Here is a 235,226-nt window from a genome sequence, read left to right on the forward strand (position 1 = left end):
TGGCTTAGAACCACAGTCCTCAGATCTCAGCCTCTTGAGGGTTGTAGGTGTGAGTTACCAGCACCTGGCCAACCTTAACTTTCTGACCTTTGGTCTCCAGGACGAAGTTGTGGCTCCTGTCTGGGTTCTGAGGCCTTCAGACTTGCTTTCAACACACTATACGCATTTCCTGGTGCTTCAGTCTTGATCCGTAGGCCTGTCATGTGGTCTTATGTGAGTGCCTCCTTTCACTTAGAAGGATGCTTTCTGGGATCGTCCATGTGATACCGTTTGTCAGTGCTCTGTTATTAATATTCCATGGTATGAATGTATTGTGTACTGTTCAACAGCAGGTGGATTGGATTGCTACTACCTTGTGGCTGCTGTGGCCAAGAGCGCATTCTTGTATAAGCCTTGAGGCAGGCTTTGCTCAGATCTCTTGGGTCCATACCTAAAACTGGCTTTGCTGGGTCTAAAGGTAACTCATTTGGACTCTTGGGGCGCTGCCAGACTGTTTCCCCAACTGGCCACCACACCATTCCACATTCTTACTAGATAACGTACTGGGATTCCAGTTCCCAGTTCTGCCCAACTCGTACTGTGCTTTTACTGGGCGGGGAGCGGGGTCACGCTGTGGTTTTGATTTGCATTTCTTTTTTTTTTTTAAATTTAATTTATTTATTAATTGAACACAAATTTTTTGGCAAGGTGTTGTGCAAAAAGGGTACAGTTACATAGAAGGGCAGTGTGTACATTTCTTGTGATATCTTACGCCCTGTTTTTTGATTTGCATTTCTGATGGCTAATGATAGGAAGTGTCGCTTTGTGTGTATGTCTGCCTGTAACGGGGCCTGAACTCACAACCCTTTGCTCTCACATGTTTTTCCGCTCTAGACTGGTGCTCTTCATTTAACTGCAGACACGGTACATGGGCATGTCACTGGCATGCGGAGCCCACAGTTGGTGTACACCGTGGGCTTGCACAACACACTGAGGAGTATACTACCCTCTGTGTTTGCGAGCTCCGTCCACTCATTACTCCCTCCAGGAACCCCGGGCCATCTGGGACATGGCTCTTGCTGTGTGGCTTTGCCTTTTCTAGAACATCATCTTGTTGGAATCCTCGTGCATGTGGCCACTCCACAATTCTGTCTTTCCTGCAGCGGTGTGAATTGAAGGGACATTCATGCCTTTCCATGGCTTCATAGCCCACTGGGTTTTTTTTGTTTGTTTGTTTTTCTTTCTTGCCAGTCCTGGGGCTTGGACTCAAGGCCTGAGCACTGTCTCTGGTTTCTTTTTGCTCAAGGCTAGCACTCTGCCACTTGAGCCACAGTGGTTGGCCTTTTCTGTATATGTGGTGCTGAGGAATCGAACCCAGGGCTTCATGTTTGCAAGCAAGCACTGGACCACTAGGCCACATTCCCAGCCCAGCCCAGCCCACCGGTTTTTAACTGCATGTTCTGCTGTCTGGATAGTGTGGTTTATTCGTCATTCACCTACCAAGGTCAGCTTGGTTGCTTTGTGGCAGTTCTAAGGAAAGCTGCTGCAGAGTCTGTGTGCTGGTGTTTGTGTGCATGTTCAGGGAGCAGGACTACGGAGTGGGTGCGCCTTATAATACACTGCGAATCAGTGTATCTTCCTCACGCCGGTTCCTCTGTACGTTTGACCTTCCTCTCCCTAAACGCCGATTCCTCTGTACGTTTGACCTTGCCACCAGCAGTGCTGAGCGCTTCTGTTGCTCCTGGCCTTGCCAGCATTCGGTGCTGTCCACGTCATGTGTGTGATTTTGGTCATTCTAATAGATGTGTAGAGAGGCTTATTTTGACGTGTGTGTGTGTGTGTGTGTGAGTGAGTGAATGAATACTAAGGCTTAAACTCAGGGCCTTGGTGCTCTTTCTGAACTTTTCTTGCTCAAGACTGGTGCTCTACTACTTCAGCCCCAGCTCCACTTCTGGCTTTTTCTGTTGTTGGTTTTTGCTGGTTAATTGGAGGTTAGAGGCTCAAGGACTTTCCTTCCTAGGCCGTCTTCAAACTGAGAGCCCCAGATTTCAGCCTCTGGAATAGCTAGGGTTACAGGCCTGAGCCACCGCACCCCTCTGACTTTGATTGATGCCGACTGTAGGAGCTGAAGTCAAATAAAAACGGAACTCTGTATAGTTTGTGCCATTTATTGGAAATTGTTGTCATTCTTTTGTAGACCAGTTATGACAGATATTGGCCCAATTGATCCCTAGAAACCCCATCGCAGCCCGGTTTTCTTAGCAGTAGTCGGGAGCTCCCTAGAAAAGAAGCTTAGCCAGGCGCTGACGATTCACACCTGTAATCCTGGCTAGTAAACCCAGGCAGGAAAGTCTGTGAGGCTCGTATCCCCAATTAACCACCAAAAACCAGGAGTGGAGCTGTGGCTCAAGTGGTAAAGCGCTATGAACAAAAGAAGCTCTGAGCTCAAGCTGTAGGACCAGCGCGCATGTACACACACACACACACACGCGCACACACACACACACACACACACAATCAATGAAGCCTGAAGCTCTTTTACAGAGATGTTGGGGGACAGGGCCTGTGGAGAGAGGGATCGGTGGGGGCGGGAGGGGGGGCAGTTCTTGGAGGATGGAATGGAACCTTCCTCAGGTACAACCGCTAGGACAAATATTTCTCCAAGAAGCTACAAGCTCAGCTCAACTCGGCCCTTCCAAAAAGTGGCTCTGATTTTTTTTTTTCAGATTTTGATGTTTAGATTTTGTTTTTCTTTGAGGCAGGGTCTCTAGACAGCCCCGACTCCAGTTAGATCCTCCTGCCCCCGCCTCCTGAGGGCGGGGACGGCAGATGAGAGCCACCGCGCCCAGCTTTGGCGTTGAGATTTGCAGTCTAGAATTGTAAAGGTGATACCGTTAGAAAAAGGTTTGTAGGCTGGAGGCATGGCTCAAGCAGTAGAGTGCCCGCTCGCAAAGCCGGTACCTCAAAAGGGGAACATACAAGTATATAAAGCAAAAGTTAAACTATTTCTCTCCCTAACCCCATTCCTTCTATTTATATTCTTCAGACTTTTTTTTGAGTCCTGGGGCTTGAACTCGGGGCCTGGGCTCTGTCCCTGAAGTTCTTTTCTTCCTTGCTAGTGCTCTACCTCTTGAGCCATAGTGCCACTTCTATTTTTTTTTTTTTTCTGAATAGTTGCTGGAGTTAAGAGTCTCATGGAGTTTCCTGCCTAGGCTGGCTTCGAACCACAATCCTCAGATCTCAGCCTCCTAAGTAGCTAGGAATACAGGTGTGAGCCACTGGTGCCCAGCTTTTTGTTGTTGTTGTTGAATAAACATTAAATACATACGAATGCATACATTACATGTTTATATAAATGTTCCTATTGTGAGACCTTGTTTGTTTTTCAGTGTTTTCACGATTGCTGATTTTGGTTTTAATGATATGGGGCCTCTTAATCTTGCCTGGCTTTTTTGCCCAAAGCTGGTGCTCTACCACTTGAGCCATTCTACTTTGCTGGTTAGTTGAAAAGTCTCAAAGATTGGTTTGCCCGGGCTGGCTTTGAACCAAGATCCTCAGATCTCAGCCTCCCGAATAGGAAGGATTACAGGTGTGCATCACCAATGCCTGCTTTAGCCGGTGGGTTTTGAGATGGGGTTCTGTGTCAGGCTTGCTGGTACCGCCAGGCCGACAGGTGTGCCCACCATGTCCAGCCCTCTTGAGAAGGAGTCTTGAAAAGATTTTGGCCCAGGCTGGCCCGGAACTGCAGTCTTCCCAGTCTCAGGCCCCAAGTGGCTATGATTACAGGCATGAACCACCAGCGTCCAGCTGTCCTTGCCGTTTTGTATAAAGTTGCAATGAATATTGTGCAATATCTGTAATACTTTTAAAATTGTCTTTGGCACTTGGGTGCTTGAGTCTATCCGGGGTATTTATTTCATAACATTATAGGGCTGGGAATATGGCCTAGTGGCAAGAATACTTGCCTCATATACATGAAGCCCTGGGTTCGATTCCTCAGCACCACATAGATAGAAAAAGCCAGAAGAGGCGCTGTGACTCAAGTGGTAGAACGCTAACTTTGAGCAAAAAGAAGCCAGGGGCAGTGCTCAGGCCCTGAGTTCAAGCCCCAGGACTGGCAAAAGGAAAAGATACGCTAGTGCTTGCCTCTCGTATTTCATAACATTATAATTTTGGCTTATGGGGTGGTACTTAATTGTCCTCCGAGGAGGTGGCATTTACAGTTGTTTGAATTGTATCTCTCAGATGTTTGACTGAACTGTGCTGTAGCAAACTTGTTGTTTGTTTGCTGGCCCTGGAGTGTGAACCCAGGGCCTGGGTTGCTGTCCTTGAGGTTTTTGCTCAAGGCTGGTGCTCTGCCACTCGAGCCTCAGCTCCACTTCGGGCTTTTTTGGTGGTTAATTGGAGATAGACGTCTCACAGACTTTCCTTCCCTGGGCTGGCTTTGAACCTTGATCCTCAGACCTCAGACTCCTGAGTCACTGAGATTACAGGTGTGAGCCCCCACCCCCTGGCCAAACTTTTTTTTTTTTTTTTAAGGAGTCAGGTTATGGTGGTGATAATCCAGTAAGAAAAACAAAATAGTGTCTTAATCTCCATTCATTTTTGTGTGTGCAGTATCGGGGATCAAACCCAGAGCCTTGTGCTTGTAAGCAAGTGTTCTCCCACCGAGCTGGACGCTGTCAGCCTTCATTTACAGTTCTTTAATTCTTCTGTAAATTGGATTTTTTCTCCCCCCTATTCTCTCTCTCTCCCTTCTTTCCTCTTCTCCCTTCTTCCTTTCCTCCTGCCTTCCTCCCTCCCTGCCTCCTCCCACTTCTGTCTCCCTATCCTCAGCCTCCTTAATTAAGCCTGTCTTGAAGTCAGATCGGGAGAAGCTTGTAAGGGCTTTAGCTCTGCTCACAGCTCTCAGGCCAGAGCTAGGGACTGGGAAGTGCTTCATCCTCACCCACTGCTCAGGCCCTGCTGGTGCTGCCCTCCTGTGGAGAAGTGTGGAATTACCAGCAACTCTTGACTGGCTTTGCCTTATGGACTGTGTACCGTTGCCCCCTTTCATCCTGAGCGATTGCTCAGGCCCTGCTGGTGCTGCCCTCCTGTGGAGATGTATGGAATTGCCAGCAGCTCGTTTTTGCTGTCACTCCACCTCCCGCCATTTTGACCCATTGTTGTTTTTTTTTTTGCTTAACATTTGTTATTTTTATTAACTGGGAAAAAAAGAGTAAGAAAACTATATGTTCAACAAGAATATACCAGCGAGTTTGCAGTTCACTTGCAATGAAATATGCAGCCATTGTAATTTATGTTTACAAAGCCCTTCTAAGTCTGAAACATTAATACAAGGATATTAAATAGCATAAACATGTATGTAGTATACTTTCAGTTATGTAAAAAAAACCTCCTGCAAAAATGTTTGAAGGAAAAGTGTCAAAATACAGACAAGTATCTGGATTATCCTCCTCATCCTCATCCTTCTTTATCTTCTTCTTAGTGTTTATGCTGGGAGTTGAACTCAGGGCCTGGGCACTATCCCTAAGCTTTTTTGCTCAAGGCTAGCTCTACTTCTGGCTATTTAAATTGGAGATAAGAGTCTCCTGGACTTGCCTGCCTGGGCTGCCTTTGAACCACTATCCTTAGATCTCAGTCTTCTGAGTAGTTAGTATTACAGGCATGAGCTACCAGCAATGGGCTTAATTTATTCTTAAAAAAAAGTCTCTGAGTTTTTAAGATTTTGAAGGGGATTTTATTATTATTTGCTTGTATTGGGGTTGGAACTGAGAGTCTTTTACTTGCTCAGCTTGTTTGCTAGTCCTCTACTACTTGAGCCATGTCTCCATTTCTGCTTTTTGTGGTTCTCTCTCTCTCTCTTTTTGGATTTTGACCCATTGTTCAGGCTTTGCTTGCACTGTCTTCCTGTGAGGTACGGTATGAAATTACCAGTAGCTACCTGTGGCTGGTTTTGCCTTATGGATTCAGTGTACACTGCCCCCTACCACCCCCAACCCTTTCTCATCCTGACCTCATTGCTCAGGCCTTGCTCACAGTGCCCTCCTGTGGACACGTTTGGTATTACAAGTCGCCAGTTCTCTCTGATGGTGTTCAGTATTTCTCACTTCTCCTGGCCTTGGTTGCACCGCCCTCCTGTGGACAAGTAAGGAGTTACAAGTAGGTAGATCTGGCTGACTGTACAGTGCCCCCACTTCATTCTGAGCCATTGGCTCAAGCTTTGTTTGCACTGCCCTCCTGTGGACTAGTATGGAATTACAAGTAGCTAGTTCTGGCTGTGTATAGTGTGTCCCACTTCATCCCGACCCATTGCTCAGACCTTGCTTGCACTGCCCTCCTGTGGACAATTAAGGAGTTACAAGTAGCTGGTTCTGACTTTGTGTTCAGTGCCCTATTTCTTCATCCTGATCCATTGTGTTCAGTCCTTGCCTTGTGCTGCTTTCCTATAGAGATGTATGGGATTAACAGCTAGTTCTTGCTGACACCCCACCTTCCCCATTTGGACCATTGTTCAGACTTTTCTTGCACTGTCCTGTGGAGAAGTATGGAGTTATCGGTAGCTACCCCAGCTTTTCATTGTGACTCATTGCTTAGACCTTGCTCGCACTGCCCTCCTGTGGACAAGTAAGGCATTACAAGTAGCTGGTTCTAACTGACTTTGTGTGCAGTGCCCTCCCCCACTTTTCCTGATTGGCTCAGGCCTTGCTTGTGCTGCCCTCCTGTGGAGATATATGGAATTACCAGTAGGTACCAGTGGCTGGATTTGCCTTAGGGACTCTGTGTACAGCACTTCTCTCCATCTGCTGGGGAGAAGTACTTTTACTTTCTCTGTGGTATTAGTTACTTGAGGTCCTTCAAGAGTCTCAAAACATTCCATAGAAAATTCTAAAATGAGGCCAGGCCACTGGTGGCTCACACCTGTAATCCTAGCTCTCAGGAACCTGAACTCAGGATTGCGGTTCGAAGCCAGCCCAGGCAGGAAGGTCCGTGAGACTCGTTATCTCCAATTAACCATCAGAAAACTGGAAGTGGCGCTGTGGCTCAAAGTGGTAGAGCACTAGCCTTGAGCAAAAGAGCTCAGGGACAGCGCCCAGGCCTTGAGTTCAAGCCCCATGACTAAATGAAAAAAAAATTCCAAAATGAAAGTCTTCAGTAATTTTTAATGCTGAATAGGATTTATAATTGTTTTTTTTTATTACTGTTACACATCTTTTACTGTGTCTAGTTTATAAATTAAACTTTGGGGCTGGGGATGTAGCTCGGTTTGCAGATTGCTTGCCTGGTACATATGAAGCCCTAGGTTAAGCCCCAGCTTTGGCATAGTTTGTATGCATGGGAAGATGCAGTCTGGCGAGCCCTCCATATCTGGGTTCTCTACCCACAAATTCAGCTAGCTAGGGATTGAAACATTTTTAAAATTAGGTCTTTACTGTCATTGACAATCCAGACTGAAATCGTCTATCTTAATCTCAATCCCCTTGCCTGATTTACCACCCCTCTCCCCATTCTGGGCTGGAAGTAATCTCCTGGTTTCCTCACGCGCTTTTGTTGTGACTGCTGTGGTTGAGTGACCCTTGTGTGTTGCTTTCTGTTGCGCATATGCTCCATCTTTTTTTTTTTTTTTTGCCAGTCCTGGGCCTTGGACTCAGGGTCTGAGCACTGTCCCTGGCTTCTTTTTGCTCAAGGCTAGCACTCTGCCACTTGAGTCACAGCGCCACTTCTGGCCATTTTCTGTATATGTGGTGCTGGGGAATCGAACCCAGGGCTTCAAGTATACGAGGCAAGCGCTCTCGCCACTAGGCCATATCCCCAGCCCTGTTCCATCTTTTTTTTTTTTTTTACCATGTTTTAGTCCCCTTTGTACCTCTATTGCTGCTTAATAAATATTTAGGACATGTGTAGGTTTTTTGAGGGTTATTATTCTCTACACAATACGGTATAACACCCATTTATGTTGGGTCTATAGTGTATTAGGTGACTAGAGGTGAAAGTGTACAGGACTATGGGGCAGGCTGTATATGAACACTGATGTGCTGTTTTATAGAAGAGACTCAAGCATCCACAGGGTTCCCCGCCCCCCCCCCCAACTGGGACTTGTAGTCAGGGCCCCCAGCCCTTTTTGTTGTTGTTGTTTTTTATTAATTTACTTTATTGTTATTACAGAGGTGATATACAGAAGGATTACAATGACATGAGTCAGGTAATGAGTACATTTCCTTTTGAACAGTGTCTTTTCCCTCAGTCCTCTGTGCTTTAGTTATTTTGCAGATGGAATCTCCTGATTTTACCCTGGCCAGCCTTGGGCTGTGTTCCTCCTGTCTGTACCTCCCAAGTAGCTAGGATTAAAACAGGAGTCACCGTACCCAGCCCGTCACCCATAGATGTTGCTCTGTGAGAGGGTAGGAGCCCGGGCTCCATCCCGGGGATACTGAGGGTTGTTGGGACACAAGTGTGGTCCTCGGTTTAGGCATCTGCCAGGGGTCTTGGAAAGTCTCCCTTGGGGGACAAAGCGCACTGTGGTTAAGCCAGCCAGAAAGGTCCGTGAGAACTTTATCTCCAGTAGCCATCCAAAAGCCACAAGTGGAGCTGGGGCTCAAACACCAGCCTTGAGCGGAAAAGCTAAGGGACAGCGCACAAGTCCTGAGTTCAAGCCGCAGTACTGGCGTGTGTGTGTGTGTACACATATGCACACACACACAAATAGAAAACAATCAAAGCCATCTTCCTGAAATGCCAAGTTGAGTTGTCAGCTTGCAGCTTCCTGGAGAAAGGTGTGTCCCCACCCGGGCCCCCCACGCCGGGGCCGGGAGATGGCCAGAGCTTGTTGGAAAGGGCCGAGTCCCCTGGAGGCTGTGGGTCTGGAGCCGCGGCCTAGGAGGCCTGCCCACTCCCAGACCCGGGGATCCACCCGAGCCGTGGCCGTGAGCAGACAGACCACCCCCAGGAGGCTGGAAATCCTGCGGCCGGGCCCGGGGCGCGGGAAGGGGGCCGGGCACGGTGGGGGGCGTCCTGGGAGGACGGAGCCCAGGGTGATCGCTGGCTGCAGCGGGGGGGGGGGGGGGGCTATCCTGTGCAGGGAGCACAGCGGAGGGGTTTGGCTGAGGGAGGGGTGCAGGAGGAGGAGGGGGAGTCGGCGGTGGGGTGAGCGGGAGGGGACGGGGCCACAGCCCGGCTCTCCACGGAGGAAGCTGAGGTGTCAGTGGGCAGAGTGACTTGTTTAAAGCCCCAGAGCCGCGACGTGCTCAGCCTGTGTGCGCGTGTGCGCACCGGTCCTGGGCCTTGAACTCGGGGCCTGGGTGCTGCCTTCGCGCTTCGGTGCTCAAGGTGAGCGCTCTGTCACTTGCAGATCTTATTTTTATTGTTTAGTACAGAGGGTCGCGGTTACAGAATGCAGAGTCCATTCCTCGCTGGGCCCTGGAGGCCCACGCCTGTCATCCCAGCTTCATTCTGAGATCTGAGGATCACAGTTCAAAACCAGCCCAAGGGAGAAAGTCTGTGAGGCTCTTGTCACCAAAAAGCCAGAAGTGGCGCTGTGGCTCGTGTGGTAGAGTGGCAGCCTGGAGCCAAAAAGCCCAGGGACAGCGCCCAGGCCCCAAAGAGACCCCCGAGTAAAGACTTGGGGGCGCATGCCAGGGACACCGTGTAGATGAGAACATCACATGCCCGCAATGAAAGGAACTTTGATCGTCTGCGACTTTGCGCCGATAGACCCTGACGTTTGTGGAGATGGCAGGTGAACTCACGCGCCGTGTCGCGGCATGGGTCGTGGGTGTTCTTGAGGCGGAGGTGAGCTCGGTGGGCACAGCACCCAGCCTGTCCAGTCGTTACTTCATTGTTTATTTCTGTTACAAGATCTTGAGGCTGGAGACGAGGCAGGTGTGACGGGGGCCGCTCCTCTGGTGCGAGCAAGGCCCTGGGTTTGACATCCAGTGCCTCCAGGCCAAACAGAAAACAACTCAGAGGGAAGGCCTCATTCAGGAAGCCTGGGCTGGCTGTGAACTCAGGATCCTCCTGCCTCAAGCTCCTGAGTGCGGGGACTGCAGAGGTGTGCTACCACACCCGGTTCTAGTTGTTGTGGTTGCCAGTCCTGGGGCTTGAACTCAGGGCCTGGGCACTGCCCCTGGCTTCTTCTTGCTCAAGGCTAGCACTCTGCCACTTGAGCCACTGCGCCACTTCCTGTTTTTCTATATATGTGGTGCTGAGGAATCGAACCCAGGGCTTTGCACATGCCAGGCAAGCCCTCTACCACCGAGCCACCTTCCATCCCCACATCTGGTTCTTTGTAGTTTTTTTATTTTTTATATGTCGCTATTAGACGTGGTTATTTCTAGCCAGGGCCTTGCAGTGGCCCTCACATGTCGGGGATCATGGGACCCCACTGGGGCCAGTTGTGTCTGTCTGGGCCTGCAGTTCTGACTCCCGTCTTCTGTGTTCGAGCCTGCTGGGCCTGAGGGCAGTGGTCACGTGTCACCGTCACTGGTGGGGCCTGGGGGGGGGGCCGTGGGAGGGAGGGGAGGCTTCTACACCAGTGGCTTTGAGGTGGGGCCCAGGGGACCAAGCGAGTGGCCAGAAGCCTGAGTTTCCTGGAGGAGCAGGAGGGACAGGACCCTGCCCTGGGGACAGGGGGGCATCAGGCCTGTACCTCCCATTCTAAGCCTGACCTGCCTGCTGCGGCCTCCTGCAAGCAAGTGGTTTGACCAGTTCCCGGCAGAAATGGCAGAAACGTGGGACCCCGGGAAGCCGGAGGGAGCGGCTGGCCGGCCCCTGGTGCTACGCTGCCTCTCTGCCCTCCACCCGCCGGCCTGGCCCTGGGCTGGGGCTCCCCAGTGCCATCTGCCCCCCCCCCCCAGAGCCATGGGCTTCCTGTGTGCTGTGCAGGGAAGAGGGACAAGCCAGGGGACCCCTCCCCTCCCGGCGGCCGTGCTCAGCCCAGAGCAGCTGCTCTGCTTGCTGGCGAGGCCGCCCAGGGCTGTCCCCAGAAACCTGGATTTTGTGCCTCAGCCCTCATGAGCAGGGCTCCGTCCTTGGGTGCGGGAGACAGTACAGGAGGCGTGCTCAGAGCTGGGGGGCAGCTCCCGTATGAGGGAGGAGGTGCAGGGGGGCGCCCAGCCATTGTGTTCCCAGACTCAGGACGATCACGTGCTCAGGATGCTTTTTGTTTTCGAGACAGGAGAGTGCTGTTGCTCCCCAGCCTGGACTTGGCCTTCCGGGCTGACCTGATCTTTCCCTCCCGCCTCCTGAGTCGCGGAGACTACATGCCTGCGTCACGACAGCTGGCCACAGGCTCAGCTTTGGAGATAAATGTCTTGGGGACAGTTGAGGAGAGATGTTCAAATCGCCATGTAATCAGAAGCTGAGGCTGAAGCGAGTCCTCTGGGTCTCCGCCTAGAGGCAGCACGGAAGCATAAACACAAGACTCTACAAGACTGATACATTTTTTTTTGGCAGGTCCTGGGGCTTGAACTCAGGGCCTGGGCTCTGTCCCTGAGTCTCTCTGTACTCAAGGCTAGAGCTCTACCATTTGAGCCACAGCTCCACTCTGGCATTTGCTGGTTTCATTGGAGATAAGAATCTTACACAGATGGGACTGGTTTTTTTTTTTTTGTTGTTGTTGTTGTTTTGCTCAGGCTGGGTTTGAACTTTAGTCCTAAGATCTCCGTTTCCTGAATAGCTAGGGTCACAGGTGTGAACCACTGGTGCCTGGCTTGGCAGGTAAAGTTTCAGGTGGAGTACAAAGGCTCGAATGCAGGCTAGAACTGAGGAACCTCTAGCAAGTAAAAGATACTCAGCAAAGCCTTATCAAACGATCAGGTGAGGTGATTCTGCATTTAGACACCGAAACCTGAAGTCTCAGCACTGGGTACAGTGCACCTTCATTTCTAGTCCATGTTGAATGTGACGCGGGCTGCCCAGCTCTTCTCCAGGAGGGGGGTGTACCATGCACAACACATGCTATCCAAGGGGGAGGTCCCTGGTCTCCACTGGCTAAGCTTGGAACCTTGCAGCCCCCAAGACCCAAAGACAAGTGGGGTCTCTGACTTCTGCGAAGAGCTGCAAATGGCTCGCTGGCGTTCACCCCCATTGGGGTTAGGACTTCCTCCTCAGAACCCCGGAAGCCAGCCAGGGAGGACAAGACCCAACTTGCACTTTACACAGATTCCTCTGGGTGGAGCTAGGGGGTCCTGATGCTGGGAGGATGGGCGGGCAAGGAGCAGGGAGAAGCCCTGAGTGGGGAGGTCAGGGGAGGTCAGGTGAGCTCTGGGCCCTCCAGCTCCTAAAGAAAGAGAAGAAACATTCATTCATGTAGTTAGAAACAACCAGTTTTTATTTTTGGGGGTGTCAGTACTGGGGCTCTACTTAGGGCTTAGGCACTGAATCGTAGTTTTTATAATGCTGGTACTCTATCATTTGAACCACAGCTCTACTTCCAGATTTGGGGTGGTTCATTGATAAGAGTCAGACTTAACTGCTCAGGCTAGTTCCAAACTGGGATCCTCAGATCTCAGCCTCTTGAGTAGCTAGGGTTACAGGCCCAGCTTAGAATAAATCTTTACTACTTTGTTCCTGTTAGGTCTTTTAGTCACTGCGATGAAACTAAAAAAGTCTTACCATCAAGTTTCCTTTTGTCACCAAGGTTGTTACCTGCAAAGTAAAGAGCTTAAGTGGGCCTGGGGGGTGAACCAGAGCACACTTGCTCAATCTGGGTGCTTGCAGTGCACATATAGCCGAAATTTCAGATTTATTTTTTTTCTAGAAAAATCAGAGCCCAGATGAGAAAAATAATTCTCAGCCCCTCACTTCTGGCCTGGCTTCAGTGTGAAAGTTACTTGTGTCGTGTGGCCATTCACTTATCTCCAGGCTTGGAGGTTATAATCCTGATTGGCTTTCCTGAGCTCTTTTGCTCAAGGTGCTGTAGCACACGGGCCAGTTCCACTTACTGGCTTTTGGGTGGTTAACTGGAGATTGTCAGGTTTTTAAAGTAGGTAGCCGGTAAAGGAGAAGGAAAAGTTTATTCCCCAACTGCCTGGCCAGAGAGTAGGGGCGGCCTTGCCTTCTCTGGGGCAGGGAGGGGTGGCCGGGTGAATGAGGATGTGACCTCCGGGAAGGGGGACGGTCACCCAGGTAACTGGGTGGAGACTTAACCAGGTGGGGGCGTCGGCCTGGAGCCCTCCCAGGCCCACCTTACCTGCTGGCTTCCAACCTCGGCCCTCAGATCTCGCCCTCCTGGGTAGCTAGGGTTCCAGGCCTGGGCCACCAGTCAGTTCCTGGCTTGCTTTTTTTTTTTTCGCCAGTACTGGGCCTTGGACTCAGGGCCTGAGCACTGTCCCTGGCTTCTTCCCGCTCAAGGCTAGCACTCTGCCACCTGAGCCACAGCGCCCCTTCTGGCCGTTTTCTGTATATGTGGTGCTGGGGAATCGAACCTAGGGCCTCGTGTATCCGAGGCAGGCACTCTTGCCGCTAGGCTATATCCCCAGCCCTTTTTCTTCTTTTTTTAATATTAGAAATAGGCCATTAGTCTCACCTCTCCAAATCCCAGCGTGCTTTCCTTGGTGGTCCTGGGCATATTTTTCTGAAAAACCAAATGCTAGCAACAAATGCATGGATTTGAAGGGAAACAGAAAAACCCCAAATTCAACCAGTAGTTGAGCTGGGGCGCCGGGCGGGCCGGGCGGCGCGCGCTGCCGCCGCGCGACCCACCGGAACCGGCCGCGAAGCCCGGACTGGCGCGCGTTCTGAAAGGATGACCGAGCCCGCCCGACTCCGGGACGCGCGCGCGGCGCCTCGGCCAATGGGAAGCCAGCGTGAGGCTGAGTGACGGGCGGGCGCCAGCCAATGCGCACACGGCTTGTTGCGAGGCGGCTCGGGCTCCGGCGTTATAAAGAGCGCCACGAGTCGGCATTGTCAGGCAGCGGCGGCGCGCGGGCCGGGGCGGAGTGCGGCTGGGGCGGCGGCGGCGGCGGCCGAGGAGGAAGCGCGGTCGGGACGGCTGGTCGGCGGGCGGAGGGGGCAGCCGGGTAGCGCAGGCCTGAGCGCAGCCGAGCCCGCGGCACCTTCCCCGGCGGGTGGGGACATCGCGGCGAGGTGAGCGGCCGGGGCCTGCGGGCCGCGGGCGGGGAGGGCGGGCCGGCGGGCGGGCGGGCGCCGGCCGGGCCTGACGCGCACTCCGCGGGGCTCGTTGCAGGAGCCGCCGCGGCCTGGCCTGCCATGTCGGACGCAGGAGAGGAGCAGCCCATGGAGACGACGGCCGCCACCGAGAACGGGCACGAGGCCGCCCCTGAAGGCGAGTCCCCGTCCGGGGCCGGCACCGAGGCGGCGGCCGCGGGGCCCGGAGGCGGGGCCGCGGCGCCCCCGAGTGGGAACCAGAACGGGGCGGAGGGCGACCAGATCAACGCCAGCAAGAACGAAGAGGACGCGGGGTAGGTGCGGCCGCGGGCGGCCGGGGCGCCGCCTTTGTTCCGGGGCCGCCTTTTGTTGGCGCCACGCGGCGGGGGGAGGGGCGGCGGCCCGGGGGATCCGCTCCCGACCGCCGGGCCGCGGCGGCACCCGCCGGAGTTTGTTGGTGGACTTTGGCGCCGCCCCGGAGCCGCTAGCGCGCTTCCCCGGGCGGCGAGGCCCGGAAGAGGGAAGCGCAGGAACCCGGGCCTGGTCGGGCGAGGGCCGCGGGGGCGGAGTTGGCGCGCGCAGGGCTTCGGGCCTTCCTCCTCCTGCCAGGGGGTGGGGCCATGCGCGAACCCCGTGCGTCCCGGCCCCCGGGCAGCCTCGAGTCGTTGGGAGGTGGCGCTTAAGACGCGAGCGTGTAGGACACATGGGTTCCCAGTTGTGAGCAGCCGGGGCGCAGACTGACCAGGGTGCCGTGTGCGTTCCCTCGGCCTGCGGTGTCTCTTTGTTAGAAGCTGGTTTTAGCTTGAGTGCGCAGGGCTGCAGAGGCCCAACACACGGCCAAGGTTGGCACTCCGCAGACCCCAGAGGTGGGTGCAGACTTTGTCCACAGGGCCAGTCTCAGCTCTTTTAAGACCTTTTGTCGTGTCTCACACCCTACCATTGCAGAAAAATGTTCGTTGGTGGTCTGAGCTGGGATACCAGCAAAAAAGATTTAAAGGACTATTTTACTAAATTTGGAGAAGTCGTTGACTGTACAATAAAAATGGATCCGAACACTGGACGGTCAAGAGGGTTTGGGTTTATTCTCTTCAAAGATGCTGCCAGTGTGGAGAAGGTAAGCTCGGTACTGTATACCACCGGTTTGTGCTCTGCAGTGGTTTAGGACAAGCAGAAAGGCTACATTGTTTTCGAGGGGGCAATAAAAAGCGGGTGTATGTGCTGGAGTGGTACAGGATTTTTTTATGTCACTTTTCCTGAGTATGGTGCTATATATATACTTTACCTATGGGGAGAGTATTATTGTATGAGAATAAGCCCCAATCCATAGGGGGTAAAAGCAAATACTCAAGTTTGGCGAAGTTTAAGAGGAAGATTCCTTTTTTTTTTTTTTCCCAGTCCTGGGGCTTGAACTCAGGGCCCGAGCCATAGCACCACTTCTGGCCTTTTCTATATATGTGGTGCTGAGGGATTGAACCCAGGGCTTCATGTATACAAGGCAAGCGCTCTTGCCACTAGAATATGTTCCTAGCTCCTCCTTTACTTTTATTTATTTATTTGTTTTCCAGTCCTGGGCCTTGGACTCAGGGCCTGAGCACTGTTCCTGGCTTCTTTTTGCTCAAGGCTAGCACTCTGCCGCTTGAGCCACAGCATGGCCTTTTCTATATATGTGGTGCTGAGGAATTGAGCCTAGGGCTTCATGTGTACAAGGCAAGCACTCTTGCCACTAGGCCATATTCCCAGCCCCCCTCCTTTACTCTTTTTTTTTTTTTTTTTGGCCAGTCCTGGGCCTTGGACTCAGGGCCCGAGCACTGTCCCTGGCTTCTTCCCGCTCAAGGCTAGCGCTCTGCCACTTGAGCCACAGCGCAGCTTCTGGCCGTTTTCTGTATATGTGGTGCTGGGGAATCGAACCTAGGGCCTCGTGTATCCCAGGCAGGCACTCTTGCCACTAGGCTATATCCCCAGCCCCCTCCTTTACTCTTAATCACTGCTGTTTACTGGAAGATGAGCTCCAAGCTGGTTGTACATGTGTAGAAGGGTGCACAGCTTGGGCCAAAGGCTTATTTAGGAATGAGGACTGATTTGTAAGTGTTAGGTAAATCTCAGCTGTGCAGGTTTGGAGAAAATTGGGTTGAAAAGTCCAAGCTGGCACATAGTAGAAGCTGAAGTACATTTTGTGTATTTGAGTGCTAGAGTCCTGAGACTCAGGTCCTCCAAGGTGATGTTGCTGTGTTTGAAACAGGTCCTAGACCAGAAGGAGCACAGGTTGGATGGCCGAGTCATTGACCCTAAGAAAGCTATGGCTATGAAGAAGGACCCTGTGAAGAAAATCTTCGTAGGGGGTCTGAATCCTGAAGCAACAGAGGAAAAAATCAGGGAGTACTTTGGCGAGTTTGGGAAGGTGAGTCTAGAGGAGTGGCTTGCTATCTGTCTTGAGGCACTTGTTTCCTGGTCCAGGCAATGCCTCCCTCAGTTTGGATGGAACTCTGCCTGACCGCTTATTTTCTTTGTACTCTGTATTTTTTGGCTATGGGAGGTTTGGACTTAAACTTTGTTGTTAACAGATTGAGGCTGTTGAACTCCCAATGGATCCCAAATTGAACAAAAGACGAGGTTTTGTTTTTATCACTTTCAAAGAGGAAGATCCTGTGAAAAAGGTTCTGGAGAAAAAGTTCCATACTATCAGTGGAAGCAAGGTAAGGTGTCCCAGGTCTTTGTGCTAGGCCTACTGCTGGTGAGCTGGCCTTTGCAGGTATGGGGTAGGTTGGGCTACTTCTGAGGGCTTGATGGATTAGTCATACCTTTGCTATCTCATCTGTCTGCTGCCCTGGTTGGGGCAGGACAAAAGAGCAGACATGGTCAGTAGCCTTTTTGGTTTCTGACTTCAAGTGAGGGAATGAGTCCAGGATGTTATTTGGCCCCTAGTTGAATCTGTTTACACAGTTCATCTCTTCCTGGTGAAGTTTTCCTGCTCCAAAGGTTTCTACCTATTTTCTCCACGTGTCTGTCCCTTTGGGCAACTCTTTCCTGGGCAGAAGTCCTCTCACTCTGGTTCTGGCCAGCTTAAATCCAGGGTTTTCTTTTGACCTCAAATGTTAAGTTATATGCAGTGAAGTGAACCTATACAGTGAGTTCTAAAGAGTAGTATGTAGCTTTCTGCCTTGCAGTTAGGAGTTGAAGATGTGGCATGGTAGGACAGGTAGAGTGGGCTGGAGTTGTGCACTGCAGTAAGAACTGCTGCTGGGTCTTGGAAATAAGTGTATGCAATTGGCTGCATTCCATATTTAATGCTGTAGGATAGGAAAAGTCACGTGGTAGGGGAGCAGGTTTGTGTGTGGAGGAGACTGTGTGTACCAGAACTGCCTGTAACTAATTTTAAGTTGTAGGCATACAGTCTATCCACAATAAAGTGGCCCTACCCTTGAGCCGCAGGCTTTATCTGTAAGGTGGTGGTGGTCATAGTCTCAAGAGAGTATTTGAGTGGGATGAGTATCTTCTGTAAAAAAAGAAAAATAAAAGTAAGTCTTTAGGTAATCTGGGGGGTCTTCTGACCTCTTGCCCTGTCCCCATCCTCTGCTACCTTCCAAACTGGGATTTTTTAGTTGTGGTTCCAGGAGATTCTAGTGTAGATGTGGCCTGCCTGTATAGTCCCCACTGTCCTAAACCCATCTCGCAGGTCTTGACTTCCTATCCTCTTGGCTTTTAGTGTGAAATCAAGGTGGCCCAGCCCAAAGAGGTCTATCAGCAGCAGCAGTATGGCTCTGGGGGCCGTGGGAACCGAAACAGAGGGAACCGAGGCAGTGGTGGAGGTAAGTGGAATGTGGATGAAGACAGGTCCTGTGTGCCTGCCTCTGGTGTTGTGTAGCAAGGTGGGCAGACAGCGTGTGAAGTGGGAAGTTTTCCGGGTGGGGGCTATGTGCTTGTGCTATTATGGCTCCTTGGATGAAGAGCTTGTTCTTTTCACTCCTGTGGCTTGGGGCCCTAGGGCAGAGGGGGCATCTGCATTGCACTGGGGTACAGGGGGCATGGTGGGTGCTTGGCTCTGTGGCTGTCCTCGAGTCTTGGTACATCCATGGGCAGAAAGGTAGAGCTGTGCCAGGCGCTTGCCTCCTTCCATCCCAGGCCCCTCTGACTCCAAAGCCTGAACTGCATCTTTTCAAGGCCAAGCTGCCAGGAAGGGTGGGGTGATTTGAGTAAGCCACTTCTACTCCAAGTAAAGCTAGCACTCTGGCCTCCAGATTGGGTCTCAGGTAGGTATAGGGCTGGGCCCAGGGCCCTCTACTCCAGAAAAGTAGCCCCTTGGCTTGTGCCTGAGTTGCCATAGTAACCTCGCCACCCAAAGGGCAGGATTTCCTCCATCCTAGCTCCTGCGTGTGCTAAATGGTCCATGGGCCCCTGTGCCCTGCTCCCCCCCACAGGTCAGAGTCAGAGTTGGAATCAGGGCTACGGCAACTACTGGAACCAGGGCTACGGCTACCAGCAAGGCTACGCTGGTAGCTACGGGCCCAGCTATGGCGGCTACGACTACTCGCCCTATGGCTATTACGGCTACGGCCCCGGCTACGACTACAGTAAGTAGGAGAGGGACGCCCCATTAACTACCTAGGGGAGGCAGGTCAGACAGTGCAGGGGCCGCTGGCAGCAGGGGCTTTGGAATCAGACAGGCCTGGCTAAGCCAGGCACTGGAGTTCCTGGATGGAGCTCTGGCTCCGGGACCAGTGAGCCTTACTGTACAGGGTTGTTGAGACTCCTGTGAGGAAGTGTGTCAAGCACCTGGCACAGGGTAAATGCTCCGTAAGTAGTCGCTGCTACGTTGTTCTTATCCCCAGGTCAGGGTAGTGCTAATTACGGGAAGAGCCAGCGACGCGGTGGCCATCAGAATAACTACAAGCCATACTGAGGCAGCAGCAGGAGCGGCCAACTGACGCCCGCACACGCTTTGTTTGGATACGGAGTGAACACAATTATGTACCAAATTTACCTTGGCAAACTTTCTATGGCCTGTCCCATGTGCATCTTATTTAAAACTCCCCCCTTGGAAATCACTCTCCTGTTTACTATTTCCAGAGCTCTAGTTGTTTTAGGCAGCGTGTGGTGTCTCAGGCCAGAGCGGCATTGGGCTTTTATTACCAGGTTACCCAGAACCAGATTGGAGGGTCTGCTTCCTTTGGCTCATCTGCAGCCTAGACCTGTGGACCCTGGTTGTAAAGAGTAAACTGCATTTTAGGAAACCAGTGTCACCTTTTAATTTTATATTATTTGTGTCACACATTTCCTGTAATGGAAGTGTTAATTTTACTGTACTTTTTGGTACCTTTTGGGAATCTAATGTATTGTAAGGTATTTTACACGTGTCCTGATTTTGCCACGACCTGGATATTGAAGCTATCCAAGCTTTTGAAATAAAATTTAAAAACCCTTACTAAGCCTGGGTGAGTGTGGGAAAGGTATTGTGCACCCTTACTACACCAGTGACTATGTTGTGAGCTTATAGATGGTGAGAAACCATAGAAGCAAGGGCACTCACCTGGAGAATGCTTGATTTGGGAACCAGCTTAGGGCCGGAGCCTCAGGGTCTCGCAGCTTCTCACTGTCTGTTCCATATCTAAAAGATGATAAAAAGCATTTTACCCTGGGTCACCTTTCTCAGCTGCATTCACTGTCCCAACTAGACTGGCAGTGTGCACATCATTGACCATAGAGATGATCTGGCAATTTCCTTAAAGCCCAAGCTGTGTCCAGGGACACCCCCCCCCCCCCACAAAAAAAAAAAGTTCCTGCAATAGGTCAGCCCCAGGCTCTGAGCTTCTACTTTTCTTCTTGGGGAGCCTTGTCTCCCAAAGTCCAGGTTAGCTTTGGCCTTGCATTTTTTTCTACCATCCAGGGGATATACTGGCTCAGGCACAGGCTCCTGGGGCAGGGCTGGGGAGTATAGCTTTCTGACCCCAGGTTGGCTTCTACGTACACAGCCTGTTGCTATTCAGGCTCCAACCTCACCTGTCAGAATGGCATCCATCTTGGTTACCACATGTCGTGCATTGTCCAGGCTAAAGCACATGGGGGGCTTAAACTTCAGGACATTCCTCCCAGGACCATCAATGCTCAGCAAGATGTAGTTTTCCTTGAGCCTGTAAGGACAGGGCACCACGATCAGCCTGGCAGTGTTGAACCCAGGGCTCTGGCTCCCCTGCTAAAGTACTTCTCACCCTTGGGTCTGTCAATTATGGCCTACTTGAGCCCATGGGCCTTGCCTCCTACCCCTGGAGCTGCTAGCCAACACCAAGGTTAGCAATGGCCTGCAATGTCACTAGATTGTAACAAGTACTGTCAGCATTTTTTAAGTGGAAAACATCCAGAGTCAGGTAGCTTAGGCTGGCCAGGAGCCCAAGGGCCCCACTTGAGGCTCCCAGTGGTACAATTAGGCATCCCTGGTGGAGGATGGGATGGGGCCCGTCCTGGCTCTGGTCCTGTTATTTGAGGTGCTATCCACCAGAATGAATTATGGTTTGAACTTGGCACATTAAGCCACACTTCCAGGCCAAAGGTTTGGACTTTAGAATCAAACAACCCTGGGCCAAATGTAGCTCCTGCCTCCCAGATGGGTGATAGCGGGTTGAATGCTAGCGTGCTCCAGTGTGTGGGGTGAAATTAGCCTGGGATCTGGCTGTGTATACTACTACCTGACCATTCAGGATCCCAAGGCTCACTGGGAGAAGTGTGTGCTGACAGGGCTAGCAGCCACTGAGGCAAGGGGAAGGCTCAAATCTGCATGGGAGGAGTGTGCATTAGTACTAGACCATGCGTGCATGCTTCACAATTTGTAAGACATCAGAGGGTTTTTCTGTGTGTATGAGAGAGCCGGGAATGGAGAATAGAACCTTCATCTTACTGCCTCAAGTGTACCTCTGGGAAAGCTGTTTCTGGCTTTTGGTCTATGAAATTACATAAGGACTGTACCTGAGCTGGGTTGTCTCGGGTTCTTGGCAGAGGCTGTTGCCCTGGGTTTGGGATCGCCAGTCATTGGGTACACGAATCAGCTGCCTCAACCTCAGGCCCAAGGTGCTGGAGGTGCGTGGCCCCACCCCCATTCCCTGCCCCAGGCGGGGAACCCCATAGTGTTCTGAGAAAAGTACCTGGATACCAGGTACTTGGCCTCTTCAGCGGCTGGCGTCCTTGTGGCTTCATCTCTGACCAGTTCTACACCCACAAAGAGCCCAATGCCCCTGGAGAACAGACATCTCAGGTAGTACTGGAGGGACAACAACCCTTGTGTCTTCATGCTGCCCCGTGCCCGCACCCACTCCAACCCCCCCCCCCCCCATTAACCTTGGTTTCTTTCTGTTCCCTGGAAATAGGGTGAGTGGAATCTGTTTCTTAGACTCTTATTTCAGGAGAGAAGGGGTCTCCAGGTGTGGGTAGAGAGGGGTGATGGTCAACTGGCTAGGGTGAGTCTCAGTTGCCTCTACTTTGTGTATGTAAGGACCTGAGCTTTTTCTATCAAGGCTAGCACTCTATCACTTGAGCCGCAGCTCCACTTCCAGCCTTTTGGTCTCATGGACTTTGCTGCCTGGGCTGTAGATCTGTCTCCTGAGTAGCAAGGATGATAGGACCGAGCCTGCAGAGCCTCTCAGTTCCTCTTATCTAAAGAGTAGACAGGTGGAGGGCTGCCTCTGGTAGCCCTAGTAAACCCCAGGCAGACAAACACAAAGGAAACAAACACAAAGTACTTGGGTCCTGGCAGGTGTTGGTTAGTTGCTACCCCCAGAACCTTACCTGATGTCCCCGATGATGGGATGTTTGGCTTTTTGCTGCCTTAGGAGCTCCATCAGGAAGCTGCCTACACAGGTGGCATGTGCCTGGAGCTGCTGCTGCTCCAAGACATCTAGGACTGCCAGGCCCACAGCACAGGATACAGGGTTGCCACCAAACTGAGCCAGGAAATAAGGCATGTCAGATTCTCAGCATACTGATCACCGCACATTTACAAGGGCTGCAACAGGCACACAAACGTCCCAGAGTTCACCTGGCTGTCCATCTTCCCCAGGTGCTATGTGATTACCCAGGCTTTGTAGCAGGGAAGCAAGAAGACTAAAGAAGAGGTGGTGTGCCTGGGCCCAGATCCACAGCACGGGATGGGTCCCCTCACTTCTAACAGGGGGCTCACAAATAGGCTTGCAATTTAAATACATTAGTTTTAAAATATAAAGTCTAGCCAGAAGTGGTGCTGTGGCCCAAGTGATAGAGTGCTAGCCTTGAGCACAGAGGTGCTCAGGGACAGAGTCCCAAGTTCTAAGTCCCAGGATTGGCAAACGAAATACAAAATTTACTGTTATGGCAAATGTATAGACCCTTCACAGTGACGCTTCCAGATATTTTCACCCTCCTCACTGGCCCTCGGTAGCCACTGCCTGCTTTCTCACTGCAACTTTGCCTTTCCTGTAAAGGCCGTAGAAATCCAATCATAGGATAGGTGCCCTTTCATGCCTGGTTTCTTCTGCTCAACAGGTTATCCATACTGTTATTATTAGTTTGTTCACTGTGTTGCATAATAATCCATTGTGTGAACATTCATTTTTTTTGTTTATTCATTTGTTAATGGACCCTTGAGTTATTTTGTTTTTTGGTAACTGTGAATAAACCTGTGAATATATATGTATATATAGCCATTTGTAAACCCTATATCCTCATATTCCTCAGGTATCCCTTAGGAGAAGGTAGAACTCTAGTAGGTTATGTGATAAATGTATGACTTTGTAAAACACTTCTAAAGCGGTGACTCTGTGTTATATTACCACTAGTATATGACATTCTTGGCTGATTTTTACACCCACAGCATTTGGTACCGTCTGTAAGCACACACTGCCAGTCCTATTTAACATTTGTGTCCCCTTCCTGCCCAGTGTTGGGGACTAAACTCAGCCTATTCCCAGGGTAGGCATTAAGTCACACTTCTAGCCCTAGCCTTGAAACTTTTGTCTGCCTCATCCTCCCAAGTTGCTAAGATTACAGGTGCAAACCAGCATGCCCAGCTAAATACAGGTTAAGTAACAAAAAAAAAAAATGCTCCAAAACTTGGGATTTTTGAGAGAAGGTTTTGCTATATCAGGCTGTCTTCAAATTCAGAATCCTTCCTCTGCTGGGATCACAGTTGGGTGGCACTGTTGCTTAGCAACTTAAAACTTGAGTGATGTTGGCATTCATGAAGTTCCAGATTTCAAGGCTGGGGGAGCATAGCTCAAATGATAGAGCACCTGCCAAGTGTGAAGCTCAAACCAACCATCAGTATTGCAAAAGAAAGTTTTAGATTCCTGATTTGTGGCTTATGGGTGCTCACCTGCAGGTTCAAGATGGAGAGTCGGGCTGGAAGTGTAGCTTACTGGTAGAATACTTGCCCACACATGCATAGAGCCCAGCACTAATAAAAGGTGTGCTCAGCCTACCTACTAAAACATTGCTACATCAACTGTAGGTGTTTACCCCGCCCCCATGATCACCCCAGAGGGCAACAGAAGCAGATGAAGAGCAAGCACTGGGGAACCCTGAGGTTTAAGGTAGAGTGGTGACTGGCCAGAGATGTGTAGTAACCCAGTATTGCCTGATAAGTTACTGCATAGAGAAGTGAGCCTTGTGACCTTAACTCGTTACTTGCTTCAGTGGGACCTATCCAGCCTTCCTTTGTGGCAAAGACAGTGGCCCATAAGTAGGCTCAAGGGCGAGGCGCTTCCAAGAGCAGCATCTGGAAAGAAGGCAGGTGAATAGGTGGTTTTTTTTTTTTAACTGGGAGCAGAAAGAAGGTGGCAGCAATCCCACATGTTGGCAATGAGCCAGAAACACAGAAAGTTCACTAGTTGAAATAGATAGGAAAAGACGGAATAGACACAGCTGAGTAATTGAGAGCAGGGCTAGAAGTCTCAGAAGGTAAACATACAAAATGTGCAATAAAATCTCGGCTATATGGAAGGCAAGGAAATGCCAGCCGGGCACCTGTGGCTCATACTTGTCATCCTAGCTACTCAAGAGGCTGAGATCTGAGGATCACAGTTCAAAGCCAGCCTGGGCAGGAAAGTACCCATGAGACGTCTTATCTCCAATTAACCACCAGAGGTTAACCACCAGGAGGTGGCTCTGTGGCTCAAATGGTAGAGTGCTCTTAAGTTACAAGAAAAATTCTGGTTACATTTTACTTCTGAAAATAGGTGCAAAATACATAAGTAAAATATAAGAAAACAATACTGCATAAAATGACAATGCCTCACATTCAAGTTAGATTTGTCTTGCGTATGCACAGACTGGTTTGGTCCTCAGCACTATGGGAGAGGGTAGGCAAAACCCCATAAACTCCTTGTTAATAATAGTAAAATTGCTTAGTAACTAAGGAAATTTGAATTTTTTCTGCCAGTCCTGGGTCTTGAACTCGGGGAATGGGCACTGTCTCTGAGCTTCTTTTGTCCAAGGCTAGCACTCTTGCACTGTGCCACAGTGCCACTTCCGGCTTTTTCTGTTTATGTGGTATTGAAGAATTGAACCCAGGGCTTATGCAAGCACTCTACAGTACTAAGCCACATTCCCTGCACAGAAATTTGGATTTTCTTGCTATGATACCAAAAGCAGGGCACCAGTGGCTCCCACCCATAATCAGAGATCTAGAGGATCACAGTTTTAACCCAGACAAGGCAGAAAAGTCCCTTAGACTTCATTTAAAAAAATAACCAGCAAGGTGGCTCATGCCTATAATCCTGGCTATTCAGAAGGCTGAGATCTGAGGATCCTCAACCCATCTCCAATTAGCCACCAAAATAGAAGAAGTAGAGCTATGGCTAAAGTGGTAGAGTGCTAGCCTTGAGTGAAAAAGCTTAGTGCCTGGGCTCTGGGGTCAAGCCCCAGTACTGGCACCTAAAACATACCACAAAACAGCAAAAAACCAAGCTGGAGGCATGGCTCAAACTAGACCATCAGGCCAACAAGGAAACCAACCAAGTGCAGGGTCTTGAGTTTAAACCTTAGTATTGGAAATATGAATATCAAATAGGACTTTTTTTTGTGGTGGTAGATTGAACACAGAGCCACATGCTCTGCCACTGAACTACACCCCTAGCCACAAACATCGACCTTAGAATGGACAAGCACGCATTCCTATAAACTGAACAAGTATGCCCAATGTCTAACTTGTGTTCAGCTAGTGTAGGAATTTGCTCAGTGTCAGGAGACAGCTACTGTTATTTGGAGGTAAGGTTTTTGAGTGTGGTGGTTTACACCTGCAATCTCAGCGCTTGGGAGGCTGAGGATTGAGGATCACAAGTTGAGTCCACCTTGGGCTACATAGAGCTTGTATCAAACACCAGAACAACACGAATTTTTTGCTGTTGTTGGTTGTGAGGCTGAGCTCTTGTTCAAGACTAGTGCTCTACCTCTTTGGGTTACAGCTCAAGTGGTAGAGCACCAACCTTGAACACAAATAGGCTCAGGGACAACGCCCAGGCCCTGAGTTCAAGCTCAACTTTTGAGCCCCAGGCTGGCTTTGAACAATGATCCTCAGATCTCAGCTAGGATTATAGGTGTGAGCCACCAACGCCCATCTTTGAGGGAGACTTTTTAATCCAATGCAAGAGCATATTAGGAAGCTAACAGCAAATAATAGACACAGGTAGACACATTGACCAAAACTACAGTGAGAAGTGCCCTGAAGCTGACCATTTGTATGAACTTGGGTTGCATAACAGAGCTGTGTCATATCAAGAAAAACATGAGGAAATGCTTCCTGATTCACAAAACAACCTACACCAAAATAAACGTAGATTAAGGAGAGTCCAAAGTTTTGAAGGACTTAGTGTTAAAAAATGTGGATGTGTACACATACATAACACTGAAACCGACCTAGACACAACTCCCACAAAAGAAAAGCACTAACAAGTTTAAAATGGGGGTGGGGGGTTGGGGTGGGCTGGGCCTTGGTGGCTCATGCTCTGATCCTAGCTACTCCAGAAGTTGAGATCTGGAGAAAAGTCTGAGAGACTCCATCTCTGATTAATTAGCAAAAAGCAGAGCTGGAGGTTTGGCCCAAATGGTAGCTTGCTAGCCATTCAAGTGTGAGGTCCTGAGTTCAAACTGCAGTGCTGCCCCAACAAGATGCAAGCGAGCATTTCACAGAAGGCCAAATATATAGCCAACTAACATGAAGAGATGCTTTCTATAATTTGAAGCCAGAGAAGAGCAAGACCACGGGAGCTACTACCCTGACTGGCAAAAAATGGAAAGTTCTATACTGCCAGTGAGGGGATAAGTTGTAAACTTGGGAAATAGATCTTAAATTGAGGGTACGCACCCACCCTGTGACCTAGCAATTCCCTACAAGTCCCTAACCTTTTTCACTCTGAAGAAAAACTGCCTACACAGACTATCCCCAGAGTACATATAAAGTAATGGGGAGGAAATGAATCCATCGGAGCACATTATATTGTGCATGGAACTAGCACAGTGAGACCCTGTACCTGCCGTAAGGCCTGGTGTACCACAGCAGCTTCTTGCTGGAGGGAGAGGGGCTCTGCATTTTCTTAAGTATTTTTGTAAGGCAATCCCTTAGCAGCAGCTTTTTTTTTTTTTTTGGCCAGTCCTGGGGCTTGGACTCAGGGCCTGAGCACTGTCCCTGGCTTCTTTTTGCTCAAGGCTAGCACTCTGCCACTTGAGCCACAGCGCCACATCTGGCCATTTTCTGTATATGTGGTGCTGGGGAATTGAACCCAGGGCCAGGGCCTCATGTATATGAAGCAGGCACTCTTGCCACTAGGCCATATCCCCAGCCCCCTTAGCAGCAGCTTTTGACTGACAGTTGTATTTAAGGATGTTTTGTAACAGTAAAATGGAAACTGATCAGGTCGTGGCTCCTTTGCTGGGCCCCGAGCCTGCCCATGGCCCTCACTGACTTGGGATCAGCCCATCATAGGTGCCTAGCAGAGCCATGGCCCTCCCTCCCTTGCCCTGGAGCCTGCACTTACTGTGTTGAAGTATTCCACGCCAGTGGCTTCAAATGCACTCGCCACAGCTTGGGTGGTGGCCACACATGCAACAGGGTGGCCATTGCCAATGGACTTGCCCATGGTGACAATGTCAGGGACAAAGTCTTCCCCCTGCAGCTGAAAGGCCCAGAAGTGCTTGCCCACTCGGCCAAAGCCAACCTGGATCTCATCTGCCACGAAGACCCCTCCTGCTCTGTGGACGTGCCTGTGGGGGAGAACAGGGAACTGTGGGTAGAGGGGTTACACCAGGGGTTGGGAGATTCTGGGGCTCTGGAACCTGGCCCTGCCAGCTGTCACACGGAGGGCAGGGGAGGTTGGACAGACAAATGGCTGGCCTTGGGGACATCATTTATTTTAAAGGCTTTGTTTTGGCTGGGAATGTGGCTTGGTGGTAGAGTGCTTACCTAGTGTGCATGAAGCCCTGGGGTTTGATTCCTCAGTACCACATACACAGAAAAAGCCAGAAAGGGCACTGTGGCTCAAGCGGTAGAGTGCTAGCCTTGAGCAAAAGAAGCTTAGGGACAGTGCCCAGGCCCTGAGCTCAAGCCCCAGCACTGGCAAAAAACACAAAAGGCTTTGTTTCAAAAAGTTCTGTCGTTGAAATTTGGAACAGTTTGGGAACCCAGTTTTACAGCCTGTCCTCCCTGGGGCAGACCCCGACCACCAACTCACTCTGCCACTCGGGGGAAGTAGCCAGCAGGAGGAATGATCTGCCCGCCAACACTGGGAAGAGACTCAGCAAAGAAGGCTGCGATCTGGGGACAAACCAGAGTCAGGAGAGCCACCAGGAGCTCACGGCCTCCGCCTGTGCCACCCAGGGCTACCTCTAAGCAGAGGCTCCTTCACGCTCCTCAGCAGGCTTGAGGGGTTGTGACCTTATCCCCTGGATGCCCACATCCCCTGGCACTTGGCACGCCCCTCCCCTCCAGGCCTGTTCCTCGTCCCTCTCTGGTGACCACACGTCTGTCATCGCTCTTGCTGGGGACAGAACGTCCAGATCCTCAGTCCATCCCATCCCTCATTTACTCAGGCAGCCATGCAGCCTGGTTTCCAGCTGTGACATGTCTCAACCAACAGCCTCTCCACCTGGCTGCAGACCTGCCTGTCTCTGCCATGGCCTTCAGCAGATGCCATTCAACCCAGCACCCCTCCTGTCCCTCTCAGGGCCTCTGGGGGGACACATCAACCCCGAGTCTCTGGCCCTGTCTTGCTGGGTGGAGCAGTGACTGCCTGGCTGAATTCTGCCTTGGATCTGCTCCCGAGTCCATGTCAGGGCTGCAGGCCACAGGATTCTGGGAAATGTTGCCTTGCCCCTGCCCACCAGGGGGCCGCTCTTCAGTGGTCCCACAGACTCTGCTGCTGAACATCCGAACCCCCAGGCCAGGCCTCCCTGATCTGGTTCTTCCAACCTGGCCTGCCAGCCCCATGTGCCTCTCTGCCATATCTGGCCTGCCACTCTTGCAGAGGGGTCTCCAAAGAGCCCACACCCCAGGTACAACAGCCCTCTCTACTGTCAGTGGTGGGTGCTGTTCTCTGTCCACATTCCACCTTGGCCAAGCTGATCCCTGCATCCTCAGGACCCCCTGCCTTGGCCCACCCCACTCACTCCGCCCTGCGCACCGTCTGGAGGGCCAGGTCTGCTCGCCCTCCCACCCGGAGCCCCTGCATTCAGGTCCTGCCTGCCTCCTTAGCCGCTCAGCCTGGCCCTGCCCAGGGGCCCTTCCCCTCCTGTGCCCACCCTGTCTGCACTAACTTCACTTGCTAATGGGGTGGGCCGGCACCTCCTCCAAGATCCCTGCCTCACCACTCGGAGCCCCGGGCAGCTGTTGCCTGGCTGTACTTCCATCCATGCTCTCCTCAGTGTGCTCCAAGTGCTGGGCACCTAAGCAGCTCCCACACTAGATGCCACAAGGACGAGGCCTCTTCCCGTGGCAGGGCAGTGCCGTTCATGGCAGGCCCAGGTGTGGATGTGGTTACCTTCCGGCCCTTCTCCTGAGCACGGGCGATCACATGCTTCACATCCTCGGCATAGGCCTCCGCTGGGTTGGGGTGGTCCTCTCGGTAGAGGCCTCGGTATGTGTCCGGGAGAGGTGCCTGAGAGAGTGACACCACCAAGTCATCCCTGCTTGGGGGCCAGCACCGACCTGTTGCCTGTGCAGGCAGTACATACCACGTGGACCCACTCCTTCTGGCCATCCAGGTCTCGGAACTTGTAGGGGCTGATGTCGATCAGGGAGCTCAGGTGACCGTGATAAGCACTGTGGCAAGGAAGGCAAGGCTCAGGGCCACTGGGCATGTACTCCTGGGCCTCGTCCTGAGCAGTGTCCACCCACCTCTCAGGACAACATGGGCCCTGGGTCAGCCCTTGGGCTGTGTAAGGCCTTGGGCCTACAGTAGATAAGACTTCCTGCAAGATGGCTCACTGAACTTGTGTTGGTGGCTCATGCATGTAATCTTAGCTACTCAGGAGGCTGAGATCTGAGGATCACTGTTCAGAGCCAGCCTGGGCAGGAAAGTCTGAGATTCTTATCTCTGATTAACCACCAGAAAATGGGAAGCAGTGCTGTGGCTCAAGGTGGTAGAGCCCTAGCCTTGAGTGCAGAAAGCTCAGGGACAGTGCCCAGGCCGAGTTCAAGCCTCCTGACCCAGTGTGGGGGCAGGGGGAAGACACCACCAAGAAGGCCCACTGGCCTCAGCTAACGATCCTGCACAGTTGACTTCGTCCTGTCAGCAGGGGGCAGGAGGCCTCCTTCAGGGCTATAATGAATCTCCAAGGCACTAATGCTCAAAGCCTGGGCCGGGCGGGGCCTTGATACACTGGACACCAGGGAGCAGCAGCTGCAATCTAAATATCTGACATTACATAGTGCTCCCTGTCCACAACAGTCTGAAGCCAGGTCCTGTGTGTCATGCTGCTCCCAGGGGCTCAAGGTGGTTCCCCTTCCTGGCCTAAGGCACCGCAGGCCAGAGCCTCTGGGATTCCCAGCAAGTCTGTGGGCCCAGGCTCTGGGCAGTGCGGAGCTGGGAGCTGTACTTACTGGTCTACCACCACCACGTCCTGGTGTCCTGTGTACTGGCGGGCCAGCCGCAAGGCCAGGTCATTGGCTTCTGACCTACAACAGAAAAGGTGGTCATGAAACTGCACCCAGGGGCTTTGCCAGAGAAACCCTGCAGGATGGAGGAGCCTCTGCACCAGCGAGAAGCTTCTCAGGACAGCCTCTGCTTGTTCATTTGGAAAATGTCACATCCCTCGCCCCCAACTTACACTCTGATGAGCCATGAAAGACCAAACAGTGTTCATATTTCTAAGTGTGAACGCAGGGTTTGGCCAAAACCCCAGGATTTTTTGTATTTTAAGGCAGGGTCTCACTGTGTAGTAGAGATGGATGGCCTGGAAATTGAGGTTCTTCCAATCTCAGCACAAGGTGACTACGTACAGACAGGCCAAGCTGGAGCTGTTTGTCACATGTCAAATGGGCAGTCAGGACCTTGAGTCTGGAGCACCTTGGCCCGTGATAAAAATTATCCACTTTACAGCACATGGATCATAGAGAAATCCCAAAGGAATGGATGAGCTCCCAAAGGGAGAGACTCAGAGAAAAATGGCCTAGCACCAGCCTGACAGACCAGAGGAGTGGCTAGAGCCTAAAGTGAGACATCAGGAGGGTAGGTGACCTGGAATCAAGAGGACAAAAGCATACCTGAGAGAACAGCAAGCCTGCCACATGTGCTGACTGGTGAAGGGGCAGCAAGGCCACTGGATTTGGCCACCTTTATAGAAAGCCACCAGAGGCTGGATGGCAGTGGCTCAGGTCCATAATCGGGCTACTCTGGAGGCTGAGACCTGGAGGATCACAGTCTGAAGCTAGCCCAGGCAGAAAAGTCTGAGAGACTTCATCTTTGGGAATCACCACACAGAACAGCTGGGGCACAGGCCCAGTGCTACAAAGCCAGGCTGGAGGCATAGCTCAAGCAATAGAGTGCCAGCCATGCAAGCAAGCCAAGTCAACTCAAGGCCCGTGAGTTCAAACCCCAGTACAGGGGAGGGGAATGTTAGTGGGAAGGGAAGCCACTGGAATCTATACAGATCAAGCCTGGTGGAGCCAACAGGGAGGACCGATAGGGTCCTGAGGAAGCACGGACCCCATGGCCCAGCCGCCTGCTCTTCCCAGGTGCTTCCAGTTAAGGCCTCATCATCTCCTAGCCAGCTCCTTTCCTTACCAGTAGAAGATAGGAAATTCGACTTCTGATCAAGTTATTCAGGAACGGCTAGATGCATGTGATAAATGGCGATGTTGACCACGATCCTTACCATAATCCAAACACCACTACCATTTTCTGGAACATTCTCTGACACAACATGATCATCTGCCTGATTCTGCTACCCACTCCCCCTGCCCACGTGAGCTACCACTACCTCCCACATTGCCCCAGTATCCACTTTCTTTTCCTTATCTTCCATATCTGATACCATCTACCTGGATTAAAACTCCCTCCACTAGCTTCTCAGTGCTCTTAGGAGAAAAACTGTTTTCTCTCTTGACTGATAAGGCTCTGGCTCCCTCCGCACTGTCAGCTCACATTCTTCCCTCCTCTGGTTCCTCCAGTGTGTGGGAGCACCTTGCCCTTTGTAGCACTGGGCCTGCACACAGGCTTCTTCGTGATGACCAGGGCTGATCAGAATACCTCCAATGGGGCAGAAGCATCCTCCTCTACACCTCCCCTACTTCCTAGTAGCTAAGCCCCAGCTCAACATCCTCCTTCCCTAACCCCCATCTCCCAGGACAGATCAGATGTTCTGCTGCGTTAGGCCTCTTTTTATCCCATAATCTCCAGAAAATTACCCCTCTTGGTAATTCTATTATTTCTTTGCAGAATCACTTGATGTTTCTGTTTCTTAATGAGCAACCTGAGAGCAGGGACTTTAGGCTGTATCTAGAAGGCAGAACTAAAGGAACATAATACCTCATGAAGCCCCTACAATGTTCCTGCAAGAGAGGCAATGGCATTCTTCACCAACAGAAGGAAACTAGAGCCGACTGAAAAAGCAAGAGCATACGCATCTGGGTAGCTGCAAACCTCTGCCCCCAAGCCTATACTTGTTTGGTTTTCCTGTGCCGTGCCCATGTGGGTGACCTTCTTCTCCAGGCCCTGCCTTCTTGTCAGGGGCTGGCAGCAATCCACTTACCCAGAATTCAGGAAATAAAACACACAGAGTTTCTCCGGCAGGGTCTCCGACAGCCTCTGTGCAAAATCCACGATGTTGTCATGCAGGTAGCGGCTGTTGGTGTTGAGCACCTGGTTCTGGTCGTGTGCAGCTTGAACCACAACAGGGTGGCAGTGCCCGACTGCAAAAGGGCCATATGGCCAACTCCACTTAGCCAGTCCCAGCAGACCCCCCTCAGTCCCAAAAGGCAAACCCCACTAGGGGGAGATGCTATTCAGAAGGGAGAAGTGGAAAGAGAAGAGTTGAAGACAGAGGGGAGAACCATGGCTCTAGAAAGAAAAGACCTAGAAAGCTCCTGAGATTCCAGAGGAACAAAAAGATTCTCTGGGATTGGGGTAATGATAAAAAACTTTATTATGGTAATTAATTGGGGATAAGACTTTCTGGCCTAGGCTGGCTTTGAACCACAATCCTCAAAATCTCAGCCTCTTAGGGTAGCTTGGAATACAAGCATGAGAAACCAGTGACCAACCAGCAAGCCCTGGCTTTTATCCTTCACTTTCATCACTTCTCTGGCAGAAATCCTATCTGAAACAATCCAGGTCATTAAGGAAGCTTCTCGAGCCCTTCTGCTTGATGCTGGCAGGGCTAGGGGTAACCATCAGTGGGTTCAGTCAGTAGAGGTTGGAGGTGATCCCAATTAAGAAGTCGAGAATAATGGTAACTGACAACATGTGCAGAACTTGCCACATGCCAGACACACTTAAACCAACTTACACTAACACGCTTCTGTGCATCTGAAGGTGGGTGGTTAGGAGCACCCTGTTTATGAGCAAATGAGCAAAACAGGTGTAGAGCTGCAGCTCACAATCAGCGGCGGGCAGGGATGTAAACCCAGGGCGGCTGACCCTACAGCCCTGGCTTTTACGTTCCACTTTAATCACTTCCACCGTGCCCGGATGAATCAGCACCTCCCTCCCTTTCAGCTGTGGCAGTTGCAGAGGACTAAATTTCCATTTCGGCTTCCTTCACTGATGTGAAATGGTCACTAGGGCTGACGGGTGTGCCACAACAAGTGCAATGGGCCAGGGCACGGTGGGCACTGCTGGCCTCCCCAAAGGGATCGGCTCCACACGCCTAGAGCTGCCCCTGGCCGGGTTGGTTTAGCACAGTTCTAAGGCTCGGAGACTTTAGGCCTCTGCACATGACTAATGACTCTGTTCAATACAATACTTCTCACCACCTTAGGGGGGGCCAGATTCACAGATTAGCGCCCCCCCCCCGGCCTGAGGCGTACCCGGCCAGCCAGAGGAACGATACTGACCGTGAGCCACGTTGTTGATGCAATCGATGTATTCCGCCCCTTGTTCGTCATATAGGTACTGCCCTTGGCCTCGGACTATCTTCACAGGATCCTCAGGGAAAAAGAGTGTGCAGGAGGAGCTGTGGAGACAAGCGAGGAGTTGTCCGCCATACGTGAAGGCCCCCTCTCCCCGCTCCCCTCCACGCCCAAGCGTGGCACCCCCACCCCACCCACCGTGGGCCTCCCTCGCTAGGAAGGGCAAAAGTGTGAGGGCAAGACGCCGCTTCCCTGGCTGCCAGCCTCCCCACACCACAGGACAAGCCCTCAACAAGCCTTGCCAGCAGCGAGTGGCCCAGCTGCGCCCTCGGGGGAGCCAGCCCTCCGCCGGCCCGGGCCCGTCCCCCCCCCCCCCCCCGCCGGCCCGGCCCGGCCCGTCCAGTCCCGCCCCGGGCCGGGCTCCGCTCAGGGGCGGCCCTCCGCCGGGGTCTGAACTTTCCACCCGTCCCCGCGCCCCCCCTCCAGCCGGGCCCAGGTCACGCAGGAGGGCCGCCGCTGGGCGCGGTCGTTCTAGGGGGCCGGGGGCAAAGGTCATTTCCCCGAGGAGAGGGGGTGCAGAGGCCGCGTGGGGAGGAGGGGAGGCCGCAGCGGGAACGAGTGCCCCGCGCCCGGCCTGGGCCCAGGCGCGGCTGGGAAGTCTCGGGCTCCCCGGAGCGTGTCCGTGCGCGCCTGCGTGAGCGCGTGAGTGTGTGTGTGCGCGCGCGCGCGCGCGTGCACCTCCCGCGCCCCCACGCGCCACCCCGCCGCGGTCGGTACCTGAGGAGCCGCCGTCTCAGTGACAGCGTGTCGGCCTTGGCGCGCCGATCCGCGGCCATGGCGCCGCCCGCTGTCAGTCAGTCAGTCAGTCAGAGAGGAGGAAGATCCCAGACACCGCCGCGCGGGCGGCCCGAGAAGCCCCGCGGACCGCAGCGAGGCCCCGCCCACTCCCGGGCCGGCGCCGCCCCGGCCACGCCCACGCCGCCCCGGCCACGCCCATGCCGCGCCGGCCACGCCCACGCCGCTCCGGCCACGCCCCACGCCGCGGCTTGGGCCCGCCCTGGAGGTGCCCTAGCCCTGGGCGGATCCCCGGGGGAGCCGTGCTGGCGCCCCCCGTCTGCGACCTGACTGTCCCCCCCCCCCGCCCCGTCCCCACCCCATCCTGGTCTTAGGAAACACCTGGGGCATCTTTCCTCCAAGGTCCGCGGGTCCCTCACCTGCGCCTAAAAGTTACCTAAGAAGCTTGGCATCCCCGCCTCGCTGATAGCTGCCCTTGCTCTGGGTCACCATGGTCTCGGTCACCTGCCAGGAGCTTTACCATCTCCTAAAATGAAACCCCAGGGGTTTTCAGCAGCGTCAGGTCCACCCCCGGAGGGCTCCTTGCAGATGCCCCCCACCTGGTTAAGTCTCCACCCGGTTACCTGGGAATAAACTTCTCTCCTGCCTGAACACCGCGTGGTGTTCTCCTTGATCGGCTACCTACTTTCATAAACCTGACAAGCAGCTTTTCGCTGGCTAATTGGAGCTGAGAGTTATGGGGTCTGTTCCTGTCCTAGGTGGAACCCTGGGGAACCGGTAAACACCTAAAGATAAGAGCCTCCACTGCCCCTCTGGGCAGGCAGCTACAGCGTGACTCCCCCCCCCTCCCCCCCCCCCCCCCCCCCCCCGCAAGGCCTCACCTTGGGCATTTCTGAGATTACCAGCCGCAGAGCCACACCTCTGACTTGCTTAAGTAATAGGGCGAATTCTTCCTCCATTTTTGGTGGGGGTGGTATTGGGGCTTGAACTCAGGGTGTAGGCACTATCCCTTAAGTTTTTTGGCTGAAAGCTGGACCACAGCTCCACTTTTGGCTGGTGAATTGGAGGTCAGAGTCACATGGACTTTAGCTTCCCCAGTAGTTAAGAGTTACAAGTGTGAGCCACCAGGGCCCTGGCTTTTCAGCAGTTATCAAAGAATATTCTTTGCGTTTTATACTTTTGATGTTTTTATTGTGGTAAAATACGTGTTACAAAATTTACCATTTAAACATTTTTGAGCGTACAGTTCTGTAGCATTAAGTACATTCTCACATGGCCATCATTCTCCCGCTCCTTGGTTTCCCAAACTCAGTAAAGTTTTATGTTTGGAATGCTCAATGGGACTTGAACGTGACTCTTGTAAAATCCCTAGTATATTAACCAAGAGAGGTTAATTGCTTGTGGCCTGCACTCCTTTCTTGAGGGCCAACCCCCAGCTTCATGTAGTATTGTAGAGTGGTATTTTGGTCAGTGTTTTCACTATATTGACCTGTCTACCTTGGTGGTGAGAAACGGACCACAGAGATGGTCTGGGTCACCTCAGAGCACTCAAATGTTGCGGGTTGTTCCTGTTGCGGGTAAGGAGTGGGAAGGTTGTAGCCAGGCCCAGCTCTCAACTCTCCAGCTCCTGGGATGTCCAGGCTTAGGAGGAGATACAGATAGAAGTCAGACTAGGTGGGGACACAACCTCAGCCCAGATTATCTAGAGCTTTACTTTGTTGCTGCTCAGAAAAAAATAACAACAGAGAAAAATCTCCCTTTGGTTTCTGGTTCTGAGATAAGTAAACCTCTGTTATCGCTCATCTGGCCTTCAAGGTGACACTAGTGGCCAACAAGGTACAAAATGGATGGAAGCAGCTGAGCAAGACTTGAACCTGGGGCCAGTGTTTCTTAGGTATTCTCAGTAAGACGATTTATCATTGCATTAACAGACAAAAGATGCTTTTGATGGGTCCTGTGAATTAGAAGACTCAAATACCTTGTGTAGAAGGTAAACTATCCCTCAAGCAGGCAGTGCCTTCCTATCTTAAGGAGCCCCAAACTTAGAACACTCTGCTTCCATTCTGTTCTACTAATAAAAGGAATAACAGGAGCTGGGAATGTGGCTTAGCGGTAGAGTGCTTGCTTCCATGCATGAAGCCCTGGGTTCGGTTCCTCAGCACCACATACACAGAAAAATCTGGAAGTGGTGCTGTGGCTCAAGTGGTAGAGTGCTAGCGTTGAGCAAAAGATGCCAGGGGCAGTGCTCTGGGCCCTGAGTTCAAGCCCCAGGACTGGAAAAAAAGTGAGGAGGACAACAGTTCTCCCTGAACAACTCCAAGGACAAAGATTGAGCTACTGACCTGGGACTGTTTTAATTCTGTGTGTCTTTCTCACCCCCTGTCCCCAAACTTCCCTATTTAACCTGAGGCCAATGTCTGTACCCCTGAAGATGACTGAAGATGTACTCCAGTGCTGTCTTCCCATGGCTGCCGTGAAATAAATCTTTCTCTGCTGTTTCTTTATTTGGCACATGAGGGTGAGTGGCTGTAAGCTTATAGAATGCCCCTGGCCCAGACATAAGATCTGCCCTTGGGGGCTGGGAATATGGCCTAGTGGCAGGAGCGCTTGCCTCATATACATGAAGCCCAGGGTTCATCCCCAGCACCACATGTATAGAAAATGGCCAGAAGTGGCGCTGTGGCTCAAGTGGCAGAGTGCTAGCCTTGAGCAAAGAGAAGCCAGGGACAGTGCTCAGGCCCTCAGTCCAAGCCCCAGGACTGGCAAAATCTGCCTTTGGCAATGTGACTCTGTCCTTGGCTGGAATGCAAGCTTATAGAATGTCCCCCCCCCCCCCCCCCCACCTCCAGACAAGATCTGCCCTTGGTAGTGTGACTCTGCCCTTGGCTGGTGATACGTGAGGGGCAGGCGGAGCACCTCCCACCTTAGTTGCTTGAAGGTATAGAGACCCCCTGAGAGAGAGCTCTGGCACCAGTTTCTTTACTCCTCTGTGAGGACTTGGCCTTGCTGGCCCTGCTGGCCGTAAACTCTTTTGCTCTACCTGGCTTCATCTATGGTCTGTGGCTTTTCTGGGATAATTTTCCTTTCAGTGGTCAGATTGAATTTGGGACTCTTGGGCTTGGGGCCTAAAAATCTAGTTTCTTTTTCTTTCTTTCTTTTTTTTTTTTTTTTGGCCAGTCCTGGGGCTTGGACTCAGGGCCTGAGCACTGTCCCTGGCTGCTTCCCGCTCAAGGCTAGCACTCTGCCACCTGAACCACAGCGCCACTTCTGGCCATTTTCCATATATGTGGTGCTGGGGAATCGAACCGAGAGCTTCATGTGTAGGAGGCAAGCACTCTTGCCACTAGGCCATATTCCCCGCCCTAAAAATCTAGTTTCAACTGGACATCCTTGAATTTAAGTTATGTGCTATCCCCAATCCTGCTCCCTGAATGCCAGAGGTATCTCCAATCAGGTGACAATCCAAAGCACGCTTGCTTATCTTGTGGTATGGTAGGGGTGGGTAAGAAGCTTTCCAGGCTGAGCTGGCTCCCCTGGGGCCTGTGTCAGCAGTCCTGATGGTTAGCTTAGCGGCCATGGGCCACAGCAGGACTGCCATTCTCTCTGGGTTGTTTGACAGAGCTCCTCCTCCTCTTGGGATGGAGGTCAGAGGCTCAACTGTGAGTCAGGGTACCCTCTGCCCTCACCCCAAACTCAATTGATCACGACTCGGCAGGCTGTACATTTCGATATTTGAGACCACAAGAGGGCATCAGTGAGCCAAGAATGGCCACATCCTGTCACCAGGGCACGGGATGGGACCTTCTCCCATGCCTGAAGCCAGAAACATGTGGCTTCTACCTCCACAAAGCTCTCGCTGCGGGCCACTAATTTGTCCTGGGGCTACTTAGCAGATGTCATGCTCTGCCAAATGATTTTGAAAAGACAGCACATCCAACAGCCTTGGCTCAGTCCTAGCTAGGCCTGCCACCCCTTCCTGGCTGCGCATCCTTGGGCAGTTGAGCATCCTCTTTGAGCTTCTGTTTTCCCATATGTTAGCTGGTCGCAGTGATACTACATTAGCCCCATCCTTCCCAGGACTGGTGAGGGGACCAGTGGACCTGGGACTGGGGCTTGAGTGCTGGTCTTTGTGCCACTGCTTGGCTTTTTTTCTGTTCATGGCAGGTGTTCTAATTTGAGCTCCTCCTCCTCCTCCTCCTCCTCCTCCTCCTCCTCCTCCTCCTCCTCCTCTTCTTCCTCCTCTTCTTCTTCTTGCTGGCTAATTGGAGATGAGAGTCTCACAGATTGTTCTGTCTGGGCTGGCTTTAAACCATAGTTCTTAGATGTCAGCTAGAATTATAGCATGGACCATAGCACCCAGCTCACAGTCTGGGTTTTAAGCATTGTATCCCACTGTGTACAGGAGGGGCAGCTGGTATCTACTAAGATGACCACCACAAGATCCGATCTACTATTCTGCATGTTCTCCTTCAAATAGGATAGTTTTTTAAATTGTCAAACTGATGTACAGACAGGTTACAGTTCCATACGTTAGGCATTGGTCAAATAGGATGTTGACACTCCTCACATTAGCCCTTGGGCTGGGTAGGCTTCCAACTCGGGCAGCGAGTGTCACCACATGACTCTGGAGGTTTGGCCATGAAAGGTGACACGGCTTCCACTGGCTTTGCCTGGCTCATTCACATTGGATCCAGCCACCGTGCTGGGAGGAAGTATGAGCCCCATGAAGGCCACAGCGGGGCACCCCAGCCACCTCGGCCCGCTCTGACAGGCAGCAGTCACCATCAGATGAGAGAGAGTTTACGCAAGAATCACCCAACAGAGCCCCAGAACCGGAAGGGAGAAATGGAAATGCTCAAGATTTCACAGCAAAAACTGTTGGGTGGTCTGAGATGCAGTAGCCACACCGGAAAGCACAGGAGAGAGCCACACAGGGACTGCCTGACGGGAAGTCACCGGCCCGAGGACACTGCTGGCATGTGGTAGGACCAGGCCTCGAACCTGTATCCTTCTAACTCCCCTTTGATCTCTGTCCCGACAACCTCTGGTTTCTGGCATGGCCCTGCCCTAGACAGTTCCCCTGTTTCCTCTCTGCACCCCACAACAGCCAGGATGAAACTTGAGTCACGGGTGCCCTGGGCACTTCAAGGACAGGCACACCTGGACACACATTTGTGGTTTATTACACAGCCTACGTAGAGAGTGGAGACAAGGAGTTGGGATGCAGTTGGCTACTGAGGATGTTTGTAAGATGGGAACCTGTGTGTCAGGGTACAGTGTGTGTGTGTCTGCGTGTGCGTGTGCCCGCACACGTGTGTGCATATGCACACCTGTGGCAGGCCTCCTGCTTCAGCAGGGACCAGCCTGATCTGTTCAACTCATCCAGAGCCCCCTTTTACCAGTGTTCTGGGCCAGTGAGACCTCAAGCTCTGAACCACAGATGCGTCTTCTCAGGGCTGGCCAGGTCTCTTCCTGTCCCTGCCCTGGGCGGTGTGACAGAGACAGGAAGTAGCAGCCGGTGCAGTCTAGGACCGTCCATGTACGCACTCAGGGATTGCTGGGTCCCCTGCTGTCACGGCCATCACAGAGCTCAGACCCAGAGCTCAGACCCTTCTCAAGGCCACAGGACGCAGGCCTGCTGGCTTCCAGGACTTAGGGAGGGAGAAAGGTAGGCCTTCTCCGGGTGCTTTCCACTTGCCTCTTCTTCAAGTGCTGGGTGAGAGTCTTGTGCTGCCCCGGTGAACCCATGGTTCCGGGCGCACTTGGCGATGGCTGAGTCTGGGGGCTGGAGAGGCCAGTGCAGCTGCTGCCACTGTCCAAAGTGAGGCTCGCTGGCTAGAAAGCGCCCAGGAGCGTGAGACTTCAGGGGACAGCACCGGTAGGGCCAGCTGTGCGTCTGCTAATCAGGTGACTGGAGCGTCCAACCCGGCGTCTTTCCAGCCTCGCCCTCTTCACCTTCGTCTCCTGGGAGAGCCAAGCCTGGTGTAGCCCCTCAAGTACACAGTCCCCCAGACTGCCCATCGGCTTTCCTGCCAGCTTTACAGGCTGATCCTCTGGGGCTGGGTGACACCATTCAATGTCACAGGCCACAGGTGGCATGTCCCACGAAAGAAGATCAATATATTACTGTTTCATTTTTACAAAAATTAAAAGAAAAAGTCCACACGGATCTGTACAGGTTGTGAGCTGTGTCTTAAGATCACTGGAAAAGGAGGAAATACTTAAGGTGACAAGAGGCCCAGAGCAGTCCCTGTTGGCCCTGCCTCTGTCCAGGCCACCCTGTTCCTGCCTCCCCTCTCCTGCCCATTTCCTCGAGGTAGCAGCTGGGGCTGAGTCTGTCAGAAAGCCATCAAGGAGCCCCGGTGGCTTTTCATGGACTGGGTCAGATGCCAACCGAGACCCATGAGTCCCTCCCTCCTCCCCCCGCCTCCTCCAGGCTTGTCCTGAGACTCTTCCCTGCAAGGTACCTTATGCCAGCATCCAGGTACAGGCAGCCCGTCGGGGCCCTGGAAAAGAGGAAAGTGTCAGTGACAAGCACAGAGACTGGTGCCCTCTCCAACCCACACCCCCTCCCTAACCCTGTAGGGAGGCGCCGCCAGGCAGCTGCCACATGAGGCCACTGGACTGGACTCCGCCCAGGCAGGGCTGGGTGTCTCCTCTGTCCACGGGGGGCGGAGGGGGGCACGATGGCCCCTCGGGCTCTGGTCCTGGGGACAGCTGTGCTGAGGCAGAGCGAGGACGCTGTCATGTAATAGGCATGACCACGAGAATACGCAGGGCTTGGGTATGGATGCCTCTGAGAGGGTTACGGGCATAGATCCGGAGGTAGCATGACTCCAGCTGAGATGGGTGGGGGGGGGCTCAGGTCATCAGGGGACACACTGGGCATGGGAGGATGGCTTGTCTGGGAGGTAGCAAAGCCCATTGAGCCATCAGACATGGGCAGGGGGTGGGTGGGTTTCCTCAGGCAGCCTGGAGGGAGAAGGAGGTGGAGAGAAAACACTCTGCTCCAAAGCACAGACACACACGATCACCTCCACGTGCACGCCAGGGACACAGGCTGCAGACCAAAGGGAGAGGGACAAGGGGCAGGATGGACCGGCAGGCAGAAGCAAGGCAGGATGGGGCAGGGCTGGAAGAATCACACAGCCTCGCCGGCCCAGTGCAGCGCGCACAGCACACAGCAGGCCGGACTGCATACCGCAGGGCAGGGCCCACCGCCCCTGGCTGCACCCCAAGAGCCTGGGGCCCCTCTCTTGCTTCCACACCGAGGATGCTCCTGTTTCAAAGACAAAAGCTCACTGACTTGCAGAAAAGCCTTGATCCCAAACCGGGAGCTGTAGGGCCAGGGCCTCCTGACCACCGTATGTGCCTTTTGTGAGCGAGAGTTTGGCTATGTAGCCCAGTCTGGCCTTGAACTCCTGCTGCCTTAGCCTCTTGAGTGGTGCTCCACCCAGCCTACCTCTTCCTTTTTGCATGTACCTATCTCTCTGCCTTTCATGGCTTTTTCCTCATTGACTTTTGGGGTTATCACCTCTCTTGTATGGATGAGAAACGGGCACCGAGGGGTATATTTACAGCCTCACTGGAGGCCAGAGGACTGTCAAGACCTTTGCCTCTGGGTCACCTGCATATTCTCCAGTCCCCTGCTGCGGTGGCAGGGTATAAATATGAACAGATTAACAGAGAGACCCAGTTTTTTTTTGTTTGTTTGTTGTGGGGCTTGAACTCGGGGCCTGTGCACCATCCTTGAGCTTTGGTGCTCAAGGCTAGTGCTCTACCACTTTCAGTTTTTTCTGGGAGTTAAGTGGAAATAAAAGTCTCATGGACTTTGGTGTCCAGGCTGGCTTTGAATTGCATCCCTCAGACCTCAGCCCCCGGTGTAGCAAGGATTACAGGTGTAAGCCACCAGTACCCAGCGTGTTTGATTTTTTTTCCTCCTCTGTGTTTTCTGCACTCCACTGGAGAAGCCTGACTTGTAAGTCCTCCTGCCCTTTAGAAGGCAGCGATGGAACCCTGCGTGTTCCAGGCACTGGTCTGGTGGACTATCATGGCCTATGACTCGAGGCAGGAGAGAGAGAGTGCAAGGAGAGGGGAAAGCAATGGGCTTTTATGAAGGAAGGTGGGCTTCCCTAGACCCGGAAACATCACTTCTAGGAAGGAGGGAAGGGGAGGAAGAGATGGCGGCCAGGCAAGGGGGTCCCAGCCCCCCTTTCTGGTGGAAGACACTGGGCCTCAAGCCTAGAGAGCCAAACCCTCATGACATCCAGGTTGCCATGGCCAGGGGACTGGGGCTCCCCAGGCTCTGTCTACAAACCAACTTGTCTGCTATGACTGCTGGGCTTCCCTCCCAGCCCCCAGCCTCCTTCCTGACAACGCTGTGTAAAGCCAGCTCCACTCCTGGGCTGGCCCTTCTCTACTCTGCCCAAGATGGCCCCTTGAGCTGCTCTGAGGCTGCACACAGACCCTGCCTCTGTCTGGGCCTCCACCTCCACACTGCTGTGTCCTCCAGCCATGCTGCCGTGGGATCAGGGCCGGAGCGAGCACCGCTGGGATGATGGGGATGAAGGCCCTGGGGGCTTGGGGCTCTGCCCTGCACAGACACCTACCACAGGACATGGCTGGTCCAGGCCTGGTGGGCCTGGCTCTCCCTTCTGACCCTTCATTCCTTTCCGGCCGGGGACGCCCCGTTCCCCCTGCAAAACAAGAAGAGATAGTGGTGGTAGCTGCCCATCTCCAGTTCCAGCAGCTGCTAGAGCCCCAGCCCCAGCTTCAGACCTAGCCCTCCCCTGCCCTCTCTCTCTGCCCTTTGCTGGCTTCTCCTTGCCCCCCCTCCCCCGGCCCTCACCTTCTCTCCACGCTCACTCCGGTCACCTTTCTCTCCTCGGGGTCCCGGGAAACCCTGGCAAAAGGATGAAAGGTTAAGCTTGAGAGTGAGAGCCAGGCATGGTGGCTCATGCCTGTAATCCCAGTGACTTGGGAGGCAGAGGTCAGGAGGATTGCAGTTTAAAGCCAGCCAGGGCAGAAACTTAGCGAGACCTTATCTCAATCAATCACAACTGCAATGCCAGCTCTGTGAGAGGCTGTAGGGAGAAGGATCATGATCTGAGGCTAGCTGGAGGCCAGGGGTAGGGTGGGTGGGAGAGAAGCAACAGAGCTACGCAACACTCATTTGTCGGTGCAGGCACCTAACCAATATGCCTAAGTATACTGGGATGCTGGGGACAGAGACAGGCTGGACGCTGGGGTCAGAGACATGGATGTGATGCGTTGCCTTCCCTGGTGTCTACTGGGGAAGATCGTGGAGTGCGGATGATGGCCCACGTTGCTCAGTGGCAAGGCATAGTGAGGGTGGGGCTGTTCTATTAAGGTAGGGGGGTCAAAAGAAGCTCCTGAGCAAGGCTGATATTTGCACGGGGTCCTGTGGGGGAGAGGCCCAGGGGGCTTGCCAGGCAGAGAAGCTAAGTGAGGCTTTGAGATGCTACCCTGAGCTCTGGGCCTTCTACACGGTAGCTATGGCTACTCGTATGTAGATAGCATGGAGCTGCTGCTTCTGCTGCTCTTGCTGCGATTCCTTCTCCTCCTCCTCCTCCTCCTCCTCCACCCTCTTCCTTCCTTCTCTTCTTCTTCCTCCTCCTCCTCCTCTTCCTTCTTCCTCCTCCTCCTCCTCCTCCTCTTCTTCCTCCTTCTGCTCTTCCTTCTCCTGCATCTCCTCTTCTTTCTTCTTCTTTGTACCAGTCCTGGGGCTTGAACTCAGGGTCTGAGTGCTCTCCTTAAGCTTTTTTTTTTTTTTTTTTTTGGCTCAAGGCTGGCACTCTTCCACTTGAACCACACCCCCACTTCTGGCTTTTTGGTGGTTCATTGGAGATAAGAGTCTCAGACTTTCCTGCTTGGGCTGGCTTTGAACTGTGATCCTCAGTTCTCAGCCTCCTGAATAGCTAGGATGACAGAAATGAGCCCCGGGCAGCTGGCACCTGGAAATTCTTTAGCCTGTCCTGGGTCATACCCTGAATGGGGTTCGGTGCTGTGGCTCTCCAGGTGGTATCACTGGGAACCCAGCCCTCCCGGGTGGGCACTCCCAACCAGTACACTCTTTTGATCTCACACTTGCTTTCCAAGGTGATGTTCGTGCCTTAAAGTCCAGGGCAGACAAGATAATTCTTGCAGCCCTACATCTGGTCACATTTCCCTCACAAGAGCCACCGGATTGTTCTGGAACCACCCTTCCTCCCCACAACCCACTGACTGCACCCCAAGACCTGCCCCGGATGGAGCCTGGTTGATGGATATGGCACTCCTATGGCCCAGTGATTGCCAGGTGTTGAGCAAAGAGAGCCAAAGAGACTGTCTCCTAGCAGGAGAGCATTCTTCCTTTGTGGATTTGGGTTCTGCAAGAAGCATGTTGGGAGCTGCTGGCCCTCGTTTCCTCCAGTTACTGCCACCCAGGGAAGCAGAGGCAGGAGGTGCAGCTGGGCGTGTGGGCAGAACTGTGGCCTGGATGCATGTGAGGAACCTTCAGACTTTTTGGTTCTGAGTCATTTCAAACTACGTTTTGTTTATGCTCTGCGACCAAAGGATGCCTGATAGAATCAGTTAGCATAGAAGCAGTTGCATGCTTCCTTTGCTCTCCTTCCCACAATCCCACCCTAGCCGGAGGCTGCAACAGGCCCCTCACTGCTCTCCCCAGCTCCCTACTGCGAGATGTCATCCGTTCATCCACCTGACATCCATCCATTCACTTGTCCGTTCCCTCATCCACCCACCATGCACCATCCATCATCCACCCACCCATCACCCATCACGCATCCCTCGTCCATCACTCAGTTATCTTCCATTCATTGGTCATTCACCTACCATCCATCATCTATCCACCATCACCCATCCTATTGTCCATTCACTCCTCCATCTACCATGCACCATCCATCATTCATCCATTAGTTTATCCCTTCACTTGCCTATCCATCATCCCATCCATTCACTTATCCATCCACCTAGCCATTCACCCATTCAGCCTCCATCACCCACCCCAGGACAGCCCCTCTCGTCTGTGTCCTGGAGTTGGTGCTGATGACACAGAGAACCAGTCAGCCTCAGCCCCGGGGGGTGGGGGTGGGGGCCACAGATTGGGTTCTCTATGGGTAATGAGGGCAGAGGACACACAAAGGAGGCACCCAGTTAGTTACTCACAGTGAACAATGAGAAACTTACATCGAGTCCTGGCTCCCCAGGTCTGCCCTGAGGAGAGATAGAGAAAGGGGGGGAGTGTGAGGGGCTGGGAAGGGGTTCTGGGAGCACAGCTTCTGGGGAGACCAGTTCTGTGGCATGGCCACAGACATGGTGGGGGCAGGGAGACCCACTGAACATTCCAGCAGAGACGGAAGGTGTCACACCGTCCCAGATCCCTGGCCTTGTGAGGTGCAGAGATTGAGCCCCAATGGCTGAGTGACATCATGGGCTCTTCTTGTCCACAGCTGGGGTGAGTGGGGTGGGGTGGGGGTGGAGAAATTGGCCAAAAAAGGTGTTACCTTTTCTCCTTTGGTTCCTGGCAGCCCAATAAGGCCCGGAGGGCCAACAGGTCCCTGGGTAAAAAAGGAGTAGGTTAAGAGGCATGACAGATAAGGAGTCGGACATCTTAGCCACAAACAAGGCTCATGACACTCACAGGAAGGCCATGAGGTCCTCTCTCGCCCGGGGCACCTTTCTCTCCTTTTGCTCCGTCCAAGCCCTAGAAGCCAAAGGGGAAAGCAATCAAGGGGCGACCAGGACAGGAGAGGGGAGCCCGGACCTATGTGGAAGCCAGGGTGTTCATGGAGGGGACCTGGTGGGGGGGGGGGGGGGACACAGGGACAGACTCCAGCTTCTTCCCTGACAAGAATGGAGGCGATGTTGGGTGTGGACGTGTTCCCCCCCCACCCTTTTTAAATTTATGTACATGAAAACATTGTTAAGAATAAAATAGGACTGGGGATATGGCCTAGTGGCAAGAGTGCCTGCCTCATATACATGAGGCCCTGGGTTTGGTTCCCCAGCACCACATATACAGAAAATGGCCAGAAGTGGCGCTGTGGCTCAAGTGGCAGAGTGCTAGCCTTGAGCAAAAGGAGGCCAGGGACAGTGCTCAGGCCCTGAGTCCAAGGCCCAGGACTGGCCAAAAAAAAAAAAAAAAAGAATAAAATAAATACCAAGAAGCTGGAACTTGAGGTGTGTGGGGGAGGGGTTTGAGGTCAAGGGGATGGCATAGAAAACCGCAGAGGGGAAGGGCGGGAGAATGCAGTCATGATATTCAGTATATATGTAAAAATGGAGCTTGGAAAGTTAGGAGATGAGTGGGGTCAGGCAGGATGCAGGAGAAAGACGGAAGAGGTGACATCCATCAGGAAGCATTACACTCATAAACAGACATGTAGGATTGTAACCCCTTTAAAGGCAACAGAATTATAATTAAAAATTTGTTAAGAGGGGAGGTTCGTGGAACATGTTCCTTTTGACTACACAGGGGCCATTGTGGGGGGCTCTGGTCACACACAGACCAGGAAAGAACGCAGAGGGGCAGTCTCTGGCTGGGCCTTGGACTGGGTCCCCGACAGCAGCTAAGTGAGATCTGGGGAGGCCTTGGCTCCCACGCTCGGCCCCACTCTGGCTCCCACACCCCAATCTGGCCTCTGAGCTGGGGAGAGACTTCAGGGTGACCCCTTGGGGTCACTGAGACATGACCAGATGGGATGAGGCCAGCTAGACTCCCCTTCTATGTCTGTTTCTCTGGGCAGGCACACGGGCAGACCACACTGGGGGTTTTAACAGCAGACAACATGGCATTGTGAAACTGACACCAAACCCAAGACTTCACTTGGTGTTTAGGCCTCAGGCAATTGAGAGACAGATGTACATGGGCAAGAGGCGGTTGCGGGGGTGGGGGGGAAGGGGATGCAGGGAAAGGCGGAGGAGTGGATGAGAATGCAGATGAGGCTGGAGATGGGCCAGGGGAGACACAGATTGGGCCCCCCAGGAAGAGGGGGAAAGGGAACGAACAGAGCCTCAAGCCTGGGGGGGGGGGGAAGGGTGGCACCCCACTCTGAGGACATCAGTTCTGGTCCAAGAGGGTCCAAGTTCAGGACGACCATTCAGTGATCAACCCTGGAAGGCTCAGGACTGGGTCCAAGCCAAGCATAGCCATACTTCACCTATGAGCAACATTTTTTCCCTTGTGCTGGTCCTGGGGTGTGAACTCAAGGCCTGGGCACTGTCCCTTAGCTTTTGTGTTCAAGGCTGGTGTTCTAACCACTTGAGGTACAACTCCACTTCTGGCTTTTTGCTGGTTAATTGGAGATGAGTCTCACAGACTTTCCCGCCTGGGTTGGCTCTGAACCACAATCCTCAGGATCACAGATGTGAGCCATGGGTGCCTGGTTTAGCAAGGCTTTCTGAGCTGCCCACTGGGATTCTGAGCAAGAAGGGGAGGTCTCCACTCACTCACCTTGGGACCTTGGATCCCCTGAAGGCCCTGGAGAAGGAGAAGGCTGGTCAGAAAGCATATGGAGGCTATCCAGTGGGTACAAACTTCAGGGCCATCCTGAAATGTCTACTTACTGGTCTCTGTGGCCCTGTCCCCCCAAGAGGAATCCTGTCCTCTCCTCTGCCATGGCTGCAAGGCTTAGGTCTACCACCCTCTCGGTATCCCGGTTAGTTTAAGCAAAAATTGTCCTTACCATGGGACCTGGAGGGCCGGGGGGTCCGGGGGGTCCTGGCTCCACTATGATCTGGGCCTAGGAAGGGTGAGAAATGGGTTTGTTACCCCTTGCCCTGCCATCCCTCGCTGGAGCTCACCGGAGAGACCCAACAGCTGGCCTTTGGGTCCTTGGATGGGCCTTGGGTGGGGGACACAGCCAGAAGATCCATTGCTCCCCTCCCCCACTGTGCTGGGTTTGTGTCTTAAGGCTCAGGGTCCCCACCAAGCCTAGGGATGAGAATTGGGGTGATCCCTGAACCTCGGTACCCGCTTACCATTCTTTCTTGCAGGCTCTCCGAGGCTGACTCTCCCTTCTCTCCCCTGGGGCCATCAGCACCCTGCAGGGTAGGGGTACTCTGTGAGTCCTTCCTACTCATCCGAAAATCATCCCCATGGCGCCCCGCTACCTCTCCTCCTCCCTTCCTCCCCAGCTCTACCCGAGCATCCTCTTGTGGGGGTAGGAAATGATCATGCCCATGCTGGTAGCAGGGAAATCAAGGCTGTCGGGGGCATTGGTGAGAACCTAGATGGCCCAAACCTGGCTGAGTGCAGGGGCTGCACCCTGCCCTGCCTTACCCCTGCTCCCCCGTAATCACCTGTGGATACCCCCAGCATTGGGCACGTGGGTGGGGCCCAGCTCAGCCACTCACCGGGAGGCCTGACAAGCCCATCTCGCCAGCTTCCCCTTTGGCTCCAGCCGGACCAGGCTCTCCTGGGTCTCCTTTTGGTCCTTTGGGACCCTGAAAGCCACCAGAACAAGGAGTCAGTGGGGTGGCTCGGCAGGCATTCTTCCTTCCCTCACCCCAGTTGTACTTACTCAAGGCTAGACTGGAGCCCCGCCCCCCCACGCCCCATTTTCTACTTACTGGTCTCCATCTCCATTCCAGTCCAGATAGCTGGGAACCTTGGCTAAATTTATGGGGGAGCGGGGAGGGGACCCCTACCTCTGCCTCCTTGCATGCTTGGGGTGCAGGTAGCATAGGATAGGATGGAGGATTGGGGGGGGGGTGGTGCCGTGGGACTGGAGTGGGCATTCTAGGGCACTCAAGGGGGACAAGTCTGTGCTTCCATCTCAGGAGCCCAAGTCACCATCATGCAACCTTTAATGCCATGTCCAAGATATGCCACAGACTAAGGAACCAGCCATAAAGATGCCCACAGGCGGGGTGCCAGTGGCTCACGCCTGTCATCCTAGGGCTCTCTGCCAGGAGGCAGAGATCTGAGGATTACATTTAGAAGACAGCTGGGGCAGAAAAGTCCTTGAGACTCTTTATCTCTAATCAACCACCAAAAAGCTGGAAGTGGAGCTGTGGCTCAAGCAGCAGGATATTAGACTTGAGTGAAAAAGCTTAGGGATAGCATCCAGGCCCTGAGTTCCAGCCACCTTTAGATATCAAGACACCCTTAGATATCAAGCTGCATGTGTCTATCAGTGTATGTTCTGACACACCGGTCCATCTACAGAAAGACTAACAATGACTGGCAGGCTCTGAGTGAATTGTGGGTTCTCTAGTCCCCAAGGGTGGAGACAGAGCTGTGCAGACTTTAGAAGAAGGCCAGCACCTTGCTGAAGTTCTCACGGGAGTTCAGTTCCAGACTCCATACTTAAAGCCCCCATATCCTGTGGCCTCCCTCTCACACCCTTCCAGAAGGATGTCTCAAACTCAGTACCTGTGCAGACACACACACACACACACACACACACACACACACACACACACACAGAGTGGATTACATAGCACCAGCATCAGCAAGGAAATGAAAGGCACAGAGACCTTCTCTCCATCGAGTCCTGGGGCGCCAGGCAATCCGAGCTCACCCTGGGAGGGGACAGAAATTAAAAGGTGTTAGGGACACACAGTGAGACCAAAGGAGGACATTCTTAGGAGAGGAACACAAAGATGCAAGGCCTATGTGCCGCTGATCATATAAAATAGTATTTATGGAAATGAACTCCAGGAAATGGAAACAAGGTTTTCTTTTTTCTTTCTTGCTGTTTTTCTTTTCTTTTTGTCTTGTTTGTTGTTTATCTGTCTTTGGGAAGGGTAAGGTGGGCAAAAAAAAAAAAACACGGATGGAGAAAGAATGAACAAATGCAACAGTGGTACTAACTAGACACTATGTTGAATTATAAAACTCACGGGTGGGAACTTCCAGGAAAACTGGGAGAGAGCGAGGGAAGAGGTGACATTGTCCCAAAAGAAATGGACTCATTACCTGACTTAGGTAACTGTAACCCTCTGTAAATCAACATCATAATAACAATTTAAAAAAAAAAAGAAAAAAGAATCTTGGGTAAAGTCTTTTTCCTGAGACACCTAGGAAGCAGGTAGACGAGCAGGTAGATCCAGCTGCAGGAACAGTTGTGGACATTTATGACCTGCCTGATGACCTGCTGGACCGCTTTCTCCATTTCAGTGTTTCAGTGTGTGCTGAGGCTTCCCTGGAATGGGGGTGGTGGTGCTGGTAGTGAGCTAGCACCCAGGGAAAACGCAATCACATTGGTTAGGACTCTTTTCTTCTGAGCCCCAGAGCAGACACAGGAGGGGAGTGGGGATATGGGGAGGTCACCTTGGAGACGGGGCTTGGGGACCATGCAGCTACATGGGCACTAACCTTGGCTCCAGGCACCCCTGGTGGTCCTGGGGCTCCCTGCGGCCCAGGAGGACCCTGTGTGTGTGAAAATCAAGCCAGTCAGTGGTTAGTCAGGGCTTTCCCCCACTGCCCAGACCAATCCTTGGGACCAAGGCTTTGTCCAACCAGATGGCAGCCAGACCGAGAGACCTTCTACCCACTTCCCACCCAGCTCGGTGGATCCCTGGAGAGGGAGCGGCCAGGAGGTGGCATTGGGCATTTGATAAGATAGCACAGTATTCGTGCCACGGAGGGCCCACAGACCCTCGGTCCCTCAGAGCCAGTCTCCCCGCAATAAGGATTTCTTCACAATACTCTCCCGATCAAAATTCTGAAATGGCTTCCTACTGTGCCTCGAAGCAAGCTGAAATCTCCTGCTGGTGTTTAAGGACAGCCGATAATCACCTTGAGAAAGTGGCCCAGCCCTGCCCTGGCTGTCTATCCCGTGAGTGCTGCCGGCCTTCTGGCCCTGTTCCCTGCTGCTATCTGCCGTTCCCAGGAGTTCCTCAGGCACACAGGCAGGGTCTCCTGTGTCTCCAGTGACCCCATTTCTTTTTTTTTTTTTTTGCCAGTCCTGGGGCATGGACTCAGGGCCTGAGCACTGTCCCTGGCTTCTTTTTGCTCAAGGCTAGCACTCTGCCTCTTGAGCCACAGCGCCACTTCTGGCCATTTTCTGTATATGTGGTGCTGGGGAATTGAACCCAGGGCCTCATGTATATGAGGCAGGCACTCTTGCCACTAGGCCATATCCCCAGCCCCAGTGACCCCATTTCTAACCTCTGTCCCAATCCAGGCTTTTCCACAGGTTACCTGCCCACCCCAGCTCATTGCCACCCCCAACTCAACCCCCAGGCTCATGCTCCCGGCTCAGGCCACACCCCATGCAGCTTCCCTGGCCTCATCCCTTCCCCTCCTCTTCCCAGCCTGCTCCCACCGGTATCGACACCGAGATGTCCCTCGTCTCCTCTGCCCTGCTCGCTTGCCTGGGTCCAGGCTCAACACTGCCTTCCTGCCTCCAGCACCCCACACACCCATGTTCTCACTCCTTCCATGGCCCTCTGGCTAGCCTTCCTCAACACATTGGTTCCCTGGACCTCATTGTACTCAAGAGCCGACACAGGCCAGGCACTGCTGGCTCACGCCTGTCATCCGAGCTCCTCAGGAGACCGAGATCTGAGGATCAGCCTTCAAAGCCAACCCAGTCAGACAAATCTGAGAAACTCTCATTTCCGACCAACCAGCCAAAAAGCCAAAAGTGTGGCACTGTGGGGGTAGAGTGCTAGCCTTAAGTATAAACACCAAGGGACAGTGCTCAGGCCCTGAATTCAAAAGTTCTAGTGCCAGCACATGCACGTTCTGTCTTTCTGTCTCTGTCTTTCTCTCTCACATACACACACACAGACCCTGACTATGGTTCCTACTGCCCATGAAATTGAGTCATCATCCCAGCCTGGCATTCAATCCAACTCCTGATCGCACTCATGGAGTCCCAGCCAGCCCGGGGCACACCATGCATTTGTGGCTCTCAGGCCACGCCACGCTACACCATACCACACCACGCCACACCATGCCACGCCACAGCACACTACATCATACCACACCACACCACACCATGCAGGCCTGGGTTGGGCCACAGTTACCATCAACATGTACTTCTCCGAGGCCTGCAAGAGATAATTGAACTGAAGCCCAGTAGGGTCACGTGCCAATGTCCAGTGTGGCCTTTGATGGTGACTAATCCACCCCTCACCCCATCTCTGTCGCCTGGTACCCATGAGCAGCGGGCACCCGACCTCACCCTGCACTGGTCTTCACCCCAGGTGGGTACTGAGGTACTGAGCAGGGATCAGAGGCCACACCTGTCCCAGGGTTCTGCAACAGCCCATGCCCCTCCTGTCCTCCATTTCTTGGCTGTTATTAGAACACCTCCTCTGGCCATTGATCACCAGGAAGGCCTCAGGAGACATTGTTAGGCATAGCCATGGGGAAATACATTGTCTCCTGTCCCAGAAAAAGAGGAGTTTCCCTTTTTGCTTTGGTCTCTGGGGAGCTTGGGGGTCACGTGAGCTATATCCGCAGCAGCTCTTTTAACTCATGTGGGGTTCAATACCAGGTACCTTATGGCGTAGAGGCCTTTGTGCCAAGCTGCTCCTGGTTCTTTGTGTAAAGATGTACATCATTAGTGCCTAAAGAGAACCATTGTTCCCTCAGGGATGGACATCCAGGGTGCATCTGAGCCCACCAGAATCCTACCTTCAGGGCATCCAAGATCCTGCCATCGTAGTCAATCACCACTGTGTCTCCTTGCTCGCCTTTGAGGCCCTGGGGACCCTGAGATAGAAAGTGAATACTTTAGGGAAGAGCTGCAGTGGTGGGTGTAGCGCCTCTTCCCCTTCTCTAGGAAACAGTGGGGTCAGAGGCTCTTTGGTTCCCACTCAGTGTCAACTCCTTGCACAAGGCAGAGAGCACCGATCTCATCCTCCAGCCACCTGCAAGGTCACTGGGGAGACGGGGTTGCATGGGGTGACAGAACCAAGCACGGGACCAGGAAGTCAATCTAGAGGTGAGCCGGCATGGCTGCTAACAAAAGGTCTGTGGGTGGATTTGCTCCTGGTGAGACGGCCCGGGTTTAAGCCCTTGTGACAGCAATCCCTACTCAATTAAAATACTGAAGGTGCCCAGATCCTGCAGTTCCATGGCTCCTCTGGGTACCTGGATCCCACTGCAGTGGGGAGACTGCTTACCCGGGGGCCCGCGGCTCCTTCAGTACCTGGGTGGCCGGGCTCTCCCTGTGGAGATACATGATTGCTGGCGGTGTGCAGTTCCTCCATACCCCTGTCCCACGCCACTTCACCTCCAGTCCCTTCTCCCCAAAGCGCCCTAACAGCGTATGGTCCGGAACCACCTCCAGGGAGGGGACCCGCCACACTCTCTTCTGCAGATGGGGACACTGGGGCCCAGGCTACACAGTGGGTTAGTACAGAGCCAGGCCTGACTGAGGCCTTATCACCCACTCCAATCCACTGTCATGGCCCCCCGGATCAGCCTCTCTGATCAAGTTCGACGAGACCACTGATCAGACTCCCCTGGTTAAATCACATTTCCCCTTTGCCTCTCTCAATTGGGTGATGGGGCCTTCAGGGGCTGGAGAAGAGCGCTAATGTCACCTTTGGTCCTGGGGCACCGTCCATGCCGCTCTCTCCTTGGGGTCCCACACTCCCAGGCTCGCCCTGAAACAGAAAGGCTCCCAGTGATGGGGGTGAGCAGGCCTCCTGCTGAATGCACTGTGTGTGTGTGTGTGTGTGTGTGTGTGTGTGTGTACTCAGGACCAGGCTCTGCCTTCTAGTCTGAGTCTTTTTTTTTTGGCCAGTCCTGGGCCTTGGACTCAGGGCCTGAGCACTGTCCCTGGCTTCTTCCCGCTCAAGGCTAGCACTCTGCCACTTGAGCCACAGCGCCGCTTCTGGCCGTTTTCTGTATATGTGGTGCTGGGGAATCGAACCTAGGGCCTCGTGTATCCGAGGCAGGCACTCTTGCCACTAGGCTATATCCCCAGCCCTCTAGTCTGAGTCTTGGCACATAGTTGGGGGCAGCTCCGGGGCAAGAGTTGTTAGGGTTACGGAAGGTATACAGATGGCACCTAGTTCCTGGCTCAGGGACAGAGCAGAGAGCGGGTTAACCCAGGTAGGAAGCAAGAGGACTTGGGGTGTGAAGGGAGACAGAAGCTTGGAGAAGATGTCAGGCCATCCAGTGTTGGGGCCCAGGGCCTTTCTGCTTCCTGCCCTGGCTATCAGCTCCCATGTCCCCAGGATGTAAAAGGGCAGAGATAGGGACATTGCCAGGCCACTGTGGAGGGAGGGAGGGGCGTAGGGAGCAGAGGGGAAGGGCATGTACCTACCTTGGGCCCTGGGAGTCCAGGGGGTCCTGGCTGGCTGGGTGTCCCATCATCACCCTGAGGAGAGAACAGCTAGAGCTTTAGCCACCACACCTGGACACGTAGTCACACCCTCTGGTAGCCAAATGACCCCTCCCTTCCCAACACAACAAACCAATCCTGGCACCAGCATAGGGCAGAAGCACCCCCTTCCTCCTTAGCCCCATGTGTTTGGATTTATGTCTGCACCCTGGTCCTGAGCAAGCCTCACTAGGTATGTGCATAAATGATGGATGGACAGGTGAATGGGAGGATATCCATCTATCTGTCTGTCTCTCCATCCATCTATCCATCCATCCATCCATCCATCCATCCATCCATCCATTTATTCACCACATGGTTGGAAAGATGGAGGGTTCCCTGGATGGGGCAGTCTGCTGGGAACTGGATGGGGAGGAGGAGGCTCTGTGTGGGAAAAGGTGGGGAAGATCGTTCTGGTTTGGTGGTTGGACCCCAAGTTCATATCAGAGGCACTGAGAGCTACACAGACCTCAGCTGCCACCCCAGTCTCTGATTCAGTGGGCCTAGAATTTCCATTTCCAATGAGGTCCTGGTGATACTGGTACGGCTGGTCCCAGGACCACATTTTAGAATAGGTTGCCAGCTTCGATGTGGAGCTGAATTTGATGTGTTTGAGGAAAAGGAAAGAATGAGTGTACAGGGGAATAAATGAATGAAGCTTGGCTTCCCTGAGACACAGAACAGGTCAGCTACCCACGGAGGGGATTTCCTGGGGACAGAGGCTCCTTTCTTATGGGGATGCCCCATCCTCACCTTCTCCCCAGCCCCTGCCCATCTCTCCAGCTACTTCTTGACATTCTGAACAAGAAGCTCCTCTGTGGGTTTCCCCCATCTTCTCTCCAGGAATGCTGGGCCAAAGATGCAGTAACCTGCCCATGGCCATGACTGAGTCTCTTAACCCTACTGTGCTGGCTTCAGTAGGGACAGGGAGGGGTAGGAATGAAAGAGGGTGGTGGGGAGGAAGACTGCCACTTGAGATGGGGGATAGGGGGGCTGGGGATATGGCCTAGTGGCAAGAGAGCCTGCCTCGTATACATGAGGACCTGGGTTCGATTCCCCAGCACCACATATACAGAAAACGGCCAGAAGTGGCGCTGTGGCTCAAGTGGCAGAGTGCTAGCCTTGAGCAAAAGGAAGCCAGGGACAGTGCTCAGGCCCTGAGTCCAAGGCCCAGGACTGGCCAAAAAAAAAAAAAAATAGAGATGGGGGATAGGAATGAGGGGCACTCACCTTGGGTCCTGGGGGTCCCTGAGGGCCCTGGAACAAGAAAAGGTGTTAAAATCGTCTTACTTTGTGTGTATGTAACAAGAGAAGGTGTTACAAATCATTTTACTCTCTCTGTGTGTGTGTGTGTGTGTGTGTGTGTGTGTGTGTGTGTGTGTGTGTGTGTGTTGGTACTGGGGTTTGAACTCAGGGTCTCAGCTTTTTGTACGCAAGGCTGTCACTCTACCGTTTGAGCCACAGCTCCACCTCCGGCCTTTTGGTGGTCAACTGGAGCTAAGAGCCTCCTGGACTTCCCCATCCTGGCTGGCTTTGAACTGAGATTCTCACATCTCAGCCTCCTGAGTACCCTGGGTTACAGGTGCAAGCTACCAGCACCTGGCCATTTGCATGCACACACACATGCATGCATGTATGTATGTACATATGCATCCCAGTGTATGTTAGGAAGGGGTTTAACTTTCGGGCATGGAAGCTACAGCTCTGCCATCCTCAGCCTCAAAAATGGCCTGCTACTCACCATCTGGCCATCTTGTCCAGGCTGTCCCTTGGGACCCTGAAGCAACAGGAGAACAGCAATGAGGGACTCAAGGATATCACATTAACTGAGCCCATATCTCACACCAGGAACTAGGATGGGCTTCTAAGGTCATCATTGTAATTCATCTTCCCTCAACCCTGCCAAGTGGGAGTCAGTAGCTCCACCTCACAAATGAGAAGGCTGAGGCTTATGGAGTCATATGCCCAACACAAGGAAGGGACAGGCCAACTGCAAAGCTGTCCTGATAGGGACCCTGGGGCACTCGGGTGGAGGTTTTGCCTTGGAGGGGAAGGGCAGGCTGGGATACTTGGGGTCGGGTTAGGGGTGGTAGAGTGAGGTATAAGAGGCCTTCAGGGTTTGGGTTAAGACTACAAGAGGAAAGCTGAGCCTAACAGTCACCAGGGAGGAGAAGTGGACAGGCAGGGGAAGAAGGGTTGGTGAAGATTGGTTCTTAGGGGCAGAGTGAGGGTGATGACTAGGGCTGACTGCAGCTAAGGTCAGGGGCTAAGGGGCTATTTGGGAAATCAACCTTGGTTTGGAGTCAGGGTCAGAGTCTATAGGGAGTCAGGGTTAGGATCTGGGTAATAGTATGAATTGGGGGCATGAATCAGGACTTGGGAATAAGTTTGGGGGCAAGGTCTTGTTGGGGTTAGGAACCCGGTCACTGTTAGATTTAGGCTTAGTTGGGGTAAGGGACTGGCTCAGATCTGGAGTCACAGAGAGGATTTAAATTGGGATTGGGCTTCAAGTTAAGGTTGGGTCTAGGTTCTGTGCCTGGAATGGGGTGAAGGTTGCTGTTGGGTTTGTACTAGGGTAGTGTGGGATTTGAGGTTGGCTCTGGGGCCAGGGTTTGGATGTCCCGACTCCATGGCTTTTCTTACCGCTGGACCTTGAGTCCCCCTAGGGCCATCTTTCCCTGTGTCACCAGGAGGGCCACGAGCCCCAGGTGGTCCAGGGGGTCCTGGAGGCCCTGCAGCTCCATCTTGCCCTTGGTCTCCCTAAAAGATAAGGAGTTTAGCATGGCATTAAGGATGAGGGGAAGGAAGCCCAGCCCCAGAGAAAAGCTCCTTAGACAGGCAGCCCCTGTGTCTTCTACTCCTCCACCCTGAGGCAGGCTGAAAGGGATCTTCAATATTGAGCTCCTCAGTGGCCCTACAAAGGGCCAGGTTGCTATATATTGACTTAAGAGGCCCAACAGGACCTTTTATACTCCAAGAGAATGAGCCAACTGTCCAGCACCTGAAGCCCATAGATACGGTGTTTAGGGGAGCTGGAGGTAGGTGAAAATGCATGTGCCTACCCATCCTCCTTTCCCAAAGGGGACTGAGTCAGTCTCTCTCTCTCTCTCTCTCTCTCTCTCTCTCTCTCTCTCTCTCTCTCTCTCTCTTTCTCTCTCTCTCTCTCTCTCTCTCTCTCACTGCTGGTCCTGGGGCTTGAACTCAGATCCTGGGTGCTGTCCCTTAGTCTTTTCACTCAGAACTGTTTTTTCTATCACTTGAGCCACAGCTCCATTGTCAGCTTTTTGGTGGTCAATTGGAGATAAAAGTCTCACTGATTTCTGCTGGGGCCGCCTTCAAACTGCAATCTCAGCCCTCCTGAGGAGCTAGGGTTACTGGCATGAACCACTGGTACCCGGCTTACAAAACATTTTCGAATGGCAAAATTATACAAACCCACCCATTATCCAAATTCACCCATGTAATAACACTGCATAGAACAAACCACACACTTTAACACATACAAATGCGCGTGTCTAAATTTGGGTCAATCTGAATAGGGCTGGTGGGTTGTATGTCAATTTCCTGGCCATGAGATTATACAACAGTGAAGCAAGATGACACCCTTGAGAGGAACTGTATGTTGGGTGTCTATTTATTGCACATGCATGTGAGTCTATAATAATATCAAAATAAAAATAACAAACCAACAAATGCAAGGAAGGGGCATCTTGTCTCATGCAACACCAAGTCCCTAACTCTTGGATCCAATGTTAGTACTGGGTCAGACTTCAGGCAACCAGAACCTTCACCTTACACCCACTCTGCATGGGGGAATCCAACAATATAACATACCACGGTGTGTGTGTGTGTGTGTGTGTGTGTGTGTGTGTGTGTGTGTGTGTGTGTATACATGTGCCAGTACTGGGGACTGAACTCAGGGCCTCCCACTCTTGCTTGGCTTCTTTTTGCTTATGGCTTCTGCATTATCACTTGAGCCATACCTCAACTTCTGGCTTTTTGCTGGTAATCGGAAATAACAGTCTCACGGACTTTTGATTCTCAGATTTCAGCCTTTTGAGTAGCTAGGATTACAGGTGTGAGCCACTAGCATCCAGCTAACTGGCACCTTCTTACTGCCCAACTCTAGCACAGAGGCCCAGCAAAGGTCACACCAAGCCATAGTGCCAGTGGTCCTGAGATAATTGTTCCCCTCCTCCCCTCCTGCCCCGACTACAGGCTTGACTTTAGGGCCTGGGCACTGTTCCTGTGCTTTTTTTTTTTGTTTGTTTGTCTGTTCAAAGTTAGCACTCTACCACTTGAGCCACAGCACCACTTCTGGTTTTCTGGCAGTTAATGGGAGAAAAGAGTCTTACAGACCTTCCTGCCTTGGCTGGCTCCGGACCATGATCCTCAGATCTCGGCCTCCAGAGTAGCTAGGATGACAGGCCTGAGCCACCGGCACCTGGCTGAGGTAATTGCTTTTAACCTTTGTGATGAGCTGGCAAGGGGAATTTGTTGTCCCATTTTATAGATGCAGTGTGTGGAGGCCATGGAGAGTACTCACTCCCTCTGGATTAGAGCTTGGAAAGGCTGAGCCTACTTTCACTGCCAAGGTCTCTTTTGGATGCCTCTTCATCCATGAGTTACCATGACAGAAAAAGAGTTAAGCTTTCTAGCAAACCACACTTAAAACGTATTTCCCTTGTTTTCACAATAAAAAAAAAAACATTTAACAGAAGCTTTGGATATCTACTACCATTCCAGCTTTTCTGATTTGTCTGGCCCCATTGAGGTCCTTATCAAAACAGGACTCCAGGGGCTGGGGATATGGCCTAGTGGCAAGAGTGCTTGCCTCATATACATGAGGCCCTGGGTTCGATTCCTCAGCATCACATATACAGAACACGGCCAGAAGTGGTGCTGTGGCTCAAGTGGCGGAGTGCTAGCCTTGAGCAAAAAAAGAAGCCAGGGACAGTGCTCAGACCCTGAGTCCAAGCCCCAGGACTGGCAAAAAAAAAAAACCAAAACCAAAAACAGGACTCCAGACAGAAGGAAAAAAACTGGCAGTGTGGTTAGGTCACCTGACCATGTGGCACTTAATCTGGAAGTGTTCCCTTCTACTTCCTGTGGCCTCTTTTACAGTGCAGAGGCCTCACCCAGTTTGGGAGTCACTGTGGCCTGGCTTTCACTTATGGAAGCAGAAAGTGTAAAGTTCAGATGCTTGAACAGGTCCTGTGTGTGTGTATATGTTTCTTCCTGGCTTAGCCCAACCCCTCCATCCTCAGGGACTGGATGTCTGAGGTTGGACCCTGGAAACAGGTGAGTCAGGATGGGGGAGCACAGCAAATCAGCAGGCCCAGACCCCTCACTCAGCCAGTGTACCTTGAGGAGGCGGAGATGGTAGGCCCTGAGGTCTCTACTTATGAAACCCGCATTGAGCCGTGGGAAAACCATCTGGTCAGGTCAGCAAACAGGGAGAATGTTCAGAAAAGTGGTGAGAAGAGGGTTTTAAAATAAAACAGTTCCTGGAGCCAAAGCCAATTAACCCAGCTCAGAGAAAGGCAGCCGAATGTTGAGCGTGCAGATCCCTTGCTCCAATGTCTGCTCTGTTGGCTCCTTCTTTGCTGCTGTCCATCAAAAGCTGAGGCCTCTTTCCCCACCCTTTGACTCTGTCACACCCTGGGCCTTACTGCTTTGAAGAATAGCTTCCATACACCCACCCAGGAAGCAAAAATTTTCTCAGCAGCCACAAAACAACATGAGCATTTTCTTTTATTCTTTGACTTTAGAGAAATAACTAGCTTTCATTGGCCCTGGTTCTGCCCTTCCATCACAGGGACAGCACAGGACAGCTGTCCCTCAGAACTGCCTGGATCACCTCTTTCCTGATCCAGGCTCATGATCACAAACATCCCTTGATGTTGTCCCTTTGTCCTCATTTCCAAGAAACTAGACTCAAAGCCATGAAGCTGCAGAGCTGGCTCCCAGCCCAGCTTGACGCCAAACTCCCAGGTCTCTTCTTGGCGCTCACCCCCATCCCTCCCCCCAGATTGTGCCTATTGGTTCCCAGTGGCTCACTCATCCTCCATCCCACTCCTGTTTCTAGCACATGTAGATGGTTAACGGGGGGCGGGGGGGGGGGCGCTGACCCTTGGGTTGCAATGTCCTCCCCTAAACCTTCTTAGAAACAACTTGGTGTACAACTCCATCTGGCCTTTTCCTGGGCAGCTAACACCTACCCCTCAATCTCTGCAGCAAGTGGTCTTTATCCTGGAACTTGCTGGGAACAGCAAGGGAACTTGCTTAGGGCAAGGCAAGTCACGGCTGAGACCCACTTGGCCCATCTTGGGTTCAGCCTCAGTTGAGGAGACCGCAGCTCAGTACAAAGTATTTCTAAGCTTCTGGCCCAGGGGTCAGTGAGGTTGGGGTGGGCTAGCAGAGACACCCCATTCACTGTCCTCACGCTGGTGCTGGGTGTGGGCTGAGGACTACAGTGAATCCATACAGCACCTGCTTGAGGGAGAAGCTGCCGCCTTCACTCACCACAGAAGAAAATTTGAAGGTAACTTGCCCGCTAAATGCCAGAGCTGAGCTTTGGGGTCAGATCGGCTGACCGCCTGGCCTTCCCTTTTCCTGGCGCCATCTGCCTTCAGGAAGGTCAGTCTTAGGGACTAGGTCATCCCCACTGGCTGGTTATCCATGGTGAGCAGTGTGGGACCAGGGTATCTGTCAGGTACTTGCTATCTATGTGGGAGATGCAGCATCACTGTAAAGATTCAGCTTAGGCCAGACCAGGGTGCCCGGGGCTTTCACACAGTGGCCTCAGGCAGAAACGAGGGGCTGCCTCAATCTTCTTTCTGTATCGAGCTCTGGAGAAATCTAGCTATGCTGTATGATAATAACGACACACAAACCACGTGGGGAGGGTGAGGGAGGTGGTGCTCCATTCTTACCCGGGGGCCAAAGTCTCCTGGTGCACCCTGAGAACCAAACACAGAGAAACAGATCACTATGGCTTGCTTTCTTTTTTTGTCTTCCCATTTCCTATTGATCATGTACTCGGTGATTCACATCTAGGGTCTGACTTTATGGTAACAAAACCAGGTAAACCGATGTCAATCTCCATTTCCAATGAGGAAATGGAGAAGCCTCGGAATCTGTCCAAGGTCACACAGCTGGAGATCAGGCATCCTCTGGTCCACAGCTGACTTCTAGCCATTTGAAGCCCCAGCCAGGGTGGCACAGGGCAACTGCTCTCACTTTGTGGTCTCAGAACTCCCCAGACTTTGGACCAGCGAGGGACAACATTGATTAAGTATACAGTAAGCCAGAAAGTTTCAGGGTAGTGTGTTATATATAATAGATACCAAGACACCAGTTCTCTCTCGTTTCAAAGCTCCTGCTTGAAGTATTTCTGTGGCTCAGTGGCATCTGCCAGAACCAGCGAGAAGACAATCAACCACCTACTAACTGGTATCTTCCTCATTGCCAAAGAACATGCAGCTCTCTCCTGCAATCCTCTCCAAAGCTTTGCGAGGTTAGTTTCAATTCACAGATGGAGAAACAAAGGCCCACAGAGGAGGCAGCTGGCCCAAAACCACGCAGTTGGTGGTGGGCCTTTCAGCTTGGATGGTGGCCTGAAACTCTGACCTGCTCTTTACCTAAGAGGTCACCTCCCAGCAAGGTCTCCTACTCAAAGCTCTTGCTTTGCCATCTCCAAATTTCAGGTCAGGGGTCGACGTGGCCTGACCATTCCCGGCCCTTCTCTAGAGGTCTGCTCTGGACACACATCTCTTTAGCTTCCTTCCAAGGCACATGCTGATCAAAGGCACGTGGCCTTTGGCACAAGGGGCAGAAAACTAGCTCTCTGCCTCTGTCTTTCTGAGGGTGTAATCTCCCCACAGAGAGAGCCATTGACACTGTTCAGTTTTCCCAATCTCTTCTGGCACCCTGTTTCACTGCTAGGAACCAACCATAGGGGCAGACTGTATTCTTTTGTTAAGCTCTGCTGTCAGAATTCAGACTCAACCCTCCTAAGCAAACTCTGTTCCCAAATGTTAGCCTCATGACCACCTTAGGAGAGAGGCATTATGTGCCCCATTTTATAGACAGGGGACTGGAGGCTCTAGGAGGGGTCGTGGCTTGCTCAATGTCACACTCTGGAAGTGCTGGAACAGGTCTCTGGAGTTCTTCAACAGCCCACGGCAACTGGACAAGGCTCCGGCAACACTTACCTTTTCCCCTTTGGGGCCTGGAAGTCCCTGGAGAAGAAGATGGAGAAAGAAGGTGTGAGGGAGGAGGGCTAGGCTGGTACCCCTTCTGGCTGCCCCATGGCTTTGGGGCAGACAGGCCTGTGAAACTGAGCAGAGCTGTGGGCAGCTGAATGGAAAAACGACACACAAGTCAGTCCTTAGTGAGAACTGCCTTCACCTTGTGGGAGCTCCAGACCTCAGTCCCCAGCATGAGGGAAATGAGGTCACCAGCAAGGGTCCATGGGTATCTTTTTTTATTTTTATTTTGGCTAGTCCTGGGCCTTGGACTCAGGGCCTGAGCACTGTCCCTGGCTTCCTTTTGCTCAAGGCTAGCACTCTGCCACTTGAGCCACAGCGCCACTTCTGGCCGTTTTCTGTATATGTGGTGCTGGGGAATCGAACCCAGGGCCTCATGTATACGAGGCAAGCACTCCTGCCACTAGGCCATATCCCCAGCCCCATCCATGGGTATCTTCTCAGCAGGAAAAGGGGCACGCACACTAGCTACTCCTCTCTTGGGGCACAGATCCTTACTGCTTAGCATCTGCATGGGCCCAGATGCTGGTGATGCCATTATACTGGGGGTGTTTGTCTGAAATCTATAAGGTGGGTTGCAGACAAGAGATTTTTTTCTCTCCAGAAGCATATTATCCCTTGAAATCAGCAGCCTGGCATCCACTCATCCTTTGACTGGTTGGTTAGCCATCCATCCATCCATCCATCCATCCATCCATTTTACCCATCCATGTATCCTACCCATCCATTTATGCAGCCATCCTCCCATCCACCTTCCTTCCTTCCTTCCTTCCCTCCCTCCCTCCCTCCCTCCCTCCCTCCCTCCCTCCCTCCCTGTCTTCATTCCATGTTTGTGTAACTGTGGGGGTGGCCCCTTGCAAACCATGGTGGCTGCAAGGGAAGCATCTCTTTCACTTCTGTCAAGTTTCTAAGGGTTTTATGGAAGGTCAGTTCACAGCATTGTTCATAGAGTTCAGAGTCTCGAGCCTGGGGAAGCCCACTTTGGGACTGATACCCTTGACCAAGGACTGAGGCTACTTACCAGCCTCTATACCTTCCTAAATACAACTGGTTTGCTCATTCATTCATTTAACCTAGGTGGTCAGTTCTTTCCTTTTCTCCTTTAATAATTTGGCTTATGAATAAAATCATTCACGGTCTGCTTAATCACATCTATTTGTTCACCCACTAACACACTCATTCTTCCCTAAATTCATCTGTCTGTATAATTATTAATTACCTCACTAGACAATCCATTCATGCATCTATGTGTCTGTCTGTCAACCCACTGGTTCATCTCTCTGCTCATCAATCCATATCCAGTTGTTCATTTAACTGTGCCGTGTTTCCCTGTGCATCTTGCTCATCTGGCTGGGGATGCACATGGACCATAAGCTCTTGGACCAGGTGTTGAGACTTTGAAGCCTGATGCTCACTCTAGAAACCTTGAGCACATATCAGAGACACTTCGTGCCTGAGGCCAGCTGGGGTGGCCTGCAGACCCCAAATCCCCAAGAGAAGAGTGGACACACCCATCTGACAGATGATGTTTGCAGTCAGCAGGCAATGGACATACATGTCTCCAAGTGGCTTCTCTCTCCCCTGGCCCAAGGCCCCAGGGTTCCCTTCCCTTGGGTGCACCATGGTACTCCCACTCCATCCCGGGATCCCCTGTTCTTACTTACGGGCTTGCCATCCAGACCCAGAGGTCCCTGAAAAATGAGAGAGCAAAGGTCACACATAGGAATGGCATTTTCTCTACATCCTAAGTTCCCCAGTTCCCTATTTAGTGACGAGAAATCAAAGCTTTTCCTGAGCCCAGGAGGATAGGGACAACATTTGCATGTTGTCTGCTACTCACAATTCCCTCCTCTGACCACAGAACCCCAATTGTTCTCTAAAGACACCCCTCTCCCGCCATTGCTTGTGTAGGGCTGCTGGCCAAGGTGGCAGTTGCAGGTAGGAGGCTGAGACCCATCCTGGGCCAGAGTGTCATGGCTGGGACATCCCATGGTGGTTTTAGGGGGGTTGGGGGAGAAGCCTACTCCCCCAGTGGGGTTGAGCCTGGAGCCCCTGGGGCCATTGGACAGCTTGAGAAAGAGTCACAGAGAGGAAGGCAGATCTGAGATGGAAAGACAAGGCTGAGGGCTGGCCGCTGCAAGTACCCTGCCCACTTGTTTGTGCACAACTTTGATTCCCTAAGCCAGCTTGAGCTGGTGGAGTCCTGGGGGGTGTCTCTGAGCATCTGGCATGGCTGTGGATTGTGCATGAGAAAGAAAAGGGCCAGAAGAAGCCAAATAACACCAGGGCAGGTGCTGCATGCCCGGGGATCTCAGGGGCCTCCAGGGCCTCTGTGGTGTCTGTAAAGGGCCAGCCAGCCCAGTACAGTAACCTCTACTGGAGACCCTTCCCCAGCCCACCAGCTCCCGCCCTGTGGAGGGCTGAAGGGGATTCTATCCCATGGGGACACTGTAGATCAGAGCTGTTCGGTCTCTGCCAGATCCTCTTCCCCCTTCCCACCACTGTCCCCTCATCTCTGTAGACCCTGCAGCACAGCCTGGAGTACACGCTGCCTACCTGCTCAGCTTCCTCTTTCCTCCTTTTATACATCTCCAGAGCAGTCACTCCCCCTTCCAGGAAGCCCTCCAAACTTCTCTACTTCCCAGATGGGCCATCGATCCCCATTTCCTAGCATATGTAGTCTGTCGCATATGACATGACATGACGCGACAGTTAACACATGGGCTACCCAGGTGTCCAGTCGAGTCAGGGAGAGGGTCAGCTCATCTCCAGTGCTCAGATAAGGCCTGTGATGGAGCAGGTGCTGGGGATGCATGCCGAGTCAACTGGTTTTAGTAGTGTTTTTTTTTTTAATTTTAATTTTTGTGTGTACATTGGCACTGGGGCTTGAACTCAGGGCCTGGAAGCTGTCCCTTACCTTTTTTTTTTCTTTTTTCTTTTGGTCAAGGGTAGCACTCTACTACTTGAGCCATAGCTCTACTTCTGGATTTTTGGTGGTTAACTGGAAGTAAGGGTCTCAGGGATTTTCCTGCTCGGGCTGGCTTTGAACTGCGATTCTCAGATCTTAGCCTCCTGAGTAGCTAGGATTATAGGTATGAGCCACTAGTGCCCAGCTAGTCCAGCTTTTTTTTTCCTGTTTATTTGGAGATACAATCTCGAGGACTTGTATGCCTAGGCTGGCTGTGATCCTCAGAGCTCAGCCTCCGAACAGCTAGGATGGTGGGTCTGAGCCACCGGTGCCTTCTCAGATTTGGATCGAACAGGTTGGAGTGTGGGAAGAGGGAAGGACAATGCGGGAGGAGAAAAAAAGCCCAGCAAACGCCAGGAATGAGGTCCTTGCAGGGGGCCCAGGGGCCTTGCTGAGAAGAAGCTTGGGCCTTAGTATGTTTTCATTCATTTTTTTTCCTGGGACCAGGTGTGGTGGCACAGGCCTATAATCCCAGCATGGAGCAGCTTGAGGCAGGGAGATCAAGAATTTGTGGCCAGTCTAGGCTACATAACACAATCTTATCTGAAAATACTCAAAACAAAAACCACTCCCAAATAAACGGCAACTAGACAAAAGAGGTGAGAGGTGATCTCTCTCAGGTTCACACGGATCTGTCCCTGATATTTCTCTGGTTCTACTGGGTAAGCTGTGGGTAAACTCTGGCCTGGCATGGAGGTTCTTTGATTCTCATCTGGTCCACTTGTGTCCCTGAGTGTTCTGGCACGTTCCACCTTTAAGTCTCTGCTTGATATGTCTCCCCTCAGCCCCCTTTGCCACCTCAGACGCCCCCCCCCCCCACCTACCCTGAGCTGGGCAGCCTCCATTCTGGCCCCAGGGTAGCTGATCTCCCCTTCTCTGCTGCCTGAGAGCTAGTGACCCTGCCTGCTGGGTCAAAAGCAAGCTGCTGCTTTTCCTGGCTTGACCCCCCTCTCCCCCCAACCCCCCGGTTGCCCTGTGCTGAGGCGGCCAATGCTCCAGACCATGTGCATGGCCAGAGCTTGTGGCGGCAGGAAACCAGGGTAATTCTGAAAATTGGGGTCTAAGTGCTTCCGGCTGCCAGCCTTATGGCTGGTTGGGGTTTTGTATCCCAGAATGGTGGACTAGGGGCACTTAGGGTCTTAAGAGAGCAGAGTGGGGCCATTCCAAGGTCTTAGGGGTCCAGGTCAGAACCGTGCCGCCATCACCTAGGTCACCAGATGCTGCCCTGACTTTTCCGGCTCCTGGCTGTCATGACCCTGACTTCCTGTCCTCGGCAGGATTGTGGTTGGAAGCCATCCTCTGTCCCCTCTCCCAGGCAGCCTCGGGGCTGCGACCTGATGATACCTCACCCCAGGCCCAGCCTTTTTGGCCACCATGGGCCACACAGGGCCCTTAGAACTCCTGCATAACTTCAAGAAGAAAAGAGGTCACGGGCTTCTCACTAGCAGCTCATCTAGGAAGGGCAGGGAGCTGGATGTTGCCCAGCCTGGGTTCAAATCCCTTCTCCGAGCCAGAGCACTGAGCCGATTGGTGTTCCATGCCTGCTAGGCCCGCCCCTGGCTGTTCAAAGCTTTGGAAACCACCGGTGGTTTTCATCGCCTCTGCCCTCCATGAACCCCCCACAGCTGCTTACAAGCCTGAGCTCTGCTTTAAGTCACTCTTTCCCCGAGATCAGCTGGGCTCCAGGATGTCTCTAGATGTTCAAGAAGCAAACAAAACACAGGCTGCACATGGGCAAAACCCAATAAAGTCCTCAGTGCTGGCCCAGCCCCTGGCCTCTCTCAGGGACAGGCATGTCGGACAGCTTCAGGGGCCTCTTCTGAAAAGTAAAGGCTGTGATGTCCTTCCTTCCTTCCTTCCTTCCTTCCTTCCTTCCTTCCCTCCCTCCCTCCCTCCCTCTCTCCTTCCTGTCTTTCTTCCTTCCTTCCTCCTTCTCTTCCTTCCTTCTTTTTTCTCCCTCTCCTCCCCTTTTCCCTTTCTCTCCTTCCTTCTTTGTGTGCTAGTACTGGGGCTAGAACTCAAGGCCTGGACACTATCCTTGAGCTTTTGTGCTCAAGGCTAGTGCCCTATACTTGAGCCACATTCAAGTGTCTGGCTTTGTGCTGGTTAATTGGCGTAAGAATCTCAGGCTTTTCTGCCTGGTCTGGTTTTGAACCATGGTCCTTAGGTCTCAGTTTCCTGAGTGGCTAGGATGATAGGTGTAAGGTACCAGTGCTTGGCTCATTCTTTCAAATGACAAGATCAAGTCAAGTCCTAGGTCAGTGTCCCTTCTTTCCTCCTCTCCCAGCCCAAAGCTAGATATGTGGCCCTGTAAGCAACCAACACAGAACTGGGGTCTACACAGCCTTGACACAGGCAGCAAGGATGACCTGCAGGAGTCCTCTGGGTGGCCATCAGCAGGACACTGTGCTATTTCAACCTAATCAGGCTTTCACAGAGCCATCTTTTGAGAAATGTGATCAAGAGCGGCAAAAGGGGCTCTTTTAGAGCCCCTCTTTAGATTAACATTAAAATTTACATTACATTTATTAAGATTAGGGGTAAATTTTAAGTTGAACTAAAATTCTTGGTTTTCGGTGAAGTAAGTTTAGGGTATGGAGTCAAGTGATTCCATTCCTGGGGCTTCAAGGGATTCATTAAGTCAGGCGCCAGTGGCTCACGCCTGTAATCCTAACTACTCAGGAGGCTGAGACCTGATGACTGTGGTTGAAAGCCTGCTTCGGCATGAAAGTCCATGAGAGTCTTACTTCCAATTAATTGCCCCCAAAGCCACAAGTAGAGTTGTGGCTCAAGTGGTAGAGTATAGCCTTGAGTAAAAGAGCTCAGGGACAGCACCCAGGCCCTGAATTCAAGGTGCTTCCTGCTAGCTCCATCTAGGCAGGAATGAAGCCAAGGGTGGGAGTGGGGACAGGCAAGGAATGGGCCCTTCTGATTGTGGCTCAACCCTTTCTGAGCTCAGCCAGAGCATCTCTGGAACTGAACAGCGTCAATGGGCTCTGTTTAGATGCAGACAAGGGTAACTGTTCCCACAGGCCAGAGCTGGGTGACTGTGTGGCTTTCTGGTTGTAATTAATGCTGACAGCTCCTCATCCCGTCAGGGGGTAGAGTGGGGGAGGAGGGGAGCGTGGAGTCCTCAAAATGCACTGGGATGAGAGGACTTACCAGGATTATCAGTCCAGGGCCTAGTAATTATGCCCCAGATGTTGACAATTCATCAAATTACAAGGTTGTTGGGGTCTGAGGTCCCAGCCTGGGAAGCCAACATTCCTGTGTGAAGGTTCCATGGTCCTCCTCCCAGCCTCCACCGGGGCAGGCCATGGGTGAGGGGTGGGGAATGGCCCCCTCTGGGCAGGTCAGCACAGTATGGTTCTGATTTCTCAGGCCAGGCTGTTCATACACACATGGATGGCAGGAAGACAGTCTGGGGCTTAGCATTTTCCCAAACTTGAATTCCCCGCCCCAGGGCAAGGGAAGAAAGGCCCTCTGTGCCTAGGTCTAGCTAAGGCTCGTGCTCTTCCCAGAGATCCTTGGATGTGGGTGCTTTGCAGGGTGGACCCTGCATGTCTGCCATGCATGAATTTACAGCACCCCAACTCATGGTGAGCCGCAGAGGCTTGATAGGCTGGGGTGCTAATCTGGTATGAGCGTCAGGGACTTGCTCTCTCCTTTACTCTTGGGCCTTGCCTGCCATTGCCTCCTTCTAGGCTCCTGGTCTGGTCTGCAGAATGAAGGGCTGGCCTTGATGTTGCCTTTCCTAGAACTAGATTTTTTTTTTTTGACTCTGGTTCTAAGGCTTGAACTCAGGGCCTGGATGGTGTCCCTCACTTTTTTCACTCACAGCTAGTACTCTAGTGCTTGAATTATAGCTTCACTTCAGGTTTTTGGTGGTTAGTTGGAGGTAAGAGTCTCATGGACTTTCCTGCCTGGGCTGGTTTCGATCCTCAGATCTCAGCCTCCGGAATAGTTAGGATTATAGGTGTGCGCCATCAGAGCCCATCTTGAGTGAAGAATTTTCTTTTTTTTTTGGCCAGTCCTGGGGCTTGGACTCAGGGCCTGAGCACTGTCCCTGGCTTCTTTTTTGCTCAAGGCTAGCACTCTGCCACTTGAGCCACAGCGCCGCTTCTGGCTGTTTTCTGTATATATGGTGCCAGGGAATTGAACCCAGGGCCTCATGTATACGAGGCAAGCACTCTTGCCACTAGGCCATATCCCCAGCCCCGAGTGAAAAATTTTCTTTAAAGGTAGGACAATCTCACTGTCCCAGCACCTCGCTCCTACCTGGCCATACCTGAAGTGTTGAGTGTCTTCTCAGCTGATCATTTACCCCAGGGGCCATGAAATGGCTGTCCCAGTGAGGTGACACACCAGCTCTGTAGACAGGGCATGCATTTGTAACCGTGGACATGGAAGATTTCTTAGGTTCCTTTAGCTATTCAATTCTCAGAGTCTAAGAAACCAGCTGGCCTCTATTTTTGGGGAAAGGGTATGCTTAGTGAAAGGCAGAATGTTCTGGAAACAATTTCACCTCTGTCCACATTACACATGAGGTGGTGTTTATGGCACTAAAGCCTTTGAACCTGTCCCAAATACCAGCTTAGATTACACCTTCAGCCATTACTGATATTTGGTGGGAAGAAACATGACTATTCTGTCAGGTATCAGGAAAAATTGCCCCTGCTTGGGATGGAGGGGGAAAAGGGCCTTGCCTTCCACTGGGTGTGGGAGTATGGGGGGATGGGAACCAGAAGCCTGTCTGTGTCCACTCACGATGCTTCTGGCCAGGTGTCACCTAGCAGCATGGAGCAGTCCAAGAGGGTGGCTCAAAGTCACAATGTTCATGACAGAACAAGGGACAGGGTGAAGACAGCTGGCAGAGATGGAGGCTAGAGGCTCTCTACTTCATTCGTGTGTGCGCACGCGCGTACGTGTGCACGTGAGCACCAGTACCAGGCTTAAACTCAGTGCTTGGGTGCTGTCCCTTAGAGGTTTTTCTTCTTCTCAAGGCTAATGTCTCACCATTTGAGCCACACACCTCTACTTCTGGATTTTGGTAGTTAATTGGAAACGAGAGCCTCATTGACTTCTCACCTGGGCTGGACTCAAACTGATCCTTGGATCTCAGCCTCCAGAATAACTAGGATTACAGGTGTGAGCTGCCGGCACCTGGCTAATTCATGAGTTTTGAGTCTCTCTCTGGCTCTGAGGGGGTAAGGACCCTGGTTGTATTTCTTGGCACTAAGCCCCAAATGCCAAGGTGCCTCCAGCCCGGTGAGAACAAGAAATACATGTTGAATGAACTGTCTAAGGAATGAATGAAACATCGTTTCCCACAGGCACAGGTGAAGGGTCTAGGAACACTAGAGGGCACTCTTGAACTGCTGTTGGTGGCTCTGTTGGGAAGGTCAGTGAGGACAGGATGCTGGGCCTTGATGCTGCCCCATGCCTGGCTCCTTTAGCCTCAAGGCCGCCCATTTCCCCCTGCCGGGCTCAGAGTTTTTATGCTCTGTCCTGGGGCTCTCATGGCTCTTCTTACCTGGCTCTCCCAATGGCTTAAGAGACCAAGGTTAGAGAGGGTTGGAATATAGCAGGACCACCCTCAGTGGGCTGTCCCATGTGGGGCCAGTCCCTGATTTAGGGTGAAGCTGCAGGGGAGTAGGAGCAGTTTTATACAGACTTGATTGTTTTCTATGAGATCTTTTTCCTTGGCAACTCGAGCTTGGCTCAGTGACCCATGCAGGTTCAAGCTCTCTCTTTTCATACTGCAGGCAGAGGGGAGTAGAAAAGGATGCCAGCTAGCAACCGGCCTGAAAGGTACCTCTACAAAGATATCATCCCAGGCAAAGTAACAAAGCATAGACCTCTGTCTGTGTGTCTTGCAACCCCCCCCGACCCCCCCCCCCCCGCCCTTGGCCCATGCAGTCCTGGCTAAATGGTCTCTCAGAGCCTGGACAGAAAGCCTCTGGTTAGGTGTTCATGCCTGTAATCCTAGCTACTCAGGAGACTGAGATTTGAGGATTATGCCTCAAAACCAGCCAAGGCAGACAAATCTTTGAGGTTCTGATCTCCAGCTAACTAGCAAAAAGCTAGAATCGGAGGTGTGGCTCAAGTGGTAGCATGCCAACCTTGAATGAAAAAGCAAAGCGAAGGGCTGGGGATATGGTCTAGTGGCAACAGTGCTTGCCTCGTATACATGAGGCCCTGGGTTCAATTCCCCAGCACTGCATATGCAGAACACAGCCAGAAGTGGCGCTGTGGCTCAAGTGGCAGAGTGCTAGCCTTGAGCAAAAAGAAGCCAGGGACAGTGCTCAGGCCCTGAGTCCAAGCCCCAGGACTGGCCAAAAAAAAACAAAAAACAAAAAAACAAAAGGAAAAAGCAAAGCGAGAGTGCTAGGCTCTTGAGTTCAAGGTGCAGTACCTGCACCAAAAGGAGGAGAAAAAACTTCTGGGTCCCTGGCAGGAAGCTACGAACACCAGAGATAAGGGCAATGCCTCTGGAACCTGAGGGTAGAGCTACTTCCAGTCCCTTGGCTTGTATACATAAGGCACAGGATGAAGTAGTAGACCAAAACAATGGGACACACTCAAGGAGTACCTGCTCCTGTTGTGGTTTGGGGAGAGGGGGTTCTGAGGGAAAAGACCGGCATGGTGGCCCTTCTGTGCAGGCCCAATTTAGTCTCTCTGGGCCTCCAATCTGGGGGTCATTATAAGGGGCTCAGGAAGTCTGCTTTCATCCCTGTCCTTGCTCTGCCAAGAATCTGGGGGTGGGGGTGGGGGGTGGGAAGCAGCCTTGTAGGGGTCAGATGAGACTGAGCTGGGGGCTGTTGAAATCGAAAAAAAAAAAAAAAAAACCCCAGATGAATTTGGGGGTATTAGGATGAATCATTTAACTAATTACATTTTTACAATCAAAGCTGTTTTTGAACTAGAGAGTGCAAGAAAGCATATGAATGTGTGGTTCTTTTTTTTTGTTTGTTTAATTTCAAACAGTCCAACCCAGTTATTCATTTCAAAATTGGTCCCAGGCTCGGGCCCTGTCTCACAGATCACATCCAGTCCTGAGCTTACGTTGTCCCCCGTGGGCCTCAGCTGTCGATGCACTATGATTGATGCTGGGGGACAATGTGCAGCCCCTGCTCCCGGGGGTCCCATGAGCTTAGCCAGATGGGTCCTGTCCACGGCACTCAGGCCTGGGAGATGCCGGTATTTGGAGCTCTGATTCTGCTCAGAGCTGGCCTGAAAGTCTCAACTCACATTTCTTTTTCTTTTTTTTGCCAGTCCTGGGGTTTTGGGACTCAGGACCTGAGCACTGACCCTGGCTTCTTTTTGCTAGCACTCTACCACTTGGGCCACAGCGCCACTTCTGGCTTTTTCTATATATGTGGTGCTGGGGAATCGAACCCAGGGCTTCATGTATAGGAGGCAAGCACTCTACCACTAGGCCATACTCCCAGCCCTCAACTCTCATTTCTTACTTTTTTTTCCTTCTGGTTCCAGGGCTTAAATTCAGGAGCTTGTACTCTTGCTTGGCTGGTACACTACTACTTGAGCCATGCCTCTATCCCTGCTTTTTGCTCGCCTCCCCGCCCGCCCCCCCGCCCCAGCCCCAGTCTAGCTATAGGTAAATAAATGGTGATGCTGTAGATTTTAGCCTTTTGAGTAGCTAAGATTGTAGGCATGAGCTACTGGAGCTTGACTAGAATTCTTTATTCAAGTTAGACTTTTTTTTTTAAAGCAGGAACAGGTTATCAATGAGACAATAGCTCCAGGGCTGGATACACAGTGGAATGAACAGGAAATGTCTGCTTCTATGGAAGATGACAATGCTTCTGGCTACATGAAGGCAGCTCTGGAAACGTCTCCCTCTCTTAGTCTTGCTGTGCCCACTCCTGACGGGTGGGCTGGCTGGTGTCATGGGATGGGATCCTGTAGCTTAGATGCTAATTTAGGCTTTGGTATGTATGTGGACTCTATGCCAGCTAAGTTCTCATCACCCTCATAGCTTGGGTTCCTCATCTGTCACTCAAAGCTAAGGCCCAGCCCCCAATCTTTGCTTTTGCTTCTGGGGCACCTTGAAATCCTTGTGGGGATGACAGCTGGCAGTTCTTCCCTCTCTTTCCTCAAATGAGGCTTTCCGAGGGGAGACTTCGGACCCTTGGCTGCTGTGTCTGGGGCAAGTGGTTTCTACAGATAACAGAGCCAAGTTCCATTGTGTCCCCAACTTCTCCCCCCACCCTCATCCTGGCCCAGTAGCCTCTCCCTGTGTCCTGTGTGGTTCTACTCCTCCATCGAGCTCTGGCTGCCACTATCCCTTCGTCGTCTGCTACTTCTTTGTCACTTGCCCACTCGCTTTCGCCACCCTGGCTGTGAATGCATCCTAGAGGCACACATCTTGCTTCAACTACATGAGCTGTATCCTTCCTTGCCATTTCTCCTGCTGGGACACTTTCTCCCCTACAGCCCGCACTTACATCTCAGCTCTCATACCACCTCCAGCCTCAGGATGATTTATTCCAGATCATACCTGTGCGTCTGCCCAGCCAGCATGCTCTCCACACGGTCCCTCACTCTACTGTCTTTAAGAAATGATTATGCTAATTTCCACAGGTGTCAAACAAAGCAGAGAGCTCAACCTTAAGGGTCTAGAACCTCCACATATTGAAGACTAGAAAGCAAGGCTTCTGATGTAATGAAGAGAAGAAGATCAGAAAGTCTAGTTTTCTGTGCAAAACTCCAGTGGCAGCTGGGTGCTGGTGGCTCACACCTGTAATCTGAGAAGGCTGAGATCTAAGGGTGGCGGTTCAACGCTAGCCCAGGGAAGAACGGCCCCTGAGAGACTCTTACCTCCAATTAGTCACAGAAAAACTGGAAGTGGTGCTGTAGATTGGTGGTAGAGTACTAGCCTTGAGCAAAAGAGCTCAGAGACACTGCCCAGGTCCAGAGTTCAAGTCCCATGACGGATAAAATAAACAAAACCCCCAAAACCTCAAGGTGGAGGTAAGGCTAAGCCCTCCAGACACACAGAAGGTGAGTCTTTTTACTTAATTAGAGAGGACAAGAGGGGCTGGGGATATGGCCTAGTGGCAAGAGTGCTTGCCTCGTATACATGAGGCCCTGGGTTCAATTCCCCAGCACCACATACACAGAAAATGGCCAGAAGCGGCGCTGTGGCTCAAGTGGCAGAGTGCTAGCCTTGAGCAAAAGGAAGCCAGGGACAGTGCTCAGGCCCTGAGTCCAGGCCCCAAGACTGGCAAAAAAAAAAAAAAAGGAGAGGACAAGAAGGTTGTGATAAATCAGAGAACTTCTGGAAGTCACATTCCGTCCCTTGTCATTCCGTCCTTCTCATCTGTGGGAAATCGTATTGTCCTCTCCCACACAGCTCTCTGGGGGACTGAGACAGGGCCTAATCCAGGATGTGACACCATCTAGATTTGTTGAACAGAGCCAAGTCTCTGATTTAAGAGATGGCACATGGGCACAGATGGCTTATGCCTATAATCCTGGCTACTCAGGAGGCATAGATACCTGAGGATCATGGTTCATGGGCAGGAAAGTCTGTGACACTGTTATCTACATTAACCACCTAAAAGCCAGAAGTGGAGTTGTGTCTCGATGGGTAATAGCCACCTTTCAGTGAAAACACTAAGGGACCGTGCTCAGGTTCTAAGTTCAGTCTCTCGTATCAGTGGGCATGCACTCGTGCACACACCCTCCCCCTCAAGAGATGACAACATGATTTTAATTATTCTTGTCCTCAAAATGCAAGAATGCCATTCCAGGGCTCTACAGAAGGCCTCCCTTTTGACTCACAATGTTCTGAGCTCACAATTCCTGACTCCAAGATTATTTGCTGTCCTTGGATCAAAATTGCCTAATAAAGATGGATGATTTCAAATGCTATACCTGCAATTCCAGCCTCCACCACCAAGTGGCAGGACAACAAAACCTTATTAAATAAACCTGCGACTACGGTAATGAAAATACACCCTAAATTAAAACAAGACACCGAAACATATATATATATATATATAAAAACTTATCATATTTAAAGAAATTAGAAATATAATAATACCCACAATAGGCCAGAGTTTGGAGAAACATGCGCCGTTGGTGGGAATGTAAATTAGTACAGCCTCCGGGAGGGAAATTGGCAGTACACATCAAAAGCCTAAAACATATGCTATCCCTTTGGTGCAGCAACTCCACTTCTAGACGTTTATTCTATGGAGATAATCATGGAAATAAGCCTGCATTGATTTTCAGGATGGGTATGGATGAAAAATTGTCAGTCCAAATAATATAACTTGGAGTTATATGCAGATGATTGTATGTCTATGTAAGTCAGTACATACATGGAGTCGCGACGTGGGCCTGTCTTGTGATAAATCGTGTGAAAGTGCGGAGCTGCTAAACCACCATGGGAGCGGTGATGGGGAACTCTACCTGTGGGCAGCAGGAGTAGGGCTGTTATTTTTCTCTATTTTCACAATGTTTTACAGTTGACATGTATTTATTGTAACCAGAAGAGGGCTGCTAAGATGCTTGTGGTTGACGGGTGAGTCCAGAAAACACAGCATTCAGGGTTCCCCTGGCTCTTCTCTCTACTCTGTTCTTTTTCTTCCTTCCCTTTTGGGAAGTGGCCAAAATCCTCCTGAGGTTGTTGCTGAAATCAACTATGCCACAAACCAAACCACAAACTCCCAAACTAAAACCTGACAACAAAAGGTTTTCCTAAAATTGACCATTCTCAAAGTCGTTTTTCTTTCCCCAAAACTATAAATATATACTGAGTAGATTACAATTTCTTTCTTCTTTTTTTTTTTTTTGCCAGTCTTGGGGCTTGAACTCAGAGCCTGAGCACTGTCCTTGGCTTCTTTTTGCTTAAGGTTAGTGCTCTACCACTTGAGCCACAGTACCATTTCTGGCTTTTTCTATATGTGTGGTGCTGAGGAATCAAACCCAGGGCTTCATGTATGCAAGGCAAGCACTCTACCACTAGGCCACATTCCCAGCCCTACAATTTCTTATTCTTTCCTGATTTCCAGGTGTTTTTTTTTTTTTGTTTTGTTTTGTTTTGTTTTTGTGCCTGCCCTGAGGCTTAAACTCAGGGCCTGGGCACTGTCTCTGAATATTTGTGCTCAAAGCTAGTGCTTTACCACTCGAGCCAGAACTCTACTTCTGTCCTTTTGCTGGTTGATTGGACATAAAGAGTTTTGCAGACTTTCTTGCCCAGGCTGGCTTTGAATCGTGATTCTCAGATCTCTGCCTTCTGAGTAGCTAGAATTACAAGTGTACCAGCGCCAAGAAAGTTCTCTCTCTCTCTCTCTGCCAGTCCTGGGGCTTGAACTCAGGGCCTAAACACTGTCCCTGGCTTCCTTTTTGCTCAAGGCTAGCACCCTACCACTTGAGCCACAGCGCTACTTCCAGGGTTTTTTCTTTTGTTGTTGTTTGTTTATGTGGCACTGAGGAATTGAACCCAGGGCTTCATGCATGCTAGGCAAACACTCTACCAGTAAGCCATATTCACAGCCGCAAGTTCTCTTTTTTAAAAACATTATTTTGGGATGAGCTCAAGTGGCTGGGTTGGCTCTGAACTTCGATCCTCAGATCTCAGCCTTCTGAATTGCTAGGATTACAGAACCAGGCATTTCTGGTCTGAGACACAGGCTGCTTGTGGCTGGTGGGGCTGCTTTGACCACCGGGAACCCTACCCTCTTCTCTGGGTTTAATGCAGGGTTGCCCTGGGAAGGAGATACATGGACAGTGGTGCGTCCTTCCACTTGGAAGGCTGGGTTTGTGTGACCCACCTTATGTTTCAGCTCTCTCCCCCTGTCTCTTTTAGTCCCAGTTCCAATGCTGTGCTGGAGGCCTTCACTACCTCATCAGTACACTGGGGCTCAGAGAGGGTGAGCCAGCCAGCTACGAGGTTGCAGGATCGACCTACCCCTCGTGTGATGGTCCTGCCATGCTCTCTTCCACGGGCCTCACCACTGCTCCGGACCTCTAGAGGGTACTGTGGTGGTCCTTAACGTCAACTCTGCAGGCCTCAGTGATGGCAGGGCCCCCTCCTTTCTTGCCTCCAATATGACTGACACTCAATGGCCTGAGCAAGGACACAGAAGCTGACTTCTGGAGACATAGTAAAAGACCTTCAAGGGGCAAGAAACACGGAGAGGGTCACAGTGGAACCAGCCAGGTTCCAGGTACTGGATGGTGAGATGACACAGCGGGTGGGGTGGGAAAGAGATCAATAGGCCAATAGCCAGGGGCTAATTCACTAGGCTGGAAGGAGAGAGACACTTTCTAGAAGCTTCTTTGCTTTGCCTACACAGCAGCCTTGGGCATCTAGAGGATGAATGGAGCTCATGCTATTTCTTTTCAAAGAGAGATGAGCTACATCTGATGAGAGAAGGAGGAGGTAGAGGAGGAAAAGGAAGGCACGGATGGGTAGTTCAGTTCAGGAGGCTCAGAGGCAAAGAATATCAGTTTAAGAGGGAGAGGACAAAATAGAGCAAAAGTAAAATTTAAAAAAAAATGACAAATTACCGGGTAGCCATCTCGTCCTGATTGCCCCTGTGGTAATTAATATGTTATTAATAATCAAGCCTTCAATAGAAAACCATCTGGCAACACTTAGAACTCAGTTGCGGCTTGCACCCCTGCACCCCTGCACCGCCCCCCCCTCCCCCTCCCCCCGCATGGTGTGTGATAGACCCGGGGCTGTGGGCCTTTGTCAGGGCTGCCAGGTCACACACTGTGGGTCACCAGAAGGCCTCTGGGAGCATATGGCAGGAAGTAAAAATGTTGCTTAAAAATGGAGGTGCTGGAGAAGGCACTGGGTCCCCCCTGGCTCCCCTGGGTTGGGGAGACCTGGGAGCCAGAGGGGTGAGGATATCCACTGTTCCCAGCGGCTTGTCTATCTCCCAGCCTGGGTCAGGCCTGCTCGGAGCAGTGATGGCCCCCACCGGCATCCTACACGTGAGGTTGACCTCCCCCTTCATGTTCTTGTTATTGCAACCAGGGAGGTTCTAAACTGATTTAATCGATTTATTATTATTATTTTGTGCTAGCACTGGAGCTTGAACTCAGGGCCTGGGCCCTATCCCTGAGCTTTTTCACTCAAGGCTAGCCCTCTACCACTTGAGCCATACCTCCACTTCTAGCTTTTTGGTGGTTAATTGGAGATAAGAGTCTCACAGCCTTTCCTATCTGGGCTAGATTTGAACTACAATCTTCAGATCCCAACCTCCTCAATAACTAAAATTACAGATATGAGCCACAGGTGCCTGGCTCTATTTAATATTTAAACAACTAAATTAGGACAAAAAAAAGAGAAAGAAATCATTGCTCAGCTCTCTGAGCTATCCTTGCTGGGCAGGATGGCCAGGAACGACTCTGTCAAGAAATACTGCTATGGTGATACATGTCCCTGTTTCAACTGGCTTGCTTTTTTTTGGCTCAAAGTCATGCTACATGCGTGGAGAAGCCCAGAATCTAAAGAGTGTTGATCGGGAAATGAATCATGGTGAATGGAATGGATGGAAGTCAGAAAACAAAAAAGCCAGCTCATCTGCAAAGAATGCCTTTGGAAGGTGCCTTTTGGCGCAAGTTGAGTTGTCAATGTATTTCTTGAATGGATTCACTGGGATTTATCGGGCTCTGAAAAACTGCCAAGAAGAATCAAAGGCAGGACAGACACATCCTGTGCCCTGGAGAACAGATTCCCCAGGCCCTGGGATCTCCTGCATTCGAAGCTGCCCATGGCTAGACAGGGACTCCTCTTCCCCTCCCGCCTTTTTTTTGGTCAGTTGTGGGGCTTGAACTCAGGGCCTGGCCACTGTTCCTGAGCTTTTTCCAATCAAGGATAGCACTCTACCACTTTGAGCCACAGCACCACTTCTGGTTTCCTGGTGATTAATTGAGGGTAAGAGTCTCATGGACGTTTGTGGACTGGTTTTGAACCATGATCCTCAGATCTCAGGCTCCTTAATAGCCAGGATTACAGGTGTGAGCCACCAGTACCCAGCTTCTAACTCTCTTCTGAATGCAGGTGGCATCTGAACAACTCTGCCAGCCAAGTAGGTTCAAGAGGCCCCAGCTAGAAGTAAAATATCTTGACAGAGAAGGGAATTGAACTTCTGGACCAAGAGCTCAAGTCTAACTCACTCTGGGAACCCCCTGCCTGACTCTTTTCTGCCAAAGCCTGTAAGAGGGAAAAAAAGAATTAAAAAATATCAATGGCTACAGAGAATTTCCAAAATATGGGCTGATGCTGACATGTCTAGGGAGTCTCAGTTGAGCCAAAGATTTGAAGAGAAATGCAGTCAGGCTTGCGCCAGCTCTCTTGAAAGGAAATCCGTCCAGAATGTTCCAGAGAGCAAGTCAAGCCGGGGGAAATTCTATGCTCGCATTCATTCACCAATTAAAAAAAGAATACAGTCAGGGGTGTTTTATTTTTTGGTGCCAGTACTGGGGCTTGAACTCAGGGGCTTAGGTTCTTACTTAGCTTATTTTTGCTCAAGGCTGGTGCTCTACCACTTGAGCCACACTCTCACTTCTGGCTTTTTTGCTGGTTACTAAAAGAGCCTCAAACACTTTTCTGCCCTGGCTGGCTTCAAATTGTGCTTCTCAGATGTCAGCCTCCTGAGTAGCTCAGATTACAAGTGTGAGGCACTAGCACCCAGCATGAGTTATTATTTTTTTTTATTTAAAAGGCCCACCCATCAAAACTTATTTTCATGGGGAGTATTACGGAAGAAAAAAGGCAAGTAAAAGTCTTATCTTTCAGGAACAAGATACCAAGTTCAGGATACTTACAGGAGGACCTGCAAAACACAAGCAGAGAAGCCACCATCAGCATGGAAGACAGAGAGAATTGCCGGTCTATCTTCAGCACAGCCCCTGGCCACCCCCTCACAGGAGATCACAGCTGTTTTCAGAAAATGGCCCCACCCACAAGTGTGAGCTCCAAAGCCTGGTGGCAGAGCAGAAGGGGGCACCTTAGCTCCTGGAGGGGCCTGGGTGGCCATGTGGGGGCAGATGACTGTCCCCGAGTGTATTGCTCCATGCTCTTATTCCCCCAGTGCAGATAGTCGGTCCTCACTCTTGCTGGTTCCTGGTGGCCTGAGCAAAGAAATCAGACCTTGTACTTGCTTGAACAATAAGTTGTGGCACTCCCTACGGCATGGGTCAGATCAGTTCTACTAGGAAGAGACATAGGGGAACTCTCTTGGTTTTGAAACTCCATCCTCAGATCTCAGTTTCCCCGAGAGCTGGGATTATAGTTGTGAGCTACTGTGACCAACTATCACCTTTACAATGTATTCGGTATTCTAAGTCATCGAAAGATGAGTGAACATATCCAGGAGGCACTGCGCAGGTCTCATGTAAACAGGACACCATTTTATGTTAGAGTCTCGAGCATCTGTGGGTTTGGTGTTCACAAGGAGAACAGGGCCCCGTGGATGCTGCAGGATGGCATTCTCCATGAAGGCGTGCATGTGCCAAACCACATAACTCATCTGGAGCTCCTTTCCACAGGAAAGGAGTCTTTGTGGGTAACCAGCCATGAGCCCGGAGGGGAGCATTGAGGGGTGAGAAGTGGGGACTCAGTAGTGAGTCTGAGAGGGAAGAGAGAGGTGCTTAGAGAAACCATAGCTGGGGGGAAGCCCGGAAAGCCCTAGGCACAGAACAAGGGGCCCAGGCTGAGTCCTGAGGGGGAGAGAATGAATGGCCAAGGGAGGGGACGGAGGAGGAGGAGGAGGAGGAGGAGGAGGAGGAGGAGGAGGAGGAGGAGGAGGAGGAGGAGGAGGAGGAGGAGGAGGAGGGGCTACTGGCGGCTTCTGCATGGTGGAGGGGCCCCGAGGGGGAGTCAGAGTGGACTGGAGACGGCCTGCAGGTGTCCTGTGCAAATGCTGACAGTGGTGACTGTGGGCGATGATGGGAAGAGACCCCTCGTCAGAGAGGGAAGATGGCTTCTGACTGAGTGGTGGGTGGACGGTTGACAGGAAGGAGAGAGATGTCTGACTTGAAAAGCTAATGTGCTGATATCCAAGGATGGTGATGTGGGGGGGCTGCCTTTCCCCTGAGTGTACACTAGGGGTCAGATGGGGTGTGGGCAGTGTGGACACCCTGTGGACGCTGTTTTACAAGGAAAGCAAAAGCCAGACACGCTATCGCCTGTCATCTGGTTGAGGCCTCAAGAGTTGAGACAGGCATAATGGCTCACGCCTGTAATCCTAGCTACTCACGAGGCTGAGATCTGAGGATGGCAGTTTGAAGTGAGCCTGGGAAGAAACATCTGTGAGACTCTTATCTCTACCAGCAAAAATCCAGAAGTGAACTATGGTTCAAGTGGTAAAGCATTAGCGTTGAGCAAAAAGCCAAGCCAGAGCTCAAGGCCCTGAGTTCAAGTCCAAGAGCTGGTACACATGCCAAACAGTAGGATGTGAGGCCTATGAGCCGTAAGCCGTGACGGAGGAGGCGGGTGGGCCGGTGCGTGGTGAGTGGCAGGTTTGTTTTCTTTTGGGGGGGGTGGATATGTGGTGGATTGGCTCAGTCAGGGTGGAGCGTGGCTGAATGAGATCGAAGGGTGACAGGAGTATTAGGTGAGGCAATGCGTTTTCCAGCTGGAGGGGGTGAGGGGTGAGGTGGTGGGGGTCTGAGGATTTGGACCTGTAGGGCCACTCCCATTTCATCGAATGGGGCCCAGAACTGCTGAGCCCCCCCATGTCCTCAGACGGTTCCACTTATCTCCCCAGTCATCTGGCTCATACTTAATGGCTCCCACATTCCAGCCTTGGGACACGTGTTTGAAAGATGTGGGCATAAGGGCTAGGTGCAAAACACACTCATGGGGAGAACGCCATGTGGCTTACTGGGGACCCTGAGCAGCCTCATTTTCTAAGCAGGAACCCGGGGATGGCCTGAATTGTACCCCCTCCCACTTCCAAACTGGGAGCTGTGCCCACTGGTGCTTCAGGGAAAGGAGATGGAGGTGGAGCTGCGCGCTCATCGCTCGCCAGTGTGCAGGGCAGGTGGGCACATCTGAGAGGCCGCGCCCATGCCCAGCCCCAGGGTTGCCCAAAGGAAGTCAGATGGGAAGAGTGGGTCCCACAGCTTGGCCTCGTGGCCAGCTCACAGCCCCACATCTGGGCCTCTCTGGCCTCAGTCCTGGACCTGCTTGTCACCCCCGTGCCTTCCCCCCTCACCCAACCCCCCCCATGGATGGGACAGGCCCTCTGCCCCTCCCACTCAGCCTGGGCTCCACCCTCCAACTCATCCCCAGCACTGGAACCCTCTGTTATATTTCTCAGGGCAGACTGGACCAGAGGCTTTGAATCCAAGCTTGCAGGTTGAGCATGACTGTACCCCACTGTTTTCTGGGCTCCACTGCTGGGGATGGGGGAGTCATTGACAACTCTCTCAAGGTCCCTTGCAGTCCCCTGTTGCTTTCTCTTTGACTCTCAGCATGTTACTAAGAATTATCTTTGTATTTATCCTATATGAAGCTTCTTGGATATCATTATTATTATTATTTGTGTGTGTACCATCCTGGGGCTTGAACTCAGGGCCTGGGTACTATCCCTGAGCTTTATCATTCAAGGCTAGCAATTTACCACCTGAGCCACAGGCTCCACTTCGGGATCATGGATCGAAGGCTGAGCGCAGCATGATTATGGCAGTACCACACAGGTCATCTCCATACTCTGAGCAACCCATTCCTAAACAGTGAGTATGCATTCTTCATATTATTCCAAGCACCAAAATGAATTTAAAAAAGAATTTGAATGAAATGGGTTTCATTTTTTTTTTAAAATCAAAAACCAAAAAATAGGCTGGGAATGTGGCTTAACAGTAGAGTACTTGCCTAGCATGCATGAACCCCTGGGTTCGGTTCCTCAGCACCAGATAAGCAGAAAAAGCCAGAAGTGGAGCTGTGGCTCACGTGGTTGATCACTAGTCTTGAGCAAAAAGAAGCCAGAGACGGTGCTCAGGCCCCAAGTCCAAGCCAGACTTAGCTTGTTGATTGAAGTGGGGTCTTGATAACTTTTTGCCTGGGACTCTTATAGTAAACCACCTGCCTCATCCTCTCAAGTTTTGGAATTAAAAGCATGCACCACCATGCTTGCCTCCTGGCTTTTTAATTTTATATTTTGTGTTTGTCCTGGGGCTTGAACTCAGGGCCTAAGCACTTGTCCCTGAGCTTTTTTGTTCAAAGCTAGTGCTCTACCACTTTAGCCATACCTCCATTTCTGGTTTTTTGGTGGTTAACTGGAGATAAGAATTTCACAGACATACCTTCCCAGGCTGGCTTTGAACTGTGATCCTCAGATCACAACCTCTTGAGTAGCTAGGATTACAGGTGTGAGCCACTAGCACCTGGCTTCCTGTCCTTTTTTTTTTGGGGTCAGTCGTGAGGCTTGAACTCTGGGCCTTGGCTGTCCCTGAGCTCTTCAGCTCAAGGCTAGCGCTCTACCACTTGAGTCAAGCACCACTTCTGGTTTTCTGGTGGTTCATTGGGAATCAAGAGTCTCATGGACTTTCTGCCCTGGCTGGCTTTGAACCATGATCCTCAGATCTCAGCCTCCTGAGTAGCTAGGGTTACAGGCATGAGCCACTGGCGCCCGGTTCTGTCTTTTTTTCTTTTTTTTTTTTTTTAATATGTCTATTTAGACCTATTGCTCCTTTTGTAGTGAGTTTTCCAGTGGCCGATTTATATCATACTTTGTCTTTAAAACAGTGAGTATGCATTCCTCATCTCATTCCAAAAAAGATGTCAGCAAGCATACAGTAAAAGGCAATAAAATCTTTTACGAGGGTAGAGAATGAGAATTGACTGATGACCCGGCTATTTGGAGGGGTGTGGGGCAGGGTGGTCACACATGAATCCAGACTAAAGGGAGCTCTAGCAGCTCAGCCAACAGCCTTCAGCTTCTGGAAGTCCAGACGGCAGGAGGAAAGTGCAGCGTGCCGACGGCCAGACTGCCGCAAAGCCTGGGTAGTTGCTCAGAGGGCTGCGGAGCGAGGAACACACCTTGCACTGCACAAGGAGCCAGCAGCCGGCCTCCAGGGAGGAGAATCTGAGGCCTCAGGAGAACCAAGAACTCGCCCCATTTTTCTTGGGCGCAGTTGGCCCCTGGGGGCCTCTTGGTACCGGGTCCCTCTGGCCACACACTGGCTCTCCTGAGAGGGTGCCTCTGGGCTGGACATTCAGGAGCTGACTCACTACCCCACGCTACATGCTGGGTGATGGAAACTGGAGGGAAGAAAGAGGGAGGGAAAGAGAGAGGGAGGGAGGGAGGGAAGAAATTAGGAAGGGAAGGAGGAAGGAAAGAAGGGAGGGAAGAAGGAAGAGAGGAAGGAGGGGGAAGAAAGGAGGGAAGGGAGGAAGGAAGGGAGGAAGGAGGAAAAGGAAGGAAGAAAGGAAGGAAAGAAAGAAAGGAGGGAGGAAGGAATGGAGGGAGAGAGGGAGGGAGGGAGGGAAGGAGGAAGAGAGCCAGGCTCTGCCTTGGGGAGGCTGTTGAGAGGGAGGGGCATGGAGGTTTCCGAGGTGATCAGAACTGCAGATGTCAAGAAGCCAAGGACAGGGCTGGGAATATGGCCTAGTGGCAAGAGTGTTTGCCTCCAACAAATGAAACTCTTGGTTCGATTCCCCAGCACCACATATATGGAAAACGGCCAGAAGGGGCGCTGTGGCTCAAGTGGCAGAGTGCTAGCCTTGAGCGGGAAGAAGCCAGGGATGGTGCTCAGGCCCTGAGTCCAAGGCCCAGGACTGGCCAAAAAAAAAAAGAAAAAGAAGCCAAGGACAGGAAGACTGGGCACTGGCAAATTGGAGACCTGACTGGGACCCGGGGCCCCCATGTCCGGCACCTCCAGGCCCACGGCCGGCTTCCTAGTCTAGCTTAGGAACTCAGTAAACCTGGGACTCACCAGGATCGCCTCTTCTTCCAGGCTTGCCACGCCGTCCAGGGACACCTACACGGGAAAACAAGGTGGACTAGTTGAGAAGAGGACTAGAGACTTGGGCACAGCCTACCCACGGGTACCCGCCTGCCCGAGACTGCCCCCTGCTGGCAGAGGGGAGAGAAGGACCCCAGATTTTGCAGGTCTCCTTCCTGCATTCTTCACCCCTTTCTCCCTTATTTGTGTTACTGAGCCCTATGTTTGCATATTCATCCCCAAACCTCCCCCCCCTCATAAAAAATTTACTCCTAGGATACATTATTTTTTGCTGGGATTTGAATTCAGGGCCTGGCTAAGCAATGACTCTACTTCTTGATTTTTTTTTTTTTTTTTTTTTTTTGGCCAGTCCTGGGGCTTGGACTCAGGGCCTGAGCACTGTCCCTGGCTTCTTCTTGCTCAAGGCTAGCACTCTGCCACTTGAGCCACAGCGCCACTTCTGGCCATTTTCTGTATATGTGGTGCTGGGGAATCGAACCCAGGGCCTCATGTATACGAGGCAAGCACTCTTGCCACTAGGCCATATCCCCAGCCCCGTGACTCTACTTCTTGATCCTTGCCTCCAGCCCTTTGGGCTTTAGTTTGGTTTTTGACATAAGGTCTCTCTTTTGCTTGGGCTGGGCTTGCACTGTGATCTTCCTATTTCCACCTCCCGAGTAGCTGGGATTACAGGCATGTGCCATTATGCTTGGCTTACTACAGGGACATTCTTGACTCAAGAGTTTGGAGCAGAGAAAGTTACAGACTTAGGAGCAAATTGAGGTTGAGAGTGGGAGTTTTACAGCAAAGTCGGATACAAACACTATGGTGTCTTAAATGCTTATGACTGGGCAACAACTACCATGCCATCCATCTACCATCCTCCACTGCTAACTGGAACCATCAGCTGTGTCTCCCTGCCCTGGGCTCTGCCTCCCTGCTCATCACTCTTTGCCTAACTGCCTCTTGTTCTCTCTGCTCTCCTAGCTGTACATCATTACCAGCTTGAATTTTGTGACATTTTCTACCTATCAACCTTTCCCACCACAGCATGCTAGGTTCTGATCTGGGCCTAGAGGTGCAGATGAACAGCTAGTGATTGCCTTTCCTGCCAAAGTCAGCCTCAAAGCCCCTCAGGATCCCCAAAACAATCACAGAGGGAAGGTAGGAAATTGACTATGAATGAGGGTGGGCAGGGTGGGCCATGGGAAAGCTGGTGGGTCTTTCCCTTCCTTCTCCTCCCTGTTCTTTCCTTCCTTCCTCCCTGTTCTTTCCTTCCTTCTTTCCTTCCTTCCTTCCTTCCTTCCTTCCTTCCTTCCTTCCTTCCTTCCTTCCTTCCTTCCTTCCTCCTCCTTCCCTCCCTCCCTTCCTTCCTTCCCTCCCTTCCTCCCTCGCTTCTTTACTTCATTCCTTCTCTCTCTCTGTTGCTCTCTTTTTCTTTTGTACTGGTACTGGGGCTAGAACTCAGGGCCTGGGTGCTGTCCCTTAGCTTTTTGCTCAAGGCTCAATCACTTGAGCCACAGCTCCACTTCTGTCTTTTTGCTGGTTAATTGAAGATAAGAGTCTCATGGACTTTCCTTTTCCAGGCTGGCTTTGAACACAATCCTCAGATCTCAGCCTCATGAGTAGCAAGGATTAGAGGCATGAGCCAATGGTGCCCAGATTTCTTTCTGTTTTTAAGTGAGAGGCCAGGCCCACTGGACTCTCAGTCTCTAGGTAGCCCTGAATCTGAGGGGCTTCTTGATGCAAACATCAAGATGTGCCCTGGGAAAGGAGGAGGTGGGTATGGAAACAGGAGCCCCACCAACATCATGCTAACCTCCATTCCCACCTCACCCCCAGTCCCCTGTAATAGCTAGTCTGCTTTCTATGAATTTGTTCTTTCTGACTGACTTATTTCCCTGACTGACTTATTTCCCTGAATATAGTGTCTTCAAGGTTCATCTCTGTTGTAGCAGGCATCAGAGGTTCATTCCTTTTCCATGACTGAACAATATTCTGATGCATGGATGTGCCACCTTATGGCTACCATTTGTCTGGTGGCACAGACCACACGGTGCAGCTTAGAGGTGGTTGGGGATGGGCTGACAGCTGGGTGAGCTGTGCCACCAGTGGGACACATGACCAGGACCTCCAGAGGACACTGCAAAAGCCTTTGCCATGCCACCTGCTCTGTCTGCAAGATCCTAGAAGCTGGCCTTTTCCAGTGGGAGGTGACTGGACAGGGATTGCAGGATGGATACACAGGGTGGAGGATGTGAGATGGGGGACCTAGGGCAGCTGGGAGTGGGGTATGAAACCAGGGGTGTGGCTTATCTAGAGTTCTGGAGGCCAGCGCCCTTCCAGGGCCCGTCTGGGGCTTGTTCACTGGTGGATGGTCAGAGAACCCCCATGGTCCTGAGCTTTTGTCCTGACTTGTCCTGCTCTGATACTCAGCCTACATTGCTCCTGCTCCAGGGAAATGCTGGGGCCAGCTCCCAAGCTCCCATTGACTCAGAGCCCAGGGAGACACAAGCAGATCCCCTTCCCTTCCCTCCCTAGGTTCTGTGCCACTCCGGCTGGGCTAAACCAAGGGGGCTCTGCCAGGTGAGCCCACTTACTGGTGTCTGGTTCTGCATATGGTGTAGGCTCAGGCTTCTGCAATAGGGAGGGTCTCTGATGCTTCAGGGTTTCACCCCAGGACTATCTGAAGACCCTCAGAGGGGGTGCTGGGACTCTACTGGTAGCCAGGAGTGTGGCTGTGTGATGGCCCTGTCCTGTGCTATGCACTGCACTGGGGCTTTTCTGTTGTTTAGACCTCTAATCTGTTCAGTGTCCAGTCAGAGAGGTCACAGGAACCTTGTCACAGGGGAGAGCCCAGTCCCAAGGAACACAGCTGGCAGGTGGCAGGGCTGGGATTCAAACCCTTCTCTTCTCCCTCCCTCCCTGCCTTCTTCCTTTTTCAAATACGGTTTTCTTCCTTACAAACTACTCGGAGCTCATGACTTCACCGTGCCACATTGCCTTTTGTGTGCTTAGGGAGGCTGGAGTCTGGGCGGTGCATTTACAAATCCCAGGGACACCAGCTCCTGGTTCTTGGTGGTGCTGGGGTCTGAACACAGGAACGCATGTTTCCTAAGCAGAAACTCTACAACTCCAACCGCTGTATTTATTTTTAAGAATCTCACTATCGCGCCCAGGCTGGCTTGGTATTTGTTATGGAGCCCATGCTGGCCTTGACTCACAATCCTCCTGCTTTAGCCTCCTGAGTGCTGTGATGACAGGCGTGGCAACCATCCTTGGCACACTCTCATTTCTTGCCAAGAAAACTCCTCATCCTTCAAGACCCAGAGAAGGCATGGAGTTATGCCCTAGCCTTTCCAGCTGCTTTCTCGGGAGCTATGGATATTTATTTACTCTAAGTACTTAGGGTGCTGGGGTGGAGTTGGCATCCCAGAGTCCTACAAGGCAGGGACCATGATGGATATGCCTTGGGTCTCTATATGCATGGCCCCGGTGGATGGTCACGGAGGGGTATGCAAAGAGGTTCTGGGTCCCAGTGTGTCCATCTGCAGCTTGTGACCAGGCTTGACTTTGCTGGGCCCTGGCAGAGGACTGACCTCTGCTTCTTGCTCTTGTTTGGCACCTGTGTCTGGCCCCCTTTGCCCACTGGTGGGGGATTACTAATTTATGGTGCAGGGCAAGCTGCCAGGGTCTTTCTAGTATTAGAAACCACTTGAGTGGACCTTGCTCCAGTAAACGGCTCTTAATCAGTCTCTGGGGAGAGCCCTGGGACCCAGATAATTAGCTGCATGTGTGCGGAGATGGGCCTGCTTTCTTTTCCCCAAGGATTTATGAGCCGGGGGACTTTCTCATTGACCCCAGTTTCAGGGCCAGGCCTCTTTCTGTAACTCTGGCCGCCGAATGCTCCATCGACAGTAAAGTGCATAAGCTTGCAGGAAGCCATAGTCGCCACCATATGTTTCTCATCTCACGCGCATTTTTGCACTGGCTCTGGGGAAGGCATGGATTTCTAAAAGTCCCCAAACACAGCTCTGAGGGAAGCACTTATAATTCAACCTTCATGAAAGCTGCCACTGCTCTATCCAAATGTACTTGGAAGCAGATTCAAAGTTTATTTAGAAAGAGCTTAAAAAATATATAGACTGAGAGACAGAGCTGTGGATTCTTTCTCCCAGTCCTGGCTCATTGGGGCCTTGCGAGTAATTCTAGCTTGCGGACACGACACACTAAGAAGAAACCACGGATGTGTGAACATCAGGCTATCTGTCCACTGCAGCACCACTGCAATTCATCACCTCCCTTCCATCATTTGCTTTGTTTTCTGCAGTGTTGGGGCTGAACCCAGAACCTCCCCTGTACCACTATGTCCCTGGCCCTCATCTCCTTCCCATTTGTTTATCTGATAAGCTGTGTCCTCCACCTCCCTCTGGCCTTGACTTCTCTATGCCATTCCTCCTCCCTCACTTTGTCATTACTGGTGCATCCACTTATCCTGCCACAGAAAACCACTCAATATTGACTCTGGGATGAACGAATGACTATTCATTCAGGCAATCATATATCCATCTTCTCACTGGTTCATTCATCCACCCACCCACTCATCCAAACAAGTAATAGATTTTTGTTTATTCATTCTTTGATTGTCTGTCCATTTAACACCCATCATCCATCCAACCACCAACCATTCATCCATCCACTGAATTATTAACCTATGCTCATTCAACCTTTTGACCATCCATTCATCCATCCACCCATCCAGCATTCATGCAACCACCTACCACGCATCCATCCACTGAACTATTAATCTATGTTCATTCAACCTTTGACCATATATCCATCCACTAGTCCATTCATCAATCAAATTAGCAAACTTGGTTTATTCAAGATTTGGATCACCTGCCTATCTGCCCATTTATCCATCCACCAACCTATGAATCCATGAAGAAGTGCTTTATTAGGAACTGGGGAGACTCCAATGAGGGTATCAGTTCTTGTCCTTGTGACCCACTCCTGTCGCTCTACTTTTTTATGCTAAAGATGGGACTCAGGGCCTGATGCATGCTAGACAAGTACTCTCCCACTGAGACATACCTCTACCTCTTCTCTTCCAGAAGCCCCTGAGGCCTGTACTAGCATCTACATTCTGCAGAGGAAGGAACCAGGATCAGGAAGTAGAGGGCTGGAAGACAGGAGGTAGGACTGGCACTCACTCTGTATAGCTGCTGGTCAGTCTGTGCAGCCCTATTAACCTCTGTCTAGAGGTTTGTTCAGGACAGCACCAGTCTCTGGCCTCTGAGCCCCATCTGAAGGTTTCCTGGGTGCTTAGGCACTATTGTTTGGAGGTTAGGGTTCTCCCTGTACCTCATATAGTCTGGAACTGTGTCCCTGGCACAAAGCTGCACTTTGGGGAGAAGCCGAGTGCTCAAATAATAGAACATGCTGAAGCTAAAATGCTTACTATCTAATCCTTGATCTGGACAGTCACTTTCTCCAGGCTAGGCAGAGCCTGGGCACTCACTCTCTGGAGAGAGGAAAATCAAGTTTCTAGTGTGCAAGATCCCAGGGACAGAGGTGGGCTGAGCACAATGAAGTAAAAGTTTACACAGATCTCTCCTCCTTTCCCATGGCTCCTAGGGCATAGGCAGCCAGGCCTTTCCTCCCAGGCAGAGGATAAACACGTTCTTCTCAGGGCTTCTGATGAAGCCAAGAGAAAAGACCCAGTCAGACTGCGCTCTCATGAGCCCACACTGAGAAGTCCCATCCAGGAACACAGGGCCGCCACTCTCTTTTTGGGCTTGAAAATGAGCTAAAGGTGTTGGATATTTGAAAAAGCCTCAAGGTGGGAGGAGGGAGGGAGGGAGAGAAAGGGGAGGGGAGTAACTCAGAAGAGACAGGATTTTTGTTGTTGTTGTTCGTCTTGGGGCTTGAACTCAGGGCCTAGGTGTTGTCCTTACTCAAGGGTAGTGCTCTACCACTTTGAGCCACACTTGCACTTCTGACTTTTTCTGTGATTAACTGGAGATAAGAGTCTCATGGGGACTTTTCTGGCTGGCTGGCTTTGAACCATGGCCCTCAAATCTCAGTTATGAGTACATGGCTAGAGACAGGGCTATTTTTTTGTTTTTTTAAAGAAGAGATCTTGCAAATAAAAAAAGTAAGAAATAATGCTGGATATTATGTGCGGGGAAGTAGCTCAGTGGCAAAGTGCTTGCCTAGCAAGTGCAACATCCTGGAGTTCGATCCCCAGTACAAAAAAAAAAAAAAAAAAGACAAGACAGTGGCTGGGAATATGGCCTAGTGGCAAGAGTGCTTGCCTCGTGTATATGAAGCCCTGGGTTGGATTCCCCAGTACCACATATATAGAAAACGGCCAGAAGTGGCGCTGTGGCTCAAGTGGCAGAGTGCTAGACTTGAGCAAAGAGAAGCCAGGGACAGTGCTCAAGCCCTGAGTCCAAGGCCCAGGACTGGCAAAAAGAAAAAGACAAGACAAAAAAAAATACAGTTAAAAAAAAGAAATAATGCTGGATATTATATCCATGCAACAAGATCAGGTTGCTATTAAAAATGAATGTCTACTCAGAGAGACAAATGCACATGTTTTCTCTTGTGTACAGAAGCTAGATCTAAAATACACCAGGACATGATAAACTCCAGGCATTTACACACAGTGAGACTAAAGGGGACACTCTTAGGAGAGGAACACAAAGGTGCAATGCCCATGGGCATCTGATCATACAGAATAATATTTATCAAAATGAACTCTAGGAAATGGAAACAAGAGTTTTTTTCTTGGTTACTGTTTTTGCTTTCATTTTTGTCTTGTTTGTTCATTTATTTGTCTTTGGGAGAGTAAGGGGAGGCACAGAAATGGAGGGACAAAGGGTAAACAAATTAATCAGTGGTACTCATTAAACACTCTGTTGAAAATGAACTATACAACCTGTGTGTGAAGATGGGAGAGAAAAACTGGGAGAGAGTGAAGGAAGGGGTGACATTGTCCAAAAAGAAACGCACTCATTACCTGACTTAGGTAACTATAACCCCTCTGTACACTACCTTTCTAGCAACAATGAAGAACAAATAAATGAAAAAGGAATGTCTAGGGACATTGGCTCAGAATCTCTTGAAAATTAAACACATAATGGCAAGTACCAGAGCAGTAGAGATGTGAGAGTTTGGAGGAGAGTCTCATAAAGCAGAATAAAACACAGTCACATTTCCTTTAGGGCATACCTCTAGAGGCCTAACTTTCCATCACTTCCCATTAGGGCTGAGGACCAAGCCTTTAACTCATAGGCCTTTGGGGGACACTTAAGATCCAAACCATAACACCATTTGAAGGTTTGGAAGGGCCAGGTAGATCCGAAAGGTGGGCTAGACCAGGCTGAAGATGGCCTGAGGACAATGGAACTGAGGGCATGAAGGAACACACATAGCCCCGTGGTTCTAGCCTTGGCGCGTCTGGGATCAAACTTTAGTCTGTCCAGTCAACCAGTAGTCAGTTGTGGTAGCTCAAAGCCTATTTATCAGGCAGAAAGTTTTTCTGAGAAGTGGCTGCATGTCTGGCCCACCTCCCACCTCAACCCATCTGAAAATTTACTGCCAAATCATCTATTTCCAACTTTCACGAAATGAGTTTATTCTCAGGTGAAAACTACTGTATCTAATTCCTTCTGCAGAGGACCAAGCCAAGATGGAAAACTGCTGGAGCTGACTTTCTAACCCACCAGAGTCAGCTTCTGTTTCTAAGACAACTGGAGGAAGTCCTGATCCCCACCGAGTCTCCCAGATAAAGCAGGCCAGCCTCCAAGCCAGTGGAGCCAGTCTCAGCACAGACTCTGTAACCCAGGACCCAGGTTTCCCTGCCAGCAAGATGGGAGCCAGTCCACAGCCTCCTCCAAGACAGAGCCACTAATCTCTGACTAGGACAGGAGGCAACAGATGTGCCAAAAGGTTCCACCATGGATGTCTTGACCTGGAGTTACACCTCCTTTGTGACCTTCTCAGGGCTATTCCAGTCCACCCACTTTTGGACACAGGATGACAAGAGTATAGTGTACGCACGCATGTATGGAAATAGTACAAGAACCCTCTCGTTGCATAATTAATATATGTTAATAAAATGTAAATAAAAGGACAAAGCTATTGATACCTTGCTAGTAACCACAGGGACCTTGGTCTGGGTGACAAAGGAACCATTAGAAGAATGTTCTAGGAAGCCAAGTTCCAGGATGGAGGGTGGTTAGATGAAAGAGATGTTGCTCACATGCTTACATGCTGTGCATCTCTATGGCAACAGGCAGTCACTCATTCATGAAGGCCATTCCCACACATGCCCAGTGGTTCTTTGGCTTTGACCACCCTCAGTCCTCTCAGCAACTCGAGACTGGCTCATCCCCTCCCCTCTGCACTCAGGGGAATATCCAGTGCTCTCCTCTTGGCCTGTCTGAGCCTGTCTGCCCTCCTCACTGGCTACACCTCCTTTAAGTCCTCCTATGGTGATAGACCACATGGACCTTCTTTCTGTTCTAATGTCATCCTTCGACTCCCTGATTTTCGCTTTCTCTCTGGTCACCCCTCTGGTCACTCAGGTCTCAGCTCAAATGTCACCTGCCAGGTGTGCTAACAGACCTACCTGTTTCTGTGTTGCCTGTTTGTTGGACTCCTTCAACCTGTGAGAGTGGAAACATCCTAACAGGATGGATCTGGTCTACCTTAGTTCCCAGTGCCTTGCATATCGTAGATCAACTGCTACTGACTAAATAACTGCTGAATAAATTAAATGAGAGCAGGAGGCCTGATGGAAGAGCAATGATCCACTGGAAGTACAAGCTAGTAGAGGCCTGTCAGACCAGGTCACTGCTCAAGGCAGCTTGAAGGTGGCTCTGAATCAAAGGAACCTTCTGGAAGGTAGAAATGTTACCTCTGGGTTTATGCTGCAAAGAAAGTCTGCAAACCAGATAGGAAAGCACAGTAACTGGAAATAACAGGTGTTGAAGCCTGACTGACCTGGGCTGACTCAGCCATGCCCTTGCCGTATGGCCCCAGAAGAGTCAAATCATGTCCCTGGGGCTCAGTTTCCCCATCTGTAAACTGGGTACTATAAAAATGAAAGTAGAAATGGCCACTCTGTCTGCCAGAGCCTGAGCTGAGGCTTACTGTCTGGCTCTAGGTCCTTACTGGATGAGGATTCCTGACCGCGAGCCCTGTAAATGGCTCCCCTCAAAAACAAGAATCAGCAGTCCTCAGGGCAGTGAGGAACCCCAATGAGCAGGACCTCAGGGGGCAGGACTCTGAGAATAAGAAAAGTCACAGTCAGAGGACGGAATGGGCACCAGTGTCCCAGGGCACCAGAGTTAGCATGTGGCTTCTTGATTTCAGGCAGGGCATCTGTATAGTCGTTTTTTTTTTTTTTTTTTAATCTTTTAATCTCAGGTGCCATCAGCTGCTGGGAAATTGCTGAACCCAACCTCCAAGCTGGCAGAGGCTTCTTCTGAATTCCACTGGGAGAACAAAGCATTCCACAATTGTGACACAGCTGCCCTGACTGGCAGCCTGGGCAGACCGTTGGTAGAGCCATGCTGGGAGGAAAGCGTGCAAAAGGCAAGCAAAGTCACTTGGCAGGAGAGGCAGCAGCTGCTAGGCAATGGCTGACCAGAGACCACTCTGGGAGCTGGGGCTAGCATCTTCTCTCTGGGAACTTGGGAGCCTCTGGGTGTTGTAGAGTTCATTCCTGAGCTTCCTAGAGCACAAGGTGGGGGGCTTGGTGAGCTGTCCTCTGATGACCTAGACTGAAGGGTGGTGGCGCCCTACCCCAGGGCTTGTAGTGGTCAATGGTCACTGGCAGCCACACCCAACTTTGGTTCATGTCTCCACATTTTCAAACCTTATGATGCGAAAAGAACTGAGATTTCTCTGTTTCCTTTTCTTCTTCTTCTTCTTTGTGCCAGTAGTGAGACTTGAACTCAGGACCTAGCTGCTGTCCCTTAGCGTTTTCTGTTCAAGGTTGGTGCTCTACCACTTAAGCCACACCTCTACTTCTTCTTGCTTTTCTGCTGGTTAATTGGAGATGAAAAGAATGTCATGGACTTTCCTGCTCAGGCTGGAGATCATGATCCTCAGATCTCAGGCTCCTGAGTAGCTAGGATTATAGGTGTGAGCCACTGATATCTGGCAATTTCCTCACTTTCTTGCTACTAGGATATCTCCCCGATGAGACCTTCACACCTGAGTGAGATTTTGGTGTAGAGCTGTGTTGGGTGGGGCTCGAAGCATCCACTCTCACTGGGAGAGCCAGCGTGATTCTAAGCCAGCTGCCTCAAGGGAGCTTCCTGGCCTGGCAGGGGTGTTTGTTGGCATAGCTGGTTAAGGGTGTGGTGTGGGGAGCTGGTTTCGGAAGCACCATCCTCTGGGCTCCGGAACCTTTAATAACCCTCTCCCACTTTGGCTTAGATTGCTGGAGTGGATCCTATTATCTGCAGTTATGAATCCTGACAAACTGCTTGAGTTCCTGGCAGGACTTCAGACTCTAATGCCTGCAGGGATAAGCAGGTCACCCAGATAAAAGGAACAGGCTCATTTGGCCAAAAATTACAAGGCGGCCCTGTTGGCCTATCTTTGATGTGTGTGTGTGTGTGTGTGTGTGTGTGTGTGTGTGTGTGTGTGTTGTACTAGGATTTTAAACTCAGGGCCTTGAGCTGGCCAGACAGGTGCTCTACCACTTGAGCTATGCTCCAGTCCTTTTGCTCTCACTAGTTTTTTATTTTTGTTTGTTTGCCAGTCCTGGGTTTGAACTCAGGGCCTAGGCAGTATCCCTGAACCTCTTTGTGCTCAACGCTAGCGCTCTACCACTTGAGCCATAGCACTCCTTCCAGCTTTTTCTGAGTAGTTTATTGGAGATAAGGGGGTCTCAGATTTTTCTGCCTGGGGTGGCATCAGGCCATGATCCTCAGATCTCAGCCTCCAGAGTAGCTAGGATTACAGGCATGAGCCACTGGCACCCAGCCTCACTCTTTTTTTTGTCTTAGGATCTTGCTTGTTGCCCAAGATGACCTAGACCTTGATCCTCCTATCTATGCTTCCTGTTGTAGTTGGAACAACAGGATAATAATACCAATGGAGGCAAAGGTTAAACCCATTGTGGTATGCATCCATATAATAAACAATGAACTACAAATACATGCTAACATATGGATGAATCTCCAAAACAGAATGTTAAAGTAAAACAAACCAGAAACAAAAGACTGGGTTTGTATGATTCCACCTACACAGGATGTGCTGAGTAGAAATGGAACACTGACTGGTGGCTGCCCAGGCAAAGGGGGAAATGGGAGGGACACCTAATTAATGGGTACGGGTGTTAACTTAAGGTGTGGCAAATGTTTTGAAATTAGATGGGCTGATAGTTGCACAAAGCCATGAATGCCAACTATCATAGAACTGTCCAGCTAAACTGTTAATTTTATGTGACATGCTTTTCAATTTAATAATTTAAGAAAGAGTCCAGTTAATAGTTCATCTGGTTTGGGGCAGAGCAGTGTTTCATCTTTGACTTAATGGTGTTTTAAAAAATAAACTAGAATTAAAGTGGAGGAAATCTCTAACACAACCGAGTGAGGGGTGGGGAGTAGCGGCTTTGGTCCAGCTGCTCTTCCAAGCCTTCAGCTTAAGCTTGGATGGTTTGTACTTGGAGAGAATAAAAATAGTTCTTATGTAAAGCAGGCATCAGGAATCACGCACACACATTCGCGCACGCACGTGCACGCACGCGCACGCACGCACGTGCACGCACACACACACACACACACACACACACACACACGGCTCTCCCTTCTGTTCCTGGTTTGAAGTTTGACTTCCCACGGGGTGGGGTGGGGAGAGATCTTGGAGGCCACCAGAGAACGGAATGGGTGGCCTGGAGGGAGCTGCAGCTGCAGGTGCCCATGTGATGCAGGGAGGGGCCACGGCATTTCTCAGACCGTGTGAAGGTGTGACACGTGTCTGCCAGTGCCTGTGTGCACTAGGTGGGTGGACAGCAGCATTTAAGTCCCAGTGATACAAGTCACGAAGGAGTTAGGGATCCATTGGAGCACAGCTGTCCTGGGCACCCAAGACTGGAGTCCAGAGACATTGTTTTTTTTTTTTTTTTTTTGTTTTTTTCACAGATCCCCAATCCTCTGGGCACGGGGCACATTCAGTGATCGCTGCTGATTTGGGGGTTGGAAACAGATTTACGAAGAACTCAAAATGACTATACCTGAGTGGCGGCGGCTCATGGCCACAAGCCTAGCTACTCAGGAGATCGAGATCTGAGGATCACAGTTTGAAGGCAGCCTGGGGAGAAAAGTCTGTGAGACTCTCCAATGAACTACTGAAAAGTCAGAAATGAGATTATGGAGCAAGCGGTAGGGTACCAGCCTTGAGTAGAAAAAGCTAAGGGATAAAGCTAAGGGATAGCCCCAGGCCCTGAGTTCAGTACTGGCTCCAAAATAATTACTAATAACTTAACTAATAATCACATTATGTCTTATGATATTATAATAAGTGTTTAAAAATAAACAGAATGGTAATACCTGGCATTTTTTGAGCATGTGTGAGGCTCAGTCCCATGGCCCCCATCCCCATCACAACCTGGCCCTGCTGCCTTCTGATCCTGGGTCCTGTGTTCTCATGTCCATGTGAAGTGTGTGGCCTGTGTCCTGCACTGGGGCAGGCCAGGGAGGCCCTGACACCACTGAATGACAGACACAGACACAGACGCAGATGCACAGGGACAGCACGGCTGCTGCTGTTCACCGTGTGCCAAGTACCATCCCAGCCCTTCATGATTTGGCCAGTGGGCCAAGCTCCCTGCCCAATATTCTGCCTTGAAAGGGGAAGGAGGGAGGATCTCATGGCCCCTTCCAGGACTGGCCTCTCCCATGGGACCCTGGGAACCCTTACCTGTCAAAGCCTGACCTGGGGAGGGACTTCTGAGGGGCCCAGGTACTACTTCAAATGCAGCCCCTCTACAACTCTTCCCATCATAGATCCTATCTAATGGTTCACATGGATGATAGGAGGGAGAGGGCCAGCTTCTCCCTCACTACCACTGTACCCCAGGACAGGCCTACCCCCAACCCCATAACATCCAAACAGGAACAGATGAATTTTCCAACTTCCCAGAAGGTGGCATTGTTTGGGAGAGCCTTACCTAATTCTCAGCACAGCAAGGACTCCAGTGACTGACAGAGAAAAACATTTCCTCTGCCCCTCATCTGGTTTGCATTAGGAGATTTCCATGCTGCCCCCCCCCTACCCAAGTTAAAAGCTGTCAAGGCCTTGGGGCCAGAGAAACAAGGAGACAGGGACAGCTGGGTGGGGGCTGGGGGTACCTGATTGAAAGCTCTGACCACAGTGGGGCGGAAGCCCCTGGCCCTGTAGGCCCAGTGGGTGGGGGCCTGAGTGATAAACTGTGATGATAAGGGTGTCACCACTGTGACTGGATTCCTTTCTTCCAGTATTAAAGTCACAATGGATTTGGCAGCAGACAAAGGCAGCCAGTTTGTCTCTCCAGGCCCGGCCTCTACACGTCCACCCTCCTTCCTCTCCTTCTTTCTCTAAGACACTGGTCATTGGATATGACCAGCCTTGTTTGTCTCCTGTCTCCATGTTTAGCACAAAAATGCCAAGACCAAGGATCAGCTCCTTATGGTTGTTGGCCATGAGAGTAGTCAGAGTGATGGATGCTCAGGTTTTACTCCTCCCTTTCCCTGCCTCCACCTGGATCCCAGGTTCTTCTTCACACCCAGGTGTGGAGTGCTATGGCTTTAGCTCCTAAAGAGTGTGGTCTAGGGGAGGTAGCCCCTCTGCTCTGCCCCCTGATGGGGGGGACTTCCAGCAGGAGTTGGAGAATGTCTGAGACTACATTTAATCACCTAAATGGCACGACAGTAGCTATCGTGTGGTTACAGCACGAGGCCAGAGTTCTCCCCTTCAAGCAGGGAGGACTTCCTCACTCACACTTAGACCAAGCTTAGCTGGGGTGGCCCCTGGGTTCCCAGGAGATTCTGCCATCCTCAGAGGAACAGTAGCTCCAGGACACTTCGTTAGAAAGATGCCCAGCTGACAACTCAGCACAGAATTGACCTCTGGACACACAGAGACTCAGCAATGGCCTCAAAGTATGTGTGTGAATTAGCAGATGGCCATGTGGCCAACACTGGAAAAAAAAAAAAGCAAGGACGACTCTGGCTCTAGAAGAAGAAATAGGGGAGGAAACTGGGTGTGGTGGCACACACCTGCAATCTCAGCTACTTGGGAGGCAGAGGCAGGAGGATGGAGAATTAGAGGTCAGCAAGCAAAGTTAGGGAGATCCTATCTCAACAAACAAAATACAAACCAAATGGCTAGAGGCCTGGCTCAAGTGGTAGAGTGCTTGCCTAGCAAGTATGTGTGTGGTGGTGGGGGGGGTGTCATGGGTTCAATACTTAGTAGTGGAAAGGAGGGAAGAAAGAATGGAAGGAAGGAAGAAGTTGGGGAGGAGAAACAAAGCAAAATAGGCCTAAGTGAGTGGAGGAGGGCCAATAGTGATCAGCTAGTAAGTAGACGGTGCCCTCTGGTCATAGGCAGGAGCCCTGCCTGCAGTGTAAATTCTGGATTAATAGAAGGGTCACCATGGGGGCAGGGGTGAAGGTCAGTGTGGCCCTGTGGTGAAGCTCTGACCCTCTGCTGTTCACCAAGGAGGGACCAGAGCTCGCTCTGTCCACCATGGGAGAGAATAGGAGGAGGTGGTTGGCCTTGAGCCGGGAAGGAGGCTACCCCACACCTCGTCACACTCCATCTGGGACCTCCAGAACTCTAAGGATCTGCCTAGCTAGAGAAGGGGATCTACTCAGGAGAGAATGAGCAAGGAGAGAATGAGAGGAAAACCTTGATGATCTTAGGAAGTTGGAAGGATGGCTCCTAAATCCTTAAGAAGGGCTGTAAGTCACTATAACAAGGGACACAATTTCTAGGCAAAATGACCGGCACACAGGCCTTCTCTGACTCCTGCCCTGTTGAACATACTGAGGATAACTAGAAAGTCAGGCCTGGCCAGGAGACAAGGGTCTTGATCTCTTGTGGCCAGACTGAAGACAGCTACTACGAAAAGCTTTAAAAGAGGGAATTGTAGTTTTCCTAAGGCCCCTGTCAGCCCAGTGGCCTAGCCTTTCACAAGCAATTAATTAACATAAGATAAAGCATCATTAATTGCTGGCCAGGGCTGCTGAGATCCACTCCATGCAGGACACTTGTGCACAAATAGATGGGGTGTATCCGTCCGTCTGTCCTCCACACCTGGAATACTTTGAGAAGACAATAAAGAAGATGTTTTCTGGTGGGAAAAGGAGAGCAGGGGAAGCTGTGGGCCAGCCTCTGCCGTCTGGCACAGAAGGGAAATGGAGGTCATGTCTTTGAAAGCTATCTGGTGACAGGCTCCTTGATCTACACTGTGCACGGGTGCTTTGATCTAGCGATTCGACTTTTGGGCGCTGGTCCGCGATGCACACTCACGTGTGATGGAAGCGTGACGGGTGATGGGGTTCACGGAGCAACACACTTAGCACAAAAATCCTGGAAGTCTGCAAATGCCAAGTAATGGGAGTTTGGTGAAGTAAATTATGACATGTGTGTCCTCCTGTAAACCAATCCAGGCAGAGCCTCTAAAAGGAATGGAGCAAAATGGAGTCATAAAAGCACTAGATAAGGAACTATAAACTTCTTTTATGATCTCTAATTTGAGAAGTCCCTTTTCTACATGACACAAACCTCAGAAGCTATAGTGTAAAAGACTGAGAAATGGGAACAAAAATAAAGCCCACCAAAACAACAACAAAACCCCCTAAAGTAGTAAAGAGTATGGAATGGGATGGGAACTTTTAAATGATAGGAAAAATTTCTTGAAGCAGTTCTACAGTTAGGGTATAAACAAACAACAGAAAGGACAAATCAGGGTCATGTCCAGTGGCTCTTGCCTGTGATCCCATCTCCTTAGGAAAATGGAAGCATTGTAATTCCAGGTCAATCTGGGCAAGAAGTTAGTGAGCCTCTCATCTCAACCAACACGAGAGGATTGCAACTTGTCTGGATTCTGTGTCACCTCTTAATGAAATAGGAAACCATATTCACATACTGTGTGAAGGGATTCTGGTCAGTGACACGGCAGGGCCCCCCTTGGTCCTGTAGGATGATGGTAAACCCCAATAATCACTATCATACTTGCTGGTACTTTACTGTACCTTGTCTATATGTGGATACACAAATCCTTCCCTCAGAGTTACAGAGTCACAATGTCAAGCCTGGTAACGCAGTGTGCCCTGCAGGCCTGTAGCTGTGATGGATTGTGCCATGTTGGCAGGGTGCATGGTAGGCTGTGCATGTGCCCTCTGTGACATCTGTATAGCCTCCTTGTTAAGTGATACATGACTGGTTGTACTTGCAGTGCAATAGTAACACACTGCTTTCTTAGTGAGCTGAGAGGAGGAGAGCAGGGAGGAGGGAAGGGACTGGGATAGTAATTAGTATCATTTCTAAATGCTTTGACCCTGCAAGTCCATTCTCAGTTCTCAGATGTCACTCACATGTCATTGAATATGGCCAGAGAAGCAAGGAACTGGTGGCTCATGCCTGTAATCCTAGCTACTCAGGGGGCTGAGGTCTGAGGATTGTGGTTCAAAGCCAGCCCAGGCAGGAAAACCTGTGAGACTCAATTAACCAGCAAAAAGCTACAAGTGGAGCTGTAGCTCAAATGGGGCTCAGACATGGGTGGGAAAGCTCAGGGATGGCACCCAGGTTCTGAGTTCAAGACCCAGGACTGGCACAAGAAAAAAAAAAGTACAAGGGAGCTCTAATAAGACACAAAGATATCCCAGTCTGTAATGTAGGATCAAGATGCAAAACTGTTTCTGCCATGATGTTCTGCCTCACTGTAGCCCAGCTGACTATGGACTGAACCCTTAGAAACAATGAACCAAAATAACTCTTTTCTCCCCTTAAATTGTCCCTTAGAAAATTTGTCACAGCCACAGAAAACTGATTAACACAGTATCTTAGTGCTCTCTCCACCAAACTGGCCCCAGTCCGCAGAAATGACTATGTACAGCAGAGATACTAGCATCTGCTAAACAAATATTACCATTCTCCCTTCATCTTCCAGCTTCTGTACTCAGCAATGGCAGCTAACAATTTTTAGCTTATTACATGCTAGCCATTTGGCATCATTGCCCTACTCAATCTGCAGTTAGTTTACCTACAAACACCCACAACAGATTGTGAATACCTGCAGTCATTCATTCATCCATCTATCCATCTACTCACCATCTATCCACTTATAATCCACCATCTATCCATCATCTGTCCGTTGATCCGTTCATCATCCAACTATCTACCCATCTATCATCTACCCATTGATGTGTTTGTCATCTCTCCATTCACCATTTAGCCATTTATAATCTACTCATTCATCCATCCATTTACCTATCATCTATCCACTGATCTGCTCATCATCCATCCATCCATTCACTATCCTTGTACTTATAATCCACCCACCCATCCATCCATCATCTAGCCATTGATCTATTTATCATCCAAACATCCATCCACCCATCTACCCATCAATCTACCCGCTGATCTATTCACACACCTATCCTTCATCCATCCACCTATCCATCATTCATTCATCTAGCCATCTATGTATTCCTTCCTCCCTCCCTCCCTCCCTCCACTCACTTATCCACCCATCTACCCACAAATCTACCCACTGACCAATTTATCCACCTATCCATAATCCATCCATCCATCCACCTATCCATCATTCATTCATATATCCATTTATGCATTCCTCTATCCATCCATCCACCTGCCTGCCTACTCATCCATCCATTGTCAATTCATCCATCATCTGCCCATCCATCTAATTAACCTCCCCTTACCCAGCCAGCACAAGTAGGAAGATCGCAATTCAGACCAGTCTGGAGACAAAGCAAGAACTCTACCTTGAAAATAGCTAATGGGAAAGGGACTGGGAGGTGTGACTCCACTTGGAGAGTGTCCATGCAGGGAGCCTGAGGCCCTGAGTTCAATTCCCAGAACTACTCCCCACCAAAGTCAGATAGATCAATTTGCTTTTGGTTCTAATTCCTTCAAAGATCACCTCTTCTCCCTCTTGGGAGACAGAACTGACACAGATCATGAGTTCAGTGTACTGTGTGCACGTGTGACTTGGACCTTTGTGCTAAAGCACAGGGCTTGCCTTGAGGGTTGCTGCCATTTGGATCTGCCTACTTAGCTTTTCCACCTAAGGATTTTCCTGCCCATTCATTGAGATAACTCAAGATACCTGTGTAAAAATGTTTTGGCAGCCCCGTGTGGTAGTATAGACCTATAATTCCAGAACTCAGGAAGCAGATGTAGGAGGACCAGGAATTGGAATCTAGCCTGGGTTACTTAGTGAATGCAAAGCCACCTTTCATCACAGCAATACTCTATATCACCAAAACTAATGGCCAGGGAGGTAGCTCAATGTTAGTGCACTTAGTAGGCAGAAACAAAGTTCAGCGACTGGAGTTAGTACCCCCTAAAGCTTCAAGCCCATGCATCCTCTCTTGTTCCCTAGACAACCCACACAGCAGGCCCTATGCTTTAGCATCAAGGTCCAGGTCACATGTGCAGGTCATGGTTCAAAGCCAGACCAGGCTTTGAAAGTCTGTGAGACCAGGAAAGTCTGTGAGACTCTATTTTTTATTTTTTATTTTTGCTAGTCCTGGGCTTGGACTCAGGGCCTGAGCACTGTCCCTGGCTTCTTTTTGCTCAAGGCTAGCACTCTGCCACTTGAGCCACAGCACCACTTCTGGCTGTTTTCTGTATATGTGGTGCTTGGGAATTGAACCCAGCGCCTCATGTATACGAGGCAAGCACTCTTGCCACTAGGCCATATTCCCAGCCCTTTTTTTTTTGGCCAGTCCTGGGGCTTGGACTCAGGGCCTGGGCACTGTCCCTGGCTTCTTTTTGCTCAAGGCTAGCACTCTGCCACTTGAGCCACAGTGCCACTTCTGGCTGTTTTCTGTATATGTGGTGCTTGGGAATTGAACCCAGCGCCTCATGTATACGAGGCAAGCACTCTTGCCACTAGGCCATATCCCCAGCCCCATGTGAGACTCTTATCTCCAATCAACTACTTAGAAAAGGCCAGAAGTGACACTGTGGCTCAAGTGGTAGAGCACTAACCTTGAGCCAAAGAAGCACAGGGATAGCACCCAGGCCCTAAATTCAATCCCTAGGATAGGCAAAAAAAAAAAATGTTGGGTTTTCAAAAGAAGCCCTTTGAGTCCGCTGAGAAAGCATTGAGTTTTGCAGCTAGCAGGACAACAAATCATGAACTAAGCTGAAGTCTGAATATCTTTCCCCAGTGCTGTTTCATTGTTCCCCTTGACGTGCAGTCGTTAATTGCATCAAGCTCGGGTCTCCTCCCCGGTGGCCCTCAGCTTCCCAGCAGGAAGTGACCTTGAGCCCCCTGCCCAGTGACCTGCAATGATGCCTTCCTTCAGAGGGCGACCTTCCCTCCTCACAGGCTTCCGGGCCTGTCCAGCTGGCTCCAGGAGAACGCTTTCTCTACATTCAGAAAAGAACAACCACTTATAGGCTGGTGCAGCCTTGCCCCCAGGGCCCCGCCGAGTTGGTGAGCCTCTTCCTTAGAACTAAGCGAGGTTAGGCAGGGTCAGGCCCTCTGAGAAACGTGGGGTCTCGCTGGGAGCCACACACACTGGGACCTCAAGCCTTTGAGGTCTTGACTATTCTCTGGGGGAACTCTACAGTGAGTTCCTTGAAGGGAAATATATTTGGAATTTGGTCTGAATGATCCCAGGAGAACTCCAGGCCTCCAGAAGCTGAGCTATGTTAATGACAAATACCCCCTCAACCTCAAAGGGTTTCCCTAAATAGAAAGGGACTTATCTGTCAGCTGAAATTAATATCATGTATCGCATTACAAATATATATACGTGTGTATATGGGTACATAAAACATGAAATACCCATGTGTAATTTAATATATGTGTGTACATATAAGCTGCCCCACGTAAAGTATTTACATATGGGATAAACATATGTACATACATTCATGGATGTTTCTTTTTCTTCTTGTCAGTACTGGGGCTTGAACTTAGGGCCTTGCATTTACTCAGCTGGTGCTTTACCATCTGAGCTATGCTTTTACTCCAGTTTTTTTTTTTCTTCTGATTAATAGGAGGTAAGAGTCTTACAGACTTTTCTGCCCAGCCTCACTTTGAACCATGATTCTCTAAATCTCACTCTCTTCAGTAGCAGGGATTGCAAGTGTGAGCTACTGGTGCCTGGCTCTGTTTCTTTATAAAAGCTTCATTAGAAAAATAAACAAAGGAAGAATAATGATTTGGGATTTCATTATCTTTACATGACTACAGTTACAGATTCAGGCATTTTTGTATGAAAATAGCATGACAAAACCCATTTAAAATTGTTTTTAAAAGAGGGGGGTGGAATAAGAAGGAATAATAGTGAGGGTGAATTTGATCAATGACATATGCATGTGTAGAAATATCACAGTGAACCTCTTTGTACAATTAATTCATACTAAGAAAAAAAAAGAGAAGCCAGTGCAGGTGGTTCATGCCTATAATTCTAACTACTCAGGAGGCTGAGATCTAAGGATCAGTTCCAAGGCAGTCCAAGCAGACATCCATGAGACTGGAAGTAGAGCTGTGGCTCAAGTGGTAGAGCCTTGAGTGAAAAAGCTAAGGGACAGAACCCAGGCCCTGAGTTTAAGCCTGAGGGGGGGGGAGAGAGAGACAGACAGACAGAGAGAGAGAGACAGAGAGAGACAGAGACATAGAGACACAGAGAGATGGAGAAAAACAGACCGAGAGGTCATACCTTTTGTGTGTGATGTCACATGTCTGTAGAGTACAAGTCTTCTGTCTTGGGATGGGAGAAGGAAGGAGTCTTAGAGAGACAGAGCGGGGGATGAAGGGTGATGGGAGGTAGGGGAAGTGGGAAGAGGGGGTTAGCGAGGAGAGGCTTTGTACCACTTAGGCAAATAGCTGAGAAACCCCATTGTTGTGTGCAGAGGCGGGCTGAAGGTAACCCAGAGATTCTGTGTCTTAGGTGAAAGGAGGTCAGAGGAGACATCGGAGACCCAGATGGAGTCTTGGTTCCAGAATCAGTGCTTGGCCAAGGGAGAATCGGGAGAGGAGAAAGGGTGGGGCTGCAGAGGGAGGGGTCCTAGAGCAGGTATGGTTGGGAGGGTAAGTAGGTCTGACCATATAGAAACAGAAAAGCTGTCCCTGAGGCCAGAGGCTTTAGTAAGACATGTACCCACCACATGCCTCAGGCCTGTGGGGACCGCCCCAATTCCATAATTCTTTTCTGTGGTCCCTACTAACTGCACAATGTCCTAGGATGCCAGCTGTCACACATGCAAATGATGTCTCTCACAGACGGTCTCTCCTGCCAGAAATGGCCTCAAATTCTTTGCCAGACCAAGAATGAGTGTTTCTGGTTGGGAAAAAAGTAGTCACTAAATTTCACGGAAGGTAGAACAAGAATAGAAACTATTAAGTTCTTTATCAGATGACAAACTTTATCCCCCTGGGAGATGGAGTCAATTTAACACAGTGGCAGCTTTAAAGGGTGACACATACTTCCTGGGAGAAGCTGCCAAGGGAAGCCATGATGCCCAGGAAAGCCAGGCTAGGCCTGGGGAGGCAGGAGGGCAGAGGAGAGATGGGAAGGGGGTCCTGCAGGCAAGCTAACTCTGCTCCTCATAGGACAGTCACTGCTAAGCAGACTGTGAGATCAGGGGTTCAAATCCCTCACAGGGAAAGCAAGGCATGGCACACGGCACACTGAGCCTCAGTCTCCCCACCTCGAAAATGAGCATTAAATTGGTATCAGTGGCTCACAACTGTAACCCTAGCTACTCAGGAGGCTGAGACCTGAGGATCAAGATGAAAAAGTCAGCCTAGGCAGGAACGTCTTATTTCCAAGATTCTTATTTCCAATTAACCAGCAAAAAAAAAAAAAAATCTGGAAGTAGAGCTGCGGTTTAAGTGGTAGAGTATACGGGCCTTGAGTGTGAAAGCTAAGGGACAGCACCTAGGCCCTGAGTTCAAGGACCTGCACAGCCTTGGGCAGTGATCCTGTTACCTATGTTTTCCACATAGCTGGGATTATAGATGTGTATCACTATACCCAGCTTGTTCTCCCCCAACACACACTTTGGCAGTACTGGGGTTTGAACTTAGGGCCTTGTGCTTACCTAGAGCAGGTGATCTATCCCTTGAGTCTACTCTCAGGACCTTTGCTTTTGTTATTTTTCAAATAGTCTTGCTTTATGCTGGACTAGATGCCTAGACCACGATCCTCTTATTTATGCTTCCTGAGTAGCTGAGATGACAGAACCACGCTACCACATTCACCTTTTCTATTGATTGAGATGAAGAGCTCTTCAACTTTTTGCCCAGGATGGTCTCCATTGGGCCATCCTCCTGACCTCTGCCTCCCCAGTAGCTGGGATCTTATCTGCATCAATTAAACAAAATTGTTTTCTGACTGAAATAAAATAGCACTTAAAAATGCAATGTATACTGCCACCATGAGAGGAAAGCCAGGTCCCATGTCATGGGATGTTGACTTTCAGAACCACACGCGATGAAATCATACACCAGACACAGTGATGCCGCAATAACACCCTGACCTGGAAGCCCTCCATCTACTGTCTGTTAGCTTGGTAGAAATGGAGATGAACCAGTCATAAAGGGGGCATGGAAGGCATTCTAGGTCGAACCTAGATGATTTTTCCCCCTGGTAGTCATGAGGCATGAACTCAGGGCCTGGGCACTGTCCCTGAGCTTCTGTGCTCAAGGCTAGCGCTCTACCACTTATAGTCACAGCTCCACATCCATTTGTCTGGTAGCTCATTGGAGATAAGAGTCTCACAGACTTTCCTGCCCAGGCTGGCTTCAAACCACAATCCTCAGATCTCAGCCTCCTAAGTAGCTGAGATTACAGGTGTGAACCACCCAGCACCTGGCAATTTCTTGAACCAATGGAGAGATGGAAGATACTGCTGGCTCAGTGTCTTCTGATACTGAACTAAAGCTCCTCTGCTCTCACTGTGGGGATCTGTCCTGGTGTAAATGGGGGTACATGTGTCCCTGAGGAAGCGTAAGCCTATGCTCAAGCCCCACTCAAGTCTGTCTCCTCTATCTTCCTCCTGCAGGCCTTTTCTCCCCACCTCTTCATGTCCTTGTCCCCTTCACACATCTGCCTGCAGAACTCATATCTTCCTATGGCTCCTTCCACTGGTTATTTCTGCCTGCTCCATTTGGGGACCCTTGTCCCCTTAAGAACCATGGTCACCTCAGGACAAGTGACAGGCGTGGTCATACTGTGCACTGTGACTATCATCCCAGGGAGGAATTAAGGGATTAAGGCTAGGCTGGCCTGCCACTCCCCACCAGGCATCTTCCCACTCCATCTGCAGACTACAAGCTGAAATAACATGGGGAGCCCCAGGCACTGCCCAGGAAATGCTGGGTGGGATATAAAGGACCTTTGATATTTGCACAAAGGGCACAGGGTCTCCTTTTCTGCAAATACAGGGGCCATTATTATGAGCCACAGAGGGAATTCCTAGTTCCAGTCTCCTGGCTGGCATCATGGCAGGGTGGCGGGGACATTAGGTGGGGAATATATATCGGGGTGCTTCTTTCTCCAACTGGCGGGGCCAGTGTCCTGCCCCAGCCTGGACCCCAGTCCCATTTCTGCCCAGAGCCCCATGGAACAGAGGGAGCCCAAGTCTGGAGCCACAAGGATGTGAGTTGGAATCACAGTGTGACCATGTACAGCTTGAGGACTGAGAAGGGGAAAGCTAGGAGTCTCTGTGATGTTTGCTGGCTCCTGGCCTGGAGGGACCCCATGGCAGCAGTGGGGATCACCCCACTAACTGCCAGGCCAGCTATGTTTCCGAGTGTGACCCATACACCATAACCTAGCCACCATAACTCAGCGTTCACCTTGAGGCTGACTCTGAATCTAGACTAAGCCATCCCTAATCTCATCTGAAGGTGTCTACCTGTCACCTTGTTTGCCTAGCCACACAGATTTTCCCTTGGAGAATTCCCCTCTCCCCATCCGTGTGTGTGTGTGTGTGTGTGTGTGTGTGTGTGTGTGTGTGTGTGTGTTTAAGATCAAAATCCCTCCTGATGATCCCAGCTGATGACAGGTGACTCTGCCTGGCCATCAGCATTCTCTGGTGCTCTCTGGTACAGCAACAGGCCCAGAGGTGACCATGTCACCCTCCACCCCCAGGGGTTTCTGTTGGAATCATAAGTTAAAAGAGGCTCCCACTCACGGACTTGCAAGAAAAGGTTGAGGCTCAAGCTTTGAGGCCTTCGCTTCTGAAGATAAGCATGGCATGATTCAAGGCAGGTTCCCTGCAGAGTGATGAGCCCCGAAGCCACTAGATGAACACCCATGTCATCCACTCAAGGCCAGTCCACTCTACACCTCATGTGAGCTTTTCTGTCCTGGGGGTTTGTATTTGTAATGTTTGCAGGTACATGTGCACATGCAGGTGGGTATGTGTGTCTGCATGCATACGTGTCTGCATGCGTTTGTGTGTATATGTGTTAGATGAAAAGTGTCTCAATTGATTTGAAAGAGCATTTTGGAGGAGCCATGTGACATAATCACCTTACACACCTTACACAGCCAGTTCCCTGTAGTTTATCCATGTTTATTGCATTTCAATTGTTTTCTGATATAGCTATTATCTCTCCTATTCTTGCTGCCTACAAATTTGATCCCTGCATACAGGATAGGCCTAGGAAGAGAATCTATGACCCATGTCCATCCATCCATCCACCTACTAGCCACTCATCTTCATGCATGTATGGATGCATCCATCCATCCATCTACCCATGCATGCATCCACCTACCCATCCATCCGTCTGTCCATGAATCCATGAATCCATGTATACATCCATTTACCCATCCAGCCAGCCAGCCATCCATCCACCCACCCATTCATCATCCATCCAGTTTACTCATTTCTATTAAGGGTTCTTCCCACACCTTGGACACATATCTTCTGCATTTAGAGACTCAAGTTCACTCACAAAATGCTCCAGTCCTATGTGGTGAGGGACTCAGAACTTCCCACACACTTTACTCTCCATCAGCTCCCTGCACTGAAGCAGAAAGTGCTGACACCAGGCGGGAGCCATCTTCTGTCCTCCCTGCAGCCTGCCCACCTCATGACTCGCCTCCCCAACCATGTGTCTGTCTCTTTGTTCTTGTGATAAAGAGACTTAGAAGAGCCAAGTGAACTCTTCTTCGAGTTCCACACCTGGCCACCACAAAGGCCTACCCATCCCCCAGCACCTTGGGCAAAGCTCCCTTCTCCTGTCTTCCAACATCCTAACATCTGTTTCTCTGATAGCTAGGATATGAATCTTTCCATGCCCAGAATGGCAGTTCTAGGTCCCTAGGAAGGGAATTGGAGGGTGGAGAAGAGCCACAGGTGGCATCTGTCCCGGCTGTTCCCTGCAGGTATAGGCCTGTTTCCCTGGGTAGAGCCAGGGGTCACATCTTCCTAACCCCACTTCTCCCACCTCCAGTGTCCAGAGACACCCAGTGGGAGTTCTAGAAGGGGGAGGGTCCTGGGGACTGCTCGGGTCCAGCGGCGACACTTTTTCATTAGCAAAATTATCCTGTATATGTTTTTGGTACACTGTGTATTGTATACATGTCTACCTGATCTAGGGAAGGGAAAGAAAAACTGGGTATAAGATATCACAGGAAATGTACACACTGCCCTATTATGTAACTGTACCCCTTTTGTACAACACCTTGTCAAAAAATTTAATTAATAAATAAATTTTAAAAAAGATAAACACTATGTACTGTGTTTATCTGTAATGCTGCTGTTAGTAACTTCACCTCAGAAGACCTGCACACTTGTAGGATTACATACACTGTGAGAAAATCTAAAGACACAGCACTTAATTTGGGATCTGTGCTGTTCTTTCAATCCAAAAAAAAAAAAAAGAATTATCCAACAGCTTTTCCTATGGCTATTCCAAAGAAGGAGTCATGAGGTTTTGGGGGTACCATCTCAGACATCTGGATCTCTAACGAGCACCCCATCTCTACGACTCTGCTGTTGGGTCTGACAGGGAACCTCTTCACTATGGGGAGGCTATATTTATGGGGTACAGAGCCTTCTGAGGGCCCAGGCTGCTTTGACCACAGCCAGGGATTCCTATAATCTCTTGCTGGCCATCAGCTTGAACCCCAGCTCAAAAGCTGCTTTATCTTCACAGTGCTCATAAATACAGTCTGGACTGATGACGAAGTCCCATCAGGCCAATAAAGAGACACACAGAGAAGTCAATGAAGAAATAAATTGTTAGGGAGAATAATCTTTTTACCGTTGCTCTTTGTGGGATGGAATGTTGCTTTGGATGTGTGCTTCTTTTTTTCTAAATAAGCAAAATTGTTTTCTTGGGATTCCATCCAAGAACATTAGATAAATAACCACAATCCAGCCCCCGCTGTTCACAGGAAACCTTGCTCAAGCAGACAGTGTGGGAGAAACACTGGGCTTTGATGCATAGGGTAGGGGGGAGCTTGTGGGGGCACCAAGAGCTTTTTGAACATCCCAGGATCTGTCATTTCTGAATAAGGTGTTGGATAGGTCAAGGCTGAGCCTTAACTTTCAACTGGCCCCTCCTAGGCTTGCAGACGCTAGATCTAGATGGAAATCCCCCCATTCCCCTGACCCTGTGTTTTCTTAGCGCTTAAGAAATCTGAGTGACCCCTCCCCAGATATGATACTCCCTTTCCCTCCCCTCTCAGCATGTTCTCTGTTCTCTCTTCTTCTTTTCCTCCCTCCTCCTTTCCTTCTGGTCTTCCTTCCTTTCCTCCCTCCTTCTCTCCCTCCCTCCTTCCCTCCCTCCCTCCCTCCCTCCCTCTCTCCTTCCCTACCTTCCTCCCTCCCTTCCTCTTTTCACATCCTACTCATGGTTGATGCTCTACCACTTGAGTCATGCCTCAGTCTAGTTTTACTTCGCAGCCTCTGAGTAGCTAGGACGATAAGTGTGAGCCATGGGTGCCTGGCTCTGTTGGTCCTACAGACTGTTGTACAAAGAACAGGTTCTCTTGGGCTAGGGATATGGCCTAGTGGCAAGAGTGCTCGCCTCGTATACAGGAGGTCCTAGGTTCAATTCCCCAGCACCACATATACAGAAAATGGCCAGAAGTGGCGCTGTGACTCAAGTGGCAGAGTGCTAGCCTTGAGCAAAAAGAAACCAGGGACAGTGCTCAGGCCCTGAGTCCAAAGCCCAGGACTGGCCAAAAAAAAAAAAAAAAAGAACAGGTTCTCTTCCTAGAAAGCCACATGTCATTCTCCAAGCCCAGATTCAACGACACCTGCCCTGCAGCCAGAATACCTCTCCAACCCAAAGTGGGCCTCTGTGGAGCCTGAATGATCTACTCTCAGCCTTCAGTACAACCTGACCATGGTCTCCGGCCACATTGGGCCTCTTTCTAGGGCAGTGCCCAGGTGCTTAGAGATGGGTATGCAGCTCTAGTCCAAGAAGAAGCACGAAGTTCAAGGGCACTAAAAGGCAGAGTGTGTGTGTGTGTGTATGTATGTGTGCGCGCGCGCATGGGTGTGCTAGTATTGGGGCTTGAATTCAGGGCCTAAGCTCTGTCCTTGAGTTTTTTCATTCAAGACTGGTGTTCTGCCATTTAAGCCATTCCTCTACTTCCACCTTTTTGCTGGTCAATTGGAGCTAAGAGTCTTACAGACTTTCCTGCCAGGGCTGACTTCAAACTGTGACCCTCAGATCTCAGCCTCCTGAGTAGCTAGGATTACAGGTGTGAGCCACCAGTATCTGGTAATCCCAAAAGCTTTGCAGCAGAGAGAGTGTGCAGCTCTGCTGGATGAAGGGGCTGTTGCAGCTCAGCTTGGCTGTCTGGTTGCAGAGGGGGTGCCCTTCCAGTGAGGTGCCTCTTCTCCATCCTCTCCTTCACCCTCAGGGCACTGAGCTGCCGCTCCTTTGGCTTTGTCTATGGGTGCTCCAGTCTTCTTACTCCTTCCTCTCCTCATCTGTCAGGGGTTATAGCCAGCATCTTCCACAGGCATCTTCATCATTTTTTTTTTATAGCTGCCTCTGCACAGGTGCTTCCCCCCTCAGCCCTCAATCTGATGCTTCTAGACTTTTCCCACCCTGCCCCTGGGAGAGTGATTTCAGACTACCCCTTCAAAACAAAACAACAACAACAAAACAAACCCCATTGCTACAACTAGAACAAGTCCTTGTGTCTTCTATGTGACTCTTCCCCTCTCCCCTCAGTCCCTGAGCCTGACTCCCAGCTTCCTCTAGAACCAAAAATAGCCTCCTGCTCCAGACTCAGTTGATGCAGCCATCCTGGGCTACTCAAGAGGTGCCTGTCCCTCCCTTCCCCATGCTTGTCAAATCATAGCCATCACTGGGTCTCAGGGGTGTCACCTCTTCCAGGATAACTTCCCTGATTCCCTCCTTCTCTGGGGAGTGATGTCTTATCCTCCACTGTCACCACCAGTGCCCCCCACCCTGTGTCAGTGGCCGGTTTGCCATCCTGCTCAGCCATACCAGCTGGCTCATGCCTTCCCCACGTCAGCATTCCAGGCATCTCATATACAGGCCTGGAAGGAGGTAGGCACTTGGTGAGTGTTTGTTGACAGTGGATTTCGCATTCTTGTCTAAATAAGAGTTTGGGGCTGATTGTTAAGCAGACTGCTTGCTATCAAGACAAAATCTGGGCGATGGTCAGCTTAAAAATTTCCTCATGGCCAAGCCATTATCTGGGGTTCTCGTTGGAATCTATATCGGCTTGAGCAGGATCAGCTGGAAAATGACCCATGCTGTTTGTGCCAAGTCATCTGATGGCATCCAGATGTGGACTGCTGGGCTGAACTGTGTGTGCCGTAATTAAGCTGACAAAAGCTCCAAGGCAGATGATGGGGGTGACTGACTGGCCTTGAGCAGGTCACCCCTCCTGTGAGCTCTGTTTCTCCTCTGGAGAGCATAGTTAGTTTATGAGCAAGTTCCCACAGAGGTAGAATGGGCCTCTGGTTTGGTGTGTGTGTGTGTGTGTGTGTGTTTGGTGATGCAGAAATCAAGTATGTCATCTGGATGCTAGAGGCTACTCAGAAGGCTGAGATCTGGAGAACTTCAGTTTGAAGCCATCACAGGCAGAAAACTCCGCAGGATTCCAACTCCAAAATAACCAACATAAAGCAGGGCTGGAAGAGTGGCTCAAAGGGTGGAGGGCCAGCTGAGCAAGCAGGCTGAGCAAGTACGAGACACTGAGTTCAAATCCTGGTACTGCCAACACACACACACACACACACACACACACACACACACTCACACTTTCATACACACCAGTACCTTGGAAAACTATAGCTAGTCCTAGAACTAGGACCAGACCAAAGGGATGTCAAGTGTTCCTAGAGGAGGCTCTCATTGTCCCTGCTCCTGGAAGGAACATCTCTTATGTATGGCCTTTGTGAAAGGGTGCCCTAAGCTTTGGGCTTGCCAATGGTACATGGAACACGCTGGTCTGAGTGTGCAGAGCCTGCCTGCTGGCCTGCAGACCCTGCATTGCCCTTTTACTCTTGTGTTGAACAAAATCAAAGGAGTAAGAAAATGCACTATAGACAGATGGTCCCCTACTTAGGACACTTTGATTTACAATCTTTTGACTTTACGATGGTATAAAAATGTACCCACACAGCCATTCTGCTTTGTATTTTTATTATTATTATTTTTTGACTTTCAGCACATTTTTCAATATATGGCATGAGCTATTCCATACTCGATTTTGCCCAGCTGTAGGGAAGAGAAGTGTTTTGGGCATGTATAAAGAAGGCTGGGCTAAGTTAGGATGATCAGTAGGTGAGCTGCATTTTCATCTTAAGGTGTCTTCAACTTATAATGAATGTGGCACGATATAACCCCATCGTAAGTTGGGGCATATATGAGCATGCTGTGGGATCCCAGGCAGCCTCACCAAAGAAGGAAACCCTGAAAGTTATAATACCATGGGATGAGCCAGCCGTGGGGGGGGGGGTGGGGGGGGGACATTCTGCTGAGTGAGATCAACCACATGACCTCACTAACAGGAATTTGAATCCCAAAAGTCAGACTCATAGAAAGAAAGCAGAAAGCTGTGGTTACCAGGGCTTGAGAGGAGAGGAGAATGGGGTGGGGGGGGGATATTGGTCAAGGGGCATACAATTTCAGTTCCACACGAGGAATAAGTTCAAGAAATCTATTAAACAGTCAGATAACTACAGTTAATAGCATGTATAGCTGAAAAATGCTCCAATTTTAAGTGTTCTCACCACAACATCATGAAATATCTGTGAGCTAGTAAATATGTTAATGAGCTCAGTTTAGCCACTCCTCAATGCATATGTAAACCTAAATTTACATCATGTGGTACACCACAAATGGTATGCAATCTATATCCGTTCAATTATAAATAAGAACTATCAATCAATCACAAAGGAAGCATCCTCCAAATAGCTTGAGCCAGTGGCTCCAGGTAGCATCTCCAAACCAAGACAGATGCTTGTATTTGCTGCTGACCAGCTTTGGGAATGAAATGATGTGCTCATGTTTAGATAATGGAGGCGTGGCACTCTAAAACCTTTCTATACAGTGAGGACAGGGACAGAAAACCAGCTGGGGCCTTTTGTGCCAACTGCATGGGAGGGGATCAGATGGTTCTCTCATGATGTGGTTCCCTTGGCTGTCCTAATCCGCCTTGGGCTCAACCCTGGGTTCTTGGAGTCCATAACCCAGCCTCCTCTGGGCTGAGGACCCCTTTGGCTTCCAGTTGCCCCACCTCACACAATGTGCCTGAATCCAGAATGTTCAATCCTGGATTGTGCATGGAAGGAACTGTTCCACAGAGGGAGAGCCCCAGTTCCACTGCTCCTTCTGGATGGGGGGGGGGCAGGGGGCTTCCTACTATGTGCCTTCCCCTTTTATAACATCAAGTCCTTTACCTCCTGGGCACTGAACTTATCTGCTACTGTCCCTACACAGGGACACCAGTGCACCCCACTTAGTCCCTGAGAATCTGAGGATATGTTTCCAAGTATTTATTTCATAGTTACTAGAGTTCAGGCTGCACTGTAAGGCTCTGAAATCTAACACATGGGAGAAAAAGGATTTCAGAAAGAAAAAAACAAGAGGAAGTGCTGGGGCTTGAACTCAAGGCATGGACACTGTCCCTTACTTTTTTTTTTTTTTTGTGAGTCCTGGGGCTTGAACTCAGGGCCTGAGCACTGACCCTGGCTTTCTTTTGCTCAAGGATAGCACTCTACCACTTGAGCCACAGCACCACTGCCAACTTTTTCTGTTTATTTGGTGCTGAGGAATCAAACCCAGGGCTTCATGTATGCTAGTTAAGCACTCTACTGCTAAGCCCTTACCTTTTTGGCTCAAGACTGATGTTCTACCATTTGCACCACAGCTCTACTTCTGGCTTTTTGTTGGTTAATTGGAGATGAGAATCTCATGGACTTTCCTGCCTGGACTGGCTTTGAACCTTGATGGTCAGATCTCAGTGTCCTGAGTAGCTAGGATTATAGGTATGAGCCAATGGTGCCTGGCTCCAGTGTCATTTTCAGATGGGAAGCTGTGCAGTATGAATGAGCTGTGGGCCATGCTGGGCACAGACATGTTTTGTCTGACCTGTAGTACATTTTACAAACGTGTGAACTGAATGCCAAGAGTTAAAACTCAGGCGATTTTATACATAACTCCAGATTCCTTGGTTTCTCTTTTAAAAAATGAGGTAACTGGGCTGGGAATATGGCCTAGTGGCAAGAGTGCTTGCCTTGTATACATGAAGCCCTGGGTTCGATTCCCCAGCACCACATATATAGAAAATGGCCAGAAGTGGCACTGTGGTTCAAGTGGTAGAGTGCTAGCCTTGAGCAAGAAGAAGCCAGGGACAGTGCTCAGGCCCTGAGTCCAAGCCCCAGGACTGGCCAAAAATAAATAAATAAAATAAAAAATGAGGTAAATGGGCAGTAGAGTAGCTGCTGAGGATGGAAACTGGTTCAGGTGGTGAAAGGGTTCTGATGGGAGATGCTGAAGGAGAATGGGGGCTGGGGTGTGTGTGCTGGGGGCACAGCAGACCTCAAGCCGGCATCACCTATATACTAAGCAGGAAAGCCATTTCCACTAGGTTTTCTGTTTTGCATTAGAGCTTTGGTGGTGGTGGGGGGGCGTTAAGCTGTGGATTCTCAGGCTGGTGTGAGCTCTGGCCTTTTTAAACAGAAGTACAGCCAAGAGGAAATGAAGAAGGAAGGACAAAGTGGGGTTTGGGGATGGAAGGCCCAGGCTGCATCCATGGGAGGAAAATAAGGGTGTGTGAAGCGAGGAACTACAATTCCTGTCAAGGGAGTGAGGGAAGACAGGGGAGCCTGGCTTTAGGTTATCTTAAGAGAAATTAAGACAGTGGATTCCACACCTGTGGAACCTTATGGTGAATCAAAACCATTTGGGAAGCCAGGCACTGGTGGCTCATGCCTATAATCCTAGGTACTCAGGAAGCTGAGATCTGAGGATCACACTTCGAAGCCAGCCCAGGTAAGAAAGTCTGTGAGAATCTTATCTCCAATTAGCTGCCAGAAAACTGGAAGTCGAGCTGTAGTTCAAATTGGTAGAGTGCTAGCCTTGAACAAAAAATCTCAAGGACAATGCTCAGGCCCTGAATTCTAGCCCCATGACCAAGAAAAAAAAAAAAAACCAACTAGGACTTGAACATGTGACACTTTCGCTCATTGGCTGTTGTTTTACCAACTGAGCTATGCCTCCAACCCCATGTAAGGCCACTTTTAATTTGCAGTTACCCACAAGTTAGGTCATTAATTCCTGGCTAATAGAAAAGGAACCTGTCTGGGGCCACACAGCTAGTGGGTGACAGAACGAAGTGCTTATTTGTACACAGAGAACCTTCTCAAATCTGCGCCCTGGGGCCCATGTGGAAATGCTGTCCTGTTTACTTCAGTAAGACAAACACTGTGGAAGCAAGTACTCAGGAAGTGAAGTGATCTGTTTCCAGGACTGAGTGTGCAAGGGAGCAGTCACAGGCTGTCTCCTGGGGTGTCATCAAAGCCGACACTTGGCCAACACTACTGTCCCCAAGAGATCAGAGGAAGAAGGTGTCACTCAAGCGTTGCTTAAAGGGCCATGCGGCACACCAGAAGCCACAGCGACTTGACTATCTAGAATCACCCCTAGGATGGGGCCACTTGGAGGACCTGTCCAGGCACATGTGACCCCAGTCTATTTCATGGGATCTGACCGGAAGCTGGCTGCCTGGGGACTGAAAAGTAATACAGGCTGTGTTCCCAGAGAAGCGTCTGAGTCAGTGACTAGCAGTCCAGGATGACCACGGATCAGCTGAGCAAGACCACCATTAGCGCAATTCCAACACACAGCACCCCACAACGGGCAGATGTTTCACATCTGTCAGACACAAACCAGCCTCCGCTCTGCCCTGCAGAATGCCTTTCCTTTCTGAGCTCTACAAAGAGTGGGGGAGGTCTCCTCCTTGCTTTTGGAGAGGGGAGGCCCTCTCAACACTACATGTTGTTGAAGAAGTAAAACTTTGGTCCCTCCATCCGGGGGGCGGGGGGCTGTTACCCCTTGGCTGCCAGAGAATGAGCCAGTTCTGACATGAGTTTAACCAAACTTGTGGAATGAAGATCATAGAATGCCCCAAACAGTATCCCAAAGACCCTTGCTTTTTTTCTTTTTCTTTTTTTTTTTTTAACATCCTGAAATCTATCATCTGGTCTGAAAACTCTTCCATCTAACATCACTGGGTGCATTTCCTCACCCCGACTCCAGCTCCACAGTGGTCTTTTCAGCCCCTGGGGGCCAGGCCAGTGGCTTGATCCCATCCTTTGAATAAAGGATAAAGTGAAATAATCTGTGTAAATCCACTTCACGTTCAATAAACTCAACAGCTATTACTTTAAAAATAAAGCAAGGAGAAAAACTCATATATAAGTACTTACAGTGGCACACTCAAAATATTCCCTAAGTAGAAACAACCCAAATGTCCATTCGCTGATGAATGGACAAAGACGGTGTGATCTAGCTAACAGTGAAATATTATTCCACCACAAAAAGGAATAAAGTGAGCCAGTGCTACTGGCTCACACCTGTAATCCTAGCTACTGATGAGGCTGAGATCTGACGATCATGGTTCAAAGCCACCCCAGGTAGGAAAGTTTATGAGACTCTTTTCTACAATTAACCACCAGAAAACTGCAAGTGGCACTGTGGCTCAAAGTAGCAGAGTGCTAGCCTTGAGAAAAAGAGGTGAGGGACAGCACCCAGGCCCTGAGTTCAAGTCCCACAATTGACAATAAAAGGAATAAAGTACTAGAAAGCTACAATATGGGTGAACCTTGAGAATGTTACGTGATGTGAAAGAAGCCAGTCACAAAAGGCCTCATACTGTATGATTCAACTTTTATGAATAGTTCAGAATAGGTAAATTCAGAGACAGATAAATTAGTGGGGGAATCAGAGGAAAGTGACTTCTTAATGGAGAGGAGGTTTCCATTTGGGGTGATGAGAAGATTCTGGAACTAGATTCCAGATTTCACAATGCTATTTATGCGCCAGATGTCACTGAATTATATAATTCTTCAAAATGGTAAATTGTACGTTATGCATATTTTGCCCTAATTACCAAAACAAAACAAAAATTGCAGTGGTACCGTTTTGCTCAAGAATTACATTTTATAAAGGGATTTTCCTTGGGCTTCCTGGGGTAAGATTTGGGGAGGAGACAACCTTAAATGGTCTATTAGAGCCTCTAGGAAAACCGAGGGGATGGGTCCCGGTATCTGTATTGCTTGGCTCCCATTACTGACAAAACACTAGAGATAATCCACCTGAGGGAGGAAAGGCTTGCTTTGACTCCTGGTTTCAGGGGTTTCAGTCTGTGGTTAGTCATTGCTTTGGACCTGTGAGAGAAATATACTGGGAGGCTATAAGTGGTACGCTATGTACGCTCTGGAAATCAGCAAGTGAAGGGGGGGAAGGGTCAGTCTCCCAGAATCCCCTTCAAGGGTATGCCCCCCAGTGATCGAACACTTTCCTGTTAAGCCCCACCTCTTAAAACTTCCACTACTTCCAAACATGAAGATGAAGCCACTGAACATATATGCCTTTGAGGGACACTCCAGACCCAAACTATAGCACTCTATTGAGGCCCCTCCCTTTGCCCTCTCAAAGCAAACTTAAGGGAAATATTACTTTTTTTTTTTTAAAGGCAGACACAGCTGGGTGTTGTGGCTCATGCCTCTAATCCTAGCTACTCAGAAGGCTGAGATCTGAGCATCATGGTTGAGAGCCAATCTGGGCAGGAAAGCCAACAGGACTTTTATCTCCAATTAATCACCAGAACACTGGAAGTGGCACTGTGGCTCAAGTGGTAGAGTACTAGCCTTGAACTGAAGAGCTCAGGAACAGGGCCCAGGCCCAGAGTTCAAGCCCCATGACTGACCAAAAAAAAATGCAGACACAAAAAGGACATCATAAATAGATGGTAATGGAGATGATTAAGATACAAAATTGACTGGCAGGGTAAGTAAGACTGGAGAGACCACATTTTGACACAGGAGTTAGGACCTTATTAAATGACGTCTGTGCGGACTTCAGCTGTACTCCTAACCATAGACCGTCTCACACAGTTCTTTGTACCTCTCTGAAGAGATCCCCTCATCTCTTGAAGAGAAGTGATTTGTAAGATGGGGCTAACTAGAGGGAGGACCCAGAAGCTGATCCCGGGGAAGGCACTTTGAGAAAGAAGTTGCTCTGAATAATGACTTCAGTGTCTTCCAGAAACAACAAACTCTGAGCTGGTGTGTGCATGCATGCAGAGTTAACCAACTACAGCCTTGCACACCCAGACTTGGTGATGGAAACCTGGCTGTGCGATCCCAGCTTCCACCTGGACTGGTGCTTTCTCATAAACCTGTTTTCACGAGGTGTTGGCTCCTCAGTCTTGACATGAAGTGAAGCCTGAGGAAATCCCGGGGATGTCCTCCCAGCTTGTAAACAAGGCCCCAGCTTTTCAAAGACAGGCTTCTCCTTGCTCCTTGGAGCTCCTGGCATTCTGGAGACCACATGGATGGCTTTGAAAGAAATCCTTCCAAAGGTGTTGAGTGACCCCAGGCCAGAGAAGTAAGTTTCGACAGCAGCAGTCCATGCGCTAGGCACCAAGCTGAGCTAGGATGCTTTTGCCTCCTTCCTAAGCTGATCCTGTGCTCAACTCTAGGGCCAGGATTTAAAGGCTGAGAGGAGCAGGGCTGCGATTCAGACCCAGATACATCCAACTTCAGAGCTAGGAGTCCACTGAGTTGGGCAGAGTAAGTGCTCACAGGGGTGAACAGTGAGGCACACTCAACAGTGATCTGACAGCTCTCCAGACACAAGCACCTGAGAACAGCTTAGGGTATGCAGTCCCCAAGAGAAACATCTGCACCCTGACCTAGAGTATAAAAAGGATTTCCCAGCAGAGAACTTTGTAAATGTATTAGCTCGCCATCACTATAATGAAATATCTGAGGCTTTGGACTTTACAAAGTGAAGTGGGTTTTTTTCCCCTCATAGTTTTGGAAGCTGACAGTTTAAACAGTTTGACACTGGTTCTGGTGAGGGTCTTGCTAGCTGCATGAACACATGGTAAATGAAATGAGTAACTAGAATGAGTGTGAGAGGGAGAAACCACATAGTGAGACAGAAAGCCAGAGAGAGATGGGTCACTATAGAACTGCATTAGTCCTTTCTAAGGACAGACCACAATGATCTAGATACTTAGGCTAGGCACCCATTGCTTCAAGGTTTTACTGCTTAACAAGGGCACAATGGGCACCAAGCTTCAATATAAATTCCAAATCACAGCAGGAAGACCAAGAGGCATCTGTTTCTTTGATCCATCTAACCTTCTCTGGCCCACCCCCATTGGGCTGCCCACCCCACCCTAGGTTGGGGGCTCCACCCTTAGAGCTGAAGCCATAGAAGACCTATGGAGAGCTTAGGGAGAGAAATAAACCTCTACTTTATCAAATATCATCTGTCCACACATGTCCATATTTCCCTGTCAATACACTGGAGGCAAATGTCCCCAAATGCAACGGTTTGTGCTAGGACCTGATTCAGTGTTCTTACTTCTCCTAGGACAGGAGCCCAACCTGGTCGTAGATTAATCTGGGCTTTGAGAGCCATGCCCACTTCCTCCTTGAAGATGGAAGGGTACAAAGCCAGATGACTGCCCTCACCCTCCTGCCTTGCCCATGTTCAAGTTAGAAGCTACTTTCCTGTCTTCCCCTTGAAACTTCCCAGGGCCAGCTGCTACCTGTGTACTCGAGCATCTTAGTTAAATGCCGGCTTACACCTGGGTGAACAGCTCAGATACTTCCTGTAGCCCAGAACAAGGCTCGTCTACACCCACCTTCAAAGGCATCTGCCAATAAAACCAGGACCTCTGAGATCAGAGAGCTCTGGATCACTGCCAGGATTTAAGCCATGTAGGCAGCCCATTTCTTTGGCTTGGATTATGTACAATATTTTCCCAATTTCCCCTACTTCATAATAAGCTTGACATTTTTGGGGAAATGAAAATCCACGTAAAATCCACATGTCCTGATGGCCTGGTCTCCAAGCCGAAGGAAGCAGGACACATGGAATAGGCAGGCTCAGGGATGCATTCACAGGGCAGCTAGAGAAAGGAACGCTTGCGTCCCAGGGCACTGCACAACACTGGTACAGCTAGGGCTTCGCATGTGTGAGGATGGATTTTCCAGGATTATTATTAACAAGGCAGTATGATCTTCCAGAAAGATGCAAGTGTTAGGCCTGCTTGTAGTCCTCTCCACCTAACACAAATATTTCCATTTGGGGGCATGAATTTCCAGCCCCTTGGAGAGGAAGCCATGTGGTCATGTGTGAAGGAGTGCTTACTTTATTTTTTATTTTGTGCTGGTAATGGGGCTTGAATTCAGGGTCTAGGTACTGTTCTTTCCCCCTTTTTTTCCCCCCTCAAGGTTGGCATTCTACCACAACTTCCAGCTCTTGGGTGGTTAACTGTAGATGAGTCTCATGGACTTTCCTGCCCTGGCTGGTTTTGAGCCATGATCCTCAGATCTCAATTTTCTGAGTAGCTAGGATGACAAGTGTGAGCCACCTACACATGGCTCAGAGGGATATTTTTTTTAAATGAGGTCTTTCCCCCCAAAACCCCATGCACGTGTCTCTCTCTCTCTCTCTCTCTCTCTCTCTCTCTCTCTCTCTCTCTCTCTCTCTCTCTCTCTCTCTCTCTCTCTCTCTCTCTCTCTCACACACACACACACAGAAGCTTCCCTCCCCAGACTTGGGGTACCTATGTGAGGAAGCTGTGGGTTGGAAGGACAGACAGGCAGGGTGTCCCTTGGGTAGGTGGAAACAAAGGTGGGAAGAGAGAAGGATAGGAGGAGTATCTGGTGGGAAGAGCCCCAGGCTGTTGGCAGGACAGTCTTCTTTCACCACCTGACAAGTTACCTTGGCCACCCCCTCTCATCAGCCATTTAGGTCACTCTCATGAATTTACCATTAAAATATGTGCAATAAATGTCTACCTTTGGGTGGCCACAGGCCAGATCTGGCCTTCATCTCTTGCTATGAGGCCTCCCTGGCACTCGGCCTCTCCTCTGGTTTTTGTTACTATGGCAGCTTCTCCTCACCCTCTCCAGAATCGACATCCTCTCCAGGTCCCCTCTTTTCTCTTGCCTTTCATCCACTGCGGTGCTGACAGCTCACAGACATTCTGCCCAAGAACCTCCCTCTGCTCCCTAGACAGCCTCCAGGGGGGAAAAAAACCACACACTTTACCAGACAACTGGGCCCCCTTCCTGATTCCCCGGGTCTGGGCCCTCACTTCTCTGCCTCAGCTCCATCCATAGCCATTGGGCACAGTGGGGCATACCTGCTATCCCAGATACTCAGGAGACTGAGGCAGTAAAGTCCTCTGAGCTCAGAGGTAGAGATCAGTCTGGCAACAGTAGGGAGCCCCTTCTCTTCTCTCTTTCTCTTTCTCTCTCTCTTTGGAGCTTGAACTCGGGGTCTAGGTGCTGTCCTTCAGCTTTTTTACTCAAAGCTAGTGCTCTATCAGTTGGGCCACAGCTCTATTTTGGGCTTTTTGCTGATTTGTCGGAGATAAAAGTCATGAATATTCTTGCCCGGGTTGGCTTGGAGTCGAGATCCTCAGATCACAGTCTCCTGAACAGCTAGGATTATAGATGTCAGCCCACCGGCACCTGGCTCTGCCCAGTTCTTGACTCTGATATTGCAGAAGGTCCCAGCTGAGGGTCTCTGCTGCTTCCTACCTAAAACACCCTCTGTAGGTAATGTTACAGAGATGCTTCAGTGAGCCATGCCAGCCTCTTGTTGACAAGCAGGAAGAGCTAAAGCCAGCTGCACGAGTTCTGTGTCCCCAGCAGAGTAGGGACGCCACAGCTCTTAAGCAGCTATTACAGATTTTACGTAGAACTACAAGGGGGCGATGCCCACCACAAAGAAAGCTAATTATCCTAATGTGATCGGTACACATTGCATGCATGTATTCAATTAGTATACGATACCCCATAAATATGTACAATTAATATTATGTGTCAATGAAAAAATTTTAAAAATGCACAGGAGTATACAGCTCAGTGGTAGAGCATGTGCTTAGCACGTGAGAGACCCTGAAATTGAATTCCAACATCCTAAAAAAACAAAATAAAGATAAAAAAATAAACAATATGGGATTTATTAGGTCACGAGTATTTTACCACAATTTCAAAAAAAAATTAGTGTTCCTCAAACCTTAAATATGCAAGAAGTGTTTTTAGAATTAGTACTCGTAATTCCACAGGAGCCTTAGAGTTCTGCTTAAGAATTTAGCCCTTCCCCCACCCCAGCCCAGCTCTATGCTTCAGGGAGAGGAAGGTGGGACGTTTAGGGCTGTCCCCTGAGGGTTCAGGGACACTGACATGCCCTTAATGATGTGTCAGAGCAAGAAGTCCTTGACCTCTGGCTTTCCAAATCCACAGAAGAGCCCAGGGGGTTCACTGCCGCCGCTGAGGTGCAGCTTCAGTGGGGTCTGCACAGGATAGACTGCTGCGGCTTTCATGCGGCTCCATGCTCTGTGGCCAACGCCTCTCTCCTCTGGTCACTTTCCTGGGCCCCTCCTGGACATCCAAGTGGCTGTTCAGATGGATACTCTGGCCTGGCCCAGTGATGGTCACGGGTGGTCTTCCTACCTCTAGCCTGGCACCACCCTCACGGTTGACATCTGATCTACCGACTCCTTTCTCTGAAACCTTCCGTGGCTCCATTTTGCCTAGTTGCCCATCTTCCAGAACACAGAGGCTGCTGGTATGTAAAGAGAGTGTAGCAGGGGGATTGCTGAGTCATATGGCTATCCATATCCATCCGTCTCTCTGTCTGTCTATCCATTCATCCATCCATCCATCCCAGTACTGGGGGTTGAGTTTGGGGCACTGTGCTTGCTAAGAAGACTTTTACCCACTTTGCTCTTTCTGCTCTATTTTTCAGGTATGGTTTTACATTTTTGCTTGGATCATGATCATAGCCTTGGACCTTGATCCTCCTATTACATGTAGGCAAGCACCAATACACCCAGCTTATGGATTGAAATGAGAATTTGATAACTTTTTGTTTAGGCTGGCCTTGGAACCATGGTATTCCTGCTCTCTGTTTCCTGTATAGCTGGAACTACAGATAGGAGCCATAATAGCTGTCCTAATTTTTATTTTTTTGAAAAATATCCATACTGTCTTCCATAATGACTTTACCAATAAAAGCATATATCCAAGAGAGACACGCACTCCTGTGTCCCCTGTAGCACTATTCACAACAGCCTAGAAATGCAATCAACGCAAGTGTCTATCAATGGATGGGAGAGTAAAGAAAATATGATTTGTATCCAGTTGGGATACTGCAATCCTAGCTACTCAGGAGGCTGAGATTAGAGAACTGTGGTTAGAAGCCAGCCTGGGCAGAAAAGCATGACAGATTAAAAACAAACAAACAAGTGAGAACATGAAGTTCGGAGTTCAAGCCCCAATACTGATGCACAACCCACTACCCACCCCCATCAAAGGAAGGACTTGACAGACACTATGTTAAGTGAAATCACCAGGCATCAGTTGATCACATAGACATGGAGTAGAATGGTGGCCTTGAGGAGGAATGGGGGAAAGAGGTGTTGTAGGGAGCGGCCAGCAGTACAAAGTTATAGTTATATGTATATTTAATAACAACAAGAAACAAAGCTAGGTGCTGATGGCGCATGCCTGTAATTCTAGCTACTCAGGAGGCTGAGATCTGAGTATCTTGGTTCAATGCCAACCTGGGCAGGAAAGTCTGTGAGACTCTTATCTCCAATTAAACACCCCCCCCCCCCCAAAAAAAAATCCAGAAGTGGAGGTATGGCTCATGTGGTAGAGCACTGGCCTTGAGCAAAAAAAACCCAACAACTCAGTGACAGTGCCCAGTCCCTGAGTTCAAGCCCCAGGACTTTCTTACACGCACAAACAAAATAAAAAACAAAAAGAGACCACTAGGCAGTTAAAAGGGAAGCCACAGAATGGAAGAAAAAATTATCACATGTGCAATAAGAGACTTGTATGTTAAATATATAAAGTCAACATTAAAAGAAAAAAATGATTTACAGGCAGAAGATTTGTATAGACATTTCTACAGATAAGACAAACATATCATCAACAAGCAGATAACCAACATTACCCAGGAAACATGAAGTGAAACCCCCAAATGGTACCACTTTAGGACAGCAAGGATCCGAAAGATAAACAACAGCAAGTGTTGGTGAGGTCCCGGAGAGAAGGAGACAGGCAGCCTGGACTCTCCTCAAATGGTTAAACAGTGCCTGCCCTGCAATCCAGCAACACACCCCCAGGTATTTACTCAAGAAAAGTGAAACATACATACAGAAAAACTCATAACCAGATGCTCACAGCAGCATAACTGTAATAACAAAAACAGAAAATGGAAACAGTCCAGATGTCCTTCAATGGAGGGACAGATAAATAAAATGTGACACACTCATCCAATGGAATATTTGTCAATAAAAAGAATGAGGCATGGACTCATATTACAGCACGGGTGAAACATGAAAACATTATGCTAAATGAAAGATGCCCAGCACAAAAGAACATATGTATAAGATTACATTTATATGAAATTTCCAGAATAGAGAAATTGATAGAAACAGAAAGCAGATCCTTGGTTTCTGGGGGCTGGGAGAAGGAGGTGGGGGGGTTATGAGGAAATGGAGGGGGTGACTACTAATGAGTGTAGGATTTTGGGGGGGTGACTAAGGGAAACTGATGTGAAAAGCTCCACAGCTCTGTGACTCCCCTAAAATTCACTGAAATGCAGACCTTACTGCAGGAACTGTTTAGGAAGTGAATTACATCAGAACAAAGTGGAAGTAAGGCAAAGCCAATTGGAATGGCTGGTCAGCCTGGCTGCCCCACCACCACTGGGTTCTCTGAGTATATAATCTAGCTTTCTCCCAGCACAGTTGCTGAGTCTCCATCTTTCTCCCATGACATTAAAGAAGTTGCATCTAGTGATCTCATTTTCCAATAATTCATCCTGGGCAAAACAGGATTGTTCCCAAACCATTATCAGAAACACCGAATGATTATCAAGACATGAGCAATCCTTCCTTCCTTCCTTCCTTCCTTCCTTCCTTCCTTCCTTCCTTCCTTCCTTCCTTCCTTCCTTCCTTCCTTCCTTCCTTCCTTGATCCCTCCCTCCCTCCCTTCTTTCCTGTCTCTCAGCCCAGATCAGGATAGGTCAGGTGCACAAAAAGTCTACAGTGCCACGCTGTTACCTGAGGGTTGATGGTTCAGTAGAAAGACTATGTAAAAGAGAAAGCTCTCAGGGAGAGCAAGAAGCAAAGTAGTGTCTGTGCAAAAGAAGGAAGAAGGAGAAGGAGGAGAAGAAGGAGGATGAAGAGGAAGACAAGGAAGAGGAAGAGGAAGAAGAAGAGGAGGAGGAGGAGGATGAAGAGGAAGACAAGGAAGAGGAAGAGGAAGAAGAGGAGGAGGAGGAGGAGGAGGAGGAGGAGGAGGAGGAGGAGGAGGAGGAGAAGGAGGAGGAGGAGGAGGAGGAGGAGGAGGAGGAGGAGGAGGAGGAGGAGGAGGAGGAGGAGGAGGAGGAGGAGGAGGAGGAGGAGGGAAGAAGTAGCAGTAGCCAGGCACTGATGGCTCATGCCAACTACTCAGGAGGCTGAGATCTGAGGATTGAAGTTCAAAGCCATCCCAGGCAGGAAAGTCCACGAGATTCTTATTTCCAGTTAAATGCCAGAAAACAGGAAGTGGTTCTGTGGCTCAAAATGGTAGAGTGCAACCCTTGAGGGAAAAAGCTCAGAGACAGTGCACAGGCTCTGAGTTCAAGCCCCATGACCAAGGAGAACAACAACAAAAAAGGAAAAAACAAAGATGCATGTGAAGAAAATATCAGAAACAACCCAACATCAGATAAAATACCTCAAGGACTCTGAACATCTTGCTGCTATTGTAGTTCCTCCACGGCAGCAGGTATTTTCCCACATTTCACCCTCTGGCCTCTCACTGGATGTCCAAACACACCTACTATGCTAGCTACCTGCAGACGGGCTCAGCAAGGCCAAGGCCCACAGTGAGCACTTGTCAGAAAAGCAGCCAATCTTAGGTCTGCAAATCCCAACTGTAGAGCAAAGATTTGTTACCTAAAGCAATTTGGCTCAGGTTGGGACTGTGTAGCTCAGTGGTAGAGTATTTGCTGAGTACATGTGAGACCCTGGATTTGATCCTTGGTGCCACAAAAAAGCAAAAGCAAAACAAAAGGCACTTGGCTTGAAGAGGCCCCTGGCTTGAGCTATATGTCCTCTGGGAAAAGAAAGGATGTTCTGAGGCTTACGGCAGCGTGGATGGACCTTGAGGACATCAGACAACGGGACAAATGCTGCAGGAATTTGCTTAAATGAGGCTTCTGAATCTGTCAAAGCCAGACACAGAAAAGAGCCTGGTGGTTGCTGAGGCTTGAACAAGGGGGGAGTTGGTGTTAATGAGTAGAGTCTCAGTTAGGAAACAAGAAAGTTCTGGAGATGGTTCTTGGTGATGGTCACTGGTTGCTTAAATTCAAATGCATTTAATGTCACTGAAGTGCACAGTTAAAAATGATGTAGATGGCATGCTTATCTTTTGTGTATTCTACCACAATTAAAAGATGCCCTCATCAGCAGCTCATAGCTACTCAGGAGGCTGAGATCTGAGGATTATGGCTTGAAGCCAGCCTGGTCAGGAAAATCCATTGAGACTCTTAACTCCAATTAACTACCAAATGAGCCAGAAGTAGAGCTCTGGCTCAAGTGGTAGAGTGCTATCCTTGAGCACAAAAGCTCAGGGACAGCACGCAGGTCCTGAGTTCAAGCCCCAGGACTGGCGTGCATGTGCATGTACACACACACACACACACACACACACACACAGAGGCCTTTATGGCCAATTGCCTTGTGCTTATAATCCTAGCTACTCAGAAGGCAGAAATCGGGGAGATCATGGTTAGAATTCAACTTGAGCAAAAAGTTTTTGAGATCCCCATCCCAACCAACAGCTGAATGTGGTATTGTGTGCCAGTCATCCAACTTCTGTAAGAGGCTAAGATAAGAAGGATCGTGACTCCAAGTCAGCCCAGGCAGAAAAGTCTGTGATACTCCCCTATCTCAACAGAAAAAGCCGAGCATGGTGGCATGTGATATCATCCCACCTATGCAGGAAGCATAAAAAGGGGCTTTCAATGCAAGCCAGCTAGAGTAGAAGGTGAGATTCTATATCAACAATAATCAGAGCAAAGAGGGCTAGAGGTGTGATTCAAGTGGTAGAGTACCTGCCTAGTAGTTGTGGAGTTTTTCCTTCCTTCTCTCCTTCCCTTCCTCCTTTCCTTCCTTTATTCTTCTTTCTGTTTCTTCCTCTTTGCTTTCCCACCATGAAGTGAGAGGATTTGTTCCTCCACATCCTCCTGCCCTGATGTGTCACCTTTTCCACAGAGGCCCAAAACATGGGGCTACCCCTAACCATAGACTGGAACCACGAGCCAGAACCAACCTTTTCTCTTTGTAAGTTATCTCAAGTGTTTCATTATGGTAGTGCAAAGCCGACTAAGACACAAGCCCGCTACAAGTGAAATGGCAGATCTTGTAAAAACGATGGAGAATTTCATGAAGTGGATGAAAGTGAACTTCCTGGATTGGAAGCCTGAAAATGAACGAAGGGAGCCAGGACTGGGAAGAGAGTTACCCAGATAAAAGCCAGACAGGAGAAATGCCAAGGATCAAGGGCATGACAGCTACTTTGAACTGGAAACTAGGATGCTTGCTGTAAAAACAAAAGCAATCGGGAAAGCCTGATGAAGCCCCAGGATAGTTTTATAAAACTGGCTTAAAACAACAATAACATTCTGTGACATTCAAATGTGGCCAACCATCCTGTGTCACCAAAAATCACCACAAAAGAAAGGAAAAAAAATGGATCTCTTTTTATTTCAAAATTCTCCAGCACTGTAATTAAAACATAGCTTATTAAATATAAACAATAACTTACTTTAAAAATAAGTACTTAAAAAAAACTTCTATTTCTCAAGATTGAGTTCCAATGAAACTTTTGTTCACAATTTACCATGAAATTAAAAGAACTCTTCAGGCTGTCTTGCTAGTACGCACAAGGGAACCGCCCAGCACGTCTTTCTGCAAGTCTCTGTCTGTAGACTCTGAGCTCCTGAGGGCAGGTACTAATGTGTGCTTCTGTAGGTCCTGGGCACCCAGACAGACTGGTATACGTTAGACTCTCCACCAGGCTGTTAAACAGAGCTGCACTCTGAGTCATAGACAGTTGTCACCAAGAAGCAGAGAAGGTCCTGAGCTGGGTGACTTCAGTACTTCTGTTGGGCTGAAAGGGTCCTTATTCTATGTTATGTCCACAGATGCCAGCACCTTGTCAAGTCGCCTCTCATAGAAACATACTGAAAAGAAACGGCAGACATGGGATGTCATGTTTCTACGTGGCGCTGAGCATCACTAGAATGTGGTCTCTGTTGCCCTGCCCCTGGCATGCTGGTCCTGAGCAGCTGCAGCTATGTGATTATCACAGGGCACAGAGGACTAGGGGGTCCAAGAGACAGCCACAATCCCAGAAAGGAAGAGAGCTAAAAAAAAAAAAAAAAGAAAAGAAAAGACAGAGGAGATCTGGATTGACACTGACTAGCCACTTGAACCAGCTGTGCCTGAAGCTAACGCATCTCTCAAACTTTCAAGTTTCCTCTTGTTGAAGCCAGTCTCTCTCATGTCTGTGCCATCTCATTTCCTTCTTCATTGGGCAGCAAGTGAGTCAGGCTGAGTATCTTGCCCCCCTCAGAGAAGAGACCCTGCCCCTTGTACTGAGGGAGGCGGAGGAGACTCATGAAACAACCCTGCTCCAAGTGGGGGCAGGGTCAGAAAACCAAACAGGAAAACCAAAACCAAAAGGAAAACTAAAGATGGGTTTTCAAGGCAGAGCATCAAAGAGAGTGGGATTCAGAGAGGCCCGGGTGATGGGGCATCCATACGAATACACTGAGCTTCAAAAAACAAAACAAAACAAAACACTTGATGAGCTCTGAAAACCTTGTGAGCCACCAGATTTCAGAACTGGTCTCCAAGGGAAAACTTACTGACATGGATTTTTATCTCAATTATAATGAGGGCCACGCGGTTCTTGTTTCCTCTAGCTCATCTGACTTGGGCTCCGCCCTTAGGGTTCTTGGGGACTCAGTTTCTGGCGCTCTGCCTAGGACGCAGGTGGAGTTAATAAATATTTGTTTGGCTAAACGAATGAATCGACAAGTACAGTCATAGTCCGCCTGGAGCTCCTCTCTCCTCTAGAAACACTTCCCTCCAAATTTGCGTGAAATTAAATGCTGGTGTGTAGTTCTCTGCACTTGGACAGCTGTAACATTGAAAGATATCATAGTTCTCTGTCCTCCCCTCCTCTCCCCCAAATTTCCTTTCCCTACCTTATGCCCCTCATCTTTCATCTCTGGCCACAATTTCCCGGCTCCCTGGGTTGATCTTTGTTTAAAATTGTGGTGAAATACAAAAGTATACATGGAATTTATCATTTTACCTATTTTAGGTTCAATGTTGTTAAGACATCTCACAATGGTGTACAGCTATCACCATGATCTTTTTCCAGAACATTTTCATCATTTCAAACAGAATTCCACACCCATTAAGCAATAACTCTTCCATATTACCCCCCCCCCTTGTACCTCTATTCTATCTTCTGTTGCCATGAACCTCTCTCTTCTGGACACCCCTGTAAGGAGAGACATTCAGTATCTGTCCTTCCCTGCCAGGCTTGTTTCATTTGGCATTGTGTCTCGAAGGGTCCTTCATATTGTAGCATGTGCCAGAATTCCCTCCCTTTCCCACGTAGATAACACCTTTCATTCATCCACTCAGCAGTGGATGGACATTTGGATTTTTTTTGTTGCCCTTTTTGCTTATTGCAAGCTTCTGTGAACACTGGTGTACAAATATGTCTGCCTCCGTCTGCTTCTAACAGTGGCTCCTCTCATTCACTCTATTACAATGAAGTGGTGGCATGAAGGATGCCATATGACGGTCTCAGAGCTGGACTTCTTAATATGGTGCATGTGGGCTCAGCTATCCTGACACTGGGCCTTGGCAGTGTGGGTTTCATTGTGGCAACGGGCACTGCATAGCACAAACTTACCACTTTGTTTAACCAGTCTCCCATTGGAGACACATCATGGGTTATTTTAGACTCTTGACAATGATGAACAATTATGCCAGAAACATTAGGTTTTCGTGTAACTAGAAGTTCTAGTTCTCTTGAGTGAAATACATAGGAGTAGGAACGAGAGTCAGAGCTGAGTAGATTTTAACTTACGAAATCCTCTCAAAGCTTTTCCACACAGTGTGGGAGTTCCAGTTGCTCCACAACATTGCCCAAACTCGATGTTGTCAGTTGCCTCTGTTCTTTTTGTTTCGTTTATTGCACTTGTACTGGGACTTGAACTCAGGGCCTGGGCACTGTCCCTTAACTTTTTCCATTCAAGGCTAGCGCTCTATCACTTGAGTTACAGCTCAACTTTCTGTTGTCTAGTGGTTAATTGGAGATAAGAGTCTCACAGACTTTCCTTCCTGGGGTGGCTTTAAACAGCAATCCTCAGATCTCAGCCTCTTCAATAGCTAGGACTGCAGGCCTGAACCATCAGCACTGGGTATTATCCCTGTTCTTTTTATACCTATGGAGTACCCATGAATTGCCTGATCTAAATAACAAAACAGTGAGTGAAAACCATTACCCGCCAAGTATCATTTCCAGGATACAGTTGTGAGCACGTCTCTTTCTGTAGGTATTTCATTTCCCACCCCAGAGTGAGATAATATAGCTCCCCCCTCCCCTTGCCCATCATCTCATTTAATCTCCCAAGACCATGCAGTTAGGCTTGACTGGGCTAGACATGAGGCCAGGGGAGGGGGGAGGAGACACCCCATGCCTTGTCCTCTCTACCCCACCACAGTGTGCATGAGTATAGTCATCCCTCTGTATTGGCAAATCCTGCACCCACAGATCCAACAAACCTCTGGCTGAAAGGTATTTGAAAAAGGACAAAAGGAAACACTGCATCTGCAGCAAATGTGTACAGATTTTCAGTTCTCATTCCCTAAGTAATACAGTGTGCTCATCCCATGTACTGCATTTACAAGCTGTAAGGGGCGCACACCACTCAGAGATGATTTCAGGTATTCAGCAATGCAAATATGATGGCTTTCTAGAGGAACCTTTGTACTCACGGTCAGCACTCTGCCACTTGAGCCACACCTCGAGTTCTGGTTTTTGTTTTGCTAGTTAACTAGAGATAATTTCTCAGATTAGTCTGGATTTGTCTGCCTGGGCTGGCTTTGAACTGTGATCTTTAGATCTCAGCCTCCTGAGTAGCTAGGATTACAGGTGTGAGCCACCAGCAGTGCCTGGCTGGAGTGTGTGTTGATATAATGTGTGAGGTAGGCACCCGGGCTCAGTATGGCATGGTCGAGTAGAGAGGGCCTTCTCCAAGCAGTCCATCCGGTAAGCCCCGATGGAAGGCCACCTGCTTCCCCAGTGTGTTTGTCTCCATTTTGGAACTCTGCATTTGTAGTCCCATCACTTTCCTCTGCCTCCAAACAGCTTTGGCTGCTTTACTTTTTATCCTGAAGTGAATTCTAAATTCACAGACAACTTGGAGATGGGAAGAGTGAATTCCCATACCCTCTCCATGCAGCTAAAGCCTGATGCCAGGCCAGCGCGCACAGGGGAGGTTTCATCGTGTCATGTGCACCACCACCTCTCCTCAGGCTGGCCCTGTCCAGCTGCCCACCTCCACCCCTGTTTTCCCTGTCTGGAAAGTGCTGGGGGGACCGGAGTCATGTGGTATGTGATGGTGTTTGGGGACTCTTCCCTGAGCACAACACCCTTGAGATCCACGTGAGCCACCGCACGGATCAATAACTCGTTCATTTCTACTTCAGATGCTTCACCATTGATGTTTTCTTGGACAGTTTGAGGCTGTTACAGATAAAGCGTCTCCATGCCTTTGTATGGCTATGTGGTTTTATTTCTCTGAGATAAATGCCCAGGAGTACAGTTACTGAGCCATAGGAAGAAGTGTTTATTTCATTTAGTGGGTTGTTGTTGTTGTTTTAGAAAGTACTAAGCTATTTTCCAGGACATCTACACCAGAGAAAATGAAGTGTAAAATTTTTTAACTACTTTTACATAACTTCACACCCCAGCGTGAATCATACGACTGTCTAAAATATCGGTGTTCATGGAGAACACAATTCAACGGTGCTGTAATCTTTGCTTCAATCATCAGGCAGCTTTTTTTTTTTTTAGTTCAAGAAAAGGATTTCCTGCCCAGGCAGGAAAATCTGTGAGACTCTAATCACCAACTAAGCACCAAAAAGACAGAAGTGGAGCTATGGCTCAAGCAGTAGAGCGCAAAGAAAGTTAAGGGACAACTTTGGACAGAAGTCTGGAGATTACTCAAAAAACTAATCATAAATCTTCCCTATGACCCAGCCATACCACTCCCAGGCATCTACCCAGAACATCACAAGTAAGGATACCATAAAAACACTCACACACCCATGTTCACTGCCATATTATTCACAAGAGCCAAGTTATGGAAACAGCCCAGATGCCCTGCAATGGATGAGGGGATCCAAAAAAATGTGATACCTAGGCACAATGGAATTTTTCACAGCCATTAGAAACAATATTGTAGCATTTGCAAGGAAATGGATAGACCTAGAACAAATCAAGTTAAGTGAGGTAAGCCAAGCTCAGAGAGACAAATTGTATATGTTTTCTTTTATATGTGGAAGCTAGATCTAAAATACACAGGCACATAATAAATAATACAAGACTTTAGACACTCGCACACAGTGAAGCCATAAGAGGATACTCTCAGGGGAGGAACACAAAGGCACAATTCCCAAGTGCTTCTGATCATATATCAAAATGAACTCCTAGAAAGGGGTAAGAGGTTTTTTTTTCCTTTGTAAAGCAAGCAAGCAAGCAAGAAAGTTAAGGGACAGTATCCAGCCCTTGGGTTCAAGCCCCAGGACCGGCACACACACACACACACACACACACACACACACACACACACACAAATCTGAACATGGTCAAAATTCTCACAAATAGCATCGCATGACTACCTTCAAACTGGCACAGATACTTGCACCACTCATGTGCGAGATTGATTTCTGTTTTAGGAACTTCTAGGATGTGGTATGAACATAAGCAAGCCATCAGAGTAAAAGACATGGCTACACAATTTACTACAGAAAAATGAGAATAAAAGTATGTGAAAAATCCAGCTCACATGTTTGTGGCATTGCAAAGAGGGCATTATTCCCTTGAGTGACCTACAGATGCAATGCAATCCCCATCACAGTTAAAAACCACTTTAAAAAGGAAAAAGATGGAAAAACCAGTCCTCAAATTATTATTATATTATTATTTAACTACATTATTTTTTAACATTAATTTTATTTACTTTTTGATTATGTCATACTGAGGAATTGAACCCAGGGCCTCATGCATGCTAGGCAAGCAGTCTGCCACTAAGCCACATTCCCAGCCCCCTCTTATTATTATTAATTTGGTGGTACTAAGGTTTGAACTCAGGAACCCAGCTTTCTTGCTTGGCTGGGGATCTAGTACTTGAGCAATGTTTCTAGCTTGCCTTTTTGTTGGCTATTTTGGAGACGGAGTCTCATGGACTTTACTGTTTAGGCTGACTTTAAACCACAATCCCCTGGATTCCAGCCTCTTGAGTATCTATGATTACAGGCAAGAGCCACTAGTCCTAGCCCAATCCTCAAACTCTTATGGAAAGTAAGAGACTTTGAATGGATGAGGCGTGCTACGGACTTTTCATTTTGGAATAGTTAACTCAGACATTGAAATCCAAGCAGGACACTGCGCTGCCAAAAGCACCGATGGGGAATTTGAAGTTTAACAGCACGGTGTACTGTGAAGATGTGTGGAAACAGGAATTGTGCCCAGTACTGTCAGGGGAGAAATCAGCACTGGGGCAATTTGGGAAGTGATCAAAATTTACAAGAACACGGGCTCTGATCAAGCGGGTCAATTGGGAGGACTTCGCCCTTATAAAGACACTTGTGAGTGGGTGCCTCATTGCAGGATTACACACACTGTAAAGGCAGAAGCATCTTAAACGCACACAAGTTAAATGCAGGTGACACAATTATGGTGTATCTACGACAGTGGAATACTGTACTAAAAAGAATATGAAAGATTTACATGACGTGATAGGATCTTGAAGGTATATTTTTTCTGTGAAAAAGCAAGGTATGAATAGTGTAGCCTGTATAAGTTTGCACTGGTGTGCATAAACATTTTTTTCATGGATAGGCAAGCAATAGTCTGTTATTGTGGTTACTAGAGGCGAAAGGAGGGAAGGATAATTAGTTTTCTGTGTTGCTTAATTAATTTAATTTTCCTAAATCATTGAATTAAAAAAATCAATGTACTTCTCTGATTTTCAAAATCAGGAACAAAATAGAGTTGGCCCCTGTTCCCAAGAATTTTACATAAAGGTTCATTTAGATTAAAAACATTTGGATCCATCTTTTTTTCTTTTTGGCAGTACTGGGGTTGAACTCAAAGCCTCACACTTGCTAGGCAGGCACTCTACCCATACCACAGGCCCGCATATGTGTGTGCACACATGCAAACAACAGGTGCGTATACATACACACAACATAAATACACATAACTCGCATACTTGACGTACCATGAACACACATACATCTGGACACACATCTACACAAAATACATATATGTGCACCATGCATACCCACACCTTGCACACCACACATGCATGTGTATGTACATATGCCATTCACACACGTGAAGACACCAACCACAAATACACACACATACACACAAGCATGCAAGTACTGTGCATCTGTGCCACATATGGACACATAAAAGTGCCTCTAGACCACGCACATGCGTGCCACATACACGCCACACGTGGGCACATCTAACTTGCAAGCTGTTCCTGTGGACCCTGGCTTTGAACAGGTGCCAGGGACCTCTCTGCCTTCCCCGCAGTGTGGACTCTGCCAGTGTTTTCACAAGTAAGAATCTGACCTCTTTCCAGTGGCTGGGTGAAACTTCCAGTCTGTGCTGAAGAAAGCCAGCAGACTAAGGATCTGGCTTCTCCTCCCTTCCCCAGGCTCCCCAGTGAGGATCGGCACACAGTACAAACCCACACAGAGCCACCGCCTCTGCCCTGGAGGGAGGGAAACCCAACCCTGGCGATAAAGGGACTTTGACCGAGAGCTCAGGAGCACGGACATCTGATTAGATGGTGGGCGGCCCAGCTATAGGTGGTTACAGGCCTGGCCTCTGGCTGCCCCCTTCCTCCAGGCCCAGGAGTCTGGGTTCATTAGCAGAACACATGCGGCCCGTCGTTGCTGTGAGGATAAAGATCACAAAGTACCTAAAGAAATGAGGACATTCCGAACCTAGGCGGCAGTGGCAACCTCTGACTGCAGCCCAGAGGGAAAAAAAATGCATTTTCTCCTTCAAGTTCAATTAGCAAACATTTATTCAGGGCCTATTATTTATTCAGCTTCATGTTTCCTTCCAGGGTTTCTCTGTCAAGGACTCTCCTAATCCCTGGTTCAGCTCCCAAGGTTCAGTCTCAGGGAATTAGTCCCCTATGGACGACCTAGTGACTGGAAGGGCTTGGCACTGGGTTCAAATCCTAGTTCTAACCACTTTAATAGCTGTGGGCCTCTGGAAATTTTACTTAACCTCTCTGTGTCTTCCTTCCGTAGTTTGTAGAATGTGGATAATGACAGAATGTACTCTCAGGTGAGAAGAATGGAATGCAATAAAACACATGAAGCATGCAACTTTCATGCAGTTAGTAAAGGTTGGATTTTTCTTTTTGTGTGTGTGTGTGTGCCTTGAACTCAGGGCTTGGGCACTATCTCTTAGCTTTTTTTTTTTTTTTTGCTCAAGGCTGGTACTCTACCACTTGAATCACTCCTCCACTTCTGGCTTTTTGCTGGTTAAACTGAGATACAAAGTCTCACAGGCATTCCTGCTGAGGCTGGCTTCAAACCCGGATTCTCAACTCTCAGCCCCCTGAGTAGCTGGGATTACAGGCATGAACTACCAGAGCCTGGATGCTTTGAATGTTTGTGAGGCCCCAAATCTCCAAGCAACGGAGGACAAGGAGCTCTGAAGCCCACAGCTGCTGCCTGGTGGTCAGCTCATGGCCACCCTGGTGGGGCTGATCTCAGGGAGTCTTGGTTATTTTTATTTATTTTGTTTGTGGAACCTGAAACAGAGCTCCATTCCCTGAGAACCCCCCAGGGAGGCAAAATCACAAACAGACCACCTCCTGCCTATAAGGAGCCACAGAGTGCCACCCCAGATGTCCCTCCCAGGAGAGGAGGGGAGGTCTCTGTTTATTTGCTGGGGGCTTCCAGCAGTGTCTGCTCCCGACTGGCTTCCGTTTTCTCTCATGGGATAGATGAATCTGAGAAGAAAAGGCTCTGTCAGATATCTCCAGCTGGTTTTGCAGCTCATGATCTATGAACAGCCACCAGTTTTCTAAGAGAAGTATTTTTTTCTGCTGGGCACTGGTGGCTCATGCCTGTAACACTAACTACTGCCGAGGCTGAGATCTGAGGATCACTGTTCAAAGCCAGCCCAGGTAGGAAAGTCCATGAGACTCTGATCTCCCATTAACCACTAAAAACCTAGAAGTAGAGCTGGGGCTCAAGGAGTAGAGTACAAGGCTCAGGCCCCCCCCAAAAAAGCCAAACACAAAAAAACCAAGGTGAGGAGGCCCTGAGTTCAAGCCCCTGGCACCCAAATAAAGAAAAAAAATCTTCCATAAGAGATCCAGAAAACAATTAATACGGCTGCGCAACACTGAAGTGGGAGCTGGAAGGAGTGGGATTCCCATTTACATTCCGTGCTCCCTAGCTGTGTGACTGGCTCTAATCACTCAGATTCTCTGAGCTTCATTTTCCTCACCCAGAAAGTGGGAGTAATGACTGCCAGGCATCACAAATATCATGTCAGTGACAGAGTGCAAATGCCACAGTGATCCCAGGAGACGATAACACTGCCTCACCGAAGTTGTGGTGGCACTGTGTAAACAAGCCTTGCAGCGGTGTATAAGCAGCACATACAGTTACACAACACCAGAGAAGGACCATTATGGAGAGGGCCTGCATTTCGTGTGTGTGCGAGTACTGAGGCTTGAACTCGGGGCCTCACGCTCTCTCTTGGCTTTTTCACTCAAGGCTATAGCTCTACCACTTGAGCCATGACTTAAACTTCTGGCTTTTTGCTGATTAACTGGAGGTAAAAGAGTCTCACAGACTTTCCTGCCTGACATTGGCTTTGATCTGTGACCCTCAGATCCCAGGTCTCCCGGGTAGCTCTGATTATAGGTGTGAGCCACAACACCCGGCTAGACTGTACTTTTTGTTACTAGTCTTCTTTTACTTATGTGGAAAAGAAAGAAAAAGAAAAGAAAAGTAGACAGTCCACCTTGCCTCGTACCCACAGCAATCTGGTGAACGGATCTAAGTCTCAACACAAGGCCGCGAGAAAGCCGACCTGTGCCATCGAGACTTGTGGTGGCAGGGCCACAAAGTCCCCTAATGCTGCAGCGTTTGGAGCTACTCTTAGAATGCCTGTGGGGTGAAGGCACCGGACTGAATTTGATAATGGATCAAAGTCTCCGCACAGGATAAACACACCACCCTGCCCCAGGCTGGCCTCCTCTCAAGACAAGCATTTGTCCCGGTCCCCACCCTGCCGTGCCTCCCGCTCTGTAGGATCAAGAGATCCTCTCACTCTGGGTCCAGCCTGACACTGCACGGTGGGCCCCGGGGCCGTCCCCAGCTTGGCAGCTTCTAGGTGGGTAGTCTTTCATTCACCCCTTCCCTCTGGGCTTCCGTTCCTCCTTTTGTAAAAGTACTTTCCCTTCACCTCCCTGTCAGCAGGCTCCCCAGACATCTCTTGTCCTGACCTGAAAGATGAGCATCATTGTGAGGAGTGGTGCCACCAGGCGTGGGGCACCAGGTGGCAGGCCCAGCTCAGATCCCCAGGCTGCAACAGCTCAGCTTCCCCAAGGGTCATGATGCTACGATTCAAGGGCGTTCCCTTGGTGCGTGCACTGGAAACAACCCCCGCCCTAACGGTGTTGGAAGATGTGTGTAACAGAGGAAGTGGTCAAGTCCTGAAGGCTGTGTCCTCCCGTGTGAGTGGATTAATGTCCTGATCTTAGGAGTGGGTTCATTGTAGCAAGAGTGGGTTGTTAGAAAATGGAGTTCCACCCTTCTTGCTATCTTACATCCTACCTTTTCTCCCTTCTGCCTTCTGCTATGGATGCTATAGCTCAAAGGCCATTTACCTCTTCATCTAGCAGGTCATCCAGAGATCTAGAGATGAGGCAGGAATTATCTCCAGCAGTAGAGGAGGCAGGTGAGTGTATATTCATTCAGACATGCAGCATTCATCTATCTTTCTCTTCTTCCTCTTCCTCCCTTCCTCCTTCCTCCTTCTCTCCCTTCCTCCCACCCTCCTTCTCTTTCTTTTGTGCTGGCACTTAGCTTCTTTGCTCAAGGCTAGTGCTCTACCATTTGAGCCACAGCTCAAACGTTTAGCTTTTTGGTGGTTAATTGGAAATAAGAGTCTCATAGACTGTCTTGCCCAGGCTGGCTTTGAACTATGATCCTCAGATTTCAGCCTCCTAGGATTGCAGGTGTAAGCCACCAGAGTCTGGCTATGTCATTCCTTCTGATTGCTGTCAGTGCCAAGGTGGCTGGCACCTATCTCCAGGATGGAGATGCTGCAGTGGGCATGGAATGCCATAGGAATGAAAATCTGGCCCTCCCAGAATTCTGGAGCTCTTCACCCCGGGATGCAGTTATGGGGTGACCAGGCTGTAGGGGAAACCCTTTGATCAAGGTCCCAGGCATGTCCTTTGCTGTGCCGCTGTCCTCATTGTGGCAGTAAACAAGCACACACGTTGGAGAGGATATTTGATGCTTGCTCTTATCCAGAGCTAAACAAAGGCCAGGACAAGTAATTCCAGCCCTTGGAACTGAAGTGTATGGGTGGTTATATGCCTTCCTGTAAGGGGTCTGCAGGTCAGCACCAAGGCTCTGGACTTCCTTAATCTAAAAATCCCTCAGTTATAGATGGATCATCCTAGATAAGGCTCTGGCTCTGATCCAGTCATCTGAGCCACCAGACAGAGGTGCTTCCCCTCCTGGCTTCAGATTCCATACTTACAAAATACAGATTCCACATCTATAAAATCTTCCCTACCCCACCAGCTCTCCAGGGCCATTGTGAGTTTCCAGTGAGCTCGTGTATGTAGAACTAGCACCTGTGAGAGTGCAGTGAGCAACCAAGGGGACCTCCTCCTCATTCTAAGAACACTTAAAAGGGTTCCTGGCCCTGGCATCCAAGAGCAGGGCAGGGAGTTTTGGTAGGGGTATCTATCTTGAGTCCACCTCTTATTTCTGTGCCTTGGGTGGAGCATCTAATTTTTCTCCTCTATCAAGCGCAAATAATGGCTACCTAGCAGGATTTTGTTTTGAAAAACGTCGGAAGAGGAAACTATGAAGCAATCTAGAAAATAAACAGCTCAGGTCAGGGCATGGCAGCTTTTTGGGTCTCATCAATTTCCTCATCCAGCAAGAGAGGATATTAATGTTGGCACCGCTGGCCGGTGTTGAGCGAGATGGAAAGTCAAGTGAGATACGGGTGGCGGTGGAAACAGCTAGCGCACGTCTGGCATGCAGTGGGTGCTCAATTAATGTTGAGTTTGGGTCTGCGGGCAGCCAGGAGAGGCTGCGATGAAATGGGGCTTGAACAGCAAGGGGCCATCTGCCGTTTCAAAGGAGGCTGCATCGCACCAGTGGCATCTGTCTTCAATTACCTTCCAGTCTGTTATCTGCTTTTATTTGCAAAGCTGCTTTGATAATCAGCCAACTGGGAAAGCATGCCACTGTCATGTCCCCGAGGCACTGGGGCAAGTGGCGTCTTTTGCTGTAGACTATCCACAGGTAATGAGGGAAGGGCAGGGAGCCAGCTGTTCTCACTGTTCTGAGCCCACCCCCAGGACGGTCCCATCAGATGGGTCCTGAGTTCAGCTTGGAGGGAAGAGAGGTGCCCTCTTTGTTCACAGGGTAGGGGTGCTACTAACAGGTCTCACATTCCTGTCCTCTCTGTCCTGGAAGCCACGGTAGCACTCGGGGCTTTAGTATGGTCGGGACTGGCAGCAGAGACTGCAGGAATCCAGCTGTGCTTGCCTAGTGTGGGCAAGGCCCTGGATTTGATCTCCAGTACCAAAAGACAAAACTAATAAAAACCCAAAGCCTTTAGGAACTCAGAGCTTGCTAGGCAGGTACTCTACTATTTGAGCCATACCTCCAGTCTTTTCTATTATTATTGCTGTTGTTGTTATTTTGATAGGGTCTCAGGCTTTTTGTTCATGCCAGCCTTGGATCACAGTCCGCCTACCTATACCTCTTTTTGCCTGGGCTGGCAATGAACTGCAATCTTCTCAATTACTGCCTGCCTAGTAGCTATACAAGCATGAACCACCACACCCTGCTGTAAACAGTTGTTAGTATATGCAAAAATCGATAAGAACATTATCCATCATTCTTATTTACACTGCTGCTGCAGCTGCAGTGGGACCCTGCTTCCATCTGCTTATGCGCTGGAGCTATGGAAGGAGGATTAGGAAGCCCTTTGGGTTCCTGGTCCGGGCCTTTACCTCCCGCCCAGATTTTGCAACAACGACTCTGATGTCTCCTCCAGCCACAGGACCAGGAACACAGGGCAAGCAAGGCCTTTTCCATCCTGGAATTTCAAAAGGTCAAGAAGGAATGTTCTAGAGGCCCTGTGGACAGCCTGGCTGGGCTCTGGACCAGGAGCCACAGCAGGGCAACCACCACACGGCCCACGGGATGACTACCCATGGTCACCAGTCTCTGCCTGGTGCCCAGGCCTTTCCAGTCCTTTCTCCTGACCTCATTATGCAAGCACCTGGACTTGGAGCTGGGGCTGGACTGGAGGTGGGGTGTTTCTTGCTCCCCAGAACACTGTCACTCTCTGGGTACCGATTTACTTCTGTACCTCATGTTGTTTCTGAGTAGCTGGGAGGCCTTGGCTGGGATTTTAACCCCTCATCTGCCCAGATGGAGGCTGCAGAGGCAGAGGCTGTGGCCGCAGACACTCCCATGGGGGAAAGGATGAACATGATGGGCCCTGCTGTCAGCCAGCTCCCCTCCTGAGATGTGTGGGCCCCTGTGGAGCTGCTTCTTGAGACCCGCCCCCTGCATTAGGCCTGCACAGGCCCAGCCCCTGGATATTGGGAGTATACTCCTTTCTTGGGCACCCAGCACTGCTCTCTAGACCACATTCATGGGGGTAGACTCATGCCGGGCGTGCCAGGCACCATGGGCATGGCACCAGGGCTTTGCTTCTCCTAACAGCCTTCTCCTAATAGACAGGGAGACAGGGATCAGGAGGTGCAAAGGCTCACCTGAGGTAACACAGGATACTCCTGAGGCCTGCATTCCTGTATCACACCAGTCTTTCCCTTATCCCCTAAGTGTTGGGTCTTTTCTCTTTTCTTCTTTCCTCTACAGAAAGTTGTTCTGCTTCCTTGACCTGAGCTGCATGGGAATCCAGATTAGGAGGCACCTAGATTAGGTGCCTAGAATCCAGATTAGGGCACCTAGGCTGGAGGATCCCTAAGGTTTCATTCTAATTCCTCACCTCTGTGGTCCCTTGCCTGGACATGGAAAAGGCACCCCACCCTCTCCTCCCAGCCTGCTTTCCACATGCAAGCCAAGGGTCTTTCTGGTTGTGGCCTTGACTGTGGTCCTCCCTCCCTGATACACCTTTTATGGCTCCCCATGGCCTACTTGGTCCTCTCAGCTTCCCCTCAGAGGGGACTCTTTCTCTGACCTATGGCCTGACTTTAACCCCCATAATCATCTTCACCATTTCCTCCCCCAGGGGGCACCCCAGAAAGACTCTTATACATGCTAACATGCCAATTTGTGTGTGTGTTTGTGTTTGTGTGTGTGTGTGTGTGCACGTGCATGTGCGTGCACGCCCATACTGGGGATTCACTCAGGGTCTGGGCACTTTCTCTTAGCTCTTTTGTTCAAGGCTAGTACTCTACCACTTAAGCTACAGCTCTACCTCCTGCTTCTTTGGTGTTACTCCAAGATAAAAGTTTCATGGACTCTCCTGCCTGGTCTGGCTTTGAACCCTGATCCTCAGATCCCAACTTCCTGAGTAGCTAGGATATGGATAGGATCCACTGGTGCATGGTTCACTATGCTAGATTTAAAGAGCATTAAACATTTGTGTCTGGAGCTGTCACTTAGAGGCCGTAAGCCCAAATGTAGGCACTTAATCCAGAATGTACTATATCTTGAGTATACGTTCATTTCCTGTTTCCTAGAGTTGGCTTCTTAATAGTCCTCCTGCTGGGAGCAAGCAAGCACGTGCCACAAGGAATTTCTTGCAGGAAAGCAATTATCAAAGACGCATAGGTGACCTCAACCAGGGCCCCAGATTCCTGGGCTTCTGCCCAGTGGAATTCTGTGACTCAGTGCCAAGAATGGCAGAAATGGGGTGTCATTTCCCCAGGAGGTGGATAGCATGGGTTGTATAACTTTATCCTGGGGCTCTCGGTCCTCCGGGAAAGACAATGGGAACAGGGGCAAAGGGAAGCATGACTGTGTGTGTTCTTCAAAGGTGAACTTGATCTATCCTCATAGCTGTTCATGAGGGGTAGGAAAGATCTGTGACAAGCACACAGTGTGGCAGGTGTGCGCCTGCAAGGAATGCTGGGCTTGTTCCTGACCTACAGCAAGGAGATGGAGAAAGGAAATAATGTTCCAGCTTCCCTTCAGTGGAGAGCTGGGAAACAGGGGCTTCTGAAGAAATGAGAGGCACCAGGCACTGGTGGCTCATGCCTGTTATCCTAGCTTCTCAGGAGGTTGACATCTGAGAATTGTGGTTTGAAACCAGCCCAGGCAGCAAAGTCAATGACACTGTTATCTCCAGTTAACCCAGCAAAAAGCCAGAAGTGAAGGTGTGGCTCAAGTGTTAGAGTGCCAAGCTTGACTTAAGAAAGCTAAATGAGGGGCTGGGAATATGGCCTAGTGGCAAGAGTGCTTGCCTCTTATACATGAAGCCCTGGGTTTGATTCCCCAGCACCACCTATACAGAAAATGGCCAGAAGTGGCGCTGTGGCTCAAGTGGCAGAGTGCTAGCCTTGAGCAAAAAGAAGCCAGGGACAGTGCTCAGGCCCTGAGTCCAAGGCCCAGGACTGGCCAAAAAAAAAAAAAAAAAAAAAAAGCTAAATGAGAGTGCAAGATCCTGAGTTCAAAACAAAACAAAACAAATGTCCCGCTGGAGGAGGGGGAAGACTTTTGCAATATGCTTTTTAAGATTTGGGAATCAATGGCATTTCTTTGAGTGCTTGGGAGTCTTCAGGAATCAGTCTTTTTGTTTACTCCTTTAAAACAACATCTCACTACAAACCTTCTCTGCAGGGGCTGGTTTTGAATCAGGATCCTCAGATCTCTGGAGTCGGTAGGATTAGAGGTGTGAGCCACAGGTGCCCTGCTACAGTTTCCATTGAGTCTTCATTACATAGACTCCCACAGTTTAGCTACTAGCCACAGGTAACTGGACACTATTTTAGCCTTCCTCCCCTCCTCTGAGGGAGAGGGTGAGGCTGTAAGTGCCACCCTAATTCAGCTTTAATCTTTCTGGCAGAACAGCCTCATCTTGAAGCTAGTTGAGGGCAGGAGGTACCTAATTAGCATACAAGACTTACTCTTATCATTGAAAATTCCAAGGACTTTTAGAAGCTGGGTGCTAAGAACAGAGGAGAAAAACCAAATATTTATTTATTTTTAGTATACTTCACTAACCGTCTGGGTATGGGCTAAATGGTGCCCTCTTCCCCCACCCCGTTCCTGTACTGAAATCCTGAAACCTCTCTAAGCCCCTACCCAGGCCTTGATATGGCAAATAGATTTGGGAGGCAGGATCTTTGAGGTGCTTAAGTTGCAGAAGTCACTAGAGTGAGCCTTGATCTGATGTCTAGTGTCTTCCAAAGGAGAGATTAGGGACTTCCAGACACAGGCAGAGGGACTGCCAGGAAGCCCAGGGCACGGGCCTCAGCAGATATCGAGACTGCGGCCCACACCTTAACCCCCCCCACGACTACTTTCTCTCAGAAAGGCAGTGATTCACTTCGGAACCATTTGTCCCAGGTCCACAGAGGTGGTGGGGTAGAGAGCTCTTGCAGAGCACTCCAGCACTGACCTGGGCGGGTGGCTGCTGGCCAACTCTGAATTTCCCAGGAGTCTGCAGTGATGGGAGGGAGGAAGGGGCCTAGCCCAACCAGGAGAGCTGCCTGTACTCTATCCTGCTGCGGATATAGCGGGTAAGCAATAATCTTTCCATCTACTGCTGGCTCCTAGAGGTTTGTCTCTCTCTGGGGAAATTACTTTGGGGTCACAGTGAAATCTCGGTGACAGCTAATAATGAAACTAATCTGATTCTGGAACCAGACCCTTCAGCCCTGAACCCCTAAGGAGCTGTTGTGCTTTTTTTCCTCCTCTCTTTTCATCCCCAGAGGAGGTTGAAAGGAATGAACTGGGCATGGTTCACTTGGAGCTCACTGATCAGTCCTGGCTCTGCTATGTGCCCCAGAGTGAATTACTGTGACAATCTGAGACTCAGTTTCCCTGTCTGTGAAACTGGATTTAACAGGGTCCATCCTAGGTCTTCTCCGGCAGTCCCAGAATTTCTGGCCAGGAAGCGTAGGGAAGGAGGCCATCGGGTTTCAGGACAGCAGGACTGGGAAGCTGCTGTGAGCTGCCATTGTGAGCTACAAGCTGTGTTTTGGAGGTGGTCATGGCTCCTGGCCTCAGCTCTACCCTGATCTTGCCACTCAAGGAAGAGTCTCATCATGCTGACAGTGCCAACCCTGCATGGAATCAGCTGGCATCACTACCGTGGTTTTGTTCTGTGGTACTGTAACAGATGTGATTTCCTGCCCTGGAGAAGAGCATGGGTTAGGCAACCACAGCATGCTGGGTTTTGCAGGAGGCTGCAGAAAGCCTGCCTGGTTCTGTCTGGGCCTCTAGATGAATGTCATTGAGCCAGCGACGTGGTAACCATGTACAAAATGCACCTAGGATTGCCAGGCTGAGCCAGCAAAGAGGCAAAATAGTGTTCAGTTGAGGCACAAACCAGGCACCCCAGAAGAAGAGGTGGAAGAGACAGGTAGAGCCGGGAAGCACGCCTGGGATGAGATGCTGAGTCCCAGTCTCAGATGCTCAGGGTTCAGTGGGACTGGAAGCATAGTGAGGGAGGCAGGAGAAGATCAGGATGAGAATTCACCAGGGCCGACATACAACAAAGCTCCCAGGAGATGGCTCCTGAGCTCCTTAATGCTGGCTAAGCTTTCCGTACTGAGCAAAGAGGTGGGGACCCAAACATGAACTCCACTCATCCCCCATCCCCTGCTGAGCTCTTTGAAGGAACTTTTTGAATTGACTTTTCTCATGTATTTAGTGTTTGAAGAAACCTACCAGGCCCCTACCTAGCAGGCTTCAGTTTACATGATCCTGATAAAAACCTCTACAGTATAAACCCCATTTTAGAAGAGACAGAGGACCAGAGAGGTTATGCCTCTGGGTGAAGGTTGCACAGTAACAGAGGGTGGAGCCAGGTCAGCCTGACCTACAGTCTAAAGAACAGAGCCTTGCTTCCTTGTGACTTCCTAGCTTCCTGGATCACAAGCTGTTCAATGGTAGAATGTGGATTTGAACCCAAGGGCACTATTTTTACTACCCTGCCCTCTACCTCCACAATCAGTTATACAATTCCTGTAGGAGGTAGAGTGGTGCCTCTTGGCTTTCGTGGGAGATGATCTCTAGGAACCCCATGGATACCAAAATTCAAGATGTTCATATCCTTATACAAAAATAACATGGTATTTACACAGGGCCTCTGCAAGTTACACCCTGTGGCATCATCTCTAGGTGGCTTTCAACACTGAGCACGGAGCACATGCTCTATAAGCAGTTGTCTGCACCGGTTGTTTAGGGAAGGGTGGCAAGGAAAATGTCTGCACACGCAGCACAGAGGCAGCTCTTGTTTCTCAAATATTTTCAGCCTGCAATTGGTTGAGCTCACAGCTTCTCAATGTGCAGATTCAGAGGGAAGATTGCCATCCACCTGGGATGAGATTGCAGGTGAGGAAATGAGCCTGAAGCCCAGAGCTCAGGGAGCAGGAGGGCACCCAGCGCACACTTGGTAGCTACCAGATTGCATGTCCAGGCCCCAGCTGTCACTGCTCAGCAGGGCGTGAGCCCCAGCCTCTGAACATGCGACCCTCGACCGGCTGAGCTGCAAGCTGCCTGCTGTCCCACGTGGACCTCTACACCCATCCTCCAGGGGGCTTCTTCCGATCTCTGTTTTGCTCATACCACCTCCTTCCCAGGCTTCCTCAGCAAGGATCCAGCCATCTAGAAGCTGAGCCACTTCTGGCACTTTGGATATCGCATCTGGGGGTCCCAGCCAGCCTGGGAAATGAAGAGATGGTGGGAAGGTAGCATCAGCTTCAGCTGGGCTGAGCTGCTGGTTTCAGGGGGTGAGGAGGGAGGCTTAATAAAAAGAGCAGAGAAAGAAAAAAAGACAGAAAAGAAAAAAGAAAATTCTCAGCAAGGGGTTCTCATTCCCTGTAAGAGGGCCAGGGGTCCAAGGCAAGCAGAGAGAAGGCTCCTCTGTGGCGCCTGACTCTACCATGAGAACTTCTGTTCCCATCCAAAGCAAAGAATCAAGGGATTAAATGTGAGAAGCATAGACAGCACCAACAGAATTTAAGATGCTTGGGCAGTATTGGTAAAACAGTCTAGCTTTACTTGAAAAAATAAGCTTAGAGCACAGTTCTGGCCTCCTCCTCAACTGCTGTAGAAGTTTAAAAAAAATGATACTTGAGTTTCTGGCAGAAATGCAGAAATGCTTAACACCTGGATGTGGAAAAAAGAAGGTCACAGCCATCATGATGTTTACTTAATTTGCTATCTGAAAATACTTGAGCATGAAAAGAACCATAGCCAGGCACTGGTAACTTACGTCTTGTAATCCTAGCTATTCAGGAGGCTGAGATCTGAGGATCAGGATTTGATGTCAGGCCAGGCAGCAAAGTCTGTGAGACTTTAACACTCTACCACTTGAGCCACAGCGCCACCTCCTCTCTGAGACTTGTATCTCCAATTAACCAACAAAAAGCTGAAGTGGTGCTGTGGCTCAATTGGTACAGTGCCAGCCTTGAGTGAAAAATCTAAGGGACAGAGCCCAAACTCTGAGTTCAAGCCCCAGTACCACACACACACACACACACACACACACACACACACACACACACACACACACACACACACCCCACAAGAAGGAAAGAAAGAAGGATGGAAAGAAAAGAAAGGAGGAAAGAAAAGGAATCATGCAAGAGCTTTCTAGTATGACTGGGGTCCTGGTGTTCCCCATGGCATGAAGGTCATCATGATATCTAATCTGTGTCTAGGTGTAGATCTACAGGCTATTGTAACCAAAGAGGAGGCAACATATGAGCATAGGCTGGGCCCTTAGCTGGTCCACTAATACCCTGAAATTCCTTCTGTATCTGTATTTGTAAATATTTTATGTAAACCAGATGGATTTATAGCACATCTGCACTGGAATCTGGTTTTATTTTTTAACAACATGTACTATAAAATGCTTTGGGGGAAAATGATCTGTGCATTTGAAAGGGAAAAAATATAGCAAGGAGAAAGGTTTCTGAGTCTACTTCTGAGATGGCAATACTGTCTTTCGAAAGTGCTGGTATTAAAAAGATCTGCTCAGAACTGACTCTCAGAAATAAGTTGCCTTTGGAACAGTGGACCCCATAATCCGACTGCCTCCTCTAATCACCTGGGAGATCTGGAAACTTCTGGTGGTAATATTTTCTCCCTTTGTAATTATTCTAAAAGTTACATGGGGGGGGTGGGTTGTAAAGCTGCCCAGGTATTTCCAGGGTGCAACCCAGAATGGGGATATACAGCGGTGATTCTCTGCCCAGGTATGCACTGCAGTAACATGAGAGGTGTAAGCCTCCCCATGCCCAGGCTGTGCCCGGAACTGTGATGTCACATGATGGGAGTGCTGAGCCACCTGACCTAGGATGAGCCACAGACTTCAGCAGCAGCACCTTGGGCATTGTTAAGTCTTTTTTTTTTTTTTTTGGCCAGTCCTAAGCCGTGAACTCAGGACCTGAGCACTGTCCCTGGCTTCTTTTTTGCTCAAGGCTAGCACTCTGCCACTTGAGCCACAGCGCCAGTTCTGGCCGTTTTCTGTATATGTGGTGCTGAGGAATCGAACCCAGGGCCTCATGTATATGAGGCAAGCACTCTTGCCACTATGCCATATTCCCAGCCCTGATAAGTCTTTTTTTTTTTTTTTAATCAGTTGTAAGGCTTGAACTCTGGGCCTGGGCACTGTCCTTGAGCTCTTCAGCTCAAGGCTAGCACTCTACCACTTTGAGCACAGCACCGCTTCCAGTTTTCTGGTGGTTAATTGGAGACAAGTCTCACTGACTTTCCTGTCCATTGTTTTTTGTTTGTTTGTTTGTGGGGTTTTTTTTTTTTTTTTTTTTTGCCAGTCCTGGGCTCAGGGCCTGAGCACTGTCCCTGGCTTCTTTTTGCTCAAGCTAGCACTCTACCACTTGAGCCATAGCACCCCTTCTGGCTTTTTCTATATATGTGATGCTGAGGAATTGAACCCAGGGCCTCATGTATATGAGGCAAGCACTCCACCACTAGGACATATTCCCAGCCCCCTTCTGGCCATTTTCTGTATATGTGGTGCTGGGGAATTGAACCCAGAGGCTTCATGTATACGAGGCAAGCACTCTTGCCACTAGGCCATATTCCCAGCCCCTCTGCCCATTGTTAAGGCTAATGCTCTACCAATTGAATTATAGCTCTTATTCTAGCTTTTACTTTTATGTTTTTTATTTTTGTCAGTTGTGGGGCTCAAACGCAGGGCCCAGGCACTGTCCCTGAGCTTCTTTCAAGGTTAACACTATACCACTTTGAGCCAAAACACCACTTCTGGTTTTCTGGTGGTTAATTGTAGATAAGAGTCTCATGGAGGGGCTGGGGATTTAGCTCAGTGGAAGAGCGCCTGCCTGGCAAGCACAAGGCCCCGAGTTCGGTCCTCAGCTCTGGAAAAAAAAAACTATATATAAAAAAAAAGAGTCTCATGGACTTTCCTGTCTGGACTGGCTTCAAACCATGATTCTCAGATCTCAGTCTCCTGAGTAGCTAGGAGGATAGGTGTGAGCCTTCCATGTCAGGTATGACCACGGCTTTATTCCAAGCCTCACAGCTCTCTCTCCCTTCTGCCTTTGCTTCCCCCACTCTCTCCTAGTTTCACTGGCCCCCTGCATTCCTGCAGCCAGAGGCACTTCTGCAAAGTGAATCCCATGCCATCTCCCTTTTGCTCAAATCCTTTGGCAGATGTGCAGACATTGGGCCTCCAAATGCACTGAAGGGAATGTAAACCGTGTGGCCACTTCGGAAGATACCTTGGCAATTTCTTCCAGAGTTCAACATGTTTTTATCCCACAGTACAACAATCCCACTTCTTGGATCTCCCCAGGAGAAATGCAAACATATGTCCACACAAAGACTCAGATGCAAATGCTCACACAAGTGTTATTCATAACAGCCCTGAACTGGAAGTGGTCCAAATGTCTATCAACTTAAGACAGGATAAACTGTTCATCAATGGAGTTGCCCCTCAGAACCACAGCACAAATGATCCTCAGAAAGTTGACACTGGCTGAAAACAGCTAGACACTGAAGACAAAGGATCCTGTGGGTCCATGTGTATGAGATTTCTAAACAAACAAATTTCTTCTCTTCTCTCCTCTCTTCTCCTCTCCTCTCTTCTCCTCTCCTCTCTTCTCCTCTCCTCTCTTCCCTTCCCCCCTCCTCCTCCTCCTCCTCCTCCTCTTCCTCCTCTTCCTCCCCACCCCATGTCCCTGAACTTTTTCACTTAAGACTAGTGCTCTCTACTACTTGAGCCACAGCACCACATCTTGCTTTTTGGGGTGGTTAATTGGAGATAAGAGTCTCACAGACTTTTCCTGCTCAGGCTGGCTTGATACTTTAGCCTCCTGAGTAGCTAGGATTATGAGTGTGAGCCACTGGTCCCCAGCTAGAGAGACAGATCTTAGAGGCAGGAGGTTCATCAGGGATTGCCCGGGGTTCCAGGGTGGATTGAGGAGGAATTGGGAAATGAGCCCAGGGGAATGTTTTGGTGAAGATGCGGATATTCTAAAACCACCTTGTGGTGCATGGCTATAAATGTTTATCAAAAATCAGAGAACTATACACTCCCAGTGGGTGAATTTTATGGTATTATAAACTCTACTTCAAGTAAAGCTTTTTCCAAAACTTCCCAAATGTCCATGGCAAACAGGAATAGAAGCAAACTTTCTTGCTTCACGTGTGACAAATTGGTGACTTTCCACGGCCATTGGCCTGATGCCCACCCACCCTCACTCCCCACGAATGCCCACCTTTCCCTGAGCTCACACCTGGCTCTTCCATCTGTAATTCACCTGGTTATTACCCTTGGCTAACTCCTTGTCCTTCATCCTTCAAGTAAACACTGCCACCCGTGGAAGTCTTCTTGCTGAGTTGCCTAAACATCCACCTCTTCATAAGAGCAGATTTCACAACTCAGGCCACAAGGTTGTGAAATCAACTCGGGGCTGTGCAGTCGCCTGGGTTCCAGTAAAGGAGAAAATAGGATCTCCTGTGCTTTGTAAGCCCCTTGTGTCAGGCCCCATTGCTGGACTCTTCTCTGTGGAAATCTACATGGTCCTTGACACTTACAATGGTTAGACTGAAGAATTTATTTGGTGGGGAGCAGGTTTTACAATGGTGTGAAAGTAAGGCACATTCCTTAGGATGTGAATTTTGAATTTAAATCTGATTTTTTTTTTTCCTGTGTTGGTCATGGGGTTTGAACTCAGGGCCTGGGTGCTATCTTTTGAGCTTCTGTGCTCAAGGCTAATGCTCTGCCACTTGAGGCACAGCTCCACAGCTGCCTTTTTGATGGTTAATTGTAGATGAGAGTCTCATGAACTTTCCTGCTTGGGCTGGCTTTGAACCGTGATCCTCAGATTTCAGCCTCTTGAGTAGCTATGCTATTAGACATGAACCACCAGCACCTGGCTGAATCTGGTCTTTTGTTTTCAAAGCAGATGATATGTGGTTGGACTCTCTCTCTCTCTCTCTCTCTGGATATAAAGAACAGCTAGACACAAAACGTTAAAAATCTTGTGAGTTCATGTGTATAAAATTTCTTCAAGGGACAAATCTCCTGGTGTGTGTATGATTTCCAGCAGGCCGGGCACTCTGTGAGTTTTCCACTGTCATGGTTTGAACTTAACATGGGTTTCTGAGGAAGGACGTAAATCCCCTGTGAAGGTGGAGGAGAATCTGTACTGGGTTACCCTGCTGCTTATTTCTTACTATGACTCTGATTTAAAACAAAAACAAAACAACACAGAAAGCCATTAGATAAGGTGCTCCTTGATGGCAGGTTTGGTCTCATGTGGCCACGATGGGTCTCAGCACCTACAGAGCCACCGTGAAGGGGTCTGCTCAGTGAAAGTGTGCCTTTGTGTGCGGATCACGCTTCGCCTGCAACTCATTCTGAGCATTTTTGTGTCTTATATGTTCCCCATTTCCCTTCCACAACACGCACAACAACCATTTGGCTGGCAGACCACACCACTAGCACCCTCCTGTAGTCCAACTGGCAGCAGACCCCAATAAGAAGTTCAAATGACTGCTTTAATTCTTCGTTGTGCAACAAAACATGCAAAAAAAAGTTTTTTTGGTGCCAGTACTGGGGCATTCTCCCCTGGCTTTTTCCACTCAGGGCTGGCACTCGATTATCCAAGTCACAGCTCCACTTTTGGCTTTTTTTTTTGGTGATTAATTGGAGGTCACGGTTTTCCCGATTTGTCTGCCCGGGTTGGTTTTGAACTAGGATTATAGGCATGTGCCTGGTGGGACTATCCCACTGTGAAGGTCACAGTGGGATACAGAAGAGCCCCTCTCATCTCTGATATTTACAGAAACAGAGATTCCAAAAAAAAAAAGCTCTTGAAATAAACACTCAAGGATCCCCTCACTGCTAGTACAGGGCTGAGAGGCAGATCCAGCACTCAGCCTCCCCGCCCCCCACCCCCACCCGCACGGACCCCGCTTGCTGTCTCCCAGACTGTGGGAAGCCACTGGATGGTGTGGCTCTTTCTTCACTGCTTGTAAAATAGAGATGAGGCAGAACAAGACCAGGATTCTCCCCCTTTGGGTTCTGCCTATGAGATTCTGAGGGTGACAGAGGCGGGGGGGGGGAGGGGAAGCTGATAAAGGGCACATATGCCCAGATTGAGGGAGGCTCACAACGACCTGATGCCAGCAGCAAAGCAAAACTATTGAATGTCTAGTGGGGTACCCCAGAGCTCCACAAACACAAGGGCTGGGGCTACATAAAACGATTGTGTCTAGAGAACTTGCGCACACACAAACACCAGCTTGTGCCTCTGTTTCCTGCCTCCATCCTCAGTTTTTTGCCCAGGGTCTGGATTTTCAACCCGATGTCCTCAGCCACTGCTCTGGCCCAGCCCTCTGGGACATCTTATGGGGATCACAACACAGGTCAAGTCCTGCAGCCTGGTCAGGCTTCGATGCCTCTGTGCTCTCTCAAGTGATGAGAAGAATCCGAACTCTATCCTCCCCTTTGTCTTCTGAAAACTGGGCTGGGAGGATGGTCAGGTGCAGGAGACAGACAAGGCTAGCACAAAATGACACGGCAAGGTCCTATTTGCTGGTACTTCCAGGCAGGAAATTGCCTTTAATAGTTTTCTGCAAGTTGGGTTTTGTTTTGCTGAAAGCCAAGAATGGAACTTTTTTTTTTTTTTTTTGGACAGTCCTGGGGCTTGGACTCAGGGCCTGAGCACTGTCCCTGGCTTCTTTTTGCTCAAGGCTAGCACTCTGCCACTTGAGTCACAGTGCCACTTCTGGCCATTTTCTATATATGTGGTGCTGGGGAATTGAACCCAGGGCCTCATGTATATGGGGCAAGCACTCTTGCCACTAGGCCATATCCCCAGCCCAGGAATGGAACTTTTATTTTTCCTTTTCTTTTTGGTACTGGTGTTTGAATTTGGGGTTTTGTACTGGCCAGGCAGGGGCTCTTCCACTGGAGTCATGCCTCCAGCCCTTTCTGATTTGGTTATTATTTTTTTTTTTCCAGATAGGGTCTCAGATTTCTGCTGGGATGAACCATGATCTTCCTATCTCTGTCTCCCGGGCAGCCAGGATGACAGGCATGTGTCACTGTGCACAGAAGGGAACATTTCTTAAACATCACCCCTCCTTCCCACACGACTTCAAGTGTCTTCATTTAAATGATCGAGAGATTCTTTTGAGCAGTGTCTTAGGTGAAAAGCAATTTCCTAAAAGGAATATAACACAACAGGCCTGAGGATATCTCTCTTTCATACATAGTATGCTGCTGGTATTGGTGAAATATCAGCCTGCTTCTTGATGACTCAAGGAATCACAGGGCCCCAGAGGAACCTTCCAGATTGTCTTGGTTTCAAAGCAGAAGCTGCTGTTTAAATGGAAGACATTTTGTAGAGAGGCCAAGAGTGACACACAATTCAGGCTGTTGGCTACATAGTGATGACTGCCTGCCTTGCTTTGCCCTCATCAGCTTCCCCCCCCACACCCCCACCCTGCCCCGCCTCTGTCACCTCACAGGCAGAACCCAGTTAGAGAACCCTGGTCTATTCTGCCTCATCTAAATTTTACAAGCAAAGAAGAAAGAGCCACATCATCCAGTGGCCTCCCACAGTCCAACCCTCCCCTTGTCTCTAGGCCGATGTTTCTAGCACCCCTGGACGCCTCTGTTTCTTTTTAGTTGTCAGGCATTGCAGAGCCCTGGAAGATTCGAAGCAGCTTGTGCCTCTGTGTGGTCTGTGCACAGTCCCGTTTGTTCTGTGGCATCCACTTGGGCCTGTGTGGCCTGAAGTCCTCCGTTGGAGGCGGCTCAGGCACATGTCCTCACTCCGACCCACCTACAGCGTTGCTCCGAACCCCCTTAGCGCCACCATGTGCAAGCACTTACCACGTGCCGTGGTAGTTCAGAACTGCAAATGAACCCCACATTCAAAGGGAGTTAAAACTTGAGTGCCTTGGGGTGCTTGCCCAAACCAGATCCAAATTTACCCCTACGTTGGAAGTCGATCGGAGAACAGCAGCACAGAGGACCAATGCCCGGTGGCCAACTGCAAGCTTGCTTCCTCTTGGTTCCGATTTTGCTTACTAGGCTTTTCAAACTTTAAATAAAAAAATAATAATTCTCAGGCAGCAGCTGGTGGCTCATGCCTGTAATCCTAGCTATCCAGGTGGCTGAGATCTGAGAATCCAAGTCAGCCATGGCAGAGAAGTCTGTGAGACTTATCTCCAATTAGCCACTTTTAAAAAAGCCAGAAGTGGAGAGTTGGCTCAAGGGGTTGAGAGTCAGCTCTTGAGTGAAAAAGCTAAGGGACAGGGTCTGAGTGCTGAGTTTAAGCCCCACTACCGGTGCACACGCATGTGCATGCGCACACACACACACACACACAATTACATGGGATACAGACCATGATATTACCAGTGTTTACCCGGGCTGAGGACAGGATTATAGTTGATTGTTAATTTTGTTTTGGCTTCTCTAAATTTTATACCAGCATGTGTTAACTTTTTCCACTAAAGAGGAAAAGAAATGTTTTTCCATGTATCACTCTCATCTTTTAAAAACAAGAGAAAATTTAGGGAACCCCACCCCCAAACCTCGAGATGTATTGCTGTCGTAGGTACCATGAGACTGGCATTTTAAAACATTCCAGCAGCATTGCAACTGCCATAAAACACATGGACAGAAAATTTTCAGGATCAGATGCTATAAAACTTCTTTTCCTTTGTGAATTTCTACCAAAGAAAAAGATCAAAATACCCAAAGGTTACACACATTAACTTAGTGCAGTGCTGCCAATCATATTTGAGGAAACGTGTACTGTTCAGAAGTTACCCAGCCTAAGGCATGTTTGATATAGCGGCATGAGTTGGGCTTCGTCTGAGGAGCTGTCAGCCTCCCAGGAGCCTGATCCTGCCTGCCTTGTGCCTGGTACTATTTCCCCCCACATCTGACACTGGGAGATAGTCATGGAAAGGGGGACCTCAAGCCTGCCTGGATCACCAGTTCCCTAATAGTACTGGCTGCTCATCTTCTGGCCCAGACACCAAGATAATGTTTCTGGTAACAGAGCCTCTCAAGATCCAACTGCTACAGCTTTGTCTTTCCAGCTCATGAATAAAGCTGTTTTATGTGCTTGGATGCAAAAAAAGCACTTTTTTTTCCCTTCCCTGAAATGAAGGCAGTAAAAATAATGCTCATTAAAGTCAACTCAGACAGGATAATTAAAGGCAGAACCTTCCTGGCTTAAACACAGCTTTCAAACTCAAAAGATGCAGTACCGGCCCCCAGTCACCCCACCTTTTTACTTACTGTTTTTCCTAATTAGAGAAGTGGTCCAAGAGACAGGGCAGCTTTTATTGTCTGCTCTTCCTTAGCTGCCTCTTCTGAGGCCCCAGATGTCAGCGTACTAGCCTATGATCATGAAGAACCTCCCTTATTGATGGGTCAGAATGGGCACCTATTGTATACCTTGGCACAAATGATCAAGCCCTAGCTCCTGTCTTTAGCATCTGTCGCATCCCAGCAAACTCATAGAAGGCTATAAGCCCTACACCTCCCAGATGTCTTTGCAGTTAGGCCAAGTTACGTGACTGACTTCTGGCCAATGGGCAAACGTGGAAGTTGGGTGTACAGTTTCTCAGGTGTGCTTTTAGAAACAAAGTTCTTGCCCTGCCCAGGTTTCCTTCCTTGCATCCAGCAGGCTGAGTGAGACACCACCAAACGAGCTGGAACAACCACTCAGGACCATACAGGATCTCACAATGTGGAGGATGGTAGGACTGCAGAACATTAGAAATTAGGTACCCCAAACCCAGGACTGCAGAGCATTAGAATTTTCTAGCTGCTGTGCTAGAGTATGTGCTCTACCCCAAGAGGAAAACCAATTGCTATTTTGTTTGCCATCTGGGTTTCAGTCACAACATCCCATCCAGCATCCTAGCACACCAGGGCTGACTTAAACAAACTGATATTAGTAATCACTGTTTGTTGATATCCAGCATGTGCTGTGTGAGGTTGAGTTTATATACATCCCCCCCCCTCCCCTTTAAAACTGGTCCTGGGGCTTGAACTCAAGGAAGGGCTGGGCACTGTCCCTGAGCTTCTTTGCTTAAGGCTAGCATCCTACCTCTTGAGCCACAGTGCCATTTCTAGCTTTTTCTGAGTGGTTTATTGGAGATAAGAGGCTCATGGTCTTTTCTGCCTGGCCTGGCTTTGAACTTCAATCCTCAGATCTCAGCCTCCCGAGTAGCTGGGATTACAGGCGTGAGCCACCAGTGGCTGGCACATCGTCCGCTTTGAATCTTCACAATGACCCTGGTTAGGCAACGAATAACCATCCTACTTTGCAGAAGAGAAAAGTGAAGTCTAAGGAGGTTGGCAACACTACAAGAACTCAAATGCGCAGTTTAAGGTTCTACTCATTACCCTGTGTTGCATACTTAATCCAAGTTAAGTGATTTTTTTTATTTCTAAATTTTTGAGACCTGACCTACAGGTCTAGGCTGTTGCTCCATTCACTTTCTGTTCCTAGTTATTAGTTGTTGTTTTTTTTTCCCTGAGGACATGGTATTTCACAGTCAAAGTTAATTCTGAACACAAATAGCACAAGAAATTATGATTTTATTTTAAATCTGTAGGTTTTAAAATATTTAAACTAAGTCAGGCCAGAGTGTAATTTTAACTTTTGTTAAATTGACTCTGCTTTTAAAGCAAGTCTTTCTACTTACGTGGGGAAGGGGGGGTGTTGAAATATTGACCAACTATTGACATTTTAAGAATTGTGTGCGTTTTGTTTGTTTGTTTGTCTTTTTTTTTTTTTTTTTTTTTTTTGGCCAGTCCTGGGCCTTGGACTCAGTGCCTGAGTACTGTCCCTGGCTTCTTCCCACTCAAGGCTAGCACTCTGCCACTTGAGCCACAGCGCCGCTTCTGGCCATTTTCTGTATATGTGTGCTGGGGAATCGAACCTAGGGCCTCGTGTATCCGAGGCAGGCACTCTTGCCACTAGGCTATATCCCCAGCCCTGTTTGTCTTTTTTGATTGTGGAACTTGAACTCAGGGCCGGGGCACTGTCCCTGAGTCACTCAAGGCTAGCACTCTACCTCTTTGAGCCACAGCACCATTTCTGGTTTTCTGGTGGTTAATTGGAGATGAGAATTTCATGGACTTTACTGCAGGTGTGAGCCACTAGTGCCCAGCAAGAACTGGTATTTTTAAGGCATTCCCTACTCCCAGTCCAAGAGGAAGAAACAAAACATCACTTGATCTACATTTTTTCCTCCTATCCTTTCCTTCCTCCCTCCTTCCTTCCTTTTCCCCCTCCCACCTCTACTTTATGAGAACTATACTAGAGGCTATTTGTGTTATATGCTGTTAAAGAGCTTGGCTACATTTTGTCCATGCACTGAGACTTTGAGGGAGGCTGAGTTTAAAGGCAACGAACTAATTAATCTTTCAGGGGAAGTGTCAAAGCCAAGTCCATTGCCATGGTTATTGTTGGCTGCTTTCAGCTAGGTTTACAATGAGAATCAGGAACAAAAATGTAGAGCAGAAAGTTATGGAAAAATGGAATAGGTTGGAAAATTCCTTGTAAGGTTGTTGTTGTAGAGCTCAGGGCCTTTAAAAGAAAGCCAAGAACTCTGTAGCTGGACACCAGCAAAGATGCTGCAAGGGAATCTTCAGAAATTGGTCAGATTCCACCCATAGCATGCTCAAAGATGTAAAGATTTTTAACTCATTTGAAAGTCTTGGCTTTGAGAAGAGAGCACTGGACAACTTGCTCACACAAGCCACCTAGGAAAGAGTTTACCCATGCCCAAGACATCCAGGCACTCAGAGACTGTGGCAACTATGTTCCGAGGGGGGCCTAAACTACTGCTTGAGCCAGCAGCAAACTTTGGCATCGTCCACAGCTGATGCTTTTTCAGGCATCCAGAATGCAAGTATTATGGGGCCATGAAGGCATTCACCCAGATTTCAAAGGAAGACCAGGGAGGCCGGGCAATGTCTGACAAGGTCAGGATTCCCGTAGGCAGTTCCTGAGAGGGCAGTATGTGAAAACATGAGGGTCAAGCAGTTAGAAATGCCAGGAATGTGGACTGTCTACCAGTGTAGCTGTAAGCAGTCAGTTGAGCCAAACCAAGAGGTTACAATTGGCAAAACCATGGAGGTGGAACAGCCAAAGCCCGTCAGAGCTGGCATTGTACCCTGTGTCCTAGATGCCTAGCTTGCTTTCGGGACTTAATGTAGTCCCTGCTAGGTGTCAAGCTGCTCTGGTCCCATCCTTCCTTTCTATACCCCCATTCCTCCTTTTTAGAATTGGAGTGTTTGTACTGTACCATTATCACCTTGGAAGTGTAAAACTTACTTGAAAATTTTTACAGGGGCTCACAGCTAAGCATTTGCCTTGAGTCTCGGGAGAAGTACTGGGGCTTTTGAACAATGTTGGGACTGGTTAGTCTATAGGGGCTTTTAGAAATGGACTAAAATCATTTGACATTATGAGGTGGTCATGAGTATCCAGGCATGAATATTATGGTTTGGATATGAACAGGGTAATATGTAGGAGGCTGGTGGTTCTATTTTGGAGTTGTTGGAAACTTTAGAAGAGGGCCCCTAGCTGCAGGTAGTAGGTCACTGGAAGTGTGGCTTTGAAACTATTGTCTTTGACCTTGGACACTTTCTCTGTTTCTCTCTGCTTCCTGGCCTCTATGGTGTGAGTTGCTCTACTCCACCATACCATGATGGATGGAAAACTGAAATTATGAACCAAACGCACCTTTCCTCCCTTAAATTGTTTTGCTGAAATACTATTACAGAGTCAAAAGAAAATGTCTAACACATCCTACATACTTGGACATTTTCCAACCACATAAATTGATCATCTGTCAGTTTTTTTGGCCACTAAAACAATTTTCATATGATTGACCAGTTATTCTTATCTCAAGAACACTCTCATTTTCTAGACAATCTCTAGGCAAACTGTGTATTGTCATAAACACCGTGGTGAGACTAGCAATGAGGGGTTTGTAATTTTATCTAGTTCTATTTATTACAACATGGATATTAAAGAACTCAAATTTCTATGGACCAGTGGCTTTCCTTTCTAAGAGAAAGTTTCAGCTTTCACAGAATCCCAGAGCACAGAGGTAACAGGATTCCTAAGAATGGTCCATGATATACATATGTTGTGGGTCCAGTGTATCCAAGTGAAGCACCATGATGAGGATAAGGGCAGCGCTGCTGTTGAGGTAGGATGATACTTGTCCCCATTTTATGGGTGATAACACAGGGTTGTACAATGAAATGACTTGCTTAAAGTCATCTAACCTAACCTTCTCACTGGTATTCCACCCTGTGTCCCCCAATCTCCTCCTTGCTGGGCTGGGCTAGACCAGACATACCAAATGAAAAGAAATTCAAATCCCTTATGTTTCAGTCTAGGAGAAAAAGGGAGAAGATGCTGTTGCCACAAAGTGATCTAATCCCTTGAGTGAAATAATTCTGATATCACACTCTCCAACAGGTGTTTGCCTTTGAACCCTCTCTTGGCCTTTCTCACAGTGCACACAGGGGCTGCACAAGTACATCCTTGTGACCCATCAGTAACAGCCCTGAAAAGTGATCACAGATCCAGTGGGAAGGATTCTTCTTTCTTTTTTTTTTTTTGGCCAGTCCTGGGCCTTGGACTCAGGGCCTGAGCACTGTCCCTGGCTTCTTCCCGCTCAAGGCTAGCACTCTGCCACTTGAGCCACAGCGCCGCTTCTGGCCGTTTTCTGTATATGTGGTGCTGGGGAATCGAACCTAGGGCCTCGTGTATCCGAGGCAGGCACTCTTGCCACTAGGCTATATCCCCAGCCCGGATTCTTCTTTCTTAACCATGTGGCCACCTGCCCCCTCCTCTCATGCCACCAGCTCAGCGAATCTAGGCAGTGTTTAAGAACTGCTGATATGAAATTTAAAAGATCATTTCCAGGCTGCAAAGCAGATTGTAAAAAAGCCACTTCGTTAAAAAAAGGGAACAACTAGAAGCTCTCCTTGTGGTTATTAAATGTACTAATCAGATCCGCGGGCTGCTTGCAGCCAGAAAACCTGCATCCCAGAGCAGGAGATGTCCAGTGCCCGGATGGTGACTGTGGGCAGCGACACACCCAGCTTTGCCTCCGAGTAGGGTAGCCAGGAAGCAAGAGCAGCCTACAGTCCTTTAATGTTGGTGGGCCTCGGTTTTCTGGCCTGAGATATGGGATCAAAAATCTTTTTGTTCCTGGCAGGAGTGGCTCATGCTTCTAATTCTAGCTACTCAGGAGGCTCAGATCTGAGGATTGAAATCTGAAGCCAACCCAAGCAGAAAAGCCCATTTATGAATCTCTTATCTCCAATGAATTATCAATAAGCTGAAAGTAGAGGTGTGGCTCAAGTGGTAGAGCACCAGGCCTGAGCAAAGAAAAGCCAAGCAAAGAGTGCAAGGTTCTGAGTTCAAGCTCTAGTGCCAGAACAACAAACAACAACAACAACAACTCCTCCCTCCTCCAATCTTTTGGCAAAATTGAATGGTTTGGATGAGTAGGCCTGTTAAAGACCTAGGATAGGTGCTGGCTCCCTGTAGGGGTCAGCACCTGAAATTCTCTCTTTCCTAACTTACAGAGTAATCACAGGCCACTGGAAACACACATTCTCATTCCTATGAAAGAAAGAAGATCTACCGGAGGGCACGAAACTTCACACTGTTCTACAGGACTGTTTGTCAACCTTTTACCAAAGGTATTAGTTTCCTGTGGCAGCAGTAGCAAAAGTCACCTACAAACTAGGTGGCTCAAAACATTGATAAACATTATTGAACAAGAGTTCATTCTCTTATGGATCTGGAGATCAGAAGTCTGAAATCAAAGTGCCTATAGGGCCCTCTTCCCGCAGAGACTCTGGCTGGAATCTTTCTTTGCCTCTCCCAAGCTTGTGATGGCCATTGTCACATGGCATACTTCCTGTGTGTACATATGTGGTCCCATTGTCTTGCTCCTTGTTGATAAGATGTCTAGGACAAAGGCTCACTCCTCTTTCCAGTATGACCTCATCTTAATCTACATATCTGTTTCCAAATAAAATAACACTCTGAGGTCCTCAGGATCAAGACCCAGTTCAACCTGCAACACTGAGCCATCACTACCGACAATGACAATATCAGGGTGCCAGAAGGAACAAGGGTCCACACATGACCTTTTCTGAGACCTGGCTGGGAGAAAAGCCACTGGCAGAGAGAAATGGTGGCAGCGGCCAGGCCACAGGGAAACAGAATCAACAGCTCCAAGATTCTGTGTCTGTGATTCGAGATCATGCCAGCATTTGTCTAGGTGTTATTATTTTATTTATGTAGAGGACTGGGGCTCCCCCATTGTTGAAGGACTTGCCTTGGATGTCCTGGGATTCCTGCTCTCTTGGATCCCCAAAGCTTCTCAAACTTGGTGCCTGTGGCCTGGCCCTATAATAGATCATGGGGATGGTTTAACTTGACAGAATAATGCTCCTGTGTATTTAAGAGAATAAACAGACAAGAATAGCTAAGACATTTGTGAAAAGGAGAAAAAACAAGAAGTCACTTGAGTGGTGATGAATTACGTAATTCTATAAACTGAATCATGCTGGCACAAGGACAGATGGGGGGGAAAAGGCTCAAGCGCCTTTCTCATGGGTACTATGAGGCAGATTGGTCCACAAAGGATGCTGGGAGAAGGATCCTCATAGCACAGCCTCTCCTTGCCTCATAATAAATGACAGGATTAAAGCAAAGGATTAGGGGGGTGGGGGCAGAGTGTTAACCTAGCATGTGCAAGCCCATTGCCAGAGAGACTTAAATGTAAAAACAAATGAGGCCTTAAAAAGTTAAAAGAGAGCTGGAGACATGACTCACATGGGAGAGTGCCAGCCAGGAGGAAGCAAGCCAGGAAAGGTCTGAGTTCAAACCCCAGTCCTGACAAAACAAGTTGCTACTGTCAGTAACTCAAGCCTATAATCCTAGCTACTCAGGATGCTGAGATCTGAGGATAGTGGTTCAAAGCCAGCCTGAGCAGAAGGTTCTTGTCTCTTACCACCAAAAATGCTGGAAGTGGCAATAACGGCTTTGTAAGAGGAGGAAAACATCTGACCAATACAGTTGCTCTATCTCGCCACACCATGCTCTTCACCAGGTTAGAATGTAATGAGACCATCCCTACACACTGGGAAGATGCTAGCTACTAGTATCATGGTCTTGGTCTTCTCAGCCTCCAGAATTATAGACTGAAAACCTCTATTCTTTATAAATCATCCAGTATCAGGAAATTTGTTATAGCAACAGAAAACAGACTAAGACTATCAGGCTATAGTTTTAAAACAAAACAAAACCTATCAGAGAGAGACAACTAGGGTCCTGACAAAAGAACTCCAAGCTACCATGAAACTCCCGCTGGCTAGAGATTAGATGGCTCAAATATCACTAAGAACAATGGCAATGGGTTAAAATATACTGGATATATTTCAGTATGTGAGGCCACAATGGTACTGCAAACAGGACTCAATGGTTCCCTTTGGAGCATTGCTTAAGAATAAGTCCATTCCTTTGGAAACTGGTAAGTAAGGCAGGAAATGATAAAAACCCATCCTGTGGTTCCTAAGGGAACTCTGCTACAGGGTAACTGAACAGTTGTGGAAGGCACATGTTCTCTTTCTAGAAGAATCCTAATTGTGATAAAGGTGAGTAACAGGATCACAACCTCATTAGTTTATAAATCCCTCATAAAAGGATGCAGTGGGCAATCACCCTCAGTGGCTGTTGGCATCATGAAAAGAAAGTCTTCCTGGGGCACCCCAAGGAGGAACCCTCACCACTAAGCAACATTCTTACTTCCCCAAACCACACCTAATTGTCACCAAACATCTAGATCTACCTATCCACAAATACAAACACAGAGTTAACCAGATTAAATGACACCACAGGAATGCAACCATCAAAATCCAAATGGTAAGGGAGGGTGGGAGAAAAATGAGGGAGGGAGGAGGTAGCAAGTTTGACAAGAAATGTACTTACTACCTTACGTATGTAATTGTAACCCATCTGTATATCACCTTGACAATAACAATGAAAATCTTTTAAAAAAATCTAAATGGTGGGAAGCTGGAGGACAAATGACCATGTTTCTTCAATAATTAAATTACATGCCGGGCTAAGGGGCTTGGCTTTGTGGTAGAGCACTCGACCAGTATGCATGAGGCCCTGGGTTCAATCTCCAGCATCCTAAAATATAATAATCAAGCAAGAAGGTTTTGTAGGCTAGCAGAACTATTAGAGACCCACCAACCAGTCACAACATACAAACTTTATGTGGAACCTGAGTCCAGCCATTAAAAAGTTAGAAACGGGTCAGGCCTCAGTGACTAACACTTGTAATCCTAGCTACTCAGGAGGCTGAGATCTGAGGGTCAGGATTTGAAGCCAGCCTGGAAAAGACAAATCAAAGACTCTTATCTCCAATTAACCAGCAAAAAGTTGGAAATGGAGATGTGGCTCAAGTGGTAGGGTGCCAGCTTTGAGTGAAAAGGCCAAGTAAGAACACAAGGCTCTGAGTTGAAGACCCAGTACTGGCACACACAGACAGACACACAGTCACAAAGACAAACACATACAAAATTGGGGGGGGGGGGCGAAACAACAAACTACCCAGCTTAGATACTGGAAAGTTAGTGGATATCAAGTTTTTGTTAACTTTTTGATACTTTACATGCAATCAATGATACTTTGGTGATCAAAAAAAAAACTATGCCTTTGACTTTTAAATATTTACATTGAAATATTTGTCAGAAACAATATGATGTCTGCAATTTGCTTCCAAATAATCCAGATGGTGAATGTTGAGAAACAAGATGTTCCATGATTAAACAAGACTGTTTATGGCTTGGAACTTGTTGAAGCCAGGTGATTGGTATACGACCTACCTACTATTCACTCTCCTTTTCTATTAGCTTTAAATATTTTCCATAATAAAAAGATCAATCATTTCAATAACTCGGCCTAGGTGCTGTCCCTGAGCTTTTTTTTCCCCCAATGCCGATGTTTTACTACTTGAGCCCCATCTCCATTTCTGGCTTTTTAGTGGTTAACTGGAGAGAAGAGTCTCACAGACTTTCCTCCCTGGGCTGGTTTTGAACCATAATCTTCACATCTCAGATTCCTGAGTAGCTGCTAGGATAGGCGTGAACCACCAGTGCCTGGCTCAAGTGATTATTTGATGACATGAATAAAGGCTCATGAAACAGTATGGATGGAAGTATGGATGAAACTACAAACTAGTAAGTAAGTATTGTCTCTGTCTTCTTCTACAACACTTAATAAACATCTGGGAGGCCCAAGCAAGAATATTCAACACAATGTCAGTCACAACTGTTCCTCTTTGGGGTGAGAAAATGTGTGGCTTTCAGCTCCCTTTCTATTTTCTGCGTTCTCCTGAGATCACTGATCCAGAAATACATTTTTTAAACAAAAAAAAAAGCATTTAATTTGGAATTCAGCAGGGCTAGCTCAGCTGTTACATTCACAGTATGTTTATTTCTGCTTTGGTCTACTCTCTTCCAACACTCTGCAGCCCGGCCATGAACCCAGAGCTTTTTGGCTGTGCAGAGAAGCCCCAGATTTGAGAATATAAACAGCATAAAGTAGACCTAACACAGAAGCACCTTTTCTAAGGCCACGACAAATGAACCCAGCCTCCAATTCTTTATCCTGAAGGGGGAAAAAAATAAAGCAGGAAAAAAATCCTTTGCAAAGAGGAGCATGGCAAAGGTCATGCAGGTAGGAAGAGCTGAATCCAGCCTACCTTATGGGGACCGAGGAGTGCTGCGGAAGGGGGAAGCATGGCTGTCAGCAGTGGGGAACAGGCTCTGCACCAGCACCCAGGATCCATAAGGAACACTGCATTAAGTGCAAAGAATAATGCGAATAGCCTGTTGGTCCACACTGAGAAATGTAAATTGGTCTATCAGAAGAATCATGGAAAGAATAAACTAGAACATTTCCATGGGAGTGTGTCCAGCATCTTTCCAAACAGGCAAAACAGCTTGAAGACGCACACTGTTGGGCTCAAGAGTTGTCTTAGCCTAGTATATGCCAGGCCCTAGGGTTTAATCCCAGCATGCAAAATCAATCAGTCAATCAATCAGTCAATCTCATTGATGAGAACCTTTAGCTTCCACAATACTTAACCATCTAGGCTGACAATTATCTACCCCTACCTGAGTTTTTGTTTCCAAGGAAAATGGACATGAAATTCACGTATCTGGCGTCCTTTGGGGAGCATTATATTTTTTATTTGGTTTTTAACTTTTAAGTAGTTGTCCAAAGAGCTTTCAGTTCAACAAATCAAATTATGAGTAGAATGCATCTTGATCACTCTCTTTTAGCATTATTCCTGCTTTCCCTCCCCCCCGCCCCCAAAAATGTATGGACTTAAATTTTATAAAGACTTTATCAAACATATGTTGGTAAAGAAAAATTACTTTTGTTCATCCAAGGTTTATAGTTCAATATGTATGGGGGGGGGGAGGAGGAAGAATAGACAGACATCCAAGATTTCCCCAGACCCTTTTCCTATCAGTTCACACAGCATTTGTGTTTTTCAAGTTAAAGTCAATAAATAAGAGAAATTCCCATGGGAACATTGGTTGGCCTCACCTTTAAGAGAGTCACACTGTAAGGCCAGCTGGGAAGAAAAACAAGCCACTTCATGGTGCTGGCAGCATGACCAGGGAACTTCCATGAGATTGTGCAGAGATAGGAGCTGGCTGCAGCCCAGGACCTGGATTTCTTGTCTGTCTCGCCCCTTGCAAGCAAGTCCCCTCCCCTGACCTGAGTCCAAAGACTTCCCCAGCCAGGCTAGGCTGCAACATCTGAGCCTAGACTCCCCTTATTGGTCACCTCTCTGTCCACCACAGGACACAGCCGTGGAAAATGATGTAGGCTGTGTGCCACCCCTCCCTTAAAATACCAGGCTCAAGCCTGTAATCCTAGCTACTCAGGAGGCTGAGATCTGAGGATCATGGTTAAAAGCCAAACTGGACAAACATCTTACAAGTTCTTATCTCCAGTTAACCAGAAACAAGTTGGCGGTGGAGCTGCTGGATAAAGGCAATCCTGGGCAAAAAAAAGTCAAGCAAGAGTGCAAGGCCCTGAGTTCAAGCCCCCCATACCGGCATGTGCTTATGTGTGTACACACACACAAATAATAGGGGTATGGATTCAATAATGTACCTGGTAAATTCTAAACACATTCAAGAACCAACAGAAGACACATGACAGAGGACAATATGGACCTGTTTTGGCACTCATGGGAGCTGTTCCCCAAGTTTCCAGCAGCTCCTGGGCCTGGGGTAGGAGTTTATGAAATCCTCCGGAAAGGAGGGGGAGAGACAGGATAAAGTGCATGTATTCTGCTTGCTGTGTGCCAAGGATGGTAGATATTCCCACATCATTTAACTCGTTTTATTACCACCATTTTATGGATGCCATTCCATCCTCAAGCAGTCAAGTCAGAGCTTTGCTTTTTGGGGTCTCCCCAGCCCCCTCACCCTGCTCTTCCAGCAATCAGACCCAATCCTCAACACAACTTTTAAACAAAAGCAGCTGAGGTATCGACTGGGGTCAGTAATAAAAATTCAACATTCCTCTGTCATTGATCTAACTTATAGGGCATTTTTCATATTGATTTCTTTTATCTCTGCATAAGAGGCTCAGATAAAAACCTGTATGCATTTAACTTATTTCAGTCATTGAAAGGCATAAAGGACACGAGAGAAAGATCTGTATTAAATCAGGCAAATATCAGGAAACATTTTTAACAAAATATTATGGTAAGAGCTTCAGGTTTCTATAACCCACTCCCTTGGAGCTCAGAATTAATTCCTAAATTACTATTGTTTTACTATTCCATTTTTTTCCCCATCAGTACCAGCTAATGAAAATACAAAGCCAGGCCAAGCCAGGCCAAATACAGAGTTGGAAATTTTTTTTAAATTTAATTTGGACTCTGCACTACTGAAACAACAAAAAACAAAATAAAGAAAGAACAAATATATATCAAACCCTTCCAGGATTTAACAAATTCAACTACAAACTACAAACCAGATCCTTTTGACAACTAGATTCCTATATAAAAAGAACATTTGTTTTCCCCCCAAAATAAAATTCTTAGATTCTTTTTTTCCAGGAGCAAATGTCTCCATGGTTTTCCCTTCAGAACTAGAAAGAGGAAAATGGAGATGGGTGTGAAAATTAAGGAGCCTTTATGAGGAGCAGACAGCTCTAGAACAGAGTGAGGGAAGCAGGAAGGAAGCATTTGCTATTTATTTGCAAAAAAAAAAATTAGCAAAGCAGAGCCAGCTGATGGCTGGCACCATGTACCCTGCCCAAACCTTGTGAGGCCTGGATGTTCAAAGGGCCAAATAAGTAGATGGTTAGGAGCAATTTCATGCCTTGCTACACAGCTAAATAAAGGGAAATCTTTATACAGTGTAATTGAACTCTCTGATGGATTTTTTATTCTCCCCCTGGACTCTAGTTATTTTGGGAGTCATACAACCTTTGAGTTAGGAGAGTTTGTAACAACAGGCTCAAGTACAATCAAGATTTTTTTCTCTAGTCCCCACAGAATTCACAAACACCTCTGCATTTTTAGGGCAGGAAAGACAATGATAATACAGGTAATAAGGCTGAACACTTGAGGGATATCCATTGACATATGGCCCTATGTGCCGAGTACTGTTAGTGGCTCCATTTTACAGTTGAAGATACTGAGGTAGAAGTTAATGAACTCACGGAAGGTCACACAGGTTAAAGGCAAGCAAGTGTGTGCAAAGCCTTGGGGATGGTTTCCAAATGTGGGCTGCCCCCCACCAGCTATCCCCAGCCCCATTCCTAGTATAAACAGAGGGGGTCTGGATGGGAACAGACGTCTCGTTTATAAACAAGCAAGAGCTCAAACATCTGGTCTTTCCTTTGCAATTGTGGACATTGTGCAGGTACAGGCCCTTTGGCCTGCATGGTGCACAGAGGGTAAATTCCAGAGGCTTCACCCTCCCTGGGCTCCAGTCTGGGGCAGCTGAGTCTGCAGGTGAAGGGCAGGCCTGTGCTACAGGCTCCACCAACTGGAATCTATAGGCCCTGATCAGTAAGTTTCCTTCACCTACCTGCCCCCACTTCAAAATCTCAGTAATATACACATTGTATAAAATGTGTCGCCTCCACTGATTTAATTTCCAGGGCTTGGCTCAAGGGTATTAAGTACATTCACATTATCAATTATGACTTGCCACTACTGACTCCTAGCTACTCAGGAAGTTGAGATCTGAGGACTGTGGTGCAAAGCCAGCACAGGTAGAAAAGTATGGGAGGCTCTTATCTTCCAACAGAACAGAGAGAGAGAGAGAGAGAGAGAGAGAGAGAGAGAGAGAAATAAAAGGCAAGCAAAAGAGCAAGGTTCTGAACCAGCATAAAACCCAAATGCAAAACATATTATTGATTGTACCCTCATCTTCTCCATCCCCTCCAGAACTTTATTCATCTTTCACAACCAAACTTCTGTCCCTGTTAAACACTAATCCCGTATTCCTTCTACCCTCAGCCTCCAGCCTCCACCTCTTGTCTTGGGGAATTTGCCTCCTCGGAGCAAAGTGGAACTGCTGAGCATTTGTCCTTTGGTGTCTGGACTGTCACCTAAGTCTCATGTCCTCAAGGGTCATCTGTGTGTGGCATGTGTCAGTTTCCTTCCTCACAAGAGACTCCATTATGTGTCCTTGTAGGATACATGGCAGTATAGACTTCTGGAGGATTCATTTGTCTTCTCATCTGGTAATTCCCAAGTATGATCACAGCTTTTTTTTTTTTTTTTGCCAGTATAGGGGTCTTGAACTCTGGGCCAAGGTGCTGTCCTTTAGAGATTTTTTAAAATTGTTTGTTGTTTTTGCTCAAGGCTAATGCTATACCAGTTGAGCCACAACTCCAATTCCGCTTGCCTTCCTTCCTTCCTTCCTTCCTTCCTTCCTTCCTTCCTTCCTTCCTTCCTTCCTTCCTTCCTCCCTTTCTTTCTTTTAAATTGGAGATGAGAATCTCACAGACTTTCCTGCCCTCACTGGCTTTGAACTTGGATCCTCAGATCTCAGCTTCCTGAGTAGCTAGGATTATAGGCCTGAGGCACCAAAACCTGGCTTTGTATCAGTTCCCTGCAGCAGGGTTTTGTTGGTCAAAAGCAGAGCTCAGAGTGGGTTACAGGTGCTATCCAAGGTTACCCAGGAATACCTGTACTTAAAGAGGAAGCCTTCAAATGCGAGCTTTCCAAAATGCCACCGTTGTGCTAATGGTAAATTAGAATACAGAATCATTAGCACGAGTGAACAGGGACTTCAAGCAGAGCCCTATAAAGGGTTCATCAGACTTAAAAGCATTTCTAAGACCCCGCCAGGTAAGGAACAAGGGTCTTAGAAGTACTGCACCCTCCCCATGACCTTATATAGTGTATAACCTGCATTTATCAGGACTCTGATGGATGCTGACTTCCAAGCAAGCTCCTGTTGTGAGCCTGGGAATTAGAGGATTTGGGCTCTGGGAATCCCAGGTGGTCATTAACTCTAGGAGCACAAAGCTCAGACATTTTTTTTCAAAACTTGACTCAAATGCCTAACCCCTAAGCTGCTGGGTTTCTCCAGGGGCACAAAAGGGGTTAAATGGTGCATCTGTTTTTTCTCTCAGAAGGTCAGGAACCCAGGCACGGGTTTAAAAGCATTCTTCACAGGGTGGTAGATAACCTCTCTGACATGGCCCTCTACCAGCCCACCATGCAGCATCTCCTGGCCCTCCTGAGAGTACAGGCATTTGGCATCAGAGCACAGCTGCACCTTTTTCCGGACACAAAACAGAAAGAGGCTCTCTCTGGTCTTGGTATGCTTTCTAGTTCTCTTTAGAATATGCTTCTAGCACATTCTAGAGTGTTCCAAGACTTTTGGCTTACATAGAGGCTCCCTGCCTCTATCTGTCAGTGTGATAACTCTAAGTACAATAAGTAGATTATCTAGTACGTTCGGAGGTGCTGAGTATTGTGAGGGGCTTGGGTGTCAGAAGCAGAGAGATTTATAACAGGAAATGTTAATCAATTGACTGACAGGGAGACTCGGAATGACCAGCTCATCTCCAGTCCAGCCTTCTGTTCAACTAAAGACCTCCAAGTCTAAATCTCTCTGTATACACTTCAGAGAACAAAAGTAGTAAAGCCTTCTAGAAAGCTCTTGATGAGGCAGGGACCTCCACAAAGATAACTCCATTTCAAAGCCATGTTGCTCCGAAGTATCCCCATTCCTTCATCCTCCCCTCTGTTTCTCCTCTTTCCTGAACACCATCTCGTTAAACAACTCCTCCACCCATTTTGAGAGAAACTCAGAGGCATCTAAACCCCGTCACCCACCATCGTCGACAGTGAACAATGACCTCCCAAATGCCCCTCTTGGCCTGTTTCTCTATCTTTAAAGTAAGTTGGCTTTCTACACTCTAACACGAGGAACTTCTCCAGATCTGACCTATAACACAGAGTCCCTACTTTGGGGATTTCTTCTACAGAATAGTAAAGCTATTACATAAATACACTATACGTAAACGATGATATTTATACACACATACCATGTGTTTTATATGTATGTATGTACACACATGTACATATAATATACTGTGAGGATGGGAGGGGACACAACCGTGGATGACATGCCAAGACAGCAGACACGATATTGCTGTTGTAAGCTGAAGTTGTAGAAACTCATAAAAAGCTGAGCGAAGACACGTGGCCTAAATTCCCCCTGAGGCGGACAGCGCTGTATTTCACACCGTGTCATCTTGGCAGAGAGCCATTGAGGCTTTCCTGCATGTGTATAACTGGGAGACTCTGCTGGGTGGACCTGAAGAGGACTCTGAGAAAGCAGGGGCTCTTGAGATCTGGGGACAATGACTGTGCCATGTGGACGGGCTTGGGCCCTGCCATCCTCTGTTCTGTTGGGGAGACCCTCCCATGTTCTCCACCAGAAACCTCTAAGTGACAGACTCCCTCAAGCATCCTGGAGACTGGGGACCCGGCTGGCCCTGTCCTGTTCTTGGCCTAAGGAAGTCTATTCTGTAGACCCACCATGAGGCAGTTTCCAGAGGGTCCCAGGGCTGTATCTTTGGGCTATTAATTGTGTTGTTTCATTTGAGGCAGGAGGGGAAGTTACAGAGAGGACCACAGTGAGGAGGTCACCTTGGAACTGGGGTGTGAAGGATGCTAGGAATTCTCCAGATCTTGCCAAACTCACCTGCATGTTGCCCAATCCACTTCCACCATACCCTCTTGGTGATCCCAACTGGAGTCACACACTTATACCCCTATTATTGACTTAATATTGTTCTTTAAATTGACCTGTGGCTTTTGACTTATTTTTAAAAGTAAACATGACACCCTCTGGAAAAAATAGAAACCCAGTTCCACTTTCTCAAAATAGAAAAAAAGTTCTAAAAATAAATGCAAGGAAAGGGAAGTTTTAAAATCATAACCAGATACTGCAGGATACTGGAGGAGGCCTGGGATCTGAGGCTAGCTCTCTGTGTGTTAGAAGAAGGAAAATCAGGGGTGTTAGGTCTTGAGGACAGCCACAAAGCTGCAGGGGAGGAAGAACTAGAGGGGGTCTAGTCCACGTAGAGCACTGTGTGTCATAGGGAAACCTGTTCTAGGGTGCATGCCATGAGAAAAGTTCCTGCCACTGGGGAGGGATTTCCAGGGGTAATGAGGTGTGGAGGAGGCAGAAGAGGAGAAACAGGGTAGAGACAAAAGGGTAGAGACTATAGAAATTTGAAACGCAATTACAGCCCACATTGCATGAGGGCATCGCGGGGCCAGAGCACTGCCCTGCCACTTGTAATCACCAGATTATCTCCTCCAACATGGGTAGAGGCCATGCCTGGCTCACACTGCCCCTGGGCCCTCGTGTCTCTGAGACTGGACTCAGGATTGTGAGCTTGGGACCTGCTTGCAGTGGGCCACTTGCAAAGCCTCCTCTCCTTCCAGAGTCCTCACAGCTCCCTTGTACCCTTCAGAGAGTAGGGCAGGTTCTGCAGTCTTGGAGCCTTTGGTTCCTAAAGGGAATGGGGTACCCAAAGTTTAATTTATAAACTCCTTAACCTTTTAAAAAATAATATTTTATTTTATTGTAAAGGTGATGTACAGAGGGGTTACAATTATTACATGAGATAATGAGTACATTTCTTATTGAACAGTGTTTCCCTCTCCCTCATTCTCTCTTTTTAAAACAAAAAATGACCATGAAAGGGAATAGATGTGGTAAATCAGCCTAAATTATAAGAGCTGCACATATATGTGTTTGAGTTGCCTCTATCACCCTTTGGCTTTTGTTTGGGGGAGGGTACTGGGAATCAAACTCAAGATCTTACACATGAGACACAAGTGCTGTATCACTTGAGCCCCACCCCAGCCCTTTGGTTTATGTTTCATTTGTGAGATGAAGTCTTGCTAACTTTGTCTGGGTTAGTCTTGAAATCCAAGCACATCCAAGCGCCTTATGTAAACTGGCAGAATATTAAATCTAACCTGGACAGAGGCTCTTGTATGCTTTAAATAATCTCCAGATGACTTACAATACCTGATATGACACACAAGCTTTTTGAGTAGCTGTTCAGACGGTGATAATGGGGGGAAGCTCTATCCATGCATATCCAATACAGGTCCATTTCCCCCACTGTTTTCAGTCTGTAGTTGGTTGAATCTACAGATTTGGCTCTCATAGATATAGAGGACCAACTGCATTGTTTTTGTTTTTAATTTTTAAATTAAAAATTGTGTGTGTGTGTGTGTGTGTGTGTGTGTGTGTGTGTGTGTGGTGTGTGTGCCAGTCTTGGGGCTTGAACTTAGGGCCTGGGCACTGTCCCTAAGTTGTTTTTTTTTTCCCTTCAAGACTATCTCTCTACTACTTGAACCACAGTTCCACTTCTGGTTTTTGGTGGTTAATTGGACATAAGAGTATCATGGACTTTCCTACCAGGGCTGGTTTCAAACTATGATAATCAGATCTCAGCATAAGCCACTAATGCCTAGATTATTATCCTATTTCTTAGGCATTCCTTCCCTCAGACCCTCTTATTCCAGTCATCAGAGTATGGTTCATTCACTTTTAAATGTTTCCACCCCATTTATCTAACAGTGCAAGTGATTGCTCCAGTCAACTAAATCAGTCTCTTTAAAACTCAACTACTTCATCCTCTCCACATCCAGACATCTGTCTGGCAGATACAGAGCAGCTGTTCGGCCCAACCCATAAATTAATGGAAAGCCCTGGTTGATCACCATCTGGTCCAGCCCTTTCTTGAGGCCTCTTTTCGGGTCGGTGACTTGCTTTGAGCTGCCCATCCAGGGTTGGCGCCCTCCTCCCCTGCGGCAGCTACCATGAGCCCTTGGTTCCATCTGGCTCTATCTTCCCTGTCCTGTGTCCTTCCTTAGCTCCAAGATATTATCTGTGGGATATCAAGGGTCTGGCTGGGCCCTGCAAACCTAGCCCTCCAGTTAGAACTGCCTTTGACACTCCAAGACTGTTTAGAATTGGCCCCAAACTGCCCCCAAGGGCCAGGCAGAACCTCAGCCCATGAAGATAAGATGATGATCATCTTCCCATCCCAAACCAAAGCCCATCTTTGATCCAGGAACTATGGCAAGCTGGCAGCACTGAGCAAAGAACCATGGTGGAAAGAGAGGAAAAGTCTAAATCCAAATGGGTTATGGGCCAGAAGGTGGGTCAGAACACTGAGGTAGAAGACAGGAAGGTGGGCTGGGAACCAGTGGCTCATGTCTAATCCTACTACTCAGGAGGCTGAGATCTGAGGATCACAGTTCAAAGCCTACCCAGGCAGAAAAGTCTCCAAAACTATCTTTGTGTGAGAAAACTAAAGGACAGCACCCAGGCCCTGAGCTCAAGCCCTATACTCTCTCTCTCTCTCTCTCTCTCTCTCTCTCTCTCTCTCTCTCTCTCTCTCTCTCTCTCTCTCTCTCTCTCACACACACACACACACACACACACACACACACACACACACACAATTGTAGGTCCAAGACACTGGGAGAATTATTGCCAGGCTCATATTACAAAAGCATCCTGCTCAGCTAGAACCGCATAAACTTCCCAGAATTCCAAAATAATGACTTCCTGAAAGTATCCAGACGCTCAAAGAAGCCAGTGGCTTCTTCGCAGGACTCTGGACAGGGATTTTCCTGTCCCAAGGAGCCAGCCTCACCTCCTGTCCTTGTAGAGAGAGAAAGCTGCATGGAGAAGCCATGTAGATGGATACAGCAGGCCCCCAGTGACCTTCAGGAAGGTCAACTGAGTGAGACTCAACCATAAGCCACCATCCTATGGGCAGAGGGACACACAGCCTAAACAAGGGTGTGTGGTGGGTATGAAGAACCAAACTGCAAAGGCCTGGGCATGCTTGGGCCTCTTCCTATACCTTTGTACTTCACTGAGATTCAGAAGGATTCTGAATTTTTGATACCCTTGATTATGGCTTTAAAATGTGCCTACAGATCCAGGTGTTGGAAATTTGCTTCTCCAAGGCAACAATGTGAAGAGGTGAGATGGGCACATGCGTGTGTGTGTGTGTGTGTGTGTGTGTGTGTGTGTGTGTAATGGTAATGGGACTTAAACTTAGGGCCTCAGCATTGTGCCCTAGGTTTGTTCACTCGAGGCTGATACTCTACCACTTGAGCCACATCTCCACTTTGAACTTTTTTTGCTGGTTAATTGGAGATAAGCGTCTCCTAGAATTTTTTGCCTGGGCTAGCTTTGAACTGTGATTCTCAGATCTCAGCCTCCTGAGTAGCTGGGATTACAGGCGTGAGCCACTGGCACCCAGGAATTTTTTAGTGTATTATTTCTACTTACTGGAAAAATTGCTTTGTAGGCAACCAAAGGTCTTGGAAAACCACTCCTAAAGCCACCATGAAGATCACAAAGCTCTGGGCAGCAAAGACAGGGACTAGGGCTTGGAGGGGAAGAATCCATCAGTGCTAGGACAGTGGCAGAGGTTGGGAGGGCACAAACCTTGCCAGCCCCCCACACTTCTAGCTTTATTCTCTTGATGCAGGGCTCCCAAGGAGACAGCCCAGCAATCCATCTCACTAAAAACAAGTGGCTTGTTTAAATGGAAAGCAGACAGCCTAAGTAGAATTGTCCCCCCTAACTCTTTCATGCTTCCTTATTAGGCACCAGCAGGTCATCCAGACAGTTGTGCCACAAAGGAGAAGTGGTTAATTACTGTGCGTGTGGCCTAATCAGGCAGCAAAAGCCTTGTAGGGACTTTTGGAGGGCCTCGTACAAGGACAAACCAGCCTGAATCCTCTTCAAGAGAACAGACAAGATATATGTTTATAACATGAGTGCAACCCTTCTCTCTTTCTTTCCAACAAAACACAGGAGAACTTCTCCCCCTTATTTGTGCCAGTATTGGGGCTTGGACCCAGGACCTGGGCACTGTCCCTTAGCGTTTTTGCTCAAGGCTAGCACTGTACTATATGAGCCATAGATCCATTTCCTGCCTTTTGATGGTTAATTGTAAGTAAGAGTCTCAAGCACTTTTCTGCCCAGGCTGGCTTTGAACCAGCATCCTCAGATCTCAGCCTCTTAAGTAACTAGGATTACAAGTGTAAGATACTGATACCTAGCTAAAAACCGTTTTGGAAGCATACCACACGGTCATCTGTTTCACAGGCTTGAAATATTTTGGAAGTTGATGCTGGATGGGTGAAATTTAGAGGCTTTGTGACAAATCAGGTCAGGTAGCTATGATTGTGCCCATGGGCAAGATGAGAAAATTAAGGTCCCAAGAACTGAACATGAGAAGGCAGAGGCCAGTAATCTCTGGTGCAGACTCCCGGGCCCTTTGTTTCAGTTAAGGGAGGTCTCAGAGATGGACACAATGGGACACACAGATGGAGGGGATTTGGGAAGGGCATGAGATGCTACCCATGGGGTGGTGCAGGGAGCAAGCAGGGAAGAGGCTGAGCTGAGGGCCTGGCTAGGCCTGACCATCTAAGTAGGGCCAGATGGTGGTACAGGCACCCTCGTTGGTTGGCCACACTGGATCCCAGTGGGCATTAGAGATGAAAGGCCTTTTTTATGCTCTGATGGCGAGCTTCATGTGTGAGATGGAAAGATACCAGGGTTTGACCAGAAGAAATAATTGGCGGCCAAGATGCCAGGAGGCCCAGAGGATTCTGAGAGGGTCTGGAACCCAATGGAAACAACTACAATTGCCCTGGGCAAACAGAACAACCGCTCCCCATGGCTACAAGTCTGACTGAACATTAAGACTTGGCCACCAGACTCTAAGCAACAACAGGGCATTTCTTATATAATCTATATGTCACTACATTGTCTATACACAGTAGATTTTCCCAGCTATGGTTCCTTTCACTTGGAAGCTGCTCTTTTCCTCTGGAATCTTCCATACCAGTATCGAGAACATATGGGTGTGTTCCCCTAAAATGTTTCCCATGTGGACTGAAAATATCTCCAGTGACAATCAATCCACTCCCTTCCTGTGTCTGGGGAGAGAGTGTCTGGAGAAATCAAATTAGTGATTCCAATTAATATCTGGGACCAGGCATAATAGCTCATGCCTGTAATCCTAGCTATGATCAGGAAGATTACAGTTTAAGGTCAGTCCAGGCAAAAAGTTCACAAGACCCTTTCCCTTCGTCATTTTTCTCTCTTGCTTTTTGGCCATGAAGTTGGAAGTTTTGCTCTGCCAGGTGCTACGACCATGATGAGCTTCCTCAGTGCAGACCCCAGAGCAATGGGACCAATTCATTGTGGACATGTAGACCCAAATAAGCCTTTTCTCCTTGTAAGTTTATTACCTTAGGCATATTGTGATAGTGACAGAAAGTGGATTAACAGCAAGGGCTAAGCTACAGGACCTCAGAGCTCGTTTTTTATGGGGCCATAATCCAACTTGGCTGATGTTCTTATACAGAGAGGAAATCAAGACATGGACACTTCAAGAAGGAAGACCACAGGAGACAAAGGGAGAAGATGGACCTCTATAAGCCAAGAAACAGTTCAAAATGCAATCAAGCCAGATGCTGCTGGCTCATGCCTGTAATCCCAGCTACTCAAGAGGCTGAGATTTGAGGATTGCAGTTCAAGACCAGACTCTTATCTCCAATTAATCACCAAAAAGCCAAAAGTGGATTTGTATGGCTCAAGGTAGAGCACCTGCCTGGACTAAACAAAAAAGGCTCTAGGTCATCACCCAGGACCTCAGTTCAAGATTCATTCCTGGCATACACAAACACATATAAAAATGTAATCAGTGCTCTAGACATCTTGAATTCGGACTTGCAGCCCTTGTCAATGGACTCAAGAACTACGGTACAGATAAATGCTACAGCATAGTGAAGCTTATCAACATTATGTCAAGTGAAGGAAGCTAGACCAGAAGGCCACAATGTTGCATGACTGCATGGATATGAAATAGCACACTGAGACCCCATTTCACAACCCTCATACCAGTATCAAGGCACCCTCATGAATGAACTTGAAATCCCAGCCCATGGGTCCATGGGTCTCAAAGAGGAGTGAACTGTCCCTGCTGGCATATTCAGACCAGAGTGTGCCAAAAGTGGCATCTGGCACCATGGAGGGCTACAGACAAGGAAGTCCAGGCCTCTGCACAGAATAGTGGCCTGACTCCTAGAGAAGCATCATGCCCTAGCTAGAGGTCTGAGCACTCCTGGGACTTGGTGCGGTCTTTTGGAAAAGCCAACACACATAACCATACCACATCCCAGTCACTGCCAGCCTGAATCCCATTTCTCCCCCTAAACCCTAGGACACACTTTTCTTAGGTTAGAGCCTGCTGACAGGAACATATCTACCTCTACTCTAGTAAGCCCCTCATTCCTGTATGTGGGAACTGGCCAGCGGGTCTGTTTCTTATTCCAGTCTTAGAGAAACTACCACGGAGAAAGGGTTAAAGGTGTCTGGGAGTATGGATCAGTTTGAATCTTGCAAGAAATCCTCCAGGGTATCTCAATTATATGAAGAAGGACTGAAAATCTGAAAACACTCCCCAATAAAAGCAACTTTGCATTGCCTAGAAGGACACATTAGGTTTTGATTCAGTAGATGGCATGGAACACTGACCAAGCCAGGAGGGGCAAAAAGGTAAAGTGGGTCTCATAGGGCTCATGCACTGGTGGTTTGGCTCCCAGGTTGGTGATGTTAAGAGGTAGAAGGCCCTTTAAGAGGTAAGTTTAATAGAAGGTAATTAGGTAATTAAGTGCTGCCCTTGAAGGGATTCGTGTAGTTCTCTTGGGACCTTCATTATTCTTGAGAGTGATATAAAGAAGGACTGGCCTGGATGGTTAGGATTTTCAGTCTCCAGAGTGAGGAGGTGAATGAACCTCTTTTCCTGATAAGTTCCTCAGTTTCAGGTATGTTGTCATAGTAATGGAAAAGACATTAATACAGGAAATAGGCGAGGGGAGTGTCTCAGGCCATGAAAGTGACATGGGGGAGGATGATGGGTCACCATTCCAGGGCAAGGACTGAGTGAGACCCACGTGGCCAAGTCCCCTCTGCTTCAAAGGGGCTGGGTGAGAGGCACAGGCCCAGCAGTATTCTAAACTAAATTCCAACCTTAGTTACTCCTGACACCTACAAGCAGTCCCATCCTTTCTCTGGGTCATCCTGGCCCCTCTCTGCTCTAGAGACCGGGAAGAATAAGACACCTGCATAGACACAGGCACCCGCGTCTCTGGGAACAGTAAACCAGAACCACCTGGGTGGCACAGGTGCAAGGTGAGGACACCAGCCTTTAACACCAAGCATAGGATGCCACAGTTGGGGTGAGGCTGCTCTCAAAGCTGGGGTCGCCAGAGACCTTCCTTTTCATGGCCTTGCCATCGCTGACCTGAGATTTGCTCCAAACCACAACAGTCAGGGCAGCTGTCACCTATCAACCGGTCCTGTAGACAGACTATACAGGATCCCAGGCTCCATTATTAGGTGGCTTAGTCTGTTGTCTGTTAGTATGAGAAAATGCTTGATACTGGGTTATTTGTAAGGGATAGAAGTTCTTTTGGATCATAGTTTTGGAAAGTGGGGATTCTGGGATGCCAGAACTGCTGGGCATCTGGTGAGGCCTTTTGGCTGCAGCCTAACATAGCAGAGGGCATCAGATGGCACTAGAAAAGCAAGTGCTGGTCAAGCCTCTCTTCCTTTTCTTTTTCTCCCTCCTTCTGTTTCCTTCCTTCCTTCCTTCCTTCTCTCTTTCCTTCCTTCCTTCCTTGAGCTTGAACTCAGGGCCTAACTGTTTTTGCTTAAGGCTGGTGCTCTATGACTTGAGCCACAGCTCTACTTCTGATGTTTTTGCTAGTTACTTGAAGATAAGAGTCTCTCAGACTTTTCTGCCTGGGTTAGCTTTGAACCTCAATCCTCAGATATCAGCCTCCTAAATAGCTAGGGTTACAGGTGTGTGCTATGGGTGTCCAGCTTCCAAGGTTTGATCTTAAACGAGGAAGCCCAGAAACAACTCCCTCTGCCTGGTCCACTGCAAAGGCAAGAAGAGGTAAGTGTAGAATCCCATTTCAGAATGGCTGGGTCATAGCTGCCCACGAGGGAGGAGGGCAGAAGCCAAACACCCTTTCCTTTCCTGGGAGTCTGAAGTCACTCCATGCCTCAGGCCTGAGGTATGAGGCTTCAGAAATCCCAGCCAGATGAATTTACATAAAGTGTTCAGATTATTCCTTTTGATATTTTAAGAAAACATGAACAGGAAGTATAAATGTCAAATCCTTATAAGACTTTAACTTAACATACTTATCACGTGCCTCTTTCCATTAAAGATATGTAAAGGTAGATGTGCTATTAATATATACATATAAAGCAGAACTCATGACTAAGCCAATTGAAGGATTAAAAGAGTTGATAAGATTTAACATCTGTTTTGAACAATGCTTCCTGGCAACCTGGGCAAAAAGGGAAATAAAGATGGATTACGAAGCTCTTGCCATAGGCAATGGAAGCTGGCTAATCCTCATAGCAAGACAAAGCTTTTCCTGGCGCTAAAGTTCCAAAGAAATTCCTCATACAGAATCTTCTAGCGAGAACGTAGTAACTGATGGTTTTCTGAAGCCTTGGGGCCCAACTTCAGAGAATATGGTTTGCTTAGGGAGGATTGCTGTTCCACTAAGACACATTTTCCCAAGCTCCTAGCATTACATTTGGTTTCTTGGTTGAGGAGTTTAGAAATCTTATCTCAGAACTCTGCTTCCGGCATTATGGCTGTCTGGACAGGAAACACTCTTAGGAGAATACTGCAGTTAAAAGAATCAAATGCATTACCAAGAGTCCCTCCTGCCATGGCTCACACCTATTAATGCTAGCTACTCAGGAGATCTGAGGATCATAGTTCAAAGACACACACACACACACACACACACACACACACACACACACACACACACACACACACCTACAGTAAAATGACTGGCAGGCAGACATTCAAAACATAGATTGAGACTCCCTTCAGAAGGGAGCCCTGATGTAGGAAGGGGTGTTTAATCACAAAAAAGTGATGAAGGACCAGTGTCCTACTAAGCTGCCCACAGGGCTCAAATACCACAGGAGTGGGCAGACCTTCAGAGAATGGGCACAGGCTATGATGTGATGCCCAGTCTCATGGACACTGAGAAGGCACAGCTTGTCCCATAAGCCATTGGTGGCTGGGGCTTGCAGACCCCAGCTAAGACTTCAGACCCTACCCCGGACACACCCAGGACCTGCAGAACACATGGGAGCCTGGTCTGCTGAGGGACTGAGGAGGCATAGATTGAACAAATAAACAAGAGCGAACAAAACCCAGTAAAGGCCTGCTGCTTGACCAGGCCTGAATTGCCATAGCCCTCCCCAGGACTCAAGCGTGTCCTGGAAGTCAGCACTGGGCCTGGGGCTATTTTCCAGTCCTAGGCGAGGATGCTTTCCGGCCTGCTCGAGTGACTGACAGGTCTTTGTGGCCGCAGACTTCCTGGGTGTCCCCCACCATTGTGGTCTTCACACATGAGTAGCAGCTGGTGCCTGCCCTTGGGGACCTAGATCAGGAAACAGAGGACCCCCGGGGCCCATCCTCCAGACAGACTAGGGAACCCAGAAGACTTGGACTGTGCCTCTTCACCCTGTTCACCCCATCTCCCAGGCCAGGGAAGGGAGAGGGAGAAGGGACTCAGTGAGCCATGAGGAGGGTCTGACCCCAGGCAAGAGACCCAAGTGGGGCTGTGGTTACTCCTAATAACATTAATGCGATTCTTTATGCACTAAGGCAAGAGGCTACATACGGCTGTTTCCAATTCTCATTAACAATGACAAGATTTTACCAAATTTCTGAGGCTTTAGGTTTGTACCTTTTTTCTTACATTGTAAAGCTTGGTACCTAAAGATGTGACTGTAATTCTTAGAATCTAATACGTGTGTCGCTCTCTATATAAATAGCTCCAGAACATAAAGCTCATGTTTAATAGCAATGAGGAGACTACTGAATACAGTATAGCTTTTCTTTGTGGTTTTAGGTTTTCTTTTGGTCTCTTTGTCCCACTTAGAAAACACAAATGACTGGGTTTCAAAGTCACCCAAAACAATGCTCCGTGAAGTTCAGCCATCAATGTTGTATGCAGGATTGTTTTGTTTCCATTTGTTTTCAAAGTGAAGAGATAGACTGTGCTCTTCAGGGTTTCATTTTGTGTTTTAGTTATGTACAATGTTTTACAAGGGCTCAAATCCAATTTATTTTTTAAAAAAGGTACAAGTACTTGGTTTGTAAGTCTGTGGTTTAGTCTTTTCATTGTTTCTTTGTCAAAATAAAAGCAAATGTGTACAGGCATACTTTGTTGTAGGCCTGTAATCCCCTGCATTCAATCAAGAGGCTAAGACAGGAAGATCATGGGTTCTAGGACAGCCTGGGCTTTCAGGTGAAATTCTTTTTCAAAATAAAATACCAAGCAAAAAAAATAGTAAATCCACGTGTATACACACACACACACACACACACACAGAGAGACAGGTAGTGGGCCTCACCTACAAAGATGCAGGAAGAAGCAAAGCTAACCAAGCATGCTGCTTTGGCTGTTTTCTCCCCCTGGGAAATTCAAAGCCAGCTGCTTATTATGCCAGGGTTTGTCATAATTGGGGCAAGTGAGACCAGGTATCATCCATGCTGTCTGGCACTAAGAACCCTCACCATAAATAATGGCTTTCGTGCAACAGTTTCAACCTCACAGACTGGCATTTTCTAAATAAGTCCTGAGCTGTAGCTTGAACTGTTTACAATCCTGCTGCAGCTGCTGCTGAGCTGTGTGACACTGCACAAGTCCTCTTCTGCCTTGGGGACACAGTTTCCCCATCTTTAAAAGGACTGGTTGGGTCCCTTATCCCCGCTCCAGCATGGATGGTTTACATTAGCCCTTAGGATGGTTTATATTAGTTTTTAGAAGTGCAGGAGCTCACGCACCACCCTTGACCTATTGAAGGAGAGTCTGTAATTAACAGACCCTGATTTTTGGCACACCGAAGTATGACTTATAAACCACTTCCAGCTCTGGGCCTACATATCTGCCTTCCCTCCTTCAGAATCCCTGCTGAAGTGCTCTGACCTTTCAGCTCCGGCTCCACTTTACTAACCAACCTCTAAGGCACAGCACAACACCATTCTCACTCCATGTCACATATGAAGCAGACTCTGACCACCCAACTCCAGGTGATCCTCTGGATTTCTTTCTTTTTTTTTTTTTGCCAGTCCTGGGCCTTGGACTCAGGGCCTGAGCACCATCCCTGGCTTCTTCCCGCTCAAGGCTAGCACTCTGCCACCTGAGCCACAGCGCCCCTTCTGGCCGTTTTCCATGTACGTGGTGCTGGAGAATTGAACCAAGAGCTTCATGTGTAGGAGGCAAGCGCTCTTGCCACTAGGCCATATTCCCAGCCCTCCTCTGGATTTCTTTAACATCTGTTTCCGGATGTGTTCATATATTCATCAACCTGTTTTTGTTTTTTGTTTGTTCATTCATTTGTTACTATAATGAAATGGCTGAAACAAGATTGCTTTATAAGGAAAGAAGGTTTCCTGAGCTCACAGGTTTAGAGGTTCAAAGTTCACTTAGCACGTCTCAGACTCAGCAAGGGCCATCATGGAACACAGCAGCTGACAACTGCAGGGGTACATTTGGGGAACACGTGATTATATCTCAAACCTGGAGCACAGAGCATGGTGTGGGCCAAATGCAGGCTTTTATACTAGTCTCTGGAGAGCTATCTCCCAAGGGCTCGATCCATGGCCATGACTCAAGGACCATCCACTTGCTCCCCCTCCCAGAGGTTCCACAACCCCTTCCAGTACCCCCACCTAGCTAGGCAAACCTTCAATCACAGCAGCTGTGGGGATGAGGGGAGAGGGGCATCGTTAAATAATTAAACCACATCTAATAATTAGACCACATCTAGACCCCTAACAATGAGTGAGATAATTTAATCACAGGCTGTCTTATAGCAGCTTGTGTGTTTTCTCTTGGGCCACTATTTAAACCACAGAAAGACACATGCCACTGCAGGATGGGATGCCACTGATCAACTAGGTACATTCTAAGAAATACTCTGGAAATTTTGTTATTGTACATGCATGGCAGAGCATATGTCCACAAACAAACACAGCCACAATGTCACAAGGTGGTATAACCTCACGGGGTCATGGTTGTTGAACAGAATCAGGTGGCCTCTGTCTGTACTCTCAGCTACTTGGGTGGCCAGCCTGTGGAAAACAGTTCATAAGATATCATCTCAACCAATAAAAGGTGGGTATGGTGGCATGTGCCTATCATCCCAGCTATGCAGGAAGTATAAATAGGAGGATCATTTCCCAAGAAAAACTGGGTAAAAATGCAAGACTCTATTTGAAAAATAGCTAAAGCAAAAAGGGCTAGTTGAGTGGCTCAAGTAGTACAGCACCTGCCTAGCAAGTGTGAGGCTCTGAGTTCAAACCTCAGTGTCAGAGATAGAGACACATAGAGAAAGACAGAGAGGAGGTGGAGGGAAGGGAGAGAAGGAGGAAGGGAAGGAAGGAGGAGAGTGAAGGAGGAAGGGAGACAGGAAGGGAGGAAAGGAAAGAAGAGAAGGAAGGGAGAAAGGGAGGGAAGGAGGAGGGGGAATGAAGGAGGAAGAAGAAAGGGAGGCGGGGAAGGAGAAAGGAGAGAAGAAGACAGACTGAAAGAAAGAAAAGGAAGGAAGGAAGGAAGGCAGGCAGACAAGCAGAGACAGAAAGAGATGGAAAGAAAGAAAGAGAGCAAGAGCGAGAGCGAAGAGAGAGAGAAAAAGAAAGAAAGAAAGAAAGAAGAAAGAAAGAAAGAAAGGAAGGAAGGAAGGAAGGAAGAAAGAAAGAAAGAAAGAGAGAGAGAGAAAGAAAAGAAGGAAAGAAAGAGAGAGAGAAAGAATAATTAGTTTCCAGAAAGCCCACATCTGGATTTTCTCTTAATTTAACAAAAGTAAACCTTTCATATAAAGAGTTGTGTATGAACCAGCAAAAATCTGGACACAAGCCACACACCAAACACTAACCAGCACACAGCCATCTGCCAGACCACGGGTCCATTTATGTAGTTAGGAAGCTAAGTTCACATACAGAAAAATATTGCCTCCCCATTAGGTAAGATAGGACATAAAGTAAAATGTATGACCTGATGATATAGAACACTGGAAAACTAGAACTAAAAAGACCCAAGGATTGGAAATTACATTATAAAGTGGTAGGACTAGATTTATTTTCTATTCTCTCTCTCAATAAAATCTCTCATTTAGCCAACTTTTATTCAATTGAAAAGACTATTTTTCAGTGACACCGAAAGAAGATCCAGAGATTGCCTTGGAAGAATTCGCTCTGGGACACATCAAAGCCATCTTCTCCATAGTTCTGGCCCTAATTCCATTCTGGGGGATCTGACAGTTAGACGACACTGGAATTAATAACCCAGGCCCCAGCATCAGGGGAAAAAGGAAGCCTCAAGGCTGCAAAAGAAATTGTCAATATGAAAAAAACAGACTTAAGCCAGGCACTGGTAGCATGCCTGTAGCTACTCAAGATGTTGAGATTGCAGTTCAGAGCCAGCTTGGCCAGGAAAGTCCAAGAGACACACTTATCTTTCAGACTTTTCTTCCCAGGCTGGCTTCTATCTGTGATCCTCAGATCTTAACCTCTTGAGTGACAAGGATTACAGGTATGAGCCACTGGCACCTGGCAGACATATGACAACAAGGGGCATAAACTACTCTCTCCCTAAGGAAAGGAATAGTGAAGCTACATAGGACAGACTACACCCTAAATGAGGACCATAACCTATGATTTCGAGCCAGGCTATACCCTGGAGTGGGGGAATCACCCAAGGTGGACTAGACTGCACCCCTCAAGCGATGATGGTGATAACCACTTCTTTGGAACCCAGGAGAATCAGAGATGAGCTATAAAGACCAACCAGGCCTTGCTTTGCCAGCACTATTTAACTATGCACCCCTTCCCTGCTTTCTAGTCCTTCTTCTATTCAATCCTCAGGCTCACATAACTTCCCTAAAGATAGCTGAGATGCTTTCAGCCCATGGCTCATGAGTCAGTGAATGTCCCTTCTCCGCCCTCCACTACTGGGCTGTGGGAACCGGTGACAACCTGACATGGGAACCCCTAGACTCGGGCCTCTGGCTTAGGGTTCAGGTTACAGGATGATAGGATTTGATTTGGAATCCTATTGTGGTGACAGAGCCTGGATGGGATGGAGGAGGCAACAGGTGGCATGAACCAGACCTCGTGGCCCACGCTGCTCTGCAAGGCACCTTTAGCTCACGAGCCATGTCCTCAGCCACAAAGGTGATAAGAGCCAGGGCTCACGGCCCAGGAGGGGGCTGACATGGCAGCTCATGGTCTTCAACACAAGGAAGCCATTTGGGGGGTTTCAGGGTGTGGGGGCAGCAACACTACAGGCTTGGGTGGCATTTTCTCAGCTCTGAACCCCAATTCTTTACAAGGCACAGATAACAGCTACAAAAATGCTGTGAGGCTGGGTGCCAGTGGCTCACGCCTGTGATCCTAGCTACTCAGGGAGCCTAAGATCTGAGGATCTCAGTTCAAAGCCAGCCTGGGCAGGCAAGTCTGTGAAACTCATCTCCAATTAACCACCAAAAAGCCAGAAGTGAAGGTGTGGCTCAAATGGTACAGCATTTACCTTGGGTTAAAAAAAAAAAAAGCTCAGGGATAGTGCCCAGGTCCTGAGTTCAAGCCCTAATATGGGCACACACAAAAACAAGCAAGCAAAAAAAACAAAACAAACAAACAAACAAAACAATGAAGAAGAAACACTAGCAGGGAGATTCAGATACTAACTCAGCATTTTTCCGAGCTTGACTTAGAAAGGCAAAACCAGACTGAGCAAAAGACCAAAATCCCCTTTGTATATTTGGGGGGGAGGTCTTAACTTTTATTTAGGGCTCTCCCCACCCCCAATCCAATGAAAAAACAAAAAAAAAATATCTCTCCTTCCAGCAGAGCTTTTGCATGCGGAGAACAGTCCCAGGCAGTCTTATTTGGGACGTTCACCCACCCAGGGCCACGCACTGTGTGAACTCCAGGCAGCTGAGCTGCAGATGTCCAGGAGGGCCCTGGGCCAGGTTCAAAGCCCTCCCCCATCCCTCGGAGGCCATCTGCTACAGGGCACTCCTCCTCTGCTAGCCTCATACTGCCTTGGGCCTTTCTGTTTTGCCTCAGCCTCCTTCCTCCATCTTCTGCTCTCCTTCTGCAGTCTGCCCGCTCTGGTAAGGGGACAGCATTAAATGTCCGTGGACAACCAGGAATGATTGAGCCTTTCCTAGGAGGGGGCAGGGCCTGCCAGGTGCAGAACTGGAGAAGTTTTGCTGGGGTGGAGGCCACTGCCCAACCAGAAGGGCCGTCTCCCTCATCTTTCCCCTTGCTCTCTCTCTAAAACCAAATGAATCTTTTTTCCCCCTGATAAGTTGGTCTCGGGTGTTCTGTTACAGTGATGGAATGCTAGCTAACATGCACCTCTTTCTAGCTATAACCTTTTCAAGTGTTGGTTCCCCGCCTCCCTAGGCCACACTCTGTGGGCTCACCAAATAGAATTCGTCTCCTTGCCTTTCCAGGCCTGCCTTCTCTCACATCGTGCTCTGTCTTACTGGGGAAGACGTCTACCCATCTGCTTCCCAACTGAGGTATCATGTCCCTTTAGAAGCTTTTTGGTCTCAAGCTTTGTTTCTCCCTGGCCCTCCCGAAAAACTCCATGAAGGAAAACTTGGTATCACTGTATCTCACACTTGTCCCAATGCTAAATAATCAGCAATTAATTTTTTAATGGAGGCAGGAGCTGAAGCATGTCTTCCTGTAAGCCAGGCTGACCCCTCGGTGGCCATGTGCGTGGGAGATGTCTATTACTATGGGACCAGGACCCAGCTGGGACAGATTCCAGAGGCTGAAGAGCTACAGCTCCCTCCCCTATCCTCCCACCCACCTGCCCACAACCAGGAAACAGCTACAAGTGTCCAGCTAGGCATGATGAGACATCCAGTTATATATTCCTGGGGAAACATTAGGATGGTAGTCTATCAGGAATCAGCTCAGACACCCCCGTGGATGGTTGGAACCTCCCAGAAATCCCCACCTACTAAAAGTGCACTCCACCCCCAACAGTGTTACTCTGGAGAGCAAACTTTTAAGGCTTGGGTGTAGCATGACATGATGCTAATGGCTCATGTCTGTAATCCTAGACTCTTATCTCCAATTAAATACCAGGCCCTGAGTCCAAGCCCCAGGGAGGAGGAGGGGAGAGAGAGAGAGAGAGAGAGAGAGAGAGAGAGAGAGAGAGAGAGAGAGAGAGAGAGAGAGAGAGAGAGAGATTCATAGAACCTCTGGAGAAGGGGATATGCGTAGTCATCATTAAAAGGTTTCTGCTTGGGGCAAGGAGGAACTATTGGAAATAACAATGATGATCATACAACTATTATGAACATAATTAATGTTGAATCATATGGCAAAAATAGTAATTTAATGCCACATTATGTTTTTACTGTAATAAAAAAAGATTCAAAAAAGAGATTCTAACAAAGGAACAATTAATTCTTCTAGTTTGCATAAAAAGGGAAATTGCTCCATGAGTCAATGCTGTAAAAACACTGAAAACTTTCCGAGCTAACGAGATGAAGGTGGCTCTGGCCCTCAGAGACCTACAATGTGTTTTCAGTTTATAAAATGAAATTTGGAAACATGACCTGGATGTTTTGCTTTCTGTAATTTGGGGGCAGAAGAGAAGAAAAAGAGAAAAACTAACTAGGCACGTTATAGCCTTTGGAAAACACCCAACCTTGGAATCATTTTTTTTTTCCTCTTCTCTCTCAAATTGAGCCATGGCCACACAAATCCCAGTCACAAAGCATTGTTACCAAAACAAGTGACCCACCATCACCCTGGACAGGAAAGGACTCAATTCTTCACCAGATTGTTTAGAAAACAATCTGTCTTTGGGGTTGTTGTTTTTTTTTTTTGCTTATTTGTTTCACTTTATGGTTTTATTTCTGATTGCAGTTTTTTTTCAAGTTTTGGAATACACTTTTGCACATACATAATAAAATACCTTGAGAATCGGGACCAAGTGATTGACTTCATATACTCCCGACACACATGGCCTGAAGGTAATTTAATACAATGTTTGTGCTCCTGTGTGTTAATGAAGACCCAGTATATGAGGCCAGGTGCAGAATTTTCCACTGTTGCATCATCTAGGTGCTCAGGAAAAGTTATGGATTGGGAATCTCTAGATTTTGGATTTCTGGATGGGAGCTTCCCAGCTTGTAATAAGATTTGTGTTGACCTCTGGACGCCAAGGTGTCTTTGTGGTACAATTTTTAACACAGAGTTTCAGTAATGAGCCATGCACCCCCTATCCTACCTTGTATGCCCCAAATACTACTTCAATCTATGTCCAGAACAAAGTTTGTTTGAAAAAGAGAGAGAGAGAGAGAGAAAAGGAAGGAAGGAATGAAGGAAGGAATGAAGGAAGGAAAGGAAGGAAGGAAGGAAGGAAGGAAGGAAGGAAGGAAGGAAGGAAGGAAGGAAGGAAGGGAAGGAGGGAGAGAAGGAGGGAGGGAGGGTTAAAAAAAGAGAGACGTCTTCTGGTCACTGGGTCACAAGGCCCTCGAAGTGGATTGCATGATCCTGTTCTCCTCTACATCCTCTTTTATTGTGTCCTGACCATGAAGTGAGCTAATTTGCTCCATAGTGAGAGGCTGCATAGGACCACCAACCATGAACAAAAGCCCCCAAAACCTTTCTTCTTATTAAGTCGATTGCCTCAGGTATTTGTTACAGTAACAAGACAGTTGGACACGTTCTGAGCAACGTACCCAGCCTTGAACTGGCCCTGGGTGGTGCAGCATTGCAGCTCTGTCCCTGCCTTAGCCACAGATGGAAATCTTCATCCTTGGTATCCATGGAAACACTGGGTGGCTGCTTTCATTTCAGTCTTTCATTCACTGCTGTCCCTTATCAGGGTGTGTAATTATTTCCATTACTAAACCAACAGTGCGTGTAAAGTGTGCAAAAGAGGAACTGATGCCCTCCTCCCCTCCCTGCCAAAACTTCACTGAGACCTTGAAACTTCTCAATGTGCAACACATATTCCTGTTCTCCTGAAAACCGCTGCGAGCACTGAGGAGGGATGCAGCTGGTGCTCGGGTACTTAGCATGGCTTCTACACACAACCAACCGCATCTCTTGTCTATTCAGTTGCTGTCTGTGCAGTTGGTTTGGGAAACTTTGAACAAGGACTTCAAAAGTGTCACCATCCACAGCAATGAGTGGTTAATAGGGACATTCACCTAGATCTCTGGAGAACAATTACTTCCAGCGAGGTGTTTTTGTCAAAGAAACAATGAGACTATATTTATTGCCTGTCTTGACTGGGCACTCCAGGGAAACTTCAGGTATGGCTAGATCCAGGAGCTCTCCTGACAGCACAGGACTCTCATTCCCTATTTGTGGGTTTGTTCCTTCACACTGGCTTCATTCTCCAGAGGTCCCCTTCCTCCACACCATACTGTAACCCCTCCTGCCACACTGTAGGTCCACATGCTTACAGCTCACCAGCCCCAATTAGAAGACACCCCTCTATTTCAAATGCTCTAGAGAAAATCTTAGAATCTGCCTCTTTGGGGGCATGATTTGGTCATATGCTCATCACAAAAGCAAAATGACCAGATTTTCCTATCTCAAGCTTGGGGATGGGGAGGGAGTGTTACCCAAAGGAAAATCAGGTTGCTATCACCAAAAAGATGGGGGGCAGATACAATCCAGGGCAAGGGAACACTAACCCAGATAGGCAAAGTCTCTGGTAGTAGCTGGGCCTTAGCCTGACCAGTTGAAGCCCTCACTAGCCCTTCCTCCCATGGGACTATCTGCCTACCCAGTTTCCTCTACAGAGGTCCCTGCTTCTAGACCACCAGGCCTGAGACACACAGGTGGCAGCTGGCTCCTGTAAGGTTCTGTAGAGGCCTGTGGTTCCCCTATTTACATCTTCTGTATAGCTGGGATGGCAAGTGCAGGCCACCGTGCCAAGCTTACGGACTGAGACAGGGTCTTGCTAACTTTTATTTGAACTGGCCTCAAACTGAGATCCTCCCAATCTCTGCGTTCCTATAAGTGGGGATTACAGGCATGAACCACTGTGTTCTCCCCCCATTTTAGCAATAAAGTAAAGCAAGGAGGGGTTAAAGACCCTGTGTAAGCTCACCCTGATAGGAATGACAGGCTGTGGAAGATACTAATTGGAGGACCCTGAGACTTTGCCTAATCACGTCCACGTAAAGTGGACTTCATAATGCATCCAAGGCTTGTAGGAAAAACCTAATCAACATAGAAAAATGAAAACCAGGCAAAATGCACACATGGGCATGGTGTGACCAAGGACAGAGGCACAGGGAGGGCCTACAGCTCCTCAGCTCATGTCAGCTGCCTGGGAGATGCCATTGTCTGCAGTCTACCCTCCAAGACCTCACAACCCACAAATTCCCAGGACTGAAGGGCAGAGGAAACTCCTTTGGGATGTCTGCCCCAGACAGCAGTCTAAATGTCTTCCCAGCCCTCTCCCTCAGCCTTACTTCTATGAGCAAGAGTCTGGGCCTTCCCGCCAGTCTGTCCTCTCCCTCCCCTGGGGCCTAGCCAGGGTCAGCAGGCCACCAGTTCCCTCCACCCTCAGGGGCCAGCTCCTACCCAGGTTCTATTTCTGGGAGCAGCTGGCCTGAATGGCTGTGGTGCCACAGGCTTATGTGAGGCACATCCTGGGGACATGCTGTCCTCTCAGAAAGCTGGGGACAACTGCGCATCCCTTAAGGAACACAGCTACAGCTCAGGGCATCCCCTGTGGTCCCCTGGTCCCTGCCTTCCGCTGAGAGCTACTACTCAGATGGCCCTGCCTGGCTTTCTGCACAGCCAGGACTTAGGACTTCAGGCTGACCTCATGCAGGCCAGCTCCAGCTAACAGCCTGAGATGGAAATGTCAAGATGAAATACTTCCAGCCCTTTTTGAACAGGAAATCTCACACACACACACACACACACACACATGCGCGCGCGCGCGCACGCGCGCGCGACTTAAGTGACAATGAATCAGAAACACCTGGTCATCTTTCTTAAAATAGATCTGAAGTGCAAATTCAAGGGGAAAGAGCTGAAACACATTTGGGGTTTTGGCAAACAAGACTCTTGTCTACAATGCCTATCTCTGAACATGGTGCCTGACCCCTCCCAGCACCATCTTCTTGCCACCATTTATCCAACTCCTGCCTCTGGGCCTTCTTCTAGCTACTGTTCTACCCCTCAACTCTCATGCCTCCTCCCTCCATCCTTCTCTTCCTTCCCCTGCTCCCTCTTCCCTCCCTCTGCTCTTCTCTCCTCTCTCCCTCCCTCCATCCATCCTTTCCTCCTTCTTCTCCTTCCTTCTTCCCTCTTCTTTCCTTCCTGCCTCTTCTCCTTCCCTTCCTCCTTCTTCCTTTCTTCCCTTCTTTCCTTACTGATTGATGATTGATTGATTGGTAACTGATTGGCAGTACTGGGGATGGAATCAGGAGGCCCCATGTTTCAAGTGCTGCCCCCCAGGCCTTTAGTCTCCATATTGCTTTTGAGCTAAGGGCTCATTAACAATGCCCAGGCTGGCCTCAAAACTCATCATCCCCCTGGCCTCTGCTTTCAAAGTATTGGGACTACAAGTTGTACCGCCATGGTCGGCTTGCTTGCCTTCTTCAAACTCTTGTCCCTCATTTGTGACAAGTTGTGCCATTCTTCTTTTGGACTGAGGCTGTAGTTTGATGGTACCGCATGGGCTTGGTGTATGCAGGCCTGATGTATACTCACACACGTGCACTCACACACACATTCCTCCTCAACTACTCCCACTCATGATTATCCACTCACGCCTTGGAGCTACTGACAATGTTTCAGGTTGGGTGAGTTATAAAGGAAAAAGGTTTTGTTCTGATCCCAGAGGTATCTTGGTGATGGCTTCTTGTGGGAAGGGTTCTCAAGTCCCACTAACAGGGAGCAGGAGCACCCATGTGGCTGCCTGCTCTCTTTCTCTTCTTTTCAATTATTTTTTTAGTTATTAGCATCAACGAATTGAGCAAGTGGGATTGTTTTTGTTTTGTGCAGAACTGGGGATTGAACTCAGGGTCTTGTGCTTCCTAGGCAGGTGCTCTACCACTTGAGCCCCAGCTCCTAGGTTACTTTCAAAGTTGGGTCTCCCTTTATGCTTATGCTAGGCTGGGCTACATGTCCTCTAATTTGTGGTTGGTTCCTCCATAGCTAGGATGAGAGTTGTGCCTTACCACCTTCAGTCACCGAGTGAGATTTATACCCAGACTGGCCTTGAACTGAGATGCCCCACTTTCATTTGCATTGTTCAGAGGTGTTCAGCTTGTTCACACTGCTGTGTGGCCACCACGGCCACCACCTGCAGAGCCATCCCCCTCCCCATTCCATATCCCTCCAGGCCTATCTCTGTCCCTATGAAGGTGACCTCTAGGACCCCCAAATTATGACCGTGTTGGCCCTTTTGAGACTGGCCGATTTCACTCAGTCAGTGAGTGGCATTCAGGCTCATCCACATTGAGGTGTGTGTCAGAATCCCTTCCCTTTGCTTGGCAGTACTAGTGATGGAACCAAGGGTCATGTACATGCTACGCCATGCCCACAGCCCTATTTCTTTCTTTCTTTGGGCTAAAGAATATACCATTGTGTGTCTAGACCACATCATGACATCATGGTCATCACAAAATGATCTGCAGCCCCTCTCCCCCCTCCTCCAGCCCCAAAGCTCCGCTCCCCTCCAGCCCCCAGAGCTTCCCCTCCCTTAACCCACTCCACATCCACTCTGCCAATAATTCCTGAAGCGACTCCACAGATTCCTGCAGGAGGATCCCTGTGGACCGGGGGTACACTAGAGGCCAGCTTTGCCTCTTCTGTATAAAAGCCCCTTGTTTTGTTTTGTTTCTCTCTTCCAGTTTGTCAGGGACCCATATTTTTGTTTTAAAAAATCTGCTAAAATGATGTCATGAAACAATAAAAATTTTAAAACTAGAAAACATAAAAAGTACTTGCCCACTTTTAAAAAAATGAGATTCAGCAGACATAAAATTGCTGGGTAAACTCCTATAAAACTTTCCAAACATTCCCAGTTTCTATTCTAATCTGGTTGCAGACCCAAAGGCAAGAGCTGGAGGGCCAGTACATACTCAAAAACCACATTTTGTGTGTGGGGTGGGGGCAGGGGGTGCTAGGAATGGGATCCAGAGCCTTAAACATGGACTTGGCCACTGAGCTCCATCTTGGCCCTGAAAGCGACATCTTGAGCAGCACTGCCACAACATTGCTCCACAGCCATTGCTCCATCCACTTTAGTATACCATATTATATGGTTTGGCAATAAAAAATAATGAAGCACAAGACTCATCAATCCTGCTCCTAGGTGTCTACCCAAGAGAAACAAAACCATCTGTCCCCAGAAAAACTTGTCCCAGAATGTTCTAGCAGCATGATTCATCACAGCCAATCCAAATGTTCACCAACCAATGAAGGGGTAAACAAACTGTGGTATATCCATACAATGGAGTACCATTCACCTATGAAAAAGAATGGACCATGGAGACAAGCTATCCTTATGTGTGAGTTGGGACAGTGCTGTGCCAAGTACATACATGAAGCCAGACACACAAGTTCTCACATCTCAGAATTCCAGCTAGATGAAACGTGCATGCGAGGCACATAGGTAGCAGCAGAAAGTGGTTTAGTGATGGCCAGGGTAGGGAATAATAAGGGGGACTGGAGAAGGATAGCTCAGGGACCCAGGGCTTCTCTATAGGGCCATGATAACATTCTAAAAGTGAGTTTGGTGCTATGCACAACTCTGAATATTATAAAAAAAAGTGTATCAGGCTAGGGGTACAACTCAGTGGCAGACACTTGCCTAGCATGTGTGGAATCCTGGGTTCAATCCCTAGCTCTGCAAAATAATACTAAACCGATACTTTAGGAATATAAGTTGCGAGAAAATAAGTGGGAGATAACAAGAGGAAAGGTGACATTGTCCCCCCCCCAAATGTACTGTTTACCTGACTTGTATAACTGTAACCCCTCTGTACATCACCTTTATAATAACAATTTTAAAATGTTTAAATATATAATAAAAATTTGAAAAAGAGTGGTGCTGTGGCTCAAAGTGGTAGAATGCTAGCCCTGAGCAAAAAGAGCTCAGAGACAGCACCCAGGCCCCGAATTCACGCCCCACGCCCCACAAAAAAATTAAAGAAGAATATAAAAATTGTATGATATGTGAATACTACCTTTATAATGCTGTTCTGAGTTTGAATCAGAGTCCTATAGCTACCAAAATAACAAATGCCTATTGAAATCCTAAAGAAAATCTTAGATCTGGATGTTTGTGCCAGAGAATTCTCCCAAAGGTTTAGGAAAAAGCAACACTTGATAGAAATTCTTCTGGAGAACAGAAACAAGGCTATCTATCCCTTGATGATGTGTTTTTTGAGACCAGGATAATGTTGAGATTATAGCAAGGCCATCAAGCCATCTTTCCATGAAGATCCCCAACGAAGCGAACAACCTGAGCCCAACGACATATAAAATAAGCTACCGTATCCCATCCGCGTGGGATTTACTCCAGGAACCTACAGCGTCACCGCAGCAGCCATCTGTGCCATGCACAGTTTTGATGAGGAAGAAGGGAAGGAGAGCCACGGTCATCGCGTAGGTGCAGACACATCAGCTGACAGATTTAAAAACATCATCTTTTTGTGTGTGTGCCCAACCTGGGGGGTTGAACACAGGGTCCTGCACTCTAAATTCACCTTTTCTTTTCTCTCAAGGCTAGCTCTCTGCTACTTAAGCCACAGTTTCACTTCTGGCTTTTTGGTAGTTCATTGGAGATAAGAGTTTCATGGACTTTCCTGCCTGGACTGGCTTTGAACCGTGACCCTCAGATTTCAGCCTCCTGAATAGCCAGGATTCTTGGCGTGAGCCACCAGCAGCCTGCCCAAAGTGGTCTCTTCTGTGAGACAGCAGGACCAGGGTTGCCCTTGGAGCACTTGGGGAGCCCATGTCAGAGCTGATCTGTGCTGGTTCTTGACCTGGATGGGGGTGTCCTGTTGGTGGAAATTTATCAAGCTGGAAACAAGATCTGTATTCTTGTCTGAAGTCAGTTACATTTTGATTTTTTTTTAAAAAAAGTTTCTAACCCTAATGAGGCAGAGGAAGAGAAACAATGACACCATAGAGACACCGTTAAGTGTGAGTAACCTTCCCCAAGGACCCTAGCTGGGATCTGGGACCTGAGACCTTCCTTAGGCTAGGAAGACAAAGTACAGAAGATGGCAGTCGGAGGAGCTGGAACCAAGCAAGAGGCTTTTGCACTGGTGTAGAAGAAAATTTGGCAAACTCCCAGAATGTGGGAGGAGAAGCAACAGAGCTCTGGAGGGAGAGAGAAGGGGGTGGGGGGAGGCCCTGCCAACTGGGTGCAACTGGGTATGGGGTCCATGGCCTCAGGTTACACTGCAGGTGAATGGTACCCTACACATAGGTGCAGCAAACTGCGTCCTCAGGTTCTTCATCCAGAGATTCAAGCACATGCAGTGAAAATATCCAGAAAGAAAAAACTGCATCTGAACTAAACATGTACCATAGACTTTTTAATTTTTGGAGTTGGGGGCAGGGAGTCTGGTATGGGGCTTGAAGACAGGACCTGGGTTTTCTCCCTTAGCTTTTGTGATCAGGCTAGCACTCTGCCACTTGAGACATAGCTCTACTTTCAGCTTCCAGGGGATTAATTGGAGATAAGAATATCATAGACTTTCTTGCCAGGGCTGGCTTCAAACTGCAATCCCCAGATCTCAACCTCCTGAGTAGCTAATAACACAGGTGTTGAGCCACTGGTGCCCAGTTTGCACTATCAGTTTGTTTCATTCTTGTCACTGCCCTTTAATGATGCAACAGAACAATCCTGTACGCAGCACTTGCCCTGGATTAGGCTGACAAGTCATCTAGAGATGACATCATATACAAAGGGTGTGCCTAGGATCCATGCAAACATTAAATCCTTAGAGACATGATCCCAGGATTGAGAATTGTATTGTGAAGTCAGAAGAATTCTTTAAAATACATTAGATCATATATTATTTTTACTTCTGTGAAGATGAAATGCATGTATGTGTTTAAACACAGAAAAAAAAATGGCCTGACAGAAAGCAAACAAAACTGATGGAATATTTACAGCCCCGGGCACAGGACTGGATGCCTGCAGAGATGGGGAATGAGAGGGGACTTCAAAAATGTGGAGCTAAGCTTCTTGGAAGAGGTGTGGAATATATATCATTTTAACAAGCATATTTTTGGTAATTTTTTTTGAGATAGTATCTTACTGTGTATCTCAGGGTGGTCTTGAACTTCTGGGTTCAAATGATCTTCCTGCCTCTTGAGAAGTTAGGACTACAAGCATATGCCACCATAGCCAGAAATAATCACTTAAAAAAATCAATCAGGGCTGGGGATATGGCCTAGTGGCAAGAGAGCTTGCCTCACATACATGAGGCCCTGGGTTCGATTCCCCAGCACCACATATACAGAAAACGGCCAGAAGTGGCGCTGTGGCTCAAGTGGCAGAGTGCTAGCCTTGAGCAAAAAGGAAGCCAGGGACAGTGCTCAGGCCTTGAGTCCAAGGCCCAGGACTGGCCAAAAAAAAAAAAATCAATCAGTCAATAAAATGACAGGCTACTGAAAAGACTGAGAAAGGAGGCTCTGAAGTTGGTAGTGAACCTTCAGGAAGAAGAAAATAGCCCATGCTAGCAAAAAAAATTAAGGCACCTTGCCAGTCCTGAGAGACCTTGGGTGTGAGCTGAGTGAGCTCAGGGGGGCTCTGGCTGGAAGGTCTTTATTCATTCCCCTGCACATGCACACATTTGCACACACACAGCCTGAGGGGCTGAGCCACTGTCATTGGTGGGTGTGGGCAGACATCAGCACACCTGTGGTCCCTGAATCTCAAACCTACCCCTCCATCACTTCCACCTCCTCCCATCAGAACAATCTGTCAGTCCATGCGGGCTGCTGTAACAAAACACTAGAGACTACATAGCTTCTAACCAAAATTTAGTCTTCACAGTTCAGAAAGCTGGGGTCTAAGACCAAGGGGTCTTTCCTGCTCAAGCTGGCTTCGAACTTTGATCTTCAGATCTCAGCCTCTTGAGTAGCTAGGATTACAAGCATGAACCATTGGCATGGAGTTCCTCCGTCCTCTTGGTAAGCAAATCTAAGTCCTGCCTGGAGAATGGCAGAGCAAGAAGCCGCCATCCCTGAGCAGCTATGCCTAGCCTCTCTGGAGATGAACCCAGCCCTCTCCAGCCTCCATCCCAGGAAAGTTGTAAGATGGATAGCCAGAACCCCATTAAAGTACTACAGAACCCACAATTACAAGTAATAAACACCTTGCTGCTGAGTACAAATGGCCTTACAGCATGTGAGGTCTGACTTCATTGCCATCTGTGAGCCAGGCCAGGTGCCAGTGAGGGGTGGGGATGCTCAGCCTGGTCCCTGTCCAGTCTTTCCGAGACAAAGTCCAAAGGCATTCCTGCTCAGTCTCTAGGTCACCACCCGCAGGGGCTCTGGAGTTCTCTTTACAGTATCTAAAGTACACTCCCAGGGCTGGGGGTGTGGCTCAGTGATACAGTGTTTGCCTAGCACGCATAAGGGCCTGTACAAGTAACATAATAAATAAAGTATGTCTGTGTGTGTGTGTGTGTGTGTGTGTGTGTGTGTGTGTGTGTGTATGCTGGTAATGGGGCTTGAACTTGAACTAAAGGACTTGCAGGGGTTCTACCACTTGAGCCACACCTCTACTTCAGAATTTTTGCTATGTAATTGGAGCTAAGATTGCCTCAGAGGGGCTGGGAATGTGGCCTAGTGGTAGAGTGCTTGCCTAGCATGCGTGAAGCCCTGGGTTCAATTCCTCAGAATCACATAAACAGAAAAAGCTGGAAGTGGCGCTGTGGCTCAAGGGGTAGAGTGCTAGACTTGAACAGAAGAAGCCAGGGACAGTGCTCAGGCACTGAGTTCAAGCCCAGGACTGGAAAAAAAAAAAAGAAAAAAAAAGCCTCAGACTTTACTTGCTCAGGCTGGCTTTGAACCTTAATCCAAAGATCCTAGCTTCCTGAGTAGCTAGGATTGCAGACATGAGCCATTGGTACCAGGCTAAAGTGTATTCTTTAATTTGAGCTACTAAATGGGGACAGACCCAACCCCTCCTCCACTCTGGCCAGCAGATCTTCTTCTACTAATTGTTCCTCTTAAGGTCCCCCCATACCCTTCTGACAGCCTCAGCCTCCAAAGCGTTTAACTTCTTCCTGTGCTAGCAGGCATGCAGTAGCTCCAGTAGCTTCTAAAGCAATGGGTAGGCAATAGGCCACTTCAGGCCCATCAGTGTCCGGCACATCATGACCTCTGCCTTCCCTAAACCTATGGAGGGCTTCAGCTTGGAGCCCCAGCACAGAGCTAGAGCCTCAGCCCAGGGCACCAGCCCCTCTGAGAAGGGCCTTCAATCTGGACTACTGACATCTGGGGCTGGGCAATTCTTGGGGTAGGTGCTACCCTGGGCCTGGTAGGGTAGCACCCTGGCCTCAACCTATAAGATATCTGTAACACCCCCCCCCCAAGTTGTGGCTCCAAAGTGTCTTCAGACAATGCCCCAGGCTCCCTAGCTTTCTGGTCTTGGATTTCAGGGCTTGTTTCCACGTGGAAAATGCACTTTCAAAGTCCATTTCTGGTTGTTGTTGTTGTTTTAACTGTATTTTTTTGACTTTTCTTTTTTGGTACTGGGGATAGAACACAGGATGGTGTACTTGCTACGCAAGTACTTTGCCATTGAGCTACATCCCAGCCCATCAAAGTCCATTTGTAACACAGCATGTTCAAGTGTCCACTGTAGTTCTCTCTTCCACCCACCTGGACTGCACTTGGGTTAAGATACAAAGTCAGCAGCTGGGCATTATCACTATGTTGGAGCTCAGCCAGGAAAGCCAGCCTGCCAAGAACCTCCTGAGATGTGGGACACTTCGTCCTGGTGTACAAAGCTACATGACACCACCCTGAGGCAGGTTGCACCTGTCACCCAGGAGGTGGAACAGAGATGATTAAGCTGAGGTCAAGGCATCTCTGATCAAGAAAACCAGAGAGGGTTCACTAAGAGCTAGATTAGAGAAATAATATGTTTGCAGGGAATGTGTTTTCCAATGGATTTTACCCTTCATATAATCATCATGACCTCCTGAAATGAACAGCAAACCACTTGATTCTAGAACCATCTGGAAAATTGGGGGTGGGGGGGGCAGGGTGGCAAGAAAGGTCTTTTATAAAATAAAAAAGAAAAAATAAAATAACACCCAAGTCGATGGTTAGCTTTGTGTACCACTGCCCTTTTGGTTGGATGTCTTGTGTTTTCTAGTAATTTTTAAATACCTATATGTTAATTATCTTTTTTTGTTTTTGTTTTAGAAAGTCTTGTTCCATTTCTATAGAATTTCATAAACATAGTGGGCTCCCTCTGGTGGTTACAAGAAAATCTCCAAATTCCCATGGTTGAAACAGTTCAATTTCAAGATCCTTCCACACAGAGTAGGGGATATACCTGATAATTAATAGATTTAGAGCAGCTAGGCTATGTCTGAAGAGAAAGCTTGTAATTATTTTGTTTTTCCACTCATCAGTGGCCTGTACAAATTAGTTTGCTCACTATGTTCTTTTCCAAATGGCCTCATCATGGGGGATTTCCTGTTTATGGTCAGGGTTTCCCAGTCTCTCCCTCCTCCCTTCCTTACCCCACCTCTTCCCCAAGACCTGCAGGTCGCCACCCCCCCCCCCCGCCCCCTCCATGTCCATCCCTCCTGTTAGGGAAGTTTTGTCTACCACCTGGTCTGGGGTACCTCACAGCTATCCCTGTTCAAGGCTCAGGGCCCCCACTCAAGTCCTCGTGACCCCTTCTGGTAGGTCATTTGATAAGTATTTACCAACCTTCTCCTGTGGTAGCCACTATCCTAGACTCAGGAGCCTCCACAGAGACAAACTGAGACTATGCCTGCCCTGAACATCCTTCTCAGTGGGTCTCTCTGTTGAAACCACATCTGCCATCCAGCCTGTCCCCCTTGCTGCTTCCAGAGCCTTCCTCTTAAAGCTGAACTCCACTCGGATACCTTCAACTGTGTCCCATGGAACACAGCCAGATCCCTCCATGCCCTGGACTTACCTTCGCCTCCACAGCATGTTCCCACCAAATAATTCTGGCCACTCCCTGGAGTTGCCCTGCCACTGCTCAGGTGGCAGGTCTTAGGGACTCCTGTTCCCATTCCAGCTGGCCAACATACAGGCCAGTCTCCAAACTCCTGCCCACCTATTACCTATTACCATCCCTGGGAAGGACCTCCTCTGTCCAGGCCCTCCCACCTAGAGCCATCTCCCTTCTATTCCTGTCCTCAGTCCTTTATGGTTCTTGTATCTGTACCATCTTCTAAAACATGTGCCCATAGCAAACTGTAGCTAACCATCTTTGTACTTCCCATAGGACTCCCATGCACTGGGTATGGCATATGAAAATGAATGAATGAATGAATGAATGAACGAACATCCACTCATGGTGGAATCCAGAAATTGAAAACTGGAGACCATTCCCCAGAGAATTCTGGCACCCATAAATACAGAGACATAATGCCTGGCACTGGTGGCTCATGCCTATAATCATACACACACACACACACACACACACACACACACACACACACACACACACACACTGAGATCTGAGAATTGAGGTTCAAAGCCAGCCTGAGCAGACAAATCCAAAAGACTCTTATCTCCAATTAACCAGCAAAAAACCCAAAAAGCTAGAAGTGAAGGTGAGGCACAAATGGTAAGGTGCCAGCCATGAGTGAAAAAGCCAAGAGAGACGGAAAAGTCCTGAATTCAAGCCCCAGTATTGGCACGCACGTGCGCACACGTGTATGCACACATACACACACACACACACAAACACACACCTCCTCCACACACAAATTATCTCCTTCAACTTGGTACAATCTGAGGTCATGAGACACCTGCCACTCAATTTTGCTATAAAATCAAGTCAACTGAGATTTAATACTAGGAACAAGTGTAACATTTTAAACAATTCTCCAACTCAAGAGAATAACTCCTGCTGGGCGCTGGTGGCCCAGAAGTGGTGCTAAGGCTCAAGTGGTAGAGGGCTGGCCTTGAACACAAAGAGGCTCACAGACAGCCTCCAGGCCCTGAGTTCAAGCCCCACAACTGACAAAAACTAAACAAAGCACACAAAGAAGATAACTTCTTCAAAGGACTAAAAGCCCAAGTCCTCTTTCCCAGTCTTCTTCCTGAGACCAAGCTGAACCCCAGTGACTTGGACAACCTCTGTTCTGCTCAGTGGCATTTTCTAGAAACATCTTGGGCTCTGTATCATTCTCCCATGATGCTTATGTTCTTCTCTTCAGTAGAGTTTACATCTCGGCTCAAACTTCCAGACATTTCCACAAAGCAGGGAATTTCTAGCCCTTGATGAATCTGTTTATTAACTCCTAGAAAATTCCCCAGCACTGCCAGCACAGTGCAAATCATTTGGAAACCACATACAAAGATACAAAAATGTACAAGGCAATGAGGAGGATTACTTACTTTTCTAGAAAGTTCCTAATAATGTCCAGGGCAGGTTGAGCCAAGTTAGAAACAAGGGTAAAGAGGAAGACGTTGAGCCAGGCTGGGCTCAATGTCTTCTGAAGCTGAGAAGAGCCCTCGGGCCACATAATCACCTTTCCTGCCTATTACTTGTTCCCATGTGCCCACATTTCTCACTCACATCCTAGGAAAACATACCAGTGAAGTGTGACAAGACTTTGTTCTTCCCTTCCAGAAGATTCCTAACCAACCTCCAACTTGGTACTTCTTCTCCCTCCCTCTCTAGCACTGCCTGGCTGAAGGAGGATGAATCTGCATTCACAGTAACCACAAAGAAACTCATTCTCAGGAAGTGATGCGGAGCCTGGTCCCAGCTCTTTCAGTCTTCCCAACAGTCCTATAAGGTAGGCACAACCAGAAACCCACTTTGCAGATAGAAAAACTGAGGCCCAGGGAGAACATATAACCCACCTCAGGTTATAGGCTTGGTAGGTGACAGAATTTGAGCCAGGTGGTCAAGAGTTCAGACTCAATGTCCTTGATATGTCCTTGCCTTTGGGGCAAATTCCACAGAGGATAAGAAAGCTTGTGAGCTGGAAGTGGAGGCAAATCTTTGGTGGAATTCAGAATCTTCTGATGGTCCCCCAGCTAACAAATGACCCTGGAGGCATCCATTGTTTGTGTTTGTTTAGCAGCACCCCAATTTTTGTTGGAGTAACAACATACTTCTCATGGTACCAACTGTCCCTTAGTTGCAAGAGTGGTCACCTGACCCAGACCTGGCCAATCAGTGCATTCCATCCTCCAGGCCATGGAAAACATTCAGGGATTGATGCCTGCCCTGAGCCAGGCGAATCAGGGTTTTAAAAAATCATGGGAAAATAAATATAGCATGAAAATGGCCACTGCAATCATTTTCATGTTCAGAGAGATGCCGACTTAGCATGGTTTGGCTTAGATTTTTCTCTTTACGATCATGCAGAAGCACAGCATGCATTCAGTAGAAAGTGTAGGTGGAATGTGGAATTTGGATCTTGGCCCAGGCTAGCAAGATGTGGCAGTTCCTCCTTCCCAATGCTTTCATCAGCCATGTGATCAACAGGACACTACCCACAGTTACAGTGCATACCACCAGCAGCACAAACTGCGTTAGTGTGCAGCCCCACTGTAAGCTGTAAACATGCACACAAGGTCACATGGCACTCTGCACATTCACTCTTGTGCCAGTGTCGCTGCTGCTCACTTCCAGGATGTCCTCATCCTTGCCATCAGAAACCTGTTCATTAGACGACAACTCTCTGCAAAGGGTACACTAGAGCTGTCAAAAAGCAATACAGAAGCCAAGCGCCAGTGGCTCATGCCCGTAATCCTAGCTACTCAAGAGGCTGAGACCTGAGGATCGTGGTTTGAAGACAGCTGGGGCAGAAATGTCCATGAAACTCTTATCTCCCATAAACTGCACAGAAAAAGCTGAAAGTAGCGCTGTGGTTCACATGGAAGAGTGCGTGCTAGCCTTGAGCACGAAGAGGCTCAGGGACTGAGCCCAGGCGCTGAGTTCAAGCCCCAGAACCAGAAACAAAAAAGCAGAGCCCCAGTAGCTCACACCTGTATCCGAGCTACTTAGGAGGTTGAGATCTGAGAACTGTAGTTTGAAGCTAACCCAGGCAGCAAAGTCAATGAGATTCTTATCTCCAGTGAAACAGCAAAAAGCTAAAAGTGGGGCTGTGACTAAAATGGTAGAATGTTAACTAGCCTTGTGTGAAAAAGCTCAGGGATAGCACTGAGGCTCTGAGTTCAAGCCCCAGTATCAGCACAAAAAATAAACACAAGTACCACAGACTGGGAGCCCGAGAAACAGGAATGTATGTTCTCAGAGTTCCACAGGGTACAAATCCAAGATCATGGCATCAGCAGATTGGTTCTTTCTTAGGCCTCTCTCTTGGCCTGTAGGTTGTCATCTTCCTGTGTCTTCATGTGGTTCTGAGTATGTGTGTGTGTCTGTATGTGTGTGTGTGTGTGCGCGCGCACACACACATGCATGCTCATGTGTGTTCCAAATGTCTTTTTTTTTTTTTTTTTGGCCAGTCGTGGGCCTTGGACTCAGGGCCTGAGCACTGTCCCTGGCTTCTTCCCGCTCAAGGCTAGCACTCTGCCACTTGAGCCACAGCGCCGCTTCTGGCCGTTTTCTGTATATGTGGTGCTGGGGAATCGAACCTAGGGCCTCGTGTATCCGAGGCAGGCACTCTTGCCACTAGGCTATATCCCCAGCCCCCAAATGTCTTTTTGTGAAGACCCACTAATGGTCTCATTAATGCCTTTAAATACTTATCTCTAATACAGTCATTTGCATTTTTGTATTTTTTCCAGTCCTGGGGCTTGGACTTAGGGCCTGAGCACTGTCCTTGGCTTCTTTTTCTCAAGGCTAGAACTCTACCTCTTGAGCCACAGCACCACTTCTGACTTTTTCTACATATGTGGTGCTGAGGAATCAAACCCAGGGTTTCATGTATGCCAGGCGAGCACTCTACCACTAGGCCATATTCCTAGCCCTCTAATACAGTCATATTCTGAGGCCCAGGAGTTAGCACTTCAACATATAAATTTGGGACAGTTCAACTCTTAATATCTCCATTCTCCAATGGGGCTAGTAAGGAAGGTGTTGCTCTATCTGCTGGGGAGGATGAACAGGTGGAACCTGACTATATCCACTGGTGGCCACCTTCTCAAGAAGCAAGCACCCCAAAGAAAGGCTGTTTGAAAACAGTGCTTGCATAGCTGGGTGATACACAGCCCCTGAGCTCAGACATACCTGATGCTGGCTCTGCCTTTGCCCCTTGCTACTAGGTGACATGCTGAAATTTCTTTTTTTTTTTTTTTTGCCAGTCCTGGGCCTTGGACTCAGGGCCTGAGCACTGTCCCTGGCTTCTTTTTGCTCAAGGCTAGCACTCTGCCACTTGAGCCACAGCACCACTTCTGGCCGTTTTCTATATATGTGGTGCTGGGGAATCGAACCCAGGGCTTCATGTATACAAGGCAGGCTCTTTTGCCACTAGGCCATATTCCCAGCCCATGCTGAAATTTCTTTTACATTTTTTCATGAAGAGTGGTCAGGCATTAATAAATATTCTGATTCAGTGCTTCAAAGATTGAATGAATGTAAAATTTTACACCAGTATGGGACTCCCCCTCCCCCCCAGTGGCTGATTAAGTGAAAGAGTAAAGATTTGAATGTAGGCCTCTCAGGCTCTGAGGTTCTAGCCCTGCCCTTTGCATAGGAAGAACACTGGTGTGTCATGACTGGTCACAGCACAGTGCAGGCCAGGGTTGTGTGACATCACCCATACAGCCAGCTTCGGATCAACCTGCCTGGCTACCCCCCACAAACAGAGATCATGACAAATTTCAGGTGAAAGCAGCAGGAAGTCAGAGAACACGCCAATACAGCAAAGCCTTCCTTCCATTCAACACAAAACAGATGCAGGATGGCCTGTAAGGTCACAGAACAGGAAAATACCCAAAGCCCTTCCAGGGTACTGGCCAAGTACATCTCAGGACATCCCAACAGCATGAGAGGGTTCCAGACTGACTCCAAAAGGCAGGCAGCACCTGCTCTCTGATATGTGATCTGAAGCAGACCATTTCAGAAACAAAAACATACAAACAATGGAGCTATTCACTGATATACCAATAGTCCCCAACTGAGGGCAATTTGACTCAGAATTTTTCAATGCTTACTATAGTGCAAAAATCCATAAACACAACTACTCTGGTTTTGCTTTTCAGCACAATTTTTGATGAATTACACAAGCAAGTCCACACTTTATTATAACATAGTTTATATGTTAAGTGTTGACAAACTGTGGCTAATACAAGGATTCTGAGTGTATCTCTCATTTGGGATACTTTTAACTTACAATGGGGTTGATTGGGAATGTCAGACCATCATTAAGATGAGGAGCATTTGTATGCATGCATTACCTCCAAACATGGCTGAGCAATTTCACAGCCACTAGGCAGACAATGATGATTTCAATTAAAATGGAATAAACTGTAAAGTTCAGTTTCTCTGTCACTTAAGCCAACTCTCAGAGGCTCAATAGTCACATGGACCTAGTCATGGTCTCAACACTGGACAGCATGGACAGTTAAGAACACTCACAAAATGTCTTTACTGGCTGGGTACTGGTTGCTCATATCTGTAATTCTAGCTACTCAGGAGGCTGAGATCTGAGGACTGAAGTTTGAAGCCAGACTGGTCAGGAAAGCCTGTGAGACTCTTATCTCTAATTTATCACTAAGAAGCTAAAAGTAAAGATGTGACTTAAACGATAGAGTGCTAGCCTTGAGTGAAAAAGCTAAGGGACAACATTCAGGCTCTGAGTTCAGGTAATGTCTCAGTAATGGAACAACAAAAAAACAAGATGCTATTTCCAAATAAGATCACTTTCTCAGGCACTAGGACTAGGACTTGGATCTATCTTTTAGGAGAACACAATTCAACCTACTACACTATTTTCTAGACAAAGGGTACAAGACTCAATGACAAGCACTCTACTGAGGTCACAGAGCTGGCTTAGGACACAGCCTTGTCAGTCACCCGCACCATGGACTTGGGCCCAGGAACTCATGATCTTCCAGCCTGGTCTTCTAGCCCCTTCACAATAGGCAACACACAGAAGCCCAGCCTCTCCCTGGCCTCGCTTATCTGCCTGCTACTGCAAGGATCTGACAATAGATTACACTGTCTCCTAGGGCCGTGGGAAGGAACTGGGGTGGGGATCTGCCCGTATCTCAGATCAGACTGGGGATGAAGCTACAGAGGGTGGTCTAAGTTTCCAGACTCCAGAAGTCTGTGGAGCTTTTTGATCAGAGTCTGCCGAGAAGAAAAGAGTAGCAGAAAAGGGCCTCTGTCCTCCTTTGGACACTGGGAGCATGTGGCAGCCCAATGGGCAAAGGCAGCAGAGCAGGGGGGTCGATATGGCTAAAGGATTGGGGTCTTCAGTGAGAGCTTAGACTGGAGAGGATATGTAGAAAAGAGCAAGCATGGACACAGATGGGCAGAGGGTCCTGCTGAGGCCACCAAGCCCTTTTCCAAGTCACACAGACCATACATACTATGACCCCTGAATCAGTCAGGAGCTCCTGGAAAACACAGCCTTGGCCTGACCAGGCACAAGGAGTTTCAATGTGTTTCCACAGACTGGAAGGGTTCTGACCCCCAAGCTGAGCATAATCGTGAGCTCAATTGTGCCATAAGACACAGATCTAAAAGTCCTCACCCTGAATGTTGAAATCCCCAAAAGACCAAACCCTCCTCTCAAATCTTAAATCTCTAAATATCAAAATCTTCCAGGATCATAATCCCCACAGACTGAAATCCTGAATGTTGAAATCCTGAACACTGCAATCCTAAAACCCACAATTCCCATTGAGGAAAACAAAACAAAACAAAAGGTCCTTCAAGAGGGACAGGAGGCCAGATTGCGAGGGGGGGATCGTGCATTTTCCGCTGTACACCCAAGAGTTGCCAAACTGTGAGGTCGTGTCCTATTTCAGTCCCTCGTACCCAGCACCATGCTTGCATCTTAAAAAAAGAAAAAAAAAGATTCTTCACGAGGGAATGAAAAGGATGACACAAACTCAGCTACCTACTGAACTGATAAGGTTACTTCTTCTACATCACCATCGATGGCAAATATTCTTGGCCCGGAATTTGGCTGTGGGAGGAGCTAGACTTAGGGTATTTACTACTAAAATCTAACACAGAAAAGCTAGCGCATGTTTTGCTATGTGTAATGCATTGTGTGTTCAAAACTGTCCACACTTCCCCAGCAGCCTTTCAGCTCCATCTCTTCCCTGACTCCCTCCGGTCAGCAGCTCAGGATTTCCTTCCCCACCTAGCCACGGAGGAGCACAGAACAGGGCACAGGACAGCTTCCGGGTCACTGCTTTAACTTGTGCTTGCCCCATGACTTCCAATGGGCCCAGGGCTGACTCCAACTTTATTTCCACTTCTGATCAAAGCTCTCCCAGTGGGCTAGGGGTGGAGCTCAGTGGTGGAGCACTTACCTGGCATGTATGAGGGAGGGTCTAGGTTTGATTCCTAGCATTAAGAGAAGGGAAGGAAAAGGGGAAGAGGAAGGAGAATGAGAAGAGAATCTCTATGGCCTAGAAGAGAGACCCAAGATTGGATCTAAGTTCTGACTTATTCAGGATCCCTGGACCACCCGCTCCTCCTCTCTCCATATGTCTCTGTCTTTGGGATTTTGACCATTCTGGTACTAACCCAACAGCAAGAAACTTATTTTACACTGCCACCCAGGTCACACCTACACATAGAAATAGCTTTTTTGTTCTACTCCAGTTTCAAATCTACTGCAGTTTGTGAATGGTTTGTGAAAGGTTGTGACTTCCAGTTTAAAAAACAACAACACATAAATCACATGAATGTCCAGGTGTCCCTTGGCATCTGTGGGACATTGCTTCTATCCAGTTCTCCTTACCCAACACACACACACACATACACACACACGTACAAGCATACACACAGGCATGTGTGCACACACATACATATATTCACAGAACCAAAATCCACAGCTATCCAAGTCCCCAACACGAAAAGAGGTTACATTTGACTATAATCCATCCTTCTCCCACAGAATTCAATAGTCTCTACATTATTTATAATATCTACAATGCAAACTGCAGTTTTCAGGAAGTCACAACAAAGAAAAAAGTCTGCACGTGTTCAACATGAATTCAACTTTTTGCCAATACCACGAATCCCCAAATGGCAGAATCCAAGGTGGTTAAAAGCCAACATCTGTCAAAGTGGATGCCATGATGTGGAGAGTGGCTGAATATCTAACTCAACACTCAGGAAGCCAAGGAAAAGATGGATCATTCCCATTTGACCCTTCTGTAGCTCATCCAGAAATACATTTACAGATCTGAATTTCCCCCACGTAAACTGCAATTCATTTTCTAACCTGCTCATGGTGTCATATTTGTCACATCCTTCTTCCTCTCATCAGTGGTTCTAGCTAGAACTCAGCCAGAAAATCCTCTCCCACTGGGTCCCAGAAATTGACCCTTCCCACCATGAGATCAGCCTTTGCCATGGAATAGCTCAGGCTTGGACTGGTAATCATCACTGAGCTTAGTCTCAGGACCCACTGAAGTGGGCCGGGACATGGCCAGCATCTTGGCTAATAGGAATGACAGTGAGGACAAGGGACACTGTATTCTGTTCCCATGCTCTGGGAACAGATAACCAAAGCCATCTCCTTCAGCATGCCAGAACCGCTGAGCCACATTACAACTATTTCACTCACCCACTGGTACCACACATTATCCTGAGCAAGAGTTATTCCAACCTTGCAAATACCAGTAGAGTTCACCACCAAATGTTCAGTCATGGTCCATATAAAGTTCCCCAAAGACAACCAGAAGATGTTAGATAAATCTGCATTTGAGCTATATGGGTCAGGAATCAACAAATTCTGGCTTTATTCCTGGCATTTCTGAGCCACACCAGAAAAACACAAGAGAGAGCCAATCATTTGCAAAATCGAGACTTGAGTTTTCTGGTCTCTTCCTCCACCTACATCAAAAGAAATAAAAGCAAAAACAATAACAACAACAACAACAACAACAAAAAACCAGTTGAAGGAGACTGCCACCTACAGTGTTAAAACCAGTGCCTTCATCCTAAATCATCTTAATCGGCTCTTTGTCCCTCTCTCAGTACAGCCAATCAATCAAGTCAGTTCAGCTTGCTAAGTCTCTAGCTAATGAGAGGAAGGCCCTTAACAGTCCTCCATGCTACAGGCTGAAACACAAAGCCATCCTCTCGCAGGTCTGGAGACGCTAAGAGCAGACAGCATGAACAGCCCCACCCACTGACATCAGAAGCCACTGAAGAAAAGAACTCTCAGCTTACCTGGGGGGCAGACACACTCTGATGGGGCTTCTCGAACAGTCCGGACCTTGACAATTCCATCCAACTTCTGACCCAAGAAAGAAAGGAAGAAGAAAATATATATATATGGATGAGTTTCAGAATACAGGAAGGTACAACTAGAAAAAAAATAGAAAAACAAACAAACCTATCTGCTGGGCACTGGTCGCTCATACCTGTAATCCTGTCTACTTAGGAGGCTGAGATCTGAGGATCACGGTTCAAAGTTAGCCCAGGCAGAAAAACCCATGAGACTCTTTTTCTCCAATTAACCAGCAAAAAGCTGGAGCCAATGGAAAGAGGAGGACCTGTGTTCAAGCCCCCACACTGGCCCCACACAAAAAAAATCTGAATGGTCTCCAATAGTAGTGGCTTTTTTTTTTTCAGAACATTTCTGGAAATGTCATTAAATTCTATAGGCAATTTTTCTAAGGAGAGGAAAAGCAAAATAAGCCTCAAACAATGCCTGATGAGGTGATGGTTAGTGTTGTGTTGCAACATGTTTAAACACAACCCCAAGAGTTAGAAGCAACGAATGGGCATCCTGCCAGCCAGCCAGGCATAACCAGAGCTATGACCCGAAAGGCCAGGGTAGGATAAATCAAAACTGCCCCTCCTCCTTGTGACAGCTCTCTGGACTCACAAGTTCACCCCATCAACACTCAGGGAGCCCCACAGCCTCTCCCAACTCATGGCCTTGGATGCGAAGGCTCTGGTTTAATTTGCCCTTGATGACATCGTATTTCCTTTCTTTTTTTCTAGTGGGGATCCTTGGCCTGGATAATGCAATTCAGTGCAATTTAACCGGAGTATTTACACATGCCCAGCCTGTGCTAGATAAGAGGAAAGAGGAAAAGAGTTACCGAGAAGTACAATTCAAATTCACACATACACTTACAGTGATAACTCCTAGAGACAAGTCTGTTACTCTCAGGCTCCATTTTGACCCCTAGGGCAACTTTTATGATGGGAAGTGAACCCAGGGCCTCTTAGATACTCCATTTGTGCTCTGCCTTTCAGCTATCACCATAGACCCAGAAACTTTGGAGGCTTCAATTATAGGTCTCTGCTTATAGGGGATAGGATCCAAGCTTGCATAAAAGAAGAAATTCATTCATAATCCCCACATGTACGAAGGACTAAAGTGATTTGTCCATTGTAAAAAAAAAAAAACAACCCCAAACCAAAACAAAATAACAACAACAGCCAGGACCAAGTCCTAGCAAGAACACATAAGGTATTTTGATTTGCTTTATTTAGGGGGCATCTATGGATACAGAACTTCACACATGCTTAGTATATATGTTCTATCAGTGAGCTGTGCCCTTCAGGCTAAGAAGTAATTTTCAATCTCTGCTTTAGGGGGAGAGGGGCACCCCAATACTGAGCCTTAGCTACTCAAGAGGCTGAGATTGGAGGATTGTGATCCAAAGCCAGCCCAGGCAGGAAAGCCCATGAGACTCATCTCCAATGAACCACCAAAAAAAATTGGCTGAAGTGTGAAGGTGTGGCTCAAGTAGCAGAGCCCTAGCCTTGAATGAAAAAGATAAAGGACGGCCCAGAGTTCAAGCCTTAGCACTGGTGCATTAAAAAAAAAAAAAAAAAAGGCAACAGCAAAGCACCCTATCCTTCACCCTCCCCCCCACTAATAGGCTAGACCCAGACCCCTGAGGCCAAGGTCTGGTGGGAACAGGTCAAGGATGCCCACTCCTCTGAACTCAACCTTTTTCGCAGCTGTATTTGCAGATGATATAACAACAGGTTTCAGAATGGGCTTGGTGAAAGACTCCAACCTTCTGGTTCTGGCCAGCTGAAGCTGTAAGAAGCTATAATCTGTCTATCAGTGCTAGACCAGACTGAGGATGTGGTGATTTCCTTGACTTAAAGCAAAGTACGCAGAGCTGTCAACAAGGATCTTTTAACATGGCTATCACTTCCTGCCCTTTTGTCGATACAGTCAGGGGGCTTTATCAAACCCTGATAGGGAACACAATGGCTTCCAAGCTACCTCCAGCTGACACTGAAAGGAAGGACTAGGAAGGAAACCGTGACCTTAAGGCCACTATGGGAATGCATTACTGGAGTTCTTTTTAGAAAATTTTTGTGCTGGTTCTGGGGTTTGAACTCAGAGCCTGGTACTCTCCCCTGGCGATTTTTGCTCAAGGTTAGTGATCTATCACTTGAACTGTAGCTCTACTGCTGGATTTTTGGTGTTTAATTGGAGATAAAGGTCTCATGGGCTTTCTGTCCTGGCTTGCTTTGAACCTTAGATCTCAGCTTTTTGAGTAGCTAGGATTGTAGGCATGAGCCCCCAGTGCCCAGCTTGGTAATAAGGGTTGTTGTTTGGTCATTTTAAACTCCATGTCTGCATTTGTGTTTTCTAAGTTGGTGATGAATCTGAACTTTTATCTCCTGATCATCTGGCTTCCCCCAGCTCCTAGACCCTCGCTCTCTGTGGCTTTGAAACTTGGACACTGTGAACTCTAAGTAAAATGTCCAAATTGGAAAGCCAATCTCAGCATCTTTAGACTTTTCTTTAACAAGAAAAAAGAAGAAAGAAAAATAAATTTTAGAAACTATTGAGTCCAGGTTTGTAGAATGATTTAGAAGCTTCAACTAATTTTATATTCAATATCTGGCAGGACCCCAGCATCTGCAAACAACATGGCCCTGGTTTTACATATGCAAACAAGTCTTTCCTCAAAAAGTAAATAAAGGATGAGTTTCTGCTGAAAAAAGAAGAATCATCTAGGAGGGGGAGGGGCCGTTTCTGTCCAGAAGAAAGAGAAAAAGAAGATCTGGAAGTTTGGGGGTTTTTTGGTGGGGAGAGGTTGGAGGGGAGGAGGGGTAAGTTCTTTAAGGAAACTGAAGAATCAGGGAAAGTTCAGGTTTTCAAAATGTCATCAGATAAGTTTAGTAATGGCTGGTTAGAGCACTGTTAGACACTCCTCAGATGTCTGGTCACATCCTCAAATGATTTTGATTAGCATTCAAGAAAAATAAATCACTTAAGATTAAGCCAGTGTGGTTGAGCACCTATAGTCCCAGCTACTCAGGTAGTGAATTCTAATCTTAGCTATTCAAGGTCTGACTACTCGGGCCAGGTGTAGTGGCTTACTCCTATAATCACAGGCACTTTGGAAGCAATAACTGAGAGGATTGCTTTTTTGAGGCCAGCCTCAGGAAAAAGTTCTTGTGACTCCCCCACCCCCATCTCAACCAATAAGGCAAGTGTGATGGTACACCTGTAAGCCCAGCTATGTGGGAGGCAAGGGTAGGAAGATCATGATCCAGGCTGATTAAGATCAGACATTGTGAGACGTGAGTTCAAACTTCTGAAAAACAAAACAAAACACAAACAAACAAAAACAACCCTGACTTCTCCTGTGGCAGGTACCATTCCAACAGTTAATATCTATTTCTCTCAGTAATTCCCAAGAGTTAGAAACTATTAAAAATCTATTCAGATATTGGAAAACTGAGACTTAAGAGATGGAAGTCTCAGGAATGAACTCAAATCCTAGTATCAGCCAACTCTAGTCACAAAAGCAACCTCTGCTTCCAAGCAATTTTCTACCAAAAACAAAAAGTCGAAGTTGCTATAGAAACCAGGCCCTACCAAAACTGTAGGACAGAAGGAAGTGAGCATTTGGGAAAGGTGGGGAGGGTGGAGGGAACTGAAGATAAGGAGTCAGTGGAGAAGCCTGGAGATGATGGACTGTGTGTCCTAGGAGGCCATCATTAACTGTGCATTTGTCACAACCCACAGGTCTGAGCCTCTCATCAAAGCATAAACTCTAATGGTTGAATCCCAGTCAAAGTCAAAATTGACTCGGAGTATTGCCAACAAATTTACCTGGTGACTTCTCTCTCTGACTGTGCACCCGTCATAAGCCATGTGTACTTCAAAGTAACTAACCTGCGATGTGGGGACCGCCCCAGGGGAGCTAGCGGCTATCGGCGTAAAGCCACGTATGCCCGGAACTCTGCTGCAAACAGCAGAGTCACTACATGCTCGTGGGCAAACCCAATGGGCATTAAGGCATGAGTTGGCTCCGCCCCAGGCCTGCACCTCCTGGAAAGTCCCTATTCAAAAGAGTCCCTAAGTACAGGCGTCTGTTACCTATTGGCTGTTGATTACATCATATACTGGGTAACTTGCCTACATAGGCTTTGAAACTGCTCAATAAACTAGATCTGCACCTCGAGTCTGGTCTCTGGAGTCTATCTCGCCCGGGGACCCCTCTTCTTCCGTGACTCCATCTCCACTTGTCCCCCAAACCACTGGCCAGCAGCGACTGCAGCAACTGCAGCACTGTGACATCACACACACACACACACACACACACAGGTCATGAATTTGATAAAGAGCCTACAAGTTTCCAAAAAATATCCAGTACCCCAATAGAAATAACTAGGCTCCATGTAATGAGGAGAAAAGTCACTTGATTAAACAAATCCATCACTCAGTCAGGCACAGGTAGCTCACCCCTGTAATCCTAGCTACTCTGGAGACTGAGATCAAACCTAGTCCAGGCAGGAAAGTCTGTTGAGACTCTTTTCTCCAGTTAGCAATCTAAAAGCCAGGAAGTGGAGGTGTGGCTCAAGTGGTAGAGCAGTAGCTTTAAGCTTAAAAAGCGAAGGACAGAGCCTAGTCCCTGAGTTTAAGCCCCAGGACATCACACAAACAAACAAACAAACAAACAAACAAACAAACAAAAGTTCTAAAAGCTGAAAGACAATCAACATTAACAGACAGCAGTGGCCATAGGCAGGGAGTGATGGAAGGAAGGAAGCAGGAAGAAACTTCCCAGGGTGGCAGATTTATGTTCACTGTCGAGATTCTACATTGTGGGACGTTCCACAAATGTATACGGTGTCAACATTTATCCGGCTGTATGGCTTAATTATGTGGACTTCAGTGTAGGTCAAGTTTACCAAATGTCTGTCTGTCGTCTGTCTGTCTGTCCATCTTTTTTTTTTTTTAAAGGCTTTCCCCGGCCTTAGGGTTGGGCATTAGATGAAGCAAGTGTCCTGGGGTTCCATTCAGTCTCAGACTTCACCTTGGTGCCAGGTAGCAACCTCCCCCACAGGCCCATGGCAAAGACAAAATGTGAGCACATCCAGCCTAGCCTAGGCACTTGGCAGGAGCTACGTAACAACTTTTCTGCAAGGAATGTGGGTTTAATCAGTGACTCCCATGAGCCCACTGAGTGTCTCTCTTCCAAACCACATCAGCACACAGATTTCCTGAAGGGTCTCGGCTCAAATACATTAGCTTGTTTTGAAAGGGTTACTCTACAAACAAAATGTGATTCTTCAGTAATCCTTAATTTGTGTTCCTATTCATTATTTTTCAAAGGCATCTGTCACTTCCTATCAGAACAGGCCTGCTAGAGTTTGCCACACTGGTTTGAGAGAAAGAAATCTAATCAACAGCCCCACTGCAGGGGGAGAAGTCGGGGGTACAGTTCTCATCCTAGTTCTTGCCATACTGGGGACAAGCCTCGCACATAACACACCCAGGGGTTTCTCCACAGGCCCAGCTGTCCACTCTGATGCAATCCCTAGGCATCTGGCCGACCCTAGCCTCCTCTCTTGGTCCTGACCATAATGTTTAGAATTTCCCCTAAGGTGTGAAGCCTGAATTTGAGAGAATGGGTTGGGCTGATGTCCCTCTGAAAAGCTCAATCATAGGCTGAAGTCCTGACTGTGGCTCAAGCTAGGCTGGGTTTGGAGACAGGACCTTCAGAGCAATAATTAAGGTAAAATCTGGTCCTGTGAGAGGTCCTAGGCCAGCAGGACTGCCATCCTCAAGGACAGACTAGAGCCAGGCACCAGTGGTTCATGCCTATAATCCCAGCTACTCAGAAGGTTGAAATCTGAGGATCAAAGTTCAAAGCCAGCCAGAGCAGGAAAGTCCGTAAGACTCTTATCTCCAATGAAGCACCAGAAAACCAGCTGTGGCACTGTGGCTCAAAATGATAGCATGCTAGCTAGTCTTGAGTACAAAAGCTCAAGGATAGAGCCCAGGCCCTGAGTTCAAACTGGGCAACTGATGAGAGAAAGAGACAAAGAGAGAGAGAGATGCTACCAAGTCTTGGCCAGGATTAGCAAGGCAGAGCATGGGGTCAGAAGGGAACCTGTGGCTCTGCCATGCTGTGCCAAGGTAGACCTAGGAAGTTTTTACCACAATTTTATCCTTACAGAAGCTCCCTGAGGGTGAGGCAGATACTAAGATGAGCCAGTCAGTTTTTCCCCAGACACTGGTGGGTTTACTAAGAGACCCGGATTGAAACCCTATCTTCCAACCCTAAAGCCCACTGTGTCAGTCATGAAGGTCAGCCTTCAGGGGAAATGGGGAGAGAAACTTCCATGATGAGACAATAAGCAGGGACTGGCTACAAAGTCTCACTTCGATTCCTATAGAACTTGCTGTGTGTGCAAGCACATGCGTGTTTGCATATATAAATGAGCATGTGCACACGCAAAATTGCTTCCACGCATGCAGGCAGGTACTCATGTACATACCCATGCACGCTCATGTCTACACATTCAAACACAAGTATATATCCACATGTGGACAACTGCTCAGTCATATGCATGCATGCTTTTGGGTACACACCATTACATACAGATGCATACATGTGTACACTCCTACACACATGTCTGCATATGAAAATGTGCTAAATTGCTGACCATCATACATGTAAGCATTCATGTGCTCATCCAACTATCCATGTGTTCACATGCTGGCATGTATGTACATGGGCAAACACTCACGCACACACATGCTCACACTGGCCCACGCTCATGCAATTAGTCTCAGCTGCCCTCATGGGAACCTCCCCTTTGTTTGATGGCACCAGAACTGGAGTCCAAAACCAAGCTGGAGTCGAGAGTTACAGCACACAAAAAGCACCCAGAAAGAAATGAACAGCCCTGCTTTCTCTGTGGTCCTTCCTGGAGAGCCACAGTTGAATAGCTTTTATTTAAATTGTTTAAAAATACTAGAATGAGCACGGGTGACTCACATCTCAGAGTGATCCCAGTTACTCTGCAGATTGAGATCTGAGGATCAATATTTGAAGCCAGCCTGGGCAGGAAAGTCTGTAAGACTTTTATCTCCAATTAACCACAAAAAAAGTCAGAAGTTAAGGTATGACTCAAGTGGCAGAGCTCCAACCTTGAGAGAAAAAGCTTAAGCAAGAGCACAAGGCCCTGAGTTCAAGCCCCAGTACTGGCACAAAAAAAAATAAAATAAAAACAGCAGAATCCATTCTAATTGGTGTATGATTTGTTTCACAACTCAAAATTGGAAACAAATTCAGTTTTAGAAGTTTGAAAGCACCCCTGCCCCGCCCAATGCCCTGGATTTCATGGCTACATCAGGAAAATAAATCTTCTTCTTCTTCTTCTTTTTTTTTTAACCAGCGTGAATGGAAGCAGATGTGTGAAGTCTCTAATTTGCCAGGTTAATCACAATCATCCAGGAGTATCTATGCCATTTTTCATAAATCATGAAAACAGACTGACTAACTTCCTAATGAAAGCAAATTGATGAGGTGTCGGTATACTCTTTCACAATGACAAATACAAATCATTATTTTCATGACTAGTCTGACTTTTATTTTGGTCAAAAACATGAATTTTTTGATTAAGTGGGAAATCTCATACTGCTCAAGCAAACAAAAAATATGATGAAGTTAATTTTGTATTGGCTTTCCTTCAACAACCAAGTCACATTTCTTTTCTTTCTTTCTTTTTCTTTTTTTAGTGGTACTGGGATTTGAACTTAGGGCTTTGTACTTGCTGTAAAAATGATCTATCACTTGAGCCAAACTTCCAGGTTCTTTTCCCTTTAACTCAGGATAAATGTGAGTGAACAACTTTGGGGGTTGGTAGGTGGGAGGTAGTAATGGGGTTTGAACTTGGAGCCTCATGCCTGCTACACTTGAACCATGCCACAGCCCTTTTTTGCTTTAGGTAATTTTTTAAATAAGATCTCATGTGTTTGCCTGAGTTTGTCTCAAACCACCATTCCCACTATCTATGCCTAAACATTCGGCTTAGCTAACAGGTGTGGGCTACTATGCCCAGCTTGTTGGCTGCAATGGGGTCTCACTAGCTTCTATCCAGGTTGCCCTTGAACCACAACCTTTTTGTGCTCTACCTCACAAGTAACTGGGAATTCAAGTGTGAGGCATCCAGGCCAGCATCTACATGATATGCATTGAATAGGATGACAGAATCCCAGGGCTAAAGAATCTTTTCTGTTTGATTTTGACACAGAGTTTTGCTGTGTAGCCCAGGTTGGCCTTAAGTGGGGGATCCTCCTGCCTCAGCCTCCTGAGTGCTGGAATTACAAGCATGTGCCATTATACTCAGCTAAAGATCTTAAGGCCAACCATGTATCTTCCTTTTCAATTAGCCAACAAAGATATTCCTTCTAGGTTCAGCAAAGAAGGCATTCTGGAAAAAAAAAAACCCAGCCCTTTAATAGTGTGCCCAATACACTGGGCACTTAGCACACATCCCTGGTTACTTCCACAGAAACCTCATGAGGCAAGCATTATAACCCTTGCCCAGCCAAGCACCCATGGTCACACTTACCATCCTAGCTACTCAGGAGGATGAGATTTGAGGATCCAGGTTCAAAGCCAGCCCAGGGCAGAAAAGTCCATGAGAGTCTTATCTCCAATCTTATCTCCAATTAAACACACACCACACACACACACACACACACACACACACACACACACACACACACACACACACACTGGAAATAGAGCTGCAGCTCAAGTGGTAGAGCACTAGCTTTAAGCACAAAAGCTCTGTGACAATGCCCAGGCCCAGAGTTCAAACCTCAGGACTGGCCAAAAAAAAAAAAAAAAAAGATAAATACATATGCAACATACACATCCCCCCCCCCACCCCCGTCATTCATCTCCCCCACTGCCTCTGGGGGAACCCTGACGTGACTTTCTTTCAAATTCCATCTGCAAACCTAATTTTTTTTTTCTCTCCCAATGACTCCGTGCTAAGTCCGGAAATATGTATGTTCCCAGACATGAGGCAGGGATGTTTTCTAAGTGTTTATGTTAACAATTGAAGATGAATTCTGACTCTCCACATGGGGGAAAGAGAATGGAGCAAGGGCTGAAGGATGTGTGTGTGGCCTCAGAGACTATTCTGGAACCCAGTTCCAATCATTCACAGAATTTAAAGTCATAGTGTTTACCAGTCCCACCTGGGACTGGGGCCTGGCACCAGCCAGCACCATTCCAGAGAGGCCTCTTGGCTGAGCCACCAAATGAGCCTGATTCTGGAGTGAAATCTTGACTTTTTTTTTCCTTTTCAGAAAGGGACTTTTCCCCATCAAAAAAGTTATTTTTGCTTTCAACAATGACAAATTCAACAACAACAAAATGAGATGAATGAAATCTTCAACTTTGCACATCATCAAAGTTGAAGCCCGGCTCACATTAATACAATGGTTTTAGAAGATCAGAAGAGGAGAAATTCACCAGCTACAGCTGGATGCTCTAATATTACTTACTCCACATTCCAAAGAAAAGCAGATGTAGGAGACTTTCCCCACAAATACAAAGCCAGTCACATCTGCACTAGCAGCAAAAGCAAAGGCCGAAATGTCTCATTGATAGCTGGATGCAGGTTTTCTGGATCAGATGCTATGTAGGTCCTTTAACATGACCATAAAGATCATATATCCCCTGGGGGGAAAATGCTTTTTTTAAGGGAAAGTTGAAAACATCAAAACACAATATAGACAACATGTACCCTGTAGGTAAAATTAACTGAGTGTCAACCTGGACCTTGTCCATGGACAAAGACAGCAAGAGATTATGCAAATATTCAATAGTCCTTGTTTTAGAGTAGTGGGATCATCAGTAACATTCATTGTGTTAAATCACCATATGTTTGAAATACTATATAGAAAGAAAAAAGCAGGGAAGACAGCCAAGATACTCTATTTCCCAACACAATCGGTTCTCTGTGATTCTGAGTTCACTGATTCAACCAATCACAGTTTGAATAAATTCTGAGGAGGCCTAGTATGGTGGTGCACATCAATAATCCCAGCTATACAGGAGGGCAGACGTAGGAGAAAGGGGAAAGGGAAAGTTAGCACAAGACTGTATTTGAAAAAAAATGCAAAAGGGACTGGGGTTGTGGTTGAACTGGTAGAGTCTGGGGGACACTCAGTCACCGTGGGATCAGAATGGCATCCAGACAAGGGGAAAAGACCATGAACTACTGCCACATTTTGCATGGGGGTCTGCCCCTTGAAGGTATGTGTGTTGGAAGCTTGGTGCCCCTTGTGGCCATGTTAAGGGGTGTTGGGACCTTTAAGAAGTAGAGTCTAGCAGAAGCTAGATCTAAAATACACGACAAATTACACAGGATGCTAGGCATTCACACACAGTGAGACAAAAGGAGGATACTCTTAGGGGAGGAACAACGTTTCTGTGCCTCTGATCATATAAAATAATATTTATCAAAATGAACTCCAGGAAATGGAAACAAGAGGGTTTTTGCTTCTTTTTTTCTTTTTGTCTTGTTTGTTCATTTTTCTGTCTTCAGGGGACAAGTTGGGGTACAAAAATGGAGGGACATAGGGTGAACAAATCCATCAGTGGTACTCAGAAGACATTATGTTGAAAATAAACTATATAATTTGTGTGGGTGGGGATGGAAGGGAAAAACTGGGCAAGAGCGAGGGAAGGGATAACACTGTCCAAAAAGAAATGTACTTATTACCTGATTTATGTGACTGTAACCTCTCTGTACATCATCCTTATAATAACAATTAAAAGCAATAAATAAATAAAAAGAAGCAGGGCCTAGTGAGAGTTCCTCAAGTCACTGGAAGACTTGCCCTTGGAATAGATGGCAGTATCTCATGGGGCCTCCACTCTGGTTTCCCATCTCACCATACGATGGTTTGTATCCTCCTGCACCTGCTCCTGCCACTGTCATACCGCCTGTCATGTTGCAAGGTAGCCAGGGGGCCCTCACGAGAGCTAGTGCCAAGTTTTGGGGGCTTTTCAACACCAAAACTATGAGCAAAACAAGCCTCTTTCTCTATAAAGGTCTAGCCTCTGATATATCATTATAATAACTGAAAATTAACTAATGCAACTGCAAAGAACAGGCTTATGCAGAGAATCTCAAACATAGCAAGTCGCCCTTCATCATCTCAGGCTGGAGGCAGAGCCGGATGTGGACAGCAGGGTTGTAAGAACCAGCAGTCTTGTGGTTGGACAGTTCCCAAGTGTGGAGCAATGTGGAAAGAGAACATGGGCATGAAAACTGTGACACTCCAGCAGTTAACCACCCCTACTCCATTCTCCCCTTTAGTGACAGCAGTGACATTCTATGGCACCTGGCTGACAATGTGAGTCGTTCCACAGTAGCCATTTCCCAGCCTTCCCTCCTAACAAAGCCCTGATTCTAGTCTGGTGGCAATGCGCCCAGCCCCAGGGGATGAATCAAACTTGGCCAAAGCCTCCTTGTCGGCCTTCACCACCTCAGCAATGAAAGGGTCGGGGTGACCATGTGACCTAATTCTGGCAGATGGATACAAGGGAATACTGCTGAACGAAGCTGAGCAATTTCTCTCCCAGGTTTACACAGAAGAGAAGACATCCCACAAAAAGACAGCTCATTTTGCTGCCTTTCTCCCCTATGCTAGTTAATATGAATATTTGGAGCTGTATCATCCTCTTATGACAAGATCCATCTTAGAAAGGACAAGAGAAATATCAGTTGTCTGGCACCCAGGTGTGGCCAAGTCACTGAACTAAGCCAGTGTCTGCTGGATGTCTTCTGCACTTCTCTTATGATGTGAGATAATTCATCCCATTACCTTCCACCAAAAGCAATTACCTGACTGTACCGGTCTGTTTCCTATTACTGTAATGAAATATCAGAGGCAGGCTTCCCTCCCCCACCCCACCCCCCAATGAAGAAAGGTTTATTTAGCTCATGGATTTGGAGGCTGAAAATCCAAGACCGGAAGACCCCATTGCTCTGGCCTCTGCTCAAGGCCACAACATAAAAATCACAATGCAAAACAGACCCCAAGTTCTACAATCCCTTCCAAGAGCATGCCCATAATTGACCTAAGGACCCTGTGCTAGGCTCCTCCCTTAAAAGATCCAAGGGCAGGGCTGGGGATATAGCCTAGTGGCAAGAGTGCCTGCCTCGGATACACGAGGCCCTAGGTTCGATTCCCCAGCACCACATATACAGAAAACGGCCAGAAGCGGCGCTGTGGCTCAAGTGGCAGAGTGCTAGCCTTGAGCAAAAAGAAGCCAGGGACAGTGCTCAGGCCCTGAGTCCAAGGCCCAGGACTGGCCAAAAAAAAAAAAAAAGATCCAAGGGCAAACCATATCCAGAGCCTGACACCAACCTAGGTTGCTTCTTTGCTGTATTGTACCACCATACTAGAAAGGAAGAAGTTGAGCTCAGGAAGCTGAAGTGCTTGGAAGATAGTTTCCACAGCAAGGCCGATCTCAAAGGCTCATGGGTAGATAAGAGCCTCAAGCACGGACGGGGTCCTGGTTGTCCTGGCAGCTACCTTTTCTGGGAACCCCTATCAGATAATCATCATTCTGCTAATATTTTGGCCCCTGCACTGCCAACCTGCTTGTTCAGTTTGCTTCTTCTAGACTGGAGTCCTTCAAGGAACACATGGTCACAAAAAGAGGAGCCTCATATAAACTCTCCTCCAGAGTTACACTGTGGTCTACTGGAACAGCCCACAAACTATGTCCCATCCCTCTAAAAAAATAAAAATAAATAATAATAATAAACCTTGCCGGAGCATCCTACCTAGGCTGCAGAAAGTCGCTTGGAACAGTCGCAAGAGATGGAAGAGATGCAAGAGATGGGAATGGAAGAGAGAAAGAAGAGCTGTCCGGTAGAGGGCGATAAAAAAAGGGCGTAGCTAACACGAGGCAGATGATATGGGGGCCATCATGGCGCTTCTGGCTCCTGGAAATGTCTTAGGTTCCTGCTCAAAGACTCCCTCTTCCCATCATGCCCTGGGTTCCGGCTTCACTGCTGCTTCCCATGTGGCTCTGGGTTCTCGCCCGCCCAGAGCCGCTTCTCCTACTGACCTGAGTTCCCGCCTAAAAGCTTCTTCCCACAATGCCCTGGGCTCCCGCTCAAATGCTGCTTCTTCCCACAATGCCCTGGGCCCCCGCCTATAAGCTTTTTCCCACAATGCCCTGGGCTCCCGCTCAAATGCTGCTTCTTCCCACGATGCCCCGGGTTTCCGCTCAAATGCTGCTTCTTCCCACAATGCTCTGGGTTCCCGCTCAAATGCTGCTTCTTCCCACAATGCTCTGGGTTCCCGCTCAAATGCTGCTTCTTCCCACAATGCCCTGGGTTCCCGCCTATAAGCTTCTTCCCACAATGCCCTTGGCTCCCGCTCAAATGCTGCTTCTTCCCACAATGCCCTGGGTTCCCACTTGAACGCTGCTTCTCATAAAGCTTTGGGTTCCTGCTCAAATGCTTCGTATTCCCATAATGTCCCGGGTTTCCGCTCAAATGCAGCTTCTTCCCACAATGCCCTGGGTTCCCCGCCCAAATGCTGGTGCTGAGATCTCATATTGCCCTGGGTTTGCACTTGAACACTTTTTCCCACAGTGCTCTGGGTGTCTGCTCAACCAAGGAAGAAAGCCAAGGTGGCGCATGCAAAAGCCATCAAGCAATCAGCCCAAAGCCCAGGAGAGGAGATAGGGGAGGAGCCAAGTACAAAAACCTCCTTCCAAGGGGACTCCACTGGACTCATCTTTTCAGGTCCCTTTCCAGGGAGAGTCTTTGCCTGTTTTCCATTTGATGCTTTTCTTTTTCTTTCAAATAAACTTTCTCTGTCTGCTAAAAAGGAGGAGGAGAGGAGGGGGGAGGAGAGGGGGAGAAGGGGGAGATGGGGAGAAGGGGGACCAGCAGCAGCTGGTCACTGGTGGCTCACACCTACTCAGGAGGCTGAGACCATGGTTCAAAAACAGCCTGGCATAAAAGCCCATGAAAGGGGCTGGGAATGTGGCCTAGTGGCAAGAGTGCTTGCCTAGCATGCAGGAAGCCCTGGGTTCTATTCCTCAGCACCACATAAACAGAAAAGGCCTTGAGCAAAAAGCAGCCAGGGACAGTGCTCAGGCCCTGAGTTCCAGCCCCAGGACTCACACACACAAAAAAAAGGCCCATGAAACTTCTATCTCTAGTTAACCACCGAAAAAGCCAGAAGTAGAGCTGTAACTGAAGTAGTACCACACTAGCCTTGAATGAGCAAAGCTCAGAGACAGCCCCTAGTCCTTGAGTTCAAGCCCCAGGACCTGCACAACAAAAAGGAGAAGGGGAAGGACAAAGAGAAAGAACAAAAAAGAAGCAACTGCCATGTATTTACCCTGCTCTACCTCCAGTTTGAACAGTCCCCAACTTCAGGAGCTAGCCATGCCTCAAATCTTCAACTCCAATTCAACAATTCCAAAAATGTTTTTATAGGAACACCCCAACAATTGGCTTCTTGTAAATATGTTGCTATTATTACAAAGCTCTCCCAAACTACAGCATTATAAAGAAATGGTTTAAAGGCAAGAAAAGAGTGGAGCAAGAAAAGTAAGCATGCCAGGAAGTAATTGGAAGGAAACTTTTTTGTTGGTTTAGGAGCCAGGAAATGTCAACGAAACAAATTCAGCTATGATTTACTCCACACATCCAGTTTTGCAGGGGATTTTAAAATAGGATCATTATTAAAATAGACGGCTGAGAGCTGACTACCACAGAGGCTGGAAAGGGTCCATTTGTCTGTCCTGGTTTGACAATAACCAATACTCATAGTTGATGGGAAGGAAGGAAAGCACTTGTATTTTATCTGAATCTCTGGGCCTTTCTTGGTTTCAAACTGATTGGTCTGGACAACAGAAGGCCAGCAACAACAATAAATCCATTGTAAGCTCACAATAGTCTCCTCTGAATACAACTAAATATTTCATTAATCCTTGCATTAAACTTTTTTCTTACTGTAGTATGAAAGCTTTGCACTATAATGTCTAAGCTTTTTGTAACACACTAACTAGAAGCGAAGTGGTGGAGGAGTGGATGCAGTCTATTTAAAGCACTGTCACAGCAAAAGGTCAGGTGTTTCCTATTGTAGAAAATTCTGATTTTTTTTCTTTTTACCTTTGAAAAAAATCCACCTCTTCCCTTTGGTGTCACAGGAAGGGTCTGACAACCATGGATGGCATGAATATTCCTTTTCTTCTGTAGCCTCTGTAGCTTCTACATTATCAGGCACAACAACCAGTCCCAGAAAAATTTATGTCAGTGCTGTTCCCAAGGGAACAGGGAGAGTAGGTCCCCATCAGCCATGGCTTTTGTTGGCTCATGTATTTTTTTTTCTCCTGACATGAAAGTTATGTATGTAGTTGGCAAGAATTTCTTTTCTTTAATTTGGACACGGTCTCTGCCTCTGATACTCCAAAAGTGGGTTAGTTGGGCAGAGGACAAACTGCAGGCGCCTAACCCACAACTTTCTCGGCTCCAATTTCAGAACTGGAAAATGTGTTCAAGTGCAACACGCTCTTTCCTAAGAGACATTCAGCTCAGTATATATTTGTCCAGAATCTAGTCAGTTGGAAAAAGTATCTACACATCCATTTAGAGCTAATTACCGGCCTCCCACACCCTCTCCTCTCAGCCAGCTGTGTACATTCCCCATCCAGTAGTATTTATAAGAAAATGAATTGTAGCTAGCAGGAACCCACCGGTGCCCTGGGAAAGTGATGTCTTCTCATCAGAGGCAGAAACGCACACCCTAAGCCAGGTCCCAATGGTACTGGCCAGCTCTGACTCCCACAGGAGTCAGGGAAAGGGGCTGCTTTATGGGCAATACAGACCTTAGACACTGAGCCCTGGTGAGCCAGGGAGAGGCATGTTGAAGGGCACAGCAGATTACAAAAAGTGAGAACCTCTGGGCTCTCAATTTTCCCTTTGTCATCAAGAGGAGGAGGGAAGGAACTGGAGGCATGGTTCAAGTGGCAGAGCACCAGCGGTGGGTGTAAAGGCTGAACAAGAACACGAGGCCCTTGGTCCAAGCACTAATACAGGGAGAGAAAGGAAAGAAGGAAAAAGGAAGAGGAGGAAAAAGAAGGAGGAAAGAGGGAGAGGAGGAGGAGGAGGAGGAGGAGGAGGAGGAGGAGGAGGAGGAGGAGGAGGAGGAGGAGGAGGAGGAGGAGGAGGAGGAGGAGGAGGAGGAGGAGGAGGAGGAGGAGGAGAACTTAGGCAGAGGAGGCAGCAAAGTCAGGAGGAGGGCCGTCAGTTCACTGAGCCAGTCCCAGGTCTAGGGCAGGAGCCCAAAACATGAAGTTTCTGCCCAACATAATGAGCTTTGAGGTATCCTAAATGTGGCTCCTTGCTCTGAAGATACAGTGGCAAGTTTAAGAAAAGGAACGATGCAGCTTGTGGGCAGGGGAGAGAGGGGGAGACTGGGAGGGGAGGGGGGAGCGAAGGCTCAAGGCTGGCGCTCGCCCAACCACTCGGACCACAGCTCCACCTCCAGCTTTCTGTGATTCACTGGAGATCAGAGTCTCACGGACTTTTCTCCCCTGGCTTCCAACTGCAATGGATCCTCAGATCTCAGCCGGCCCCCGAGTAGCGAGGATGACAGGCGTTGAGCCACACCGGCACCCGGCAAAGGAAAGGAAGATCTGACACTGTCGTCCCCCAAAAGGGCTGTAACTCATCACCTGGTTTCCGTCACGGCCACCCCAACACCTTAATAATAATAACAAAATCGTTGTAATTAAAAGCGCCCCCGGAGCCTCCTAGCACCCCATCAACAAACAACCCGCGCCCCCTGCCTCTCACATGGAAACCAGCATGCAGGCGTCCTTCCGCCCATCACACCAAACCTGTCCCGGTCCCTTCACCCCGCCCGGGGTTGCCCTGCGTGCCCACCCGGCCTGGGCTGCCTGGGGGCCCGGAGCTGCTTCCTAACCACCCTCCCTGAGCCCCAACGAGGGCTGCGCGAGTCCAGGCCCCGGGGCACCCCGGGATCGGGGGGGGGGGGGGTGGGGGGGGTGGGGGGGGTGGATCACGCAGCCCGGGGCCCTGGCTCCCGGGACTGTCACCGCGCCCTGGCTCTTCACTATCCCCCCCACGCCCCCCTTGGAGAACTCCCAGCCACCCTCCTGGCTGGGTTTACCCGCGTCCCGGGACCCCGAAGTGAGAGCGAGCGGGGGGCCAGCACCCCTCCATCCCCAGCCCCGCCAGCCAGTCCGGGTGGGGCGGCGTTCGTGTGCGCCCAGCCCGTGGAGACGACTCCCCGATGGGGGGGGGGGGTGGATGGGGGGGGGAGAGGAGGGGACAGCCCCGGGCGGACCCCACCCCCACCCCTCGAGCCGGACCCGCGGGAGCCCCGCGCCCCTCACCTCGCGCAGCAGGCGCTCCAGGTGCGGCTCGGCCCAGGCGGCCGGGGTGCCCGGCGGCCCCGCGCGGCGCAGCAGCTCGCGCTCCTCCTCGAGCGCCGCCACCCGGCCCTGCAGCGCGGCCGCCTGGACCCCCAGCAGCAGGCAGGCGGCGGCCGAGCCCACCGACAGCAGCAGGCACAGCGCGCTGCCCGCCGACGCCGCCGCCGTGGCCGGGCGCCCCCCGCCGCCCCCCGCCGGGCCGCCCTTGCGCGCGTCGTCCCGGCCGCCGCCGCCGCCGCCGCCCGCGCGCTCCCCGGGGCTCATGGTCCACGCGTGGGTTGTGGGTCTGCCGGGAAGCGGGGACTCGGCCTCGGAGCCGCCGCCGCCGATCCCGATCGCGGCGCACGCCCCCCTCGCCGCCGCCGCCGCCGCCGCTCCCCCGCCGCGGCCACCGCGGCCAGTTTCCTCTATGCAAATCTCCCGGCCCCGAAAAGGAGCCCGGACCCACCCAGGGGAGGAGCGGCCCGGCCGGCCCCGCGAGGGGGCGGGGGCCGGAGGGGACCCGCGCCGCCCGCGCCGCCCGCGAGCGCGCTCCCGGGGTCCCCCCCCCCCGCGCACGCACCCCCCGGTCCTCGCCCCCACCCGCGGAGCGGGCTGCGCCGTCCCCGCGTGGGAACCCCCCGCCCCACCCCGCGCCAGCCCGGGTCCCGCGGCGATCCCCAAGGTCCAGGACGCATCCAGGGACCCGACGCGGCTCCCCGCCTCCCCCCCTACTCCCGGGGCTGGAGACGTCCCCTCGCCCACCCCCCACCCCCCACCCACCTCACCCCCAGCCCGGGCGCGTTAGCCGTTCGCGTACTTTTGTCAACCAAGTTCAAACCCGCTTCCAGCCCGGCGGAACGCTTGGCGAGCGCCCTCGCAGACGGCGGCGCAGCGCCGCCCGGTGGCCGAGCGCCGCCGAGCAGCCGCGCTGAGTGCGCGTGGAGAGGGAGCCCCGGGGACCGCGGGGTCTCCCCACCCACCCCACCCCACCCCCCCCGGGAGAGCTTTCAGACAGCAGGATCGGATGATGTGGTAAATAAACCCTTTTGTCGCACTTAACTCTCGGGGAGGGGCGGGGGGGGGGCCCGTATTTGATCCGCCACCCTGCCCGGGGCAGGAAAGTTCTGGGACACCGTCGGGATCTGGAGGATCAAAGGAAACCCATTCCCAGGAGTGATCCAGGAAGGCGGGCTGGAAGGCAGGGCTCTGACCAGGAACGTTCCTATCATAAAATGGATCCTAGGAAACGCTCCTGTAATAGCCTGTTAAGGCACCAAGGCTTGGTAACTGTCATGTAGGTAACACCATGGCCATTCGTTCCAGCAAAAAAACAGAACAGAACAAAACAAAAAAAAAAAACCCTGCTGAATCTGCCTTAGAAGTTTGTATCTTTTTTTTTTTTTTTGCCAGTCCTGGGATTTGAACCCAGAGTCTAGCACTGTCCCTGAGCACCTCTGTGCTCAAAGCTAGCACTCTACCACTTGAGCCACAGCTCCACTTCTGGCTTTTTCTAGTTATGTGGTACTGAGGAATCAAACCCAGGGCTTCAGGCATGCTAGGCAAGCACTCTACCACTAAGCCACATTCACAGCCCAGTTTTTTTTTTTTATTAACTTTATGTGGTACTGAAGAATCGAACCCAGGGTCTCTTGGCCATGCTACACAAGTCCTCTACCACTGGCCACATTCCCAGCCCTGTTTGCATCTTTTCTGTGGCTGGCTTACCTACCTCTTGAACCTATTGAGCTGATGCTTTAGCTAATACATTCCACCTGCTCCTGGAATCCAGGTGGGAGGGATTGAAATAAAGCAGAAGGTAGCCTCTCATTTCCTTGTTTATAGTTGTGGACTTGTTACACTGGGGTTGTTAAGTGGTTACAGTCTTGGCCCTGAGCTAAATAAAATCTACTGTATACCCAGTAAGTCATCTGAAAACTATCCAGTAAACAAACCTGATGATCCACTTGGAAGAGGCCAGAGCATATTACAAACTAGTACTCATGACCCATTGCCTACTGTTAGTTCGAAATCTGTTCAGTGTTCTGGAAGCCTCTCTGTATGAACAAGTCAAGCTGGCTGACCCCCTCCTGGTCCTTGTCTGTTACCTTACTATCTGGACTAGCTTCCTCTGGAGTATTTGAACAGCAAGCTCCTAATCCTTCAGGTCAAGGTTTTCAAGTCTTCAACTTGTGCTGTCTCTTAAAAGCCTGCCCAGACTGCCCTATGAAGGAGGCGGTTCTGCCTTGGTTCCTCAGCAGCTGGGACATTTATCACTGAAGTTACCTTTTAACTTTATCTTGCTTGGGTGAGACAGGCTGTCTTCTTGGAGAGAATAGCATCTGAGACACAGTTGGTGTTCCCATGTGAAAATGTTTACCAACTGCAACTCATCTTAAAAGCAAGCAAGCAAAACCCTGTGTGCTGTGTCAGTGGTCATCCCAGAAAAAGAGCACATTACAAAGGGTGAGTGAAGCCAGTTTGACTGTACAGGTGCTTTTTTGCTCCCTGGGAGCTGTGACCTTTCATTCTGGGCACAGCTGCAGATCCAGGGCAAGGGACGTGGGATATGGAAGATGGACTCTTAAGCCATCCGCCATTGAGCAAACCCACAAGGCCCAGGGAGACCCAGTGATGGAGCAGTGCGGGGAAGGGCCCCCTAAAGGGCAGAGCGAAAGTGGAGGGGAGAGGTGGATATAGAGGCTCATACCTGTAATCCTTGCTACTCAGGAGGCCAAGATCTAGACATCATGACCCAAAGTCAGCCAGGGCATGAAAGTCCGTGAGACTTTTAGCTCCAATTAACTACTGGAAAAGCTGGAAGTGGAGCTAAGAGTGATTTCGAGAGTTCTAGTTCAAAAGACCTAGTACTGGCATGCCCACATGCAAGTGGGGTACGGATCTGCATCTTGTCAATAGCCTCACAATGCTTCCCAAACTTCATCTAGCTACAGCTGCCCCTGAAGGCTACCTTTACCCCTGGCTGGCACTTCTCGGAGACCAGGAAGAGCCAATGCTTTGGCCCTCACATGGGCAGCCATTCCAGGTATGAGCCTGCCTTTCCCATTCACAGCATCTCAAGCTTGCACAGGTGTGGGCTGCAGACACACATGAAGAGCCTGGTTTTACAGCAAAGCAGCAGGGAGATGAGACCATGGGGTTCGCAGGCATTTGTGCATCCTGCAGTGAGGAAAGCAGCCGGTCTCACAATACGGGTCCGTCTCTCAAGGAATGGGCAAAGCAC

General features: G+C 48.8%; 3 protein-coding genes across 7 annotated transcripts; 1 reads left to right on the plus strand and 2 right to left on the minus strand.

Annotated features, from left to right (window-relative positions):
* The first annotated feature begins 7,495 nt into the window (after positions 1-7,495).
* Hnrnpab (heterogeneous nuclear ribonucleoprotein A/B) lies at positions 7,496-19,504 on the plus strand. 4 transcript variants are annotated; one of them, XM_048334352.1, is made up of 8 exons: positions 7,496-7,500; positions 14,165-14,399; positions 15,031-15,199; positions 16,325-16,483; positions 16,647-16,778; positions 17,789-17,891; positions 18,501-18,653; positions 18,912-19,504. In XM_048334352.1, exons 2-8 carry the CDS (start codon positions 14,188-14,190, stop codon positions 18,980-18,982), a joined length of 999 nt encoding a protein of 332 aa, XP_048190309.1. In that variant the 5' UTR covers positions 7,496-7,500; positions 14,165-14,187; the 3' UTR covers positions 18,983-19,504. The 4 variants fall into 4 exon arrangements, with proteins under 4 accessions (XP_048190309.1, XP_048190307.1, XP_048190310.1 ...); XM_048334350.1 differs by lacking the exon at positions 7,496-7,500 and adding an exon at positions 13,900-14,058 and having other exon boundaries at positions 14,160-14,399; XM_048334351.1 differs by lacking the exon at positions 7,496-7,500 and adding an exon at positions 13,913-14,064.
* Positions 17,249-34,503, minus strand: Phykpl (5-phosphohydroxy-L-lysine phospho-lyase). Of its 2 annotated transcripts, none has more exons than XM_048334345.1 (13): positions 34,379-34,503; positions 33,587-33,705; positions 32,284-32,443; positions 30,134-30,208; positions 29,266-29,353; positions 29,073-29,189; positions 27,768-27,850; positions 27,075-27,300; positions 21,856-22,010; positions 21,216-21,305; positions 20,080-20,210; positions 19,610-19,687; positions 17,249-17,578 (listed from the first exon to the last, which is right to left on the minus strand). In XM_048334345.1, exons 1-12 carry the CDS (start codon positions 34,435-34,437, stop codon positions 19,638-19,640), a joined length of 1,353 nt encoding a protein of 450 aa, XP_048190302.1. In that variant the 5' UTR covers positions 34,438-34,503; the 3' UTR covers positions 17,249-17,578; positions 19,610-19,637. The 2 variants fall into 2 exon arrangements, with proteins under 2 accessions (XP_048190302.1, XP_048190303.1); XM_048334346.1 differs by lacking the exon at positions 17,249-17,578 and adding an exon at positions 18,173-18,249.
* Positions 34,504-39,327: 4,824 nt separating this feature from the next.
* Col23a1 (collagen type XXIII alpha 1 chain) lies at positions 39,328-232,267 on the minus strand. The gene is made up of 28 exons (XM_048333849.1): positions 231,965-232,267; positions 214,488-214,554; positions 85,876-85,920; positions 80,761-80,768; positions 78,490-78,516; positions 64,643-64,669; positions 62,925-62,951; positions 61,644-61,670; positions 57,352-57,468; positions 56,450-56,485; positions 55,939-55,965; positions 54,652-54,705; positions 53,924-53,986; positions 53,501-53,545; positions 53,010-53,087; positions 50,739-50,792; positions 49,898-49,942; positions 48,773-48,862; positions 48,398-48,460; positions 48,103-48,159; positions 47,871-47,897; positions 46,059-46,121; positions 45,922-45,975; positions 45,605-45,631; positions 43,245-43,298; positions 43,006-43,092; positions 40,864-40,902; positions 39,328-40,598 (listed from the first exon to the last, which is right to left on the minus strand). Exons 1-28 carry the CDS (start codon positions 232,265-232,267, stop codon positions 40,596-40,598), a joined length of 1,614 nt encoding a protein of 537 aa, XP_048189806.1. The 3' UTR covers positions 39,328-40,595.
* Between the last annotated feature and the right edge of the window lie 2,959 nt (positions 232,268-235,226).

This window comes from Perognathus longimembris, chromosome 25, assembly GCF_023159225.1.
Source record: "Perognathus longimembris pacificus isolate PPM17 chromosome 25, ASM2315922v1, whole genome shotgun sequence".
Lineage (NCBI taxonomy): Eukaryota > Metazoa > Chordata > Mammalia > Rodentia > Heteromyidae > Perognathus > Perognathus longimembris.

Bases quoted from the DNA above. Each gene is read 5' to 3' on its own strand.
- Hnrnpab (XM_048334352.1), top strand. From the start codon at position 14,188: ATGTCGGACGCAGGAGAGGAGCAGCCCATGGAGACGACGGCCGCCACC. The intron at 16,779-17,788 runs GTAAGGTGTCCC...CTTGGCTTTTAG, and splicing joins ATACTATCAGTGGAAGCAAG to TGTGAAATCAAGGTGGCCCA. The intron at 17,892-18,500 runs GTAAGTGGAATG...TCCCCCCCACAG, and splicing joins GAACCGAGGCAGTGGTGGAG to GTCAGAGTCAGAGTTGGAAT.
- Phykpl (XM_048334345.1), bottom strand. From the start codon at position 34,437: ATGGCCGCGGATCGGCGCGCCAAGGCCGACACGCTGTCACTGAGACGG. The intron at 32,444-33,586 runs GTCAGTATCGTT...GCCCTTTTGCAG, and splicing joins CATCAACAACGTGGCTCACG to TCGGGCACTGCCACCCTGTT. The intron at 29,190-29,265 runs GTATGTACTGCC...TCACTCTCTCAG, and splicing joins AGAAGGAGTGGGTCCACGTG to GCACCTCTCCCGGACACATA.
- Col23a1 (XM_048333849.1), bottom strand. From the start codon at position 232,267: ATGAGCCCCGGGGAGCGCGCGGGCGGCGGCGGCGGCGGCGGCCGGGAC. The intron at 64,670-78,489 runs GTAATTTGTCAT...CTCATTTTTCAG, and splicing joins CAGGACGAGATGGCTACCCG to GGACCTCTGGGTCTGGATGG. The intron at 45,632-45,921 runs GTAACACCTTTT...ATCTCTCCTCAG, and splicing joins CAGGAACCAAAGGAGAAAAG to GGCAGACCTGGGGAGCCAGG.